The 288,358-nt window shown below is 43.8% G+C and overlaps 1 protein-coding gene and 1 pseudogene across 1 annotated transcript; one reads left to right on the top strand and one right to left on the bottom strand.

Annotated features, from left to right (window-relative positions):
* The first annotated feature begins 84,441 nt into the window (after positions 1-84,441).
* Positions 84,442-274,424, top strand: MYO10 (myosin X). The gene is made up of 41 exons (XM_024578421.4): positions 84,442-84,974; positions 126,724-126,822; positions 167,536-167,694; positions 179,875-180,062; positions 188,882-189,016; positions 191,017-191,141; positions 191,619-191,632; positions 191,749-191,833; positions 192,485-192,588; positions 200,485-200,614; positions 201,920-202,038; positions 202,960-203,106; positions 203,274-203,374; positions 203,484-203,550; positions 204,064-204,156; positions 204,575-204,643; positions 204,830-204,912; positions 207,088-207,196; positions 208,935-209,015; positions 242,097-242,221; positions 242,316-242,430; positions 247,307-247,413; positions 248,304-248,537; positions 248,897-248,942; positions 249,636-250,502; positions 251,372-251,495; positions 254,537-254,780; positions 256,659-256,754; positions 259,160-259,253; positions 259,962-260,017; positions 261,849-261,991; positions 262,242-262,436; positions 263,711-263,868; positions 265,709-265,832; positions 266,341-266,638; positions 267,629-267,836; positions 268,631-268,767; positions 269,624-269,744; positions 270,144-270,596; positions 271,423-271,614; positions 272,957-274,424. The coding sequence occupies exons 1-41, from the start codon at positions 84,954-84,956 to the stop codon at positions 273,056-273,058; spliced, it is 6,168 nt and encodes a 2,055-aa protein (XP_024434189.2). The 5' UTR covers positions 84,442-84,953; the 3' UTR covers positions 273,059-274,424.
* Positions 260,378-260,457, bottom strand: LOC112321213 (small nucleolar RNA U3; annotated as a pseudogene).
* Positions 274,425-288,358: the final 13,934 nt, after the last annotated feature.

The raw sequence follows: 288,358 nt of genomic DNA, 5'->3' as shown, positions 1-288,358 counted from the left end.
TGAATTCCTGCCCTCCCATCCCACCCTGCTCCTCACTTCAAAATCCCTGCTAGTGAATGAGGGAATATCAAAATGCGGAGTTTGTTGAGAAGTGGAACAAATGTTCTTAGTTGGCAAGGAAAAGGAACTCTGTATATTGACTGACAATATTCAACCAACATTTATTCAGCTTTAGGCACCACTTCAAGTGTGTTCTAAGGGTACCATGTAATGCTAACATTATCATAATGCCTTAGTCCATTCAGGATGCTATTTAAAAATTCCATAGACTAGTTAGCTTAAACAACAAACACTTATTTCTCACAGTTCTGGAGGCTGGGAAGTTCAAGATCAAGGTGTTGGCAGATTCACTGCCTGGTGAAAGTCTAGTGCCTGGTCCATAGATGGTCACTTTCTCTATGTTCTCACATGGTATAAGAGGATGAGGGAGCTCTCTGGGAGCCTCTTTTATAAGGGTCCTAATCCCATTCATGAGGGCCCCACCCTCATTAGCTAATCACCTCCCAAAGGCCCCACTTACTAACAGCATCAGGTTGAGGATCGGCATTTCAACATATGAGTTTGCCCGGGGCCACAAACACTCAGATAAAGGAGTGAGTTGGTTACAGAGCCCACGGAGCAGAAATCTGGACCCAGACTTTCTACCACCAAGCCTCTGCTCCCTTCCTTGGTGAGCTCATCTGGTCCCATGGCTTTAAATATCATCAAAATGCTTATGTGTTCCAAACAAATATCTCCCGCTCAGACTTCCCTGAACTTTCAGTTCATATACCCAACTGTGTCTTGGAGATTTCTAATGGAATATGCAGTGATTGTTTCCAATTTAATGTATGCAAAACTGAGTTCCTGATAACCATCCCTCCTCCTGAACCTAACCAGTTCCTCTCAGATTATTCACCAACCTCAGGAAACGGCGGACGGCAGTAGAGTATGCCACTCCACAATGTCACTGTGGAAATTGAGACATGCCGCCCTGAAAATATGCTGCTGTGGGATACATAACAGATAATTTTGAGCCGTTGCCACTTGAAAAAGAGCAAATGCAGGGAGAGGCTTTCTCTGACCTTCCCTCATCTCCCTAAAGACAGACCCTCCAAAAGGAGCCCCACTGCCACAGACTCACTCACCAAGAGGGAAGGCAGACTTGTATACCGGAAGGCATACTGGAAGCCACACCTACACAAACTCTGTCACAAACTGTCACTCCTCCCATCTGTGCCCCTAAGGGTTCATTCACCTGTACTGAAAATCATTCACTCTCCCCTGAGAAGTTACCTCCTCACTTCCCTTTCCTTATTAAGATGGAATTTAATCCTACATTCTAACTCCACTTCACTGAGTTACTCCCCTTTCCTGGGTTTCTCCACTGCCACCTCCCTGGCCCACGACACCGTCCCGTCTTGCTTGTATAACCACACTAGTTCCCTTATAGTTTCGGGCTCCCGCACACATCACCCAGCAGTGAATCTTCAGCCCCAAAGTCAGAGTGATCTCGTTAAAGCCTGTCAGATCACACCCTCTCTGGTTCCAAACTGGCTAACAGCGGCCCTTCTCATCTCGTGGCCTGCAGGTAGCCTGTACGTGCCCAGGCCTGCCCTTCCTTCTCTGCCTCCTCTCCTAACCCTCCTCCCTCACCCATCCCCACCTCACTGACTGCACCTTCCTTGAATGTGCCTGGCATTCTCCTGCCTTCTCTCTTTGCATCTGCCTGGAAAGTTCTTCCCCATTACCTTCATGGCTAGCTCTCTTCCTTCTTTAAGGTCTTTATGCAAATGTTATCCTGCTAGGTGGACCTTCCCCTGAACATTCTATTTAAAATTGCAGAACACCCCCCACACCACTCTTTTCCCCTGCAGGGTACCAGAATGTGCCACCCCAAAATATGTCTCTTGAGAACAAGGATTATTTTGAGCTGAAGGCAACTGAGACAAGGCAGACACAGGAGGAGCTCTCTGCCCAAAAGCGGGGCATAAATTTCCCCTGTGCCGGCGCCCCCAATCCAGAACGACAAGAACAAACCCTATCACCGGAGATGAGTCGACATGAACAAGCTTTACCAAATCACCCTTATCTGGTATTAGTTTTTCCCACATACTTTCCAGTCACCTTCCCACAATTTATTGGCTCTAGGAGCCCAAACCCCCTTTCCTTTGTAAAGTCATTTCTCTCCAATTTATCACCCTTTGTCAAAAAGGGTGTACAAGTCCCTGAGTCTAAGCACTTGTTGTTTTTTCACTTCTTTTCTATGAAGCCCATGCTCATAAAATTTAAATCTTAATAAAGTGTGTATGCTGTTTCTTCTGTTAATATGTCTTCAGTTTAATTCACAGACCCCAGCCACTGAACCTAGAGGAAAAGTTTTATCTTCCACTATAATCACTTCTAATGTACCATATATATTTTTTTGTCTATCTTGTTTGCAGTGTCTCTCCTTGCACTTGAATATAAGTTCTATGAAGGCAGAGATCTTTGTTTTGATCACTATTGTCCCCTCAGCACCTAGGAGATTGCCCAGCTCACGGTATATGCTTAATAAATATTGGTTGGTTGAATGGGTAAATAAACAAATGAATGGGCACTCTCCCCTGCACACTGTCCTTGGGAATGCCACCAGGTCAGCGGTAGTGTTCTGAGGACCTCGGAAGTGCCTTCTTGTGTGCTTTGTTGTGTGGGCGTTTTCTTGCCACTAGTGGGGCACCTAGCGTTATCTTCCCGGTCCATGACTAGCTTACCCTTTCCTGGGAGTCTTCTAGCTGTGAGCACCCTCGTGGCTTTCAAATGCTCAACCTATGCCCACAGGGCTCAGCAATGAGAGAGAAAGAGAGATTGAGAGCGGGAGAGACCTTCCGCAAAACCAATATGCATGCGAGTCGGACTCAGATTGCCACTGCCCACAATGTGACCACGGGAAGACTCCAGACTTGGTAGAAGACCATAAACAAATTGGGAATCCATGGTGACAGAGAGAGAAGCGAGACTCAGACAGAAGGGGCCCTGCTGGCCAAAGAAGAAGGCGAGGGCAGCCAGCTCACCAGAGTAGCAATTGGAGTCATGGTCCCAAAAGATGTCACGGGATCGGTGGTATGCTCTGAAGACCGCCGGTTCTGTCTTCTTGAAAGAAGAAATTCAAAGGACAGATGCAGAGAGCAAAGCAGGCCGAAGTTTATGAGCTAAGGGAAAGTATACCTGGGAGATCCCCAAGAGGGCAACTCAGACAGAACTGAGACCTGAGTGCCCCCCTTGGTTACACAGCCAGGGCTTTTATGCTTACTTGAACTTCCTCCCCAACCCCCCTCTGGCTCCGCCTCTCAAGCCAATTTGTTCTCGCCCATCTCATGGGCACATCTCTGCCAGTCGTGTGCAGTCGTAGGCTTGAAGCACTGTTCATGTTTGGAGGCCATGCACAGGCTCTCTCTACCACTTTTTCCCCCTTCATGGATAGCGTCTCCAGTGGAAGGTCATATAGCGGTCATTACCCTATTTGTTAGTCCCTCTGGGGCATGCTCTTCACAGTGGAGCCACTGCCCTAGAGCATATCAGGAACTTAACAACTGCGGTCAGCCATCTGGTTATCAGCTGGTGGTCGTGTACAAGGTTGATTATTCCTTTCTCCATCTGTTCCCTCACCTGGCACGTGTCTAGCTAGCTACCCGCTCTAACAGGAAGACAGCCATGTGAAAACTCTAGAGTTCTGATATTAAGTGGAGGATTTTAGAGTTGTAAAAATATTCTTAATCATTAATGCAAGTAGCCAAGAGGTCAGAAGTATGGGAAATAACTCAGAACACTGGCCTAGATGCCAGCAGGGATGTTTTTATTCTTGGTGTCACGCCACTGGGCAGAGCCTCAAGCTTCTTGAGGAATGGGGATAACTAAAGTTTTAGTAAGAATCAGTAAGTATAGAAAAAAAGTCTCTAAAAACTGGGTATTAAAAAAGTGTATACCAAAGCATATGGTAGAGAAAAATTTGGTCACTTAGCTGAACTCAAATGATAAGACGAGAAAATGTTAATGAAATTTGGTCTAGGACAAATTTCAAGATGTCTACGGCCTAAAGTGTCATCCTACTATTGTTAGGGGAGTTCCCACACACTGCCGGATCTGGGGCTCTGACCAGTAAGGCGCTAGCTCAAGGAAGCGTTTCCGAGTGCTTTCCAGCACACCCACTCCTCCGCAGCGCACTCTGAAAACCCCAAGTGCCGTCTTCTACTTGTGCCAGTTTTTACATATTTGAGAAACACTTTTGCAATACAGTTTAAAAAGAGGGGACAAAAGTGACTTTGGGGAAGGAGCTCTCCTCCCTTCAGCTTCCTCCAGGGCTGTAAATTCTTGGTACCTGGACTGACTCTCAGGCCATGGATTCAGGATTTTTTGTTGCAAAACAAAGCAGAGAAGAGTTAGCTCCTGGCTGTTTGCAAATCTCTCCCATCTCTCCTCTAAAAGAATAGTTCATACATGTCGATTCTTGGTGTTGTGTTATCTCAAATTTACATTTTTCTTCATGTAGAAGACACAATCTGCTATATGGAACTTACATTTTTGTGTTTTCCCCACTTGGGATGTTGCCTAGAATCACACCCCTATTTGAACACCCTTTTGTAATCTATCTACACCGTTTCCCCGAGGTTGAAATGTGAGGAGAGGCACAACCTCCAAATTTTTCTCACATTCACATTTGCTTCTTCCTCTCAGAGTGGAGTCTCATTCAAATCAAAATGACTCAAGAACCAGTTTAGCAAGTTATTCCCCCCTTTGGGGATTCCTGGCTGCCCTGTGGAGCTGATCTAACTTGACTAGGAGGTCAGCTTAGTCAAGTTTCAATCTAGTAGCTCGGGTAGGACGTTACTTGATGAACGGAGACTGAGTAACCAGGGAAGTTGTCTGGAGATTGGCAAAACCCATTGAATGACCCTGAAGTTCCTTAGTCATCTGCTACTCGTCTGCTTTTATCATAGTAGCTTTCCTCTGGCTCAATATGGGCATGGTCTGTTTCCAGAAGTAAAATGTAACTTCATAACCTACGCTTTGGTGAAAATGAAGTTTTACTCCTTTCCCAATGGGTTTAGCAGGAGGTTTCTACTAAACTTAATTTAACTAAATTAAACTAAACCCACTCAATGACTGTCTAATATACTCAAAACTGCCAGGAAAATGGTATCATTTTAATATCATAAAATAATAAATTTCTACAGTTTTTTCTGCTTACCATTTCACTCAACTTCTTCAGATCTGCAGATGCTATAAAGAAACTTTCTCTTCCGTTGCATTTTTTACTTTCTTGGAACTACTGCCAGGTGGCAATTGCTATGGAGTTAAATATTTATTTAACTATTATATTTAAAACTTCATTATAATAACCTGCTCAAGTGAATGAATCATTTCCTGTTATCCCAATGCAAGTGGAGTTCTTGCAGTGTTGTGAGGAAATAAACTTTCCGAGACCTGCGTGGAAGGCTGGGGTTCCGTGGTAAACTTTATTGGTGATGTAAAATTAAATAGGTTCCCCTGCTGACATCCCCATGTCCCATCTCCATTCATCTCGCCATGGAAAGAGTCCAACTGTGTCCTCGGCAAGGCCAGGGTAAAAGCCAGTGTCCAGAGTTTCTGCTGCTAGTGAACTGCATCGCCGTCCAGCACGCTTAGCATGCGTCCCCAGCTGCCACCCATTGCTCTGCTCAGGCGTTCAGGCTCCCAGCTGGTGCCCGTGTGTGGAGTCTGCTCAGCCATCAGCCACATGGCCTCGAAGGCCACACGGCTATGGAGAGAGGACTCGCAAGGGCACGGAGTGAGCGTGGGTCACCGGGCAAGAGAGAAAGAGAGCGTCTTTGTTCCCCTGAGATTATACTAGCTTGGACTTGAGATGGACCAGGTGCTTTTTCAAAATGACCAATCAATTCCCCAGGTTTTTGCAACTTTGGGATGGGTCCACACCCCCTAGTTACACCGACAGGTATTTATGGTCCAGCAACCCCAGCCATCCGGTACCAGAGGGGGAAAGGAGGGGTACTAATCCCCTCTGCGGAGCAATGCTGTGGTCCCCTAGGGTGTGAGGCTGTAGCTTCCTGGCTAAGCAAGCAAGCTCATGCTCCCCAGTTTATTAAGCTCATTGTCTAAGTCCCTTTGTTCCCTTTTTTAAAGTTAACAATTGATTAAATATCGATGGTAACATTATCAATATTATTGTGACCACTAACAACATCATTCATTTAAAACACCCCCGACATATGGAGGGACTTTTAACTTAATGAGTTCATGTTCTGGATGGGTACTGAGAAGAACCCGGAATTCTAGAACCATGAAGTAAAATTCTACTAGTTGATGTAAGGAGCAAATAGGTCGGTGCTGGATTTCAGTAGAATGATGCCAGGAGTGAGGCTTGGGTCACTGGTGGAATTCGAGAGAGAGTTTCAGCGCAGTATTCCTTGAATCAGGAAATTCCAAAGGGTTCTTTCAGGGCAGTAATGTCTCCAACGTGGGAGACAAACACCATTTCCTGGTTGAACTCCACCTGCTATAAGTGACCGCTGGCTACAGACTGTTCTAAACAGAAGCTGTTTACAGGATGCCGTGTGTCTGCTTGTCTTATGTCCAAGTGAGTGAGCTCTGCCTCCAATGAGCTTGGAGGCTGAAGTCACAGGAAGGCTAGAGCTGACACCAGTGAACATTCGAGAAGTTCTTTCAAATCACCAAGTGAAGCTATTCAGAGTGCTCATCTTCCATAAGCATAATGCAAACTCGGGTTTAGCTCAAGGTTTCTGCATAGATTTACCCAGAGAGCATTTAATTTTTTTAACGTATGTAAAAATTCTGAAGTAAAGCCTGTTTTATAAAAGAATTCTAACCTGCATCTGCCAAACAAATAAGAGAAAATATATTGAAGGAGTTCACAAGAAGCAAGGATAGAACAATTGAGTTAAAATTTCTCTGAGGCAAATGCTGAGCTTGCTCACACAATGGTTTCCTATCTTCGTTTGCATGGTCACAAAACGACAACGGAAAAGGCCCACAGAAGGTTTTTGTAGCTGGGTTTCTTGAAGGAGACAACCTAATCACATACCAGCTCCACCTGGAAACCAAAGAGATGCCTGTCCACCAGTGTCTGGCATCTATCCCCAGGGTCCCATCTATCCCTGGTTCTAAATCTATCCCTTCATCACTATCCTCGTGTTCGTGTTTTGATTTCATCCATATTTATTTGGTGCCAAGGCAAAATGCTATAGAGTTTTGCAAAAGTCTGTGGTTAGGTCCCTTAGACAGGATACGAAATCAAGGTATCTGTCATCTATAGAGCAATTCACTAGGAGCTGCGTTGTGCCAGACCGTATTCAAGGTGTTTTGCCTGTATGATAGGGGTTAATCCTACTTTTGACCCAGGGAGGTAAACAGAGAGTGCCACCCCATTTTAAAGATGAGGTACCTGAGACAAATGGACAAGGGACTTGCCCACATGCTCAGATGTGGATGTCAGAGCCAGACAAGCCAGCCTCTGGGCCTTTCCCATGCCGTGCCTTTCACTTGGCACCGTGCCTACAGAAGTGCAGTTAGAAAGAAAAAACTGTCTACATTTGATTTTCAAATATTTCAGGTACCCTATATATTCACTCTTAAACTTATGAACGCAATTAGATATTTAGATTCTCTGGGTTGTCCCACTGAGCGATTTATCAGCCACTTTATCTGAAGATTTATTATTTAGGAAAAAAAAATAGGGCCTGGATTTTCATTAGTAATCTATCCCAGTCAAATACATTGTTCAGCGCTGCACTTTGCTTTAAATGCTTAGAGTAGAAGTCATTCACTCAGAGTTATGAAATCCCAGAAACTGAAAATATGTCAGCACAAGTTGTATAACTTCATGAAAAATGTGAGTTGTTTCTGCGGTTGACAAAAAATCAGCTTTCGTTAATAACACCATATGATGCAGGAAAGCTTGAACAACACACAGATCCCAAGGAAAAACAAAATAATTTCGTGATTACTCACTTCATCATCAGATGAAACTGCATGACAACGGGGTTTGTAGTGTAACCTTCACCTCCAGACGAGAATCTCAGCAGTGTTGCCGTCAAATATCAAATGGTGACAGAAATGTTCACGTCCTTGAGAAACAGATTTCCAGCACTTTCTACGTTAAAAGAATCTTTGCAGGACAAGTGTTATTTCATGCGAATATATGAAGTTGAACATTTGCACCCCCTCAGACCGGTAACCACTAAACATAGAACTGAATTCTCACCTACGGCATTTTATCTAGATCTGATAAATATTCTTAGGTTTTCACACCCCTTCAGAGCTGCTTGTTTCCAGGAGTACAAGTTGCCACAAGAATGCAAAAGCTTTGAAACAAAACTTGGCACTCGTATCAATATTGTGAACCTACAACAGGAGGTCACGCTAGTGTGGACAGTGTCCACTTCGGCAAACAGGAATTTGTATTCTGCATTGTTCTTCGAGCATCAACAAAACGTATAATGAGAAGTTTAAAACTTTGTATGCAATCATTCAAATAAACTAAGCTCTTTAAATCCGTCCATTAATTATACGATGCATAAGCTCCTTGAGGGCAAGAAAACCATATTTGCATTGCCATTCATCTTAATATCCTTCACGGACTTGGCCACAGACACTAATCCAGAATGCAACACACGCGCACACTCACACAGATATACAAACACTGCCTCCTTCAGTGCTTGTCTGGGGCCTCCTCCAGGGCCCGAGATCTCTTCTCTGCCCATCACAGTCACCTCAGGAGAACTTTCTGGCTCAGGACTCATTGTGCTTCCTGAAGCTGATGTCTTTCATCGGTTCTGGAAAGTTCCCTGCTGTTCCTTAAATATGACTCTCCCCCTTTTTGCTTTTGCCTCTTCTTCTAAAGACTATTACAGGTCACTTAGACCTTCCTACTCTTCCCTACTCTACGCACATGTCACTTTATCATCAACTGGTCTTTCTGTGCTGCATTCTGGATTAATGCCACAAATAAATTCTTCAACTCACAGATTCTCTCTTCAGCCCTGCCTCAGTAACACTTTGATCTGTCATTTAAGATTTTTAAAGATTTTTGATTTCATATTTAGGGATTGTATTTTGGTCTTTTCAAACATTCCTGATCCTGAGTATTGCTTCTTTTCTCATGTCTCCTTATTTGCTTATACTGGTCTTTAATCAGTTTAAACGCACTCCCTGGTCTCTAGCCAACTGTTCTATTGTCTAGAGTTCTTGGCTGTTTAGCTCTGCTCTTGATTTCACCTGCTCACATCTGTTCGTGTGGGGCTCCCCTGTGGGTTGTGGAATCTGGGGTGGTGAGCTCATGTTCAGGGAGGTTTGCCTGTGGGAATTCAGTGCGGCCTGGGCTGAGGGCATACCACTCCCCCAGATTTAGAGAAGCATTTCCTTCTCTCAGAGGTTCAAGGGATATCACCAGCCAGAAGCGATTCTTATGTTACTTTCTTGGCTTTGGGAGCCCCTTGACCATGCAGGCAGTGGAAGTTCAGTCCCAAACCCACGTGACCGTAGGCCTGTGGTAACAGTTCCTCAGGAAACTCAGAGAACTTTGATTATGGTAAACCATTTTTAAGTGTGCAGTTCAGCTGCATTTAATACATTAAAAGTGTTAGGCAACTTCCTCGTCCTAGAATATTTTCATCACCCTGAAAGGAAACCCTGTACCCCATAAGCAGTCACTCCCCATTCCCTCCTCCTCCCAGTCTCTGGCAAACACTACAGTGCTTTCTAGGAGGCTGAGCCCAGCCAACACAGACCAAATCCCTTTGGCCCTGGGAGGAATTTTCTTCAGGTTCTCAGATGTATGTTGGGGTCTTGTTTCCCATCTCCCCGCTTTGCTGGCCCACAGCTTCATCCCCTGTCCAAGCTGCTGGTATAAACCCTTGGACAAAAATTTGCTCTTAGTATTAATACTGAGTTCTGGGCTCTGAGCAGGTATCTGTGAATAATCCAGAAAAAAATCCCTACTTACTTTTGAGAAGGAGGAAGCAGAAAACAACCAACAAATTATAAAGGAAGAAAAAAGTGAGGACTGAGCAATGGGGTGCAGAAGAAAATGAGTCAAAAGTTGGTGGTGGGAGGGAATGCATGAATCAAGGAGCTCCATGGGCCACCAGGGCTTTCATTCTGAGAAAATGAATAGACTCTGGAGGACTGTGTGTGAACAGTCTCCCAGGCCATGATTTACACTTTAAGGAAATCATCGTGGTCAATATATGCAGGTAAGGCAGCAAGAAGGCACGCAGACAGACACTGCCAGAGTACCATTGCAACAATGCTGATCGAAATGAGGGTGGGCTGCACCCAGGCAGCAGTGACAGGAGAGCAGTAAAAAGCGGCTGCATTTTCAATTTATGTTGAAAACTGAGCTCAGGGGGTCTCCTAACAGATTGGTTTTATCCTAAGAGAGAAACAGTCATCAGGATGGCGAAGTAGGCGAAGTAATGGCTCCCCAAAGACATCTGCATCCTAATCTCCAGAACTTGTGAATATGTTGAGTCATATGGCAAAGGGAAAGGAATTAAGGCCGCAGATGGACTTAAGGTTGCTAATCAGATGCATCTTAAAATAGGAGATCATCCTGGATCATTTGAGTGGCCCCAATAGAATCACAAGCGTCCTTAAAAAGCAGAAGAGGGAGGCCACAGAGGGAGAACCAGAGAGACTACAGTTTGAGAAAGACTCAAAGGTGCTGACTTTGAAGATGGAGGAGTGGGGCCTTGAGCCTAGAAATGCAGGCAGCCTCTGGGAGATGGATAAAGCAAGGAAACCGGTTGTCTTCTAGAGCCTCCGGAAGGAGCGCAGCCCTGCTGACACTGGGTTTTAGTCCAGCAAAACCCATGTTAGGCTTCTACCCTAAAAAATATAAGATGAATTTGTGTTATTTTAAGCTACTACATTTGTTAATTTGTTATAGCAGCAACAGGAAACTAATATGGTGCCAAAGTTTTGTCCTGAGCAAGTGGAAGGATGGAGTTGCCATTTGGAGACATGGGGAAGACTGCAGGTGGAGCAAGTCTAGGGCAAGAATCATGAGCTCCGTTTTGAATATGTGCCCTTCCTAGAGGAAATCTGGCACATGGGTGCCGGGGGACAGGTGTGTGCATGTTCACAACTGCATAAGAGTAAAAAACTCAACCCCTCCCAATGTCCACAGACGGGAGAATGAATAGACAACTGGTGGAACACTCACACCATGAATATCACACAGCCATGAAGTCAGTGAACTACATCTTGCAACAACATGAATGAATCCTGGTAGAACATTGGAAAAAATAATACTCTTTTGTATGTATCAAATACTAAACAACGTTTTAAAGAGTTCCCCTGACTGATTGCTAGGCTGCTACATTCTTCCCCTTACCCACCCTGTCACCAAGCACAGCTGCAGAGGCAGCTCCTGGGGTCACCAGTCCGGTTTTCAGTTTCTTCTATGATTTCGGCCCAGAGGACTTTTGAGAGCTCAGTTACACATTTGAAAGGATGTTGTAACATTTTGTCTGGCTTTCCTAAATATCAAACACTGGAAGGATGTTCTAATTGTCTATGTCTCTATAGTGCTTATTAAATATTCCTGGGCCTTATACCTTAATCAATAAATCAGAATTTCTGGGTCAGGGCCCAAAGCATCCCTATGCTTTTAAAACTCTGGGAGTGATTAGGAAGTAAAATCACCGTAGTAAGCACTTTACAAATCACTCACTGACTACTTGGAGGGTGGGGGAAGGCTGTCCTATCTGGAACCTAAACTATGTCCAGTCTTAGGATTGAGACCTACATGAGCACGCCTGGTGACCCATGAGGCAGACCCACCAGATGTCTGTTTGCACCAGAGGCTGAAGGCTCCAGGAAGCTAATACAGCCCAAAGGAAGAAAGAAACAGACACAGATTAGTTCCAAGTGGAGTTTGGTGTCTGTGACTCAGACTTATGTGGGAGAAGGATAAGAGTCAGACACACCAAGTTCAAATCCTCTCTGATCTCAGCTTTTACTTACTTCTCAGCTTCCTCACTAGCAGCACCTACCTCTTGGGGCTTCCATACATGCTAAATGAGGCCAAGTTTGAGTTTGTCCAAGTTATTCTCACAGTACCTGGAACAGAACATATGCACTTAGTAAACATTAACTTTATAAATCAAAATGGAAATTGCCCTTTCACTAAAACATCTGGTTCTCCGGTTGACATTGGAGTAGAGTACAAAGGAGAAAGAGGCCAAAGGGGGCTAGAGGGACCCTAAAACAAACAACACTTCAGACTGCTGTTTCAGAGGAGATGAGTTCAGTCAGTAGGGCCCACCTTGCAGCTCTCCATTTTCCTAAATCCAGTAGTGTGCTGGTAAGCCAGCCCTCAGAGAAACACTTTTTTTTACGTCCTCACTTAAAGCATCTGCCAGTTTCCACGGTGTCAACTCTCCTCCCATGGCTGACGCCACACGGTGTTAACGAACGCCGAACAGGGGTGAGGTGCGCTCACCTGGCTGTCACACGCCCAGCACACCCTGCTCCATTCTCCAAATAACAGGGCCTCGAACAGCCAGCTGCAGTGACAGACACCCTGTAGCATTTAAGTGATTATGCTGTCCCTGGAAAAAGAGCATTTTTATACTGACTTAGTTCATCCTTATCCTCAGACAACCGTGTACAGAATGTACACTCTCAGGCTGAAAGGGATATGTACGGCCCACGAGGGAAATATTGTATGTAATCGACCCATCAGCCTGTCTGCAGGCCATTTGACGGTACTTTGTTCTTTATTGTAGCCTTCGTATCTTTGCAAAAAGTAAAACGATTGGGGAAAGTGGTTACGAGCCTATTAAATTTAAAGCATTATTGTGACACGGAGTTCCAGTTCTGGGAATTACACCCAAAAGTCAAACTACATATTTTTAAAAAGTTGGTCAGAGGGGCTTTTTACCAAGTTTTATGTAGAATAATGGTTCGTTAAAATGAAACTGACTAAAATTGTTGAAGTTATGAAAAATAGCCATCAGCATGCATCAGAATCCCCATATGCCAGTTAAAAAGCAGGTTTCAGGGTCTTTTCCCCTACGTGCCTGATTCAGCGGATCCGGGAGCTGAGAATGTGCATTTCTAACACGTTCCCAGGTGAGACGGAGGCCGCCGGGCTGGGGACCGGTACTCAGAGAACCACTGCCCTGTAGTCACCGTACATTAGAACTGGGATTTCTCCTGAATCGGGTACTGCTAGCTAGTCCTTCCAAAGTGATGGTCCACCGTCCTCTGAAACAGAGTTGGAGCTCCCGTCGGACAGGGGAACGGTTCCCTCATGCCGCACTTTGTTCAACTACCCAACCGTGTTCATTCAACAGACTGCATTAAGAACCTCAGACTCTACGTTTGGACTGAAATGAGACTTCCAGGAGACTGATAAAACGAGCCTTCACTTTTAAATGAAATTTATCTTAGGAGTTTCGAGGTTGTGTTTGGTTCTTTGGCTCCCCATTAGTAGCAGTGATTTTATACTCAGTCTCAGCAAACAGAGGAGTTGCTTGAGATTGCGCAGCAAATAGTGGACAGTCTCCAAAATGGAGCTTTCTCCTTTCTGCCTCTCTCCAGGGCTGAGAACACAGTATGTGTGCAACAAACGCACGTGGAATTGAGAAACTATGGAAGGAAGGGACAGGGGAGGAAGACCCAATGCCAGCAGAACGAATCTTCAAAGTTACCAGTGGAAACTTGGGGTGGGCCCTCACATTTCTGTATTAGTGTTCTTTAGCCACGCTGTGAATTTCCAGCTTCTTTTTTCTTAGGATGAAGCTGCTCTCTGTACAAAGGTGGTTGGTATCACAGCCTATACCAGGAGAGGCTAAAACAAAATCCCCAAATGCTATTTTTAACAGTTGCTGTAAGCAGGATGTGAGGGTCATTGTTTGAAAATCACATCTCCCAACAGAGAAAAATAATCTTAATTGAGGTTGTTTGTTTTTTGGGTTCTTTGTCCACGGCTCACTCACAATACTCTTACCTCCTTTTCTAACCGGCCTGGAAACTGTTATTTCATCCTGAGTATTATTTTTGAGTTATTGTTTTTTAAAATAACCTGGAGCCGAATTAGGAGCCACTGCTTGCTTTTTAATTCTACCCATACTGGGTGTGATTGTCAAGCAAGTTTTCCCTGTCAGGTTTCAAGGTCATTTTGCAAGCACCGCCCCAGCTGTCCCCTCACTCCGCCTTCCCTGTGACCACAACAGGGACACCTCAGCAAGTTGGACCCAGGTGTGTGTATGCAGCCCATGGCCTGTTCTAAGTAATATTTTATAAACACAGTCATTCCTGCCTTGGTCCTTACAAGCTAGCCAGAAGTCACAGGTCTGATTTTTGTGTGTGTGATTGTATTGTTCTTGTTTTTCTCCTTCTTGTCTGATAGATTTTAAGGTTGGCAATCAACAGGCATTTTAGAAATGAGGTGTGTTCAGTGGCAGTAGGAGTGAATAACTCATTGAGAAGCCATCACCCAGCCGCTCAATCCCCTACACAGCTCTGGTGTATGAGCCTCAGGGTGGGCAGTCAGTCCCTCAGGGGCCTGCCTGGAGGGGATGGGGTTTCCAGGCCTCACTCTCTCCTCTGTTGAGAGGCAGGTCCTCTTTGTAAAACATGTGTTGTTTCTAGAGCGTGGGATTCTATTATAGTAGCTAATATTGCTGAAAACTACTATTTATTCGGCTGCCCTAATCTGTCTGACACTGTGTTAAACGCTCTGCCAGTGACCCTGGATGATACATAGTACTGTTTCATTTTAAATAGTCATGTGCTGCTCAAGGACATTAAGTCAACCACAGATCACATACTTGACGGTGATCCCGTAAAGTTATAATGGAGCTGAAAACTTCCTATAGCCTGGTGACCTCACAACGCATTCCTCGCGTGTTTGGGGTGAGGCTGGTGTGAAAAAATAGAACATATGCAATTGTGTATAGCACATAATACTTGATAATAAACAACTATGTTACTGGTTTACGTACTTATGCACTATACTTTTTATCATTATTTTAGAGTGTACTCTTTCTACTTATAAATAAGGAGTGTTCTGCAAAGCAGTGTGCTCTTACCCTTGTGGCAGTGTTTACTAGGTCACCCGATTGCATCATTTTATCTTGTGCTTTATGTAATCTCGTGTTTTTGCACAGGCTTGATCAGGCTTGTAGCCTAGCACCAATAGGCTGTACCATATGACCCAGCATGTAGTAGGCTGTACTACCTAGGTTGTGTAAGTGCACTCCCTGATGTTCGCAAGATGACGACATCACCTAACGCTGCATTTCTAAGAACGTATCCCTCTCATTAAGGGGTACATGACTGCATAGGAAACAATGGCTTAAAGAAGCTGGTAACTTGCTATGAAATACCAAGCCAGTTCTATTTGCCTCCAAATAGTAACAGTTAATGCTTTTTATTGGCTTAGTCAGTCAGCTCGGGCTGCTGTAACAAAATACCACACACTGGAGGGCTTCAACAACAGACACTTATTTCTTACTTCGAGAGATTGGGAAGTCCAAGATCAAGGTGCCGGCTGATTCAATTATCTGATGAGGTCCCGTTAATTGAACAAAAATGGGGGTTCGGCGGACTGTCACCACAAAAGCCAAACTCATGAGTCAGATGTGGTGTAACGGGAAAGAGTTTTTATTCAGCTGCTGCGTGACCTGGGAGAATGGCAGACTTCTGTCTCAAAGACCATCTCACCTTTCTGCCGTGCAAAAAGTCCAAATGGCTTCAGCAAGACCAAGGCAAAAGCCAGTGTCCGGAGTTCCTGCTTCAATTTAAAGTGCAGTGCTTTGGAGCCTGCAGGCGACTAAGCAGTCATGGTCCCCACCCAGGTTGCGTAGCCTCTCTGCTGTTCATTTCAGGCTCGCTTCTGGAGCCTGTGTGTGGAGCCCGCAGGGCCACAGGCTGTGCAGCCGCCAGGGCCACAGGGTTGTGGCTTCCAGAAGAACACACTGGCCAATGCATCACCAAGTCAGCAAGAGAGAGCCCAAGAGGCTCCCTCCCTAAGTCCACGTGGCCCATGGAGAGATCGGGCCAGTGCACCGTGCAAGTGCAGGTCCTGGGCCAGTGAGAGCAAGCCAGAGTGTGTATATTTGTTCCCATGGTATTAGCTTGGGTGTGGGACAACCAGGCACTTTTGCATGCTTCAGGTGGGTCACCTCTCAACCAATCCCTTCTTTGATCCAGCACCTCCCACTTCGTCATTTTGACGTCTATGGTCCCACTCTGGTCCCACCCCTAATCTGGTACCAGAAATTGGGGAGGGCTTTTTCCTTTATCCAGTTATCTTACTAAACTTTTGTGTGGCTCAGTGTAAGAACCTCCCCTTGCCACGATCTTGGCCAATGGGTGGAGACTCCCCAGCACTCTACACTGACTGTCAGCCAGTAACAGTCCCTCTTCCTGGTTTACAGATTACCACCTTCTCGTGGTGTCCAGAGAGGGAAAAACCAAAACTAAAAACTGTTCTCTCTTCCTCTTCTGATAAGGACACTAAAGCCAACAAGGGAACCCCACCTTCATGAGCTCATCCAAAACTAATTATCCCCATAAGGCCCCTCAATATATATATTCTAGGGAGGCTAAAACATTTATCAAATTCTTTATCTTAAACCCCTCATATGTGTTAAATCTTATGGTCCTCACAACAGCCCCAGGAGGAGAATATCATTGTATAGATGATGGGATGACAGCACAGAGAGGTTAAGCAAACTGCTCCAGGTCACACAGCTAGAGAAATGTGGAGTTCAGACAGAAACCCAGACGTCTGATCCAGAGCCCACACCTGACCCCTGAGTACAGTACCTTCAGCTTCCAAAGAGTTCGTCCTGTGAAACTGTCGTGACTTCTCCCTAGAGCTCCAGCTTCAGGAGAAAAATGTGTCACAGGCAAGAAAGACACTATGAACTGGAAGCTGGAGACTGGGTTCTAGTTCTAGTGATTTCTCTGTCTTCCTATGTAACTTGGACATAGTCCATAGCTCTTTTGGTCCTGCTGTCTTAGTGAAAGGAGGGAGTTATGAATATCTCTAGGCTGGCTCTAAAGTTTGCTGTTTCTCTGCTTCTGACCTTGCAGCCAGCAAACCCTCCCTCAGGCACTGACTGCATCTGCCAGCCCTGCTTTCCCGGATGATAAGGATCTAGCTGAAACCTCAGGACCTGCCAAGAGCTGACTTGTCCCTTGATAAGGACTCTTTCCATGTCAGCTTCTGGATCCAGACTCTCTCAGCAGAAACCCTGCCACAGCTCCTGGTGTGGATAGGGGACACACACATGCCTCCTCCCCTCAGGCCAGCTTCACCGCTGACTCTGCAGGCACACAGGGCCCCTCGCTCAGAAAGGCTCTGCACCTGGCTGAGTGCTCTGCAATCACTGTCACACCCTTTTCATATTTTTGAATAAGGGGCCCTGCATTTCCATTTTGCCCTGGGCCGTCCCATCTGTGTAGCTGGCCCTGCCCCCACCCAGCTACACCTCTTCTTCCAGCCCTCGACTGGGTTCTCTCTTAATGGCCATCACTCGTAACGCCCTTGTTTCATAAAGAAAGTAGGGCACAGAAGAGCTATGGGGTGTGTCCAAGTCACATAGGAAGATAGAGAAAGAATTTAAATAAGAACCCAGAGCTCCAGCTCCCAATACAGTTGTGTCTTTCTTGTCTGTGACACAAATTTTCCCCTGAAGCTGGAGTTCTAGAAAGGAATCGTGGCGATGTCAGCAGAACCATCCTTAATAGGAGGGCACTGTGGCTGCCCGATTAGGTGTGGGGTCTGGAGCAGAATGCCTGGGTTTGTGTCCCAGCTCTGCACTTTCCTAGCTGTGTGACTGGGAGCAGATTGCTTAACCTCTCTGTGCTTCCATCTCATCATCTGTACAATGGAGACAATAACAATCTCCTCCTTGTAAGGATGTTGTGAGGATCATTCTAGCAACCTGGGACCTTTAAATCAGCAATTATTATTTCTTGTGTGTATAGAAGAAAAGATGTAATTAATTCTCCATTTTTTTTCTGTTCTGACCAAAAAAAGAACAAAGGGATGTCACAGGAGCGAATGTTCTGTTTTTTCTTACAAAGAAGGTGATGTGATTTCAGGTCATTAGTATTAGCTCAGGGAACAGGTAAGATACTAACTAAAGAAATTACGGTAGATAGCTATTTGAAGATGCTAGCTAGGGATCAAGTCGCATCTGAAAAATTCCAGTTCCCAGCATCCCTAAAGGTTCTGAGTCTTCTGGAAACACCACCAGGACAGGCCAGGCCAGAAGAATTCTAACCTTAAGGAGAAAAGCAAGTCAAATTGAAATTGAAGAGATTAACCAAGTTGGGATTGGTATGAACTCAAGTATTAATAACTAGGAAATTACGTAAGTGAGACTTTAAGATAATGACTGATATAGACAAGTGTCTCCTTCAATGTGACATGACATAGACACATGGGAAGAACTTTAAAACCAAAGTAGGGGATGGCGAGGATGGTTAGACAACATTGGGGATGTACTTAATGCCATTTAAAAATGGTTACAATTATTTAAACAAATTTCAAGCCTTGCCTTGTCCCTTCATGGACAGTTACTCAAGGGAGCTCGCCCCTCAGCACATGTTCCCCACGTGCGAATGTCCAGCAAGCCCCAGACATGTTGGTCACATAGAGTCCCGTGCCGGTATAATGGCCAGTGAGCAATCAGGAGTGAATCAAAAACGAATCAAGAAGATCTCAGAGATTCAACTTTGGAGCAAACACTTCCTGCTACTCCTTTTCCAGATTCCTGGATTGAATCTAATAGGAGAGTATCCCAAATTGCAAGAGCAGGTGTTTGTAAAGTGCTCAGTTTACTCAGTACCATGCAGCCAAAACAAAACAAAGGACTAAGTAGTCTGCCTAGGCTGACAAAAGTTTGCGAATGTTGTCCTGTGTCCCAAATCCGCATCTGTGTGGCCAAAATCACCTCATTTTATTATCTGCTGTTTTATAAAACATTGTCCTAAGTCTGAAAGTTTAACATTATATTTGTGCTAATAAAGTGCCATTTTAATTATTTTTTAAAAACCACAGCAGGACAAATTATAGTTATTTGCCTCTATTATTCATTAATAGTGATTATGTAGCTAAAGAACTGTGTGCACTGAACATCCATCTTTAAGCCCCCCGGGATACTTGTTCATCCCCAAACCTGAAGTGTGCCTGTCCCCAAACTGCAGGGAAAGTGGCCCGAGGAGGGAAGCTGCTCCCCCGGGGGGCTGACTCAGAAACAAACCAGGACCGCTCGCAGCAGTGCTGGGCGTCCCTGGTCACGGGAGCCTGCTCAGGTTGGGAGGCTCCAAATGCCATGCACTAATTCATCAATGGGGTAACAGTCCCCCTTGGGGATAAGAGTTCTGTGGTTCCATCTCACGGGAAATTTAAAAACAAATGAGGAAGGTGGGTTGCCAGTTAATTTCCACATGGAGAAAAAGGAAACTTCTTTCTTTCCTTTATCTCTCTCTCTCTCTCTCTCTCTCTCTCTCTCTCTCTTGCACCCCCTCCTTCCTTCCTTCCTTCTTTCTTCCAACTCTAAATTTCTTTGTGGCAACAAGGTGAAACATATTTACTTTGGATTGTACCATTTCTCTAGGGAACTAAGAGATTCGCTGAATAACGGAAGATAATTTATATGGTTCAATTTTTTCATTGCCAGGGCTGTATGATTTGGAGTTATTCTAAAAGGCAATGTTTGTCATTTAACTTTCCCTAGTGGTTAGGTTGGACAGATAAAAAAAAAAAAAAGGTAATTTAATATGGGACATGATGTTGGGAGCTAATTCTTAGTCTAGAATCAAAGCCTTTGAAAGAACTCAACGCCCTGTCTTGCCCTATTCAGAAGCTTCTGAAGGAAGCGCCAAAGGGGTACTTTCTGAAGTTCATCAGGGGGTCAGGGGATGGAATCACCTAATCTCCTTGCTCTGGGGAGGAATCCCTGGGGAAGAGGAGAAGAGGAAGTTGGGCCACATAAACCCTGAGGAGCATACTTCCCTAACATTACACCAGTCTTGCCCCCACCCCTACTCAGCGAAATAGCACGTGAGCCTGACTCTCAGGCCTACTGAGTTATCAGGAAAAAGGAGATAAAGCAGGAGGATACTGACCTACAGGTGAAGAACATCAAGCCCCTCTCTGCCCCTGGGCACCCTGAACTCCCTCCTGTCCCAGGTTGAATGAGGGCAAAGGAAAACCCACTGGACTCCCAGGCAGGAGTGCTGACCAGGATGAGTCAAATTCTAGGAAATTAGATTGGTCCACGTTGTCATTCTGGGACCTTCTAAAAAGACACAGGAGACAGCGGCTGTGGGTGTGGTTCTTCCCTTCCCTGAGGCCGCATGAGAAAGACACTCTGTAAACAAACTGGGCTTCCTCCTTTTTTTTTAACTATATAAACTTTTGTAGTATTATTTAACACTCACTGTGTAGGGCACCACTTTAAGCAACTGATAGAGTAATTACCATTGTTATCATCTCCATTTACAAATGTGGAGATTGAGACAGAAGGATATTGAGTTGCCCAAAGTCACTTGCCCGGGATGCAAACCCAAGTCTTCTGATTCCCAAGTCTGGGACCTCAACCACCATGATATGCAGCAGGGTGATGACACTTTATAAAAGCATTTTCAAAGTGTTTCCCCCAATAGATTATAATTTCTGTGGTTGAGGGTCTTTGTCTTTTCACCCCCAGGTCCCGTATCATAATAGGTATTCAATAAATAGTTGTCAGAGGAATACATAAGAAGGTCTAGGAACAGAGACCCCACGCATTGGGCGAAAAGTTCTGTGATTCCATCTCATGGGCTCCTTTCTCAGCCACCCAAGATTAAGAGTGCTCCTGTTCCAATTAGTCCCAGAAAGTCAAGAACTTGAGTTCTGGCCTAAGAATGTGAGCAGAGTACACTCTGCCATCTGCCTGTGTCCTGGCCTTTCGGACACACTCAGCTTAAAAGAGCTCCCCGGTGGGGTCGGCCGGCCTCCACAGGCGGGCGCCAAGGCTGAGAGACAAACCCCAGGGAATTCTGAAGAGCTCCTTAGTTTTGCCCTTTCACGGTTTTTTTTCTTTATATGTGTGTCTTCTAGGATCTCATGGTGGGTGGGTAACTAAATTTATTCTATTTCTGGCCAAAACACCATTCTCTGAAGAGAAATTGTAATGATGTCCTGTAAGAAAATCTCATTTGGGGGAGAAATGCATGAAGAAGATCAGAAAGTACAAACTTCCAGTTATGCAATAAACAAGTCATGGGACCCGCTGAGCGGCAAGGTGGCCCAGCTAACAGCACGGCGTTTTACATTCAAAGGAGGCTAAGAGTAGAGTAAACCTGGGAAGTTCTCATCACAAGAAAAAATGCGTAACTGTGCTGACAACTAGACTTTTTATGACGATTATTTTGCAATTTATACGTATAACAGATTATTATGTTGTGTACCCGAAACTGATATAATGTTACCTGTCAGTTATATCTCAATGAATAAATTTCAAATACTATTCCTTTCAAATAAACTTTTATACCAGTATCGGTATTCAAAATAATGATAGCACTTCCCATTTCCCTTCTTTAATTCATGTTTATAACACTTATTTCCATGTAACATATTACATATTTTTACTATTATAAAGTATATTTTTTATAATTTCTTTCTAATAAATTTTTATAGAGTATCAATATTCAAAATAACAATAGCACTTCCCATTCCCCTTCCTTAAGTAATTATTATAGCACTTATTTCCATGTAACATATTTAACACATATATTTTTATATTTACCTTATTATTCCCTGCCCCCCCCCATACACATTAGAATGTATGTTCCACGGGGACAGGAATGTGTGGCACGGTGCCTGGCACATTAAACTCATTTGACTCATGTCTGTTAAATGAACAATCTGTGTAAATCCCTTAGCACAGCCCTGCGTTCATTTACTACCGTTTATATGTTTACAGTCTATTGTACATTCTGTTTAACACTCTTAATAAATAACTTTAAAAACTAAGGTATTCAAAAAAGAGTTACCGAGCTGAGTAACCCAATTTGGGAATGGGAGGGAGTTTCCATTCCTATCAGGCATGGGGTTTCTTAAGGGGAGGGGGGACGAAATGTCCTAGAATTGCATAACCCCATGAATATAGTCAAAAACATTAAAATGTACACTTTAAACGGATGAATTGTACATATATTTGAAAACAACTCTCCTAACAATTTTAACGATAAGAATTGTTCAGTTCTGCTAACTTAAAAAAAACAAACACTACCTCTGTATCTGCCTTAACCCTCGTTTGCGAACAACTAAGGCTTCAGGCCAGCAGCACAGGGTCAGCCGGTCACTTCCAGCCCAACGCTCAGAAGAGACCCCTTCACTGAGGGTGACCTCTGACTTTAGCTAGACATGGTCATTATAATCCCTATTATTAGAAATTGACAAAAAAGCAGAGTAAATAACCAAACAAGAACTTGTTGAATGTCAAAAGCGAATTAAATCTCTAATTTGTTACCGAGGACATAAAAATATGCACTTTGGGTGTAAAAATAATGTCTCTCTGGAGTTACAACAAACGTATTGCTGACTCAAGGGACCAATCAAGACCTGTTGCTCCCGGCTGTTCCCCAGGCTCGTGAATTAAACAAGTAAGTGGAGAGAAAACCCTGGAGACAGGGACTAAGGCTTTGATTTCTTTAGGAGAATGTTGAGTGCCTAAACAGATTCCTCATGAAGTTCACAGTTTATTTTAACAACCTCCCTTGCTATTTCATGCCTGCGCAGAGTTGATGGGTTGTCACATAGCTCTGTCCTGAAAAAGTCCAGCCATTATTAATGTAACGAGAATGGTTTGCACGACATCACGTACCCTGGCAGCCAAGGAGAGCGGACTGGAATGCACATGCATGAGCAATGACAACGTCATTGTACTAGTCAGTGGGGCCGGTAGACACCATTGAGGGAGCATGTGTACTACGTGGCCGTCACATTCAAAATGACTGAGTAGAGCAATGAATCTGCATCAAATTTTGCACTAAGTTTGAACATGTCTCCATGAAAATGGCAACTGGTTATTGGCAGCTTCATCACCACAATGTGCCTGCTCATGCATTACTTCTCATGCAGAGTGTTGTGGTGAAACATCAAATCACCTAGGTGACTCAGCACCCCTACAGTCCAGATTTGGCACCCTGCAACTGCTGGTTTTTCCCAAGACTAAAATCACCTTTGAAAGGGAAGAGATTTCAGACCATGGACGGGATTCAGGAAAATACCACAGGGCAGCTGATGGCGATTGAGAGAACTGTGTGAGGTCCCAAGGTACCTGCTTTGAAGGGCAGTGAGGTGTCATTGCCCTGTGTATACTGTTTCTTGTGTCTTGTATCTTCTTCAATAAATGCCTCTATTTTTCATATTACATGACTGGACACTCTCCGCACAGACCTCGGGATTAACACACAAAGAAACACACACACACACAGCACATCCCACCACTGATATCTGAGAGACCACTGAATGTAAGACTCACTCAATAGTTTCTCCAAAGAAAAACTGAAGCCTAGAAGTGCTTAAACAGACTTTTCCGGACAACTCTTTTGAACGAAGATCTGTCGGGAGTATGATAAATTTTCCTTGATATGCAGTGTCAGATCCCTGTGGTTTTAACTTATGTCTTATGAACGTTCTGAAAAGAGTGCTGGCTTCTAATTACTTCCACGTAGACACTCAACACTCCTGGAGAGGATGGTGTGGTGCAACCCATGACTTGGGCCCCAGGCTGTAGCAAATTAAAAGACCGAGCATTGTCCAGAATTCCTTTTTCAGGTTATTGATGTACACTGTTATTAAGGGTGTCATCATTTTAGGATCCTGGGAAGAGCCAAGTTTAATGTACTGGTCCTATTCTTTCCTTTTATTTATATTTATTTATTTTTTAGAGAGGGAGAGAAGTGTCAATGTGTGGTTGCCTCTCATTCACCCCCTACTGGAGACCTGGCCTGCAACCTTGGCATGTGCCCTGATTGGGAATCGACCTGGCAACCTTTTGGTTCACAGGCCCACACTCAATCCACTGAGCTATGCCAGCCAGGGCCTTTTCTTTCCTTTTAGTGTCAAGTACTAACAATGGCAGAAAGTGGACAAGACTTCTAGACTTCCTATTTCATTTCTAGTGTTTAAATATATACAGTTAACAATTGCTCGTTTTTAAGTGTCTCACTATGGTTCTTGTAAAAGTGAGGTTATTTCAGCACACCATTGAAGGCTATGTCTCTGCTATTCTCCAAAGATATTCCACTAGCTTGCTTAAAAAGTGAGCACTGTATTCAAAGCTATGATTTAAATTGCATCACCTTTATCCCTAGAACATAATTACAGCCTCCAAGTTAAGCACAACAGGAAGATCAATTACATTTGCTTGATTCCTTGAGATCGATTGATGAATAATTTTCACCTCACTTTGTTCCAAACTGGAATTTGTGGTTTTGAAGAATTCCTTGAGGAGCAGCCACCAAGTTGCCCTGGCTTCCTCATTCACTGCAACGTATAAACCACATGCGCTTAACCTCTGGGCCATGGATGGTCTATGTGCCCTAGAATTATGTACAAAATATTGTGTGATACCTTTTTCTGGGAATGGGGTCTATAATTTTCATCAGACTCTAAAAAAGAGTCAGTAAACAAAAAAAGTTAGAAACAATTCTTATTGAGAGTATTGCTACTCACGCCTAGCCAAAAGCAACATCACTTCTTGGAATTTCCTTTTGGTCTGGTACTCCAGACCAAAAAACAGGGTGGAAAATGATAGTGGGGCCAGATCACAGGTGTCTCACTGGTTGGCGGATCCCTCCGGCCGCTTCATCAGTCTGGGCAAAACTTCTCATCTTAGCGAGCTCTTGAGCTAATGGGAAATGCACAGTTCAGGAAAAAGAAGCCCTTTGAGGCCCCTGGCTTGATGGACAGTTTCAGATATTGTGAGCTTCATTTTGTGGAGTGTGGATGCCCTCAGTCGGAAGTCACCAAAGAGAAGCCTGCTCCTCAGAGTTAGAAAAGTGCAGATGTCTTAGGGCCGAGCTTAGTTTCAGTTCCCACCAGCCCATGACTCAGACTCACCCTCAGGGTCGTGGTATTCCCACCCTCCACCTCCATCGTGGGCCCTCACTACACCTGATCCCCGCCCAGCAGCCTTGAACCCCAGGAGATGTCAAAGTCAATCTCAAAGAGGGGCAAATGTCCCAGAAGAACTGCTCTGGAGACAGTCCTCAGGCAGGACTCAGCAGTGGAGATCAGGAATTTAGCAAGAGTGGTGGTTAGGGACTGAATGTGTGTACCCCCCCTCAAATCTACATGTTGAAACCCTAGTTTCCAATGTGATGGAATTTGGCGGGGGAGCGGGGGGGGGGGGGGGGGGGCTTTGGGAGGAGATTGGGCCTTGATGGTGGAGACCTCATAATGGGATTAGTACCCTTATAATGAGAGACACAAAAGAGCTTGCTTTTCTTTCTGCGTTTTAAAAAAATCCTCACCGAGGATATGTTTATTGATTTTAGAGAGAAGAAGGGAAAGAGAGAAACATTGACGTGAGAGAGAAACCTCAATTGGTTGCCTCTCGTATGCACCCCTACTGGGAGTCAAAACCACAGCCTTCTGTTGCACGGGAGGACGCTCCAATCTACTGAGCAACTCAGCCTGGACATCTTTCTGCTCCTCCCCATGTGGGGACACAGCAAGAAGACAGTCATGTGAAATCCAAGAAGAGGGCTCTCACCAGACCCGACCTTGCTGGCACCCTAACCTCAAACTTCCCAGCCTCCAGAACTGGGAAGATATAAATTTCTGCTATGTAAGTCACTCTATCTGTGATATTCTGTTAGAGTAGCCCAAACTGAGAGAGTGGTTAGACAAATGTGGAAGTCTTCCTTTTAGCATCAGCCACTAGAGTCCAGGACTCCAGCAACAAATGAACTTCATATGTGGCTGGACTCAGTCCATGCATGGGGCCTGAGAAAAGACAGCTAACGCTGCTTGAGATGAAGAATTCCTACCATCTCCTACTCTTTCTTGCCCTAGTCTTTCTCTCTTTTAAATCTTATAAGTATTATGTGGACTTAAACCAATCTTCCCATTTACTGTCATTTAATTTCTCTAGGTCTTTTATTTCTTCAACAGGGAATAATATTTACCTCACAGACTTGTTATACAGGATTCAGTGTGACAGTGTTCATAAAGCTCTTAGTTCACACCCTGGAACTTAGTGAGAGTTTACAAAAAGAAGCTATTAAAATTACCTCTAGTCAGTGCCATGAAAATTAGCATGCTGTTCCTTGCGCTTGAACAGTTCCACTCTGATGCTTCCTACCAGCCCTTTTCCTAACTTTGACTCACTTTCAGACCTGGGCTTACGTGTAACTTCACTGGGAAAGCTCTTCCTGAAACTCTGGTGTAGATTGGGTTGCTCGTGGCACAGACCTATAGCCGTGTAAGATCTTGTCATGTCTCTTCTGTAGAACTATACAAAAACATTTGTTTCCTTCTGTCTAGACCCTCTTCCCTCTCCTCCACTATAAGCTCCATGAGGGCAGAGATTAAATCTTCTGAATTGCCTCCTGGCCATAAACAGGGTGTCCGGCATTTATATTTGCACAATAACTTTTGGTTAAAGGGGTGAGTGAATGAATGAATGAATCAGTTCTTAGGACTTGACAGCTGTGAGAGCCTATATAGTCCCTTTGTCTTTCACTCTTCCCTTACAATAACTCCCCCCACCCCCGGCCAACAGTATTCAGAGAATAGCATTATTTTCCCACTTAGAAATGGGATAGTTTATGCTGAACACATGCAAAAAAAAAAAATCATCACATTCAACATGAATATTTGCTCCTCCTAAGTCAGTCCAATGTGTTTTATTTTATCTGTTTTTAGTAAAGGTGTTGTGGACTGTTATAAACAAACACGGGTGAGCAAAAGAGACCTCCCTACCCTCAGCTCAGGCTGTGCCTCTGGGAGCCCCAGGAAATCGGATGCGCCCTGGAGCATGCCTACAGGATGTTATGACCCCCAACCTTCCCCCAGGGTGGGAATTTTCCCCCACCACCAGAGCTTGTCCCATCTCAGTGTGACCAAATGATCATTTTAGCTTGTGAGGAAGTGCTTTTTCACCAGGTCCAATTCCCAGAGCTGTAACCAGGTTAAGGAAATGTAAATGACCCAGAGGAACAACTAAAATCAGGCCAAAGCTTCGAGTAGACCATCAGCATACCACTTGGACAAAACAGTGAGTAGACCTCTGCTTCTCCTTTTTCCTACACTAACCTGTTCTTCCCTCTTTTAAGAATGTCCGTATTTTTTTAACATAGAAACAGCATGCTAAATGAATTACCCAACTCCTCACCCTTCCAGAAATTGTCTGCATGATGATCTATCAACAAACCTCCCAAGAAACAGCCCTCCTCTCTCCTACACAGGGAGGTTATTTTGAAATCTTGCCATTTAGTTGACACATTTAGTCTATATAGGTACAATGGATGATGTAGATATAAAGAAATCCATCTTGAGCTAAAAATCATTCAGGCTCACTATCAACATCAATAAAAGTAAATGAGAACAGTCTAGCATCTTAGCAGCACGCTAGATGTGTAAGCTTAATCAAGGTTTAAAACCCAGTCAGTCTCAGTTTATCTGTCCATAAAATGAGGACAACAATTTAATGAACATAAAGCAACTTAGTTCAGTCAATAATTGATATAATAATTGTCATCATCCTAATCGTCACTAAAGACCTACAGCTCAAAAGACACAGCCCAGATGAGGTTATTTGGCTACTATTCATTTACAGTATAGAATGAACTTGTAGCTGCCTCAAGCTTTCAACTAAACAAACTACTGTCCATTATTACCTTCCAAGTGTTCAAGCTGATCACTGTCCATAGTGAGGAAATACTTTAATTTAGCTGGTTGTGCAATATTTGGCAAAAAGGCATGGGTATTTGTGGGGAGGGGTGGGTATTGGATCCCCAGAGCAACTCAACAAATTAACGCATGATATGAAAATAGCCCCTCAAATTGTCAGTGATTTGTTCCAGCATAACTTTAGTTTTATGAATTTAGTCCTACAAATATTACCAGATGGTATAAGTTGACACTAAGTCCCTAAATATCACATTTTTACAAAACATTTAAAAATTCTCAGTGAAAGTGCTGGCCACTTGAGACATCTTCATTGACCTACATGGTTTTGCTTGACAGTAAATTTTAAAAAATGAAATACTGTCATTTGTGACAACATGGATGGATCTTGAGAATATCACACTAAGCAAAATAAGTCAGATGGAAAATGTCGAGAATCATAAGATTTCCCTCCTATGTGGGATAAGCAACTGAAAGCAACAAATGAGCTAACGAACCAAACGTTATAGACACAGACGACAGTGCGGTGGTTACCAGAGGGAAAGGGGTGGGGGATGGTGAAGGGGAAAGGAGGTCACATATATGGTGATGGAAGGAGATTTCTCTCTGGGTGGTAAATAGTGCAACATACACATGGTGAACTGTGCAATTGTACTCTTGAAACCTATACACCTTTATTAACCAATGTTACCCCAATAAATTTAATTTAAAAACTTAAAAACATTTAAATTCATAAACTGAATGAAGCAGATTGCCCTACTTCACGTGGGTGGGCCTCATCTAATCCGCTGAAGACCTGAATAGAATAAAAGGCTGACACTCCCCTGAATAAGCAGAAATTCCTCCTGCACCACAGCCTTCAAGCTGACACACCAGGTTTTTTTCCTGTCTTTGGATTAGAACTAAAACATTGACTCATCCTGGGTCTTGAGAATGCTGGCATTTGGACTGGACCTACAGCATCAGCTCTTCTGGTTTTCAGGCCCTCAGACTCAAACTGGGACAATAACATTAGCTCTCCTGAGTCTCTAGCTTGCCGGCTGAAGATCTTGAGACTCCATAATTACTCTATATACATATACATGTATGTACACAGATACACACACACACACACCCTACTGGTTCTGTTTCTCTGGAGAACCCTAACACAATTTTACACCTTGCTTATCCAATAACCAGACAATTGCTCAAGCGTGACATGTCTATTCACTGAAGTAGTCCATGTTGCCTGTCTGTGTGTCTGTCTGTGTCTGTCTGTCTGTCTCTCTCTCTGACTAGGGTGACCTCCACCATCTTCCTGGTCTGACAAGCACACTCACCTTTCAAGACCCAACCCAAATGTAAACTCCACAAGTGTCTCAGTGAAAATGAGTTGCTCTATTCGTATTTTTGTCAAGCATTGCTTAAGTTCCTGTTATAAAACATACAGTAGTTACCTATATGCCTACCCTAAAACTCTGGGCATAAATATTTGCTGACAAATATTTACCACAAAGTTCATCACTCAGCACCCCTTTGTATTCCCTGAAGCTAACACAGTGCTGGAAAATATTAGGTGCTCAAAACTTCTACACAGTTCTCATTTATTACTAAAATAGTCATGTTTAGGTTCAGCTTTCAGTAGGCTCATAAAGTAGAAAATAAAAATGTCTTTGAAAAACGCTTTTTTCAGCACTATTTCTTTCTTGAAACTTTTACTCTTCCTAAGGCTGTTTCTAGCAATGAAATTGATTCAATAAACTGTGAACCCTGAGATGGGGTGGGGGGAAGACATCTACTAAGAAGGGCTCCTGATGGGCTCAATATTTGTAAGAAGAAAAAAGAGTCTAGCAGCCATTTCTGCACAGGGGCCTCTCATGCAAACTGCACCTCAGAGAGAAGCCTGCCTCTGGGCTGAGCTGCCTGCCTGCACTGTGTTGCTGCCATGTGGGCCAGCCCATATAAAGGTTTCCTGGAATCCTATTTCAACCAATAGGACTGAGGCTTTCCCCATCCAATCAGAGAAGTACAGCTCTCACCAATCAGAGTGGCTCTATTCTGATCAATCAGGACAGTGTCTTTTGAACCAATCAAATTGCAAGGATTTGGTCTCCTCGTTTGCATGAGGTCAGACCAATCAGGAACCAGGGGCAAGGGACTTCTGTCCATGTAAGCCAGCTCCCCTCTGGCTTGGGGAGCACATTTTTCAGTGAAGTCTGAAGTCTGCATTTCCTCAGCTAGGGCTGAAACGTGGAAGATGTCTCACGGGAGCAGGGAGCAGACCATGGTGGAACGAGCAGAGCAGAGCTGCCTAGCTGAAGAGAGGCCTAGCCGCAGGGCAGCCTCACAACCGTGCTGTTTTCACAGCTGTGCTACATCAAATTGGAGGGGAAAAGGAGGGAAATGGGGATTTATGATGGTGGTGATGGTACACAGCAGTGTAAATGTGCTTAGTGTCACTGAAGTGTACACCTGAAATTGTTAAAATGGTAAATTTTATGTATTTTACTATAATCTTAAAAATAGAAAAACTGATATTTAAAAAAATAAGATAAAATATAGTAAAATAAAAATTTAAAAATTTCGAGCTGTTCCGCCGGCCGTTCTCACAGCCCCGCTGCAGCACTATTGAGCTGCCCCACGTAGTGCGAGTCCGGAGCCACACTGTACCCTGTTGAACTGTTCGCACTGAGTGGGGTTTCCTTCTTCGCTGCACACCCCCCCCCCCACCATCGGGGATTCCTATTGGCGTTGAATTGGCGCCAATAACCATGTTTAACAAAACCAATTCATAGAAGATGTTAACGATAAAGCTAGGTGTTAGCAGTTAAAAATATACATTACTTTGAAAGAGAATGTCTGTACAAGGCAATCCTTAACCCAAAATCACAAGAACTCAGTAGTGGAATTTTATGTTTCTATCACTGAGGTAGAAACATGGAGCCCAGAGGCATTTTTACCAGAGGACCTCAAGTCATATAAAGTAGCTACTTCATGATGTAAAGACAGTGCCTGTGTTTCTCAAATCTGGGATCCACAGTCAGCTCTAGAAGCCATACAGCAGAGTAGAAGCTCTCCCGATGGGTGGCCACTTCATCATCTCCTTGGGTTAACCAACACTCTCAACTCCGTGGGACAAGCAAATTAACTGAGACCCACAACGAGGGGAAAGCTCAAAGCTAGTAGGCCTCTCTCTGGGATAGCCACACATTTCAGATGCAGTCACCCAGCTGTGCGCTTATCAAATGTAGCTGTGTTTATTCCCAAGTCTTTTTTATCTGAATTGGACTAATTTTATTAAGGATTTAATTAAATCAGCTAACTTTTATGAAAACCAATGGAATGTGGATGTGAAGGAAAAGCTTTTTTTTTAATGAAAACACAGTTGAATTCTATGCAAAGATGAGGTGAAAATGACAACAATTACTGTTAAAGTAAATACGGGTACAACAACCATAAATGACTAGAAGCAGGGGGGATCTCAAAAATCTGGAAGGATTATGTACTTTGTCTCACAAGTGCCCTTAAATTCTCCCTCTATTATCAGAAAACTGAGGTTAGAACTCATAGATTACATACTATGGAATATTATTTACCTAAGAAAGATGATTCTATACTCCAATCAGTAGAACAAACTCAAAAACAAAAACAAAATATCCTCAGCCTTACATTAAAAGATTGGCAAACAAATTCCCTGACTGGCATGGTTCAGTGGGCTGGGTCGTCCCACAAAGCAGAACGTCACCAATTCAGTTCCCGGTCGGGATACATGCCTGGGTTGCGGGCCAGGTCCCCAGTTGGAGGCCTGCAGAAGGCAACTAATGAATGTTTCCCTCCTTCTCTTTTTCCCTCTCTTCCCCTCTCTCTAAAAATAAATAAAATCTTTAAAAAAAGAAGATTGACAAAAATTATGTGTGTATGTTTGAGGTCAAAGAAATTGTATCACTTTTTAAGGTGATTCCCTGCCTTAAGTCAAATGAACAGCCTCTTGTCTGATGTGGCAGTCTCAGTCACTTTGAAGAGATGTCCTATTGACTTCTTAAACTTATCATTAACCCAATATTTATGACAGCTGTTCTCCCAGCATCTGGCTCTAACCTCTGTCCATTTCCTTCTCATCTTTCTATCTCGAATTCCCAACCTTCAGAAGGAAGAAAGCGGGGGGTGGGGCTTTTTGATCACTTTATTCCTCTCAGGTGTGGTCAGGTCATTCCAGACAAACAAGGATGTTTCTGGAACTGAGGACCAAGAAAGAAGAAGTAACAGAACGAAAACACTGAGGAAGACAAGCTGGTTTGGCAGGAAGTGAAGAAAAGGATGCATGAAGGACTTAAATAAATTTAAAAAAAAAAAGCCCAGGCACATTTACCAAGATTTTAAACTGGGAAAGAAAATTGTTTATCTTCTTAAGTTTCACTTCCAGTTATGCAATTTGGCTCCCAGTCTTGAAGGATCAGATACAAATGGATCCCAAATTGACACCACGGGCTTCTGCAAGCTATCAAACTTTTCCTTTTACTCTCATTCAGTTTAGTGACAAAATACCATACTTTTGATGGACCACAAATGTCCAAAAATAACAAGCCCTGTTAATGCAATTAAGTATAAGAAATTTCATCAGGGGGGCCTTAAAAAATAGAACCAAATGGGGAAAGCTCTTGACTGGGAAAAGTGAATGTAGAGCCATAGCTTGACCTCTGGCCTGGAATGGAAAGACGTGAACCAGTATCAGCTCTCCAGAGCTCACCCTTGTCCTTAGCCATCCATCATCTGGGTCACATCTTCGTAAGAGTTTGGCAACACTCCCAGGAGTCAGGTAGCATGCACTATTAGCACCATTTGTCCATATGGAAGTTTTACAGTGTTCTCATCGGCAAATACGAAAGAGCCCAGCAGATAGAGAGGAACCAGGACATAGAGCAAGAAAAGCCAGAGACCTGTCTCGGATCAACAAATAACAGACTCCAGCCTGGGACCAGTCTGGAAGACTTTCTCTCCCTGATGTGTCTTTTCTTGATGACGTGTTTAGGGGAGGGGAGAAAAGGTGCCTCTGACAGTAATTATCCTTCGTATTTCTTCCTCTTTGATATAGTCTTAGATGATATTTAGTACTGCAAATATTTTTTTAATTGTTGAGTCATATCCATTGTATGACGATATCACACTTTATGTATTCGCCTATGAATGAAGACCTAGGCTGTCTCAAGCTTTGGTTATGATGAACAGACATTCTGTGAATATGTTTATATAATTTTTATAGACATATTTTAAAATATCTTTTGGGTGAATAACTAGGATTAAATTCTTTGTTAGTCTGTTTAGTTGTACAAGAAACTGTCAGATCTTTTCTTAGAGTGCTTGTGCCATTTGACACTGCCTCCAACAATCTATGAGTTTGTTTCTGCGTATTCTCACCCCCAGCACTTGGTATTGTCAGTCTTTTTAATTTTAGCTTAAGTGGTAGGTATGTAGCGGGACATATAACTTTGTAAGTTGCCATTCGATACTTCATGTGTGAAGCTCCTTTACTACCCCCATTTCTCTGAGTCCCGGATTTTTGTAAATTCATTGCTGAGAGCACTGAGTATGGGGACAACAGTCCCATTAGGAGATAAGCTCCATGAAGACAGGTATTTATGGACCTAGCACATACTGAGGGCTTAAAGATACTTGTTGAATAATATGAACAAGCCAATGATTATGTATACCTGCATTTACTGAAATAAGGACACGGAAAGCCTGTGTCTGTGAGCACATCAGTGTAATCCCCTTCCAGACTGTTCCCTGCCATGCTACCAGCTGCCCGTCTTCTCCCTTCTGGTCCACTAAACCCTATGCTGCTCTGGCATGTTTCCATGACATCCAGTAGGTGCCTAGTGTATGAAGACCTTTTGTTGTTATTGTTGTTAATTCTGAACTAAAGTGTCCAGGGGACCCTGAGTAAATACCTTCAACTACCCAGGCCTCAACATTTTCATGTGTAAAATGAGGAGGTAAGTAACCCTAAATTTCCCTAGCACTAAGGTTTAGAATCTCTGACTCCTTTCTCGCCCTCTATGAATCCCCTAACAGTCTTGCTTGCTTTTGAACTCTCTTCTTTGAGGATCTATGCTGTAGAGACTAAGGCTAGGAATTTCCTAAGAGGTGTAACACCTGGGAAATTTATGTCAGAAAATAAGTGACGTGGGTGTACATATGATCAAAGGAACATTGGGGACATTTCCAGCTACCAAATAAGTTTAACTCCTCATGTCTTCCTTTTGAGCTAAGCCCTTTTATTTTTTTGTTAAATTTTACAGTTGAACAAAGGATGCCATCTACTAAATGTAAATGAAAATAATTTCTTGTCTTCTAGTGGAATGATTAGACATTGTTATTCTGGTGAGCATTAATGAAATAGAGATACACTTGACTTTTATTTTAAATGTTCACAATGCTGCACTTATGCCCCATGATTTGCTGCCTAATTCTAACTAGAGCAAAGTTTACAAACCCGAAGGCCTCATAGCAACCTATCATTTGTAGGTTATCGGAAACCATCACAAAGGTTAAGTAAAAAACACTTTAGGCTTACAAGGTCAGGATAATATGAAGCAATAGAAGGGGCAGCTAATGGTTAAAAACTATTAGGAAAATGTATGTTCATCACTGCCAAATGCAAATTACTTTTAAATATGTAAACATACCGCTTTTAAATGCATTTTCTTTGCAAAGATAGCATGCTGTGTCCTTGACAGTTGGTTTTGAGTGAGAATACTCCTGTCTGAACGAACAGAGCCAATAGGCTAATGCTTATCTTTATAATCAGAGAATGTGGGCTGTATGGCACCAACACTGTGAAATGTATGAAAACTTGCTTTTTGGCCAAGTTTTGATCACTTTGGTAATATTTCTGAGTAATTAAGAAGAATGGGTGTTTTCTAATTCTTTATGTATCAATAGATTTTATTTATATCCATTAAATCAAGCTTGTTCATTGGGTCATTAAATCTTTTATATCTTTATTAATTGCTTTTGGATACTCAGTCAATTGTTGAAAGCTATAATTTTTAAAAAATATATACTTTACTGAATTTTTAAATAGAATTTAATAATTATTGAAAGGACTTTTTATTTTTGACAAATTATGGATATATATATAACAATCCATCTTTGGGAAAATGGCTAATTATCTGCCAAAACCTGGGCTTCCTTTCATTGTATAACTTTGTGGCTGAAAAGTACTTGGCAGTCGTGGACTAGCGTCCCAGCCTCCCTTGAATCTAGGCGACAGCACATTAACTAGTGCTCGCCAATGGAATGTGGGCAGAAATAACTCATTTCTTGCCTAAATTGATACCAAGCAGTATGCCTTCTCCTCCTGCTACTTCATAGCCAGCCAGCTCGATGAAGCTAAGCATAGTGATCTTGGAAGCCACGCAAGAAAGACAGTAGAACCACAAGTTGCAAGGAGTTTAGAACCCTAAATCATCTTTAGAAGAGAGCCACCCACCAGGAAAGCCCATTTGAACTTTACATGCCTGAGAAATAAACTTCTGTCATAGAAATGAGCCATTGCACATTTGGGGGGGGGGTTGTTATGGCAGCTAGCATTATCCTTTCTGAAGCATTACTCCTATTTTAAGCCAAAAACATTACTGTCCCTAATGGTATGAGCTCATTTTCTGATCCTAAAAGCAGACATTTCAGAACAACAACAAAATGCTGTTAATTACAAAAAGTAATAATAAATAAGTATATATAATAAGAGTATTTGTTTTTAACATAATCACCACACTGTCCTTATTTAGTCATATGAGCCTCCAGAACATTCCGTTTTGCCCTCAAATAATTTTAGCATGACTTAATCTCACTTTTCCTTCACTCCTGTACCATGATCTCCTCCAATATTCATGTTTCTGCTAATGATGCTCCTAATACACAGATCTCACAATCCTCCATTTCTTCTTTATAACTTTATTTTAAGATAGCAAATAAGACAGGCAATCATTCAAATCCATCAGCCACCAAGATATTATACTTCAATATTTCCTCTCTTCCTTTTTTCACCAGGTATAGTAAGTCCAGTCACCATGAATTCTAGTCTTTCACCCACTTATCATTATCCACATTTGTGCTTCCAACCATAAATGCCAGTCTTCCATGTTGTCACAATGGCTACTTTACCTAATTCAATGCGAAGGACATAGCTATATGAGTGAACTACTCAACACCCCGAGAGGCACCAGGGAAGAGAGGCACCAGTCTCTAAAGAGGACAAAGGGTTGTGATACACATCCAGGATGGAACAGTATTGGAGAAATGCCTCTGTTTCCTCCCTCCACCTCTCTCTTCATACTCCACAGGGAGGGGAGTGCTTTACCCAGATGACCCCAAGTTGAGACACACACCACTCCCCTCTCCTGTTCTCATGGGTATAGGACATGTGACTCAGTCACAAGCCTACTGTCTTTGTGGAAGCAGACCTGGAGGTTCATCTCTGTAGCTCACTCTCTCCTGTACTCAACACAGTATGGGGCAGTTTATTGCCCTCTATGGAATCAGCATCACACCAAATGGGCCTAAAGTCTAGAGTCGTGGGCATGTGCGAAATATTAAATCCAGAGGAATCTCAGCACTCCCAGGAATTTGAAATACTTTGGACATGACAAGGATGTTTGACAGGAAATGGTAAAAAAAAAAAAAAATCAAGATGAAGAGATAGGTATAGCCCAATTCACAGAAGCCTTTAGAACAAAATTTTTGCAGCTTTAGTCTTCAATAATAACTGGGTTGGGGAATCCGTTTAGTGACCTTTTTAAGCGGTGAACATCAGAGAATTTTGCACTTAGTCCTGTGAATATTGCTTCGTGGCTTGGGTAGGAAGGCTGGTACTTGTGTGTCCACTGGCTCATTATGTGAAATGTACTTCTTCCTATACAGTGGTTGTTCTCTGGGGCACCCCCAAAAGCTGGTAGTCCTGCCTGAAGATGCCCACCAGTCAACAAGTCCTGTTCCAGGACACACAGCTACCATCAGCTTGTTTGGGACCTCACTCTGTATCTAGCTAGCTAGCTACTTATCACATAAAAGTAGTAATTCCAGGGTATTTTGTATTTCATATTTAAAAAATAAGTCTCTGACCCCAATTCTGACTTATAACTTAGGGACTGTCTTTGAGTCACAAATAGCCTAGCATCTCATCAATAATAATATCTTTTTATTCTTTTTATGATGACAACAATGCAATCAGTAGTGTAGCACAGGAAGTTATTTAAACAAGTTTTACTTAGGCACTTCTAAAATTTCTGAGTCATTTCACTTTGTGATTAGAAATATTCAAATAGCCAAAGAGCAGATATTGGAAAAGAGCCTCCAAGAAAAAAGACAAAGGGCAACATCAACAAACAAAAAAAACTGAAAAAGAAACAGAAATAATCCTGAAGACAGAATGGCTTTTGTAAATTGCAATTAATATCCTTAGGGAAAAAAGAAAAGCTATCAATTCATTATAAAAAGAACCATTAGAGAGTAAAAAAGAGACTTTGGGAAGTGAAAAAAAAATGGTTAGAAAAAAACTCAGGAGATGGGTTGGCAGATAAAGTTAAAAAATATCCCCAAATCATATTAACCATTCTGAAACCACTGTGCATGTATAAGTGGAACTCTGCAATTAAATAAATGGGTGGCAGATGGTGGGAGCCAGGTTTTACTCTGTTGAAGTGGGAAGTTACAGACAAACAAAGGGAGGGGGGCTAGAACAATTTGTGTGGAGCTGGATTAGAGTTGCAGACAGTATGAACTCACATTTACCTTGTTATAAAGATAGATACACATAGACATGTTTATAGATGTATGTATATATAAGAGTTAGTATATACACAAACATTTCCCTGCTCTGTTGGCCGAGAGCCACCTAGAAACAATGATAGCAGTAGCAACAAGCTCACCTCACATCCAAGAATGATTTCTAGTACCATTCTTCAGTAAGGGATATCAGGGCCCTCAGAGAAAGGGCTGGTTCCAGGACTGGTGCAGAGACTTTACAAGAAGAAATTGGAGCATCTTATAGTGCCAGGAAGTAGGGAGTGCTTAAAAAAACGAACACAATAGGAATATGTCAAAAGGATACAGCAGTTAACTGAAAGATGTCCCAACGCCAAAGCTGAAACAATTTAATCAACAAAAGAATGTAGCATTGGATTATAATCCAAACTGTAAAAGAAATATCCACATGTTTATACTGTTACAGATATGATAGATAGATAGATAGATTGACAGAGAATAGTAGACAGATCTCTCATATAGAATTCAAAATCACTTATGTACATATTTCACCCTTAAGAACATGGAGGAGCATAATCACCCCTTAAATTTAGGTGGCACATAATGACTTTCTCACATGCAAGAGAGTAACTTTACTGTATAAAAATCATACATAAAAACCCCTCTGTCCTTCCTGTCTTGTCGTCTGCGGGTTTCCTGAACTATCTGCTGACAAACACTGCCGAGGCCAGGTGAATCAGATTATATGACGGTGGTCAGTCGTATCGGCAGTATGTACCCTTCATACAGTGTGATGAGAATGGCCCTCTAACACAGTGGTCTCCCTTCCCAAATCCATAACTCCAGCTTAACCGTGAGTAAAGCATCAGACAGATCCCAGTAGAGGGTCATTCTACAAAATACTGACCAGGACTCCTTCAAATGGTCAAGGACATCAAAACAAAAGAAGGAACGTCTGAGAAACAGTCACAGCCAGAGGAATGTAAGGAGATGTGACAAGTAAATAAGATGTGGCGTTTTGGATGGGATCCTCATGCAGAAGAGGGACATTGGATACAAGAAAATGTGAAGAAAGTATCAACTTTTCTTAATAAAACTGTACCAATATTGGTTAATTGTGAGAAATGTACCATACTAATGTAAGATGTTATTGATAGAACTGCATATAGACTAGATGTAAGCCCACAGTACTATCTTCAAAGCTTTTACGTAAATCTAAAATCACTTTTAAATTAAGAGTCTATTTTTTAATCCTAAAAAGGAAACATAAAAAGCGATAGATTTAAAAAATATGTAATGTTATTTTAAAAATTAATACACTGAATTAGACAAAAGGAAACATCTGTTGTTGGTGGCTAACCCAATGCTAAGACACAACTCACCATTTCCAGTGCAATAAAATATAAGGTATCTATTTTAGAATTTATGTAAAAATTCTACAATATATTTAGAGTTAGAAGATTAGGGAGAAATGACAAAAATTATAGTTTTTCAAAATCTAGGTCTTTAATACCATTCCACAGAGAAAGTATTATAATAAGAGCCTAGGAAAATACAAGACAACACTGAACCCTCTAAGTTAGGTGAGGTGCATTAGACAAAGCTCAGGGCCTGCATTCTAGTCTGTGTGATCTCGGCTAAAACACTAGACACCTCCAGGCTTGAAGATTCTTCTTCTAAATAATAAGCAAGATTCTCCTGAGCAATCCCTAATGTCTCTTGACCTTCTGATTACCCATCATGCCATCAAGTGCAATGTAGAGAACCAGCAAATACCTTGACCTAGTGTACAAAGGACTTAGGTTAGAAAGTGAAAAATAATCTACCAACAGTACAAGTTCATTGGCTTTTTAAAAAATGTTTTCAATTTACTTATTTTTAGAGAGAGGGGAAGGGTAGGAGAAAGAGAGGGAGAGAAACTCAATGTGAGAGAGAAACATCAATTGATTGCCTCTCCTATGCGCCCCAAATGGGCACCAAACACGCAGCCCAGGCGTGGGCCTGACCAGGAATCAAACCAGTGACTTTTCACTTCGTCAGATGACGCCCAACCAACTGAGCCACACTGGTCAGGGCGAGTTCATTGGCTTTAATGGGGCAATTTTTAAGTACCTTTGGTAATAATCTAGACATTTTATGACTTTTTATCTGAATGTTTTATCAGAAACAAAGAGGACTGGCTGACTGCATGCGTTGTTTTGCACCTAAAAGCCCAAAAGGGACCTAGCAAAACCCAAGAATACCAAAACCTTTAATTCTCAAGCAGCATTTGGTATTAATCTAAAAATTCTTAGCATTTTCCAGAGTGCCCCAGGTATTCCATGAAAAGAGAGGTGTGGTATAGAGTGATGCCCCCTTCTGGTGTTTGGCTGCTGCCAGCTTTCAAGCCCCCAGCCCCTGCTGCCCCTGTCCTTCTGGTTCACGACTGGGCCAGCAGATAAGAAAGCCCAGGTACCCCCCCCTGACACCACTGGGAAAGTAAAACTACACAAGCCCTGGGACACGCGCAGAAATCTTCACCCCTGGCTACCTCCTAATCATAGTAAACCACTCCAGTCTCCATTCCCTGCTCCCTCAAGCCAGGTTTGGCCCTGCCTGGGAGCCTGCCCGGCTCTCCCCAGAAAGCCTCAGTAGCTAAGTCATGAAACTGACACCCTCCTTGTGCTTGTGTGCCAGCATCGGTCTTGACATCCAAAACCAATTTTGCGTGGGAGTCATCATGCCTGCACAGGATGAGCACGAGAGAGGGAGACATTGCTCTCTTTGGTTTTCATGAAATGAACAAGAAAAACTCATCTGCCAAGTGATTTTCACTTAAATTACTGTGCCATCTCAAAAATCATGCTTACAGGTCTGTGACTAGAGGTAAAGCAGGATAGTAAATCATGTCTTTCAGAAAGAAGAGATCCATCTGCTTGGAACACCTGTTTGGGGGTTAGCATACGTTTCCTTCCTTAGAACAAGAGTAAGATGGGAAGTGCATTTCAACCCGATAATAAGCAAACACGAGGCCCTTAGAGGAGCATGGACAGCCTGTTAATAATGTCGGCAGGGTTCAAGACAGCCCGTCAGTCCAAACTGAAAACGTTTCCAAGGGTCTGATCATTTGACAGAAACTCTGACAAAGAAAGGATTAGATCAGGCTTTAGCCCTCAGGATTTTTAAAATAGAAAGAGCTCAGCTGCACGTTCAGTCGTCGGGGAGCATACATTATTTAGCAACTCCTTTTATAACTGTTTGCACTACAGGTGCAATAGGAGAATGTTAATTTTATCTGCCAGGACATTTCCATTTTTGTGTCATATGATTCTTCCTTAAAAGCCTAGCTCGAAAGCCTCAGTTACGATGTTTCTGTTGAGGTAAGAGTGGGGCAAAATACTTTTATCCTCATCCAGTGTGAGGGGCATACTCTGTCATCTAAAGCAGAGAATTTTCTCATTAATATTGCTAAGCTCTGTCGTGTTTCCCCTCTCAGCTGGATTAAAAATATAAGACATCATCACAGCCCCGACCCAGTGTTTTTATCAGGGTAAGAGTGGTGAGCGCCTGGGGCGGCTCCACAGGGATGATCGCATTGCATTCGTGGAAAACCACCAACACAACCCAGGCGACTCTCAAGTTCACTGTTAAAAGTAATATATAGTTGTCTTGGGCTGAGGTCAGACTAATCTGGATAAGAAAGAAAAATGCTCTAAAAAAATAAAATGAAGAATGAAAAGGAAGACAGTATTCCCCTTGTTGGCTTGTTCCTCAAACTGGGGCTGGTCCAATATGCACACCCTGCCGCTTCCTGCTGGCATATTCCGGGGGTGGAAATCAATTCGCTCTTTGTCAATATTAAGAAATTGTGGAGGCATTAAAAAGGGAAACACTGAATAGATCTAATGTAGTTGGAGACAAAGGATTTAAGTGATTTGGAGGGAGAAGGCAAGAGGAAAGCTGGTCAGGATCTGGGTCGACCAGTCTCCAGTTGGAGGGAGTCAGGGATTCGAGGTCACTTCAGTTGGTGACTTGGGGTCACACAGGAGTCTACCCAACAACTCAGAGGATCCTCATGTTTCTACTACTGTTAATGTTTTATGGCAACAACCAAATGGCAAAGAGCAGATTTCACTTGGAACGAAAGTTAAAAGGGACTTTTACAAAATATCTAATACGCAGTGTTTCTTAAATGTTCCATTTTCATTAGCCTGTGTGTGTGTTTACTCATTCTGCATACAGTGGTGGGAACATATTTGTCCTTCACTTTGAGGAAACATAGGCTCTGTATGCATCAATGCCAAGGTGCACATCTATTTTAGGTCCAGAGTACAAAACTGTTTTAATGATGACTTAACCTCAAGCCAATTTTGACTGTTAAGGGTTTCATTCCATACCAGAGAATAAAACTGAGAGGATGTTTTAAGTAAATGACCAAAGCATTATTTTGCTAATGCAATAAACCTCAACTATAAATCATGCCACAAAGTAAGTAGGTCACTGAAAACTAAAATGATATCAGATGTAGTCTAGGATTTCAGTTCAACAAGATTATCTTTTTGTAATTGCTGTAAAAAAAAAACCCTATTTTTACTAAAAGCTTGGGGGAAGGTTAGAGTGTTTTTAAAGCTATGCTACAAGCAGGAAATTCTGCTCTCATGCCAAGTATTTGTAATAACCCATAAGTTCACCTTCCTGCTTTAGTAAAATGATGTGCTGAATAGAATTTTGTTGCCTTTAAAGGTTACGGGTCCTGTGGTGTCTTGGGGCTGCTGTCAATACAGATTTTCAACCAGGTGCTCATCTTGCCTTTCCTGGACCACTATACCGCTGGGCAAGCACATAATAAATGAGGGAAATTACCCTTTATATGCTTCCAGCTCAAAAAGGAAGGCTAGAATTAGAGTAGGGCCACTTCGCATCCCCAGTGAATGAATAGACCTAGCCGCCAATGGGCTGCGAACATCTAAAAAGGATGGACAATCAGACAATATGTACACCCTGATAGAAACGCACCACACTGTCTATGAAGTCGTCTTGGCCCACCTCCCCGCCCCCCCAAAAAACTGAACCTGAATTGGAATCAGCCTTTAAATCTAAGTACATATTTATAGGAAATATAAGGAATAGAGAAAAATGCCATATGACACCATGGAGATACAGTCAGCAAAGTGCATTTATGGAAAACTCTATAAGATAAACAGCCCAGTTTTTCAGCACATGAATTACAAGGAATAAAAAGAGAGCCAGAGAGAGATGGAGGGGGAACCTATATAGATTAAGGGATAATTAAGAGACAAACCAAACCTGATCACACAAATCAACTAAAAAATAATATGACATATATGAGACTATTGATAATCAATCAGATACTTTATTACAGTTAAGCAATCCCTATAATTTCTTTTTCAGGTAATAATAATATTTTTATTATAAGAGAGAAAGAAAACCCTTTAGAGACATAAACCAAAACATTTAGAGATTTTTTAAATCAATTTTTATTTGATAAATCCATATTTTCTAGAATTACTTCCTCCAGTTTTCTCTGGCTATCACTCCCATCCTCTCCTCCACACCTGAGGCTCCCTCCACTACATCGCAGTGGTACGTCAGTGATATCTTTGCACCTATATATTGCATAATAATTTTTAAAAATTTTTATTTATTGATTTTTAGAGTGAGAAAGAAAGAAAGAGAAAGAGAGGGAGGGAGGGAGACCTACTAATGTGTTGTTCCACCTATTTTTGCGATCATTGTTTTTTTAATTTTTTTTTAATTTTTATTGTTATTCAATTACAGTTGTATGCCTTTTCTCCCCATCGCTCCACCCCACCCCAGCCGACCCCACCTCCCTCCCCCATCTCCACCCTCCCCCTTGATTTGTCCATGTGTCCTCATTGGTTGCCTCTTGATTGGGCCCTGACTGGGGATTGAACCTGCAGCTTCGGCAGATCAGGATGGTGCCCTAACCGACAATGGCCATAATAAGTTCTCTCTGCGAGTGTCGCTCCCACCAGCCTGAGCCATGATGAATCATGCCACAACTGCCTCAACGTCATGGTAAATCAATAAATGAGTAAGTGCAGGAATGTTTCATTAAAATCAGTATTTTATTTTCAGCTGTACAAGTAGATAGCAGCCACAGGATATTTTCCCTTTTTTCATCATTATTGAGGTGTAATTGGCAAATAAAATAGTAATATATTTAATGTGCACAGCACGATGATTTGACACAGCCACTGAGTTTTGACCTCAACAGGGCAAATGCTCACACGTGTCTGACCCCCCAGCTACAGAACACCCACACCAGCTCTCACCCCACTGTTCTAGCCACCTCGCCTTCCAAAGGGGCAGTGGTTAATGGTGAGAACAGCTAACTTTAACAGCCCAAGTACTCCACACCAGGCACTGTTCTAAGTATTTCACATGTTTTAAATTGTATTTTCACAGCAACCTAACGGTGTAAGACCTACTGCCATCCTCCTCCTTTTAGAGATGAGAAACCCGAGGCAGAGAGATGCAGGCAAACACCCAAGGTCTCATCTTCTAAGGGGCAAAGTCAGGGTTCACGCCCAGGAAGTCTGGCTCCAGAGTACCCTTGCTTGGCCACACTCAATAATATCCCTAAGGTGACCAGATACCTGCTAACCCAGTGCTCGGACTTAACAGAAAACAGCAATTAGGAGCCATGCAGTTCTAAACACCTGATTCATAAATTGTTACTTTATTCCCAGCCAGAAAACACTCAGAAATAAATGCAACCTTAGGAAGACAAAACAATTGGTCTATTTGTATTGGTATAATTGTATCACAATAATTTAAGACCTTTTTTCCACGTATTTAGCTGAATCGAAGTTGCTTCACACTTGATTCCAAATCATTTGCCCAGCTGGTGAAAGGGTGTCTTTGCTCAGGATGAGATGAGAAATGGCCCTGACCCCCTTGGTAAGACATCCATCATCCTGGAACAAAAACAGATTCCTGATTTAGCTCTTTCCTTTCCACCTCATGCCCCCATATGGGTATGCCTCCTTCTTTGAAATAATATCACAGTTAATCAAGGTTACAAAAACACTGAACATTCCTCCCTTGTTTGAGGAATTTGTGGTTGGTCAAAACAATTGCTGAACAAAATATCCAAGATAGAGTGGAATAGAATTTACTTTACCCTCCCCCTCCCCCCACCCCCTCCCCCAGAAAGAAAGAGTCCAACTCACTCCAGGGATTCTTGGCTCGGCCATTACTCAAGCCACAAATACTTCAGTTACCCGATGAGTCAGCGACCTTCAACCACACTTTAAATAAAGACTTTCTATCATGATATTTTTCACATGTTTTACTCCCGATTGTGTACCCTATAAATGCTAAGTTGTTCAGATGTCTTTCCTCATTTCTTTCTGCAGAGATATGCCCCAAAATAATTTCGGGAGACGACACTCAAACAACAAGAGGCCTAGTTAATTCAACCGGTTGTTTCCTGCAGCCAATACTAAAATTACTCCTTGTTTTCTTTCTTTCTCTCCTCCTCCCTCCCTTCTTTCCTTCTTTCCTCCCTTTTTTTCCCCCTTCTTCCCTCCCTTTCTCTCTTACTACATTTTTTATTGTGGTAAAATATATGTGCATACAATGTGCCCTTTTTGTCATTTTGAAGTGCATGGTTCAGTGACACGAAGCACATTCATGCTGTTGTGTGGTCATCAGCACCTTCCATCTCAAGCTCTTTGCATCTTCCCAAGCCGAAACTTCTCACCCATCTCAGTTAAACACCAACTGCCCATCCCCCGACCCTGTCCCTAGCAGTCACCAGTCTGCTTTCTGTCTCTATGAATTTGTCCTTTGTGTTTTGAGTGGTTCCAATAACCTGATAATCATTATAAGGGCAGTTGATTACTAAAGCAAGAAAGACTATATCTTTTCATACTTAATTTTCAACTTCTCAACATTTGATTACTAAATTTGTAAATGACCATTGGTTCTTATTCTAATACAGTCCACTTGCCTGCCAGACTTTTTTAGGTGCATTCTTATGGCTCTTAATATAACCAAATACTGGTCCAGAAAAGGGAAGGTGCTCTACTTTAAAAAAAAAAAAAGTGTGCTAGGAAAATAAGTTGCACCATTGGCTTACAACAGTTTTTAATTATGCATATTCCAATGGCATCTCTCTTCATGGACCCTGTTAGTCATGGATAATTAAGAATTTTCTAAGTTTGAGGCAGTTCATTGATTTTCTGTAAAACGCTTTTACCCACCTATTTATCAACTTTTCAAATAAATAACTTTTTTTTTCAGATGACTCTGAGCTGACACATCAGAAAACAAGCAAGAGGCAACAACAGAAGGGAACTTCAGAAGGGAGCCGGCAGAGTGAATTAAGTCAGTCAAAAGTGAGCAACCAGTAAAGCAACTTCTCATGGCCCGAGGGCAAATGCAAGGCAGAAAAAGACTATTGTTCCGCCAGCAGTCAGTGGGCAGGATGTGAACCGGGCGGATGCACACAGTCCTACTCAGGGAGGCAGGTCTGGGAGCTCCAGCAGGCGGAGGAGAGCCGAGCACTGAACCTGTGCCTTTTGGCCTGACCACCAAATTCCTTAAGAGGCATATTTTATTCTCATACAAATAGGGGGGGAAATGGGATTGCAGAATAAAATCTATCCCTAACCCAAACCCCTCAGCTCTATAATAAAGAAAAAATAAGAAAAAGGGAAGGAAGTAGTAAGGAATGAGATAGGGCTCTTCAGTGAATTTTCAAGAGCCTAATTTAACAAAATATCTTTGATTATTATTAGTGTGTTGTTTTAGAAATCTTTTCTCATCCCAAATCTCATTGAAGTAATTGTGCACATACTTTTAAGATCTTTACACAAGGTTTCTATGCATTTTGTTTTATTAAACATGCATAGAACACAGTAAGTATCATTCATGTTGTGAGGGGCTATAAGTGGAGACAGACCTAAAAAGTGAGTTAACAAATGAACTACTGCTCTTTTTCTTTTATTAAGATGTCTATTTATTGGAGCTTGATTATATCAGTATATATGCAGCAAATATTATAGTTTCTATATTTGTTAACATCCTTGTTACATCCTTGCAAATCTTACTGGTTGTACTGATTACATAGTTAAATTTCCATTTTACACAGTTGACAATTTTTAATTGAAATATAGTTAGCATATAATATTATATTAGTTTCATGCACATAATATAGTGCTTCTACATTTATATACCTTATGACGTAGTCACCATACCAAGTCTAGTACCCATCTGTCACCAGAATCACTGCTTTTTGGATATTATTCTCACAATAGGCAAAATATGAAGAAAGAGGACTTCAGCCTTGGTGAAATTCTCCCTGGGATAAAAGGTCAACCATTGATCATTCAACCCCTTTGAATTGGTCCCACACCCCTTTAATAAAGTCCTGAGAACATTTCTGGTGGGGTAATTACAAGGGATTTTCTATCAGAACACCCTGTACTCCCCTTTCTTACACACTAATTATCTTTCTAAAGAGTTGGGTTTGCCCAGAGGTCCCTCCCTCTAGACCCCCGATAGCTTCCCTCTGAGGAGAGCATTCATCTTTTCCTTCCAGCCCAGGTCTAAATTATTTTGAATTGTATTGCTAGAGGTTCTTGACAAGTCAGGAAAACAACCAAATTTGTGGCATGACTTTATCCCTTGAAGGCAGAAACCAGAATAGATTTTATGGAGCTTTTAAACTCCCTTGCAGTGACAACCCAAAAGAGTCACTGGTCCTAAAAATGGATCAAAATCCAAAACAGTGTTACCGTAAATCCATCGCCCAGGACCACAAAACACTTGATGAAATAAAACAGAATCTTGAGGAAAAAAACTCACCAACCAAACCAAAAGTCTAAAAGGATGTGACGATGAGGTGGACAAAGCCTGAAGCCATTCCTCTTTTTAGACAAAACAATCATAAAGCTCACTTCAAACATTTCCATTTTTCTTATGTGGACTGGGTGCAGACTAAGCTGTTTCTCTCTTCTAGATGTGGTTTTCCCCTGCCTTATCTAAACACCTAAACGTGGCCTTAAAGAGATCACGACATCTCAAATCCAAAATGTTCTTTCCCTGCTCCATCCAGTTCTCTCCAGCTGAGAAGTTCATCATATCCCAATTTAGTAGCTATTCTTTTACAAGTCGCGGTAAACATCATAACAGACACGAACACACAGTACAGGTAGTGAGAACGTCGCTGCCAAAAATATCACAAGTACCCCAGCGGCACACTTCCTTTCTCTGACTTCCTTCGATACTTCAAGGACGGGTGCACATTTGCCTGGCCCACGACAAAGCACACTGCAGCCTCGCGGGGGGTAAAGTCCTTGTGGCTTTCCTGCTCCAACTACTGTGTGTGCTGCTGGAGGCACTGACCAGGGTGACAACAAAGCCTTGTGGCTCAGGGACGACTGTCCATGACGAAGAGAGAAAAGGTCATTTGTAAAGGAATTCTGCTCAGTTCAGTGTCCCGCACCCTGAAGATGGAATGAGCATCCCATTCACTGCACAGAGGTCAATTGTTACAATAGTTTACTGGAGAACAGGACACTAACAGTTTGGGGAGGGAAGAGAAAATATGTCCTTTCTTCCTCCCCACTCTCTGGCAGCAAAAATTCTGACTTCTGGTTGGAGAGGATGGGCCACAGCCTGGTGATTTCCCCCCACACCCTGGATGTCCACAAAGCCCCCAGCCTGGGCTGCAAGTCAGAAAAGGGATTTAGAAGCAACAAAGTACGAATTTTAGATTTTAAATTATTCTACTCCCTTGAAGTTCTCTATTAAAGAAGTGAAATATGTTTACTACTTCTATTTATTTTGTAACTTTTTATTGAATTTACTGGGGTGACACTGGTTAATAAAATTATATGGGTTTCAGGTGTACAAGTCTGTAACACATCATCTGCATGTTGTATTGTGTGTTCACCACCCGAAGGCAAGTGTTCACTACTCTTAAAAGCTCTGTTCATGTGTATCTCAGGAAACATGCTAGCCAAGGACAGATCTGTCTTCCCATCCTTTTACCTCTGATTTCCGCTGTTAATTGGAAAATCTTGGAGGATAGAGACTAAGACTAATCGATATGCGTGATCCTCAATGGCCTGACAGAGTCATTTGCACACGGTTGATTCTGAATTAACCTTCTTCAATATTTAAAAAAAAATCTCATTCAAAACTTTTCCTTTTCTTTTTCATTTTATCTTCCTTCAGTTTCATAGCTCTCCCCTTATCTCTGTTTTCTATCTTTCTTCCTCTTTGCTCATATTCATTCACCCATCTCTTCCCTTTTCCTTCCAATATTTATTTCACAAGGTGCCTGCCTTCTAGCATTAATTCAGGCTTTCAGGATGGGTCTTGCTTGGTATGGCAGAATTGGCAGGTGCTGATTGAAGGAATTATGAATGAATGAAATTGCCATTCATTCTGATAATTTGGATCTGCTCCTGAGACTCAGCACAGAAGAGTAAGGGGGAAATGTAGGAAGGGGGAAAAGTGAAAGATAAATGGCATTCTACACGAATAGAAATGGAATTCAGTTGGGAGAGAAGTCTGCCCAATTCCCTCTCTCCTGTTCTTCTTGACTAATGGGAAAGAAAGAGACTGGCTTGTTGAAATAATTAACAAGTCATGCCCAGCTGCAGGAAATGAGCAAGCACATCAGCAATGTCCCTAAAAGAATAATGATAGAAAAAACAGTCATATGCCACACAAAAGTTACCCACTCTCCAGGAAAAACTCAATCATAAGTCGGAACAAATTGGTGTTCATCTACTTAGCAAAACAGAAAGAGCCTTCCCTGGGCAGCCAGGGCAACAAAGACTGCGGTCAGACAAAAGGCAAGGGAGGGGACTTCTGTGAAATGCCACAGCTGAGAATAAAATCACTCCGCACAGCCAAGAGGCCACTGCCCAACAGGTGCCTCCCGTGTACATTCAACTATCAGAATAGGTACCATAATATTCTAGCATAAGAAACATGAATGGCTCACCAAGGGAACAGCATCACACGCTTTCCAAGGAAGAACATCTATTTCTCATTTCAACGCAGCTACCGTAATTTCATCATCGCATCTTGCCGTCCTGGGCAATCGCACACGTGCATGCCGTCAAAGCGTCAAGGTGTCAATGGCGATTGCTGCCAGTCCCCCTGTGGTTTCAGCACCACACCCCAGATTAGTCATAAAGCTCTGAAGAACACCAGTCTGTGCAGAAGCTGACGGGCAAAGTACATTCCAGGAGGCTTGCACTTCCCGCCCACCGACTGTTGGACTCATCATGGTTCAAGTGGCCGTTACATCACTCCCTGGGGCCTCATTTGAAGTGGAGGCCACTAGGATGCACAGAGGCTGCGGTTGAGGGAGAGAGGGAAAAGGAAGAGGGGGCGGGCGAAGGCCACGTACCTCTGTGCCTGCTTTTTATAAATGAAGAAATAAATGAGAGAATAAATTAATAACACCAGGTCTTTGTTTGAAATTTATTAGTACACTTTTTTGTAAAATAAAAATAAAATACCATTAATCATATGGCATTATTTCCCACCTTCCCCTACCCCCTTTCTTTCTTTCTTATGCTCACCATTGATTCTTCTGTCAGATCCAAGAGACCGAAGCATGGGTTCCGTGCAAGTCCTCAAATGTTTTTCTTCCAGACAGAACATGGAATTGATCGCTGCTTTTTAAAAAAATTCTTTCACCTAACTCAAATCATATAAGCTTCATAGGTTTTCCAATGGTGACAGTAATTTCCTAAAAACAAACTTTTATGGAAAGAATGCACTTTTATCCATTACATTTGTACATGAGGTTCGACTTTTTACTGCTCTCGTTTCCTAGAGTTTACTTTAAAGTAAATCTTGAGAAAAAGTTAAATATTCTCCAGCATGAACCCTACACTGAGGTTGGTGGTTAACTCACACTTTCCAAAACCCAGCTCTCCGAAGAGAAACCAAAGGTAATAATCCGACACTACCGTGACCTTATTTTAAATAATTCCATTTTAGGCCAAATTAAGTCCATTCATGGATTGTCCTTGAAATATTGAAGCACTCTATACTCTATAGAGATGTCCTAATTAAGCCTCATAAATCTTTTTGAAAGTGAAAAAAATTGCACGTGTTTACAGAAAGACAAAAGTTTGGTTTTCTGTTCTGTTTTCTTCCTTGTTTCTAGCGGTAAAGCAGAGGTGACAGGTAGCCCAGAACCACGCAGTGTGTTAGAGAAAGGCAGTAGAGAAGATTAGTCTTCCCTCTGAGTAAGAAATAAGCCAGGCTGTTCCACACCTTCTCTGTGCGTCGAGAAGAATGATTCAGGTTTTCCAAGAAAACCACTCTGGCAGGCAGCAGGCGTCCCAGAGACACTGGACTCTTGGCCTGAAGCTCAGTCCATTGAATTCCTGCAGGACTCGTTTCTTTCTTGAATTGCCCCAGTCTTAGTCTGCGTTTGGCAATTCAGGGCCTTTCTTGCCATCACGATTCTAGCAGATTCTATATTTTCTTGTAACTGTTAAGTTCCAGGCTTCCCATGTCCTCCAATGTCATACAATGTATCCATGAGAAGCAGAGAGTGACCCTTTCAGAGAATAGATCAGTTCTGTTATGCTTTATTTCCTCTACCCCCTCTCCTAAAATAATCCCATTTATTTTCTCAACATTTTAGTGTCATTAAAGAAAATGCTCTACAGGGAAGGGGGAGGGAGAAATGGGGGGGTCTTCAACAGACACAAAGTCTCAGTTACATAGGGCGAAGAGATTCTAGAGAGTTGTGGTACACACAGGCTGTAGTTAGCAATGCTGCACGGTACACTTGAACATCTGATAAGGAGGTAGGTCTCATGGTATCTGTTCCTACTAAAAGGAAAAAGAAAAAGAAATTAATACAAAATAAAAAATTTTAAACAAGAAATACCCTCTAAGAAGTGTTAATATGCTTAAATGCTGGGGAACCTTGGATAAAGGATCTAAGAGAAACAAAAGCAGAGGAAAGGCAAGCACATCCCATAAATTGTTTCAACATCCATGCTGAGAGATTAGGAGCAGGCGGAAAACAAAAGGTCCCTATGAAGGATTTAAGAGATAAATTGTATCCCCATCCACAACTGCAGCACTGTTACAAAGGGTTCTTTAAATATTTCTGATGGGAACAGAATGAATTATAGCCCCGGGGGGAGGCTGAGATAGGGCAGGATGTCAGGCAAATGAAATGGTGAGTTTCCCTGTCAGCCCTGAGTACCTGCCTCACCTCTTCAAGGAGCTCTTTTTCTCTTTTTATGAAGGCTTGGAAGTTAATTCCTCGTTGCATAATTTGTTCCTCTCCCCAGTATAATGTAGTTCAGAATTGCTTGTGTCCTGATCACCCCCCGAATTCATGCATTGTATTTTTAAATGTACAAAATGGAATTCTCATACATTTTTTATCTTCAGAAGTTTATCAGTAGCTCTCACCACTCATCATTGTTTGATCCAATCATTAAACAAGCTTTTATTCAGAACTCAGTATGAACCAGCCACTGTGCTATGGGCTGGATTTCCTCAACATCCCTGAATTACGTTGTAAACAATGTACTTTTTAAGGAGGTGTGGGCCAAGTAAAACCACACTAGGAGTAAAATGTATTCAACACCTGCGCTCCCTCGTGACTCCTTTCGACATCAGCATTGTTAGTAACTAGCATTTCGTGAGAACTAACTACCTGCTGCGTTATATCAATTGATCTTCACAACAACTCTGGGAAAAATAAGCATCTGTTACTCTAGGCTACAGAAGAGGAAACAGGCACTGAGTGGCTAAATAATTTAGGTAAAGTCCCGGAGGAGGGTCCCCCGCTGGGTTTTCCTGCACTGCACCAACCTCTTTTTGGAAAACAGTGGAAAAAGGCTGCATTCTAGATATTTATCTGTCCCATCCAGCTTGAAGAAGGTCCTTGAAAATACTCATATAATTTTAAGTTTCTGGTTTTTAAATTGTTTAATGAACATGCCATAGTTCGGCACTAGGTTTTTCTGAGTTTTGTTGATACAAGGGGGGCCCCCCAAAAAACTCCGCAGAAGTGTCCTCTGGAGGGTGGGCTCCTTATAACAGGCTTCCCCCACTAGGCAAGTGAGGTAGGAACCCATCTGTATCAGTGTACTAGCTGGCGTTGTTGTGAGAGGCTGTGTTCTGCTTCAGTGAATATTTTTTGGAAGACTTTTTCAACACATTTGCTCATTCATGATGGGTGATTTACAAGCACACCTGCCCACACTGTGTTGAATGTTCAGCATTTTTTGACCAAAAACAGCATGACCACTGTGTCCCACCTTCCCTATTCACCCAATCTCACCCCAAGAAACTTTTTTGTTTTCTGAGATGAAAGAAGTCCTCAAAGGGAAACGTTTTGCCAACGTGCAAAAGATGAAACAAAAAAACAGCAGAAGCACTTAAAGGGCATCAAAATTGACAAGTTCAAAACTCATTTCGAGCAGTGGAAAATCATCTCAATAGATGTGTTGCATGAAATGGAGAGTACTTTGAAGGTGACAGAAGTTTAAACATGTAAGAATACACATTTTTTAAATAAATAAAGCCTGGGGGGTTTGGGGCCCCCTCATATGTTTGCTTTTTAATTTTTTTTCTTAATTTTTATTTTTATTGATTCGAGAGAGAGAAAGAGAGATCAATTTTTTGTTCCCTTTATTTCTGCATTCTTTTGTTGCTTCCTGTATGTGCCCTGACCGGGATCAAACCCACAACCTTGGTGTATCGGGACAATGCTCTAATCAACCGACGAACCCAGCCAGGGCCTTTTACTTATTTATTTAACCTGGAAAAGGAAAAGCAATTTAATATGTATAATCCTCTTTTATTTTATTTTTTTAAAGGATGCCAACAGCAGAACACATGTCAGAAAACCCACCGGCCTGCGCATTCTCAGAGCCTCCTCCTCGGTCGGGCTCCTACTCGTTAATCCAGGGCTCAGCAAGCATATTCTCCAAATCACAGAAATGGAGATCACATGGAGGGTTATCAGCGGGGAGGGGGTGGGGGAAGAATAAGGGAAAAGGTACAGGGAATAGAAAGCATAGCCAGTAGGTACAAAATAGACAGGGGGAGGTTAAGAATAGTATAGGAAATAGAGGAGCCAAAGAACTTGTATGTACGACCCATGGACATGAACTAAGATGGGGGAATGCTCGAGGCACAAGGGTGCAGGGTGGAGGGGAATAAAGGGGAGAAAAAATGGGACAACTATAACAGCATAATCAATAAAATATACTTTTGGCAAAAAAATAAAAAATAAAATATACTTTTAAAAAATGCAAAAACAACAAAAAAAAATCCAGCTAATTGCTGAGGGGAGGAGGGTATAAGGGGACCAAATGGTAATGGAAAAAATACAGTAAAGATTAAATCAAAAATTAAAAAAAAAAGCCAGTTAGAACCACTTTGGGTTTTCCAGGCTATTAAGTCTCTGTTGCAACTATTCCACAGTGTCTTTGTAGCTGCAGAGCAGCACCGAGGGCACATCAATGAAGGGCGTGGTCGTGTTCCAATAACTATTTTTTAACAGCCCTCAGGCCTTATTTAATCCAGCCTTCTGCCAACAGTTCCTTTCCCTGCAGGATCGTCTTTAATGTCGGATTTTTAACGCGGGGTACTTAGGCTTCAGGTTGCTGAACTCCCTGAAATCCTTTGCACAATGTTTATATGTGTTGTTTGTCTGGGCATTGTTCAGGGGACAGGGTCCGTGGCTGGCATCTAAATGTTCTCACTCAAAAACTGGTGACCCCGAGGTCCCTCCCTGCAAGAGCCCTCATCCTGATGGACTGTTACTTTTCCCATGACTGCGAGCACCGCTCACACTACTAAACTGTCACTCGGGTCCCCAAAATACCCTGGACAACTTTCAAGTCTGTTAGCCTGCACGAATGCATTCAGTGTGATTCAGTTCAGTCCAGGAGCCTCCGTTTCTGAAACGGTTCCCTACAGCTAGGCTGTGTGTCCTGGCCCGCACGAAGTCCCAGTCGGTCAGTGGTGTGGGCAGGTGGAGAGGCGGCCTGGGCCTCAAGCCAGGCCTCAGCAGCGGCAGCACAGGTCTGAGAGTGGAAGTCTGGCGGGTCTCCGAGTATGGCTCGCGGGCCGCCCAGCTTTACTGCAGGTGGTCAGAGGTCTGACTTCTCAAAGCCCAAAGGGGCGGTGGCCCCACTCACATCCGCGTCCAGAGGGGGTCCTCATCCAAGTGCCCAGACTGGTGGTTTGGGGAGTTCCAGGCCCCTCCTAGGGACATTCCTGTTACACCCCATTACCTTAGTGTTGACACAGCACTTGATGTAACTGTCATGGCTGACAGTGACTCCATGTTGGATTGTCAAAGTTGTCCAAAAGGTCTGCTCTGTTCTTGCTCAATACAAGGCATCAGGCCATGTTTCCAGAAGGAAACTCGGGTTTAGGGGGAACCTATAAAATGCCCCAGAACAGAAACCTGGAACCAGATGTTTGTTGAACCAAGAGAAAGGGGATGGGTAGAAGAGAAGACGTTTGCAAATATCTGTAGACAAAACACAGTTGAGTTTGTCAGAACAGAATACAGGATGGAATGGGCAAAAAATTAGACAGGAGAGGTGAGAGGTTGGATCATGAAGGATATGCTCTGCAGGTTGTGTTTGTACTTTGTTATAGAGACAGTGAGAAGTCTTGTGTGATCTGCTGACCAGCAAGCATCCTTGGCATAAGAAGGAGCTTGTTAGAAATGAGATCACAGGCCCAACCCAGACCTACCGAGTCAAAGTCTGCATTTTAAATGTCCCTGGGCAAGTCACATATGCACACAGAAGGTTGACAAGCGCTTCTTTATCCTGAGTGAACCTTGTTTCCCATTTCTCCTGACAAGCTCTTGCCCACCCCGGTTTCCCAAATGGCCCTCCGGGAACAATCCCCCCGGTATTTGGAAGGCATGCAGCCCCTGACCTCCTCTCCCCTGGACTTTCTCATTCGCTGGCTCTGAGTAGAAGTCCAGCAACCTGTTTTTTCCAGCAAGAGTTCAAGGATGATTCTTACTTGAGGGAAGTTTGGGAGAACATATTTCCCAATCCCCAACTCAGCAAAGTCCATCACCTCTAGGTTCCTGTGTCACTTTATCCTTAACTGTAATCGTGTTAATGGGCTGTTCTATAATTTTGTATTTATTGTACGCATCTGTTTTCCTTGGTAGACTCTGAGCTCTTCCCTTTCGACCGGCTGTTGCATTGCCAGTGCCTGGCACAATGCCTGACACCCAACCAATGCCCAAGTGCATCTGTGAATGACAGTGACCACCACACGGCCCATTAGTGTGAGTCCAGGGGACAGACCAAAGGTCAAATACGACACTAAAACAGAAAGCAGCTTCAGTCTGAGTGAGCAATTTATCAGTAGGATGTTGTTCTGAGTATTCAGATCGAGGTCAGGGAATGTTCCTGTTTACCAGTTCCAACTGAAACTCTGCTTCACCCTAAAACTGGACATCTCAGCCCCCCTTACCAGCTGGCGGTGAGTGCGGCCCCTGCCTGCCTCCCTCCAGCCGTCGCACCCTGAAAACGCCTGCAAGTGATCCCGCCGCTGCATTTGGCCATTTGGCCTTCTGTGACGGCAAATTCCTCTAGCTGACCACAAGCTGAATGAGTTATTTCCTTTTCTTTTTCCTTCTAAATTTCCTTCCTAGCCAGTTGGCCTCACTGAAAGGAATAACTTTTGAAGGAGAAATTAACTCAGTTGTCATTTCGTTGTAAAAGGAGGGAAGAGGATATAAATATTTTTAAAATCCTCTTCAGAATTTCTTAATTCATCTCACATTATATTTTTTCTGGATATATGAATCATATGCATCTAATTTGCAACTTTATGGGGGGAAGAAAAATGTAAAGAATATAAATCCTAACAGCTAGAATGTTGTAGTTATATCTGTTAATAGGATTTACTTCCAAATAGTCACAGTAGCCTTTTCTCATATGTAAATGAAAAATGTAGCTGGAGTCAAACACAGTTCTGGGCAATGCATTTGATGCCTGAAATGTTGCCACCCCCCAAGCGGAAGAGTGACGTGGGGACACATGCAACCAAAATTATCTGAGGGTCCAAGAGAACAGAAGAGATGGGGACTGAATTTTGATGAGGGATTCTGATTTTGGAAGTAAAGCAGCTAGGAGAATTTGTCATTTCAACTCTCTCTGGGGTTAGGGAGGAAGCTGAAACACCTCTAGGACAATTTGAAAGACCTGTCTCCCCTCCTCTGATGTGCTTGTCCTTGAGAACATTTTGCATAAGTACTTGTTTCGACCCTTTCCTACCCTTTCCCTCACTAAAGAGCTTCCCAACTCCTCGGGTCCCTGACACTATAGGGTTAGATAAGCGAGAGCGAGCTTCCTCTTCACTCTTTGACCCCGAAGAGAGCTCACAAGGTGATGAGTCACTTGGATGAGTCCGTGGGAGAGCTGGTTTTTTATTGGTAAGGAGGGATCCTTGCTAATAAAAGGGGTCCTAGGGAAAACCCAAAAAGAGCTTTCTCAGCCCTGGCGAGGTAACTCTGTTGGTTGGAGCATCACCCCAGTATGTCAAGGTTGTGGGTTCCATCCCCAGTCAGGGCACATAAAAGAATGAACCAGTGAATGCATAAACAAGTGGAACAACGAACTGATCTCTCTCTCTCTCCCTCTCTCTCTCTCATCAGAACAAAAGAAGGCTTTCTTGAGATTGGGTTTTTTATGAGCTTCTTTCTTTTTATCTGTGTGTGACATTGTTGTTTTACTTTTTAAAGGCATGATTCATTATGAAACAATTACATGATGTGGAAGAATGTAAATATGAGAATATAAAATCATCGGACGCCCAACACCTGGGCTCTTCCTCCTGTCTGAGTTTATATAAAATTATCTGGCCAAGGTTGACTCCACCCAGTTGGGGATGTAGCTCCTATAGGACTCAGCTTGACCCTACAGCTCAGCAATGAGCCCTGGAAAATAGGAAAACCTGAGAGAACCTTTGCTTACTGCTAAATTCTGGAATGATAAGGTAGGGCCTTTTGCTCCTACAACTTTTCCCATATCTTTTCCTTGGACCTATCCACTTGGACCCCTTCTCCCCAAACTAGGGAGACTTGATGAGCATTCTTACAGGCTGAGCAAAAGCACTCCAGAATCTTCTGTTCCTCTCCTTAGCATCCAACCCCATTCTGAAAGTGTTCGGTAGCCAAGGTGGCTAAGAAAGGACTGGGAGCCAAAAAGGTCCAATTAAGGGCTTTTATTCGAGGCGGGACACTACAATCAGGCAGGCTGAGTCCAAGCAGACTGCAGCTGCAAGGGAAAGGGTAGGAGGGTTTTTAAGGGTGTGTAGCAGAACCCCAGGAACTGTGGGTCACCCTGCTGACTTGCCCCAGGTGTCCTGGATATAGCTGTTTGCAAGACAACATCCTCTGATTGGGGATGGCTGATTTGGGGACACAAAGTCCAGGAGATTTATTGGCCTTGTTTCTGGGAAAAGCTGGAGGAAGAGGGGAGGGGCAGTGAGGATTCAACAGGTTTCCAGCAGGATGCTGACGGCTGTGTCTCAGTTGCTTCTGATAATGGGGAATCTTATGGTCAGGTATTTAGCCAGTGACACACACCTTCTTTGTTCCAGCATAGGCAGTGGCTTAGGTCTACCATGTCCCAGCACATTCTAACAGAAAGTGATGGCATGATGTTCTACCTGTGTTGCTGGTAATTTTTTTTTTTGGCTGGTATTTATTATTTTTTATCCATGGCCTGAAAAAATAGATAAGAGAGACATTCTATGCTTTGAACTCACTACTTCCTCTTTTCCGCGACCAAGTTTTTAAGTTGCCATTGGAATGGTGGTGGCACTCTGCAATTCTAAGCAGAAGCTTCTCTTTCTTTGGTTCCTTTCTCAGGGGCCACGGTCTCCCACTGGGCACAGGAAGAGTCTTGTAAAATAGGGAGAAAGTTCAGGCAATTGCATCCCCCATGGAAAATGGGAGTCTTAATTCATACTGATAGTCGTGTTTAATTGTTGACTATACTGAATAAGCACTTTCATCATCCCATGTAATTATTCATAGCTTGGCCTACTGTTGCTATGCTAAACTCTCTCTCAGGACAAGACTTAATCAGATATAAAAAGTTCTCTCATCGGATATAAAAAGTTCTGGGGAAGGATACGTCTTCAAATAAGATTTTCAAAATATGATCCAATAATTTTCAGCTGTCCCAAGTATGGAAAGAGAAACGGAAAAAAGTTATGGTTCCGGAGTCTCGGGGAGAGTGTCCAAAGGCAGCACTCCCTGACACTGGTGCCAGGCAGTCTCTGTGACACCCTCCAGAATAGAACGGTTCTGGGCATTTCCTTGAAATCTGCTCTAATATTGATTAATTCTGTAAATATTTATTTAGCAGATAGTGTGTAGCAGGCTCTATGCCAGGCACTGGAAATATAAAGATGAAAAAGACATGGTCTCTTTTCTAAGGAGGTCATGATCTGCTGCGGGGGGAGGGGGGAGCAGATACATAGCTAATTTCTAATCCATGCAATACCGTAATACAACAGAGGCATGAACAGATCAGATGCTAGGGGACCCAGAAGGCTCTGGGTAAGTATGCACGTCCTCACTTAAAAATTTATTCAAGGGAGACGTTGCCTGAACAGGTCTTCACGTGCCAGGCAAAGAAGAAGTGGGCCATTAAGGCAAAGGACTCGGCATGTTAAAGTCATGTGGGTGTCAAAGGGCCAGCTTAGCCCAGAACCATGAGGGGCTCAGTGTGACTGGGCCATAAGGTCAACACGTGCGTGATTGGAGGAGGAGGGGAGAGCAAACGAGAATAGCCTGAAAACAGACTGTGAAGGGTTTTTGCTCACCATCCTAGAGAGTCCGGAAGTGAAAAAGGACCCTCTCCTTTTTCACTGATGGGGTCAGAAGTGCTTTTAGGACGTTAATCCCTGTGGCAGTGATGAAAATGGCTGGACTGAGAAGAGATTTGTAGCTCAAAGGTTAATCATGAGGCTCTTGCAGTTTTTGAGTCAAGAAAAGATACCATTTGAGCTAAGGTAATCACAGTGGGGAAAAGGATAAGGAACAGACTCAGGTGATATTGTGATAATAAAATGTGGGGTTACTGGATACTCCAATGGGAACGGGGTTGCGTAAAGGAAGATTTCAAACTGTTTTCCCTGAAACACAGAGTAGATGGTGATCATGCTAACTAAAGAAAAACTTGAAGAAGGAATAAAGGAGAGGGAATTCTAGAGAACAGATAATGAGCTCAATTCTGCAAAATGTTAAGTTTGGGGTACCTGTACAATTGGAAGATGAAAGTTAGATCTAGGGCTCAGGAGAGATATGGCCTAGAGATCTGACTTAAGGAGTCTCCATCAACACATCTATGATTTAGATGATGTTATTCTTTCATTTCACAAATATTTTATCCACTACATACTAGGTAATGAGCTAGCCACGGCATAAAAATAAGAAGGGAGATGTTTGTTATAAGGGTAGAATTTCAGAAAGTTTAATATTTAAGGCACTGGATATTAAACCTTAAGTAGGAAAGAAATCAACTAGGAAGCTGGCTAAGAGTTGAGATTCTTAGGCCCCAGCTTTGTTATTAACCAGCACCCCAGGTGATTATGGTGCAGGGGGTGCTCAAAGAAACATGATCTGAAAGGGCGGCTGGAGGACATGGTGTCAGTAAAAGAGAACGAGAAGGGATACAGAGAAGAGTGTAACAGTGGGAAGTTGTAACCCACCCCACCATTCTTTTGACATTGTGTCTGTAAGTGCTGACTGTGACTAATATGTAGCTTGTAGATGAACGGCATGTTTATACTATATAAGAATCCTAGGAACTAACTTCAAAATATACGAGCCCCAACTTTCAGGCACCCCAGCTCCGGGAGATTTGCTGCCCTTCAGCCGTGGAGTCAGGATGGTGTGAAGCTGAGATGACCTGAAGCTGGGATGACTCAACTGGGATGACTGAACCGGGATGACGCACACAGGACCATCACATGCCTTATTGGAATGGACTATACTCATCTGCACATAGAGAACTTTGCAGCCCCCCTCCCATGATCTCTTTGTTCTCTTCCCCCCTCCCTTCTTTTGAAAACTTCTGCCAGCACTGAGATTTGGAGATGGGCTTTGTGACATGAGTCCCCCTCATCTTCCAGATGGCCAGCATCTGCAATTCAAGCATGTTCCTTTACCTCTGTACCTGCCTTTCGAGTATTGGCTTTCGTCACAGCAGGCAGCTGGGCCAGCATTTGGCTACAAGAGGAAGCCAGATTATGAGGTCCTTTTAATGACTGGGAGCTTTAAAAATACTATATTTGGCAGTATTCATGGGGTTCATTCCATAACTCACTGTCCTCCCCTTTTGACCCATGTGAGCCTCGGTTTGTCTAAGGGCAAGCCTTATTCATGCTCACCACTCACCATGCTTTCTGCCTGGCCACTCCTAGATGTTCTGACCAGGCACCTTCCTTCCTCCAGACATCGGATTGACATCTTCTGATCTGAGCTACACATATTCCCTTTGAGTCTATTTTTAGAATCTGAACAGAAAATTTCTCATGTGTTCCCATCACATTTCATCTCTTCTACAGTGACCAAGTCTTCAAGACTTTCCCAATATCTAATAATCTTGATCCAATCATAATATATAATGCATGCTTGATCATTAAAATCTGACAAACATGTATCCCGTGTTTTTATCAAAATTACTGACTTGAAAAATTTGTTAGGACAAACTCTAGTGCATCAGACTCTATAGTACATATAGATGCATTACCATCAGAATATGTTTCTTCATCTTAGCCATTAGCCACAGAGTTTTCAAAGTACTTAGTCAAGTTTGGCAGAATATTTTCATTATAATTTTAGTATCCTTTTCATTCATTTTTTTTTTTATTTTTAAACATTTTTTAAAAGATTTTATGTATTTATTTTTAGAGAGAAGGGTAGGGAAGGAGAAAGAGAGGGAGAGGAACATCAATGTGTGGTTGCCTCTCATGTGCCTCCTACTGAGGCCCTGGCCCGCAACCCAGGCATGTGCCCTGACTGGGAATCGCACCAGCGACTCTCTGGTTCACAGGCCCGTGCTCAATCCACTGACCTAGACCAGCCGGGTGTAATTCTAGTAGCCTTTTAAAAAGTTTAGTGTGGCAATTTTGCACTTAGGGAATCTTAACCAATTCATAGTGAACAATATATCTTTACTAAGAACTCCTAGATCATCTGATTATTAAAGATTCTAAAATTGCACAGAGGTTAATATAAATATTAATTTGTATTTTCTACCTAAAACATTAGGTATTATTAGGCCCTTTCTTTATATGTAGGACAGCAAAGGGAAATTATATTGCATTCTAGTTCTTGCCAGCAGTTTTAGCTTGAGTACAAACATCCTGAGCAGAGACAAACGACATTGGACTTGCTTTATCTTACTATATCTCCCTTCTGGTAACCTGCCTCTTAAAAATCAAATGTAGCAGGTACCCAAGCATGTCGTCATCCTGTGAGGAGAAGGAGGAGAGATTCATGCAGAAGTCTCTTTTTCTAATCTTAATCTCTACATATTAACTGAACAGATTACGGTACTTCAGTAGAGTCTTTGAGGAGCAAGCGTGGCGTAGTTTAGTAGGCTATGGAATCAAAATACCACCGTTTGAATTTTATCTTTACCACTTATAAGTTTTGTGAGTTTGGACAAATTGTTTAATCTCTAATCCTTGGTTTCCTCATCTGGAAACTGGGTAACTGCATAATAATAGGACTCACCTCACTGGGTTATTGGGAGGATTAAATTAGATAATCCCAGCACATGGCATTGAATAAAGTGCTCAATGCATGTATTTAATGCCAGGTAAGATTTCTTCTTGCACTGCAGGGCATAGAAATAAATAATAGTAAATTAGTTTGCTCATTAAGAGTACATGAAAAAGGAGTACCTACATCTTACTAAATTGTTATACGAGATAAGAGAAATCATGAAAAGCTAAGTATAGACCAGATGTTGCCGGTGCTCAGGGAATTTGACTGCAGTTTCCTTTAAAATGTGAGGTCGCATGCCTTTGCCAGTCTTTCACCTTGGTAGGTGTCATTGATTTACCCTGACCTAGGTGGCACAGCCTAGACATATTTGATTACTATTTTAAATGTCCCTTGGCTATCTGAATTGGTGGGAGACTAAAAGCAGCAGATCATCAGAGAAACTGGGGAAATATCACTGTTTCTTTCAGTTCTCTCTCTCCTGAGAAACAGGTTTTCTAGAAATGTGTATTCAGAATTTCCAAACGAAAAAACCCTTCATATCACTAATCCAAAATATTTGAGTTTTTTAGAGTACATTTTAACAAAAACAAACTTTTAAAAATATGCTAAAGGACAGCAGAACTATGACTTCTGATTCAGAAATGTCTAATATTTATTGGTTTATTTTAATTTCCATAAAATATTTATGTTAAAAAGATTAAAAAGGATAAGGCATGATAACTGAGTTTATTTTTACATTATTGATCAGTCAATCAAAATGAAGTCTTCTTAAATATCCATCAGATCATCAGATTGACTTTGGGATGAAAAATATATAAATTTTTTTTATAACAATGTCAACAATATAGAGCCTATCATTATTTTCACTTATAATTCTTTAATTTTATTTGTGTGACATGTTTTATTTACTGAAAAAGGAAGCCTGGCCTTGTCCATGTGACTGTTTGTCTGTCTCTCTCTCTCTTCCTGTAAAATGGCATATCTGTCATTCATACGGGTATGAGCATGCTGGGAAACTATACCATGAAAGCCTGAGTCTCCCAGCTCTTTCATCTGCATACTTATTTTCTGAAGTGCATTCCTTCACCAAATCATGGTCAGCTCCACCCTTCCTAAAATAACACTAGGGCACTTGAGATCTACCTCATCCCTCCCCCACTTCCCTAACTGCACATAAAACTACTGTTGTAGTATCTGAGAAGAGGGGGTTGTCAGGATTGGCTACATAATTTATGGGGCCCAGTGCAAAACGAAAATGCATGACCCTTTGTTCAAAAAGAAAAAGAGACAGAGACAGAGAAAGAAAGACAGAGAGAGAGAGAAGTGCCACTTACAGCACTAAAATAAAATGTTCTTGTCCTTTCTTCTGTGTTTTGTCTCTTGGCTTGTCATGGTGTTTGTTTGTTACTATTTAATGTCATTCGAAATAAAGGAAAATAAAGATTTAAATTATTAGCAGGGATTTTACTGTCCATCTTTATGTGGTGCAATGCCAATTTTAAATGAAAATATTTATTTTGACCATGTTTGACTCATGCAGAATCCCTGGAATTACACAATTTAGATTTTGTTGTTTGTACATGCATTGTATGTATTTCAGTCTTACAAGAGCAGTGGGGTGAGGCACAAGACTCACTGAACCATTTTACATTTCACTTCTGCTGCACACACACTTTACCACAATGTTACCTTTGAATTAATGATGAGTCAGGAAGGATTGAGATGAAAAGTGACTGTGCACCACACTCAGTTTCCCGTTCCTTCCACATCATCACTTTCAGCATAAGCAGTTGGTGAACACAGGGAAGTAACATGAATAAGAAAAGATAGGGCAGGGTTCCTTGGTGGTTTATGTCTCTTAAAACACCATTGCTTGCTTTCTGCCTTCAAAGCAAGTTTTGATTTGAACAGAAGTGAGTCCACTTGGGGCTACCAGCACTCCCCTCTCCCCTTTTACTCAGCCACAGACATATAACACGTACCTTAAACTCACTTGGAGTCACTGAACTTCCATGCATCCTGGGTCCTCCAGATGTCTGCACTCACGGGGCATGTATGAACACGACATGCAAATGGGGCAGCAAGAAATGGCTGAAAACACACGTACTATGCATTCTTCCTCTGCTCACATGCTCCATTGTCACAAAACGCAAGTTCAAAGCTAAGATTGTGCAGAATTTCAAGATGGTGGCAGTGCAAATTACAACAAGCATGGGGCCCTTCTGAGCACAGGGCCCAAGAAGCTGGCCCTAGGCACTGTTATGTTGGAGTTCAGTGGCTGTTTGTATATAACAGGTGCACTGTAAACAGTGCCCAGGGGGCTTGGCAGATCTTCAAAAAGCTAAACAGAATGACTGTATGACCCAGCAATTCCACTTCTGAGTTTATACCCAAAAGAATTGAAAGCAGGGCTCAAGAAGAGGTAACTTGTACATCAATGTCCTTTGCAGCATCATTTACACTACTTAAAAGGTGAAACAACCCAAGTGTCCACTGATGAATGGATAAACAAAAGAATGAAATATTATTCAGCCATAAATAGGGATGAAATTTTGATACATACTAAAACATAGATAAAACTTTAAAAATATTATCCCAACTGAAATAAGTCAGTTACAGAAAGGACACATAATTGTTGATTCCAGTTGTATGAAGCATCTAAATTAGGCACAGTCACAGAGACAGTACGTACACTAGAAGGAACCAGGGCTGAGGAGGATGACTGGGAGTTACTGCTGAATGGTTACAGAGCTCCTGTTTGGGGGAATGAACACATTGTGGAAATAGATAATGCTGATGGTTGTAACAACGGTATGAGTTGTTACAATGCCACCGAATTACACACTGAAAATGGTTTAAATGGCAACGTTGGGCTATATATACATTTTACCATATTAAAAAAAAACCTTAATGGGTAGGAGCAAAAAAAATTTGATTAAAAATGGACAGAGGAAACAAATAAACGTTTTTCCAAAGAAGACATACACATGTCCAACAAGTAATAAGAAAATGCTCAACATCACTCATCATCGGGGAAATGCAAACAAAACTGCAATGAACTATCACCTCACACCTGTTAGAAAGGCCATCATCAAAAAGACGAGACAGCAAGTGCTGACAAGGACGTGGGGAAAAGGGAGCTTGCGCACTGTGGGTGGGACTGTGAATTGGTACGGCCACTGTGGAAAACAGTGTGGAGGTCCCTCAAAACGTTAAAAATAGAACTCCCGTATGATCCAGCAATTCCACTTCTGGGTATTTATCCGAGGGAAATGAAAACACTATGGTGAAGAGATACCTATACTCCCGTGTTCGCTGTAGCATTATTTACAACAGCCAAGGCCTGAAAATAACCTAAGTGTCCACCAGTGGATGAATGAATAAAAAGATGTCATATGTACATGTATATGTATAATGGAGTATATATACGGGAACATCACTCAGCCATGAGAAGAAAAGGAAATCCTTCAGACACTCAGACCCTGTGTAAAACAGCGTAGGTCGGTGCCTGGAGTCAGCCCTCCACATCTGCGGACTTCCAATTAAGGATCAAAAACAGCGCAGGTAGTTTACTGAAAAAAATGCATCTAAGTGAACCTGCACAGTTCAAACCCATACTGTTCAAGGGTCAACTGTATACGTATGTGACATACACACAGGGCTGGGGCAAAAGTAGGTTTACAGTTGTTCGTGTGGAAAATAATTCAATAATTAATAAATAATAATACAGGAGAAAACTCTGGCCCTGGCCAAGGGGCTCATTTGATTGGAGCATCACCCTGTACACCAAAAGGTTGTGGTTTCAGTTCCCGGTCAGGGCATGTACCTAGGTTGCAGATTTGATCCCTGGTCTGGGCGCATATGGGAGGCAACCGATCAATGCCTGTCTGTGTATCTATCTATCTATCTATCTATCTATCATCTATCTCAAATCAATAAACATATCCTTGGGTGAGGATTAAAAAAATAAGAAGAAGAAGAAGAAACTGTGTTTTGCGTAGTCACAACTGTAAACCTAGCTATGCCCCGCCCCGTACATATGGTGTGGTTCTCTCTTTCTCACAATTACAGAGAGAGAGCATCAGTCATTTGCCCACACAATGCTGGAGCTGACTGGGAGCTGAGGTTCTCTGTTGCTGCCAGAATCAGGAGAGAGTATTATGCTAGAAATTGCTAGCCCAGGAAAAGATAAAAATTTAAATTTGAAGTACAGTCCCATTGGATGAGTATCACTTTCACACTATCATAAAGTCAAAAAATCAGACGCCAGACCATCTTAAGAGTCCGGGACCATCTCTGTACACATGAATCTGAGCAGGTTACTGTACCTGAGTAATCTGTTTAAATGTATTTTTAAGAAGCTCCCCAGGTAGCATTGCCAGATAAAATACCAATATTGCATGGGATATACTCATACTAGATCCTTATTTATTGTTTATCTGAAATTCAAATTTATTGGGCCCTCTATATCCTAAGTTGCTAAATCTGGCAACCCTACCCCTTAAGGATTCCAATGCAGATGGCACACTTACAAACTCCCAGGTTTCCCCCTGATGGAGCAGTTCATAACTCCTGGAAAGCCTCTTGATGAGCATATGTGAGATTTTTAACAGTGATATTCCTAAAGTCCCAGAACATTCTATACAGCCAGCCACTGCCTCCTTGCATAGTCCCTTCTCTCGTTTCCATGACTCCTCCTGGTTTCTCTCTCTACTCAATGGCTTCTCCTCAGCAATCCCAGGGATCCTTGTTTAGGGGGACTGAGAGTTTATGCAATTTGGAGGACTCTCTTTTTAAAAATAATATAGGACCACAAGTACATTAGCTCAAAAGTAAGCATCTTGTAGTACAAAGAAATTGTCACACATTGCAAATTTTAAAAAGCTTATTATTAATGAACACTCTTCTCTAATAATGTTTTCATACATTTTTGGGGGGGTTGCATACTCCTTAATTACTTCTTCAAATGATAAAGCTTGTTTATAATAACATTAATAGAGAGAATGAGAATGATAACTTAGTCTTGGTCTAGCATGATGAATAGAAATTTGTTTTTTATTACCGATCGTGTAGGAGTGTTCTTTCCACTTTGCAAGGAATAACGGCAATGTCATGTCATGGCAAATGTCATGTCCATTTTTAAGAGTGTTGGCAAGTTTGGGCAGACTTCATTCAAATTTCTTTTATATATGAGCTGTCAGATTTGGAAGAACTTTCTGCAGACTTGTTTTATTTATTTTAAACCCAGTTTTTCTCTTCTTCTGGAGCTGGAGCTGGGTCACGGTCATGTCTTCATGAGACCTCCCATTTCACATCTCCGGTTTCCACCGCAGCAGAGTCGGCAATGCACAAGGCAGGAATATTCCCTGAAGCAATTCCAGCACTTGGGCAGCTAGCATTCACTTAAAGACAAACAGAAATCATTCCCAAACACAAAAATATATGTCCCACTTGTCTTGGTTAAGTTCATGTCAATTTGACAGCAGCATGGTGCCCAGGTATTTGGTGATTTTTGGAACAGATTAACATTTAAATTGCTGGACATTTAGTAAAGTAGGTTACCCTCCATAATGGGGGGTGGGGGGGAGGATACATCCGATCAGTTAAAGGCCTTCATAGAACAAAGACGGACCTTCCCTGAGCCAGAAGGAACTCTGCCAGCACACTGTCTTGGGAGCCAGGCTGCAACTCTTCCCTGGATTCCCAGCCTGCCAGTCTACCTTGAAGATTGTGGACTACCAAGCTTCCATAATCATGTGAACCAAACCGCTAAAATCAACCAATGTCTCTCTCTCTCTTTGAATGGATGGATGGATGGATAGATAGATAGATAGATAGATAGATAGATAGATAGATAGATAATCTCCTGTTGGTCTGTCTCTCTGGAGAACACACTTATACACCACTGAACTCCTCCTTACATGGGCTACACAGGCCCCCAAAAGATTCCCATCCACCAGGATGTCCCAGAGTGTACAGAAATGTGACAGAGTAGACTTGCAGTAGAAAGATAGAGCAATCTATAGAGTTTGGGTACTCAGTTTCCTCCCCTCTCACCAACACAAAGACACCTCTCCAGCCATCTCTCCTCCCTCCATCTAGCTCCTTTCCCTCTCAACTGAGCCATTCCCACCAGCATCCAAACATGGATAGTTTCTCCACCTTAAAACCTTTGCTTTGCCTTTACTTGCCTCTCCTGGTACCTCTCTGTTTCTCTTCTTCCATGTATCACAAAACTCCCAGCAAGTCTGGGCTCAATGCCATCATTTTCTTCTTCCACTGTCTCTTAAACCCATTTCAATCAGCTTGGTGGAAATCAAAGGCCGTAGGGGGCCCGAGAGCCTGGGAGCCCCCGCAACAGTCCCAGCCAGCTCATGTCCTTATTTTAATGAGAGAAAAAATAAATAAGCTTCTGTCTTATTAAGTCCCGATCATTTGGGTTTTCTGTTTTATCATGTCCATGTGTGGCTGACCCTCATCAGTGGGAATCTTGTGTGTGTTAGGATGACAGTGAATTCTTTCCCAGAAGATGTGCCATAAAAGGGCTTTACCTACTATATGTGCTTAAAGTTATTTTTTTTCCCCCTTGGGTTTTCCTAGGCCACTTGCTAGGGCTGCCATAACAAAGTACCACAGATGGGGTACAGTGGCTTAAGCAACGAAAATGTTTTCCTCACAATTCTGGAGACTAAAGAGCAAAGATCAAGGTGTTTTCTCCGGAGGTCTCCCTCTTTGCCTTGCAGACGGCCACATTCTCTCCGCGTCCTGACACGGTCATTCCTCTGTGTGAACGTGACTCCTGCAAAACTCCTTATTACTTTAGTCATTTGCACCATTCCCTACACTTATACTCTGACGCCAGTGCCAAGAGCACAGGTAATTTCCTTTCTTGCTTTGTATGTTCTGTTTCAATGTCTTTGTTCTGGGGTAGTGATCAGAACAAGGGGGTTTATTTTAATATGAGAAGGTGGAGGCAGAAAGAGTCTAAACAGACCTCTACGTCTCAAACGGGCAAGCAGCTGAAGAGGTGGTGGGATTGTTTTCCATCAAGGTAAGTGGCCAGGGCAGAAAGGAGAAAGCTGGGGGTGGGGGAGCTCTCACCTGCGCCAGATGAGCACTGAGCCAGCTGTGAAAACACAACTGCTACTAGGCAGGGGAGCAGACTCAGCACACTCTGTTACTCCTCCCTCCCCCCCTCCAGGTATGAAGTATGGACTGAAATGAAACTTGTCCCATTTGTTGTCTTAAAAAAGACAGAAGGGAAGTAACATTTTCTAAAATTTTATGTTATTGATTATGCTATTACGGTTGTCCCAATTTTTCCTCCTTTTCCCCCTTTCACCCAGCAGCCCCACTCCCATAGGCAATCCACACAACCATTGTTCACGTCCATGGATCATGCATATAAGTTCTTTGGCTACTCTAATTCCTACACTGTACTTTACGTCCCCATGGCCACTCTGTGACTGCCAATTTGTACTTCTTAATCCCCTCACCTCTTCGCCCATTCTCCCAAATGTCCCTCCCATCTGGCAACCATCAAAACACTCTGTATTCATGATTCTGTCTCGGTTCTTCTTGTTTGCTTAGTTTGTTTTTTAGATTCAATTGTTGATAGTTATATGTTTAGTGCAATTTTATTGTTCATAGTTTTGATCGTGTTTTTCTTAAATAAGTCCCTTTAACATTTCACATAATAAGGGTTTGGTGATAATGAACTCCTTTAGTTTTCTCTTGTCTGCAAAGCTCTTTACCTGCCCTTCAATTCTAAATGATAGCTTTGCCGGGCAGAGCAATATTGGCTATAGGTCCCTGCTTTTCCTGACTTGGAATATTTCTTGCCAATCCCTTCTAGCCTGCAAAGTTTCTTCTGAGAAATCAGTTGACAGTCTTATGGGAACTCCCCTGTAGGTAACTAACTGCTTTTCTCTTGCTGTTTTTAAGATTCTCTCATTATCTTTAACTTTTGGCATTTTAATTCTGATGTGTCTAGGAGTGGGCCTCTTTGTGTCCATCTTGTTTGGGACTCTCTGTGCTTCCTAGACTTGCATGTCTATTTCCTTCACCAAATTAGGGAAGTTTTCATTCATTATTTTTTCAAATAGATTTCCCTGAAGCTCCTTACACTGTCCTCGTTGTTTTGTTGGGATTCTTTTTCCTTCTTGTTGTCCTGATTGGTCAGTTTTTGCTTCCTTATGTTCCAAACCATTGATTTAATTCTAGGCTTCCTCCACTCTACTATTGTTTCCTTGTAAATTGTTCTTTACTTCAATTAGTGTATGCTTCATTTCTGACTAGATCTTTTTTATGCTGTTGAGGTCCTCATTAATTTCCTTGAGCCTCCTTATAACCAGTGTCTTGAACTCTGCATCTGATAGATTGCTTATTTCCATTTTGTTTCGTTCTTTTTCTGGAGTTTGGATCTGTTCTTTCATTTGGGCCATGTTCTTTTGTCTCCTCAATTTGGCAGCCTCCCTTTGTTTTTGTTTCTATGTATTAGGTAGAATGTGGACTAATGTAGTAGGTGTCATGCAGTGTCTAGTGGCACAGCCTCCTCTTTCAACCAAGCTGTGTACTTGAGATTGCCCTCTGTGTGGACTGAGTACACCCTCCTCTTGTAGTTGAGTCTTGGTTGCTGTTGGTAAATTAATAGGAGGGATTTACCCATGCCATTCAGCTGCAAGGATTGACTGTGACCACCGATCACCAGCCTCTGCTGTCCATGGAGGATCAGCTGTGTAGCGGCAAGGTGGTGGTGCTCCGACAGGCTCTGTGATTTCCTGGATGGTGCAAGCCAAGGTCAGCCCCAACTTGTATTCTGCCCAGGGCCACCCTGCATGGACTAAAAAGCAATCTGCAGATGGCTACTACTTGTGCTGGGCTTGGAGGTCCCCAGGCAAAGCCAAGCTGTGAACCTAGGCTGGCTGCTGCTTTTGCCAGGCCTGGGGCCACTTAGCAAGAAGTAGGGGACTGGGGGCTCAATGAGGTTGGCTGTTGCTTATGTGAGAGAATTTAGGAAGTTGTTAAGCATGAGCCAAGACCAGCCATTCATACAGAAATGCCACTGTTAACAGCTTGGGTGGGCTTGTAAGTTTGGTGGGTCAGAGCTTCAGGGGATCTCCAGGGTGGGGCAAACAGGTTGATGGAGTCTCTGATGTGGTCCTGCCTGCCAGCTCTGTGGCTCTGTGGGGGAAGGACTAAGAAAAGGAGGAATGGCCTTTCCCCATAGTTCTGTCTGGAGAAAGCTGTCCCCCAGCACTTGCTTTGATGCCAGACACTTCAGTTCCTCCCTGTATGCCACTGGTGCCTTCCAAGCTGTTACCCTGGTGCTGGATCTCAGAGGGAATGAGTCCGAGTAAGTCCTTGTGCAGGTTCTTTAAGAGGAACTGCTTGGGACTCTAGAAGTTTCTTCCACAGACTCAATCCCTACTGGTTTTTGCAGCCAGAAATTACGGGGACTTATCTTCCTGGCACTGGAACCCTGGGCTGGGGGCCTGGTGTGGGGCTGGGACTCCGCACTCCCGATATATCCCTCCCAAATTTTTATCCACTACATGTGGATGTGGGACCAGCTCATTCTGCTTTTCTGCCTCTTCTACCAGTCTGAATGAATGCAGTCTTTAATTCTATAGTTGTTGGGCTTCCATTCAACTCGATTGGATGGTTCTGAGTGATGGCTGTTCTATAGTTTAGTTATAATTTTGATGTGGTTATGAGAGGAAGTGAGCCATGTCTATTTATGCCTTCATCTTGACTAGAAATTGAAGTATCCTAACATTTTTGAACACCCAGTATGTTTCCAGCTTGTGTTAGGTGTTTTATCCATCTTACTCAATCCTTACAACCCTGAGAAATAAGTGGTAATTTCCCAGCCTCGCACTAGACAAAGTTGTAGAATGGTAAAGCCCAACTTTGAACCCAGTTCTGTCTAACTCAAATTCATGACCTGTTGAAAGTAGGACAGAAGAGAGAAAGATGTTTGTGAAACCTCATGGAGTAGTATGCACTGACCAACAGTGGGAAGATGGGAAATTTCTTGAACGCTGTGAGTTTTAGTTTCCTCCTGTATAAAATGGGTAGACTGAACCCTACTTTGCTGAGTTGATGCAGCCTTAAATAATAGATACAAAGAAAGCCTTTAGAGCAGCACCCAGAGCAACACTAGCTCTTGTTAAAACACCTTAGCCCTTATTATTAGTAATTCTCATAGCACTGTTATTATTATTAGGTTTGGCCAATGTTAATACCCAAGTATTTTAATTAACAGTACCATCACACCTTCATTTTCACCCCTTCAGGGCAAAGGAAGGCAGACAATAAACACATAGTTACAGTAAAGAAGTAAACCTTTATTTCTGCAAACCTTTTGCTGAAAGGGACAGATAGTAAATATTTTAGGTTCCATGCATCCTAATGCTTCTGTTGCAGCTACACAATAGCAGCCATGGACAATCTGTGAATAAATCGGGGTACTTATTCCAATACAACTGCATTTCAAAAACAGATTTCATGCCAGATTCAGCCCATGAGTGGCCTCTCAGGGAAAAAAAGGTTATACAAGACTGCCCTGGGTGTTTCTGCAAAGCAAACGGTCACTGGTTCGATTTCTGGTGGGGGCACATGCCTGGGTTTTTGGCCTGGTCTCAATCAGGCACATGTGAGAGGCAACTGATCGATGTTTCTCTCTCAGGTGGATGTTTATTTCCCTCTCTTTCTTTACAGCCTCCCCTCTCTCTAAATAAATAAATAAAATCTTTTTAAAAACATTAAAAGATTATACAAGATTACCTCCAAGAGTGATAAATGCTATGAAGAAAATCAATGGAGCAGTTGCGACGCAGTGTGACAGGGGAGTCGGTACAAATTAGATGGGCTGATCAGAGGACACCTCAGCTGAGTCGAGTGAGCAGACAAGGCCGACTCGCAGAGTGATTTGGAGGGAGTTGAAGGTGCGGAAACATTACAGATAAAGGAAACACATGCAAAGGCCCTGAGGCAGGATCCAGCTCCACAGTTTCTGTGCTCCAGGAGGCCAGTATGCTTGCAGCGTAGGGGAGGGACACAGGCAAGTCCTGCAGGACCTCGCCTGAAAGGAGTGGGTATTTGATGCTAAGTGAAAGAGTCCCTTGCAGAGTTTAAGGGTGACAGTAAAGTAGGTTGATTTACATTTTAAAATATCTCTCTAGCTGCAATGGAGCAGCAAAATCACTGGTGACATCGACAGTAAAGAGTAGGGAGGGTTGAGGAAGAAGGGGCAATAGGCAATGGAGCCCCCCAGAAGACAGAATGCCTTGGATGTTTTGCTGTGAAGACAATAGGGTGGTAGCTGGAGGATAATGTGTCTTAATTGAGAGATTTAGAGATGAGGCTACTAGAGCATGTTGTCTGCTGATCAGGAGAACCTGGTAGGGAAGAAGGTGATGCTGGAGCAAGGAAGGATGAGGAAGTAAGGATGATGGGACTGAGAGAGAATGAGGAGGAAGTGATGAAGTCCGGTGGGACCAGAGTAAGGAAGCAGGTAGGATGACAGCCTTGAGAAAGAAGATGGAGTCCCCACCTGGTTGTGTCTGTGACCCAAGTGAGCATGGGGTCCACATATACTGATGCCTTCCCACCTATACATCACCTGAACCCCATCCTACATCACCATGGATACTCTGCCTCTCCTCTCCCCAACATTCTCATCCAATGGTTTGTAGTAGCCAGAATCTCTTGATCTCTTAAGGCTGCAATACTGTGGCTTTCAAGATAATGAGTTAACTTAGGACATTTATCAGAGCAAATGTGCAAATCAGCCGATCTCCCAGTTTTACTAAGGAGCTGAACTGGCGGAGTGTGTCCAATTTGAAACTCCCTCCCCCATCATCCTCCCCATTTTACAATCTCCTCTCTCCCCGAGATCTTAATCTTCCTCCTGTACTCCAAAAGTTATCCTCACTCCTCTTCTTGAAGGCCCCAGTTAACCCCACGTCCTCCATACTGGTCCTCCGGAGAGGCTTCCTCCGCCTCCCATAACCCTCCACCTTCTTAGCAATGCCCTCGCAAGTTCCTTCTGAATGCGTGTGTCATCTCTGCAAGCAGATGATAAAATGTGCTATGTATTACCTTATATTTTTAGTCCTAACCCTCCCCGAGGGCAGGCACAATAATTTACAAAATAGAAGGTGTAAACAGCAGTGTGCTCATACTGACTCATGAGGACTGATTAAATTTTCAGAATTCCGTGAGCCAGTTGTTAAGGACAGCCATTAGTCAAAATTGTTACATAAACGTACGGCTACATAAATGACATTGAAACCCAAAATAGAAAATACTCAACACTCATGGTTTACCAATTATTCTGGTGCTTTTTCACTTTTATCTCTGCACTTGAGGTTAGTTATGTCCGCTGTCGCTATGCTTATGATAGGAATTCTAACTAATGATGAGTTTCTGTGCATCTCTTCTCAACGCTGTGTTCAGTGAATCGTGGTGACAGCTTGAGATCAGGTGAGATCATTTATACCAGAGAAATTGGCAGGTGCTGTGGTATCATTCAGGGCTATCCTCCCGAGGGGCAGTGGTCAAACACCTGCCAGCACACCACTCATCGCAAACTAACTTCATAGAACTCTATAGCAACCCTTCCAGGTTTGCCTCCGATAGCTACATGCGCACTCTCCCTCTTCCTCCCCGCCCCCAACTATTTTTGGCATCCTTTACTGAAAATGCTTTTCATACCTCTGGGTCATCCCATGTGTTCTTTGCCCGGAATGTTCTTTTTTCTCTTTCCCCATCTGGTAGACTCCTACTCATCCCCTGAACCTGCAAGCTTTCTGGGATTTTCCCCCAATTCCTGTGTTAGTTGGCTAGCACTGCCATAACAAAGTACACCACACTGGTAGCTTAAACAGCAAACTGATTTTTCTAACAATTCTAGAGTCCAGAAGTCCAAGATCAAGGCATTGGCAGGTTTGGTTTCTCCGAAGGCCTTTTCCCTTGGCTTGCAGATGGCCGCCTTCTCACTGTGTCCTCACCTGGCCGGTCCTCTGTGAATGCATCCCTGGTGTCTCCTGGTACGTCCAAATTTTTCTTCTTATAGGGAACAATCAGATTGGAGTAGGGCCCAGCTTAATGCCTCATTTTAACTTTATCACCATTCTAACGGCCCTATCTCCACATACAGTCACATGCTAGAGTACTCGGGTTGGGGGGGGGGGAGAAACATTGGTTTGTTGTTTCACCCACCCATGCATTCATTGGATTTTTGTAGGTGCCCTAACTGGGGATAGAACCGGCATCCTTGGTGTATTGAGACTACGCTCTAGCCAACTGAGACACCCAGCCAGGGCCCAAAAAGAACTTTTTAATTGTCCTTGTCCTTGTTATCTAGACATTTTTGGTTTTTTCTTCAAAGCTTTCTACACGATTAATTTTATCACCTGGGAAGAGACAGGCAGTGGTTCTGTAGTATCTGTCCTTTCCTTCCTGCAAGTAATTTTTCACTGGGTAAGGAAGAAACCAGAATGAATATTACATTTCTCAGTATTCCTTAGTTGATGACTAAGTTCTGGGAATCTTCCTGAAGAGAGAGCGGCCCTGCTCTTTGTCCCCTCCCTCCCAACACCTCCTTCCCCCCCCCCCCCCCACACACACCTGGTCAGCCATCATTCCTCACCGCTTTTGGCTGCCCAGGAAGCTGAGGCTTCCTTCTCCAACTGCAAGGCTGAGAGCCACTGTGGCCCAACCACAGAGAGAGAGCTGGAAGAAGCCAGCATCCCTGAAGACATAATGGAACATCCCAGGTCTCCAGGCCTTGTTTATGAGGGGAAAATAAACATGTCTGCCTTAAACCACTGTTTGTTTTAAATTTCTATGACATACACATGAAACATGTCATTCTGTAACTTTTATTTATTCATATCTTCACATCAGTAAATACGGATAGTATCAAAAATGGCCACAGAGGAATGGTTTGCTGGTTCCTCAGAAAGCTAAACATAGAATTACCATGTGACCCAGAAATTCCACTGCTGGGTATGGACACAGGAGAATTGAAAACAGGCACACGGGTGTTCAGAGCCAAAAAGTGCTAACAACCAAACTGTCCATCAACTGACAAATAGATGAATAAAGTGTGGTCCATCCATACAGTGGAATAGTATTTAACCATAGAAAGGAATGAAGTACTAATACGTGCTACCACATAGAGGAACGTTGAAAACATTATACTGAATTAAAGAATCCAGTCACCAAAGCTATGTATGACTCCATTTGTATGAAATATCCAGAATAGGCAAGTCCATAAAGACAGAAAGCAAATTAGTGGTTGCCAGAGGCTAGGGGTGGGCAGGAATCCGAGTGACTGTTTAATAGGTATGAGGTTTACTTTCGGGGTGTTAAAAATATTCTGGAGCTAAATGGATGGTTGTACAACATTGCCAATGTACTAACTGTCAATGGACACACTGTGAATGGAATCCTGAGACTTCCACAGTGTGACGAGAGACACGTGGAGAGAGTAGCCCAGCTGTCCCGCTGCCCCAGTCAGGCTCCGGCCATGTGGGGAAGGCCCTGTCCCATCACCAGCCACAGCTGAGCGCCCGTCTGCCTGCAGCTGCCTGAGACAGCCTGCAGCCATCAAGCCCAGTCAAGCCCAGTCGAGCTGCAGAACTGTGAGGAATAATAAGCCGTTGTTGTCTGAAGCCACTTTGCTTTAGGTACACCAAAACAGAAAACCAACGCAGCGTGTGCTGCTACGCAGTGTCACGGTTCACCCAACCAGGGTCCTACCAAGAGGCTCTGGTGCTGTGTCCAGGTCCCTAACTGTCCTAAACCACTCTGTCCTGGACATCCTTACCAAAACTACTCTCTGCCTTCTCCTGATTTTTTCCGTAATACTCCCATTAAAGTTTCCATTAAACGCAAGTGTGCTGCTGACGTGGCGATTTCGGGCCACTTCAGCTGCAGAAACAAGGCCTTGCCTGGTTGCTAAAGGGAGTTTGTGTACACTCGACCCTGCACCTCATGAATCCTATCCCCAAGCTTCTCCCTTGTATGCCAGCCTTGGCTTTCTGTGTTGTTCTTCAGGGCTTCCCATAGGGTGTGTGGAACCCCTGTGTACATAAATAATTTAATTAAAATATATTACAAAATTCATGAGCCCACGTGAGGTGACTTCTCCGTGGATATCGAAGAAGTCCTTGGGTGTTCGTTTATTCCAACCAGTGTACATAAAGATTCTTCTCAGGGCCTAGGCGCCAGCTTTCCCCAGTCATGTTCAGGAAACACCTCGGGTTCTTTTGGTCAGATGCGCCACGTGTGGCTACCTTCTATCTCGCACGATGAGGAAAGGGTAGGGAGACTGTTGTTACTCACAATGCCATGGCTCTCCGGAACCTGTTTGCATTAAACAATACTCCTCACAGAGATTCATACCTCTGCAGTTTCTTAATTCCATTTCCTTAATGCTCACTGCATCGTTTATGACACTGTGTTGTCCATCGGGGGCCCAGGACACTCTCAAAGGCGGTTAAACTCTCGGTGCTTTGTTAATGATGGCCACCAGCGCAAGTCCAACCCAGAATAGGCGGGGAGACGTGAATGATAATTCATCTCTGGGTCATGTGAAATTCAGCGTAGAGCGCCAGGTGAGTACTAGGCTTACCCAAGTGATCACTTCCTAAGGTATATAAATGTCTAATCACTATGGCATACACCTGAAACTAATATTATATGCCAACAGTAATTGAAAATGAACTTCTGAGAAATTCACCATTGAGAATTTTATAGCACAACAAGTGAACAGCATATCTCCCAGTTATAGCTTCTCTGGAACTCTGCAGGCTGCAACCAAGGCTTTCTGAGCACATGGTTGATTTCAATGTTGACTGTACCTGGCTTTCCAGCACCACCACCTATGGGGAGGTGGGGGAAGGGTCATGAGTGGAGTGGGAAGAGCTGTCCCCTTCATGCAAGAAATGTTCACTTCTCATCTGGCTGAGACTAAGGGCCAATGCCACAAGAGTGAAGACACCGTATTGAATGGAGACAAGAGAGGACATTGCCTGGAAGGGCTGATTGACAATGCAGAGCAACTGTCTACAAAGAGATGGGTGCAGTTCACCTGGGAAGATTGCCTGACATGAGGCTCAGAGCCAGTGAAGGGAGAGGGATGACTGTCCTGTGTGCCTGGGCTGGGGGCCACACAGAGTAAAGATGCCTGTCACCTCCCCACAGCTCAAAGGTGCCATGGGTCCAGGCAGTCCCACTGCTTGCCAGAACACACAGGTGAGGCATGACACAGGAGTGCACACACATGGCTAAGCCCAACAGTCCCACTGTGGGGACACTGTTGGTGGCAAAGAGTACTGCAGTCCACTTCTGTCCGAGGTGAGTGAAAGTCACTGAGAATTGGCTTGTTGGCATTGTTCTGGTGGCCCAATGTCTCACGTTCCTGTGAAAAACACACTGCACTGGCCAGCAGAGAAACTCAAGTGGCTGTCCTCCTGGGCCTGAGGCGCCTTCATAAGCTCCATGAGGACCCCAGTAAATGCCATTCTGGACTTCCGGAAGATACATGTGCGTGACAGAGGGTTAGTGACTGGCCCAAAGAGGGAAGACAGAGAGGAAAGACCCACAAGACCTGATCTGGGTGCGGCGTGGCCTCCCTGGATGAAACTACTAGTCCTAGCCAGTCCTGGTACGGACTGGAACCTGGCCATTTTGAGGAACGCAGCCCCAAGCACAGTGACCCAATTTCTTCCCTCTGACGGTGCCAGTCCTCCTAAGGTATTAGCAAGCTGTAGACAACAAAATCAGAGAACTTAACATAAGAGGAGTATCACTGGAAGAACTGGAGGATGGGCTTTAGGCTAAGCTTCTAGAAATAAGTCTTAAAACCACAGCACAGAGCAGGCCTGGTTGGGCAGAGGCTGTTTCACCTACCAATCTAGGAAACTTGCTTCTTTTTCTGTCGCCTGGAAGTTGCTGCCCCACAGCTGACCACAAAAACATAGTGACTGTGCCATGACCTGGGCCACCAGCATTGATGCTCTGAGCCTCCCCTGTGTCCCCATGTAGTTTGTTTCCTAAGTTAAATCTTAAGCGGGTACATCTAATTGGGAGAACTGAAGTTACATGTTTGGAGCAAATGAAGTTTGTAGCTTCTCTGTTGGGTTGAAGGGATTCACAGTGTGAGGACACTCTAGCATGTAGGTAGCATCTTCAGAAGACATGGGGCAGGTGTCAATGATAATGCCCACTCATCAAGATAACTGAATTATGATTATTCCATTAATAACTATACAAAGTTGGTAGATGTTGCTGAGGAGAGTAAAGGAGGTTTAGTTTGGGGGTATGCGGGATGAGAAGAACCTCACTAGGAAAAATCCAACAGATGGTTGAAAATTTGGGGATGGAGATTTCATCAAGTTGTGTCTGGATTTGGGCATCATTTATGAAGAGATGGCAGCGGACATACTGATAATTACGTGAGAATGTAAGAATGGGGAAGAGAATGCATGCTTAGGACTGACCACATTTGGGAGGAAGGAGGGAGAGGAGCCTATGAAAGTGACAGAGAAAGAGATCAAAGAGATAGGAGACCAGACAAAGACAGCTAGGTAGGAGCAGCAACATGCTTTTTGGGATCTAGGGTAGAATAGAAAAGCAGGGCTCCTTGCTCAAAAGTCAGTAAGAATTTTAAGACAATACAACAGAGTATTAAACCAAGAATGGGGCCCCTTCTGAGCCTGTGCAACTAACTCTACAGTTTGCACACCCTTGAAGCTGGTCCTGGAAGCTAAGAAGTTGTAGAGTTTCGCAATGGGGCAATGTCAAAGAGGAAGAAATTTGAGAAAAGGCTATTGAATTTGATTATTTTGAGGTCATGGCCATCTTCAAAATGGTGGGATGAAGGGCTGAAATCTGTGAGGAGTTTAAGGATTGATTGCTTGGAGATGAGATGAAGTGCAGACAGTGAAAAGTTAGGGGTTTGAGGAGAGACGACTCACCAGTTTAGGGAGCAATCGGGTTAAAAAACAGCTGTTTCCAAGTCGAATAGACACAATCACATTCGTTGGCTTGGATAATGTGAGTAGGAAGATGCGGGAAGGCGGGGGAACAAGTAAGGGCACAAAGTTTGGAAGCAGAAAACATCATCAACAGTAACAGCAGAGGTGAAGAGATGGTAACTTTGGGAAGTCAGCCTCACAGCCACTGGTATGAGAAGACTGGGGGCATGAAGATACAAAGAAATCGAGAGAAAGGGGAGCTGTGGATCATAGTCCAACAGGGCAGAAAACCACCCAGTGTCTCCAGGATGTGTACCATTTGTTTATCACACTCAGCAAGACCGGCACCAACTACTTTAAATGGAAATGCAGTAATTTATGGAAACAACGTTCCGCGTTTGTGTAGGGTTTCAATTTAGAAAGCATTGTTGTTGTAGTTTTGAAGTGATTGGGATTTAGTCAGAATCCACTGGCCCCTGAGTGCTCTCTGATGAGGTAAATTTCCTCCTAGTCCTAGCCCATCTTGTTTCGAAAAAGACTGCCAGCAAATTAGGTTTTTGAGCGTCTTGTCCTTGCTTTATTTCTATACTTTTTGTACTTGTTTAATGCCATTACAATGCGAAGCATTTCTAGTATCACTACCCCTCAATTTTATTCTTTCTATAGAAATCTTTCACAATTATTCGTAGCTTCACACAAAAACAACTTCCTTCAGAATTTTTGAATCACAAGTTGTGAGAAATAAAAGGAATGTTTGTCTACATGTTTAAAGAACATTTTAGAATTTTCTTAATTTTTGTTTGTTTAAAAGGCAACCATGTGAATTTTTAAACATCCAGAACTATTAAGTGGCCTGGAAGGATGAAATGTTTAGCATGAAAAACAATATTTTATAGTTGTGTCAGTTATTAACTTCTAATTTGTGTGAAGGAAACTTCCAGAACTTTTCCTTTCCATAATTAGTAATTAAACCACGACTCTGACTGGAGCCATTAGAGGTGAATATTTATAAAAACAAAGGTGATGGAAAAGACACTACACACTAAACACACGCAGATTAGGAACTGCTAAAAAGCAACGAATAACAAAGGAACTCAATTTGAAATCACAAAAGAAGTTAAAACAACACATTTCAAGTAAAAAGAAGCACATGCTGGAAAACAAAAACAGGGAGATTGTAGTACTTCACTCATATAAATGAATACATAATTCTCCCTTAAAGTGGCAAAATGGTCCCACCTGTATTAAATTTTTTGTCAATTGCTCATTAATTTATGCAGCAAGATAAAAGAATGTAATTCGAGCTTTTCTGATGTTTTAATTAGAAAATAGAACACTATTTCTTTGAGAAATAAGTAGGAAAACTGAGAAGGATCTTTGCATCACAGCATTCACATTCTTGAGCCCCTGTTACTCCTCAGAGTGCAGGGTTTAACTGTTTCAGCCCAAAGAGCTTTGACCAATAGCTTACACAGATCCTTGAAAGGAAGCGCTTTTTAAAAATGGTAACAAAAGTGGATCTTCTTAGAAATCTATTGATTGAAAATGATTCCCCTTCTTTGGCCAATTTTGTCAAAGCCCTTTTAAGTTTCATACAGTCCTTTTAAACAACTCCAAATACGTGAAAGTTAGATATCCTGTTTAGAATGTTTATAATAACATGCACTTTGCTATTTGTCCAGCAAATGGTCTTACTGCTCAGTTTGTCTTTACACCTTTTTGGGGAATGTGCATTTGTAAGGAAAATCCAATGAATTCTGACAACCTAAACAAGTAATTCTCACATTCAGAATTGCCTACTTGGGTGCTTACTGAAATGCAGATTATTAGGCACCCAGCCCACACACCTGAGATTAAGAATTATGCTTTGTTTTGCTTTTCTCTTTTAACAGTCCCAGGGGATTTTGAAAAGGTGGTATAAACTTTTTAAAGAATTAATAACTTAGTAAAATTCCACCCTTATGTATTGGATCTGGCTCACAATTCTTTATATGAGCCAAGTTGGGGGGTAATCAACTATATCTTCTTAATCAACAGGAAAGTGACTTTTAAAAAATTACTTTTTTGAGTAGTTTTAGGTTTACATAAAAACTGAGGGCAAGTTGTTCCTTTGCCCCCTCACTCCCCCTCTCCATAGTTTCCTCTGTTACTAACATGTTGTATTAGTGTGGAACATTTGCTACAATTGATGAGCCAACATTGGAAAGTGTCTTGGCCAAGGCAGCCCAATACATAATCAGTGCCCAGGCACTGATGCTGGGAACCATGCCACACCCACACACTCACTTGAACAAACTGCCTGGTAATTTCTCTTGAAAAATGTTCTGTACAGATTAATACTACAATGCCTGTAATTGTTCTGCTGCCATATCTGAATACTGGTGGCAGCAGGAATCACTTGGCTGATGCCTGGGATTGCTGGTATTTATCCTGGCTCTAACTTTCCTTGCAATATGGGACAAAATCTTTAATGGCATAAGTGTGTAAACCTGTGAAACAGTGCAACAGCATAGCACAATATCGCTAATTTACATCTTGATTCTTTTCGGAGGGCGGTGGAGTGAATAAATGACATTAATGCTGGAGAACTGTTCTGAGCCAGGTTACAAACATGCTTGGATTTTCACACAAGGATTCATTTACTCTTTGAGAAAGCCTGGGAAAACAAATTTTAAAGTACAGTCCCCCCTCTTAAGGAGCTTCCATATTCCCAACGAAGATGGGTAGGACACCAATAAAGAGCCCCTTACAACATGATGTAGTTTCCTCACCAGTCTTAGGAATAAGCCACACCTGTTGTTAGGTGGAGCTGGAAGCCGGATGAATGGCTTGGCATCTCTGGGTAGGCTTCTTCTGGAAGATGTGACTTTCTGGCTTGAGTTTTAAAGGATGAGTAGCAGTTGGCAAATCCCCCACAGAGCGCGTCTCAAACTATTCGTGGTGAAGAACCAGCCGTTTGTTTTCAATCGGCTAGGTACCAATACAAGATCCCTACTGTGCCAGTTATGTGACTCACCACGACTCAGTCTGACAACACCCAAACTGGTTTATACCCGGTTCAAAGAGTCCACCGATCACGCGCTAGGATGTCGCGGCATCTTAAAATTGTTACAAAAGTTTCTAAACCTTTGTTCTGCATTTCTCTACCTGTTACAGACAGGCTCCAAACAATATGCAGACCTGGTGCCACCCTTTGAAGGATTATTAGAGATGCAGATTGTCAGCGATCGCCCCGCTGAATTTCAATCTGCATTTAAACAAGATTCCCGTGTTCCCCGTGCACGCTAAAGCTCGAGAACCTACCGTAGAGGAAACTAGGATTCATTACCAGGTGGGTTTGATTCTTCATTCATCTGATTTTCTTATGTTTCCTTTAAGTCCAGAAAAAGTTTACATTTTTAAAGGTGCAATTGGCCACGCCCTCTTCCAGTTTATAAAACTACTATTCCCCGCGGCTATGAAAACGTCTCTTAACCTGACAGCCGGAAAGAAACTCAACACGGGAAGGCAGCTTCCAGAAATTCTGATTAGCCTCCGTCCTCAGCTTTGATCTGGCCCAACAGCCGGGGCAGCTCCGCGGACCGCGCTTCCTTCCCCGGGGTCGCTCATCTGCAGAGCTGCATTAATGAGATCCGTGTTGAGCGGGTTCCAGGGTCTGCTAGAGATCAAAGGCACAAAAGAATCCCCCCAACCCCTCCTTCCCGGTGACTACTTGGTCTCTACCACCAGAGGAAAGAGTCAACTGCCCCTCCCGCCCCTAGGTAAGGAAGCCGGGACTTAAGTGGAGCTGCCGGGACCCCGCCTTCCCCTCCCGCCGCAAAGCCCGGGGCTGCTTAGGCGCGGCTAGGGCCGGACTGCGCAGTAGGTGAGGCGGGGCGGGGCGGAGCGGGGCGGGGCGCGCCGGCTGGGCGGCACCGGACTCTGCGGAAGCGCGGGACAGGGTTGACTGGGGCTGGGCTCCTGGTGGGGCGGGGCAAGGCCGGCTAGTGGGCGTGGCCTGACGAGCGGAGCGGAGCGGGGCGGGGCGTGTTCTCCCGTCTGCGCGACTCTTAGCAGTGGTGAGCTAGCTGAGCCGCGGCGCCCGAATACTCTTCGCGGCGGCGCTCGCGCGGGGAGAACGACTCGGGGCTCGCTTTGTGCCCGCTGTCTGCCTGCCGGCGCTCTGCGCCTTCTGCCCCAGCTCAGAGGGAGGGGGCACACTCCCAAGTCCCCAGCCGTTCCCCCCCGCACCAGCCCGGGGGAAGAATGTGCCACCAGCTGTTCTCCGCTCGCTAGCGCTGCTCCCAGAAGTGAAAAACTTGGAGGAAGAGGAGACAAAGGCTGCGTTTGGGACGGATGAGTTGAGAATTGGGTTTGGGCAAACAAAAGGTGCGAAAGACAAGAAGGGGATAAGGCGATGGCAGCGGGGCAACCTCGCGGGCTCGAGTTCCTGGGAGTCGCGCCGTGACACGCATGGTTTCCCCGGACCGTCTGCTGGGCTGACTTCCGCGAGCTGGACACCCGACTCGGGCAAGTTGGGGAACGCACGGGAACAATGGACAACTTCTTCCCCGAGGTGAGTGTGTTGGTGGCCCCGCTCGGGCTGCTTTCCGTGAACCGGGCGTGGGCTCCCTTCCTGCTCGGACCTCAATGCCCTGGAGGGAGGGATCTGCCCACGGTGCCGCGCGCCCTCCTGGTACCTTTCCTTAAACCCGAGAGGGCGAAACTTCATGGGAGTCGCCTGAAATCAACCCTCCTCACCCTGGGGGAGCCTCTGGATGAGTAAGCCGAGGCAGGTTTTGTTTTGCTCCGCGCTTCCACTTTGACCCAGGAGGTAGCGAAGGTGAGATTCCTTTTGCGTGGGTGCCTGGATCACCCTTATCTCCGCGGCGCCCACGTGAGGTGAGGCGGCGGGCTCGGAGGCCCGGCCGGGGCATCTGCTTGCCCGACTGCCTGGGTGTAGGAAGCCCAATAAAATGTTCAACTGGGACGTGCCTTTCTCCAAGAAAGGTCTGGTATTTCCTTTGCAAAACGTGCCGGCTTCCTGTGAGAGGGGTGCAAACGCTTTCAGAGGAGACAGCTTAATGAAGTGTGAGCGGGGAAGGCGAGGGTTTAATCATTCACCGAGTTCTCTGTCCGCCGGACCTTTGGAGTCTAGCGTCTAATTCTCACCAAGAAGTGCTCTTTTAGGATTTGAGATAATTCTAGAAGGTGAGATCAAAAGATCATATATTCGTTGTCTTTGGCAGATTTTGAATTTGAATGTAAAGAAGATCGTTTAGGGCAAACAACGGCTATTTTAGGACTAAACTGATGCCCCTTTTAGGGTCATTGAGGGCAAGACACCAATCGTAGTTGAGACCCCCCCCCAACCTACTCTTCCTCCCCCACCCCCGGGATCCAGAGTTACTGTGGTTTCTTGGCTCCCTTTCCTTTCTTGGTTGTGTTTATTTAATAAATTCTGTTTAAGTTTGAGGTTTGAAGTGGCTCAAAGTAAACTTAGTTGACTTAAGGGAGTCTGATGTGACTTTCATTGATAGCCAGCGGGTGTTTTGTGAATCCGGGATGGTTTTGGAATGTTCCAGCAAATTAGATTGGTGAGGGTTTGCCTCTGTTTTCGCCAACTTGCTTTATCAGACTTAATTGGATATAATATTTCAAATCATTCTGCTTTCTGGATGCCCAATTAAACAACTATTTATAGTGGCCAAAGTGATAAATATATTCTTGTGTAATAGTAATATCCGGTTTTTTCAAAGTAGTGTCTCACGTGTGATACCCACATTCTCTGTGATAAGTGGGCTGGAAAGAAATTAATCATGCATTAATACGTATTTTTACTTTTTGTTTGAAAAGAATGAAATCTATAATTGTGAGACCGTCACATGTTCTAATCCTTCATGCCTGTAAGAAGGCACCAGAACTTTTTGCAGGAGTTGCAGGTTAACCAGTGATGAAAGACCAGGGGGCTGTGTTTAATGCCTTTATCTGTAAGAAAACCTAGGCTTTGCCTGCAGGACAAATTCTTAACTCTTTTTTGGCTTTATTTTGTTTTTGTGTGTTTTGGGTCCCCTGGGAAATATGATGAGACATGGAATTTGTATTAATGTTTGTTGAATCCCTGTTCCCGTGAAGCCTGTCTGTGGAGTACAGGGGGTCCATGGCCTCCCCTTGGGGAGAACTCTTCCCCCTAGTGCAAGTGGGAGGAACTGCAGGATAATGAGGGACAGCTGCAACCTGCCCTTCACATTCTCTGTTTGAAAAACTTTCCTTACACTATACCTTGGTTCAGTGTAAAATAAAGAGAGTAAAAAAACAAACAAACAAAAACACACACACACACACACACACACACAAAACCCCTGGCTGTTGGATTTTATTTCAGTGATTAATATAATATTGAAGTTGGTCTTTAGCAATCATCTACTCTAACGCCTTCTATTTCCTAGATGAAAAATTTTAATCCAAAGATGTTAAGTCATTTGCCCAAGGTTGAAGAGCTTGTTATAGAATCCAGATCCTTTTTCCTCTGTTGCTAGTGGAAATTGTCATTTGGGGGAAATTTTTTTTTATTTAAAGTTATACTTTCAATCTTGTGATGTATTTCTAAATCAGCCTTCAAAGTTCTGCCCCTAAGGAGGAGGCCCGCAGAGCCAGTCAGGGCAGCCAAACGGTGCTGTATTAAGTGAAGACAAACTCCTAACATAGATCCCGTCTCTCACGTCAGTGTCTTCTAACAGAGCATCCTTTTGTTACGCTGCCCAGGGAAGAAAATCTTACTCTCTGTTTGAGTAAAAACAAAGTATACAAGTGATACATTTCCAAGGACAGCAAAATTTTAAGGCCTCCTTATCTCTAAATGGCAGCCTGTTCTTCAGTAACTTTCCCATTGTGATGTAGGCATAATGATTTGTTGTTTGTTGGATAACAGTTTGAAGCTAAAGCTAACAATTGAGGGGGAAAAAAACATTGAATGAGATAATGTATGTATTAGCTTCATATATGAGTGTCCAGATAATAATGAAATAGGAGTTACCTGAGACTAGCAGCTGCTACTTAAGAGTGGGGCCAGGGTTTCTCAAATTGGGCACCATGTCATTTTGGGCCAGTTCGTTCTTTGTTTTAAGGGGCTGTTCTGTGGCTTATAGGATATTGAGCAGCATCTCTGGCCTCTACCCACTAGATGCTAGTAGAGCCCCCAAGTTGTAACGACTAAAATGTCTGTAGACATTGCCAAATGAGTCATGAGGAGCAAAATCATTGCCCATTGAGGACCACTGAGCTAGACCCATGAGGCAGTTGCCTTGGGGAATGAATTCCCTTGCTGCGTTGCACAGCCATCTTGCCTGTGAGTGCCTGCTTTAAGTACTATAGCATCAGACATCTTCCTGCCCAGCAGGCCAGCCGGAAGCTTGTGAGGCTTGCGTCCCCCAGCTGATGGCTACTGACTTCAAAATGTACCCCCGGATTGGAGAAACTGAGCCTCCTACAGTCCCCAATGGAGTTTGTTTCTTCATGGCCTGCCTTAGATTTTTATGGATTCTCTAAGTAAATTGTATGTGGCTTCTGGGAAACCTTGTTTTTTCAACATTTGGAGGTAAGTTGTTGAAAAGTTTACTTCAGGCAGCAACTAAAGTTATGTCTGTAACCAAAGCAACTTTTTTAAAAAGCAGAAAAGTCTCAACCAGCAAAGTGGCAAGACTGCTGAACAAACACGTTGTTGATATTTCGAAGTAGATGCTGTTTCCATGTCTCCAGGGCCAAGTACAGTGCTTAGAACACTGCAGGGGCTGTAAGTACCCAGCAGTGGAACTCATAAATGAGCTTGACTTTTCTGTTTTCTATTTCAGGAATAGGTGGGGCATAATGGCTGTTCAAGCAAGAGATCTTTTGAGGATTATTAATAGGACATTTATAAACGCTTTGCTTTTTAAGAAATGTAAGATGTACACAACTGTATGTATAAACACAGATATTAGAAGCAGGTATTAATGTTTTAAGGGATAAATTGTTAGGTACAGCTGGAATGTTTTCCACTATTTACAGCCTAGTTCACTCTGGGTTGGAACAAACTCAGTTCCTAAGATGTTAAGTGGAAACACCTTTGTTTCCACTGTGTGGGACAGGATCTTGGTTTTGGTTGTTACCTGAAGTTTCTCAGCTAGCATCTTTTATTATTATTATTACTTTTTAAGATTTTATTTGTTTATTTTTAGAGAGAGGGGACGGGAGGGAGAAAAACACTGATGTGAGGAAGAAACATCTATCGGTTGCTTCTTGCACCTGCTCTGACTGACCAGGTCTCGAACCTTCAACCCATGTGTGTGCCTTGACTGGGAATCGAGCTGGTGACCCTTTGCTTTGTGGGATGACGCCCAACCAACTGAGCCACACCAGTCAGGGCTCAACTAGCTTTTTAAACTGGGAAGAGTTCTTGGGTCTATTTTCTAATAGTGATACACACACACACACACACACACATATTTGTTTCAGAGCTTATTGATATTTGTCTTGGTTAAAAAAAAATTAAGATTTGTTTTTGGCAATTCCTTCCCTTCCCCCAAATCATCTCTCCCAGGCAAAAGGGAAGTGCTGAGGACTTCCTTGTCCCGCCAAATCCCGAAACCCACACTTTCGATGACTGTATAATAACATCAGAGCATTTAGTTTTTTTCTCACAATGGAGTTGTAATGTCTTGCCTTTTCTGTACACTCTGCAAAGATTTCTGTTGTCAAGTACATTTTTTGGCCTCTGTCACACTGGGAACAGCAAAGCCCCAGGAGCAGCTGCAAGCAGGACAGTTGTTGCTAGCAGGGAGCCCTGATCTCCCCGGCCAGGGCGGGCAGGGAGAGGCTGCTCCCCCGCCCCCCCCCCCCCCCCCATCATGTGGCCTGCTGCTCTTGCTCTCATCTCTCAAAATCAGGCACAAACCAGTGTGATGAAGGGAGCAAGCAGACTATTTGCTTTTCCAGCTCTGCTCGCTTTAAGTGGGGTCGCATGCGCCTTGAATGTGCTCTTCTATTGAGATTGGTAGGGTAGGGTACCTCACTGTTAATGGGTTTCAAAATTTTGCATTCAGGGCAACTGCTATTAACATTTTCATGTCATTAATTTGTAGGAACATTCAAGAGTGAGCAATCTGGGAAGTCTACTTTAAGCTTAGCAAGACTTCCCCTGCTTAAAGGCCCTTAGGTAGAGGGACAAACAGTTACTCTGTAAAAGCATAGAAAAGCTGTGTCTGGTTGTACCCTCCCACCTGTGAGAGCTTGGCCAGGTTATCTGAACTTCCTGGTCTATAAGTGGGCATAATAGTGTTGGCCTTGTATGATTATTAAGTGAATTGGGGATAAGATTAACAAAGCAGTTGTCACATTATAGGTAGGTGAGTAAAAACAAAAGCTTTTGTTATAGTAACTTAGAAGTTGAAAATGAGTGGCCCTCAGTGGGTGAATGAAGTCCCAGTACTCAACAGTGCAGGGGAATCTTGGCATTAGAGCTGCTCCCCAGTAGCATTTCTTGTGGGGGATTGCATTTATTAATTTGCTCCCTTTCAACCTGTACACTTCTGGTAGATTTTGTATTTCCAGAATTCTGTCTAAAGCATATCCATACTGCTTACAAAATCAGGTTCACGTTCATGAGTCTGGTCGTCCAGGCCTCTGATCTTGCAGCTCTCTTCATTCTTTCCCTTGCATGAATTTGACTCCAGAGGCTCTCTTACCAGCCCAGCTCCATACCAGTGTGCATGTCACCCTCTCTGACAGGTCTAGGTCACCGTGACGCCTACCTATCTTTCCTCCGAACTTGGCTCTGTCTTTCTGTCCGGGTCATCTTGGGAATTTACTCTTGTTAGCTAGAGGCTTTACATACCTTCCCCTGCTTCCCCTTCTCAAATGAGTAAACAGTGCCTCGAGAGATTAAATATCCCATTTATAGGTTTTAGAACCTTGTTTGCAATGAAAGGTCCTTAAGGATGGGATTCTACCCATGTATATATAGCTGTTATTTTTCCCTCAAGTACAGATTTTTTTTTTTTAATGACAGAAGGGGAGGTGCTCATAATCTTTTTCATTAATTACAAAGCATTTTAGAATTCTTTGAAGACAATAATAAATATGGCTAATGTATATTGAGTGCTTGCTATGTGCCCCCTATGTTCCTGAGCACTTGACATTCAATAACTGATTTAATATATTTAACAACCCTGTACGGCTCTACAGATTAGGAAAGAGGGGCACAGAGATGTTAAGTACTGGCCCAGTGTCACACAGCTAGGAAATAACAGCCAGGATCTGAATCCAGACTGGCTGTCTCCAGAGCCTCTGTGCTCTTCACAACTTGCTGGTGTCATTAACCTTATGCTTGCGCCATCGTTCCCAGGCTCTTTGATGAAGTGCCATATACAATAGGCTGTTCGTAAATGATTTTTAAGTTGAAAACAGCATGGGAATTTGGGGAAACAAGTGGTCCATACCCCAGAAGCACTGCAAACCCAGTAGGAAAATGTGAATCAGCTTTTGCACATGACACTAATTTTTAGTTGGTTTGTTTTTTACTTGGGAAAGAAGAGTATCTTCTGTTTCTTTGTAAAATGTGGTTTCCAAAGCTGCTGGCCCCAACCGCATGAGGATGGTGGGAAGATTGTATGAGAAGGCACTTAGAAACCTGGGTTTTTGAGAAATGTTTATTTTATTAAAAGGACAACTCATTTTTCTTCCCAATTCTAATGCTCAATTATTGGAGTATTCCTCTGTGAGTTTTCTGAGGGAATCTTGTCTTTCGAGTAAAGATGTTGGCTGCTTTCCCAGAGTTTTCCGTATCAGTGGTGTTGTCCTTGTTGGCTTACTAACACTCGTGGAGTGACCATGACAGCAGAGAGGAATGCTTCTCAAGGATCCTTCCTTGAATACAGTATTTTGCTTCCTTGCTAAGAGCTATTTTGCAAAATGTCTCCACCAGGCTGAAAATAAGAAACTTGAGTCCCCAATTTCAATCTAGCATCTCATGTCACGTGACAGCATATCATCCAACTCCACCAGTTGCTGGAAGAGGTGGTGGAGGTCTGGCAGCAGAGCCAAGGAGTAGCACATGGGAACTGTACACTTCGTCCCTCTGCCTTCGCCCAGGCTTCTGTGGCTGCTTTCAGGGTTAGAGTTCCTTTTGTATAAAGGCATTTTACATTGTGCTAATTTAAAAAGTGAGATATTCGTATTAGAAAAGCTAGGCAAGGTTGAATTTTTGCACTTTGGGGTAGGCACACTTATCTTTACTGTCTGCTTTAGAGGCCAAGATAACACAAGATATGGGGCTATTGGAATGTAGCTTGTTTACTTGGTCTCTTACCCAGCATTGGGTCCTGAAATAATCCCATAATTCTTTCAAATGCCTTTTGGGGGGGGGGTCAATTAATAACACGTGAGCAGTACCCATTGACATTGTGGAGAGAGGTGGACTTCTCTCTGATGAGTCTGTGCCCGTGATACCTGTTAAAAAGAGGTTTCATCTAGTAGGCTGTGTACTGATGTGTGTGGCCGGCCATGCATTTGGGGGTTTTATTAGCTTCATAGATACTTCAATTAGGTTCCTAGGAATATATTTAGAATTAGTACTGTTCTTGCTGGGGGGGAAAAAAGCTTTCGATAAGCATAGATTTGCTTTATTACTTTTCTTTGTCATTCTTAAACTGTTTTCCTCCTTAATTCAGCAAAGATGCACCAAGTTTAGAAAATGCCTTGAGCAGAAGACAGGAACTCCCCGGGTCCTACTCCTGACATTTTGTGGTGTGTGCTTTCTGTGTCTCTGTGGATGGCAGGTAAAAGCACACCTGTGATGCTCACTTATGAGTTGATTGAGAAGAGCCCTCAATGTCGGGATGCTCGCCTTTATACGGGAGCCCCTGTCATTTTTAGGGTCGGGCCAAGAGTACAAATGCAGGCCCCCCATCACATATCTAAATATTTACAAGTTATAGTCAAGCTTACAGACTGGTGAAGGAAATCTCTTCTATTCTCCTACCGTGACAAATATGTCTTCATTAGGACACAGTTGAAAAGATTGTGAAGTTATGGTTTTTCCTGCTGAGAGTCAGCAGACTGTTGAAGGTGAATGAAGATGATTATAGCTGCACGGGTCCAGGAGGCCTTTTGATGGGCCAGCGATGTTTGCATGAGTAATAGGCGTGAACTCCATGATGCGTTTTCTGTGAATCTCTTTTTCTCACCCATGTTTCTGCAAAGTCACTAATTTAATGATGATTAGTCATGATTTTCACAATAATTTATGTTTTATTGGTAGTAACGCCAAAGTACAAATCCTTTTTGAGTCATTGTGGTTCTTAGATTTGCTTTTTTAAAATTAATTTCAGTTTGGAGAAGGCCTGCTTGCTGAGGCTGGACATTAGTTACTGGCATTGTCAACAAAATGCACATAGCAATATTTAGATTTAAAAAGGAGGATTGCATATGATAAATTGTTTATATTGTAGGATGTACACAACTGTGTAATTTTATTATGTCACTCTCATTGATACTGTGAATCTCACCTTTTTTAAGAAAAGACTTTAAAATTTATTTTTAGAGAGAGGGGAGGGGAGGGAGGAAGAGAGGGAGAGAAACATCAGTTGGCTGCCTCTTGCATGCTCCCAACTAGGGATCTGGCCTGCAACGCAAGCCTGTACCCTGACAGGGAATCAAACCCGTTACCTCTTGGTTCACAGGCCAGTGCTCTGTCCACTGAGCCACACCAGCCAGGGCATCATCACTTCTTAAAACAACCTCTAGGCCCATTACCTATTTCTTAAGTTGTTTTTCAGACCTTTTAGCATTGTGCATATTATAAAGAAAACTGAACACAGCAGTTAATTCATTAAACGTCTGTTTTCAGGTGAGGTTATATCTTAATGCACCTTCGCCATAAAATAGTTTACATAAAAATATGATTGAGGATTATGTGTGTGTGAATTTTTCCTTCCTAATCATACAAATGTCTTTATTTCCTTAACCTGGTATTTAAATACTTTCTTGAAATAGCAATTTTTTGTTGCATGTTTCACTTTTGTTCCTTTTTCATTGCGGAACTTTTTCTCTAATATTTTTAAAACACATTTTTAAAGTGAAGTGGCCAAATTCTGTTTGGGGTTTGGGGAAGCTTTTGCTAATATTATTAATGGTAAGCAATAGTTCAAACAAATAAGTGCCACTTACTGCAAGTTCAAAATTAACACTATTTTCACTCAAGACCATGATTTGTTTTTTGTGGAACTTCTGTTTAGTTACTTTTTTTTTTTTTTTTTTTTTTTGCCTTTGTGATATACAGGACACTCTAAAGTCTGCAGCCCAAGGCAGGGGTCCTAGGTGTATAGTTCTCAGAGTGGCCCTGCCCATCCCTCCTGGGCCTGCATCATCATCTGTATGGCCATTTTAGGCTGTTTCTGGTGTGCTTTTATAGAAGAGAGCACACAGACATTTTTGTTGTACCTGTATCATTGCATGGTTGTCTGTTTCGTGAGGATACCATTTTCTGGGAGTGACATTTGATCAGAGAAGGCTTTTGCACATTTTTTACTTACTGTTCGGCAGCAAAAGTTGTACGGGATGTGTTAGTGCAGCTTACTGCGGGCACAGCCGAGACACCCTGCCAGGATGTGTTTGGGATAAGAGAGCTTTCATAACTCCTGTTAGACTCTTAATGACATGCATCGTTGCGCAGAGGACGTTAACATTTAGTCCTTGCTTTCTGGGTCCACGGTTAGGTCTTCTTTGAGCCTGGGTAGAGGAGAGAAGCGTTCTTTTCAGTGAATAGCAGGGCTGTTGATTTATGTCTAGCCCCCAGAAAATCCCAGTGTGGTTGCTAATGTTCATTTAAGGCCAAAGTACACACAAAGGACGCAGCCTTTTGCCGCCTGGGGAGCCACTGGCCATTTATTCAGGGTATTGTGTGTATGGAGTTTTTTTTTTTTAATTCTCATTCCTTTGCATTGTCGATATCCTTGGGAGTTAACCCCGGGCCACAGCAGTAATGTGGTGTTCTGACTGTAGAGACTTGAGTGATGGGCAACACTGGTGTCTGTGTCTGTGTGCGTATGTGTGTTTGACTTTAAGACTTATTGTTTTAATTAATTTCCCATGGGAGATCTTTCCATGACGTCTGAAATAAGTGGGGAGTGGTAGGCGCAAATAACACTACATCGTTGATGATGGTGTCATTTTATGCAGGTTTGCCTCTGTTTATTCCCTCCCACATTTTGTGCTTTCAGTGATGTGGGCTAAGGGCAAAGTGTTCAGCCCTTTGATAGTTTTCAGCCTCCGATTTTCAGATGTGGACAAGTGTGCTCTCTTTCTAGGCCTTCTCAACCTCGTCACTGTTGACATTTTTGGCCGGGTCAGTCTTTGTAGTTGGGGGCTGTCCTGTGTGCCATGGGACTGTGGGCAGCATCCCGGACTCTGATCGCTCGATGCCAGTGGCACTCACCTTCCTCAGTTGTGACAAGTAAAAATGTCTCCAGATATTGCATATGTCCCCTGGGGAGGAAGGGGGCGCAAAGTGACTCCAGCTGAGGATAGCTGTGCTATGTCCACACTTCTATGGCCACAGCTTATATTTGATCTCACTAGTACATTTTTCACTCCTCGTTCATGCGGATTCCTGATTGCTTTCCACCCCTGTGGGTGATGGGGAGCACACATTTATTAGTGTTGAAGTTTTATTCTGTTTAGGATCCAAACTCTACATCATGGTTTATCATCCAAGTTGTATGTTAAGTTGTTCAGTCTGGTTAGAATACTTGCATCCAGCTGTACCCTCTGCCCAAGGCTTTTGTTGGTCTCCCTTCTGGTGTTTGACCTCTCGTTCCCCGGGATCCCTTTCAGATGGTCTCCCTGGGGCATTAGAGAAACATATATGACACTGTACTGACGATGAACCTGACTGTTCTCTAGTAGGAAAAAGAAGCTCATATTCTCTTAAAGTTGAGAACACGTTGAACTAAGTTACATCTCCTGCCCTCTCTCCCACGTACTTATTTCGTACAGTTTTTTTCTGGGATACTTTTTTTTAAAAAATGAAAAAACAATAGGCTTTGAAGTTGCCAAAATATTTAGTATAGTGAGGTCCTGTGTATCTGCCACCCAGCTTCCTTGGTCACCATCTTATCTAAAAGTGGCACCATATCAAAGGCAGGACATTGACATTGGTACAATCTACAGACCTCATTCAGATTTCGCCTGCTTTTACATGCACGCCAGTGTTTTCACACGTATAGGCTTGTGTAACCACCAGCATCATCCTAATACAGAACTCTCCACGCCTTGAGCTACCCCGTGAGAAATACTCCCACCTTCCCTCAGCCCTTAGTAACTACTGATCTGTTCTCTGTAAGTTTGCTGCTTCCGAGTGTTGTCAATGAATCTGACAGCATGTAGACCTTCTGAGATGGAACTTCATCACTCAGCACCCTTCAGACCTGCCCATGGTGTTGCGTGCATGGACAGTTTGTTCCATTTTATTGCTGAGTAGTGCTCCGTAGTTGTACTCATTTAATACCTATTGCTAACCTCCATTGCCATTCTGAGGCTAACAGTCATTTGTGTAAGAAGATACTCTCTTTTTGTCTCATGGTTGTTAAGAGCCCAGATTCTCATAGCCCTCCTTGTTTAGTCCTTGTAGTAAATTTAAATGCTGTTGTCAAATTTAATTTTTTTGATTTATGACTCTGTCTGAAGTCACTTGAGGTAGATTCGCTGAGACCTGGTGTGTTTGAACTTGCTCATCACGGTACCAAGTAGCAGGTTTCTATTCCTGGTCTCTCACCCTGAGACAGGAACTTCATGAAATGAAATGACTTTTGCCTGGTCAGTACTGTCGATGTGACAACCCTAAAATGTTACAGCCCCATGTGGGCTAGCCAGGGGAGCAAACGGATGTTGGAGCTCGCTAGAGCCAAGACTTCTTGGGATGCCAGACAATAACACAAGATATTCCTGTCATCCATCAGTGTCGTACAGGACTGAATGGAAAGGGGATCTCTTTGATGAAACCAAGACTTCTAAGGCCATTTTAAGTGCCGTGACTTGAGTCAGTCATGTGGTGGCAGTGGTGTGGGGGACATCAGGTGTGAGGCATGACAAGAGAAGCTAGGATAGGCACAGACAACTTCCACCCACTTAATCAGCCAGGGACTGGGCCATTCCCTTGCTCAGTCCTAGGACATTGTCTGAACTACCCTCACAGGTACAGCCAGTTTCTCTGCTAATCTACTGGGCTCTGTCTGTCTCCACCCTGGATCTTTGGTTTTCCTACCTTTTTGTAATTAAGTGGAGTCAGTCCATCTCACATCTGGTCTTCCTCTTTTCCTGCTGCCTTCTGTTTTTCCTAGCATTACTGTCTTTTGCAAAGAACTCTGTATTCTCACCTTGCATGCAAAGTAGAACAGCTTCAGTTTGTCATTTTTGACTCCCCAATGTTTCAGGCTTAATTCGATTGAGGGACCCGCCTGTTGGTTTCTCTGACAGTCCAGGATATCTGTAGAGCTCTCCTCCAACCCAGTATTTCAAATAAATCAATCTTTTTCCTATCAGCTTTCTTCACTGTCCAATATCTGCATCCATACATAGTAATTGAGAATTACTATGGTGTGGATGATCTTAGCTTTGGTCTCTAATGACACACTTTTGCTCTTGGTCTCTTTCCTAACTCTTCCGTTGCTGCCCTTCCAAGTCTTTCTCCATTGGAAACGAAGCATCTCACCAAGGCCCCGTTCCCTGAGGATTTGTTTGTTTGTTTTTTACATCTAGCAGCTGGGTTGTTTGCTGTCAGAAGTGGAGTGAGCCTTCACTAGGCAGTATTTCTGAACTGCTTTCAGATTTTTAAGAAAAGTTAGCAGCCTCCCCACACTGTCACACATTTTTGCCTTGAGAAGGGTGGGGTCGTCAGAATACTGCCTTGTGAATCCCAGGCACTGCCGTTCCGACAGATTTTCATTCTCTAGGGATTCTGTCAAAAGTTGGTACCAATTTCCACTTCAAGAATATGAAGTCAGGTGCAGACTATAAATTCTGACATTAATTTTTTCAGACCTTGAGAACCCTGGAATTCTTGGATGTTTCTGTTGGTGACATGGTTTTTCAGCTGTAACAATTTCCTGCTTGCCGTTGAGCAGGTTGCTAGGTTAAGTTACTGTATTTTAGTCCCTAAAACCATGTTCACTTAAGGTTCTCTTTGCAAAGAACAGTGTGTCTTTTCTGTAGATATTTCAAAGATGGGTTTTCTTTTTGTTTTTCAAAGTCAACATCAGAAGAAAAAGACATGATAAATGAGCTCTTGGTTGTGAAGTTAGGAGGAGTAGATTCCACCGTATAGTATTTTGGAGAATAAGCAAGTCGGGCTGTTTTGCATAAGTTGTGAAGGGTCATTTGTACATCTGGCCTTTTTACCATAGTTATTTCCCAGGATTTTATTTAAAAAGATGAAAACACGAGTTGTGAGTTCTAAGAGTAAAAATGGGGAGCAAAAAAGTCACTCTAGCCCGGCTTCCTTAGGCCCTGCTCCTCTGTGCTTTGTGCGCAGTGCTCAGAAATGGGCTTCCGTGGTGGACACTCTTTCCAGGGGTTCAGAGAGCTCTTAACAGGACTGTAACGTTATTCTCCTTTATTTCTGCGATATCAAGCAGATTCCTTTTATTTACCGTGAGGCACAGAGAACTAGGTTACTTTACCCCAAATCTCCCACAAATGATGGGGTCAGAAATAAAACTTAGGTTGTGTCCTTTGAGTCTCTTAAAATCCCCACGGGCTCTTAAACCTCCGCCAGATCCCTGCGTGGGAATCTTTCGCATTGCTGTGTGCACGTGAGACAAGAAATGGGATATCCTCAGAAGAGTTAAAGGCCCCCGAGGGTTTTCTTTTGCACTGTTATAAAATGTTTGAGGAAATTAAATAGCTGTGCCCTCAAGGAAAGCCAAATTTGGGAAGTTTGCTTGTTTGTTTGTTATTAATTTTTAAATAATGGGTATAGCCTGGCTTTACCTTACCCAGCTTAGGACAAAGTTACCTTTTAAAGAAAAAAAATATTTATTCCAGCAGTGTTCTCTAACTCAAGTCAGTGGATTATTTGTCCCAGAAGGAAATAACGATGTGTAATTAGGATTTGATATCGTGGGGGACTTTGGTTACAGTGTGAATATAAATGGAACTCAACCTAGCGGCTGCGCCCGTGTGCTTTCGGTTCAGTCTCCATGCCATCTGCATTTTCTTTTATCTGGTTTAAACTTATTGATCACTTACCGTGAGCTGGGTCTGTGTAAATTCTTTACATGGATTAATTTATTTAGTCTCCTCAAGTCTCATGCAGTTGGTACCATTCTCTCCATTATACGTGTGAGAGTACCGAGTCATAGCAGTTAAGTAATTTTCCCAAGTTCGCACAGGTGGGAAGTGGTAGGACTAGGACTTGGACCCAAAGATGGAACTGGCACATGTGTGGAGGTGCTGGCAGCAGGCATTTGGAAGGAGGTGCAGATGGCATCTTGTGGAGACCCTTGGGGATGTGTATTTGCTCCTCCCTAAAGAGCAGACCTAGGTCATGTGACTTGAGCTGGGCAAGAAGTACCCATTTTTGCCAGCGACTGGAACAAGGAGGAGAAATTTCCCAATAACCCAACAAGGAAAATCACAATTCTTCCAATTGTTCATGTGACAGCAGCGAGTGAACATTCGTCCTGAGTGACAGGCATAGTAAGCATTCTTTTGAGGAAGAAGATTCGAAGACTAATTTCAGTGACATTTTTATAGGTTTCTAGGCAAGCATCTCTCCTGAAGGTGAAGGTCACACTGAATCTCTCAAGTCATTTCTCCTGGCTTTTGTCTGTTTCCGTTTAGCCCCAGATTCCCATGAAGTGCTGTTGTGCGAGGCATGTTTGCTTTGGAATCTGGTGAGTTTCATGAACCTTGCTTGTCATCTGCAGAGCTGACAGCTGCCATCTGCCTGGTAGATGTCAGTGGCCCTCAGCCGTCTTGTCGCAGATTTGGGCATTAGGACTCTTCACATCCTCCTCAGCATGATGGATGAAAGTGCTGTATCATTCTAGTTCAGGGATGCATTTCCTTTTTAGAAAGACTTTTTTTAGAGCGGTTTAGATTCACAGCAAGTAATAAAATTTTAAGGAACCATTTGGGAGATTGACCTTCCTTCAAGAGATAGGAGATTCTTTTTTCTTTTTATCCTTACCTGAGGAAGGGAGAGAGAGAAACATGGATGTGAGAGAGAAATGTTGATGGGTTGCTTCTGGTAAACGCCCGGACCAGGGGACCAGGGATTGAACCCGCAACCTAGGTATGTGCCCTGACTGGGAATCAAACCCTCAACCTTCTGGTTATGGGACAATACTCCAACCTAGTAAGCCACACTAGCCAGGGCAATGTGATGTGATATTTAAACAAAATAATTAATGGTTTACATTTAAATAGACTTTTCCAAGCTCTCATTCAGTTAAGATGGTGATATGGTAGCCGCTGATGTTTTTCACTCCCAACAAAGGCAGGTTTTGTAGTTTATGAAGAGAAGTGCTGGCATGGTTCTAGAGTGTGCGGTCTGGACGTTGGTAAGGGCTGGGCAGGTCTTTAGGAATGGAATTAGGATTATGTTTTATATACAGCAGTGGTTCTCAACTTGGGCTAGGCTTGCCTTCCTGGGGCTATTTAGCAAAGTCTGAAGATGTTTCTGGTTGTTACCACCCATGTGGGGAGGGCACTCCCGGCATCCGGTGGGTAGAGGCTGGTAAACATCCTAAAACGCACAGCAGAGCTCCCCGCAACACAGACTGATTCTGTCCAAATGCCAGTGATGCCGGGATTATTCCTGTAGCGTATTCTTTAGGGGTACACGTGCATGTGTATGTACATGATGCGTTCATCTGATTTTTAAAAAATTAATTTTAGTATCTGAATTATATTTTATAGCTTAGTTGTATATCTAGATCTATAGTTATATCTTACATTTATTCCAAAACTGATTTCTGTAGTATTAGTGAAAAATAAATAAAATACATTTATTAGGTATAAAATGTATATTTATATAGTGGGATGTAGAGGTATTTCTTTCCAGGCTTCCTTAACCCTGAGCCTGCACTTACCCTAAAACAGCAAGGGAATAGACAATGGACAAGTTCTGTCACAGAAGGCCAGGAAACCGATGTGTGTTTCTGAGACGGAAGAAAGCTAGAAGAGGCCAGCGTTAGAGATGTGCCCTCTGCTGTCTGGCCCTTCCTTGTCATTTGATTGTTTTCAGTTAATGACCAAACACTCGGGTTACAGATCCTGATGATAAAGCAAGAAGCAGCTTCCTGGAACCAGGAGTAACTGAAACTTGACCAACAAAACTCCACACCTTCTCTTTTCTTTTCTACTTCTTTGTTTTGATAAGTACGTGATTTTTCTTTCTGCTTTAATTTTCACCTAGGATGTTGTTTTCTTGCAAGCCACAGTAATGAATCACGGAAAGCTTGATAAAGGCTGTTGAATCAGCAGGCAGAACTCTCATTTGCTGAAAACAATTGGAAGAATACTCACAATACTTAATTGTTCTCCCCAAACATTCAGACAGGAGGGACATTAAGTTGGGTTTGTTTTAAAGTTCCTGGATTTAATCTGTGGTTTAGGAGTGAGTTGTTCTTTTTTTTTTTTTTTTTTTTTTAAATTTCAGCTTCATTAAGATATAATTGACATATAAAATTATAAGATGTTTAAACTGTACATTGTGGTAGGAATAAGTTCTTTCCATGTTTCTCCTCACCCTTTTTCTTCCCTTCTGGGGAAGACAAATAAAAAAATTACATCTGATGTTCTTTTGACTTCATTGGTTTTTAACATGTCAGGTGCTGTAAATGAGACATCTTTCTCGATGAACTGTGGTGTCATGCATGCTTTGTGTATTGATTGGGAGTCATTTAAATAGACTCTGCAGAGCTCCAAATGGGATATTTAATTTGTTGGAATAAGGGTCTGTGCCACTATCTGTTGAAAGGAAATTAATTTAAGTGGATAATTTGTTGGGCATTAGCTGACCTTGACATAGAATTAAGGTCCCTTTAGGTGGTTCGTGACGGAAATCTGGGCTTGAAAGGTGGGTAATGAGACTTCAGGGATGACACCGTCACCAAGGCTTGGGCTTAACTTAGCTCATGACCGGGCCATTCAGTTGTAAGGGACTGGCACCAAGCTCTTATTCACCAGTTCAGTTAATTCAGATTAATAAGAAACTCGGGTATGGTGAATGATTTCTTTGCTTCAGAGATCACTGCTTGTTAAAGGGCACTGGTGATGGAACTCAGCATGGTTCGGTTGTGCCAATGGACCCGTGGTGGACCTGGCACGTGTGAGACAAAGCTATGCTAAGGTTGACATCTAGGTTCGAGGGGGATTCCCACGCCTGCCTTACTGAGACCGCGATGTTATGGAGGGGGCACCAGGTGACATGGAGGAAGTATGGCTGATCAACTTGATGAACCTGAAACATTCTTACTATTTATCCAGACTCTGTAAACCTCTAAAACTGACAATAATAGAGGATGTGTATGAGGCACTTACTTGGTAGTATTTGCTGTGCTAAGCCCTTTGTATATATCTCGTCATTGAATCAGCTGCATGTTAGGAACTACTGTTAGTTCCATATAGAGTTGATGAGTTGTAGCTTAGAGAGGCCAAGTAAACTAGGCAAGTCACACAGCTGGTAGATGGGAGTCCAAGTTTCTTGTCTGACTCCAGAGCCCATGTTCATTTTTTTTTTCTTCCAAGTTGATATTTCAAGAGCTTATCATAGCTCTCCCGGCCTGGTGGATTGCCCGTCTGGAAGACTGACTGCAGACTTATCAAATGTTTGGACTTTCTTAGTGCTGTGTGGTCCCACACTGGGTAACGGTCATATTTCAAGGTTAATTTCATGGTTTGTGTGCCCAGTTTGAGGGAGTGTTTTGTCTAGGATGCCCTCAAATATAGGACATAACTGGGGCTAGAACTCAATATTGCAAGTGGGCAAAACAAAAATAGTGGCTTCAGCAAAAGTAACAGGTCTACAGAATTAACAGTGACACAGATGGGCTGCACAGGCTTCCTCAGAAATCGCTTGTCCCAACAAGATGTTATGGGACATACTAGTTTGTTCTTTCGCTGGCTTCTATCTGGTAGATGGTATCAGGTTCTTTTATAAATGGGTTCTGCAGGCCTCGTGGGGTGTTCCAGCAGAAGCTCACAAAAATTGTCATGAAGCTTGGGGAGGTTGTCACCGGTCAGAACCATATCGAGTGGCTGTGTGGCCAGCAGGTGGGATCAGCAGTGTGGACTCCAGCAGTGGGTTCTCCCTGCCCAGCTGCCATAACATTAAGGTCTTTATCGTTTTGTTGGGGTCAGACAGATGTTGCTGTGCCTTTCCCGATCTTCTTTATTGCCCAAGTCCATGTTCCCAGCTGCCTCCTTCCCGTGAGGAGCCCAGGCTGGCTGGGTGTGGTATGTTGTTTCTTGCCTTAACTGATGTGATGTAAAACATTCAACATGGAAGCACAGAGAGTACCCCGCATTATGGACGTTCTTCCTTCTGCTGGTGCCTGTTCAGCAGCCGTGTCCTCACCCCCCCCCCCACCTTCCTATGCGCCCCAAGTCGATGGTGGCTTGGCTTTACCTGTTGCATGTGGGGCTCTGATTTTTCTGGCCTTATTTCTGAACTTTAATACACATGGATGTGATGTGCTTCCAACTGGTCACTTTGGTTCTGACTCCAGGTCTGTCCCCTGGCCACACCCAACCCCACATCACACCTGTGCCCCTGCCCAGGGCACTGCTCAGGGTCAATGATGCTTCTGTGCAGAACTGCCCCTCCTGGCCTCCATCCGGTCTCTGACTTGTTGCCGTTCTGGGGTCTCATCTACCATGACAGGTCTAGTTATGACAGGTCTCACCTACCATGTTTAGTGGGAGCCTGCACTCTGCAGGTGACAATTTCTGCAAAGACAGCCCTGTGAAGGGGGAGATTTTCCGATATTGGGGGGCAGCCTTGAAATTAATCATTCAGTCTTAAGCTTCACATGGCCAGGTGAAGAGCAGCAGAACATTGTAGTTTGAAATGTTCACCTAATTTATGGCGCAGTGGCCTGTATTGTCTGTCAAAATTGCCACTGTCCTGCTCCCAGCTTTATTGCTAGTCAGGGAAGAGCTGATTATATCATCCAAGATTTGGATTTTTAAAAGTAATTGGCAATACCCTGGCCAGGTAGCTCAGTTAGTTAGAATGTCACCCCCATATTCCAAAGTTGCAGGTTTGATCCCTGGTCAGGGTACGTACAAGAAACAACCCATGAATGCCCAAGTAAGTGGGAAAACAAATAGACACGTCTCTCTCTCTTTCTCTCACCCCCTCATCCCTCTCTCTCTCTCTCTCTTTAAAATCAGTTTAAAAAACTAATTTGGCAAGAGTTGTAAGAGAATATTCATAGCTTCTTATACCTTTTCTTTTGGTGAGTTGTTAGCACCTTTCAATTCTGAATAGGAGAGTCGTTTGTTTTATCACTGGAGACAAAACAACAGTTTTCGTTATCTGTGTTAGGTTATCAATCAGGGAAGAATGGATACTCTGTGAGAAATGTAAGCTCATTTTTGGTGAACTTTATAAACACCAAAGGGAAGGGTAGAGTCAATTACTTTTTTCAGGAATAAACAATTTCCTTGTGTTCTGGCGTTCAGTTAGCAGCTAGCCAGGAAACGTGCCTACAGCTCAGGCGTTATCCCAAATGAGACTGATGGAAAATGTCTGCGTTGCTGGAGGCTGAAATTCAATATTGAGGCGGTGACATGAGGGGTGTGTGTGTGTGTGTGTGTGTGTGTGTGTGTGTGTGTGTGTGTGTGTGTGTGTGAGTGTGAGTGTACATGTACGCGCATGCATGCGCGTGTTCGTCGTGGAGCAGGGTGACAGGTGAAAGATGTTGGAAGCCTTAACCCCTGGCAGCTCTAAATGGAATCCTTGCTCACTTGAGTGGCTAAATTCATGCTTTTAAAAAGGGCTTTATTCTGTCATTTGGTCAGAATTAAGATTTGATTCAATATATTATGTTCATGACTGGCCTAAAATCATGCTCATTTTCCTTTTGATTTGAGCCAAGTTTAATTAAGAGCATTGCCTGACAAGCCCATTAAAGAATTGAAACACTTTTCTTCAAAAGCTTACTCTGAATGGAGGCACTATGTACAAAATAAATAAGCCAGCTCGTGGGTGATAGGGCCGGGTGGGGCCGTGGTTGACTGCAGCTCACAGACCTGGGAGAATTAAGGCTCAGGTTGCCAAGCCTTCAAGTTTTGTTTTGTTTTTTTTTAATTAAAAAATTTTTTTAATTGATTTTTTTTAGAGGGAAAGAGTAAAAAAAAATGTTCTGCATTGTCAACATTTTACAAATTAAGACAATTCACAGACATCAACATACATGGTTTTCTTTAAAAACTAGAAGGCCTGACCTGGCTGGGTAGCTGAGCTGGTTAGAGTGTCGTTCCAACATACCAAGGTTACGGCTTCGATCCTTGATTGGGGTACCGACAAGCATCAACCAATGAATGCATAAATACTCGGAACAACAAATCTCTCTCTCTCTCTCTCTCTCTCTCTCTCTCTCTCTCTCTCTCTCTCTGAGCGGGCCAAACAAAACTCGACAGGACCTTGTACTCTCCAAGTAGTTAAGACGTGGGGCTCCTTAACTTTGGAGCAAAGACGGAGACTGGGTTGGCTTATGTTTTCCTTCAGGTTAGTTTTAGCCTGCTTCCAAAAAATGTTTACTGTATTGTGAAACTGTTTGGAGAGGGTGGTATCTAGGTTAAATGTCTTCGTTTTCGGAATGGATCCCCATGTTGTTCAGTCTTTTCGGCCCATTTGGTATGTTTTACTTGGGATAGAAGCTGGATATTCTTGTCTTTTGATAGAGCAAAATGGCTAAAAGTTACTCTGCCCTTCTTGTAGAGCTGTGAGGCTTGGAGAGGTGGATGCCATCCTAAGATTCCGTCCCATCCCATCCCTCTCTGTCAGACGTGCATCAGTGACTGAGGCCCTCCCCCTCTCCACGGAGTGGAGTTTGGAGCAGAGGTTGGGGAAGCAGGGTGCCTGGGTGTGGACACTGTCCTCCTGCTGCCCAGTGTGTGACTGTGGACAAGTTAGTCACCCTCCAGTGCTTCCCTTTGCAAAATGGGTTTGATCACAACTGTCCTGTCTTGGGCTGCTTGAGTCGCCGCAACAAAACACCGCAGACTGGTGGCTTGAACGAGACGTTCACTTTCTCACCGTCTGGAGGCTGGAAGTCCAAGATTGAGGTGCTGGCTGATTCGGGCTCTAGTGAGGGCTCTTTCCATGGCTTGTGGAGAGCTGCCTCGTGGTTGTGTCCACAACACTGCAGGGGAGAGAGTGCGTGTGTGTGAGCGAGGTCTCTGGTGTCTCTTCTCACAAGGACCTGAATACTTTCAGGTCGGAGTCCTTCCTCATTCACCCCTTCCTCAGCCCCTGGCAGCCACTGGCTTGCTTTCTGTCCCTGGATTTTACCTATTCTGAATAATTCATATAAATGGAATTGTATAGTATGACCTTTTGGGTTTGACTTTCAGCATGTTTTCAAGCTTCATTCATTTGGTAGCTTACAGTATTTCATTCTTTTTTTTCTTTTTTGGCTGAGTAATATTCTAGTGTTGGCTCTTTTTATAGAAATGTGTTTAAAACACTGTATAAAATAATGTCTATATGTTTTTAATACACCTCATATATATAATGTGCATATTGATTTTTCTCTGGCAAGAGCCCCACATTTAGAGAGACTGGAACGGATGTATCTTTGTGTGTTTTTTTAAAATTTATTTGTATATAGAGTTGTGGCCGCTTTAACACAGCTCCCACTTCTTACTTCTATTTTCTGTTGGCTTAATAAACTTATTTTAAATGATTTATCCATACCCGCCCCCCATACCTAAGTTTAGGGATGGATGGAATTGTCCTGTGTCCTCTGGTTCTCCTTTTTCCAATGAACCACTGTAAACGGCAATGCTGTCACCAGTGACCTGTCAGCCGCAGATTCAGTGGTCGGTGGCTGCTCCTCAGCCCTCTGTGTAGCATGCGTGACGTTCTCCTTGTGTTCCCCCCGCCTGTGCCGTGCTTCCTGTGAGGGTGCCGCTCTTCTTCTGTTTCCTCTGTTGGCTCGTCTTCTGTCTCCCATTTGAGAGGCTGGGAAATAACTGTGTGCCCTGGAATGACCGCTGTTTTGAATCCTGGCTCCACCATCCCATGAAGTTACAAAGAGGCACGCAAAGAACAGACAAGAAGGAAGTAAACTTTCTCAAGTGGTTATTAGAAATTACAATGCTCTGGTTCCTTGAATGTATGTAGTTTTTGTCTTCTCCACATTCACTGAAGGATTCAGAGGAGAAGGGGTACATCAGACATCCATGGCAGGATCCACAGCATTCTGACACCTCTCGGATGTGGGAGGCGGGATTGCTTAGAATGTCATCTTTTTACCTGGTGATGATGGAAATCTTAAAGATGGGGGAGAGGAGGAGAAAGTGTGGAGAGATAAGAAGGTGGGTCAGGCTTCTGATGTCCAGTCCTTGGTAGCTAATGATTTAACATCACATGGCTTCCACGACGCAGTGCTGTCCTGGCCACCTCGTAGTCAGTCATCACGCTGAGTTCACTCCCCTCACGAGTTTGGATAAATTCAGGCCAGAGCTGCAAGTGTCACAGAAAAGCAGTTCACTAAAGACTCCTTTCTCCATTCGGATGCATGTCTGGATGTACAGTGATGAGAAGCTGTTACTTTATGATCTTTTCTTTAAAAAGCTTGATTGAAAACTAAAACAGTAAATACATCAGTGAAACTGCTTCCAAGTGGGAAGTCGGTGAGCCTGAAAACCAGTGGTCTCAAGGGAAGAAGGCTGTCAGCGGGCTCGTTTGTCCACCCCACTGGAGGACGTTTGGCAATATTTGCAGATAGTTTTGCCTGTTGCAGTTTGGGGTGGGGTTGTCCAGTGAGTAGAAGCCGGGGATCTTCTAAACTCCCTGCAACGCACAGGACAGCCGCCCACAACACAGAATGATCTGGCCCCGAATGTCAGTGGTGCTGATGTTGAGAAATGTGTTTCAGATCCTTCCTCAAGTCAAGGGTTCACATCCCTTTCCTCCGAGGCAGACCTGCTGGCTCCTCATTCCAGTCCATGGCAGGGAGGTTGGGGGGAAGACCGGTGTGGGCCCTACTTCCAGTGCCGCAGGGACGCCCTGATAGTGGCCTGGGGAGCAGCGGTTCTGTCAGGCGGTAGGTGCCTTCAAGGCCCTTTAATGCACATGGGATGCACACATGGATGTGTGTGAGAGAGACACTGTTACCCCTTTTGTGAAAACACCACGTGTGAGAAATTGCTGTGGCCTCTGACAGGGGCTACAGCTGAGGATGTGGCCATCTTAATGTAGGGGTGCTTTTCTTCCTTTTTTGTTTTTGTTTTTTTTGTTTTTGATTTGCCATGGAAGATACGGAACAGGAAATGGGACTCAACAATTGCTGGATGGTTCTGCCTCCTCAGATGTCACTTTGTTGACAAGTTACTCTTAAGTCCCTACAGCTCTCACCCTGGACCTGGACCCGTATGTTGTCCCTGTCCCTGTGTGGGTCAATGCCAGGGTGATGTGTGCGTGGAGGCCCTTCTCGGCCAACTGGTATATGTGAAATCGGGTTAAATTCCTTAGTTCTTCCCCTAGCGGGGAGTTGATTCTTTAGAGCAAACAAATGATCAGTTGGTGTCATGGGTTCCTGAGAGCCATGTGATGTATTTGAAAGTGAGTTATGTTTAAGGTAATGCACTGCCTTTTGCTTTGGCAGAACTTTCTCACCTTGGGGCACTTGTGAATGGCGGAGCTGAAAGGGGCCCATTGCCCTGGCAGGTTGGGGGCTGTTCCTGCAGCCTGGGGAAAGCTGGGTGTCAGGGAGGAGGCTCTGGCAGTGGGACTCTGCCTGCAAGGGCAGTGCCAGTGAGAAGCGGAGGGTTTCAGGGTCAGCGAGGGCGACATCTCTCCTCGCAGCAGCAGTAAGCTTTGCAGAATGAGACCAGACGGATGTCTGAGGTAGAGTACCCTGAATTTATTCTTGGAAGTGAGTCCTCAGTGTGGAAGCCAAGTGTGTGTTTGTGTGCTTAAAGATGGTCATGAGCCCCATCTGTAGAAAAAGGGGTTCAGACCGCTGGCCACAGCAAGCAGGAGTCTTGGCCTCCGGTTATATGGGTCACCTGTGCAAGACTCACCCAACAGAGCTTCCGGGCTCTTCTCAGCAGTTTGTGTTTTAAGTGGTTGAGCTTGATGTTCAACTCAGTGTTCTCTCTTTTGCAAATACTTCAGCAAGAGAAACACACATCCTCACTCATTTAAACACACAGTTGCCCTTTGCTTTTTGTCTGCACTTCTTGCGACATTTCTCTCTCTCTGTGTTTTATTACGGTTACTTTCTGTATTTACTAGGTCTGTCTCTGATTAGATTAAACTCTGGGAGTCTATGGCCTTTCGTCCATTTTCAGGCCATGGAGCTGTTCTCCCTGCCAGGCATCAAATTCATTTTACTAATATTCACTTCCTTAATTTAACCCCTTCACTGCTCTGCCGATTAGAGTTTATTTGCACTCTGTATGATGGGAAACTGTGTTTCAGCAAAGCTAAGTGAAGGGAGAGGCTGAATGATGTAGAATTAGGAGGATAGAGTTGCCTGGGTGTAAGTAATTTTAGGGTATATAAATTTTACATTAATTAAGCTAGTTTATTTTTTAAGAAAAAAGATAAGAACCAGTTCTACTGCCTGTTAGCTCTGGAATTTGGAGTAAGTTCTTTAAGCGCTCTGTGCCTCATTTCTCACATCTGTTAAAGGGGGTCATTATTAGTTGCCCGTGTTGCTGGTGTTAAAATTAAATGAGTTAGCGCATGTGGAGTGTTTAGAACAGAGGCTGGCAGGCAGTCGATGCGTCTGCTGTTACTGTTATTCTCCAGGGTTATGTGGCCAGTCGGGGAATTGGAGTCTGGTCTGCTGGATTCTGAAACCCATGTCCTTGCCTTTTGAATTCTGTGTCTTTCTTGGCCCTGATACAGCCAAAAAGGGCTAAGTCAATATTTGCAGAATGAGTGAGTACATTTGGAATGGTGGTGCTTCTCTAGGTAAAATGAGTTTGCTAAAAGGTGAGGACCTATCTTGGGATTCATGAAGAAATAGAACACCAGGTCAGAGTTCTGGAAAATCCTCTTGTATACCTCAGCCTGGGTTGAAAAAGCAAACAGTTTCTCAAATCAGTCATTTTAAATGAACTCCCACCCATGTGGAAAATATAGCCTCATGTTGGTCTGGCTCTAGATGCTGCCAGGGGGCCAGGGCACTTGGGGCTGGGGTCGTGGTGGAATTCCTGCGCCCTTTCTGCAGTCTAGAAAAATGAGTCTGGCCAACATTGGAGGCTGCACGGTGGGGCTGGGCAGTGAGCGGACCAGCGCCTGGGTTCCAGGGTGAGCAGGGACCGACTTCTCATTGTCGGCACTCTAGAAGAGGGTGGGCGTTGGTAGGTAATTCAGGATAATGAGGGGTTTTAGGGTATAGCTATCACTTGTAATATTGATTTCCACAAATGTGAACCCCAGAATCTGTAACACCCGTCTTCTCACCCATTTAAATGCCATAGAGGTAGGCTTAAGGAAGTGAGTTGGACACAAATTGTCAAGGTCATTGTTAATAGGACAGGGCTAATAAAAGACAGATGCACTCTCCTGGCAAAGTGTCCAGGTAGGTGGAGTTCATGCTGAAGTCCACTGTGTTCTTGGGCCTTTGTTATGAGTCTGTCCTTTGTCCTTCTGTCTCTCCTGGCAGAGGTGGTCCTGGCCCCCATCTAGTAGGGAGGGCTGGCATTGTAGGAGTTATTTATTTATGTACTGATTTCACTGTCGGGCCAGAGGTGCAGGAGCAGTGATTGATATGGGGAGACAGGCTGGGGCCTGCCGGCGGGGGGGGGGGGGGCGGTGATGTTGATGCCCAGGCTAAAAAGGTGCCTGGGTATCACTGGCAGAGCAGCGGGGAGAGGCTCAGCCTGGCGGAGAGACCTGGGAAAAGTCCAGGTGAGGCCAGCGGGGGAGGCAGGGCCATAGTGTGCACAATCCATGGCCATGGGAAGGGTTTGTGCAAGTGAAAAAGGCTTAAATAAGGCAGGGATGTGGGTTTACAGGGATCACACTGGCCTCTTGGTGTCACATAAATTGAAGAGGAGCAGGGCTGGGTGTGGGAACTAGGGTGGGGGCAGCAGACAGGGGAAGGGGTTGAGGACAGATGGTCTGGCTGGGCCTTTGTCCCTGGATGGCATAGCCCCATGTTTTGAAAAGCCAGTTTGCCTGTCTGAGCTGCTCACCTCCCTGCTGGGTACTGGGGGGACACACACGTCTGTCTGCAGTCCTTCTTCAGGTCCCTGCACTCTGGGCCCCAGGGTAGTTACCCCTGCTGCTCAATGTACTTCCCTCTCTAGCCCATAGCTCATGGAAACCCCAATGAAAAACACATTTGCCTTAGACGGTGCGTATTTGGCCCGCGAGACCCTTTCCCCTTCCTCTGTTGTCACATTAAAAATATCTGGTTATGGTTGGGAGGGGGAGAGGGCAGTTTTAGGGTGAAAGCACATGCTTTCTGCTGCTCAATGTGTAATTAATTGTCTAGTTTTATTTGTCTTAACTCTAAACCACCAATAACTCAGCTAACAAGCTGACATGGGCAATTAAGAGTCCAAGAATTTATAAAACATTGCCGTTGAAATTGCTGTGAGTTTTGTGTTACAGGAAACAGATATGTCTTTCTTCCTCCCTTTGGTGGAAAATGTCACGGGAGTTTATGCACCTAGTTCCCCAGAGCTGCTGTAATCATCGTATATGGTGGGCAGGTAGAAGCTGCACTCTTAGAGCAATTGCAATTTATCACATGCTTTTTTTAATTTCAGAGGTAGGGAAAAAGATTGTTCTTCTGTCACCCCAGGTGAATGTTGAACTAAGGCAGGTTAGGGTGGGGCAGGTGAGGTGATGAGTAACTCATACATACCTTTGCTGGTTGTCATTGGGGAAGTTTATTCCTAAAATGAGAAAAAAACTAAAAGAAGACACTGTCTTTGCTCACATAATGTCTCCAGATTCTAGTGTGCAGAACTTCATGGTCCAGTTCAGTGGGCAATTAAAATATGGCTGTTCTGAAGTGAGATAGACGTTCAGTGAGTTTAAAATACCCACTAGACTTTGTGAATTAGTATGAAAAACACAGGTAAAATTCTCATTAATACATTTTTATATTGATTACATGTGGAAGTGACAATATTTTGCATCTATAGGGTTAAATAACAGATACTATTCAAATTAATGTAACCTGTTTCTTAAAAAATGTGGGTGCCAGAAAATTAAAAGTCCCACACACAGCCTGCGTGAAGTCTGCTGTGAGCACTGGTCTGAAGATGGGCTTAACCGGGAGGCGAGAAGGCCTCAGACAGTGCTGGGAACCACGGAGCAGGGAGCTCCTGGTGGTTTTATCTCCGCAGTCTGTGAGCTGCTGGCGATCGCTCTTGTTGCTCTTACCCCAGGAGAACGACGCATTGCTTCCTTTACTGCTCAGCAGCTCCCGGCCTCCCTGCCCGCCAGCAGTGTTTCTTCGCAGAATTCTGCTTATCTGCCAGCCTGATTAATGACAGCGAGAGGGCACGCCTGCTTGGAGGCCAGCTCTCTCTTAGAACAAAAAGAGTTCAAGGAGTTCTTGAGATTAGGAAGGTCTGTAGAGTTTTAGTGACACTCTTCAAGTGCTTGATAGCATTTGGTGGGTTGCCCCTGATTGTTCTGAATTCTCTGTTAGCCACCGAGAACATTTTGTCCTTGTTGTTTTCAATGATCCACTTGCATTTAAACAAACCTCTGTTGGGGGGCTTTTGCCCTTTTGGCTCTGCCCATCTAAATGATGCTAGATCTTGTGGCCCAGGCAGGATGTCCCCTGGGGAGCCGTCACTGGAGCCTGTAAATAGAGGTGTAGTGGAGATGAATGGTTATGTCTCTGGATTTCCAGTGTCTGTTGACAAACCTCTGTGGCGTTTGTTGGGAGAACAAAGGAGTTTGGACTGTAGGACATGAGAGGCCTTCCAGTTAGTCCGGTGTTAGCAGGAGGGAGCAGCACGTAGAGTTTCTGTGGGAGCTTGTGGATTTATTACCATTTGAAAAGGTGAGTTTTGGGCTTAAACACAGATTTACATGGGTTTATCAAGGGATGCTGATTTCACACACCAGCAGGGCACTTTGCATGTGTCTTGGAATAGGATATTCTGGTGGTCCATTGGAGTATCGGCAGTGGTACTGCAGAATCCCTGAATAATGCTCAGAAAGGACATTTTCTTTAAAAGGGTAAAATTTTAGGTGATATTTAGCAAGTGAGCTTTGTTATAATTTTGTGGGAACTTCTGAAATAATTTGTAAGTGGCCTGTTTTAAAATGACTTTTAACTAATTTGAAACAAATAGGTGGATTGCAGTAACCATTGATTTTTGGAGTAAATAAGTGTAGAGGTGTATGTCAGCATTATATACTAAGTTGCTCAGGAGCAATGCATTCTATTTTGTGACAGACTCTATGTGAGGCTAATGAACCAACTTGATTTTCTTGCTCCTTCTCTCCCTTCCTGGTTTTGCTGGGACCTAATGCCTTCCCCTGCAGAGCAGCCTTTTAGATTCATGGTTTTAAATCCAGTGCTTTTTGTTTCAGCTGGTGTTTGCCTTGTGCAGGGGCCCTTGTTTCCTAGGAGTCACACCAGGGTTGGGAGTCACTGACTGGTGAATGTGTAGATGGAGGCAGGGGAAGGAGCCCCTGGCCTCTACCCCACCTGGGCCTAGAATCGGTTTGGAGCAACGGAAGACACAGCCCCTGACCTCCCCAGTGTGCACATCTGGAGTGGGTCCCTGGGCTCTGCTGAGGTTAAAGGGCTCTGGCACATTTGATTGTGCTGTGAGGTCGGGGATGAGAGCCTCCCTGCTGGGCGTTTCTATCCCTGGATAGTTTCCTGGACGTGCACTTGGCCTGGCATCTGAGTTATGACTTCCTCTGCCTGTAGTTACTTTCCTTTTGTGAGCCTGTACTGCGCAAAGGGCCCTATTTTGCAGGGAGAAGCAGTGGGCCAGGTGGATGGCTGAGGAGCAGAGTCCTGCCTCCTCAGTGGAGTGCTCACCCGGGCCCTGCCTGGTGTGTTTCATCCTCCATCCCGTTCCAGCCTGTCCTAGGGGAGGAGACCCTCTGCATTAGGGGTTCACCATTGTGGGGTTTTATTGCAGGCATGCCCTTGCTCCCAGCCAGGAGTCAGACTTTGTACTGGGGGTGGGGGTGGGGAGTGTGTGTGTGACTTTAATTGTGGCTGCAGTGATAGGGGAAGGATGCAGTGGGTTTGGGGGAGGACTGGACTTCACTCCTAGGAAATTTCCTTTGGTCTCGCTGGGGAAGCAGCTCCTTGGTAGGGTTCAGGCTGTTCTCACCACTGGCGCTTAGTAGTGAGAGGCCTCCTGGGAATGAGAAAGGGGAGCGAGCAGAGGGCCTTTGTGGATCAGGGCCGCTTTGGTGTAGCTGGGGCTTGGAATCCAGGAGCCAGGAAGAACTGGGAGGAACTTTCTTTCAGCTTCGTGTTTCTTGTCCCAATGGGGCCCGGCTACTTTTGGTTGGCAGACCACAGACTTGGGCCCACTGGGCTCAGCTCATTCTCTTGGTCCACCCCTGTGGGATCTTAACCACATTCCCCAGTCCCCGCTTCTGGAAATTCTTGAGAATTTCCAAGTTTTGAGTGACCGAGGGTCTTTTGAACTGAGATGGAATTCAAAGGTAATACCTGCAGATGACTTGGCTCCTGTGTTTTGCTTCTTGTTTTTGTAAAAACATAGTTAGAAAAAAGTCTATGGCATTGCAAGACAATGTAATTTGACCCACAGTTTATTGGTTAGAAGGGGGGAGGCAATTTTAGTCTTCATGGTTTCTAGCGCTAGGTGGGTTCAAGGCTGAGACTTTTTTCTTTCTTGGACTGGACAAAGGTGAATGCCTTCATTGTTCAGTTGTGTGGAGCTGTTAATAGTTTACGGATGGTGATTAAGTTAAGCAGGTTAGCCAAGTTACTGTGTATCTTAGCCCAAGTGGCACTAAACTGATTTGCAGAATTGGACCTTTCAGCTTGAGCTTCCGCCTGCCCGTGGGGTTTGACCTACTCATTCGTCCTTCAGAATCCAGATGTGTGAGGCCTGATCCTTCATCAGCACCCCCAGGCACAGGTAGTCTGTACATATGTATCCCTAGATTCATCCTGTGGCATCAAGTTCAAATGATCTGAACTTCATCTCTGTTAGCCTGCAAGCTTCTGTGGTGTTATTAGTCTTTGGGCTATCTTTGACACAGCGTCTTCCTTGCTCAGTTAGTCAGTGGCCACTTCTGCTCTCCACAGGGCATTTCTGCTTCTCCACTCACCTTTGTCTCATTAACCCCCCACAGTAACTCTACTGGGAGGTAGAGAGTGTGTATAGCTCCTCCTCTGCAGCTGAGGAAACTGAGCCCCATGGTGGTTAATTTGTTCCTGGCCGTGTCCAGATGCAGGAAAGCCAGGATTCCCATTCAGGTGGTTTGACTCCATGAATGGAGCTGTCATTGAAAACCACCATCTGCTAGTCTAACCTTGAAAAAATCCCAGACAGTCACCACCTGAGGGACATTCTATGGATTATCTGACCTGTACCCCTCAAAAACAGTTAAGGCCTTTAATCCAGGAAAGTCTGAGAGGCTGTCACAGACCAGAGAGGACCTAAGGAGGGATGATGATGGGAAATAATGTCATGGAAAAAGGACATTAGAGGGAAAGTGGTGAGATTCAAATGAAGTGTGGAGTTGAGTTCATCCTAATGTACGAGTTAGTGTTCCTTAGTCATGACAGCTATGCCTCAGCAATGCAAAATGTTAACTGGGGGATGTGTGGGGACTTTGTTATCTTTGCAGCCTCCCTGCAGCACAGTTTTGGAAGATGCCACCATTGTTCCCTGGGCATTGAGCAGACCTCTGAGGTAGGGTTGGGGGTTGAGAGTGAATTACCACTCAGCCCTCAGCTAGGACGTCTTGCTCTGTTTCAGGTGCTGGAGAGTCAAGGGCAAGTGAAACTAACCCAGCCCTGCCTCCTGTAATACAAGTGATGTAAATTCTAACATAACATCCATCAAATAGGCAAAGCACTGAAATAACTGTTGTGGTGATGTTCTAGGGAAAACACATAAAACCAGTTGGGGTCATTGGCATGGATCTCTTGAGTGAATTGCTTTCTAGATACCTTCTGAAAGTCATGGTATTTGTGTGTGACAAATAATAGCTGAGACTCCGTTGTTTGTAAGTAATAGAAGCACAACCCAAACCAGTGTAAGCTGAAGAGAGGCCTTTCTTGGCAAATGGACTGTGGGAGGGCAGGGATGAGGTGGCCTTTGGGGTAACTGGATCCAGGGGGAGAATGAAGTCGGACATGGGTCTGCTTGTTTCTCTGTGTGGTTGTTTGCCTCTCTTCCTTTCCTTGTTCTAGCTTGAGATATAATTCACACATCATAAAAATTATCCTTTTAAAGTATACAATTGAGTGTTTTTTAGTATATTCACTGGATATTGGGTTGGCCATAGAGTTCATTTAGTTTTTTTCGTATGCTGGCTCTAGTAGTGCTCACTTGTCTTTAACTTCATTAGAAACAATTTTGTTAGATCGTATTGTGACAGCTGTCCTATCAGCATACTTAAAAAAAAATTGGTAAATTTTTGTGCAGCCATTTTAATATTGAAGATAGAAGGAGATATGTAACATTTTCGACGTATTATCCTTTATTATTTCAAGAAAGATAAAACCACAACTGAAACACAAAAAAAAGATTTTTGTACTGTATGGAGAAGGTCCTATCACTGATCAAATGTGTCAAAAGTGGTTCGCAAGGTTTCTTAGTACTATTGACATTTTGGCCAAATAATTCTTTGCTGTGGGGCTGTCTTATGCATTGGAAGATGTTTAGCAGCACCCCTGGCCTCCACCTGCTAGAAGCCAATGGTGGGAGGTGGCCAACATACTCAAAATATCCAAATTGATAAAGTTGTTGGTGAAAATGAGAAATGTGTCTTTTATTTTATGGGAAAAACTAAAGAGACTTTTTGGCCAACCCCAAACTAGTATTAGTGTACACTGCTATGCTAATCTAGCGCATAGTAATATTTATGCAACCATCACCGCTATCTTAATTCCAGAACATTTTTATCACCCCACAAAGAAACCCCATGCCTATTACCTAGTGACGCCTACACCAGCCCTAGGAAACCGGCAACCTCCTTTCTTTCTCTGTGGAGACAGCTTCCGGACATTTCATGCCAGTGGAATCATGCAGAATGTGGTCCTTTGTGACCGACTTCTTCCACTTAGCTTAATGTTTCCAGTGCGCATTCATGTCGTAGCATGGATCAGTTCTCACCCGTCTGATCACCGAATAATGGTCCATCGTGTAGACACACCACATTTTAAAATCTGTTCGTCAGTTGGTGGATGTTCGGATTATTCCTACTCTGGAACTGCAGTGAGCATCTGTGTACCGATTTTGATGTGTGGACATGTGTTTTCATTTCTCTTGGGTATAAAACTAGGAGTGGAATTGCTGGGTCCTATGGTAACTCTGTGTCTAACTTTTTGAGGAACTGCCAGATTTGTCCACAGCAGCTGCACCGTTTTACATCCTCACCAGCAGTGTGGGAGGAGGGGTCTAATTCCTCTACTTGCTCACCAACACTTACCGGTTTTTGATTGGACGGGATTATCTTTTAATCACCTTTTAATTCAGGAAGTATGAGTTTCTGAAAAACATTACTTATTTTTGAAATTTAATAAAATTCTACAAAGGCATTAATTAGTATGTGTGCGACAGCAATGGGAAATACATGTTTTAAGTTTATTTATTTCCCACTGTGTTCTTGGGTCATTCATGTTTACGAAGTACTGACAAACTCCTGTTCTGAGGAAGTTTGTGTATTTTTTTTCTAAAAACAGATGGTAGCCAGAACACAGCCATAATTTCGTTAAATTAATATTATCAGTTTTTGTTTATTTGTGAGGGTTTTTTTTTAAATTATTCATATCAAGAATGGGAAGGGACAATAAACTCTAGGAAATTAGAGGTAAAGGCCTCTGGTGTTACACGCCGTGCAGAGTGCGAACATCTTGTGCTCGTTTTTATGGCTCTTCTGTTGTGTGTCTCCGACTGTTTCCACTGGAAGGGAGAATGGAATGCAGTTCTAAAACCAGCCCTTTCGTGTCTCCTGGAGAGGATTTCCCACTAGTTTTAGTAGTGCTTAGAATTGGAACGGTCTCACGCATTTTATAAAATTTGCAGGTCTTTTCTCCATTTACCTGCTTCTCGTTCTTGTCTTGCTTTACTGCTCCTTATGGTACAGAATGATACCCTTTGAAAGAGACTATGTGGGGAAGGTTTTAGAATGGGCATAGTGTACCTCTAATATACTGTAAGCTCTTAGAGCCGGAACAGTTTTGTATGCTATTGAATCTTGTATAGTGCCTGATACACAATAGGAAGCTCAAAGGTATGTGTGGGAAGCATGGACTTATGGAAGGGTGGCCTGGTGGATGATGGATGGATAAAGAGACGGACAGACAGATGAGGTCAAATGACATATGTATTGAGTGAATTTTAGAGGTGTTGGCTGATTGTTTACGTCCGTTTTCTATTTTCTTTCAAACATAAATGTGTTGGCTATGTGACGGTTGGTTGGCTAATAGATAGAACCATTTGATTTTTGCTCCTTGGATTGTCACATTCCTTCAGTGTTGACATTGTCTTAGCGGCTTAGAGAAGTCTCATTTCTTCATTAAATTTCAGTGTTAAATTGTTTCTTGGATTATATTTGGTCACCGTAGTTTAACTGAAAAGCTGTTTCAAGGAATTGCAAAGAATGTAGGAAAAATCAGATTCTGAAACCAGAACTGAATCAGTTGGCAAGTTGGACCCCTATACCCGTGGGAATAAACTCTTCACAGAATTGTAAGTTCATAATTTAGGCATCTTTCCATTCAGCCTCATTTGTTTCTGTTTTGGTTTGAATTGGGAGTTGGGGGTTGCCGATGAGTCTTTGCTAGATATAAAAGTTAGTTTTTTGTTGGTGATACCTTTTTCCATTTTCTTTCCTCTTTTTTTCTCCCTTTCTACAATCTACTCTTCATATAGTTTTCGCAGTGTCCTCTGCAAAGCCACTGAGAAGGAAGCCGCCCTTCTCAGTAGCTGGTAGTGGTGACAGGGTTTGACCTTAGGGGCAGGACAATGGGGAAGAATGTTGGTGCCGTGTGATCCTTCTCACTGAGTGCCCTGGAGACTGGAACTGTCTAAAGACCTGGGGTGAATTGTCTGTGAACTTTATAGTAATGCACGCAGATAGGCCTCAGGTAACTACCACACTGTTTTTCAGGTGAGTTTGTGAGGTAGTTTGGGACTCTACACGTCTTCCTATGAAAATAGTGCTATAAATGATCCTAGGCCCATAGGCTAGCCCAAGAAATAATTATGCTGATGATGACATAGCCCAAAGCTACAAATATATGGTAGAGGCAAGTAGTCGGAACACATTTCTTATTTAAAAAGGAATGCCATTAAAGATGGCCATTTCTATAAGCCATCCTTGGAAATAACAACCCAACACTTCTGCTAGAAATACTAGAATTTCTGCTAGATTTATGCTTATGAGTGCTGAAGCAGAGTGTTGTCAGCACGTTTTCCTCTGGAATTTAGGGTGGCATCGTGTCTGGTGGGGGCAGCACTGTTGTTGGGGGGTTGCCTACACAGGAAACAAACACCGTCACAGTCCTGCAGTCAACAGTAAAATGGTACAGACTTGGGGTCCTCACACCACCTTTCCAACATTATGGGCTGTAGGCCTGCAGTTTTATTACTTTTTCCTCCCCAACAGTTAGGGCTGGCCTCAGCACCTAGTTGAGTTCTGTGTGCTTTGAGGACACACCCTGTACCAGCCCACGTTCCATTCAGAGCCTAAGAGTCCCTGGGCTGACCTGAAGCATTCCTGTTTGGAATCTGATACAGTCTGTTAGTACTGATTGCTGGCTCAGATCTAAAAACCTGCAGTCAGGCAGGCCGCAGGCGGGAGGGAATGAGTCAGGAGAGCACTCAGCCTCGTGCATCCGCACTTTTTGCGTGCTGTGCAGCAGGGGTAAAAGGACCACCCACTGCTGTGGGGAGGCTCTGGCACAGTGGTGCCTGCCCTCTTCACTTTATTTCTAGCCGCCCCCACCCCCCGGGGGTGGCTGGCTCCACGGGGAAGAAGCTTAGGTTGGGCCTTCCCCTTTAATTTCTAAACCTCCTGGTTCTGTCCCCGGCCAGCAGTACTCCCTTGTCCCCTCTGCTTGTGTTCACGCTGCATTTTTCATACTTATTTCGTAGTGTGATTATGTTGTCTTTTCATCCTCTCTGCACCTTTTCCAAGCTTTCTGAGTTTTGTGTTGGGGTTTGCAAGCACTTCAGGTTGAAATAGCTCCTGAGGTGAAAAAGCACAGTGGGCAGTTCAAATCATCTTCATAAAAACATGACAAGTCATTTCTTATGAACATTCAAGTGCATTGGACAAACAAACAAACAAACAAACAAAAAGAACACAGCCCAGTGGGCAGAGAGAAGGAACAGGAGGGTCCCTCTGGCACCACCGTCAGACCAGTTGCCTCCAGGACATTTTTCCTTACGTTTGCCAAACGGTTTGAATCCTATCGCCGAATCGTATTGCAGAGTTGCTCCCTCCTTTCTATATGCTCTCAGTTTAAAGTCACTGAAAATTAGAGCTGTCCCAAGTACACTGTGTCAGGGCCGATTCTACTTTGGGGGGTTGTGGACATTCCTAGAATTTACAGCAGCGTCTGCTTTCCATTAATTAGGTCCTGGACAGTGAATAGTTTTTGAAAACTCCTTCAGAACTTGGTATTACTCTAGATCAGCGGTTGTCACCTGGGACATCCTCTCACCCCCAGTGTAATTACTTTTTCCAAAATGTCAATAATGCCGAGGTTGAGAAGCCAGCTTTAGAACTTTGAATCTTGTAAAAGCCATCTCCATGTCCTTTGAAGTAGATGTTAGTAATAATGATTAGGAAAAAATAACATCTGCTAAGTTGAAAAGGTATGCTACTTCCAGCAGAGAAAAAAAATGACAGTAGAAGAGGAGAGATCTCACTTACATGTGGAAGCTGGAAAAAAGAAGCCAAACTGATAGATGCAGAGGCCAGATTGGTGGTTGCCAGAAGTGGGGGCGGGAGAAATGGGTGGAGAGGGTCAAAAGATAGAAGCTTCCAGTTGTAAGTCCTGGGATGTAAAAATGTACAGCCTGGTGACCATGGTTAATAACACTGCGTTGTATATCTGAAAGCTGCTACGAGGTAGATCGTAAAAATTCTCATCACAAGAAGAAAGATTTGTAACTGTGTGGTGGTGGGTGTTAACTTGATGTTTAGTGGTGATCATTTTGCAATGTGCACAAATATCGACTCATTTTATTGGATCCTTGGAACTAATAAAATGTTATGCCATTTGTATCTCAATTAAAAATAAACAGGAGAAAAAGTGCTATTTAAATCCTCATTGAATCCTAAATACTGTAATATATGATCCACATCCAGGGTCTGGAATTTAGTACCATTCACAACATAGATCGCTACCCCCGCCCCACCACCACTCCCTAGCCTTCCACATGAGATGTCTAAGCCAGATTGCTTCTTTACTAAGTCACTACAGGCAAAAAGATAGGAACTTTCTTGCCCTGGCCACGTGGCTCAGTTGGTTGGAGCATCATCCTGTGCACCAAAAGGCTGCAGGTTTGATTCCGTGTCAGGGCACATACCTAGGCTGCAGATTTGATCCCTGGTCAGGGTGTGTGCGGGAGGCAACCAATCGATGTTTCTCTTTCATATTGATATGTCTCTGTCTCTCTCTCTCTGTCTCTCTCTCTCACACACACACACACACACACACACACCTACCTGTCTCTACCTCTCCCTTCCTGTTTCTGTAAAATCAATGCAAATATCCTTAGGTGAGGATTTAAAAAAGAAAAAGGATAAGAACTTTCTTTTGGCTCCTCGATTTACTCCACATTTATATGATCTTTTTAATTCATCCTTTACAAAATTATTTGGCCTCTTTGTCTTCCAAGAAAAAAAAGGCAGATCACATTTCAGGACCAAATTGTGACTTTATCATGTAGGTTGTTGGAGCATCTGGAGCCATGGTGTTTAACATAGGCCACGTAAGCAGCGGTGGGACAAAAGTAGGTGTGGCGTCCTGTCCTAGGTCTGAGACCAAGTTGTGTGTTTTGCTAAGAAATATTCTCTTTTCCATGAATCTGTAATTAGAACATGCCACACAGCATGGTATTTAAAGTTCATTATCTCCTTTTAGGGTTATGTCCCTACCTTATTTTTAAACTTAATTTTTTCAAAGTTCAGGAAAATCAATTTTAAAATCAAAAGACAAATATAGTTTTTCAGAGGGCACTAGGAGGTTGAAATCTCTCTGGTAGTTTTGTTTTTATCTTCTTTACCTGAAAGTAGGTAATAGTAAGCATTTCTGTGCAAAGGGCTACTTTCATATAAATATTTTAGGCTTTGTGTAACTACTTCACATAGCCGTGGGAGGAGGAAGCAGCCAGGTAAACTTCCTTGCCCAGGGAGGCACTGCAAGTCACAGGCAGTTGGCTGGGGATTTATGATTGAGTCCATGAGACAGTAATGCAGGCTACACCTCACCTTTGGATTCCCTTGGGCAAGTGTCGTGTGGTGTCTGAGCTCCTCGGTCTATGTGAGTGGAGAGCAGAGACTTAATGAATTCAACACAGAACTGTTGAGTTTTAACACACCCTTACAATTAACTGTTATGGGCTTCTTCTTTTTTTTTTTTTTTTTTTTGTATGTTTCTTGATACCTCCATCACTCAATTATAGAGACATGATTGGTTTTTTTTTCCTATGGGGAATAGTTAAGAATGTTCATGTACAGTGGAGATAATATAAACTAAGAAATTGTTTAAATGATTTGAAACTACCAAAATATAGTTACATACAATAATATGCACCCATTATAGGTGCACGTTGAATGAGTTTTAGTGCACTTACACGGTTTTAGAACAGTTCCATCATCCCCCAGTGTTCCATTCCCACATTCGCAGTCACTGTCCCTCCCATCCCTAGGACCAGGCAGCTGTTCTACTTTCCAGTCTACAGCTTTGCCTCTTCTGAAAACTTTGTGTAAATGGAACCCTATGTTATATACTCTTGTGTGTGAGGCCTCTTTCATTTAGCATGTTGTTTCTGAGATTTATCTTTATTTGATGATTCTGTCGGTGATTCACTTTTATTACTGGAGTTCCACTGTAGGGATTTATCACATTTTGTCCCTGTACCAACTGATGGACATTAGAGTGATTTCTAGTATTTTGATTATTACGAATAATGCTGCTATGAATATTTGCATGCAAGGTGGTTAAAGATTTTTCTGTTGAGTAGATAGATATCTAGCAGTTGAATTGTTGGCACATATGTTAAGATTCTGTGGCAACATCTTTGTTTCACATCCTCACTACTTTCTCCACATTGTCACCAAGACTTGGTACAGTCGGTCTGTTTTATTGTAGCTAAGAAATCATTTGTTGGCAGTGGAAAGCGGAACCTCTGTGAACCTCACTTTTGAAGAAGATGGGATTTCTTGCCTCCCTATCTTACAGCGTTGCCGTGAAGATGGGAGGAGAAGGAAATTTATGTGCAAGAGCTTTATAGTGTAAAACTGTTCCTGCCAGCATGGGCAGACAAGTTCTTAGGGTTAAATTTAACACATATCCATCTCAGAGATTAAGATGAAAACTTGCTCAAGTTTTAATAAAATATGTATGTTATGGTTGAACTTGTTTTACCTTCTAATGAAGGCGTATCTGACTCAAATCGAGAGCTTTCCCCATATGCCTGCATTGTACATTAAATTATCAGGCTTATTTAACAATGACAGGACATAATGGTTTGCATATGGTGGGCAACTTTTTCTTTCCCACTCAAACTTGGATGGTCTGGTAAATGTCAGCTTGTGACTTCACTTTCGGATGCCTGTGGGTGGCCTCTTTTCTGGACCTGGGCACTTGTGTTCTGTTCTAATGGAAGGGGAGTAGAAAGTTTGAGGGATCAGAGGAATGACCAGGAAATAGTCTGTATAAAAATATTCATTGCAACGGTTTTACTTTGCAATTCTGATATTATGAAAATTGCCAGTTTAAACTTTGTCAAAGAACAAAGGGAGTTTTTACTGTGTTTCCTACCTGGGGAAGCCAGCTGCTGTAGGTAGGGCTAGGGGAACTGGCCCACGGGCTCTGGATTTGCTTTTTGGGGCTGGATTTCATAAAACTTGCTTATCAGCAGCTCTTCACACCTGTTGAGAAAGACCTTTGGACTAAGGAAGTTGAACTGTGTGTTCGATCATATATGACTGTGTCAACAAAGGGCTTTGTAGCACTTTCAAATGAAAAGATAAAAAGAAACACAACAAAACTCAAGTAAAAGAAGCTGCATGCCTTATAGCCTCTGGGAGCACTGAGGTTTATATTAATCCTGGTGACAATTTATATTCAGTAATGTTTTATAATAAAATCTTAATTCATCCTTACTAAATAGATAATTTTAATAATTGGGAAATGTGAAGATGAAATCCTTTTTGATTGAAATGATGCAGGTGGTGATCGTAGGAAATGATGCCTTGGACTCAGAGTTCTGGGATGGAGGTCCACTGGATTATTTCATGATAAAAGTTCTCACTTTACGAGACTGAAAATTTCAGTTTGAATGTGGGTGTGTGTACACGCATGTGTGTGCATGCGTGGGTGTAGGTGTTCCAAAGCTTTCAAATGCTGCAGTCTCCAATGTGTGCATTAAAAAGAAGATGAAAAATGTAGCTGAGGCCCTTGGAAATCATTCTCATGCATTACTAATAGTGTGGTTTGGTATGGAATGATATTTGAGAGAGCAGCCTTAGAGGAGGCCTGAAGTAAATGTTCTTTTTGGAAGCAGCTGTTTGCTAATAAAGAATCAGGACTGACAGATAGTTGGTCCTCCCTGTTTCTGGGTGTTTTCGGCATCTCAGCCTGAAGTGGGCATGGGAGATTCCCACTCTTGGGGAGATGGGAACTCACCGCTGTTGCTGTTATGTTTGTTCTTGAAATAAGCAGACTTCAGGATTTATAAACATTTCATATTCATTTCTGATGTTTTTTTCCACCTTAATCGCAGAGGATTTCAACCTCTCTTTGGAAGGGATGATAAAAGAAGGCGGGTTAACAACTTAAAATTCCCATAATAATGAGAAATGGGGTACCCTTGGGGAGGGCCTTGTGTGGGGGTAAAATAGGGGTTGCTGGGAGAGTTGCAGAACTCATACAGGGCATCAGTCATGTGAGTGAATTACAGGGAACATAAGCCCGTGCCCTTTCAACCGGAGGCCTCAGTTACCTTGATCTTCTTGGAAGTGCTTGTAGAATCTCATGCACATGTGGACCTTGCTTCTGGGTTCCCCTCCTTCCAGAGACTCTGGGTCTTGTCAGCTGGCTGCGGATGCCTTCATCGAACTAAGGTAACTTACTGGGCGTCCTGAGTAACGGTGTATCAGCACATGGCTTGTGTCCTGGCTGGAGTATTTTAAACAGGGTCAAAGATGGCATGGAGGGAGTAACTTAATTTGGATTTTTATATTTTCTTAAATTTTTCCTCCTAGGAAGGTGAGAGAGAGCAGCAAATGGTTGTATGTGACAACTGGCCACTTAAAGGGACCTCTGCGTTATATTTTAATTGTTGACTGATCTGTTAGTGCACTTGATTCACTTGTGAATTACTTAAAGGAGACAAACAGAGTTGCTGTGGTGTGTGGAAAGAGCATGTGAGCAGGGCTGGGAGAGGTTTGAGACCTGGCTTGGTCACTAACTGTGTTAGACAGGTGAGGACCCAGGCTCTGAGCTTCCTTTCCTCTCAGAGGAGGAGGTTCCTATCCCGTGGAGCATTAGTGTCAGCCAAGGGTGTCATTGGGGCTTTTAGCACGTGACCGGGACACCTGCCTCTGGGCCCTCCATTGCCAGAAGCTACTGTTTTTGCAAAAGTACTATAAAGTGATGTGTTTACTTCTGTTTTACTTATTTCCTGCCAGCTCTCTGTTAATAGTGCAGTAATAACCCCTTAACCTGGAAGTTGAATATACCATAACCAGTGTATTGTAATTATTTCACTTAATATTTCAAATCAAAGCAAAAATTAAGGAGGCCAATAAAATGAGGTTGAAAATTCTATGAAAAGTTGTTCAGTTTAAGTGCTATTTCAGGTGATAACTTGAGTATATTATTTCCAGTTTCATTTTTGTTGGTGTTAGTACAATTGTTGAATTAATTTAATGAGATACTGAAGCTGTCCATCATGTGGGTATACATCATATATCATAAAGATAATTCTTTATAATTGGAATGACCAGTGAATACCCAGTAATTTCTTCAAACTTTTTTACCACTCCTCCTTGGAAATAAATAGTTTTTCTGTGGTGAAATCAAAGGAAGAGGATATTCAGCATTGAAAGCTAAAAATATGTTTATCATTTCATTTCTCCAGTGGGGAAATAAAAAGTGGAAATGAAATCAGTGCCACCCAAAATGCCCTTGGTTAAAACAATGGGATCTGGAAATTGTTAACCTTTTAGGTTACAACCCCAGACTTTGGAGTGCATTAGGTATCTGGTGGAATCCTACCAAAATTCTTACCAGTGGATTGGGTTCAGATATTTGCTAAAAAGTTAGTTCCTCTCTTGGAGAGTCTAGTTGGCACATAGATTTGCTCCAAGTAGGAAGTCAGTGGAGTGTTCTAATGCCCTCCTAGGTCCAAGTGGGCAAATGCGTGGGGCTTGGACCTGGGAAATGCGAGCTCCCAGGTCCTGAACAGTTCTCAACTTGGGGTGGAGCAGAGTAGTAACCTGGGCAAGTTCGTGGTTTCTGGCACACTTTTCTATAGTAAAGGCTGTGTTTGATGCCTTCTGAAGAGTCATTCTTTGCTTGAGAAGAACATTTGGGTTTCAAAAAGTTTTTCCCTTGAAGGAATGTAGTAGTCATAGTAATCTTGAAGGTGGTGTCTTGCCACAAAATGCAATCCAAACTCATCATTCAATCCTGTTTGCTTTGTTTACATTACAGGGAACACGGGTCTGGCTGAGAGAAAATGGCCAGCATTTTCCGAGTACTGTAAATTCCTGTGCTGAGGGTGTCGTCGTCTTCCGGACCGACTATGGTCAGGTGAGCAGAGTCCCGTAGGCTTTGTGACGTCTGTGTTCCCCTTCCTTAGAGAGGCTTACACAAGGGCAGTGTGCTCACTCCCCTGCTCCCCAAACCTTAAACATTTTTCCTAAGTGGCAAAACAAAATTCCAAAAGGAATGTGTAGTGCTCACCTCGACTGTGTGAGAGAAGCAATAACATGCCCCCGAGTGGAGGCCAGAAAGCGCTCCAACCAGCACGGGACAGAAGAGCACTCCACTTGGCCGGTCTCCTTCCTGGGGATCTGGTCCATGAATCACAGCATGGAGTGCAAGCAGCTTGAGGAAAAGTCTGAATGTATTGATACTTGCTAATTGGCTTCATTACCACTTGCCCTTAAAATTCTAAAACCCGCGTAGTATATTGGAAATACTGGCTTGCCAGTGAGGGTGCAGTGCGGTGGTGTCCTGATCCCGGTAGGAATTGGGCTGACCAAACCCTCCACCTGAGCTTGCCTGTCCACTCTGTTAAACAACCGGAGAAGTTCCTTCTGTCTGTGGGAATTCCGCTGCTCCTGGTTCTCCGTTTGTTAGTGTAAAACAAATGAAAAGCCATATCACTGGAAGCAGAAATGCCGTGTTACTCCAGAAACTGGCTCATTGATTGTACAGTTGACCCTCGAACTACATGGGTTTGACCTGCATGGATTTGCTTATATGTGGATTTTTTTCAATAAATATTGTAAATGAATTTCCTCTTATGATTTAATAACACTTTTCTCTGGCTTACTTTATTGTAAGAACACAGTGTATAATGCATATAAACATACAAAATATGCATTAATGGCCTATCTGTGCTATTGATAAGGCTGCCAGTCAACAGTAGGCTATTAGTAAAGTTTGGGGGAATCGCAAGTTAAATGCAGATTTGACAGTGCAGGGGGTTGGTGCCTCTCACATGTTGTTCAAGGGGCAACTATATGTGGCTGATTGTGGAAGGAGCCCAGTTTCTCCATTTTATAAGGAAACTGAGTTTAATATTGCAAATGGGTCTCTCCCTCAGAGGCACATACTGAAATTTAAAGCCCAAAGAAATAAAAGGATGTCATATGCCAGCATTTAAAACAGACGGTCTCTGACTCTCATTTGTAAGTTGTGCAGAGAACGGAAGCCACAGGGTCAGTGTTGTGTAGTTCGAGGCAGACAGGCTACTGGGTTCTCACAACCTCTTAGCCCGATGATCCCCTTGGTGTGGTGCCTTTTTCATTTCTTGGCTTAATGAGGAGTGATTCACCAGGCTATTTTGCAATTCCTCAGTTTCTTTTTCATCTAAGTTTTGAATGGCTCTTTAGTATTTATCTGGTGGTGAAGATACAGCTGTGTTTTGTAGGTACAGATTGGGGGCGGGGCGTTAGGGAGGAGGTGGTGAAGAGCTCACGGGCCTAACAGCCTTCCCGGTGTGGGCCTTGCACTGCTGCCCAGTCTGGTTTCTTGCCCATCAGGTTCTCAGGTGGCACCATATGACCTATAAACGAAGGGCTGACTAAAGGACTTCTGCTGAGCTTAAGGGTCAGGCCCTGCGCGAATGTTTTCAGTTCCCATGCAGACAGAGCTGGTCAGCAGCTTTCTTTGGTCTTGCCTTGACTCTGCCTGGGTTCCCTTCTCACTGTCCCCATGAGTTCAGCTCCTGTCAGGCCCTGTGCATTCTTCTCAAGATGACATAAAAAAGGAAACCAGACTTAGTCCGTGTACTTGATTTGACATAACTACTAAAAGTATTGTAAAATAGATTTGTAATGGAATTCTTTTGGTGGTTGTTGTTGACTTATCTTCTAATCCCAAAGGTATTTTTTTAAACTTTTTTCCTTTTTTGGAAAAAAAAATGTGGTAAAAAAACCCCTATAACATTAATTTATCATCTTAACCACGTTAGGTGTGCAGTTCAGTCATGTTAAGGAGACTCCCATTGTTCTGCAACGGAGCTCTAGAACCGCTTCATCTTGTGAGACTGAAACTCTGTACCCCTCGAACACTCATGCCCCATTTCCGCTCCCCCAGGCCTTGTAACCCCCTTTCTACCTGCTGTCTCTGTGCTTTGACTATTTCACATACTCCATATGAGTGGAATCGTACAGTATTTGCCATTTTTTGTGACAGGCTTATTTTTGCTTAATAGTCTAACGTTCTAAGATACCTTCTGTTTTGATCTACGCTTTGCTTGGCAGAGGTTTCCAATATGGCACCTTCAGCAGCATTTTGGTGACATGCCTGTGACGGTCTACGCCGGCAGTCTATGCCAAGTGAAGACACTGCCAGCCCCGGTTGATGGGCAGCTCTCGGCGAGGCCAGGGCAGTGGAATGGGATGGTCAGGGCAGTAGGTCTGTTCATTCTTGACAGTATTTGTGGATTGTGGGTTTAGAAAAAATGAAACTAGAATAACGTGTACTTAAATATGAAAACGAATCTCAACTGGGACTTCTAATTTTGAACTGGTCTTCAAGTACTTGGTCTTTATGTTGTCTGCCCAGTCATTCCCAAGTCTAACAAAGTGTAATTCACTGGGTGATTGGTGTAGGAATTGCAGGGTTACAGGGGTGTCCAACCTGCGGCCCAACACAAAACTGTAAATTTACTTAAAACATTATGAGAGTTTTTTTTGTTTTTGCTAGTGTTTGTGTATTGAATGTGTGGCCCAAGACAACTCTTCTTCTTCCAGTGTGGCCCAGAGACAACAAAAGGTTGGACACCCTGAGAAAAGAGGCAAAATTGAAAGAATCGTGCTCAGACTAGGATCAAACACTAGCAGTGGCCAAATGACTCCGGTTTCTTTCTCCCCTGACCTCATCTTCCTCCTTATGTCCCAAGTTCACCGTGGAGCACCAGGTCTAGGTCACCGAAGATCAGGAAAAGTTCATTACCTGGCCCTGGTGCCCAGGACAGGAGTGCCTGCTTTTTAACTGCCCCAGAACAAATTCTTGAAGAAATCAGGGTCAAAGATGCAGAGCATGGCCTTGTCCTAGTCAAGCCCATGTATGGTAGCTTTTCAAGGCGTTGGCTAATTTCAACCCCGTCTGGTATGTTATTAAAGTGTGTTGAAACTTGGTGTTTCAGGGGGCAGAGAGGAATGGGGATTTGTTGTTTAATGGGCACAGAATTTCAGTTTTAGAGGATGAGAAGGTTGTGGGGATGGATGGTGGTGATGGTTGCACGACAGTATGTACGGACTTAATGCCAGTGAACAGTACACTGAAAAATGGGCCCCGGGCCAGGTCGCCAGTAGGGGGCGTACGAGAGGCAACCACACATTGATGTTTCTCTCCCTCCTTTCCCCCCTCTTAAAATAAATAAGTAAAATCTTTTTAAAAATGGGTAAGATGGTGAATTTTATATTTGTATGTATATTTTACCACACACACACACACACACACACACACACGCACACAAAAGTTACTAGTGTTCGAAGTCCGATGGTCACTGGTAAAACCTGTCAAAGGGGCATTTTGCTGTATCTTTAAAAACAATTTCGGTGAAATTTGTATGTTGTCAAAATATAACTTCTCCGAAACCCTTCGGTTTAGAGGTCTCAAACCTTAACTGTCCACAAATCACCTGGGGGTCTTCTTCAGATGCCAGTTCTGATTGGCAAGTCTGGGATTTGGCCTGGGGGTCTTGCCTTTCTCACAAGCTCCCCAGTGATGTTGCTGCTGCTGCTGATTCTCAAGCCCAGTTTGAGTCGTGAGGATTTAGAAGACACTCCTGAAAGTCACCTTAGGGTCATGGTTCCCTACAATGAAGGTGGGGGAAGTACTCTCAAACTTCCCACATACCTCACCGGGACAGTCCTTGCAGGAAACCAGGATAAAGACAAGGAGGAGGGCTTTACAGAAAGCTGGAAAAGATTTCTTTGGCCTTTCAAGGCTTTTCTTTTCTTGGTGCCCTTCTTTCCCACAACCATTTTACCTTGGCCATGGCCAGGGTGGTGCTGACTGCAGTGTGATAATCCTCAGGTGGATTAAAAAGCAGTTTTAAAAACCCTGTTTAGCCCTGGAGGGTGAGGCTAAGTTGGAGCGTCGTCCTGTGCCCCGAAAGGTGTGGGTTTGATTCCGGGTCAGGTCACATGCATAGGTTTCGGTTCCGTCCTTGCTTGGTCAGAGTGCGCACAGGAGGCAGCCGATCGATGTTTCTCTCTCAAATTAATAAATACTAAAAGTAAATAAATAAAATAAAATCCTGTTTAGTGTTAAGACCAAGCAGAGCCTTGTGTAACTAATCCTAGAATGGAACCTTGGAGATCCTGGGAGGTAGAAGGTCAGGGTGTAGTGTTTTTTGGTGACAGTACAAAAGGGTGTGTTTTCTTATTTCATTCAGTCTCTGAGAATTTTGCACATTTACTCAAGCTGTTCTTTTTTTTGGCCAGGGAGATAGTTTTAAAGTTCGTTTAAAATTCCATTCTACGTGAAAATTCTAATTATTGTAGGTTGGCCCTAGAAATATGGAGGACCGAAATAGTCCTCTTGGACTCATACTTTACGTTATGCTCACGGGAAAGTATTTGCAGACAGAAAAAGAAATGTGCAAGTGACAGGCTAACACATTTGGTTGAGAAATCTGCATAGTTGTGGCCTCGGGAGGACGCAGCTTATGGGCAGGTCTGCACGTGCCCTGAAACCGGGAAATCACTCACTCACCGTCTTAGATAACAAGCTTTGGACAGAGACTCAGAAGATCCACATTAAAAGGCACCACGGTTCTGCAGGGTGCAGATACGGAGAAATGATCAACTCCTGTCCAGTGCTGTCTTCCAATCTGACCCTTTCTTAACCCGAGAACGTCTTTTCCAGAACATTCATGAGGTACACGGGTGATCACTCTAGCACCTTTAGGCACATTGTAGACCTGAGTAGTAAGTTCTAAATTAGATTTCTCACTTTGAGAGTGAACTGTTATCTTTTCTGAAAAGAGACTAATTTGCTCTGAAACAGCTTAGAAAGATATCAGTTTACCTAATTGTATTTTGAAGGGTCGTTATTTACCTTAGCCCATGGACTTAAGACGATTACTACATGCTGTGATTTTTGGTGGGTTTTCCTTGTGCATTGTCTCTGTATGAGGTCTTCTGAAATATTTTACTGGCAGGAGATTTAATCACCCCAATCAGCAAGTAGATGCCTTCCTCCATGCCCTTTGCTTTTTTGTTTGCAACAAGCATAATTAGACTTTGTTTTCAAAGTGATTCTTCTCATTCTATTAATCCATGGAAAGGCTATTAGATTGCCTGGCACTTTGAAGTCATCCCCCAGGAAAGACTTCCCCAGGCCACATGGGAAACACAGTCCTAATTATTTATAATCACATCTCCCATTGAAAGCTGCTGGCTCTAACGTTTTTGATTTGACCTTCTGGTTTTGACTTGTTGGAATTAATATAAGAGGGACCCAATTTTGTGAAACTTGATAATAGGTTAGTATAGTGATTTTTCATCACTTTTTTTTGTTGTTGTTCATTTGCACACACTTTCTGCCCTGCCAGTTGCTTTTCTTTTGCCTCCCCTCCTCCCACCTCTGCTCTTTTTTGCCCCCATTGGTTCCTTTTTGTGTCCTGTGAATGTCATGTGGATGTGGGCAGCCTTTTGACCTCGCTACACCCTCCCTCTCCACACACCGTGTGTGTCCACTCTGCGTCCTGGAGAAATCTCCCCCCTGGCCTGTTGACTGCTGGAGACTGCCCAGCACGTCTGTCTGTCTCCCATTCTAGAGCTCCACATAACACTGGGACCCACAAATTGTCAGGAATTGGGCAACTCGAACTCTGTGATTTTGACCATAGCCAGGAACAAGTCAGATCTGAGTGCTGAAGGGAAGTGGTGGATCCCAGGTATTCTAGCCAAGTGAAACATTGCATCTGGAAGGAAGCTGACTGTGAAAACTGGCCCCATGGGCCCAGCAATGCCCGCGCTTTTCAGCAGCCAGGGGAGCTGCATTCCAGGTTTCACAGGCAGAGCCAGCTGTTGGCAGAGGCGGCTGCCTGGGGAAAGCGGTCTCTCCCATCCCCTCCTTCTGCAGGAGCCTGTGGGATGTGAGCAGCAGTTGGCCCTGCCCTCACTCAGGTGAGGGGGCCAGCAAGAGGAGACCACCTGGGGCCCCCCGGGGCACCTTACAGCCCAGGAAGGAGTCTCCAGTCTGTGAGTGGTGGTGGAGGGGAAACACCTAACGGGATGAAGATGGAGAAGGTGGTGTATGGAGGACAATATCAGTGATGAAAACGTAGTGCCAGCAGGATTCTTGGACTTTCAGGGCTAAATTCCAAACTCTGGGACAACAGGACAGACTCTTCCTAGTCGACTGTCCTGGACATAATTCTCTTGCTTGTTTTTTTTCTCAATTTTATTTGTGTTGGTTTGGGGTATGCAGCTCAGTGGTTAGACAATCATACTTTACATACATATCTCCTCGATATTTCCAGCGCCCCGGCTAGCACCGCACCCAGTTCTTACATTACTGTTGACTGTAGTTCCTGTGTTTTCATTACTTCCCCGTGGCTGTTCTCTAACTACCAACTTGTACTTCCCGATCCTTAACCCCTGACCTCTTTCACCCAGTCCCCCTTTGCTTGTTTTTTGAAAGTATATTTTTATCCTCTTCTTAAACTTTTTTTATCTCCTTTTCTCTCTGTGAAGGAAAACATTGTCATATTAATGCATGTATTTGCGAAAAATCTTACCCAGATTATTTGTCTTTTGGCTCCTGTGGTCTCTCAAGTCACAGGTGTCCCATATGTTGCAGTCGCTGCTTCCAACCGAATTAACCTGCGGGGTCTGGTTGAACCATCTGAAATTGCCATCTCTGTAGGATGAGAGCATTGAGTATTGGCAATGTCATGTGGTTCCGCCTAAGAACATGTCAATAGTCCTTTTTTAATTTTGTATTTCAGCTTATCCATATGTTTATGTTTAAAGATAGAATGTTTGTGATGATGTAAAGTTTAACAAAATAATGCTTTTGCAGGCGAGTTGAGGGGCAAAGTATACCCCTAAAACAATATACAGCCTGGTTTTCGGAGTACCGATGCCGTCTTTAATTCCGTTGTTGTTGTGTCTGTCTAACACCGGTGCCGCTGCGTTCCCTTCGTGGTGTCCACGCTGACGGCTGTCTGAGAGATTGGCCGCGATGGTCTCCGGGGCCATTGCCCCAGCTGGAGCTGAAAGACTAATGAATGAATATGTAACGTACTTTTCTGACCTGGAGTTTGGGTTTTCCACTGTTGTCATGTTTGTGTGTGTGTGTTTATTGTGGTAGATATAAATCACGTAAACTTGACTATTTTAATTGTTTTAAGTATTTAATTCAGTGGCATTAATTACGTTTGTAATGTGTATAATCACCTCCAATATCCATTTTCAAAACTTTTCATCACCCCAGACAGAAACTCTACAACCTTTAAGTACTAACTCCCTGTATAATTTATTTTTAAGCTACTTTCCTCTTAGATGCCTTTTCTTGTGCTGATTTTAGAAATGAAAGCACATCAGAAATTCTGGTGTGTGTTTTTCCTAAGGAATAGACAGCATCCGGGAAAAAGTGCTTTAGACCTAGCTCCAGATTCCTAGGAGGGAGAATCGGGTGGGGACCAGGGACGGCTGACCACCAGCGCTGAGCATTTGGCACCCGCTATGTGATGTGCACGTGGGGTGGAAGGTACTGCCCCCGTGGGTGGACAGAGGGCCCTTCCCAAGGGGAGTGTGGCTGCACAGTCATTCAGAAATTAAAGGGAAAGAGGGGCACGATGGTGACAAATGGTAGTTTTTAACAATCAGATGCATTTGGCTCTTCTGTTGAAACTTCAGTAAGGTCCATCTGTTACTCTTGGAATTCATTTCAATCAAAACAGTGCGGCTGTATTAGCGGGACGACATTGAGCTGGCAGACTTCTGAATTCTCTGTTCTTTTCCCACAATCTGCTATTTCATCCTGGAAATACCCGCCCCTGAGATGGATAGGAAACACCAGCTCATGGAGTTTCTGAGAATCATAAGTCTATACTCCAGAGACTGAACGCCGCTGCTGGGCTTTCGGTCTTGCTTTGAAGACCAAGTAAAATTCAGTAAAATTCAGTCCAACTTACTTGGTTTTGGGTGACAGAAAAATGTTTTTGTGCTCCAAAAGCCACGTGATTGACTCTCCAGACGTCTTCCAAGAATTTGATTTGGCATCGTATGGCTCAAAGATAGGAATTCAAGTGTGTCCATTAATTTTTGCTCTGGGCGATAGTCTCATTGTTTATTAGTGTACTTAACTCCAGAAAAAACATGCGGGTTTTTGCAAATCAAAGCTCTGTGTGGACCGCTCACTTATTGAAACCTGGGAAGAGATTATCGCTCAAGCAGCCTGGACACTTGTCTTTCCCCGCTTCGGGACCCTAGTTCCTGCAGAGATGTGCCTGGCTCTCCCCACCTTCACTCAGGGACAAACGCCCTATGGAAACCTCCTCAGAGAGGCCTTCTCCACCTCTCCATCCCAAAGAGCCGCCACCTTGACATTCTATCATTTGTGCTTGCTTGGTTTTCTTTCGCTGTCCTCGCCGAGCTCTCTGCGAATGGGGGCCTCTCAATGTTGTGTCCTCAGCACCCAGGAGCCAAGCCTGGCTGGAGGGGTACTCAGTAAGTACGGACCCAGACTGGTCATTAGAATGCTGTGTGCTCTGCTGAGGCTGTTATAGAAGAACTTAATAAAGAATGATAAGTCTGAAAGGACCACGAGTGACAGAAGAAAAAGCCACGTGTCATGAGGGGCACGGTGGGAGTTTCACTGTGCTCTTCCTACTCTGGCAGTTTGTACACCACGCTCGGATTGTAGGGCCAGCGTGAAATAAAGGACACCAAAGATAGTGCGAGTTTCTCAAAGGAATGATTTCACTTGATAAACTTCAAAAATAGATGAATTGCATTTTCCTTGTTTTGAAGGGAAGTGGGTGGATACTGAGTTTGGTTCAGACTATTTTCCCAAAGTTTGCCATTTTGAAACTTGAGATTGTTTTTCCATGTACTTCAGCATCTACACTGAAACAGGAAGCAACTTACAGTGACAAACACATTAGGCAATGTTGGTGTTCCAAGGCATGTGGGCTCTGTCTTCTGTCGTGGACCTTAGCTTACAAGGGTGCACTCCATTTGTGTCCTGCTACCTGCCATCTTCCCACCTCCTCTGAAAACTGCATTGGCAAGACCTCAAGAGGCCTACCCCTGGTTTCTGGGGGTCTGTCTCTTGGTTTTTGTAAGCATATCCAGCTTATGTGGGTTAGGAACCCAGTGTGTTTCTGACCCTTTCTTTTAGACCTTGGCTTTTGCCTTCCAGCCCAGCCCCCTTGACAGAGCAGCGGGGCCCCTCCCTGCCTGGCCCTTGCAATGGGTGGGTGGTTGAGTGGGGAGGGGATTGGATCACTATTAGTAGTATTTACCGGCTCCAGTGAGGCTGGAGCTGAACACACACATATTAAATATTTTTGCAGGAGAGGGCAAGTAGCCTCTGTCATGGTTCACAACATTCTATGACTTCCTGTTCCCCTTTGGGCCCACTTGCTGACTTTCTCCATTGTGGGTCTCTTGACTTTGACCTCTTCTTTCTGATCTATTGAACAAGCCTCTTCCCAATCCTTAGACTTGGTCCATTTCTTTGGACTCAAGGTTCCCTCTGACCTGTCTATACCTCCTATCTTTGGTTGACTTCTGGATTCCAGGCTCTGCTTTTGGAGAGCTCAGCCGACTTGTGCCTGTGTAAGCTGGTGGTATATCCAGACCCTTCCTGCAACTGGTCAGAGTCCTGGTCCTGCAATGCTAGGATCCAGGCATGAAGAGAAAAGTTGATGTTTTGTGCCATTGGACCCCATCGTTGCCTTTCATTTGCAGTTAGGAATTGTTCATACCTGAAGGTAAGCAGGAAACTATCTTGCATTTTTGGTACCCATGAGTACTTGAAAACACTAAATGCTAAGCTCGGGTTAAATAAAAACTTGATTTTTTTTTTTTGGAGGCTTAAATACTGTACCTTTATTATAAGTATCATTTTGTGAAAAATGTGTGTGAAGACCTTATTTTGGAAACAACAAAAATTGAGAAATTATCCATGGGAATCAGACATGGCACTATTTAATGCTGGGTGTGATTTCAGTAGAAAGAGCAGAGATGATTTGTTAAAACAAATTCAGGCAGCTGTCAGTTTGTGACCAATTTGCATTCCATTTCAAGACTTTGTTTATAACTACTTTTCCCAAAGACTCAGTGGTGTAAGTGGGGAATGGCGTACCCAGGCCAACTGCAGAGACTGACGTAGGTACCTGCAGTGCGGGATGTTGCAGAAGCCCCTGGTGCCTGATTCCAGCTTTAAACATGCGCTCAGAGTTCCAACCTCGGATGCCACCAGGCGGAGATTAGGGAATTGCATTTTTCCCGTGATCACCTCCTTGAGCAGTGAATGCTGATGAAAAAGGGGGAGCACCCCACTTCTAAGCCATGTCTTTCTCATCAGGGTTGGCATTCAGGATGAGTCAAGGGAAGAGGATGACGTTTGCTGGGTGACATCTCTCTACCTGGCACTAGGCTGGTGCCTTACATCTGTTTGTCCTAGTTAATCCTCGCACGTGCCCTATGAGGAAGGCATGGTTAGTCGTGTTTTAATGAGAATGGCCACGGAGCTTTGGTGAGACGACGTGTACGAGAGTCCACACCTGGTCAGTGATGAGTGTTGGAGCTGGATCATCTTTCCACTTTGTCACCTCCCTTCTTAAGGAGGATGTGAAGTAGGACAAAGTGAGACTGCTGATGGAGGTTGGCCATGTCACTTCTCAGGCCCTGTTCCTCCCCACAGGGTTGTTTCCTTGTCTCTCTGTAGGCCCCAGGGACCTCGTGTCCTCATCTCCCTTCTTATTGAGACATTGGTGCTTTCTCTGGAAGTCACTCCATAAGATTGGTGGGTTTTCATGTCACCTTCTCAGCTTCCTCTTCCCTTGTGGTGGCTTTTTTTCCTTTGTTTCATTGCTCTAGGGGAATACAAAGGTCAGCATAAATCACATTTTTTTAAATGTTTATCATCTTGTGTTCACAACCTTGCTTTGCTGCTGCTGATGGTGTCGTTGTCAAACTGGCCACACACTACAGTTCACTGGCAAGCGTCTACCAGGAGCCTTGGCCCTGCCCCCAAACAACGAAATCTGAATCTCAGCTGGGACTCAGGCCAGGGTGTGTTTTTAAAAAGCGTCCTGGGTGCCCTTCAGGGAGCAGCCAAGCTCAGAACCATTTCATAGACAGAATGAGCCTCGTAGCAAAATATTACCTTAAAAGTGGTTGGAAAAGCACCACTTTCACATACCGGACTTAGAAAGCGTGAATGTTACCCATGGTTTCTGGGCCTTGGTTTTCCCCATGCAGCCCCTTCTCCTTTTCTTACCTGGTTCTGTGAAATGTCTCTTGGGTGCACATTTTTTTGTGACCGTAGCTCCCTCTGTCCATCTTTCTCTTCAGAGAATTGTACCTGCTTCTCATCTTCCCAACCCCCCCTGTCTAATTCTACTCACCCTCCCACATCAGAGTTGAAATGTCCCAAATCCTAGTGCAGTGTTTCTCGATGCGGGACTGTCATTGAGGCCCTTGTGGGGCATGTAGGCTCCTTGGCCCACCCCAGATCTGCCGGAGTGCACTGCTCGGTGAACTTGGGCCTGGGATCTGCAGTTTAACAAAGTTCCTAGGTGACTGTTCACACTGAAATTGGAAGACCATGGACACAGTGGGTATTTTGACCCAAGATAAACTGGGACTCTTCCTCCTTCCTCTTCTTACCCCTTTCGCTTGCTCCTTATGTTTAACTGGGCTGTTCCCTGCCCTATAACGCCTAGGGCTCTGGGGAGGGGGCTGGCCTCCCTGGTGTTTGACATCTTCAGTCTTCCAGTGAGGCACCTGCCCTCTGAAAGACCCCATGTGAGCTGGATGAGGTGCAGGGTAAAGAAGGGGTGGGACCCTTCTGCCCAAGTGGCTTCCCAACACTGGGGAGAACATAGGGCTTATGCCCAGTGGGTACCTATTGGTAACTTCTGCTTGAGGAGCTATGCTATATAGAATTGACTTGAAGGCATGAACTTCTGGCTTTTATTTCAAATGAAATAAAATGGCAGTACTATCGGATTGCACTGCCATTTTAAAAGTGACAGACATCCAAGGAATCATGCTAAGTGGTTACTTCTGAGGAATGTGGACTGGGAAGAAAATGCCAGTGAACTCTCCAAGGTCAAGGAAATGGTCAGCATATTGTTTCTATGTGGCTCGTCAAGCTGTATATTTTGCTGTATGCAAATTAAACCTTGGTGGGTTTTTTTTTTTGATTTTTTTTTTTTTTTTTACAAAAGTAACATCCAGCTGTTTTGAAGGCAGCAGCTTGGATCGAAGTTACCTGTGTCAGGAGCGCTGCATTCCTGAACTCAAGGAAGTGCGTGTAGTGACGCCAGTGTCCCACTCAGACAAGCAGTGGCAGCCATGGCTCGTGCCCGCTGCCTGTGTTTGTCCTGATGGGAGCTCAGAACGGTTTTACATTTTTAAATGTTCGGAAAAAATCGCAAGAATAATATTTGATGACACACAAAAATGATAAGAAATTCAGATTTAATGAAGTTGTGTTGGCACGCAGCCATGCCCACTCACTGACTTGTCATCTAACACTGCATTCCAGCTCCCGCTGCACTGCGTCGAGCAGCCTAGAGGGTTTACCATCTGGCCCTTTGCAGAAAAAGTGTGCTGACCCTGCTCTACAGGCTCATTTCTCCAGTTACTTCTGATACACGGTTTAGGGTTGCTGGGGCCTGTAGAGGTTCCCAGTGCTGGCTACACACTGGAGTCACTTGAAGGGCTGCTGCTTGAGCATCCTGGGCCTCCACCCCGTGCCCGTGGTTACAGCCTCTCTGGAGGTGCGTCCAGGTATCTGTATTTGCAACCAGCCCACAGGACACTGTTGTTCTGTAACCTGGCTCCCCCCCCCCACCCACCCACCCAAACAGATCGATGAATGAAGACCTGTTTTAGTGTTTTCCTGTGAGGGCAAGTGCCTTGCCCTAGGCAGAGGTGTCCACCCTCAGCCCAGGGTGACTATGAATGTGGCCCAGCACAAAATCGCAAATTTTCTTAAAACCTTTTTTTTGCTCATCAGGTTTCATTAATGTTTGTATATTTAATGTGTGTCCCAAGACAACTCCTCTTCTTCCAGTGTGGCCCAGAGATGCCGAAAGGTTGAATAGCCCTGCTAGAGGATGATGCTCGTCAGTGGCAAAACCAGTGCTTCCTGCTACTGGTAGGGCAGTGGCTCCCAGGCTAGAAGAGGCATCATAATCCCACCCGCCCCCCGCCTGCCACCCTCCTGCCGAGGCCTCTCCCCAGAGTGTCTGCTTTAGCAAATCTCAGCTGGGGCCTGATAATATGCATTTCTGCTCCCACAGGCTGCTGATGCTGCTGATCTAGAAGCCACACTTTGAGGACCAGTTTATGGGGCAGGGTAGGCTGTGTGCACATGTAAGAAAAAATTCGTGTTCTAAATAAATGCATCTGATACACAGTGTTCTCCCAAAAGCACATTCTTTAGAAACACAGATACAGTCCAAGTAGCTTTTGATCGCTACAGCCGTAGGCGAATCATTCGTGAACGGTGTCCTGTCAGAAACAGGACATAGTCTGGCGATCCTAGTTGTAAACGCTAACACCTGCCGCTGGTTTAGTCTGGAAACCGGTCTTTTTTGGGGGTTAATGGAGAGTCCCAGGCACAGCAAAAATGAGAATAGCCTGTGGATTATGTGTTCATTACTTCTCGACACATCTCCAAGGAAGTATTTCAACAAGTGAACTGATTGTGCTGTGCACTTTCTGAGGTTGCTGTTAAATGTTGACATTTCGTGTTTAATTTTAGTATTGAAGAGCAGTTCAATTGCTAACCCACGATTTGCTGCGCCATTTTCTAACGAGGTGCCAAACCTGGAGAAGGACGGAGAGGTTCTGTATGTTCAGAAGCTGCTTTTAGGATTCCCAAGCTTTCGATAGGTGCCCTGAGGTTAGCGTGCTATTTTATGCAATTGTCCGTGTCACCCTGGCATGGAGAACACAGTGATGGTGCCTGGGGAGGGGCCAGGACTCCAGCTAGTGAGGGGGATGCCTACGGTGCAGGAATGTAGAGAGGTGCTCAGGGTCCTGCAGGCGCAGAAGCTGTGGTTACACGACCTGTGTCCAGACTTGGCTTCTCCCTGCATTGTGCACTGGGCACCTGCCTCACCCTGGTCCTGAACCTGGGAGTTTAAGCAAGACTCCCTAGGACTAGAGACCCATCTGTATATTCAAACATCCCTCTTTCCTTCTCTTTGCTTGAATAACATATGGTACCTTAAAAATACTCTGAGAAATGACTCATTTTGAACAGTCTTCTCTTTGGGATTTGTTTTCTTTGGGATTTGGGTGTCAATACATTTTAGTGACTTATTTAAACTTAAATTATTGCAGCATGCAGTGTAGTGTATAATATAATGGTATTGACTATGCACATGAATTTTTGAGGGAAAAGTGTCCCCAAAGGGTTTCCTTGATGAAGGCTTTCTAGCAGGCTTGTGCAATCTCCTCTAACACTGTAACATTACATTTATAAGTCAGCACATGGTCTGTATTAGAAGTTCGAAAGCTGGCAATGGCTTCATTTCAGAGGTTCAAGTTGCTCTTCAGCTGCTGTTTGGTGTTCCAAATGGTTCTTGTATTGATTTTGAATTAATTGCCAGTATTTCTAAGTCTTTCAGTGAGGGTAACCAAGTAGCTAACAACTCTTGAGAATTCAGCAAGTATTTTTGTCTTCTGGAATGATCTTCTGTTCTGAAATGTATCCATCTTCCTGCCGTGTCAGAGTTCACATGGGCTTGCTCCAAGCATCTGCTTTCGCTCTCGCTAAGGGAGCTCATGACAGATGCTCACTGGGTGGTGCAGAGACCTGCTCACTACTGTGACAATGAGCCAGAGCATATGCTGTCCCCGGCTCCAGGAAGCTTTTGTAACAAAGGCCTCAAAAGAGATCAGGCTACCGGGGAGTGTTGCCAGCAGGCCTTTGTGCAGGGGCAGGTCCTGTCCCATTGACCTGATTTCCTTCCTGCAGCGGTGATAAACCAGGGTGATGAGAACTGCAGATTTCACCTTCAGCATTTTTCCCCCGGATTTAAAAAAACTGCTCATAATTATAATTTAAGTGTCTTATCATTTCACAAATGTATTCTGCTTCATTTCGTGCCCCCCACCCCCCTTTCAGCAAAGGACTTAACTTGCCATAGAAGATAGTACATGGGCCTCAGGAACTCATACCAGAGGAGTCACTAGCAACAGGAGAAGTCAACATCCAACCCCCCACATGTATTTTGGAGATTCCCTGTTTGTAACATTCTCTGCAATGGTGTAACAGGGTGAATGCCACAGAGAAAAGAATTCCTGCCTTTTCAGTTATGCTCAGAAGTATCCATTGTTGGCTCATTATGATCTTTGATGGAGATTTTAAAATAGTGTGCAGGTGTGACTTTCAGCTAAAAGAGCAGAAGGGCTTGTAGCCATGTTTTAGCATCTAGGATATGATTAGTCAGTTTTCATAAGTTTGGGCTTTGGTCTGAAGTGAAAGGGAATGTTTTCTCTTTAATTTAATGGCTGTATTGTGATATAATTCACATCCCATACAATTTACTCATTTTAAGTATACAACTCAATGGCTTTTATTATATTCAGAGTTTTGTAACCATCAGCACAATTAATTGTGGAACATTTTCATTTCCCTCAAAAAGAAACCTTATGCCCCTTTGCCATCCGACCACACCTCACCCCCCACCCCCACCCCCAGCCCTAGGCGACTACTTTCTGCCATTATAGATCAGCCTGTCCTAGACATTTCATATAAATGAGATCAAACAATACGTAATCTTGTGTGACTGGCTTCTTGCACTTAGCAGTGTGTTTAAAGTCCATCCACGTTCTAGCATGTATCAGAACTTCATCCCTCTTTATTGCCAAATAGTATTCCATTGCATAGCTACGCCACATTTTATTGAAAAGGATTGGCCTTTTAAAGCTAACTAGAAGAGAAAAATACAAAAGATGCGAAAGAATGGCTAGCCGAAGACAGCCATTTTTTATAGCGTTTATAATGGGTCACATACTTAATGTTTCTAAAAGTGAGGGTGATAGTTGGATGTGTAGGCAGGATATCAGGAGAGTTAAGAGCAGTGGGATGGTTCTTACCTGCATTTGAACAGCAGCTTAGATTTTCTGTCAGGCAGTAGTTGTAGTTATGGCTTCACATCTGAAAGTGAGCTCAAAGGTTTTTTATTTTTTTGGTTTTTGGGGGTTTTTTGATAGTTCTGGGAAGATTGAGAGATCAAAGGTTAGAGACTGGGTTCCCCAGAAGCAGGCCCAGAAGTGGGTTATTTAGCCAGCAGGAGGCTGGGAAGGGATTTAAGCAGATGGGACACTTATGTAGTGCAGACCAGCTACTCTTTCCCGCTTGGAAGAACGGACTTCAGTCCGGACAGGATGCCCCACTCTGTGCTACCCGCTCTCCTGACACTGAGGTCCGCAAGGACAGGTCAGAGAACAGCAGAGCCTGGTTTACTCAGCCATTGAGAATGAATAGTTGGCCTCTGTTCTGTTTGAAAGAATGGTAATGCCATAGATTTTAGACCTGAGAATTGTCAGGGGTCATTTTCTTCCTGCCTCTTTTGTCCAGGCAGGTGAGAGAGTGTCGTAAATGTGTCCTTGTACAGATGAGACTGCGTGTTATCATCCTGACCTCAAAGGGACAGATGGTAATCCCTGCAGATGGCCTGGACATTAGACAGCGCTGGGGCAGCGTAGCAGTTTTCAGAGAAGGTGTAGCTTTAAGAAATGAGGTAGAAGAACGAGGTTTTTTATCATATATTTTTGAGATTGTCTAAGTGGTGTCTTGAGTCATCACCATTTCATTTCTAGTTTCACCCTCACTGGTCCCCATGGATCCCTTTGGGTACAGCTTACTGTTGTCATTCCTCAGCTCCTCTGTGGCTCCCTGGCAAAGGCTTTTAAGGAATTCCTGGAAGAAATTCCCAGGATTTTTACACAGGTTATTTCAGTTCTGGCTTTTTTTTTTTTTTTTGTGGTAATCTGCTGAACGGGGAACTTGGGGGAGGGAAGGACGTAGGGGGATCATGCAGTTTTGTTGAGTTATTTTACGTGTGTTAAGGTCGCCTGAGAGAGAAAACAAGCCTTGGGAGCAAAGAGGGTTTCTCAGGATGGATTGGGCCTCGCTGGGTTCTGCTGGCCATCGCCTGCCGGCGGGTCACGAGGGTCGGCCAGGCCAGGCTGGGAGAGTAACAACACAAGAACTGAAAGACATGATGCTGGTGAGGGAATCATGACATGAAATCACAAAACTGTTAAGAAATTCAAGTCATGTCTGAAAACCAGAGACAAAAGAGTGAGTAAATTTTTTGATACCTGCTGCCCAATAAACCCTTGGGAATGAACTCATTCAGGATAACTCTGAAAGTAAGGCCCCGATGGATGAGTTAATTTACATATGCATGGAGAGGAGGACTGTTTCTATGCACATCCACAATTAAGCCATTGTACAAAATCATTCATGGATAATAATAAATAAATGTCTTCTCTGACTTCGAGTCTGTACTTTCTGTTACTTTGTGTCTGCTTTTAGCCTATACCCTCCACTGTGTTGCCCTCTTTTTCTTTTTTTTTAAAGATTTTATTTATTTATTTTTAGAGGGGAAGGGAGGGAGAGGAGAGAAACATCAGTGTGTGGTTGCCTCTCGTGCGCCCCCTACCAGGGACCTGGCCCGCACTCAGGCATGTGCCCTGACTGGGACCCAAACAGGAGACCTTTTATGGTCGGGTGATGTTCAACCAGCTGAGCCCCATCAGTTAGGACTCTGTCTAGAGCAATGGTTAACAAATTGATTCTGATTTCTTCAACTAAATTAATCAGGAATATCATGTGTGTGCATTAACCGATAATTGTAGTTTTTTCTAAGTGTGTATTACTTGGTTTGATCTTCCCAGAGGTCCCAATTTGGCAAATAAGAGAAATTGCGATCACAACTGTGCAGTCTTGATCTCAGAAGGTCACTCCCCGCCATTGGCCCTGTGAGCCCTGCGGGGAAGTGGTGTGTGAGGCTGTCACAGAAACCTGGTGTGTGTGCAGTCCTTCACTGTTCACAAGGTCCTGCCATTTGGCGGGTCTCACTTTCATCCTCATAACAACCATGTGACCCAAATGGCCAGTTTTTAAAATGTCATTGATAAAATCTCTATTACCATTCCCTCTCCATTGGGTAGACAGAAGCAGTTTCGGCTCCGTCAGTACCCTGGCCTGTTTTGCTGTGTAAAGCAAAAGCCAGGAAGCTGGGGAGGGTCCCAAGGCCACCTCTCTAGAGAGAAGGAAAAAAAAAAAAAAACCCCAACGAAAAAACACCTGAACATAATGGCCACTTCTTCATTCTCTCCCTGAAAGACTTCAGCTTCAGAAACGTACAATGGACCTCAGAGTAGAGATGAAGTCTTAACCGCTGTCTACTTTCTAGGTAAAAGCCATTTTACATGCAGGAGACCCCCAGAGTGAATTATTTTCTCCTCCACCCATCTCCCACCAACTTTTTTTTTTTAGTTTTTATTGTTATTCAGTTACAGTTGTCTGCACTTTTTAGGGAGCAGTCACTTTCAGGTGTGAGAGTTGCCCTCAGCTGGCGCTTACCTACGAGTGGCCTTATCTCCCCGCGGGAGTGCATTCCACTCACTAACGGCACTGTTAGGCTCTTTAACTGAGAATGTTTTTATTGTGCTTTCTAAAAGTTCTTTAAAAAAAAGAAGCATAAGCAGAGTTTTGGACTGGAGTTGGACTGTCAGATTTAGTCTGTCAAGCCAGTATAAACAAGAAAGCGTGGAATGAATTGATGGTGCTTTTTGATAAAAACATCTTTCCTATGAGTGTGCTGGGCTGGGTCGAATGACTAATATGCTGAGGATATCAGTGAAGACCAATTAATTTTTTTTTACTCACCTAAAAGCATTCCTCTTTGTCTTAGAGAAATGCGGGCTCTGAAAGTGCCATTAGGACCAGACTTGCTGAATAAATAGTTTAGATGTCAGTCTGCTCAGTTACTTTGTGTTGAGAAAGTCTAAGCCATCTGGGTTTTACGTGCCTTTTGTTACGAGTGCAACGCCTTTTGTTTTTAGGTTAAAGCAGATGTACGCGGCCTGCCATCTTCATGTCTTTTGTGTGGGTTGCTATGTATTTTAGCTACTTTGAAATGTTGGAAAGATTTCAAACCAAGTTAGGGGAGAACATAATAAATAAGTTGATTTTTTTTTCCCATGACCAAGTTTACTAGTTCAAATATTTTGTGAACAAGTGTTCTCTGAAATAAGTACATGTACTTAATGCCATTGAATGCTTCTCTAAATTTGTTGTTAATGTTTTGGGGTTTTTTTGTCCAGATGTTTAACTTATGTCTGAATTATGCAGCCACGATTTGGTTTAAGTGCATACAGGGAATGAATGTTAGATCCTGAAATATCGCGGTGTTGTATTAATGTCTTATGTGATTATGTTTTCCCCTCCCAACCTCAGACTGCAAAAACCTTGAAATTTATCCTCCTGGTTCAACTTTACTTTCTATCTTTGCTAATTTGTGTTTTTACAGGTGTGTATTTTATTTGAGTGGCATAGGTAGACACTGTCATTACTAAAATTTTAGCCGTAACTGACTTTTAGGTTGATCAGTTACTTTTAAGATTATGCCTAGAAGCCGTCTTTTGGATTTTTTTTAGTTACCTGTGGAAAAGCCATTATGTTTCTTTAAGCGGGGGAGGGGATTAAATCTCCACTGTCACCCAGCAGCAGATTATGAGAGAGCAATCAGTAAATGCATGTAATATGCAGATTATGGACTGAAGGTATTTTTTGATTAACAAAATGGAGAGAGAAAAATGCTTTAAAAAGAATTCATTTGAATAAAGAATTTAAGAGCTCCTTTTCTTGTTGCTATTATTTAACCTTCCTGAATAATACTCATATTTCCAAACATAGTTGAAAAAACTTCCATGACCACAAGGTATGCTGATGCCCAGGGCAGAATTGAAGAGCAAGCCATGGTCTCTACCTTCTCGAACTTGTTCTTAAGCAGCATTATCAGTTATGTCAACCAGAAGCAGTCACGCTGGCGACGATGCTGATGTAGACACTGGCCACTTGAGTCTGGTGGGTAGACTGGTCCTTCTGTCTGTGGCTGACAGGTGCCAACTCCAGGTGTTCCAGTAGTGACAGTATTAGCTACTAGTGTTTCCCACCGACTTCACCAGGGCACACCAGCCCTAACCAATGTTGCGAGTAGCAGGTGGTCGGTGAGATAAATCAAGTGTGGGAAAGGCTACATTATTTTTCAGAAGTTAGGAGCACATATGTCATTTAATTTCTACACGTAAAGAAATGTGTTTCATGCTTTGCTTAAAATGCTTCCCAAACCTCAAGAGAAGCTGTTCATAAAATTAGTGCTCACGAACTAACTCACATTTGCTCCGGGAAATGCCAGACGACGCTTCCTTTGTTGTGGTTGCTGTTTTCACTTGGGCTCTCAGTGTCTGTGTTACTCAGCTCCTACCAATACTGTCTTCTCTAGAATGTGAGTCCCGCGTGAGTCCCATTTGGATGTTTTACTATTTTTAGTTTTAAATAACTTTAAAAAAATGTGTGTGATCGTGCATGTCTCCCTTTCTGGCCTCTGCACTCCACAAGGGTGGACTCTGCATGTGTCTTATTCCCCTGCATTACCCCCGCACCTCCCAGAATATTGCTACATAGCAGATGTTCAGTAAGTACTGAATGGATGCAGGAATGGAGATGAACTTTATGTCCTCGACTTAGTGACAGCTGTGTTGAGGGCATGGGGAAACGATTTATCTTAAATGACCCGAAGAGGTGCAGACTAGGATCAGGTATGACTTTAGTGACAGAGCAGAGTCCCAGCTGTGACTCTGCCACCGACAATAATTTTGGACAATTACAGAACATTAGTCTTCTGTTTTCTCATCTGTGATGATACTCCTTTCAGAGTTGGCTTGAGGAAGAGGGAGGGGAGGCACGAGGGTGCTGAGGGATGTGCTGACATCGTACATACCTAGTGCCTGTCACGTATTGTGAAGAGTCCTCCCAAAGGCAGGCCCTGCACCACTGTGGTTTTCCCCACCTTTTAATACCAACTGGCTAATTTAATTAGGAACCTGTTTGTGGCCGCCCAGCCTCTCTCTATCCTCTCTTTGCTACAGGCAGGGCTGTACTGCAGGTTCGGTTCCAGACCTCTGTAATAAAGCGAGTGTTGCAGTAAAGATTTTTGCTGGTAGAGGGTCTTGCCTTCAATTTGTGAAAAATGCAACATCTGTGAAGTGCAGTAAAAACGAGGCGTGCCTGTACTTTTGACAGCAAAGAACCCAGATAATAAAGGCCTTGGAAAATGATCAGTGAAATCTGTGCTTTCACGATGACCAGAATGTAAGAGAATTTCTTTTTTTGTGAAGAGACTCTCTGGAGCCAGGTGTTAGCCTTGATGCTTGGGTGTGGGAGGGAAGGGAGAGAAGGGGCTTGGCAGGTCCATTCTAGAACAGTTTGTCTCACACCCAGAAATGGCTGTCACCCTTCAGTGACTTCAGGGTGGTTTTCAGTGTTGCGAGAAGCTTGCTATGAAGGAAACTTCATCTGAATCCTGGTTAGTCTTGACACTTAAAGGTAGTAATGTTCTGATTGGTGCTTCAACAGCTTGTCTTTCTGTTTGGACTCATTTTACTTTGAAAACAAAATTAATAATACCCCCCAGGAAAACAGTTTGCCATGGTCAGTCTGCATCTGACGTTCCTCCGTGCCTGCGTGCAGAACTCATTGGTTCCCAGGCCTTCGAACTTCTCTCCAGAAATTCCCGGAGACCAGCGGAGAGTTAGTTAATCCATCTTTTATGTTGTCAGGTAAGGGCACTTAATAACTCCTGGGCCATCATGTTAATTTTAGAGACAATTAAACAAAATGAAAGTGGGAAGGACATAGTTTCAACATAAAGGACAACCTTTGAAATTAAAGAAGTAAAGCTTTAGGAAAAATGCATTCCATCCGTGTTTGACTGTTGATAATTAGCGGCCCCACTTAAGTGTTTGGAAGTCCCTGCTGTAGTTAATTCAACATTAGGGATTTTTTACTTAAGAGCAGAAAATGCACTCCCAACCCCAGGCTTATAATTCCTGGGCCTTCTTTCACTAAGTTTAGTTCTGTAGCAGGAACTTGAAATTATTCTCTCTCTCTCTCTCTCTTTTTTTTTTTTGTTTAAAGATAAGGTTTTTGATCATTTTCGTGCAGCTAGGCATGGCTTCAGTTATAGGTTCTGGTAGGATAATTAAGAGAGTTATTCAAAAAGGAAATGTATATCTGGAATCACTTTTTTCAAATAAAATGTTACTGGGGAGTTCACAGATTTTACAGGCCATAAAGAGGAATGGACAGAAATAACTCTCTCATTTCTTAATTGGTTTCTGTGAAACTTGGAGTCTGCAGAGCTTGATTTCAGCACCACTAACGGAGAGTGGCCTGGTCCATATAACATGTGCTCTTAGTGCCGCCGTACTTCTCACCTAACTCCATATTTGGGTTGACATACCTTTAAGGGAAAAATTAGTACGCAAGTGGAAAGTTGGAATTAGCAGTTGGGTGTCCATCCAGCTCTGGAATTCTGTTTATGCCAGTTTTGTGTTCTGTATGCTATAAGACCACTCATCTGCTGCTTTTCAGAAAATAACTAAGCTTTTGGTTCTGGTAGATTAATTTAACTAGCAAAGAGTTAAACTGAGTATGTTTTCTTGCTTCATTTGTTCATATTCTTTTTTTTTTTTACCATAATTACTTTCATCACTACACACTTGCCCTTTTTGATTGTAACCATAAAAAAAATAAAAAAGAGAGAAGTCAATTAGGCAAATTGTTGGAGAAAGTGTAGTGGATAAATCGTGGTGTCATCGGATACGATCTTTATTTTCAGGAATTATTGTTCTCTGCTCCACTTAACCTCACTACCGTGCTCCAAGAATGAAAAGACTATGTGAAAATTAAGGTCTTTGCTAATAAGGTGTGGACCTGATAGTGAAATGTACTTTGTCCTGTGACTTATGTAAAATACTCAGAGCCCAAATGGTCAACCCTGAGTTGGATAAGGAATTAAATTATTCAAAGAAAAAAAAAGTGAATAAAATTGTTTGGAACAACTGTTTTCTAGTAATATGATTTGAAAAAATTATTGTGGGATACACCAGGACACCTGGATAGAAATACGGAGCAGAGTTCTTCAGGCTGATTGAGGGGAAGAGAGAACAGGGAAAGAGTGAGCTGATTGTGATTTGCATCTAGTTCAGTGGCCGACTCCCTGAGAACTTAGGACAACCCACTTTTCTTGTTTGCCCCACTTTTCCCTCTTGTGGCCCAGTCTTTTTGTCAGTCTTTTTTGTTGGGATAAATTATAATGAAGTAATATGGGTTAAGTATATACAGTTCTTATGTAACCATGTAATTATTATTTATTGGTGTTCTCACTTAACCCTTCTAGCCTAACTTGTACAAACTAGTTTTGATGCTATTAGTGAAGTTCAGAAGGCTGAGAAGTTTGTTAGTTGTTGGCATCCCATTTCCTGTGGCTGTTTTACTCTTTTAAAGAAAGGAAATCTGTAACTTTACCCATCACTATACGTGTGGTGTGCTTTACTAATAGAGTCCAAGTGCTTAACATGGATGCAGTTTTAAAACACTATTCCATTTTCACTTGATTTTTAATAATGGACAGGCAAGAGTGACAGCTTTAATACTATTTAGAAAATTAGATATGGTAGTTCTGGACCTTGTGGAAACAAATGAAACGATGTTTCAAAACAGGAACATGTGGCACCCACTGGTGGCCCGCAAGCCTGAACTTGCAGCACTGTCCGGGAACACGCCGATAAGGTGGACCTTTGGCTCCCAGCCCTGCCCGCCACTGCTGACCTGGGGCAAGTTATTTAAGCTGCCTGGGCCTCAGTTTTCTCATTTATAAAATTGGGATTCCAAGAGCACCTTCCCAGAGGGCTGATTGCCGGACAGAACATATGTATTCGCCAGGTTACACAGGTAGGAATTGCCATCATTATATACGAGGTTTGTCCAGAAAAAGTCCAACCATTGTCAATGTAAAAATAACAGCTTGTGGGATACCGACATGACCTGGCAGCCGAGGAGAGTGGACTGGAATGCACATATATAAACAATGACAACTTCACTGTACTAGTCAGTGGGGGCGGTAGATGCCCTTAAGTGAGCATGTGTACTATGTGGCCGTCACATTCAAAATGACTGAGCGAGTAGAGCAATGAGTCTGCATCAAATTTTGCATTAAGCTTGAAGATTCCTCTGTGGAAACTATTCAGATGATTCAGAAGGACGCAGCTATGGGCACCTGGTGATTGGCAGCTTCGTCACAACAACACGTCTGCTCAAGCATCTTGTCTGGTGCAGAGTTTCTTTGTGAAACATCAAATCACCCAGGTGACTCAGCCCCTACAGCCCCGATTTGGCGCCCTGCGACTTCTGGCTTTCCCAAAACTGAAACCACCTTTGAAAGGGAGGAGATTTCAGACTGTTGATGAGATTCAGGAAAATAACGATGGGGCAGCTGATGGCGATTGGAAGAACCATGTGAGGTCCCAAGGTGCCTACCTTGAAGGGGACTGAGGCGTCATTGTCCTATGTACAATGTTTCTTGTATCTTCTTCAATAAACGCCTCTATTTTTCATAGTATGTGGCTGGATGCTTCTTGGATGGACCTGTACATATGTCTGTATATACTTATATGAACTTAGGGATAAGTGTGTATGTAGAGAGGCACACATACATGATTTACAGAAATACTTGGAAGTAGGTCATGGCCGTAGACATCTGACAGGTAAGGGTGGAGTGGGGAACTGATGTAAGCTGGAGCACACAGAAGCCCTGGTGATGCGTGGAGGCCAGTGCTGAACTGGTCTAGCTGGGTGCGGTTTCGGCTGACTGCCAGGAAGGCAGGAATTGGCTTTGTGAATGCGTGGCCATCGGCTCAGAGGACAAGAGGAAGGAGACGAAACAGGGCAAATGGAACCTGAATCTGTAACAGGATTTCCAAGAAAACAGGCCTTCGACAGTTTGACACCTGAGCCACGGACCCACTGCCAAATGGTGGCAGGCATCTTATTTGGTACCAGCGATGCCCATGCTTCCAGGTGCCTTACATCTGTGCGTTGTAACTACCTGTCTGATGCTCACAACAGCCTGCTGGCTGGGGAGGGAGGTATTTTTCCACCTTTGGACAGAGCAGGCAGGTTCCGAGAAGTGGACTGACTCCTGGAAGGTCCCCTCACCAAAGGTGACGGGACCACTGTGAGGAGGTGGTTTCCCTGGCAGAGTTGATCCCCCTCTGTGCAGAGCCCCTGCACCTTTTTTACAGCACCTTTTAAGGCACTTTCAGGCTCGTTTTTCTCGTCAGCCCCTTCCCTTGACTGACTCTTAGCACCTTTTCTCATCTGTCTTTATTTCCCTAGCCCCTTGAACAGTGCCAGGTACGGAGTCAGTACATTTTGAACAAAAGAGCTTTTGGCAAAAGGCAGGTGAGCAGACTTAAAAAAAAAAAAAATAGAAAAAAAAAACCCATCTCTTTCAACACATGCATCAGAAATTACACTTACTTAAACTTCGGCAGGTGTGGGCCACATTTTCTAAAGTGTGCAGAGGGTTTTCTCCAAGGTGCTATTTTCTAACGGCCTGCTTCGTACCCTGAAACCGAGGACCTCCTTTCCACCTCATTTTCTGTTTATTGTGTAATACTATGCCCACTCCTAACAGTCCCTAAAAGATTAGTCTCATGGCTTCGTTGATTCAATCCTCTTAGTCTAGGTATCAGATTTGTGCTAATCTCAGCAGGAAACGGCCGGGCCTGAGTGTGGGCTACTATGTGCCCAACCAGTTAAAAACACTCCAGGCCCCCGAGTTCGCCCGGGTCTGGAATAATGAGGCCAGGACAAAGAGATCGTGGACTTTATTATTAGACACACTTACAAGAAAGCTTATTAATGAAAAGCAGTTTGCAAGAAGAGCTGGCGTAGAAGGCAGCTCTCATTGTTATGAGTTCAAATAGAACTTGGCTTTGGTGAAGGGGAGCCTGAATTAGTTCTTAGTGTCTCAGGCTGCAAAGCTGCTCCTTTTTGATGGTCTGTGGGACTCATGAAACGTGACCGTCCTGTCTATCTTAAGAGAAATTTGAAAGATTAAAATTTTAAATGAAAATTAATTGAGCTCTGCTGCTTCATGCTTGCTCATGCATAATTTAAAGGATGTTAAATTTGCAGAGGCAAACTTTGGCATCAGTTCAAAGTAAAGACATTTTAAGCCGTTTTCTAAAATCTGAAAACTCCGCTGACTGTTGAGTGTTAGCCTGCTTAACAGAATTGGTCGTGTTAATAATTTGTTCTGACCTTTGGTACAGAAATGTTGTCTCTATTTTTTAATAGGTTTAGCTCAATCCACAAAGTAATTACCCATAATATCTCAATTCTTCTGATACCCAGTGAAAAGACCTTTAGAACTAATTCATTTGAAAACGTGCATTGTTTCTGAATAATGCTTTGTCTGGGTCTGTCTCTAGGGTTATGTAAGCAGCTTCTAAACGTTTTAAATCACCTTTTGTATTTTTTAAACAAAATTCTTCCTATGTTGAATTTTCTCCTCCCCCACATATATTGGCTTTAACTTTATTTGTAGCAGCCAGCCATTGTAAATAAGGGCTTACAACCTATTTTTTGTTGCCCCATGTTGGCAATTATAACATCTCTGAAGACATGTAAACACTTTATGGATTTCATTTAGTTGACAGTGTGGGAGGAGCTGCTCCCTTCCAGGTAGTGGTGAGCCCTGGACCATACTATTTTTCAACGAGGGCTTCTAAGAGCAGAAACAATCAAATGTTGCCAGTAAAATGGAAAGCAAAGAGTCTCTCAGGGTAGCTATGCTTAAGATCTTCTGCGTTATTTTTTCTTTTTAATTGCCGTGTTACAGTCTATTAGCAGGAAACCTGACCACGGATCGCCAGGGCCTGCTGGATTGCGTTCGCCCTCAGCTCCTTCTCATCCACAGTTCCACCCGTCTTTCTCCTTGCTGCCCAGACTCCTGGTGTCTTCCGAAACTTAGAATTAAAACACACATCTTATAACTGCTGAGAAAGTGGTTCACTGAAGTGTAGGGCACGAGGGAAGTGGGGCTTGAACCCTGGACTTAGGGGTAATGTTGAATGTGGTTTTTTGTCTTTTTTTTTTTTAACTATATAGGTATTGAATTGCTACTGAAATCTCTGAAATCTTCCTCCTCCTAGCTTTATTTCCCTGAAATGTACTACCAAGTCATCCAAGCACATAAATCCCGAAACCCTTCTTCCCTGCTATTCAGTTGTTGAATGTCCTGTGGATTCTCTCGTCAGGTGCTCACAGCACCCTGAATTCGGATCCACATCTGTTTGTGCTGACTGTTCAACGACCTTCTTCTGGATACTCTTTCCCCACCTAGGCCCACCGGGATACATAGGAACAACGTCAGTAATAATGATGACAGACCATGGTCTCCAATGCTGCTCAGTGGTTCCCAGTTGTCACCTGCATTGTTGCCTTCATAGCTGATTCCAGAAACCCGGTTTATAGCTCCCCTCTAGACCGATGCCCAGTCCCACCGCCTGGGGGAGGGACGCAGGTGGCAGCACTGCCCATCAGTTCTGCTGGTAATGCTCTGACACACAAAAGCAGAGGGCAGCCCTCGCCACGTCCAGCCTCAGCCTGGCCGGTGTTCTGGGTCTTCTACTGTAACCCCAGGTCCAGTCCTCCGAGACTGCACACTGCTCCCCGATTTAGTTGGGTGTTCAGTGAAACTTCAGAAGTGAACTCAGAAAGCAAGGTACCAGTGCTGATTCTGTTTGCAAGTCGTGGTGAAGACCATGCTGCCACACACTGTGGAGAGTCTCCTGCTCAGACACTGGGCGAGAATGAAACCAGCTGCCATTTCTCTGAGTTTTCCTGGGACACACTGCCCCCGCCACCCAGGCACTCACAGGGCCTGTGTCAGAAAGCTCCCAGGGGCCTTCAGTCTAGTGTGCTTGCTGGTGTTTGTCTCTGCATTTTGAAGGGGGACATTTTTTGTAAGAACCCACTCAACACATCGTTGGTGCTTCCTGATGCTCTCACAATTAATCATTTGGAGTGGCATGTCCTCCTAAAGAGGTTTGAGTCCCGAGCAGGATTCTTATCCTGGGAATTAGTTCAACATTCTGTAATCCTCTGCAGAGTTAACAAAAACAGTATGAAAGTTTCTGGGAGTTCTGGTTTTACCTCATTTCTGCTTGAATGAATACTGTATTTGAGAGATTAGTTCAGTTGGAAAACAACGCTCTATACTGTTCAGTGCCATGTACCATCTCACAGCCATTAGAGAGAGAGAGTGTCTAGCAGTAGAAAGTTGTGAGGAAAGGTCTACTGGCATGTATTTCTGAAATAAAATTCTCATTCCCCTCCATTTAACGACTTTCGGGGGCTTATCCATTAAGTATCTTTATTAGTTGTGTCTCTACTACTAGATTAAAGGATCTAGATTAAAGGATTAGATCTTTTTGCATATTAAAGAAAACATTTGTTTTTCACCGCTGGCTGCATTCCTTTGCAGGGTGCCTTTTTTGCCCGCCTTCACATGGCGGTAGCGTGGAAAGTAAGAGTCCACGCTGCTGGGGACATTTGGAAGGAGGCCTTAGCAGTGGGCACTCACCTTGCATTATGAGTGCACACCACCCTGTGCCTCCTGTCACTTGATGTCAGGGGACCTTGAGCTGCACGTGCAGTGGACAGTGGCAGACGATTGCTGTGGCTTCGTGCCTGGGCATCAACAAGGCAGCAGTAACCGGCGCTAATTCTCACTCGCCTGAAACGCTGGCCTGAAGTATTGTGAAGCTGAGGTGCATAACAGTTTTGTTTTGCTAAGATGATTATTTTATTATTTGGGTCTTGTTAATGAAATGTGTTGAGATACTCCAGTCACCTGAAATAATGGTTAATAAAGCGTGATTTCGAGCAGAGGCCTCCTGTGTCAGCTTTTTAAGGTATAACAAACTCTCCTTGGAAGGAGGTCGTGCAGACCGCTCTAGCATAGGCCCGAGGACCTTGACGTCAAGGATAGTGGGTGTCTTGAGCATTTACTCGACGGTTCAGCTGAGTGCTCTACGTGACTTAGCTCACAGCAACCACATGAGGGGGGTCCTCTTATTTTCCATGGTTTCCACTTATGAAAATGGAGACACTCAGTGGCAGGGGGACATTCCTGAGGCTACACAGCCCTGATTGGCCATGGCAGGGTTGTGAGCTCGGGTTTGAACTGCGGTCAGTGAGAGCCAGAGACTACAACGACTCCTCACAATTGCTGTATATAGTATGGATGAAGCAAGTGATGGCTGCAGACTTAAGAATTTAAAGTCCCACTTCATCCCCAGGTGGAGCCCTGTGATTCTGAGGTGGCCACACGGAAGACGCCTTGCTTTACGCAGCCCAGTGCTTTCCCGCCAGGGCCATCATGGCCTTTGCAAGTGTGTGGGTTTTCGGTCCTGTTGCCACTGAAACTGAGGCCAGAGGCATTTAAGGGCTGGGGTCTGGGTGCCAAATGCCTGCTGGGGAACAGTGAAGAGGTCCCCTGTCGGAATGCTGGAAATGCACTTCACCTTGGATGGGACAGCTGTGGAGATAGATGCCCCGTGTTAGTACTGCAGTTCTTCACCCAGTGGGTGTGAAACCAGAAAGGGCGGGTTGAGGCCAAGATGGTGGAGATGTTTGTGGAGAAGAGCAGGAGGAACCAGGGGGCGGGGGGTGGACCCCAAGTAAAGGAGCACAGGGACAGTGACAGGCTGGTCCTGTTTGAGGGGCCCTTGGTCTCCTAAATCTGTGCCGTCCCAGCTGCGTGTGTTCCCTCTTCTCCCCTCCTCCTGGCCTTGTCCTCTCCATACTGCCTGGGGCTCAGCTTTGCTTCTCTGTGGTTGGCCCTGGTCTTCTGATTTTTTACGGGATGGGTCCACTTGTCGTGCTGAGGTTGACCTTCCTCCTGCTGGTGCTGTTTTTTCCTAATTTCTGCCCTTGGTTTCCTCATGCCCCTTGGGCACCTGACTTTTAATCAGCAGGGTGGTGGTCAGCATGACGTCTGTGTGGGGCTCCCACTGGTGAGGGACAGCATTGGAGACGGGCTCAGCGTGCCAGCGAGGGAAGGGCACCCAAGGGTGTCGATCTCTGTGTGTGCCACCTTCTGGGCTAAGTGCCTGACTCAGCTATGTTTTAAAAACACAACAGTTTTATTGAGATATAATTCACACCCCGTACAATTCCCTCATTGGAAATGTATAGCACTGTGGTTTTTAGTATATTCATGGAGTTGTGCAATCATCACCGCATAGATTTTAGGGCATTTTTATTGCCTCAAAAGGAAACTTCAGATCCATTAGCAGACACTCGTCATTTCTCCCTTCCCATCCCCCTAGTTCCTGGCAACCACTAGGCTTCATGGGTTTACTTATTACGGATGTTTGATATAAATGGAATCATATAATGTGTGGCCTTTTGTGTCTCGCCTTTTTCATTTGGCATAATGCTTCCAAGGTTCATCCATGTCTCAGTACCTCATTCCTTTTCGTTGCTGAATAATATTCCACGGTGTAGGTATACCACATGATGTTTATCCATTCAGCTGTTGATGGACTTGGGTTGTTTCCACTTTGGGCCTACTGGGAATCATTCTGTTAACAACATTCAGGTATAACTCTTTGCAGGGACGCATGTCTTCATTTCTCTGAGGGATATACCTGGGCATGGAATTGGTGGGACCTATGGTAACTTTGTGCTTGTGACCCTTTGGAGGACCTGCCTGTCTCCCAAAGGAGCTGCACCATTTTACGTTCCCTCCAACAGTGAATCAACTCACATACTCTGTAACAGGAGCATATGTAGCTATTAAGGGATTAAGAGAGCAGAGGATTTAAAAAAAAAATTAAATATATATCTATATAGTGATTTAAAATAATGTGGATTTAGTCATTCATTTCTAATGCAAATCTTAAGGTCTCTGAGGGAATTGGCTGCTCTGAGTTCGCCACAGCTTTTCTCAGTTCTCAGATGTCCATGATATGGGAGGCTGTCGCTTGGCCCATTTTCCTTGTCACGCTCTCTGTCACTTTCCATCCGCCCATCTCACTCGTGTGTGGGGCCATTGAGTTTCTGTTTTCGGGTTTCTCCATTGTGTCTGCCCCTGGAAAGCAGCGGAAGGTGGAGTGACCTGGGTGGCCGAAGCCTGAGGGCAGGGTAGGTGTGGGACAGTGGAAGGAGGAGTGTGGATTCCAGCTCACAGCGTCAGAGGTCTGCACCCTGGAGGAGGGGCTGCTCTCCAGTGGGGATGTTGACCATTGGGTGCTGAGTGAGTGCATGCCGCCTCCCTTTGTCTTTACACCGTGTTTTGATTCTCTAACTTTCTGAAATGGAAACCTGAAGAGATCCCGGCTTATTAAGGATATCACCAGAAAGGAAGGATCTCCAGGCACCCTTTGGAGAAAGCTCAGTGGTGGATGGGAAGCTGTGCAAAGAGTGATAGTGACAAAAACGTGGGCATGTTTATCCCCCATAACCTTTGCCAAGACTAAGATTTCAACCAGATTTCCGTCAGTTTCTCTAAACCTCAGGTACTCTGACTTTTAGACACTTGGACCAGATTTCTTACAGCAGGTATGCAAATCTTTTATATCCTTTGCATTCGCAGACATTTACAGGGAAACAGTAATTCCTGTTGACATTTTCCAGAGAGAAACAAACAGGCAATATTCTTTTTAGCCCCTTTATGTTGTTTATGGTCCATACACTAGGAAAACTATCTCAGTACATAGTATTAATTTTTCTTATTAAATATATATTTTTAAAAATCCTTGTCATCACTTAGTGACCTGTTTTTTTACTCTTCTATCTTTTCAGCCTTTTGCCTCTTCTTAATCCTTTCAGTAATTCATGTAGTGTTTTCCTGACATTTCCCGAGATTTCCTTGGCAGTGGGGGTTGGGCTCGCACACAGGGAAAGTGTGCGAACTACTCATCGCAGGTTCCAAACCACTGTGCTTGCTTTGTGGCCTTTCCTATTGTCTTCCGGACGACTTGTTTTTCCTGCTGCTCGGACCATAGGTTTGCACCAGGCTGACCTCTCGCCCCCTTATAGGTATCTTGCCAAACTAATAGCCAAAATAGACTTTTGGTGTCAGTCTGGAATCTGGAATCATTCTGATTCTGTTATTGTTCACTGGGTTAATAAACACCTTGTGTGGTGTCTCTTAGTTCTTGCTTGACACTTGGAAATAATTAGCATGCAGAACACGTTTTACTTAAAGCTAGGATTCCTAAAATTGATTGTGACTTTGTTTTAAAACTCCAAGATAAATGCACTTTTGGCTCAAGTATTCCTTTTTCATTTCACTTAAGAGCAGCCAAGGAATCACTGTCATATTATTCAGTTTTAGGCGGTTTCAAGGCAGCTAGTAAATAAAATGTTGATTGACAAGTCAGCTTTTGGTGTTAGGTTGTATGTGACAAATGCAAGGTGCTCATTATATGCTCTCAGCACCAAGGAAAGACAGCTGGTGCTCATCCTTTAGCAGACAGTAAGCCACTGGTGCCAGGCACGTGGCTAGGTGATGAGGATGCAGAAGTCTTCACAAGACGCCATCTAGACCCTCCCACGTGGGCCCAGTACAAGGACGGCGGCATGGCCCTGGCTGTTGCAGACATCACTGTTCGGTCTTGCCCTCCTCCCCACTGGCCCCCCGGAGCCCCAGATCCTCTTTACACTGCTCCAGGAAATCAGCCACTTCCAAGCAGGAGCCTGGAGTTTTGCCACGCCTGGTTCCTAGGAAGAGCTAAGGAAGAGATTGTATATATCTGTTGGCCATTTGTATGTCTTCCTGAGAGGAGTGTCTGTTCAGGTCCTCTGCCTATTTTTTCACTAGATTGTTTTTCTTTGTTAAGTTGTATGAGTTCTTTATATATTTTGGACATTAACCCTTTACACTTGAAACCAATATAATTTTATTAACCAACGTCACCCCGATAAATGTAAGAAACATTTTTAAAAGAGATGACAGGAGAATGTGGTGACAGGAGAGGTTCTGTCCAAGGTGCTGTGGGAGAGAAGGGCACCCTGCTCAGGCTGGGTGTAATGGCGGGGGCTGGGAAGAGGGGTGACAGGGAGGCATGAAGGGCGGGCCCCAGGGGACTTTACTGCAGTGTGGAATGCAGGATGGGTAGGAGAGTGGGCGAGAGACAGGGCTGGAGTCAGCTTGCTGGGGGAAAGCCTTTGCAGGAAAGCACATGGAGGAGAAGTTCTTCATCCTGGAAGTGATTGGGAACAACCTGGGAGCAAATGTCAGTGAGAGAAAGGTCAGATTGCACCCCGATAACAGTGACAGGACTAGCAACGGAAATATTTGAGTTGCTTACTCAGCTCCAAGAACTATCTTATCTGTTCTCCCTACCACTCCAGGAGGCATAGGTGCTGTTGTCATCCTTTTCTTGCAGGTGATAAAGTGGAAGGTTACAGAACGGAGTGACTGGAGCAAGTTAAGATTGCTCGGCCCATAGGGAGCAGAGTGGGGTTCAGGCTTATCAAAGATCATGCTGTTCAGACATGAGCTGTGTCCCCTTAAGGATAGTCATCCCCTAGTCAATTCCTGTTTGGGAAACACCAGCCAAAGAAACCAAAGTTACATCTCTGAGAAAGTTTTTCAATGCTAAGTTATCAGTGCCCTGAAAAGTTGTCATTAAAACTAGTAAAACAAAACAAAACAAAACCTTTTTTAATCATTAAAACTCTAAATTAAATGTTTCTTGGATTCCAGCCTGAGTGGCGTGGATCCATTCATGGGGCCCTGGAGGCAGAGGAACAGGTTAGAAAGCTGCTGTAAGGGTCTGGATGAAAAGAGCAACGAGCGAGCTGTGGCCGAGGCAGCACAGGAGACAGTGGGTTCCAGGCCGTGTTGGTCATCCGGTCACAGGACGTGGAACGCAGGTGTGGAGGCCAGCACAGTGAGCGGGTTTCAGGTTGATGCTGGGTTCTGACTTGGGAGCTGGTGCTGAAGGTGCCTTTCCTTGAAAAAGGATGCGGAAGTGGGCACAGGGGGAGGAGGAGGGATGTAGCGATCTGGGCTGGGTTCTTTTGAGACGCTTGTGGAACATCAGTGTGGTTCAGAATTGCAGGAATGTAGGTTCAAGTTCATGTGGTTCAGAATGAAGGGATCAGAAAGGAATCATTAAAATTAGGAGAAAGACCAGGACTTTAAGACAGGGACAAAGAAACCTCAGAAAGGAGAGCTTGTTAACCAGTTGTCAAGTGATCTTTGGGCCAAGAATTGGGGTTCCTGGGCTTTCACCCCATTCCTGCTTCTTGCTTCATAGAGTTTCTCTGGACTGAAACTTTCTGTGCTTAAGACAAGTATGTTAGAAGGGCAGGCATTTTTCCTTCTGACCATTTGTTATTCTTAGTGGAGGTTTATCACTTCATTTTGTTTTGTTTTTGTTGATTTTTGAAACTAATGTTTTTAAATTAATTGAATCAGTTACATGTATCCATATATGTTCATTGGTAGTGATATTAATTGGACTGATTTGTCTTTGTAAGTCTAGAAGTGTTGAACATTTTTAGAAAAGTCAGAAATTAAAAATTTGTATAAAACTTTAATTTTTATACAAAAATTAAAAACACCTATAAACCTTGCAAACCATTCCTGGAGTTCCGATATATGTTTCCAGTCTTTTCATCTGTGTTTGTAAGCTCCCTGAGTTTGGAGACCGTTGTAGACCCGCATGCAGGTGCAAGCAGTAATATGGGCAGATCCCGTGCGCCCTTCTCCCGCTCTCCCTCACTGGAGGCACAACCAGGGTGTGTGCAGTCACGGTGCAGCAGCTTTCCCTCGGCACAAGGGCCCCACATGCTGCCCTTTTCTTTAAACTGGTGTCTCTCTAAGGCCTCACTCTGACACGCCTGCTTTTCTGTGAGCCCACGGAAGTCAGCGCTAGCGGTGCTGTGTGCATTTGGGCAGCTTTCCTAACATTTCCGGTCTTTGTGAATTCATCCTTTGAAAAATGAGCAACATTACTTCCTTCCCTGCTGAGGATCAAGTGAGGTCACAGAATCAAGGTACAGTCTCCTCTGCCCAGCCTGCTGCTTCCCTGTTTGGGTTCTGTGCCCAAGTGCTGTGCTTCGTGCCACACTGGACGATGGAAACCTGGTCACAGTTTAAGTGACTTAATCTCACAAATTAGCATGAGTCTTCGGAAGAGAAGGTGTCGGCCTTTGCTTTATCTGTATTTAATAGTCGGTTATCTGACAAACTCACCGAAGGGAGGTCAGAGGAACAGATACTGTATTCATTTATATAAAGATAATTTTAACCCCCTGTGCCATGGTTATTAGGATGCTACTAAGTCTCTAAGAAATTTGAGCTGAAGGCACCATGTTTACTCCCATTAGACACATACAATTTTGCTTTTGGTTAGACTGCGGTGGAACTTTCTAGTGGACTTCCTATTTTCATGTCCCACATACTTTCTAGTCTTCCGAGGCAGCAACAAAATGACAGGCCAGGGCAGATTTTCAGTTACGGGGATGGCTTCTTTCCTAGACTCATCGGAAGAGCATAGCTTGAGTCAGTGAAGCTTAACATGAGGAAGCTCTTTTTTTTATTTTTTTATTTACCTGATTGCTCATTTTAGCCACATGTGAGGAGGTAAACATCTTAACCTTTGTCACCAATCATACTTTAACTTCTGCATTGATGAGTCAATAAATGAATGAAAGGAGGAAAATAAATTGAGAGGCATCCCAGAGATAATACAGAATTCCAGGGAAAATCGAAGCAAGGCCACCCAGATATGTGCAAAGGGATTAAAAATAGAAGAAGAAAGTGTTATGTCAAATAGTTTTTCATCAGCCCCCGAGTCAAGAGATTATGATAAAATGTGAAGAACTAAATGTGTGCCCCCTCCCGCTCCTCAGTCCCTCCTCCCGCACGGCTGGTGTTCAGGCCCTTGTTTGAGGAGTGGGAGCTTCTCCAACTGTGTTAAGACTCTTGATTATTTCTTTATAGAATGTTCTGCATTGTTCCCAGCATGACATCCTCCTCACAGAAATAGCTGCTTTTACTGAGCTCTTATGGGTGCCAATTGCTGTGACTTTTACCTACATTATTTTCTTTAGTTTTCACAATAATTCTCTGAGTTAGGTATCATTATTACCTTTCTTATTTCACAGACTGGGGAGAGGGTGGGCCAGTTGTGACAACCCACACTGCTTACAGACATTACCACGTGTTCCGGGGGGGGGGGGGGGTGGCGGTGTAGGCAGGACAAAGGAAATTGAGAACTGCTCTAGAGGCAATTCCAGGCTAACCCGAGATAAAGTTGCCCCGATTGAGAATACCCTCTATTTTCTACCCACTCATCAGAAGAAGACATGAGATCTGCTCCCCCCACCACCCCATTTCTCTTCAGTAGAAAAAGTTAGGTTTATGACTGAGAGTTCCTAATGACTTGTGATAAGGAAAATTCTGTATACATCATTGTGTACTATGGAAACTATTGTGTATATGTGATGGGGGTTGCCGTGCAGTGTGTACTATTCTAAGGTTGAAAATAAAAGGGGATTGATAATAGCTCCGCTGTTTTAATTACTTAATTGACTCCATCCATGCCTTTGCCTACAGAAGTGGACCCAGCCTTGGGCAAACCTGCTTTGAGTTGTTTTTCCAATAGTGTTGATTGGTTTCCTTTGTTCTCGTTGCTTAATCCAGTCCATCTTGTGACCAGTGACTTGTATTTCTATAAGAGGAGCTATTTGTTCTGAGGCCCCATTTTCTCTAAATTGATTTCCTGTCTAATAATCTTCCATATTTTGCTCCATTTCTTACCCTCACCACCTTTATCCCAGCTATGCCCCACTGAAGTAACTCAGAGTATCCTGAGTTGGGTTTCTAGGGATACATCTTGTTATTGTATTTTGGCAGTTGTCTGTTCCTGAAAAAATCCTGTAAAAAAAATTCTATTCTTTAAACCTGGAATTTTCTTCTCTGCTGTTTGGTAATAATCTTGCGCAGCTAATACCCTATTAAGTGTTGGACATATAAATAACTTTTGATAATTAAAAATTCTTGAATAAGATTGTGGACTTTATTAACTTGTTGAAATCTTTCAAAATTTAATCAGGTAATTTATTCAACCAATACAGGGTAGGGCAACAGTAGGTATGCGATTGGTTGTGAGTACACAAAACAGAGTTTATTCTTGTGTTATTATTTATTAATTATTGTAGTATTTTCCGTGTGGACAACTATAAACCTACGGTGTCTCACTCTGTATGCATGAACACCCTGAATGTGAGGGGCTGGTTCCATCCCTTACTTCTGTAGGGTTTCTGCGTTAATGTTATCTCACCTGTGAGGCTGTCTCCAAACACCTAATATAAAGTAACCCCTCTTGGTACTTAGTGCCCTTACCCTCCTGATGTTTTCATGGACATTCCTTACCGTCTGTGATGCTATATACTTCCTTGTCCATTTGGGGTTTTTCCCCTTCCCCCTAATGGAATGTAAGCTGTATTCCCAATGCTTAGAACACACCAGTAACTATTTGCTTAAATGAATGGATTTTCTTAATTAATTTATCAGACACTTACTTAGTACCTTTGATGCGCCAGGCATCATTCTAAGACCTTTATAGATATTAACCCATTTCTGAGTGGATGGTTATCCCGGCCTTGCCTTCACAACTCTTATTTCCTCTACCACTCTACTTTCCTTTGAAAGAACCATCGTTTCGAGCCGCTGCAGTCCAGTATCTTCGCAGAATGTTTCTTTTTTTCTGTTCATATCCTCTTGTTTATGTAACTGTTATCTTCCATCATGATCTCCTCTCCTTCAGGTCACGAGGACTGTTCTAGTTCTTTGGGCCTCCCCTCTGCTGGAACGGGCCTAGGCCCACATTATGTTCTTGGTATGTTCTCGAACGTATCTGAGGAAGTCAGTGTACAAAGGTGCGGAACTCTGTTTCCAGGTCATAGCTGTTTCTTCGATGGCCGTATGACCAGCTCTGAGTTGTTCACTTGCGCTCATGAATCCGGCACACTGAAAAACAGTGAGATGTTTATGTATGACAAATATTTAACGCCTATTCATATATATTTCGTGTCTAAGTGTTGTACAGTGTGTGTGATTATTTCCAAAAAGCAGAGTCAACACAAATACAGTCAATGATTTTAATATTCTAAATTATTTCTGTCCTCAGATTCTGGAACTCTCCATCTATCCTGACAGTTAGTAGAGAAAGTTGTCTGTTTTCACGTTGGGGAGGTTGCGGATGAGGATTTGTCGGGGGTGGAGCACAGGATAGTTGTGCTGGCGTTGGTGTCCTGTCTTTGCTCCCGCAAGAAAAATCTCCCGGGGCGCTTGGGTAGCCTGTCAGTTGTGTTGGCAGGAGCTGTGAGTGGGGAGAGACCTTCCCAGGAGTGCTGGGTGCTGAGAGGTGACACACAGCGCTTCCTGCGCTCCTCAGCCAGCCAGACGGTCCCCGGGCCAGCCATGTTCTGCTTCTGCGCCCACCCTCGCAGTCACTCCCAAGGAGGGCCAAGTAACCTGCCCAGCTGTGGTGATTCTGGAAAACCTGCCTGGTCTGACATGATAGGCATGTAGAAAGCTGGGGAAGGCAGAGAGTTCCAGCTGTTTGCTTCTGAGATTTTCCAAGTTGCCCTAAATTTCCTTGTGCTCTTAGCCTAAATCTCTCTGTGTAACTTTCTTTCCATGGTATTTAGGAGTTAAAATGCAAGCTTGGGTGTCTTGAGTGTTCCTATACTTCTGAACGTTCCTGTGAATTTTTTTTCAACACGTTGCTATCCTGGCTGTGGCATACCCCACCCTGCCCGTCCTCCGAGGGCCCTGGCCCATCCCAGCCTGAGGGTGCTGCTCCGTGGCAGGGCTGGCCAGCGCACCCTGAGGTGAGGCTGCTGGGCCGGCCCGTCTCGTGGTGGGGGTCTGAGCTCAGGAAGCAGCTGGGAGAGTGGCCGGTGCTCAGAAGACCTGCTGGGAGTCTGCCCTGCTTCAAGCAGTGTCTCAGAGCCAGTTTTCAGTAACTCTTGTGGTTCACGTGGCAGGAATGCCACTGCTGAAGTTTTAATTTTTCTCTAGAAAAATAAAACATGCCATTCTCCGTGGCTTATGAAAACCATTGAATTGGTACTTCTGCTTTTTTTAGTGTGTTATTCTCTTCTGCAATAACATGCCATTTGTTGCCCTGTAGGCAACTGGCCAGTATTTAAAAACAGACACCCCAGTCAAAAAGTTCTGCAAGTTTTCCCGAAGGTGGTTTTTTGTGTGCATGTGCACACGTGTGCACACATGGGAAGACTGTGTATTGTTCGTGTCTTTTAGGTTCTTATTTTTTACACTACATTTTGATGGTTTTGTTTTATTTTGAGGATGAATATAATAAAAGTGTAAAGTGAGTAAATACCGAGTAGACTCCATCAGGAAATGATGTTGCTACCTGAGTGTGTTTGTAAAGCTGGTCAAACTTTGGTCAACAAATGGAGCTGACTTGCAATGGTTAATCCTAAACCAGATCAGGTGTGAGAAAGGAATACTGAGTAGACGGGAGAAATGCATGCAAATTCAGTGATCGGTCTCACGGTATCAGAGTTGCCTCCCTACGTGCCACAGCATGTATCCGGCACTTGCCACGGGGGTGTGGAATCTGGGGGGAGACGGGCTGTCAGGCCAACAAACTGATTTTATTTTAAGTCTGAGAGGGAGGGGACTTGGTTTGCCTGAAAATCACACGAGTGCTGTATGCCCTGGTAGTGAGGGGGTAGTGTCCAAGGCTATTTTCCAAACATTCCTGTGCAGATGTGTCCCAATCTTTGAACAAATCTTTGACATGCAGTAGATTTATGTAACACTTCCAGGGCTGTCCAACCTTTTGGCATCTCTGGGCCACACATTAAATACCCTGCAACGCATAGTCACAGAAAAATGTCATAATGTTTTAAGTAAATGTGCGGTTTTATGTTGGGCTGCATTCACAGCCATCCTGGCCTGCATGTGGCCTGTGGGCTCAGGTTGGACACCCCTGAAATGGAAAAACGTTATTATGAAGCTTTGAAATATATGATCCAGTGTGAAACATTATGTAGTGAAACCAAATATCTTTCTAAAAGCTTGGTTAGCCAGTTTGTTAACTGATTTGTATCAGTTGGAGAAATATGCAGAGAAGCAAACTGTAAATTTACAATTTCTGTGGTTCCCAAAGGATGGGCAACCCTTAACATTGTCTTTTAAAGAACACCTAGCAGCAATTGTCAAAATAATTGCTTCTTTAAAAAGAGATGAGTGGCAAAAAGAACATGAAAAAGTTCTCTGCAGTTTATTTTTTATTGTCTGATTCGTGATCTTGTTGCTGGCATTGTACTGAGTTAGTATTGTTTGTGTTGCATGTTCAGGAAACTTCTAAACTCTCTGTTGCTGGTAACTAAAGAGTTGCATCTGTTGCCCCCTGTCAGGTATTCACGTACAAGCAGAGCACAATTACACACCAGAAGGTGACCGCTATGCAGCCTGGGAACGATGAGGGCGTGGACGACATGGCCACCTTGACGGAACTCCACAGCGGCTCCATCATGCACAACCTGCACCAGCGGTATAAGAGAGATCAGATTTACGTGAGTGCCTCTTCACACCATTTAAAAGTCCCTCAAGTCTGACTGAATGGGTTTTGTTGTCGTTGTTTTCTTTTTTTTTTTTTTTGAATTTTCAATTAGAGTTGACATCAGTTGACATTCAATATTAAATTACTTTCATGTGTACAGCATAGTGGTTAGACATTTATATAACTTAAGAAGTGATCCCACCAAATAGATCTAGTGCTATTTTTCAAATCATTGTTTTCGAAGAGTGTTTCCTGTCTTTTTGAGACTCTCTAGTTAATGTAAGTAAAATTATGTGTTCAGGTGTTTTGCCAAATTAGAAACGTGGCTCAATAAATCATGTTCTGTGTTTATTGCCTTCATTTTATGAGAGGAATTACTTAAATCGGAGGGTGATTTGACCTCCTCTGGTGAATGCGCCCTGTTTGTAAGTGTTCTCAGATACAAAGAAGTCACGGGCAGCGAGCAGCGGCTTCACTTCCTCAGTTAAGAGCTGGGGGGAATGTGGATTTGCACACCAGTGTACCTGGGCTTAAGCTTTTTTTCTCATTTGCTTGGTTTTTTTCCTTTTATGGATTTTCTTTCTTTTTTTTTTCTCTCCCCCTGGCTCTGGATGCCACCCAGGGGGATATTTGGATTCACAGGGACCCCCACCCTCCTTATTTGTGGGATCTGTCTGTTTTGAATGGAGACATGTCCATAAAAAGCAGGCACTCCCATGTCTCAACTTTTATGAAATGTGACTATTTCTATATTATACAGTAATACTTAAAACTCCTATAATAACCATTTTACATTAAAGTACATATATTACATTATCTTGTCAAGATTGGCCTGCAGATTTTATCCTTTTTTTATCTGTCTGTTTGCAGGTCTTTATAGTAAATGGGTGGACTGCTTAGTAAGTGTTTATTTTTCTTGTCAAGGGCAAATTCATAGTTTTTTTTTTTTTTTTTTCAACCTTGTAAAAACCCTTCGTCTTTGAACAATTTTTGCTCTTTCGGAGTTACAGTCAACTGTGCTATTATCTTCGTGATTATGATGAAGAGTAAAGTCAGCTTTTGCAGCATCTGGTAGGCGGGAAATGATACTCAAGGCTCCCTTAGGAGTTAGGGTCCTCCTATCCATCTACTGTGCCGTAGACCAGAAGAGAAGAGTTGGGAAGAGGAGGAATGAGAGATTTGGGGGGATTTAGGCTTAATTTTAGTCATCTTTAAGAAAAAAAAATGTATTTGCCTTCTCTTTCCATTGTGAACGTGTCACTTTTGCCAGATTGACCTAATGTTTGCCAAATGTCTTCAAACAGCCCCGTCTAGAGAAATTTCATCATGTGGTAGTCCTCTGACGTGCTGAGTTTACTTACACTGAGCGTTCAGGTTTAAAATGTTTTCCATATGTTCTTCAGAAAAGGTAATGTTCATGCGTGTTTATGGAAAAGTGGCTACATAGTCCGTGTCTGGCATGTGCTGGTGGAACATGGCGTTTCTTCCTTCGCTCCCATCTCGGAAATCTCGCAGGTGACGGTGAACTCCCCTTCCCACCGGTACTCACTACACAGGTGTGCGGGTCGCCATGCGCCGCGCCTGCCTGTTTCGCATTGAGTGGGCAGCAGTTCAGGTAGCTCTTTGTTGACATAGCCCTCGCCGTGCGCGGTTTGTCAGGGAGTTACTTACTTTGTCTTTCTGCAGCCAGGGCCCCTGCCAGGCACCCGGTAGTTGTGCCATAAATGTTGTACAATGCGTGCCATACATATTAGAAATAACTGATTCTAGTTGGTAATGAAATGTGACACTGGAATGAAACATGTTTTATTGGTGTATGTTTCTTGTAGGTGAGTATTTCCAAACTCATGTCTTTACTTGCAAGTTCTTACTATACATTTAGTAGTCAAGAAAAAGTCTGTCAATTAGGAGGAGAAAAAAAACTGCCCAGTGGATTTAAAAGGCAGCCTTTTAACAGTTATTTTCCTCCTCCGTGATGACGACGTTAAACCTGATAGCCAAATTGTCCAATAAATCCTGTGAATAGGATCTTGTTCTCTTTTTCCTGAAATGAAGATCTTTTTCCTCTCCTTTGAGGGAAAAACACAGGATTTTTGTACATGCAATTTGCGGTTCAGTTCAGTTAATTTTGTCCTTACATGCCTTTCTTTTGAGACTTGGGTAGTTGTATTATTATCCATAAAGCAGCCACCACGATTTCCTTAACATCACTGAAGCTGTTGGCCGGGGGTGCCAGTACCTGTCAGACTGCCCCATCGAGACAAAACCACCATCTGTCGGAAGAGCACCGCTTTCTGCCTTTGATTCCGGCTCTGAGTGATGTCTGTCTGTATGTTTAAAACAGGGGAAAATGATGTGACTTGCACGGGGAGGGGGGGGGGGTGCAGGGGGTGCTATCTTCACTTTAGCCTGTCTGGAGGTTGTAGTGGAGGAACCATTTCCTGCTCATTCCCTGGGACTGGGAGAGTTCAGCTGTTTGTAGTCGGGAGACTGAGGCCCTTGTTTTTTTTGCTGGCTGTCAGCTGAGGGCTGTCCCAGTGTCTAGAGGCCCCGTTCCTTCACCTTCAAAGCCAGCAGTGGTAGATCAGCCCTTCTCAGCTTTCAAATCTCTCCTCCTTCCTTCTCATCTCTGTCGCTGACTGCATCAAGAAGGCTCTTAGCTTTTAAGGACTATGTGATTAGATCGGGCCCACTATCTCAGAGTTTACCACCTAGTCACATCTTCAAAGTCCTTTGGCTGTGCAGCATCACACAGTCACAGGTTCTGGAAATTCGGCGTGGACATCTGGGGTGGGGGATGTTTTTCTGTCGTGTCTCCCCCACTCTGGGTCTTATATGTTGGCTCTCTGGTCTGAGTTTGCAGGTTACACAGCTCACTGATGAGAGGACCCGTCTCCAGGTAGAGAAGTCTATTGTTTTGGGCAATGAAGGACCATTAGCTTTATTCTCCTTGGGACCACCCTTATCTACCAGACTCCAGTAGAATCATTTCTCTAGCCCCTGGCAGCCTCTATGACAATTGGGGTGGAGAGTGATCGAGGGATAAAGCATTCCACAGACAAATCAGGGTTGAGCCCCCTTTTCTCCACTCACCTCCTCTTAGGCTCTGTATTAATCTTTTGGGGTGTCAGTTTTTTAACTTAGGTTTTTTTAAAAGGTCAGGTGTCATAACACTCATACCTGATAGAGCTCTTTTACAATGAAATATAAGAGAAAGCTTTGGAACCTTTGTTAACCTTTGTACCTTTCTCAGCATCTTATCTGATATCACCAAGTCTTTATTTACGAAGCGCCTGCCTCGCACTTTGGCACCCTGTCCTCGGGCATGGAGGCTGTGCGCACTGTTGGGTCGGTGTCTGTAGGTCTGCCCGACTTGCCTGCTGCCTGTCCTGTTCGGCTCGGACACTTTGATGAGAGCAGATGCTCTAATGCTTGATACCCTCCTGGAATTCCAGGTTTCTCATGCTTCAGGCTCCACCTGGTCACTCTTTCCCATCCTCTAGCAACTTCCCAAGTAGAAGCCTAGCTCAGCATTTCAGCTCCTCACCTGGGAGTCCATCCCAAAGTCCCACCTTGAATCTCTTATCTCCAGGCTTCTTGCCAAGCAGACTTGCCCCTGATGGTCTCATCCCTTGGTCTGATGAGGGTCCCACCCTCCCCTGTGTCTTCCTACCACTGATGAGACCTGGTGAAGGCAAGTGCTCCCATCTGTAAGTTCCTGAAGATGCAGGGAGTGGAGGGGCGGGGTATGTGTTTGTGGTACAAAGAGATAAGAGGTGGGTGAAAAGCCTGAGTTGGCCATGGAGCAGGGGACAGTAATGACACTACAAAGAGTTGGTTAGAAGGCAAGGCTAGTGAGACACCACGCATGATGATGGAGAGAGGAGAGTGAATTTGGTACAGTGGCCTCACTAAATTGGGAGCAGGTTCTTTGCTTAAGGAATCTGGTGTGTGTTGGGGAACTCTGAGCAATGAGATGCTTTTAGGCAGGCTGGGGTCAGGGTTCCCGGAAGCAGTGGTTCTTAAGCAGGTAATGCTGCCCCCCAGGGGACATTTGGCACTATCTGGAAGCATTTTTGGTTGTCATAGCTAGGGCAGAGAATGCTACTGGTATATGGTAGGTGGAGGCCAGGGATTCTGCTAACCCCCTCTCAGTGCACAGGACAGCCCCACAACCAAGACTTACCTGGTCCAAGGTATCACGAGAGCCGAGGCCGAGAAACCTTGCTTTCCTTAAAACTAGTCCACAAAGTTCGGGCTCGGTGGTGTACAGACCACTCTGTCTTCGTTAAAGGTTTTGAAGAGAAAATTTCCCTGGGAAAAATTAGAAGACTTGATGGAGAAGTGACATGAGATAAGACTAAAGAGTTGGTTGGTTTAGTGAGTGTTGCGATGAGGTGATTCAAGGGTAAGGAGCTGAGGGTTTTAGACCAGAGTACACATGGTTGTGAGCAAGACAAGAACAGATATGAGGAGTGTGGGGGAGGAGGCCAAGGGGAAAGGATTAGCTTTAATGACTGCCAGCCTTGTCAAACCCAAATGGGCCTGAGCATGGCGCCGTTGGTCCTGGCAGCTCCTTGGGGAGAGGAGAGTGGGAAAGACGAGCCGGGTTTTGGATGCCTGGCATACTCTATTCTCTGGAGCCTGGATCATTTCAAATTGTTATGTACCCAGGATCTAAACACAGTGTCTACAGGAGCAGATGAGGTTCCTGTTGTATGGAAGATAAGCTCTGCATCCAGAAGGGAGGGACTGCCAAACAAGGCTGGTGGGGAGGCTGGTTTTCTGCCGCATGGAAGAGAAGCCCATTCTCTGCATTATAGGGTTTGTTGCACTCTGGGCCAATTGCACGGAGGAGACTCCTGTCCTGCCTGGAAGGAACGGCTCCAAACCACACCAGGGAGGGAGCCGCAGGGAACTTAGAGCGCGCCTGCAATTATGGGGTTGGAGATGGCTCCAGAGGAAGCCGTGCTCTGTTCCACCCAGCCCTTCGGTTAGTTTGTTGGTCTTGTTGAACAAACAGTGCAGAGATCAGAATCAAACAAGCCTGTTTTAAGACACGGGGGCTGTGTCTAAAGATAAATGCTCATGTCAGCACAAAAGACTCTTCACAGCTAATGTATTTTTAGGTGTTTCAAAAATACTCTCCTTTGGTTAGGTGGTGTTCCGGACTGAATATGTAAGTGTGTTTGATGTTATTCCTGAATTAACTTTGAAGCCTGCTTCTGTCAAGCCAAATGTGTTAGCATTTTAAAAATGCAACAGCCTGTTAAAGACCTATTGATGGCAGGAAGCAGGTGAACTGAGTTCTCCCGTGGGGAATCGCGGGAGCCTGCCGTGTCGGGACTGGACGTACCACGCCACGGAGTTTACCGTTTTGGACGTGCAAATCCAAATCTGCCTTTGCTTTCCTTTCCTCTCCTTGAGTGTTCCCAAAGTAGACTTTTTTCTTCAGTTTGTTTCTGTTCTTTTCCAAAGCCAGTGTCAAGTAACAGCGTGCCTCTCACGGACTCGGGGATGGCCTGATGTCCCGATGATTAGCAGTCTTGGCATGTGTCTCATACCGGGAACAGCTGAATTCAGTGTGGTTTGTCAGGGTTTTTTTCCACATGAAATCAAAAACTGGTGTTGCCAAAAGATGATTGTAACCATCTGTCTGACTATATATGTATTTTTAAACTTTGCCAACCATTTATGCTTTTGAGTGGCCACTTCCACATCAGCACATGATGGTGGCAATTATGAACTTTGTTTTTGTGATTTTTTTTTCTTCCCTGCCTCTCTTTGGGGTCATATTTCTTTCAGCAAGGAGGGAATTTTAGTCTGAAAGCCACTCAAATTAAATAGAAATGTCACCTCCTAATTTAAGAACTTGACTTCAGTAACAACTTGAGTTATCTGTTGTGATTGAGTTTTCTTTTCAGCAACCTTGAATGTTTAACAGGTTTTTAAAAATTATTTTAAAACGTTTTTAGTTGTTCAGCTGGACAGCGATGGCAAGCAGTTGTGTTATGCAGAGGAGAGAGCACTAGAACACAGTTAAAATGTGAGTTTATTCGGATGGTCAGCTCACGGGCTGCCAGTATATCTTCAGCGCTGCCTCTGGGTCAGGATGGATGTGGGGCCCCGAGTATGCAAAATCACTCTTGTTCAAGTTAATAGTTTCTTGAAAGATTAGATAAATGAAGACACTGCCCCTGTAGCACCTCCCAGTTTATTGGTGAAGACAGACACAGCACACCAATGACAAATAGCCCAGGGTGACAATGAATGTGATAAAACTACTTACTAGGAACACAGAAAGAATGACCCTTGGAAGGAGGATGTGAGGGGAGGGTCAGAAAGTGATTCTCAGCTGAGGCGCACTAGTTGTGCTGAGTTTCGAAGCATCAATTGGAGGATTCGGTCAAGGAGGACAGTGGCTTATTTCTGGCAAAAGGTGGGCATGGGCAGAGACATAAAATCATGTGATGTGATGCAGTTGTCCACCTGCAGGACATTGAAGACACAGGAATGAAGGTTGCATGCAGCTGGCTGGTGAGGTGGTCAGGAGCAGGTGAGGAGGGGCCCTGTGTGTTCAAGTTAGTGACCTTGAATTTATTTGTGAAGGCTGTAGGGGGCGACTTTAATCGGGAGTTCTTGGAAAGCTCACTCTGGCTGCAGGGTGATGAGTGAGTGCAGGAGGCATCCGGTCTAGGAGCAGAGGGGCCAGCAGACCAGTGGGAAACGATGTGGTTCAGTCGGAACCAGTCCTGGGAATGTCTTGAGTTCAGGAGATACTGAGAGGTAAAATGTTATGTGTTTGATTGAGTTGAGGGGGCAGGTGGGATGACTTCTACAGGATGAGCCCTAGATCTCTGGATTAATCATTTGGGTAGAACATGGTGCCATTTGTCATGATGTGACTCTGAGAAGAAGCAGGTATTTGGGGAAATGAGCCCTGTCCATGCTAAGTTTGAGCCAAGGGGCATTGACGAGAGGATGTCCAGTGAGCCATTGCGTATACAGGTCTGTAATTTAAAACAAGCTGCACTAAAGAGAAGGATCCCAGAAGTAATTCATTGCCACATTTAGCTGAGATGATGGAGAAAGAGGGCAAGAGGAGAATGGTGGGTGGCTAACAACTCCGCTTCTTAACAGGCCCTTCCCTTGGGGAAAGTCTGCCCAGCACGCTCTTGAAGCAGTTTCCTGGTGCATTTCACATGACTTGGTCTGCCTCCAGCTTTTCAGGACCACATGATAAAAAGCAGTTGCGGCTTTATTTTCATTAACAAAAACAGTCATAAATACCTCTGATTTATGTAGCAGTTTCACATAGCAATCACGTGGGATAACAGAGGGTGTGTTGTTACTGCAGATCAGAACTTAGGCCCAGAGCGGGTAAGTGCTGTCCCAGGGACCCTCGCTCCAGGCTGAGGACCTCCAGTCTTCTAACGTGGCCAGGCCTTGCAGTCTCATTCATCCGTTCCTGTGTTGGAAGAGCGACTCCCCAACAGTAGCTCAGACTCCTCCACAGCCACACTCAGCTCTGCGGCTGAGGCCACTGGTCACTTTTTCTTACTTGTAGTTGATTTTTTTTCCCTTTGGTGGAGAGTTAGAGACTTGGTATTATACCCTTGTGCCTCTTGAAAATCTTGAATTGGTAGATTTTGGATTGAAGAAATAGAGTGAGTTCCTCCCAACATTTTTAAGCAATATGTGCTCCAGCTGTTCCAGATTATTAAAATGGGCAAGGAAGTGTATTTTTTTGGTGAGTTATATGGAACTTTTCTGACTAGAAAAAAGTTTTATGTGCTTCAAAATAGAATGTACTTTCTATTTCAGAAGAGCTGTTAAAATGATCAGGCTATTTATTCTTGTGGGACTTGGAACCCAGCATGAAGAAACCAGTACTTGGTCCCACCTTGTGTTGGAGAGTTGCGATGTCCAGCGTCTTAACAGGAGGGTGTTATCAGGGCCACTTTTAGAGCAGTTAAAAATACCTTTTTATAGAGTGATAAATGGTACAAGCATGCAACAAATGTTGTCTCATAGCTCTTAGGGTTTCTTAGTACCTTTTCTCTTTGCTTCCCTTGGTACTTAATTTCAGTTGGGCCCTTCTCACCCCCCTTCATCCCCAGTTGCCATTTTTACTTTTTATTGCCTGTTGGACTTTCCTTACTATTCAACACATCTGTTACTCATTTAGTGACAAAAAATCATTCAGGCGAAGTGGTATATTTCAGGTAGTGGGGAAAAAGATGTCTCGGGCAGTATTTATTTTTGCTGATGGACCAACCTCTGAGATTTGGCACAGGGTCCTTTGAATAAAGCATTGGGAACTATCGCTGTTGTTGCTGTGTTATCTTACACTTCTTTTTGGGGAGGTTCATAAGTACTCCTTGGTGTGTAGATGGACCCAAGCAATAAAAACTCAATGAGTACGTAAAGACCCCTCAGGGTACTGAAGCCCCGCCCCTGCCCCGCCCACTCTTCTGTCACTGTAATGAGAGTAATTGGTTAGGATGGTGGGGCGGGGGGTGTCCCATTACATTTTTGGAGCCTCACAAACTGCTATCTTGAATATTCCTGTCGTTGACCCTAAAGGTTGTGGGAGCTGTTTAAGAGTTTTAAGTAGGAAAGTTTCGTCTTCAGAAGTTCATTTGTCAAGTGTGGAGCTTGAATTGAGCACACAGGCTCGTGTGGGAAATCAGTGAGGAAGGAGGCTTTTATGGACATCTAAGCAAGTGAGGTCAGGGCGGTGGAGATGGAGGGAAAGGAGAGTGATTCTAGAGTTGATTGAAAGCGGAGCTTACAGGACACGGAGACATTGGCCACTGACAATGAGGCTGGGCAGAGGCTGGGATGATTGCCACTCCCTATGTGGGTGGGTGGTGAAGGGGGTCACGCAGACCTGCAGTGTGCCACACCAGGACCCCAGGATTCCATCCTCCTTCTCAGTCACTGGCTCTGTGACTGTCGGGCAGTGGTTAGCATCCTCCACCCGTTTCTTCATCTGTCAAAGAGGGCAGACAGCAGCCTCTGCCCTGCCCCATCTCAAGGTTTTATTGGAGCAGGTGAGAGCATGCGACGAAGTTATTACGTAGTTAGTGTTGTCCTCTCTGCCCACAGTTATGAAATGACAGGTAAAGTTGTTTTGGAAACATGTAGGATTAGTTGTCATTTAAAATACGTGACAAGCCTTTTAAGAAATGACTTAGGTCATTAGTGAGAAGGCGAAACTGTAAAACTTGAGCCTTCTTGTTTTAAGAGCCTACTTTACCCTGGTACTAAATGGAGCTTCTTACAGTAGAGAGGCAATTTTAACTCTAAATTAGGCCAGGTTTCTTGTAATCTGAAAAAATAAAAAATTGGGTTCTTTCTGCATACCAGCCAGACACATTTACACACTCTTTTCTTTTTCCTTTCGTTTTCTTTCCTTTTCTCTTTTCTTTCCTTTTCTCTTTTCTTTCCTTTCCTCTCTTTTCTTTAAATAAGAGATTTTAGATACTGCATTTGGCTTATAATAAGTCTGGTTGTTTGCTGTCCCTGTTGATACATGGGGAATCCATTTGTTGAAGTTACTATCAACTACAACATATATACTTATTATTTGAACTCTGATGAGATTATTTTGTCCCTGAATTCTAAATGCCTTCTGTTCCTCCCTTACTAAAAGGTCTGTGATTTGCCGCCAGAGCCTTTTCCTTTCTCAGTTTGGGTTGAAACCTGACGGTGTGTATTCCAAGACTTTGTGTTAAGGTTAAGGAACATGGCACATCTTGTTCTTTCTGGGTACGTGAACTTGTGTGTCTGGCTTCATTAATTCAGTACAGTGTTCTCAAGGTTCATCGGTAGTGTAGCATGTCTCAGTACTCCGTTCTTTTCTTGTGACTGGATATTCCATCGCATGCATGTAGCACATCTTGTTTACCCGTCTCTCTGGCAATTGTTGACATTTGGGTTGATTCCACATTTAGGCTATCACGAACAATGCCGCTGTATCTGTATTAGAGTACCTGTTTTTAATTCTTCTGGGCATATACCTAGAAGAGGAATCATTGGGTCATATGGTAATGTTTCTTTTATGTTTTTAACCTTTTTTGGTTCAATGTATTTCCAAAGCACATTACAGACCTCCTTACATTGTAGACCAGTTACATGGAACATACGATACTTTGCCTGACGTTCCTGGCAGTCGCTGTGAATATAAATGATACAAATTGCTATAATGTGCTGCAGATGCTCTCAGGATGTTCGGACTTTGTGCCGAGTGTTTCCCGCTTTTCCCTTGCTCTGCTGCGTTGCCCAGACTTACCAGTGATCTCGAGAAGGCTCTGGCATCAGGTTGCCTGGGTTCAAAATCTCACTGCTACCACTTACTCGGTGTGTGACTGTATGCGGATTTTTCTCTTTATGCCTCAGTTTCCTCACCAGAAAAACAGGGGTAGTAATGCTTTGACCCTTCCAGGGTTATTGTGAGTGTAAAAGGGGTCAGGCCCTCTGAATTAGTCTGCGAGGGCTGTCCTAACAAAATATCACTGTCCCGGTAGCTTAACCCACAGAAGTTGATTTTCTCACAGTTGGGAAGCTAAAAGTCCAAGATCAAGATACCTGGCAGGGTTGATTACTTCCGAGGGCTCTCTCCTTAGCTGGCAGATGGCCACATTCTTGCTGTGTCCTCATGAGGTTTTTTTTTTAATCCTCACTAGAGGACATGCTTATTGATTTTAGAGAGAGGAGAAGGGAGGGGGGTAGGGAATGAGAGAGGGAGAGAAACATCTGTGTGAGAGAGAAACATCTATCGGTTGCTCCTCATACATGCCCCAACTGGGGACCAGGCCCGCAACCAAGGTATGTGCCCTGACCGGGAATCGAACCCGAGACCTTTTGGTTTATGGGACAACACTCCAACTTGCTGAGCCACACCATGCAGGACCTCATGTGGTCTTTATTTGTGCACACTCATCCCTGGTGTGTCTCTGTGTATCCAAATCTTTTTCTCAGAAGAACAGCAGTCAGATTGGATTAGTGCCCACCCTAATGGTTAACTTAAACATTTCTTTAAAGGCATTTCTCCATATGCACTATAGTCGTATTTTTAGGTAGTGGGGATTTAGGGCTCAGCATAGGGATTTAGCCCATAACACCCCTGAAGCCCTTGGCACAGCACACGTGTGCCATGAAAGCTGGCCTGTGGGTGGTGGTTGCAGGACTCTTGCCTCCTCCCCTCCTGACCGGCTTCTTTAGTTGGGTCTGAGCATGGGAACCAGACAGCTGAGCTTCGTTAGCATTTCTTGCAGAAGTCCAGGTGAATACTCATGTCTATGTGGAGGACACATAGGTCATTCCAGTACCTCAGTGGCCTCTGTCTTGCTGCTCTGAAGATGTTGCTTAATTTCTAGCTTGGCTTTTGTTCCAGAAAGGCAAGCTTGTCTGTCTACTAAGTTCCAGGTAAATGATATGGAACTTCAGGAGGTGTTTGAGATTATTGAATACCTAGTGTTTTCAGAATGGTCTTGTTATCTTTTAAATGTTGTGGTTGAGTGCACATAACACCATATTTACCAATTTGAGTATTTAAAAGTGTGCAATTCAGTGCATTAAATACATTTGCATTGTAGGGGTGATCACTTTGTAAGTTATACAAATGTCTCATCACAGGGTCGTACAACTGAAACTAATATAATATACATCAACTGTAATTTAAAAGTAAAAAATATTTTAAAAATCACATTGGCAATGTTATGCAACCGTAACCACTATCTCCAGGAGGTTCTCACCATCCCAAACAGAAGCTCTGTCCCCATTGAACAGTAGCTCTCCCCGCTCCTCCCCCTGACAAGGACAGAGTGAAGAGGCCCCGGGGGACAGGGTTTTTGACCTGGGCTGCTTCACCATCCTCTTTCTCTTGTTTTCCCTTCGTAGCAAGTCCTCTTTGAAATGGCTCATTCACTTGTATAGAATGACCAGAGTTTGTACCAAAGAGTCATAGGAAAAGTGCATGCAGTGGGGAGCAGAAGTCCTCTTCCCCCTTAGGGGACACTCAGGTGGATTCTGTTAAAGCTCAGGCTTCAGTGCCATGTAGCAGCTCCTTCCCGTCTCACAGACTCTCTCTGTCCCTGACCCTGTCCCAGGATGGGTTAGAGGTGCGAAGCCCTTGCTCTGTGACTCCTCCCTGTGCGGTGTGCAACTGGGTGTCTTGTGCTTGCAGACCTACATTGGCTCCATCATTGCCTCCGTGAACCCCTACAAGACCATCCCCGGCCTGTACGAGCGTGCCACCATGGAGCACTACAGCAAGAGCCACCTGGGTGAGCTGCCCCCGCACGTCTTTGCCGTCGCTAACGAGTGCTACCGCTGCCTTTGGAAGCGCCATGACAACCAGTGTGTCCTCATCAGGTAACCAACCAACCAGCCGGGAGGCTGGAGCAGGGGACCTTTGGAGAGGCAGCCTTGCAGACCCACCCTCGGAGTCTCTACTGGCTGTGCTTTCTCAGCCAGCCCCCACCCCCACCTTCCTGAGCACATTCCTGCAAAAACTTCCTAAGTGCCTGGTTTCTCAGAAGTTTTCCGTTTTGAAAAGCTGGGTAACTACAGCTTTCAGAAGATAGGAGGAGCTCACGTAGAAAATCAAGGTGCTCTACGTTTTGTTGACATTTGTCCTCAGAATAATTACGCCATTTGCTTCCCCTTTTTTATTTGCCTTGATTATTCTTTAGTTTATTCCATCCAGCTGGAGATACGGTCTTTCAGTGGATTTGAGGAAGTGTTGCCTACTTCTTTCAAATGAAAATGTTTGATACTCCAGAGCACTAGATGGGATGGTTGTGTGGTTGGGCAACATTTCTTTTTTTCTGTCCCACAGTGCGATTACTCCGGAGATGACTCTCGCAAATGGGAGAATTTTTCGTGGTTTTAATTAGATGCTCCTAAAGTGTACCTTTGAATTGGCTACAGCAAAGGGACTATTATGTATATGTAAGGAGATAGAAGGGCCTGCTTATTGTATTTAATGTTCTTGGTGAGAGAGAAGGAGGGATCTTAACATAATCTGTTTCAGCTGACTCTTCCTCATTTATTAAACCACCAGAAGCTCCACTCTCAAGACCTTTATTACTAGGAACTGTCTAAAAAAGAAATAGAATCTCTTTCTTTAAAAATACTTCTTAGTTTTAGTAACTAAATCAAAGTGCGTTGTTACTTATATTCTAGTGAAATCTTATTGGATCTTCTTATGCACTGTTTATATTGGAATCCTGTTCTGGGGATGATCAGAACACCCCTGGAAGGCATCCAAGGCCCGTGAGCTGAATGTCACTCTCAGTGCGGTTTCCATGGAGTCTCCAGGCCCTTCACTGCTGCGTCCTCCAGGCATCCACTCCTGGAGCACTGCTCTTACTAAGAACCAGAAGTGTATAAACAGAGCTGCGAAGGGAAAGAAGATTTTGACATCTATTAGAGATGGCTTTCTAGTCCCAACTTGTGCCAAAATAATTACAGTATTTCAGGAGGAAAGGGGTGTTTGGATTTGGGGAGGATAACAAGTAAGACCCCACCTATCCTCCTGATTTCAGATTCAATGGAAGTCAGGCCCAGACACAGATGGACGACCATATGGCAGCTTTAGACTTCCAGCCAGTCAGGGCCGCTAACATTGCAGCCCAAAATTAGACAGACTTACCTGGTCATGGGTATAGGCAGGTAACTGGTGGCCACAGGCCCTGTGGGAAACCAGTTCCCAGATGGTAAGGAACAGACCAGCCCTTCCCCCAGTTCACCTGTCAGAGAAGCCACTCCTGTTCCCGGGGAGAAAGGGGTCCTGGAGGGGCAGACATGCCAGAGGAGGCCCTTCATTGAAACCTCAGGGAAGGGGAATGGAGGGGACCCAGCCACGGACATTTGTGAGGGCCTCACCCCGCCCTGTGTGGTATCTGACTGAAGATGGGTAAGAAATAATGGCTGCCCATTTTTGAAGGGGGAAGTGTATTGGGCACCGTGCCCAGCACTGTACAGGCAGGACTCATTGGAACCTTCCAGCAGCCCTTTGATTTGGGTGTTCTGTATGATACCAACATACAGAAAACCACCGTCAGGGTAGTGTTCTTCTTACTGGCAGTTTCTACCCATAGCTCTTGTTCCTGGGTCCTTGCTTTTGTTACAACCCAGCATGATATGAACAAAAAAACAGTGCCTTTATTATTCATATTCTCTCCCCCCCCCCCCCCGCCCTCTTCCCCCCCCCCCCCACCTCTCTCTGCCTCCTTCTTTAAGAGGAGGGAAACATCTGGGCTGATAAATGCTCTTTTCTCCATCATCTTATTGGCGTAAATGTGCTTTGCTGTGGAAACCACTCGGGTAGAGGGACTGTCAACTTATTCAGTTAAGTAAATATGAGTGATTACAGCTCGCAGTTAATGCAAATAAAGCTGCTTGCCTTGCCTGATGTAAAAACAACTTTTAAGAGTACATTCCCAATAAAGTAACTCCCCTTCTGACCAGAAGCACTATTAGTGGTTCTTTCAAATGACTTCACTAAATTTCAGAAGTTAGAATTTAAGATCATTATTTCAGCATACAGAATCTAATTTAATAAGGTTAATGGAAATCTATCTGAAGAAGATTGAATTGTTTTCCACACTTAGGTACCTGAATATTTGCCATTGATGATGGCTTGTGTTTACTGCTTTAAGCAGGGAAAAAAAAGGGGGCTTGACTTGCTAGACAGAGCCGCTTAGGAAGAAAGCCAAAAATCAAATGAGATCACTGTGCGTGTGTATGCGTGTGCAATAAAACGGAAAAGGGCAGCATTTTCGTGCCGAAGACTGTGGTCTTTAAAAGTCAGGTGGAGGAGGTGAGGGAAGGGGAGGGGGTGGATCCCAAACAGAAAGCTTCCATTGTGTCAGGCTGGTGTGAAAAATTGAACTGCGTTTATCTAAATTAACTCAGGAAATAGTCTTGAAGAATAGAGTTCTCATTAAAGTGTGTTTTGGTTTTTAATAGCTCTCTACAGCAGGTTTTTTGTTTTTTTTTTTAAGTGGGGGTTGGGGCTGTGGGAATTAAGAGAAAATCGAGTAGAAAAATAAAAATTGTGGGATACAGGAGCCCTATTTAGATTTCCTCAGGCATAACCTGCCCCCTCGTGGCTGCAACATGTTTTACTACTTTCAAAACATGCTGATAGCTTTTAAATCGGAAAATTAGCCTACTTGGCATGAGACAGGACTCCTAGATCAGTTTTGCTCTCACTCTATGTATGAGCCTGCATGCTCGGCCAAGGGCCCCAGCTGGCTGGTGTCAATGCCGAGTCTCGAGGCTTCCAGTCCAAGTCGGCTTCATCGGCCTTACTTTCATGGCCCTTTACCTGTCTCACGCTTATTTTAACTTTTTGTGCCCATTTAAATGAATGCTCATGCTATTATTGTTTTTAAAGTATATCAGTTTAAGACTTAGTTGAAATTCTTTATTCACATAACTGACCAGGTCAGCAATTGATCTTGGTTGATCTAGTACTTTTTGCACTGACGTCAGTTTTTCATTCATTGTATTGGGCAGGCAGAGTTTAGTAACATGACCTATTAAGATACATAGTGTAGGCAAGGCATGAGGCTAATTCACCTTCGCCAGGGACAGTGTCTGGTAAGGGGGCCAGCCTTCAACAGCTGTCAAAGGATGGATAGAAGGAGCGACTGTTGGCTAGGGAACTCTGCTTCCTTTGTATCTTTTGGTTTTCCAAAACCAAAGTGATTTCTTAACTATGTCTTCTATACTCTGGAATGATAATTGGGTGTTTGGTGTTTTTTTTTCTTTCTCGGAATATATTTAGAAATGACTGAGCAACAGTGAACAAAACTTGCGTCCTGGATGAGAAAGGTACCGATGCTGGGGTCATACGCCAGATTTCTATGATAGGCTTTGGGGGGTTTTAAAAAAAGAGGAAGACCACTGCCCTTCAGGAACTTCTATTCTGATGGGAAGAAACTAGTGTAAATTATTTAATTCAGCCTGCCAAATGCTATAATAGAAATAACACATGGCTGCCCAGCGAAGATGGTAGTAGATATTCCAGAAGGGGTCAAGAAGATATTTCATAGAGAAAGTGACATGTGATCACATAGGAATATGGCCAGCCTAGAGGGGAGGAAGGGCACAGAGGCATTTGCTAAGACACAGATGTCTAGCAAAACAAGAATAGTTAGGGAATGGAGCACATCCCTAAGGCTGTGGGGTTTGCCCAGGGGCATTGAAGGAGCTGGGAAAGACCATGGAAGGGAAATGGCATTAATTAAAAAGAAAGAAAGAAAGAAAGAAAGAATTGAAAGGAATTGGGAAGACAAGTTGTGTGTAATCCTCAGAGAAGCTCGAGAGGCATTTTCTGTGGGGGAGCCGAAGCTGAGAGCTGTTGAATTGCTTGCTAAAGAGACCAGCTGTGAACAACAGGCACGGGATTTGAACTTGAGTTTCCCTGTGTTCATTTCAGAACAGAATCCTCATTATTGGTACAGGGTCAAACTTTAAGGATTTTGTCCTGCTTGCCTAAGACTTTTGGACCGAATCCTCCAGACAGTAGTAGAGAAGTGTCCTTGGTCTTCTACGAGCAAGAGAGTGACCAATGTACACTTTGAGAAAATCATGTGAATCAGGAGGATTTGATTGACAGGATGGAGGTGTCTGTCAGGTGTCAACAAAGGATTCTGGAAAGGGCAGGGAGCGTGTATTTCAGGTTTGTGGGTGAGACCGTCTCTATTACAACCACTCAGCTCCATCCTTGGTGTGCAAATGCATTTATAGACGGTACACAAGTGAACAGCTAGGCTGTGTTCCAACAAAGCCTTATTTACAGAAGCAGGCAGCAGGGCACGTTCAGGCCACAGCTTGTGGACACACCTGCACTGATCTAGGAGTCCAGCCTGTGGGGTGGAAAGAGGGCTCCATCACGCCAGAGGCCCTTTGCTTCCTGTGTGGGATCGCCCCTCCTGCTTTCCTGCGACTTTGCTCCATCTTTGAAGTGCCCCTGCCCTGATTCTTTGGATTCTCCCTTTCTCCTGGATATTTGGCATCATCATTCAAAAATTTCTAGTGCTTTCCATATTTTTTAAAAAGTAGATGCACCTTTGGTTCCACAGTCCCTTACACCACGTGTGCCCTAGTCTCCTCCCTGGTGCTCCGCCACTCTGGGTTTCCTCCATTCTCGGGGTGCCTCCTCAGCTCAGCGTTGCCACCTCCCCCTCTTCTAGCTCAACTGCCTTTCCTCTCGGACCTTCATGACCCTCCCCCCTCTCCCCGCCCCCCTGACTTAAACACCTGTCCCGCCACTTTCTCCCGAGTTCCAGACATGTCCACATGCCCCCAAGGTACCATCACAGACATGTTCCGTGGGCCTTTTAGGGGCGGCATGTCCTAAATTCATCCTGTTTTTTTCTCCCAGAAATGTGTTTTTCTTCTCATGCTTTGCATTTTTAGCCAGTGAACTTTCCAATCTACCAGGTCCTAAGCCTGAGATCAAGAAGTCATTCTTAGATCTAGAATTCACCCCCCTTCCCAATTAAGGTAAAGTAGCAAAGCGTACTGATTTCACATGTACAGCTTGATGAGTGTTGACAAATGTGCACACTTGTGTTACCAACACCCAGATCATTGTGACTGCAAGCTCCCCACACTCTCAGCAGTCATTCCCCACGCCTCCCTGTCACTTACCAGCCACCCTCCCAACCAGGGCCACCTGCTGTCCTCTGCCTTTGTCCCTCCACAGTCTGTCCTGCACTTTGTCCTGTCTTCTCACTTCTGATCTCCACTATCACATTTGTCTCCCCGCTTCCTCTCTTGCTTCCCTCTATTCCATTCTCCATGCTCCATGCTCTACACAGTGACTCTTTAAAACCTTGAACCTGATCATGACCCTTTCCTGCTTGACAACTGTCTTGTGACTTCCTATTCTGCCAGTGAAAAAATTCTCAAAATGGTTAATATGGCCTGCGAGGCCCCACATCAGTACTTTGGATTATTTTTCTTTCTCTCTTTCATTTTCACCATTATCTTTCTGTGAAGTATAAGCTCATTGTGGTTCATTGGGGTGAACATGTTTTCTCCGAAGTCCGTGTTTGTGTTTGCAATCTTGTTGGCGCCAAGAGTTAGGACTCTTGATTGCCCTGGGCAAATGAGAAAAGCATAAGGCTGGATAGGTGAGGGATGTGTTTGCTCTAAGTGGGGGTGAAATAACGTCGTAATTGCTGCGCGAGTTACTGTTCCATAGAAGCTGGAACAAGGGAGGAGGTGGAGTGAATGAGTCACCACCCTGCCCATGGTAGAAACGACTCACCAGGCTTCGAAGAGAAGCAGTAAGGCGGTCACAGTGTAAAGTGAGCAAGACAAGATTAACCAGAGGGTTAAATTAGTCTTGTTAATTTGGCTTTTTAGGGTGTTATATTTTCTTTGATTTTAGTTCTTTAATTTATTTTGGCTTCAAAGTTCTATAATTATGATAAGCAAAGAAGTATGTACCTAATTTTATATATATATATATATATATATATATATATATGTATGTATGTATATATACACACACACATACACACACATATATAAAATTAATGTTATATATATACATGCCACATATATACATACTACATATATTCATTCCCCTCCCCTTCCCTAAAGAAGGTGCTTGAAGAAAACATGCTCCAATGAGAAAAAATGCAGCCGGAAATTGAGGTACATTGATGTCCATGACCCGTTCACGACAGTGAGAGCCCTGGGCTGTCTTCTCATCAACCAAGTCTTTGCTGTTGAGTTTGCACGATATCTTCTACGTGATTGTATTTTTGCCGTGTTGTGTTCGTCAGGGCAGGCTAGTTGGCATAGCAAACAGCCCCCGAATCTCAGGGGTGAGACACAAGCATGGTGTGTATCTTGCTCACTTAGCAGGCTCTTGTGAGAAGCTGAGAGACTTGCCTGGATCCCACGTTGCTTTGTCTTGGAGATGTGTCATCCCTGAGGGCACCTGGATGGCAGGCACAGCAGATAGAGTCCAGAGGACCACAAAAGGGGGTTTCAGCCGCCAGACCTGGAAACGGCCCGTACCCACCTTGCTCAGTTGTCCAGTTGCCCTCTTGTTCAGTTGGCTACATTCAGTCCCTGTTACTCATTGCTGCCCTTACTGTGAGGGAGGTTGAAATGTCTGCTTCTGAGTGCTAGAGATCAGGAGGTGGGATTGGGGAACATGTAACAGGATTTCTGCCTCATGCGTTTTAACTGGAGAACGTATGCCTTTAAGTTTTGTTTGCTTGTTTTAACAATTCAGTCATCAACAACCACTAGGTAGGCGTGTGTTTTTGTAATATCAAGAATTTAAAAAATCTCTCTTTGCAATTTTCTCTTAGTTTCTTTCTGTGCTGCTCATTCAGTGCATTCTTGCCGATGCCTCTGGTGTGCCAGTTGCTGGGCTGGGCAGGTGCCCATTATGGGAAGATGAATGCTAAGTCCTGTGCTGGGGAGTTTCTGGTTCCTGGTAACAGAAAACCCAACCAAAGTTGGTCTAACTTGCAGGGGCCTTTATTATCTCAGACAACACGAGACAGGCCAGTTTCAGGCTTGTGGATTCAGCCACTCCTGCTGGGTGGCCATTTTCTTGGCTTTCGCTTTGTCATTTCAAGATAGGTGTGGACTCCAGGTATTTGTTGTCCACAGCAAGGAAGGGAGGGGGTGGTTCCTGCCTGTTCTCTGTGGTATGCATGCAGACCTCCCCAGGAGCCCTCAGCACACTTGACTCTTAAGTTTCTGGCTGAAATCCTGACACCTGCCCGTGGCCAGCTTGCAAAGGGATTGAAATTACTGCAATTGGCCTGGACCAGTAGAGATCCCCCATGGGCCTGTAGTATCCAGCAGGGCACAGAAAGTGTCATTTCTGAGTCATTTCCTCTCCTTTATTACATGTGCTTAATCATTCACCACGTTTTCAGCAGATATTCTTTTGCGTGATAACTTCCCAGGTCTTGTTACTCAATTACTCAATGAGTGCTGCTTCTTTACAACTTCCATGGAGCTCGTCTGTTCATATCACCCGTTCAGCAATTACTCACATGCTGCCTTGGGATATTGCTGGTATTGCTGTACTGTTCCTCATGTCCTTGGTTTACTTTTTTTTGTAGGTTCTCTGCCTCTTTACTACTCCTGTTCTCCCCCACAGTACCAAGCATGGTGCCTCACACAAAACTGAGTTTCTCCTTCCAGATCTCTTCCATCCCTAAGTCTTCCTTTCCATCTCTATCCGGGTTGGACTTGCTCAGGACCCACTACCATATGCCTGAATTGTAGCAGCCAATCTCCCTGAGGGGCCTCTCTCTCCTGGAGCATTAACTTCAGAGCTGTGTTCTTTACAAGCGACTTTGATGAGCTGTCTTTGTCTTCTGTCTCCTCCTGGGGCCTCTGAACGGTGACCTCGACCACCTTTGCACTCTGTCCCGCCAACCAAACGAGAATCCCACTTCCTTGTAGACCTCGCTCAACTGGCTTCTGTGCTTTGGCTCCCATTGTCATCGTAACCCAATCCTTCCGCTTTCCTTTTTGCCTGGCTAGTGTTTGCCAGTCCCTTAGGCACAGCCCGTACCTTATTTACTTCACACTGCGTTCCTCGCCCCACCGCATTGCTTTGTGCACTTTTCCTTAACTGCCACTGACGGGCGTCTCTGCAGGACTTCGACTCAGCCAGACCTGGGGAAATTCTCACTGGACGCTTAGCTGCTGCCTCTCTGATGGCAGTATCGTGGGAATAAAATGAGGTAATGTGAGTCGAGTACCTGGAGGTTCATTCCTTGTCTGCTCAATCGTGTTTATGACTGATTACATTTCTATGTACATTTATCTGCTTAAAGTTCCCCAGAAACGTGCTGTTAATGTGCTCATTCTTTTCACAAATTTTTCCCAACTGGCCGGCACTATTGAGGTGTCTGGGATAGTCTAGTAGACCTTCCCTCCCATGAAGGGAAAATCTTACTATCTTACCTGAGAAAAGGTGGTTCTGTTTCCCATTCATGTGTCCTCATTGGCACTCATCACACCAGTGTGGCCACCAGAACAAAGCACTTCTACTAAAACTTTCATTTAACTCAGCTCTTGAAACAGGCATTTTGGGTGCTCTCTTTCTGCCTTTCAACAGTGGACAAATTGGTTTTTGTAAAAGAAATTATACCTAAAAGCACACACGTTTGCATTTTGTCTTTCAGTGGTGAAAGTGGGGCAGGCAAAACTGAAAGCACTAAATTGATCCTCAAGTTTTTATCAGTCATCAGCCAACAGTCTTTGGAACTCTCTTTGAAAGAGAAGACATCCTGTGTTGAACAAGCCATTCTTGAAAGCAGGTATTTGTTATGTTTCTTGTTTCCAGCTAATAGTATTTCCTTTCCTCACAGTATGGCTCATTTAAGGAAAAGTTAAAATTAGTGAGTCTGCTTTCTCTTTTTCTTGACTTGTTTTACAGTTCCTCAGGGAAATGTCTTGACATGCACACAGCAATTTCTAATAACCCAGGCAACAACAACTGATCCTGCGTGGCTGGGCCAGGTTTGAGTTGGTGAGGCCTCCTTCTACCAGAGCCCTTGACTAGTTATTTGGAGGCCTTGTTAGCAGCAGAAATGTCAGCCTCCTGCCACTGTGACCCAGGGCTCAGCGTGGAGATGACCGAGACTCTGTTGAGCGCTCAGCCCTTTGGAGTGCCCCGAGAGCAGATGGCATTTGTGTTCCTTCATGTGGCAGAGGAACACTGATACAATACATTTGATGGCAGTGAGCCTTATGACTTTGAAAGACTGCTATGTGGGGAGGTGTCATCTGGAATTTTCTTTAAAATATGCAGTTGCCCAGTGTCTGATTGGTGCTTTATCATACTGGGTTGGCCAAAAAGTCTGCTACTTTTTTTCCATAAGATAGCTCTAGTAGTGTTGAGTTGTCTTTAACTTCATTTGAAACAACTTTGTTAGATTGTATTGTGACAGCTGTCATGTCAGTGTGCATTTAAAAAAACTTATCAAAATTGGTACATTTTTGTGCAGCCATTTTAATATTGAAGATGGAATAAAATATGCAACATTTTCAGCATAATATGCTTTATTATTAGGGTACAAATGCAACCCAAACGCAAAAAAAAAAAGATTTGTGCAGTGTATGGAGAAAGTGCTATGACTGATCGTACATGTCAAAAGTGGTTTGCGAAGTTTCTTGGCACTATTGACATAATGGTCAAATAATTCTTTGCTATGGGGCTGCCTTGTGCATTGAAAGATGTTTAGCAGCACCCCTGGCCTCTACCCACTAGAAGCCAATAGCAGGAGATAGCCAACACACTCAAATTATCTAAATCAATAAAGTTATTGGTGAAAATAAAAAATGTCTTTTATTTTATGGAAAAAACTAAACAGACCTGTTGGGCGACCCAATATTTTAGAACCTGTTGGAACTTATAGATCCTACTATTTAGGAGTTACTCCTGGAGTCTGCAGACTTAGTCCATATTAGTCCATATCCTGCAGCTGGTTTTTGGTGGTTTGGGGGAGTTTTTTTTAGCACTCAAACTTTATTTTTTAAATTAGAACAAAATATACATATCATAAAGTTTGTAACGTGAAATATTTTTCCGTGTTCAGCATAGTGGTGTTAGGTTCAGTGTACGGCATACATTCACATTGTCGTGCAGCCATTTCCACCGTCCATGTCTAGAATGTTTCCATCTTCCACGTGCGGCCTGTTGCTATAGGTTAAATTGTATTGGAACACAGACACTCATTTGTTTACATAATCATTTATAGCTGATTTCAAGCTATCTCGGTTGAGCTGAGTGGTTGCAACAAAGGCCCCTGTGGCCTTGAAAGCCCAAAACATTTATTACCTGGTCCTTTGCAGACAAAGTCTGCTGACCCCTGATCTAGTCTGACCACATGTTAAAGTTAGAGAAGACCCAAGGAAGTTAAATGAGTTGCTCTCAGGACGTACAACAAATGGGTAGAATTTTCAGGACTGGACTTTCTCAGGTCCCAGAACTGGAAAAGGAGCCTTTTCCGTGCAGTCCCTGGCTTGTGTGTATATAAGCCCAAGCTAACTTGTGCAGGGACGAGCTCTGTGGAGCACCGTGGAGCATCACAGCACAACAGATGTGAGATCTTTCCTTCAAGGTGGATAGTCATGATAAACCCATTTCAGCAAGTGCTTGGAAAGTCTGGCTCTTCTATAAAGAAACATAATCGCCGCTGGTCCTTTTGATTTCCGACTTTTCTTGCCCTCATATGCCCTGGCATTTGTGGGAATGTCCTTGCTGTGTTTTTACCCACCCTAATTAACACTCGCTGCTGTCCTGACTTCTTTGCAGCCCCATCATGGAGGCTTTCGGCAACGCGAAGACGGTGTACAACAACAACTCCAGTCGCTTTGGGAAGTTCGTTCAGCTGAACATCTGCCAGAAGGGAAACATTCAGGGCGGGAGAATTGTAGATTGTATCCTGTTTCGTTTTGGTTTTTTTTTTTCTCTACAGTATTTGACTCTACAAGAAGAAAGACTGTGAATGGAACATTTCTGTCTGTTTTTTTCTACCTAGTTATTGCTATAATACTGTGATTGACCTATTAATTTTTTTAGGAGATAAAGAGCCATTTTTCTTTTGGAAATCTCTGATATCATGTCCATTATCTGAAAAAAAAATAGATTTATCACCAAACATCAGCTATTTGTTGTTTGGAATCAATTCTGTCAAACTTTTGATACCTACTAGGGTGCCATGTGTCATGTTTGAGATTGGATTCAGGTGAAATAGTTTACACTTTGAGGGCTTAGATTTTGGCACTGGAAATCTCACTGTCAAAGGAATGGGGAGTTGTAATTATTTGGGTAACAAAGAACAGAAAATTAAAGACTGATTAAGCAGGTCATGTCCTGGTTTTGTTCCTTGACTTGCCATTGCTTGTCCCATGAAGATTTATTAGAAAAAGTAAGTAAGCGTGATTTAATTCACATTTTCTTTCACAACAATTTTCGGAAATGACCGCTTTGTGTTATTTAAGCAGGGGAAACACCTCTGAATAGAAATCTGCTTTATTTCCACAGAACCGAGTAGTAAGACAAAATCCTGGGGAGAGGAACTACCACATATTCTATGCACTGCTGGCAGGACTAGATCATGAGCAGAGAGGTGAGCGAACGGGACCCAGCAGAGGAACATGCGTTGGCAACGCGTTTTCTTGTTCAAAACCATCAGGATATGAGAAGACATCTGTTTGGACTTGGTTGATATTCCTCCAGTTGATTGAAAACGTATGAGAATACCAAAAGATGTGAAGTCCCTTTTAGAGCTGAAAAATGTACATGGAAAGTCATCAATAGGGAAATCTTAAATTTTGTGTTTGTTTTTGGACGCCTGGTACCACTCTTCTGATTTAAAGAATATTTTTGAAAACATACACACACACACACACACACACACACATAGTATATTACAACTGGCTTTACTTTGAAGCCACACTTGAATAAAGCAAATCTCTGAACATTTGATCTTTAAGAGAAAACAATCAAAACGGGGTCCTCATTGCTTCTTGCCCTTTTGACCAAGATCAAGTGCAAAACAGGATCCTCACTGATGATTTTTTTCTACCATCCCATTTACTTTCATTAAATTCTTTCTATTTTCCCTGTTTGATGATTAAGAGAAAATCGTACCTGAATAGGGGACTATTAGCACAGAATTATTTATGTATTTATTTTAATGCCGCAAAGTGAAAAGTCAGATCCAGTCTTATCCTGTTCAGTTGAGTATTGACACTGTGTTTCTTTTCCTTTTCTGTAGAAGATTTTTATTTATCTGTGCCAGAAAACTACCACTACTTGAACCAGTCTGGATGTGTGGAAGATAAGACAATCAGTGACAAGGAATCCTTTAAGGAAGTTATTGTAAGTTACTTTCTTATTTTTCCTTATTAAGAGTGATGAAAAAAAACACAACAGGTTTTATTTTATATGTCCCCCAGAAAAATTAAATGAAAACAGAAATAATTACATTTGCACCGCTGTCTGATGACAGTATTTTTTCCTTTCCCAGTTTTATTTTGGCTCCTAAACTTCTCTCATTACTCAGATTTTCTCCATACTCTTGTTGCTGAAAGGTCTTGTGTTAGAATAAATAAGAAAACTCATTCTTATTTTTGATGAGTTGCAAAAAAAAGACTCGTCTCAGGATTTTTTTCTATTTTGTTTTATTTTTGCTTCTTTCCTTTTAAATAATTTATTTGTATTTAAATACGGTTGATAAGCAATCTTATATTGATGGTATTAGTTTCGGGTATACATTATAGTGATTCATCATTTGTGTACCTTACAATGGGATCACCCCACTCACTCTGGTAATCCTCTGTCACCACGTAAACCGATCACAATGTTGTTGACTGTATTCCTCTTCCCCTTTTCACCCAGTCCCCCACCCCCTCCCTTCTGGTAATCACCCCTTTGGTCTCTGTTTCTGCGAGTCTGTTTTCATTTTGTTTTTAGATTCCACATGTAAGTGAAACCATATGGTATTTGTTTTCCTCTGTCTGACTTCTTTCACTAAGCATAATCCCCCCTAGATCCATCAGGGTTGCCACAAATGGGAAGACGTCATCTTTTTTGATTGCGCGCGCACATGGGTGTGTATACCACATTTTCCTTATTCATTCATCTGTCGGCAGACACCTAGGTTGCTTCCATATCTTGGCTCTTATAAATAAACCCAAAGTGAACAGAAGGAAGGACATAACAATGATCAAGGCAGAAATAAAAGAAATAGAAAATAAAAACAATAGAAAAGACTAATGAAACTAAGAGCTGATTCTTTTAGAAGGTAAATGAAATTGGTGAGTCTCTAGGAAGACTCATCAAGCAGAAAAGAGCAAGAACACAAACGAAGTCAGAAAATGAAAGAGGATAGATTACAACGGACACCGTGGAAATGCAAAGGATCATTAAAGACCACTATGAATGACTTTATGCCAACAAATTTGACAATCCATAATGAATAAATTTTGAGAAACAAACAACCTTCCCAGATGAAACCAGGAAGAAACAGAGAATCTGAACAGACCAATGGCTAGCACTGAAATTGAAGCAGTCATGAGAAATCCCCCAACAAACAAAAGCCCAGGGCCAGATGGCTTCACAGGTGAATTCTGCCAAACATTGCAAGAGGAATTAGTACCTGTCCTTCTCAAACTATTCCAGAAAATTGAAGAGGAAGGAACGCTTTCAAACTCCTTCTACGAGGCTAGCGTTACCCTGATACCAAAACCAGATAAAGACCACAAAGAAAGAGACTTACAGGCCAATATCCCTGTGAACATAGAAGCCAAAATTCTCAATAGGATATTTTGTTTCTTTCTTGAAGTTAGCCAACAATTCTTTGTGATACAAGGACGTTGTTCCTGGTGATGGACAGACTCATTATTATCCAACTTGTAGTTTCACTGCAGGTGGGACTGGTTTGCGGACTGACCACTAGGGTGCACTGGACCTCCAGGCCACCTCTGGCCCAGAGAAGGCGCTCTGACGGCTTTTCTCTTGGGGCATCATTTTCTGACTCAGAATTGTTTGTTCTTTCTGTTGGCTACAAGTTTACTTTTGGAGCTTGGCTGGCTTTTATTTTTAAATTGAAATGACAGGTTATGACACTTGAAATTTGGTCTCATGATGAAAGGCTTTGGTCATCTAGAAAGGAAGAAAATTGCGTACCTAAATTTGGCTTCATCAATATGCCCAACAAACTTACAAGTATTCTATTGTTCGAGCCTTAATATTTACTTTACAACTACCTTTAATGTGACTACCATCAAAAATACCAAGGACAGCTTCACTGGTATTTATGGAAATCAGGAACTGTAATCTTTGTTATTATTTAAACTTCTGGAAGGTCTAAGCAGTGTAATCAGAAAAGAAACAAAAATAAATGAACAACTTTTCAGAAAAGAGGAAAAAAAATGATTCTTTCCCCCTTAACTTACAAAATCATGAATTGGGGAATGGCTTAATTTGTTGTATCCATAAAATAAGATCCATTGCAGTGAGCAAGACACATGCTCAAGTATATTTAATAATATGTAAAAACTTGCTTGTTACGTAAGTGAGGAGGGCAGGATGCAGCACTTTAATCTTTTCACTTAAATAATAAGCATTATATATACAGGCTGGGGCAAAGTAGGTTTACAGTTGCAAGTACGGGAAACAGTTTATTTGTATGTTATTTATTAATTATTGTATTCGTTTTAATACAAACAGCAGTAAATTGACTTTTACCCCATCCTCTATATATATCGTGTATATACAATAATTATATATGTAGAAAATACTGGAACAAAGTATACCAAAAATGTCGTCTCGTTAGGCAGAACTCTAGGATTGTATTTTATACTTTACCATTCTTTCCGTTACAGTATTTTTCAACAGATACATGCCAACTTTATAATGATTATTATGATTACATACCTAAAAATCATTACTCTATAGTAAAGGAATAAAATTGTAAGTATCATTATCGGTAGCAGCCAGCCCCTCCTCCTGCCTTGCACGGCACTTATGACCAGGAGTGACCCAGAAATGGTTAAGGAAACACCGGACTCTCGGGCTGCAGTCGATGTCACAGTCCACTGTGTCAAGCACCTGCTGTGTGCCAGGCAGTGGGGAGACAGCAGGGAGCAAACCACATAGTCCCTGCTTTCTGCTGAAAACGACTGGAACGGATTATACCGTTGTTTTTTTATGCAATTCATCTCAATATTTCCTGCCAACACCAATACCACTTGAATCTGTATCTTCATATTTGAATTCCTTAAAGCTCCTTTTCTCAGGACCGCATTCTGTTGGGGCTCAACAAAATTTGTTTGCCGAGTGTGTTAAAGTGAAAATGGAGAGAAATTGTTTCTATGAACATGTATGAACATGTCACCTCTTGTGTTAATTTTTAGCTAATAAAAAAAGCAATTATTTGTTTTATCAACTTTAATGTCAGTATACTGTGTCAGTGGATCTTTTAAGAATTTTGCTTATTTCATTGAGAATTTATATGTTTTCAGGATTCATCATTGATATCAACTGATGCCATTTATATAAATAAGTACCAGTTTGGATGGTGTGGCTCAGTTGGTTGGAACATCGTCCTGTAGCCAAAGGATTGTGGGTTCACTTCCCAGTCAGGACACATACCTAGATTGCTAGTTCAATCCCTGGTCCTGGCACCTGCAGTCCCCGGTCTGCCATGTATGAAAGGCAACCAATTGATGTTTCTCTCCCTTCCTCTCTCTCTAGAAGCAATGGAAAAATGCCCTCGGGTGAGGATTAAATAAATAAATACATACATACATACCTGTGACATTACTATAAATAAGTACCTGTGAGGTATCCTGAGCTGTTTTAGGGGGGACAGGGACAGTGACCTGCTAAATTTCACGGCCATTTTTTTTTTTGCAGCCTTTCAGGCTACCTATTAATTATTTAGTCAGGGTGAAAAGCTATTTCAAATCCATTGTAACAACTAATTTACTCTGTCTCCTGCACTCACCCAGCAGGACAGTAGCCCATGAAATGTGAGGTGAGGCGAGGCTTTGAGCCACGATCTCCCATCCTCTTACTGCACCGTCTTGAGTGTTCACAGTGCACCTGGCTGCAGGCCACTCTGGGATCTTCTCACCACACTGGCCTCACGGCGCACGTCCGTGGGTTTTAATCATGTGAGCGCATATAAGTGTATGCACAAATTCATGCCTCGTGAGTCCAGTTCTATGAATATTGAAAGGGGTGATGGGATACCTCCATTTTGCCAAGCTGGGAAACATCAGTCTCTTTCAGTGTTGGAAAACTTGGTAGTATAAACAAATTTTCTATTATAAAATAATATATCATGGCCTTACTATAACATAACATTACGTAATAAGTTATTAAATGACTTGTAATAATTTACTGTGCCCAGAATAACGCTTCCTTCCACTATTGCTGTCGTACCATTTATTCAGGGTTCACCTGTGGTCCCTTTGCCTTCCTGAGTGGAGCCTTCCCACTCACAGCTCATGTCTGAGGCCCTGAGCAGATGGACCTTTTGGCAGTGAACTACCCTAACTTCGCTGCTCTTCTCTATTTGTATCTAGTGTGACAGCCTAGCTCCCTTCAGGCCTTAATGGTTGGCACCGTATCACATATTTGGCACCCTCCTCCACCAGCCCCCCCACACAAACTTTCACAAACATTTAATTTTTATGAGCTTAATAAAGACTCGATTGAAAGTATTTTGTAACTTTGTGGCAGTTTTATAACTAAATTGCTATTTAGTGCTTCTGAACTGTACTGAGAATTTCCCAGGGTTTTTTGGGTTTTTTTTTTAAGTCTTGAGCTCTATTGTTGAGAAAATAAGATAATTATAATAAGCCTTAAAGTGCTGCTCCTGCCAAAGGGGTGGAGACTGCTACTAAAAATACCGTAAATAGGACAGTAAGGGACAATGGACAGAGGCTCCAGCTAGCAGTTTCGGCGCCCACACCCAGGCTGGCGATGATTGGTTGCAGCCCTAAATTACCGTGTGGTGTGATTAGTGCAATTACCACTTATCACCACACTCCTAATTAATTAATTTACTTGGATTGGACTTGAAAGTGAAGAAGTCACAGATTTATTAATGAAGTAAGCACATTTTATCCATCTGCTTTCATATCTCTATGTCGAATCTTTGCATGTAATTTCAGAACTTAACCAAGAATTTTTCCATAGGCTATTTCTTGGTATTTTTCACTTGGCAATTTGCAATCTTCTGCTACTATAAACTTATTTTTCAAAATTCTTGTTTCTTTTAGTGATGTCTAAACCCTAGGTGTTTTCATTTCTGTGCTTACTCTATGATGAGCTGAAACATTTATATAAATTAAATATTGATATGTCTTATAAATATGAGGAAAACTGTATCATAGAAAAAGAAAATACTAACTTGTGCACAGCCTAGGTGCTTTGTAACTATTCTGCTGATGTCTGATTGGACCCTTGCCACTGTTTTCAATTCTTGAACATGATAAATTGTTATGCATTTCTTACCCATATTTCTTTGGTGGTAGAATAAGTAAATTTGAATAATTTTTTTCCATAGGCTTTTTATTTATAAACACTTGACTAATAAATAGTTCTTATTTTTCATTAATTTCTGTTTGTACCCATGAATTGAGTCTTCTCACACTTGATTAAATCATGGTGTTTTTATTTTTTGTATTCCACTTTATTGAGATATAATGTACGTAAAGTACAGTGTTCCCATTTAAAGCATACATTTTTTTTAAAGATTTTATTTATTTATTTTTAGTCAGAGGAGAAGGGAGGGAGAAAAGGGGAGAAACATCAATGTGTGGTTGCCTCTCACACGCCCCCTAGTAGATACCTGACCTGGCCCACAACCCAGGCATGTGCCGTGATTGGGAATGGAACCAGCAACCCTTTGGTTCGCAGGCCTGCGCTCAATCCACTGAGCCACGCCAGCCAGGGCTAAAGCATACATTTTGATGAATTTTGAATTTAACACACCCATGTACCTACAACCACAATCAATGTAAAGGACAATTCTATACCCTAAGACTTATTTGTGCCTTTACCCAGCCAATTCCCAGCCCTAGGAAACCCTGGATCTTTCAGTCACTGTACGTAGGGTATAGATTTGTCCTTTCTAGGGTTTCATGTAGATGAAATCACACAGAACGCATTGTCCCGTGCCTGCCTTTTACTCATCCACGTCCCTTATGAGATGATTCGTTCCTTTTTATGGTGGGAGCATCCCATCGGGTAGAGAGCGCTGTGTTTATCGGTCACCCACTGATGGTCGCATTCGTTGTTTAAAGGCGAGTTAACCACAGGAAAGGGTGCAATAGAACGTAATGCCTGTAAGCCTACTGACACTAACATACTTAGAATTTTGTAAATTTTCTTCCCATCCTGATTTTATTATAGTTAAAAAATATGATGATGTTTAGTTTTTATATAAAGCAAAATATGCTCATGTTTCTGTATCTTGCTTAGAAGTTCCTCTGAAAACTATACACTATCCTAACAACTTTATTTACGCTCTCTGACTTGTGTAATTATAAGGCAGTTAGAATTCTTTTTTTCTGAAAGTGTTAAGATAATATTGTTGTGAAATTTTACAAAACTTTATTATTGTTGCCATTTTCCTCAGAACAGATTTTCATCATTGAAGTTATGGGAGATTCCTTGCTCCTCCTTTCCTTCCTTCCTCCCTCCCTCCCTTCCTCCCTATGTCCTTGGAAAGTGATAGAGTTGGATTGCTAATGAGTTCCTGAACTTTGGATTTGTTGGGTCTGTCTTTTAAGCTTGGTTGTGCAACCCGAGAAAGTTCCTTAACCTCTCTGAACATGGTAAGATTGTGTCCACACGTGGCCCAGCACAGTGCTGTCACTTTATCTTGTTTTCCAAAAAGATTATAGTCATTTACAGTACAAATGGCCAGTACCTAAATATCCCAGTTTCACCCATTTCAGGTTAATCCTTCAGAAATACTTTGCTAATTCAATTGAAGGGATCTCCAATTTCTTTGATTTGTGCATGTTTCATTTCTGTGAAGGAGAACATTGCTCTGTGGATTTGCACTTCCTCTGTAAGAGGGGCCCATTTTATTTTTGTTGCTTGTGTATCTCCTAGTATAGCTCTTGCTCCTTCCCTTACATTTTTTTTCTTTTAATACTGTTTCCCTGCCTATTGTTTTTGTCCTTTGTTTCCACTTCATTGTTTTTTCCTTGTAAAGAAATTATATGTCTCACATTTAAAAGTCTCCAGTTGTTTCCTTTTGCAGTTTCTATTGCTTCAAAGTGGTGCATGGTTTCCTTCTTCCCCGTCTCCTGTGGTCACTGCAGTGGTTTGGGTCCAAGTCTTCTTTGTGGGTCATTTTTAGCAGCATTGTTACCAATTCTGTCCTCCGTCGTTTGTGTGTGTTGGGGGGCAGGGGGTGCAGTTATTTCTCACATGAATGTGGCTCCTGAATCACAATAGAAAATGAGCAAATCTTAGATATGATTCAGAAGAGCCCTGGATAAATTAAAGTTGTTTAGATATTTATTTGGGAGCAAAGCTCCTGCAGGTAGGTGCCTATTTATTTCTATTTTTCCCCAAACAGCATTATATTAAGTTTCATTTACTATCCAGAGGACAAGATAAGACCCTAAAACCCTTTTGGAGCAATGAAAAGCAGAGATACGATGAATGCCTGGGGGTGGTAGATCCAGATTTAGTCCCATGCCACCAGTCTCTGTTATAAAAGGATCAAAAGACTCTCTCATCTGTAAAGTTCCCGGCAGAATTTTGTTCCACCTCCTTTGGTCCCTGCTGTGTTTAACCATGAAGATAAGCCCCAGCGTTTACCAAGGAGGACTCGGATGAAATCTTACCTCCCCAAATTGTTCACCCCCTCCCCAATATTTTATATGTAAGAAAATACGTATTCTGTTATGCTTTGATATCTGTAGCAAAAAGTATTTCTTGTCACCACCATTAGTGTGACTCTCAGGTATTTCTTTTGTGGCGTAACTAGGAGGCTTGCACACTGGGCAGATACTTGTTTTTATTTCATCGCTTGTTTTCTGTCTTAGCATTCCACAGTTCTTAACATCACGTTCTACATGTACCTGAGTGAAGTCTTTATCGTTTAAAAGTGGTCATGCGCCTGTTCTTTTCCTGACTTTCAGAACAATACCTAATAATTTTATTGAGTAATGAGCGTTATTTTCATTTTCTTTAGCATGAAAAAACAACATAAAAAAATTAAACACATTAATTTTCTTCCAGACGGCAATGGATGTAATGCAGTTTAGCAAGGAAGAAGTTCGGGAGGTTTTGAGGTTGCTTGCTGGCATATTACATCTTGGGAACATAGAGTTCATCACTGCTGGTGGGGCGCAGGTCTCCTTCAAAACGGGTAAGAGTGCCCTCCTTCCCCTCCCCCCTCCTTCCTTTCTTCCTTGGCTTTTTCTCTGAGGAAACTTAGAACTGAAATATTTACTGTCCGGCCTTTACAGAAGGAGATTCTTGCCTGCTGAAATAAAGAGCTACAGAACTTGTATCTGGTGTGAACTGTCAGCTGTGAAAGGGTTAAACATTTGAGACATTATTGCAAATGGGATGGTGGTTGTGTTCTCCTTCCTAAGAAAGAAGGAGAGGGGGCCGAATGAGAGGAAATGCGCGTGACGGGGATGAGACGTGGGACATGTGTCGCCATAGACTTCCGTAGTTACTGATGGTGGCACAGTGTCGTGTTAGCACCGGTTGTTTCTGAGCCAGGGCGCTTGGAATGTGGCCTGGTGCTGCCTCAGGCTCCTTCCCCGCATTGTTTATCCTCAGCACTGGCAGCCTCTGTCAGTGAGGTGCCTAAGCCATGCGTTGTCCAGATTAAATGACTTAATGTGCACAGAGCTATGTCCGTTGTTTTCCTGGAGTGGTTTCTGTATTTATTTTTAAACTATTCTGATGGAAGCAATACAGGTGGGCGGGAGGCTGGGGACTGTGAAAAGCACGAAGCGGCTCAGAGGAGCCCAGTGCTGTGGGTCAGCAGGGTGCAAGCACCTGGCCCTGGCCCCTCGCCCTAATCTCAACATCGTGGAGAGCCCCACAGAGCGTTTTAAAAAAGAAGTGAGTTCTATCTTTTGATGTTTGTAACATTAGGAATTGAAACTGAGGCATTTAAAAATTTCATTCCAAAATAACTGTAATAAACCCATTGCGTATTTAAATATATTTTTACTTGACTTTTCAAAAAAAATTAGTACAAAGAGTAACATTGTCTTACATTTTTGCAACTTCCTTTTGATATCTAATATAATGTAGGACTGTTGAGATCCCTCAGGTCATGTAGCTGCTAGAAAACTCACCTGTATTCTGGTCAGGGAATGAGAATAAGAAAGCAAATAACCCCTTACTATTATTATTATTGAAAATAGTTGACTGTACAAAGCCCTCTGACAGCGTCTTGGGGACTCCCCTCCTCCTGGGGTCTCTGGACTACGCTTGGTCTAAGCACCACGTTCTTTGCTAAAACCTAGGACTCCATGAAAGGGTGGATAACTTACCAATAATATCTGTGTTCCACGAACAGTGCCTGAGGGATTCGATGATGTTTTTGCTTTCATGGGTTGCTGTGTGTGTTTGGCTTTGAAGCCATTTGGGGTCCCATGGCCTGTTCCTTCTCAGACTGGGAATCCACGTTCGCCTTGTTCTTCATTTGCAGCCCTGGGCAGGTCTGCAGAGTTACTTGGGCTGGACCCAACGCAGCTCACAGACGCTCTGACCCAGAGATCGATGTTCCTCAGGGGGGAAGAGATCCTCACGCCTCTCAACGTTCAACAGGTACACGCACCCTGCTATCAGAGCTCATTTTAAATGACACTCCTGGGGTTTCTGATCCATGGCTTCGATTCAAATAAGTAACTGCAACAAACCATTCAGATGAGTTTGGTTCATGCTCAAAATAAAGATACCCACACTGAGAGGAATAAAGTTGTTGAGTTGTTTCTTAGAGATGGTGTAGTGGAGTCTAGTAAGAGGGCCGGGCCTGGTGCAGGTGGCCTGTGTCTGAGTCCAGACTCTCCCACCCTTTACTGTCTGTTCTCGGGGAGTGTGTTCGCTGTGCCCAGCTGGGTCCTCCAGAAGACAAGGATCATTATCATATCCAATTCAGAGGGTCCTTGTAAGGCTCCAAATAAAAACTGCATACTAAGTACCCAACAACTGGCAGAGAATAAGAACCAAGCAGACATTAACTAGAGTATGTTGTATCACTTATTTTTGCCTCTGCGACGGCCTTGAGCCAGTTATGTGCTCCAGCCCACGTAGTGCCCGTTTCTTGATTAGGTGAGTAAAAAACGCTAACCATATCTCATGAAGAAAACTTCCGTGTGTACAGAGTAAAATAGGAGAAGATAAAAATGGAAAAAAGGGTCAGTCTTAATTATTGTTTTAAACCCAATATGTATCACTCAGGTTCTTACCTGTGACTCTACGTACGACATTGACTTCAGAACCTGATATTTAAGGGCGTTCTTGGTGAATCCTACCGTAAAGTAACTAAGCAAGCTCCAGCTTATCCTTTCTTTCAAGTCTGTGTTGTCCTAGATGGAATTGATTGACTTGACATCGAGTACTCAGGTGCTACCCCTGTTTAGTACGTCTCCCCCAAGGACTCCCGAGTGCAGTGGGGTGGGGCGGACTTGCTGGCCTGGGCTGTTCCTGGTCCACTGTAAACGGTGACCACGTCTGCTGTCCCCTCAGGCAGTAGACAGCAGAGACTCCCTGGCCATGGCACTTTATGCGCGTTGTTTCGAGTGGGTGATCAAGAAGATCAACAGCAGGATCAAAGGCAAAGATGACTTTAAATCTATTGGCATTCTTGACATCTTCGGATTCGAAAACTTTGAGGTATGCTTCCAATGGGTAGGATACATGAATTCTTCCCTATCCACTTTTGGCTGCTCTTCAACAAAATTTTTGTAACAAACACTGGTATTTCTCTCTGCGGACTTTGTCTTCCATCTCTATGTGTAATAGAACACTAAAGATACATTTCAAATGGTTTCTTCCCTTAGGTTAATCACTTTGAACAGTTTAATATCAACTATGCAAATGAGAAACTTCAGGAATATTTCAACAAGCATATTTTTTCTTTAGAACAACTAGAATATAGCAGGTGAGCACTCAGGGGATTCTATTTCTATTTTTGTAAAAATGAGCCACTGAATTAGACCGTTTTAAAGCTACACGGTACTATAAGTCAGCCCTGTTTAATCTTTCCACAGGGAAGGATTAGTGTGGGAAGATATTGACTGGATAGACAATGGAGAATGCCTGGACTTGATCGAGAAGGTAAGATATTGTTGAAGAGTTGCTTCAGTCCCAAGGGTGCCCAGCTGGGCTGATTCATATTTATGGGAACGAAGTAGCTTGTGTGAACACGCACATCAAAGATGTGAATGTTTCCAACACAATGGACCATTTGGAAACAGAAATGTAAGTGTGCAAGGTTGAATTTAAATACTTGGCTGCTTCAAGACTATTGTCTCATGGAACTCAATATTTTAGAATCAGCAGTGTGCAAATCCACTTCACTTCGACTTTAAGTCAACGTTAAAAGCTTTGCCAGTACCAATAGCAGACTGGCCAATTGAAAAAGTTTTGTCCATGAACTCAGTTTTTGGGTTTTTTTTATGTCCATGTGGAATTTAAATTTATTGGATTTCTATTCTGAATTTTTCCAGTCTAAGAAATTACCATGCTTTTTCTTTTAACCACTTACTTGATAGAGAGGAAAAAAGCTCTAAAACTTTTTGAAGCACACATTCAACCTGTAATTCATCTCACCTTTTTTTCCTCTTCTAGAAACTTGGCCTCCTAGCCCTTATCAATGAAGAAAGCCATTTTCCTCAAGCCACAGACAGCACCTTACTGGAGAAATTACATAATCAACATGCTGTATGTCAAGACCTTTGAATTTTTTCTTATGTTGGGGCAGCGAATCCATGGATTAAGGTTACAGTATACGAGACCATTTCAGTGCTGCTGGCCCCCATGCCTCCTACATGTCCTTATTTTTTTCTCAAACCAATGGAGCTCTTCCTGGATTGCTAGAACTAAATTAAAACAAGCCGAAGACATAGATTTGTCAGAATTTCCCCATGTTTAGTTTACGAGTATAGAATTTTGTATTTTTCGCCTAGTGCAGTGGCAGACAAGAGGGACATGGTTTTCAGTACGTGTATCACCTGCTGTGTATGATATATGACTGGTTCCGAAACTCTTTTCACTGTCATTAGTTTTCTCTGCAAGTCAGTGGAAATCAGTTAGTAAACGTAGGCATTGGTATTTGTTTTTGTTTTTGTTTTTTTATTAGAACAACCACTTTTACGTGAAGCCCAGAGTTGCAGTCAACAATTTTGGAGTGAAGCACTACGCTGGAGAGGTAACTTCTTAATTATGCTCCTATTGACATTTGCCCATTGGGTATTTAAAGAAATAGTAATTTCAGACGCCAATCATAACTGTATTGAAATGACTTTATTGGTCTGTCTTTAAAGGGAGATACTTATGAGCTGAGATGACTCTTTTGATCAATTCCACCTTCTTGCATTTATTTTTTTAAAACCAGGTGCAGTATGATGTCCGGGGCATCTTGGAGAAGAACAGAGATACCTTTAGAGATGATCTTCTCAACCTGCTAAGGGAAAGCCGGTATGTCAGTCTCTTCCCTAAGACATCATTAGCAAGCAAAGTAATATTTGTGCAAATGCTGTTAATTCATAAATATAGAAAAAAATTAATAGAACGCAACTTAATCTGCTATCTTCTTCCCTGGGCAATGTTTCATCAATAAAATGACCAAGAGAGAGAAAATATATGAATAGCAGTGACTGCCTTTAATGAGGTGCTGTAAAACGGCAAATCCACCAGTTAGATACTGTTGTTATTCCTGTTATGCAGACGAGGAAACGGAGACCTGAAGCAGTTAGGTGACTTGTGTAAGATCCCACCAGTTTTGGCCTGGGGTGCTTGGCTCAAGGACCTGAGATCTTAACCAGATGACCCACATTTTCACAACACACTTAGAGCTGTGGTTAAGTCGATTTCAGCCCTGGGTTTGCAGGACCCCTCTGTCTCCAGTTAGTGTGGAGGCTGTCAAAAAAATAAACAGGTAAAATTCAGCTAAAATTAAAAAAATTAGTGCACATTCATTTATTCATTTATGAATTGTCAATTCACACCATTAAATTAATAGTTGATTAGTTTAGCCATTTGTATATATTAAGCCAGGAGGCTTTGTGAGAGAGAAAGGGAGAAAAACAGCCCTGTGTTAAAGGTTTCAGTATCTGTGTCAGATCCAGAGTGAATCTATAACAGAAACAAATATTTCCTATCTAAGGAAGGAAAGTAGCACAATTATTTAAAAGTTGTTAATTAATACTTTTTGGAATGTCAAGGCCAGGTGGCCACCTGGTCTCTTGCATAGCTGTTAACTATGGGGAAGGGAGCCCGTCTGAAATGTCAGCTTAGAAACTCAGAATTGGAAGTGTTCAGTCTTTCGATGTGCTTTAAGTCACCTCTCTGAAGATTCCCTTTATAATATTGTCAGCCCTTTTTATGTTTAGATGAGGTTTTAGGCCTGTAAAAATGGCAGCGTTTTAAAAATACCATTGCGTGTTGTCTGTCACGGCAGTTTCTTAGTCATTAGACTTAGAGTGATACATTTCAATAAAAGCAGCGTCTTGGTGTTACATAGAAGCGTTTTGTTGTACTGAAAGGCTCACAGGCCAGGAGATCAGCAAGATGGTGTTTTGCTGTCACACGTACACTTTTTTTGTGATTGGAGTAAAGAACTCCCTGTTTCAGCCCCAGGTTTCTGTCTGCGACCTGGGGGACTTGGGCTGTTTGTTCACTCTGCTCTCTCACCTTTGACATCTGTGACATTTCAATGGAATCAAGGCTTCTCTCCACAGGGCTCAAAGTGCTGTCAGAGAACTTCAAAGAGCGAGCGTGAAATAGCACCCTGGAACAAAAGTGAACAAGGGTCGGGGCACAGTGAGAAGTGGCAGGGGAAACGCTGGCACTGCCACTTTGGGAGGCGCAGCTGCCCAGACCTTGTCCCTACCTTTCCTGGTCTCATTGAAGCCACTAAACTGTCCCCTACTTTACAGCTAACAATGTCTTCTGTGCATGGCTATTTACTTTATTAGCAGGGGCAATGAATTCTATACAGCTTCTCAGTAACATCTACAGCATCAGCACTTACCATGTGCCAGGCACCCGCTCAACCTTTTGTGTACATTTTCTCATTTCATTCTCACCCCCGAGTTATGGGATAAATTCTAAAATTACCCCCATTTTTTGGATGGAAATACTGAGACCTAGTGAGAAGCAAGTATCCTGCCCTAGTCACACAGCTAGGAAGCAGTGGAGGCAGGATTTGAACCCCAATCTGCCTCACTCCAGAGTTAGCACCTTCCCACCTGTTAAGTGATTGGATGTTGCAACACTGTGAGATGAGCAAAGCAAATACATCCCTTCTGTAGACCCGGAGACCAAGGCTGCAGGAGCTTAGGGGCTGCCTTAGGAAGCACAGCGCTTCTAACTGGCTTGTCACCCTGGGTCGCCTGTCATTTGCATCACAATCCACTTTTCCTCTGCAAGACTCCAGTGCTCTGAAGGTGGCCACTGTTTTTTTTTTGTTTTGTTTTTTTCCAATGTCTAACACTTTTGGCAGTGGTTGGTTTTAAATCTTTGGAGGCTGTCTCAGCTCTTCCAGGCTTCGATGTGTTACTGTCAGTGGGAAAATGCATTATAGTTACAGTAATTCAGCACCTACTAATTGGGTGTGTGCCCCTCACGGTCCTCTGCTCTTTGCGCTCACAGATTCGACTTCATCTATGACCTCTTTGAACACATTTCAAGCCGCAATAACCAGGATACTTTGAAATGTGGAAGCAAACACCGGCGGCCCACAGTCAGCTCCCAGTTCAAGGTTAGTCTGTGCTGCTGGCCTTGGTGAGGCCATCGTTTTTGTGATTTAAGAATTGAAAATCGGAATTAGGAACAAGAACTCCATGAGTGTGTGTTTTTCTTTTATATCATCCTTTAGACCAGAAATAAAATACAATTCCTTCTGCTTTAAGGATAAAATGTATTTTTTCCTGAGCCAAATGAAAACATACAGATTTTTGTTGTTGTTGTCAAAAATAAATAGCTACTTTTTCTAAGTATATGAAATAGCAATTCTTAAGAATTACCATGTGGGATTACTCTGGTTTGTATTAAGATGATCATGTGAAAATAGTGTACATTTATTCCCATGTCTGGATTTTTGTATTTTTCTCAGGTATGTTTACAATATTATGACTAGGAATAATAACCAAGTGCATGTTTAAATAACATCATAGTTGGCCTGACTGATGTTACTCAATTGGGGGAACATCGTCACCAGTTTGATTCCCAGTCAGGGCACAGGCCTGGGTGGCAGGTTTGGTCCCCTGTCCGGGCACATGTGGAAGGCAACCAATTTATTTCTCTCTCACATCAATGTTTCCCTCCCTCTCTTTTTCCCTCCCCTCCCCTCTCTCTAAAAATAAATAAATAAAATCTTTAAAGAAAATTTGAAATTCTGATTTCAAAGAACAAAGCGTTTAAAAATTATGAAATTTGTGGCCCTGGCTGAGTGGCTCAGTTGGTTGGAACATTGTCCTGTACACCAAAAGGTTGTGGGTTCAATCCCCTGTCTGGGCATGTTAGGGAGGCAACTGATCAATGTTTCTCTCTCACATTGATCGATCTCTTTCTCTCTCTCTCTCTCTCTGCCCCCTCCCCCACCTCCCTTCCTCTCCCTCCCCCTCTCCCCTCCTCCCCCTCTCTCCCTCAAATTAGTAAACATATCCTTGGGTAAGAATTTTTTTAAAATTATGAAATTTGTGACAATTGAATATTTCAATATGAAACTTGAGGCAGTTGCACTTTTTAATGTTAACATTAAGGAAATCATGATAAATCTTTTTAGGATGATATGGGTATGGTTATCTATATACATTTTAAAGTGATTACCCTTTAATAGTACATATTCAAATACTGAGGGGTGAAATAATACAATGTCTCAGATTGGCTTTTCTATAAGGGGCAGGCATAGGATGTACCCAGAAAGGGATCAGATGAAATGAAATTAGCCATGAACTGAAGCTGATGATGAGTATTCATTACATGCTTTCTGCTTTGGCAAATGTTAAAAATTCACAATAAAAAAAAAAAAAACTTAAAAAAAGAAAAGAAAAGAAAGCAGTGTTACAGAAGATTGACCTTCCCGGTGATTGAAGGTAAGAGTGAAGGTTGGGGGTCACAGACAAGTGAGGTACTGGTAGAGGCTGTCATTTTGATGGAAATAATGAGTTAGGAGGAGTAAGTCCAGTGGGGAGTGCATGCGTCTCAGGTGTCCTCTGCCAGCCATTGAAAGAGTCTATGCTTTTTTGCTTGTTAACAGAATAGTTTTTGTTAATGGGATTCTTTTAAAGAAGTGACAAATGAATTTCAGTGACAATGGATTATAATAGTTTGACTTTATTTTATATTAGAATGATAGGATTAAAAATGAAAACTATTATTCCTGTGATTTACATATTTTTTAAATTTGTTTCTGATCAGTGCCAAAGGTGCTGAGAAATTTGAAGAGTGACAAAGTAAAGGACTGCATCACTGTATACTTTTTATCTTTCCATTAGGACTCACTGCATTCCTTGATGGCGACGCTAAGCTCCTCTAATCCTTTCTTTGTTCGCTGTGTCAAGCCAAACATGCAGAAGGTAAGATTTAGGACAGTTCCAGAATGAGACCCCATCTTTAAGGACACTGCCTCTGAGGATGACTGGTTACCCTCAGATCTGGTTTCTCTAAAGCCCTTTCATTGTAGATGGTCAGAGATGCATATGGTATTATTGTAACCTCACGTCACAGAATGGAAAAATTGCCGTTGTCTCTTGGCCCTGTTTGCCTGCTTTTGAGTGATGCCGTTAAGCTTTAGAGAAATGTAGTTGAAAAGAAACATCGTAGAGCCTTTACTTTTTTTTTTTTTCTTTAAGCATTTGATGTAAAATTCTTGGGCAAGCTTCTGTTTTACAAGAAGTTGTTGGTATGTTTTTTGTGGTTGATTTTTCTGTTTATTTCTTTCTGCCTTGTGATTAAATGGGATGAAGAGCCCATATTCCGTATTTTAAGGACTTCGGGTGGTCATAACTGATTTCCAAATTCCTGAGGGGTTTAGGCTCCAAGATTTTAGCTTTTGAGTGCCATGTCCTGATCAGAATAATGTGAATTTTAAAAGGAAGAGCAATTTACACAAGGAAATTTAGTATTAGAGGTAGATGCAGTTGCTGAGTCCAAGACTAACATGGGCAATCTGTCTTTTAAAGAATTAAAATTATCTTGATTTGGCAAACATCAGCTCTGAGAAACCCCCGGGGAAACAGGAAAACCCTCACCAGAGAGTAATGTCGAGGGCACCCCCGGTTGAAAAACTGATGTCATCCTCATAAGGATCAGGAAAAGCAGTCCGACTGGAACTGTGTCCCGTGGAAGTCGGGTTCCAGTCTGGTAGCCTGGCTGAAGCTCCATCTTACTTTTCATATTGTTTACCCACTGTCTTGACTTAATATTACAGTGATTCCTGATTTACAGTTTAAAGATGTTTACTTACAAAAACCACAGTATTGAATTCTCGGTCTTGTCGGAAGGCAAACGTGCATGTTCTCTTTAATGAAGAACAACCTGTCTAGTTTGTTACCTTCCTGGGAGGTGTGACGGTGAGAACTCGGCACAGGTGTAGCATAAAGGTCGTCGAGACTGGTCGTGTATGGGAGATCTGTGATGACTTCATTGAATGTGCACTTGTTCCGGTAGTTTACGTAGTGACTCATCTTTTCATTTTTCAAATTCACATTAAAATGTTCTGCGTTGCCACAAACATGACAGTATAAACAGTACATAGCTTTTCTTTGACATTTTGTAGGAAATTAATAGTTAAGGCATAACCATGTACTATGTTAGCTGGTTTATATTTCACTTTATAACCCCAGTGGGCAGTGTGTACAAGGCAGTATAAATGGGCTTTGCACTTGGAGTCTACATCACAGGAACTGTTTAACACCTGTCAGTGTTCCTTTTCTGTTTGTTTTTTAATAACAGATGGTAATACCGTATTTCATCCTTAAACATGCACGTGTTTTCCAACGTAAGGTCCTGGAGGTTGGGGCGGATTTGCAGCGTTTGGCAAGCCATGGTTTCACGGCAGCTCCTTCTCTTTCCTAGCGGTGTGGAACGCAGTCGAGCAGTGTTCCAGCAGTTGGCACCTTGGATGCGATGAAATGGGGACCTGCTGTCTCTGCATTATTATAAGGCTAGAAATCCCTCTGCATTGTAATAGCTCTGGAAATTAGGCCCTCTTGAAAACAATTCAGCAGCCAGAATAGTGAAGAAATCACTTTCTTTTTGATGTTTATTTTTCCTTGCTGGTATTTGTGCCCAAGTTCTTTTGCTTTGCATTTTAAAAAATGATCCAGCCCAAGCTCATCCTTCCATCTGTGCTGCTGGCCTGCAAGCTTTTCTCCTGACTGGGGCAGACACTGATGCATGCACACCAAGAGGTGGGCTGTAAAGACTTTGACAGAAATATCTTGGTGCATTTTAAAAACACCTAGACAGCCTGACTGGTGTGGCTCAGTGGACTGAGTGCTGGCCTCTGAACCAAGGAGTCACTGGTTTGATTCCCAGTCGGGGCACATGCCTGGGTTGCAGGCCAGGTCTCTAGTAGGAGTTGCATAAGAAGCAACCACACACTGATGTTCCTCTCCATCTCTTTCTCCCTCCCTTCCCCTCTCTAAAAATAAATAAATAAAATCTTTTAAAAAAAAAAAAAAACCTAGACAGTAAAGGCACAGACACAAGAACTAACTTGTGTGAGGCAGTAGATGTAAGTGGGATTTCTAAGTGTAAAGATGTTAATTAGAATTTGGAGATCTTAAACTATGACTCGCTCAGCCTTCATTTGGTTGCACTGAAAATATTGGAATGTTACTAGTAATTATGTTACATGACATGGATGTAAACAGCCCCCATTTGGAGTTTCTTATGAATACTCCTTTGTCCAAAGATAGATGCTTCTAGAAATTTCACAGGGGAAACATTGCCTTCCTTCACCCCAGAGATGGGGACGGTGTAAGTCCAGCACAGAAGGATAAGACCATCTCCTGTCACTGTGTCTGAGGTATTTTGTGCATCATTCTGGAACATGGATCACAGGTTTTGGCAGATTCTATGGGGCTTTTTTGTTTGTTTATTTTTTGGCAATTCTGTGACCAGAAGGGATAAGAACAGCGGCTCCAGAGTTGGAGGCCTAGAGAACCGTGGCCTTAGTAAAAGCGAAGTAGCTGCTCTGCGCCTTCAGGAGCGTGTCCAGCATGCCCGGGACTCCTGGCCAGTGAGCACACCCAGGGTGGGCCCTGGGCTGTCGGGACAGGCTGCCTCCCTTTCTGGCAAGTGTGCGAAGCCCAGAGTGGGCACTGGGGCCTCAAGCATCGAGATCTCCTTAGTGTGGGAGTACTATGGGGTCTTTGTGTTTTGCTTTGAAAGCAGGAGTATGGAGGGAGAATATAACTGAAATGCTGAAACAATTATGTCTTCAAGTATAGTAACATGTGGACTTTTCTTTTTACCAACAACTTATAGCTAATATTGGGTGCTGTAGAACAGGCACTTGACCAGTGTCATAACTGGTGCTAAGGTGTAAAGTGAAACTTAAGAAAAAAACATACCTCTTGACATAGTCCTTTGTCTCAGCATGGACGGATACAATCTCCAATCAACTTAGAACGTTCAGTTTACGAGGAGCAGACTTCTCCATCCGACCATTTTTCATTGCTATTGTGGCCAGTTAGCTTTTCTCTTTTGCATTTGCTTGGGCAATAGTGGGTTCTGGCCAACAGGGTCCAAACCAAGCCCAGGAGATTCTGTACAGAAGGAAACCTGCTTTGCCTCCTCAGCATTTCTCCCCGAGGGTGTTCCAGGCCTGTGATCTTTCCCCGCTCCTCCTCCGCGCCTGGTATTTTAGCAGCTAAATTCTAGTCAGAAAAGTCTGTCATTAACATTCCTTAGAAAAACCCTGAGGAGGTGCAGGGCAGAATTAAAGAAGGGAACGGAAGATACGTATCAGGAAAACCTTCCCAGGTGTGAGAACTGGTTGTGTGAGTTCCCAGCCCCACACGGAGGCGGGGCCCACTCTCCGCAGAGGGAGTCACAGCTGCCCTGGGACTGGTGGCCTCTCCTCACTGTTCCTTCTGCAGGTTTGGTGTGAGGAGCACGCAGGCTCCAGAAGGGACACACCCTTGATTCCAGCAGCATCTAAAGATTCTGTTAGGTCTTCTTCAGAAAGGCAGGACTCGGGGCACCTGAATAGCCCTGGACTGGGAGCTGCTGGAGGAAGAAGGCTTCTTGAAGATGAGGCTACTTGAGATAGAGCTTATTTAAAAGTTAATGAGGGGAAGAGAGAGCAGAGGGATGCCCCCCCGCCCAGGGGAAGCTGCAGTCCAGACCCCAGAGGAGCAAAACTGTGAGGCTAAGGCTCCTGAGATGGACTGCAGGTATATTTACTGGGAAAGGGATGTCAGGGAGGAAGAAGCAGAAGACAATAGGTCTGGCCCTTGTCCGAAGCACTGACCTGTGTCCCTGTCCTGCCAGCTGCCAGTGTTACATCAGACCCCGTCCCTCATTTGGCCAGCCCCCCAGCCAGCCGTGACCACACGTGAAGTGAGAGTGATGCGCATGCACTGAGGAAACGTGAGCCGTTTGTTTCCAGAGGCAGAAAGACTTGGAGACGAGGTTAATGAATCGGCACATTTTATCCTCAGGTTCAAACCTGTGCGACCCAGGTGCTGCCTTGCCAGCGTTGTTTAGGCTTTTTTTTTTTTTTTTTTTGCCTTTTACAAAGACCAAACATTTCTGTAAAAAGCTCTGATGATACCGTAGTATGTGAACTACCTTGAATTTTTGTCCTATTTTATTCTTCATCTATCGTTTTCTCATTTTATCCATCTGATTTCTCATTAGCCTTACTGAACTGTATTCCCACAACCCTTCACATTTCACTTTAGGCTCTGGTCTCTCTCCCCAATCCCGATTTCTGAACAGCGTTCCTGTAGATGTGGACCGTGGTCCGCACTGCGCTGCAGGGCCTGCCTCGCGCACCTTCCTTGCTGCCTGGCTCCGGGTTTCAGGAAATGTTGGATCGCATTGCTCGTAAAAGGACACTGGAGAGTTGCTTGTGGTGTATGAGTGCTTCACTTTGCCAAAGATAAACTCTTGTGTGCTGTCTCTAATCCTTATTATATTTAGATATCTAAATGGGTCACCTGGGGCCTTTGTTAGCTGCCATGATTGGGCAAGAAAGTCTAGCGTGCAAATCTGTCAGATAACAAGGGTTTAAATTGGAAGATTAAGCATTGGGTTTTAGCATTCTGGTGGAACTTTCTGGAATTGTACATCAGTCAGTCTAGGCATTATCCATTACCATATTTAATTGAATCTAAGGTTCCCATGGTGGTAAAATGCACCATTACTTACACTTCACTGTGGAAGCAAGAGCTCTGCCCCCTAACCCAGAGCAGGGGGCCACACTCAGCTCAGCTCGTGATGGGTGCTTTGTAAAAAGTCTGAAAGGGCGGTATGGGCAAGGGGAAAATTCCCCTTTCCCTCCTCTGGTTCTTTTGGCTGGCTGAATAATCCGAGTAGGAGGAGAAAGGATGACAAGAGAAAATAGAATTTCACCTCGTGTGCACAGGACACCCCCCCCCGCCCCCCCCCCCCTACTTGAGAGAGTCAGAGACCCCGCTGGCAGGAGAGGGCCAGAGAGCAAGAGGGGGCCTGAGCTGGGGATAGGGTGAGGCGCCTTGGGGGCCTCAAACAAGCATTGCAAGATGATAAGCAGAACAGACCTTCTGTAAGGAGAAGGTTGCCCTGCCCTATAGAGAGGTCAAAAGAAGTTATCTCTGATAATTGTTTACTGGCAGAGCCCCTCATTCACGTTCTTCTAGGTAGTTCAGATGGAGCGCAAAGTTTCTCTTGAGCCTGAAGCTGTCTGTGTACCACTGAGGCACACCTGGGGTGGCTCCTTCTGGGCCCCCACAGAGGTCGTCCCTCCACCACAAACATTTGTTTCACTAGTAACACAGTTACACCATGCCACTCTGTTTCCAGACCTTTCTGCTGATTAAAAAATAATAATAAAAGCTATCCAGTGGATGAAACTGTAGTGTAAGTTTTTTTAAAGATTTTATTTATTTATTTTTACAGAAAGGAAGGGAGTGAGAAAGAGAGAGAGTAGCATCGATGTGTGGTTGCTTCTTGTGTGTGCTCTAACTAGGGACCTGGCCCACAACCCAGGCATGTGCCCTAACTGGGAATTGAACGGGCAACCCTTTGCTTCACGGACGGGCACTCAGTTCCCTGACCTACAGCAGCCAGGGCTGTAGTGTAATATTTTGATGATATTTAAAGGACAGCTGGATTCAGCGGGAGCAGTGTGCCCAAATTTGCGAAGACAGAATGAAAAGCTGTGATGAAATTCACACCCCCAGTATTGAATTATGTGGGGATGGCTGTTGGGACGTCAGCAAGTCAGAAACACATCCCAGTTTCAGACACATCAAGATGGGAACCTCTTTGCATTAGGAACTGATGAAATGTTTCTATTTATGCCCTTTAAATATGATACAGAAGAATCACCTTCCTAAATAACCCTCAGGGACAGAGGATTTATTCTTTCCTTATACTTAAACAGCCTTTGCGATTTTTTTAAAAGCCCTTGCTATTTACAGGAAAGGTTTTACATGTACTGAAGGAGAAATCTGCATTCCTGCATCTCCCATTCACTGGTTTTCGTCTGGTCGTTTAAGATTAAAGTGAAATGTCAGATGCATATTCATTCCAAAGAGTGTGTCAAATACTTTTAAATCCTTAATAAATAACACATTTCCCAGCTCTAGTAAAAACTCTCCTGAGTAGAACTTCATCTCAGAATTTTTCTTCAGACATCAGCACGTGATATCATAATGTCTCCAGGCCCTTGGGGCACCTGAGTTTTGCAGAGCTTCGGTTGTCTTATTTATTGACTGTGCTTGTCTCATTCATGTTTATTTTTCTCTGTTCCTTCCCCTGTGACTGTTTCCCCATGGCTCCCCTGCCCCCAGCGCCTCTCCCTCCTAGAGCTTGTAGGGTTATCTGCAGAACCTGGGTAACTACATCATTCATGCTTCACGCCAAGGACATAGGTCGCTCTGCCCCATTCCCACTGAGACGGGGGCATGACAAGGTGTCCTGGATCATGCGTTAGGATACATCACTGTCCTGTGAGTGTGGGAAGAGGTGCACAGGTGCAGAGGCCCATGAAGCAGCGGGATGAAGTAGCAACAGATCAAAGGTGTGCACCTGGGGTTCTGTGCAGCCTCTTTTCACTCTGCAGTGCGTGACCTTGGGTTTGTGTCCTCCTCTCTCAGGTGTGTAAATGACAGTGCCTGCTTAGGGGAGCAGTTGTAAGTATTCAGGGAGGCAGTGCAGCCAGCTACAACTGACTGAAATAACTCACACTGGAATTATATGTTAGAAAATGGACAGTATGCCCAACGATTTTACACTTCACTTCATCCTCACAGGTTCACCCCTCAGTTTCAGCTGAATCACAGAAAATCCTTCTAAGACTATTGCTGGACCTTTCCTTTTGGGGTTTACTTTTAAATCACTTATCTTTGGCAGATTGTTGTAATTAGCTTGAATCCTTACCCAAGGATATGTTTATTGATTTTAGAGAGAGAGAAAGGTGGGGGGAGGGAGAGAGACATCAGTTGCCTCCCATACATGCCCTTACTGGGGATCAAACCTGCAACCTAGGTATGTGCCCTGACTGGGAATTGAACCCACAACCTTTTAGTGGATGGGATGATGCTCCAAGTAACTAAGCCACTCAGCCAGGGCTTAACTTTTTTTTTTTTTTTTTTTTTTTTAAGATTCCATTAATCCTTACCATTGTTATGAGATGAGAGAGATAGACATCGATTTGTCATTCCACTTATTTATGCACTCATTGGTTGACTATTGTATGTGCCCTGACCAGGGATCGAACCTGCAACTTTGGCCTATTGGGATGATGCTCTAACAAACTGAGCTACCTGGCCAGGGTCTGGGCTGAACATTTTTATTCAAGTTTTTTAAATTAATAGGCTTTATTTTTAAGAACATTTTTAAGTTTACAGAATTTTTTAACAAAGCGTTCCTATAGCCCTCTTCTGTCCAACATGCACACAGAGTTTCTCCTATTGTTAACATCTCGAATTAATGTAGCACACTTGTTATCATCGCCGAGCCAGCATTAAAGCGCAGAGTTAACACTGAAGTTCCCCGTGTCAGACGGCCCTTTGAATTTTGACACATGCATACCATCACGATGTGTCCAAACACCCTGTGTTCATACTCTGTTCCCCGATAAGATTAACATTTCTTAAGTAGTATTTTTGTAAGAGTAGGATAGTTTGTGATTGTCTGGCCAAAGGTGAAGCACTGAGAGGTTTTATGGCATCCAATAAAATGTGAACGATACGCTTTTACGTAGAAGAGACTAAGTGGAAAAGTGGGGAGGGCAAAAAGCACAGGGAGCCAGGACTTTTCAGAACTATCTGGATTATCAGCCCTGGTGGCTGCTCCTCACATCCAGTCAGTCTGATAGCCATTTGAGATGGTCCCATGCCCTCTGCCTGCTTATTGGAAAATGCCCACTTGGCATTCTGTAACCTTCCATAGTTCCGCCTGTCCTTTTCTGATTGCCACTCCTGTTGTCTGCTGTTCTGTTACCCGGAGCAGCCATAGCCTGCATCTTTGACTTTGGAGAATATCACTTACAGGAGACGTGTAAAAAGGCAGCTTTACCTTTTCAGGGAATCTCAGTAAAGGAAGCATTAAAGCTACCATTCTTCTCCCTAAAGGAAACAATGCTGCTAAACCCCTCAGTGGTCACTTGAATCCTGTTTACTGAGTTGTCATAGCAACTATTCAGTAGTGCTATGTAAAGACCAGGATAAATAGCCATAAATGAAGCTCCACTCCAGGGAAGAGTGTTGTTCTCAGGGTAGACTTTCTGACGTTGCCATTTGCTTGATTTTGTCCTGGACCTTTTTTTTTTTTTTTTTTTTTAAGCAATAGGTCATCTTTTAAAATCAAGATTCTTTGGCCCTTCAAATGTCTTTGCACATTTGTTGATGCAGAGAAGGTGTTTAGTTTGCTCCCCCAGTCAAAAGTGTCTTCAGCAGTTGCTACCCCCGCCAGCCTCCCAGGCTGGAGTTCCTTTCAGTAGAATCGGGAATGAATTAAGCAAGCAAAGCCCAAAACACCACATAAAAGACTGGGAACACCGGCCTGCCAAAGAAAGCCTGTTTTTGTGTCTGTGGGTTCAGATGCTCCTTGTCCGCACTGCTAAAGATGCAGCCAGTGGCTGTGGACAGAAACTGAAGCGGGGACAAGAGACGCAAGGTAGGGGTTTTACTTGTATTTGTGCTGCTTAAAAGTTGTGTGGACTGTGCAGGGAACACAATAGCGTAAAATTTTGCAGAGAAGTTTTTGTAAACCTTAGGAAAACAGGTTTCGCCATCTCTGTGAGCACCAGAAGCGTTTATAGTCTCTAAACACATGGTAAGTGCTGATTTTGCTTGCATGTACGAGTTTGAACTACTGATGTTTTGTAAAAATTAAGGACATGTCATGCTTATCGATTGTGCAGTTTGTTTTCGAGAAGGAAGTCACCTCTTACAAGGAAAAATCATTTTTCATATTAGGGTGCAAGGGGAAATTGCAGGTGGTGGTTTCTTATTTCAAACAATTCCTCTTTAAACGTTTATACACACCTGGCGTGCAGTATTCCTTGCCTTGTGCTTTATGACTGAAGAAATCTGCATACGAGAAAGTATCTCTTTTAAATTGTATCATAAACTAGTTTCTGCACAAGTATGGGGATGGGGGAGATTCCTGGAGCTGACTGGTCATCTGTTGAATGTTTTGTTTCCCACGAGCTTACACATGCTGGAATTTCGCAATCTGCCTGGAGAAACCTGATAAGGCACATTTTGTTGAGATTCCCTTATTCCCCAAAGTAGATGTCTCCAAAGAAAAGAACATAATAAAGAGGACTGAAATGCTAATCTCTTCCTCTAGGGGACATATGAATGTGTTCATTTGATTTCTATTCAATTGCTAAATGTGCCATTTAAGGGAGTAACAGTTTTAAACGTGAAGGTGGTCTTTCATATGAAATTGAATTACATTTAAAAGAAACGAATCATAATGTGTCTGACTGCTTGCTTAACTCAGTCTGCCTTCATTGGGATAATCTGTATGCCGAGTGTAAACCAAATGTTACAGTGTTTCATGTTTACCATCAGTTTTTAAAATGCTAAGAGTAATTAATTCGACATAAAACTAATTACCGTCATAAGAAAAAGGCTGAGGGTAAATCGTGGGAAAGGACCAACCATTTGTTCCTCTCCCATAGAATTTTCTCACCCGCATTTCTGTTTAAATATTGGATCCCCAATTCCATAACCCTGCTGTTATTTACAGGAGGGTTTGAACTATGGATACACCCACTCTCTGATGAGGAACATTTCATTCTCAGACGAGTACCATGCGTGTTAAAGGGCACATTCAGGAAGACTGTGCCGTTAGAGACAGCACCTCGGCCTGCCCTGCTTGCTTACCTCCTGGGAGGTGCCAACTGGTAAAATGGGGTAAATGCCTGCCGCCACGCCCACCGTGACGATAGCCAAGGTCTCCTCACTGCATCCCTGTGGCTGTACGTTTTCCTTGGGCTGACCCTGATGAACTTTGAGAGTAGTGCCTAATCAGAGTCCCAGGCCCAGCCCAACCACCTATCTTAGGCAGGCTGCTGTTTTGTTGCTGCTATTGTTGATCTCTGGTATAAATGGCCCTGTGTTAGCATTGTCACAGCCAGCCCCCTTGCCTCCTTAAGGTGTGATTTCTGTTAGTGACTTCATTCTAAAAGCCACCCCACTCACCTAGCTACTTTACAAAGGTTTGATTCCAAAAGCTGTGTTTCCTTCTGTCACTCTGGAACAAAGCGCTGGGTTTGAGATTGTTCTCAGGCTCGGAGTCTAAGCTCCCTGGGGGACGGGGGGGGGGGGGGGGGGGGGCAGGTACCTGGCATCTCTGCCCTCTCTGCATGTCACATGTTGGCCTTTGGCCCTGGGCAAGGCCCTGTGCCTTCCTTAGGTCGGCTCTTTCTGGTACTCGAAAATATTACTACAATAAATAGCAATAATAAAAACACCCACAATACCTACTGGGTTTCGCCTCTATCCCTTCCCAATAGCAAGGCGATAGTTGTTGACTACAAAATATTGGAAAATGGGCAAAATATCAAAACTTCAATATTATAGTTACTTATAATTTCACTACCCAGAGACACTCCTGTGTTTACATTGTGCTGTATATATACTTTTTTCCCTTTAAATTTGGGTCGTAGTCGACCTTAATATTATAACTTACCTTTTAAAACTTACTATATGTTAAAATATTCCTGTATTTTTTTTCATGACCACAGAATTCTGCTAATAGCTATACTTTAAATGAAATTTCTATTATTGGATTATTTTCTTTGTTTACAACAGTGTCACTTTTTATTCATGTGTATAAATATCTGTACACATTCAAGACTGTTTCCTCAAGGTAAATTCTCAGAAGTGTATTTGCTAAATCAGAGCATGCGTATTATAACTTTGATGTGTACATAACACACGTGGCCAAACTGCTCTTCACTAAGGCAGCGACAAACAGGAAAAAAATGTTTGCAACATGCCTAACAGTGGAGTTATAACCTTAATAAATAAAGAGTTCTAATAAATCAATATGAAAATAACACCTGTTTTGGTAGGAAAATGAGTGAAACATATCAACGAGAAGTTTCCAAATGGTGAAGTACAAATGGAAAATAATCTGACAACTTCAGTGGTATAATCAAAGGGATAAAACTTCAAATACTGGCATAACTTTGCCAATGTGAAGATTGAATGAGTTGTTTGGTTTCGTGTTGCTTTTTGACAGCACTCGCCAGGGTCTGTGAATGGTTGAAGAAACTACCATTAATGTGCTTTGCTGCTGGGAGTTTAAGCGGCTGCAACCTTTCTGAAGGGGAATTGCATTCTGCCTTCTTGTTTTCTTGTCTCCCTGGGAACACACTCCATCAAATTATTCTTTCTTGTGCTGTTTAGAGTTCCTTCTCCCAGGATCCTATCTCCTTGCTCACACTGTCTTTGCATGAAGTAGGTCTAAATATTCTAATAGAGCATTTAATATAAAACTTATGCATACATAAAAGGATGGGGAGGTGGGAGTGAATAGGGCTCCCCTTTGAACAGCCTTCTTTTCACTACTAAACATTTCTTAAAAGAGCCCATGCCCATTTTCTTGTTTCTGATGCTAAGCCACCAGAACTGCCCTGCCTTTGCCTGTCTTGCTGAAAGCTTCCAGGGGCCTGCTCCTCGCCCTGCCCTCCTGATCTCCACCCCCAGGCCCGTGACACTAGCAGTCCCCGCCTCCTTCCTGGCACCTCTCTGACGAGCCTCTTTCCCTCCCCCTCTCGCTCTTGACTGGTTCCCTGGATGGAGGCATGGCCTCAGGGTTCTTCCCTCCCATGTCCCGTTTCTGAAGGAATGCTCACTGCTCTCCTTCCGCCCTCAGCCTAGGTGAGTACCAGTCCACTGTGGTTTTCTACCCTGAAACCCTTCTCTTAGCTGTGGCCTCATAGTCTGATTTCGTAACCTACTTTTTTTCTAGTTCTCTAAAGTTTCCACTTCTCTGCTGGTCTGCATCTCCTGGCCAGCACTTCAAATTGAAATGTGTTTATAATTGTTTCGTATTTTTGCTTTTCCTCATTTCAGCATTTTCTTATGTACCAGGTGACAGTAGACAATCTCAGCCTTGGCACCTCTGACGTTAGGATGGGACAGTTCTTTGCTGGGGGCACTGTCCTGTGCAGTTAGGGTGCCTAGCAGCAGGCCGCATGCCGGTAACGGTCCCCTCCCCCCTCTGTCCCCAGACCTGGCCATACATGCCCCAGGGGACAAAAATCTCTGGGTTAAGGTGTCAGTGCAGATTGTTTCTTGTTTTGGGGTTTTTTTTTTCCTTGATCTGTGCTCTCAGTAAAAATGGCATCTATGTACAATTTAATTTTTATTATAGTGCTTGTTAGAGCTTTGAACCTTATGTTATATATGGTGAAAATAGAAAATTGAGTAGTAAACATTTTCCAGATGCACTGAGTCACTAAATTAAACATACATTATTTCTTTTCCTAGTAAGTGGTACTCGACGTTTTTAACTGGGGCTGGGGGAGAGGGGTGAGGGTGGGGGCTGGGCGCCCTTACTTACCGTCAGCTTGCCCTGCAGGGTTACGTAATTGCTCTGTGCTCTCCGCTTTCTCAAATGAACGGCTGTCCTAGTTTCAGCCACTCTGAAAGGACAAAACAGCTCATTAAAGGGTGCCAGATGCTTCACTTGTCAGTATTTCACTTAAAAGGGAATACTGTTTAGCTTTGGAATTACACTGTGGATATACTGAAAGTTTGCCTTCATGAAATGAAAGAAAAGTGTCCCTGTTAAAAATACTGTAGCATCTCTCCTCCCTCCCCCCCGCACCCACTCTTCCGAGTGTTATGATGGTGAAAACTTCACTAGCAGCAAATGTTTTACATACTATTTAGTGAAGCTTTTTAAAGTCTCTTTTTTAAATAAATGTGGATAACTGAGGTTTCAGTTTTGAGCGGGTGGGCAAAGGACAAGGGTTTGACTATGAAATCTCTGTGAGCATACCTTGTTGTCGTTTTCGATGGGACAGTTGAAATAAGCTTATTATAATATGTAAGTAGAGAACTAAGACAAATTTTGCTGAGTCAAATAAATAGTCCCGTAACATAATCAGAGCTAAAGGTAAAGCTTCTTTAATATGTTAATTGTGGCTTGAGAAAGGGCAGAAGGAAAATTGGCCTACCTCCTTTTCTTTTCACTTTCTCCCTTGTTTGTTGGTTTGTTTTAGTATTAACGTTGAAACACTGGCCTATATATTTGACGCGACTTTATTACATCAATTCCAAAAGGGTTTAGACTATTCAGTTTACACTGGACCACACAGTTGGAGCTCTTAGAGCCTTTTAATGGTGGTTGGGGGGTGGCTACCTTGCAAATTAGGGAAATGCGGTTCGGTTCCGTGTGGAGGCGGTGGGGGCAGGTCGGATCTGGCTGTGATATCACTTGATTTGGATTTCCTGAAGATGAACAGGCTTCGTCTTCAGGGCCAGTGGTAGGAAAGGTGCAGGAAGATTTTAAAAACTGCAAAGCTGGATGTAACTCACCCTCTCTCAGACCAACCATTGTTTGTGGCCTCCTTGCACCGCAAATAGGCTACTTCTACACAGGGCCCCTGCTCTCTGGAGGTGTGCTGGAGGCAGTTCCTGGTTTCCACAGACTTGGGGCTCTGCCAGTGTCGACAGGTAAAGCCTTTCCCTTCTGTGCTCTTAACAAATTGACTGCCATACAATTGCCGCTTGTTCCCCATTACTCACCTGGCTTGCTCATAGACATCCACTCTCCTTGTTACAACATGTTGATCTAAAGTATTTAAATGATTGAGAGGGTGGTTTGGGAATATTTGAAGGGCTTTTAGCAGCTGGCCTGGGTGCCTAAGCTTTTTTGTTCTTTGTTCTGGTTGTTTTGGTAAGCATGCCTAAAACACAGATTTTAGGATACAGCCTAGAGGCTGGGCACTGATGTGTAGGTGTAAATGACTAGACCCTCTTAACGTTGCATATTAACTGTGTTGAGGGGTAGGTGCAAATATCTAGGAAGGCATGAAGAGATGAACAGATCATGCCTGAATTATTTCCATCTCTGTTCATACATCTTCCCCGGCCTCAGGTCATAGCTCCCAATGCCAAATCATTGATGGGGGAACGGGGACATAGATCAAGGAGGATTGTTTTTGGGTTTTGGGGTTTTTTTTAGAGTTCACCACTGTTTCTAAACAGCACAGGTCCCATGTGGTCTGCTCCCCTGCTTTTGTTGCCTAAACCACAGAATTTAAGCTCTAATTCAACACTCATCCCGCCCTGCAATGCTGGGGTCAATGATGCTGTAGCAGTCATTGAACTTGAGCCTGTTTTCCCACATATTCCAAGGCTAAAGCAGTAAAACTTTCATAATTTTCAGAGAAATAACAAGCTGATTTTGTTGGCTTTTGTGGTTAAATAAGACAGTATGCCCTTTAGGCAATATATGTTAATGGGATGGTCCTCCAAGTTGCTCTTTAACTGTTTCTGGATTAAAATGACTGCTGGAGATGTGCCAGGAGGCCGTGTCTCATGGCGGCCTGGGTGCAGGTGTACAGGAAATGCTGTCCCTGCTGCCTTTCGCCAGCCACGGGTCTGTCATCTAAGGAGTCAGCTGGCTGCTCGATGCAATGAGGACAGAACACCCGTTTTTAGGGTGATTACAAGGATTGACTGTGATCGTGTCTGTGAAACTCCTAGTTCAGACTCTGGCACACAGTGGCCACTGCTGGTCCTGGTGGCTGATAAGTAATAATGATTCCATTTGTCGTGACGGGAAGAGCCAACACATGGGTCACGGCAGAGACCACCGAAGCTCATTGTGTGGCTGTCCCAGCATGAAAAGGTATTCGCTTCCTCCTGTGACTTGTCATTTGAACTTACTCACCACTCACTGAACTCAGCACCGCATCCTCCACTAGAATTTATGAGGGACATACATTCATTTGGGGGCTGGTGTAGAGGAAGATAAATTGGTGGAAGAAGTATTATCAGAACGCTGAAATCATTCTTGGCATCCAAGAATGGGGGTGTGGTGAAGGTTAGGTAAAGTCAGCAGGGTCACGGAAGGTGGGGGTGAAATATTCCAAGGGGTGGGTGAGGAGAGTGTTTTATTGTCACATTTGTGTTTCCTCTGTCTTTCTTGGATTTAGGAACACATCTGTTCTCTATCATTTTTCATTTTTCACCATTTGGCTGAGTCATTTGAAATAATCTTCAACTTACAACTCCTTCTGACATACTGATTCTCGAGCACCACTGTCTTGAAGAAAAGTGCCAGGTTGCAAGCGAGCAGGCCTGGCACTTCACACCTGGGACCCTTTCAGGCCCTTCCCCCACGTGGGGGCTAAGGAGGCTTACAGATTTGAGCAGCTTGAGTTGCTCACACAAGCCTGGCCTCCTTGGTTTGGCTGCTAGGATGCTGAGAGTACAGCATGTACCGGTCTTTTCCAGGCCCTGGGGTGGAAATAACCTGGCCTCTGAGCATCGCCTGACCTCCCGTTTCCTAGCAACTCCCAGCAGCTCAGTGGAATATGTGGTGGTGTTCCTAATTTATACGTAACAGATATTGGTTGTGTCTAAGGCTGGCTAATTTCCCATTATGACTTGCCAGCCTCCACTTTAGTACATGAATAAGCAAGAGAAGTGAGTCCTAGGAAGCTGCACCCACCAACACCCACTTGCCCCCAGGCCTCCATTTTCCTTCTGGAAAGTAGAGACTGCCCAGGACTTGCTAGTACCTCACCACTTTTCCAGGAGAGACTGCATTCAACAGTTTTCAAGTAAAATTCTCCAATTGATTTTTTTTTTCTTATATCCCAACCTGTATTCATAAATACTTATAAATTGGCTATATCGGTTCTCAGAGAAGTAACTTTTTCCTTTGGCTTTATTTTTTAAAACAAACGGAGGGTGGTCATTTCATCTCAGTTTCTTGCTGTATAAAGGGGCCGACAGGATGTGGCCATTTCTCAAGCCCCCTTCAGGCTCTCAGCTAATATGAATCTGATGAACTTAGACTCTTTCTAATAACTGACATCTCTTTGGTTTTTGGCTCAGAGTTTTTCAAGGTGCTATTTTTATTTTTCATACTTTTAATGGCAGTTCAAACTACTCTGTCCTAATTTATCTTTTTTACTTATTTGTCTCTGAGCATTGTTTTCTTCGTATTCTAACTTAAATTTTTTTTTTTTTTGCCCCTGGAGTTCAAACACCTTATAGCAAGAAATCACACTAGTGTATTATCCGTAAGCTGATTTGTGCTACCACCATGGCTTGTCTTAGGGCTTAAGAAATGACCCCATCCCAGCATCTCATTTATACAGGAAGAAACTGAGATGAAGTGTAGCGTTATGAAAGTACTAACTGGCCAGACTTTGAAAATCTGAGTTGGGCAGATTTCTTCTGGCTGTAGATGAGGAAGAACGTTTGGCCGGCTGCTAGGCATGGGTCTTTCATTTTTCTCCTCATCCCTTGCTCTTCATTTTCTGTCTCAGCATCCTTCTCTCTCTGACACAACCTTGGTGCTGGTATAGGTGACTGGGAAAGTTGTACAGCTTTTTGGGCACTTTAATGACTGGTGGGAGCCTCTTTGCCGACACGCTCAAAGAGAGACAGCTGCCCCCTCTCACTTGTATTTCTTACCACCCAGAATGCATCAATCTCGTATGTGTTTCTCAGCCTAATTTCTCAGTGAGTCTGAATAAAGGGGCTACGACCTGCTCAATATGGGGAACTGAGAAGCAGAAAATAATGATGAACAGAGTGAGATTAAGGTTTAGTTTAGCAAGATAAAAAGGGTTTAATCATATTCATTAGATAAAATGGCCATAGATCACACCTAGAGGGAGGCGGCTCCGAATGCTGCTGGACGGGCCTTCTTTTCGCTGGGCCTCTGGTTGGATTTGAAACAAATCTGTAGTTCCCTCCCTCCCTGCTCCCTTCTCTGCCTTTCTGAGTCTCCCACCACATATTAACTGACTCTCAGGAGTCATTATTTTTTAATATCTTGAACTGTTAAACTCCAAATTTTACATTTATATTACCTATCCAGAATTTAAATTTGTGTCTACAACCCAACCTCTTGTTTTTGTTTTTACTCTGCAATTGGGGGGAACGTGTTCCTTGTCATAGCACAGACCTCCTGGTCTCCCCGTGCGCCTCCTGTGGAATCGCATTATTTCCTTGCCTCACTTGCATTCATAAAGGTGGGCCTTTAAAAAAACTTATAAAAATTGGAACCTAACATACATATTTTTTAAGGTCATCGAATCCTAAGAGTCCAGCTTTGAAGAAAGCCAAAGTGAGCCCCAACATAAAATAACACCCTGGATCGGGGCAGTGGCGAGCCCTTTAGTCATGAACTTGCAGCTTCTATAAGATCTCTTGCCTCACTGACCTCTCATCCCTCCAGATTGCCAGCCTTGCCCTGGCTAATGTCCACGTTGCCCTATCTGTCACAGATCCCATGGTGTGCCAGACAATCATGGAGAAGTAAGCTTCGATTGGTTCTAGATCACATTTGTGCCAGCCTGGGAGAAGGAGAAGACAGACCTCCTTGCTCCCCCAAACCACCCACCCATGCTTTCCCACACTGCCAAACCTGATGTCAACCTTCCCACTCCAGCATGACCTCACCTGTCTGTAGTCCACCAAGGGACTGAGAACATCTGTCCTTAGCCAGTTTGCCTGCCCTCCTCCACAGCATCCTGTTTCTCATTGTCTTCCTTCGTCAGGTCCTCGCTATGTTCTGAGGGCCGCATTCCTAAAACTACCTGCCCAGGCCACCCGGCTATTTGACTGTTTCAAGTGAGGCCACAGCCTAGTGGTTCTCACCGTGGCCACTGAGCCTGGGTCCATGCATTCTGTCTTTGATTCTACCCTAGATTTGAACTTCACCACAACCCTGTGATATCCATCTGCCTTTGGCATAATATACCAGCTCTGTCGCCATTGCTGACGTGTGCTTCGTTGTTGATTTGCCTTTTGAGAACTTACAGTATTGGCTGCTATACCCCATCCTCACATTATCACCATGCATCTTGATCTTTTTGGAGTCTCAGCCCATTCCCACTGGTGTCCCCTCCTTCCCTTTCTCCATAGAATATCTTCACTCATATGCCACACACACTGGCTACACCCTCAGTCTCCTTCTGGGCAGACTGACTCTTTAGCAACAAGACAGCATAAACTTGCCACCAGTGACCTACACACCTATACACATAAATATTTTATTTAATAAATAATAAGCACTTGTTTAAGAGGCTCCACAGTGTCAGGGCTTTGCCTAGGTACCTCTGAGTTCTCTTGGTTCTTCCTCAAGGTTGCAAAATGGCTGCCACAGTGGCTACCATCACATCCTCACAGAACATCTTTATTTATTTTTAGCAAATAGTTTTTGAGTAGCTATTGTGCCCTTGGGACGCATTACTGCATAAAGCAAACCAACACCTTGCCCGCTTAGAGTCAACACTAACTCCTGAAAGGAATCTAGGTTGTGCCAAAATGGGTTACTTTCCTTTTATTAGGAAAGAAAACATTGTTCCAGGGGCCCCTCAGTAGGTTTGCCTCCTATTTCCTTGGTTCTGGGGCCAGACAGGCCTGTGGCTGAGCCTCACTCTTCAGGCAGCTAGGAGAACGAGTGTCTGGCAAAGGTGAATGGGTTTCCTTTCGTAGGGTTGGCTTGGAGTGACTTCATTCCAGGACAGCTGCCCTGAGTCCAGTGGGAGCTCCATTAACAAGTGAGGGTTCAATAAAACTTTAGATGAGGGGTTGGGCAGGCAGGTGAAAATGGAAAGATAGAAATAAAAACATGTTTGGGTTTTATCTTGTGGACAGTTTGGAGAACTTCTATTTAAGGATGTGATATCAGATATTCCGGATAGACATTTTACATTTGTGACAGTTAATGCGGAAGGATTTAGATAAAATACACTTCTCTTACCTTTTGAGCCTAAGTTGACATTTAACAATAGAGAGGGAAATGAGCCTAATACTTTATGTAACATTAATTAATATGTAATAATGTACATGAATATTAAGAAAAAATTTTTTTTAGAGAAAGTTGGTGTGGGGAGAAAGAAAGGGAGGAAGAGAAACATCCATCCGTTGCCTCTCATAAATAAGCCCCAACCAGGGACTGAACCTACAACCCAGGCATGTGCCCTGGCTGGAAATCAAATGGGTGACCCTTTGCTTTGTGGTATGACGACCAACCCACCACCCGGTCAGGGCTCAAGAAATTTCATACAAGCAGTACTGAAAATTGACATTGACACCTTCAAGAACAGTACTTCTCAAAGTATGTCTGGTGAAAGCCGTTCTTTTTTATTGTTGCCAGTTAGTTGTGGGTTGGTACTTTTGAAAAAATACAATAAAGATGATACAACCATGTCAAATTGCTATAAAGTTCCTAAGTGCTTACTCCCACTTTTGGTAAACATCCCGTCACCCAGACCAGCACCCATCACAGGCCACACTTGGAGCCATGTCCTTCTGGTTTTCCTCCGAGGAGGAAGAGCAAGAACCTAGACATACGTCCTGGTGCTTACTAGTCACACGGTCTCGGACAAAGCGCTCAGGTTGTATTTGCTTCTCTTCCTCCATGTATATAGTGGAATAGTCCTGGCCTGTCCACTTGCCTGAATAGGGTTCTTTGAGATTTAATTAAGGTGACAAAAATTCTTGGTATGGAGTAACCCATATTGAAATACTAGGTACTATTCATTTGCTGTTTGGCTTTTAATTCAGGAAGGAAACCATAGCTTCCTTTCAGTATTGAGAATTAAACGCCAGCCCCACTGTTCGCAATCCAGGGGTCCCCTATTTGCAGGAACACATTGTGGCTGAGGGCGTCCACAGGAAAGCCTCAGGCAGCTCCTCCCCAAGAGGGGAGATGCAGGCGTGGAGACTGGCAACTCTGCAGTTTCCTGGGGATTCACAGGTGGGCGAGAGGCGGAATGGGGGCGTCTGCATCCGGTGTGTGTGCAGGAGAGGAGGGAAGGAAACCCAGAGGCGTGACCGAGCAGTATTCTACCAGAGGAAGAGCAGGCAGAGCTGCAGGTGCAAGGGCGGTCCTTAAAATCAGGAAACCGGAAAGGAGTGAGAATGGAAGAAAGAAGCTGTGGAGGAGGGTGGGCTTGCATTCTTGTAACTCAAGGAAGCGTTGGACGAAATGTTAAATACTGCGGTTTTCAGGCCACTTGTGGGTTTTGGAAACAAGTATGTGACAGGAGCACAATGGTAGCTGGGATTCAAAGGAGTAAATGTCCCACAGATGCAATTAAAGAGAAAGTGCTTGAACTGTAGGCATAGCCTTTGCAAGCGTATGCTTGCAGGTTTGGGGCAGGGTTGGGGGAGAATCAGCCTGTACGTGCCCTCTGTTCCATCTAGCTTTCTTACAGGTACCCGCAGTGGGCTCTTTTTCAATGTCCCCGTAGGTGCTGAAGATGCAGGGTTCAGTGATTTGTGTAAAAACACACACACAAAAATACCTTCACGTCTAGGAATCTTTTGGAGGAGTGACTTTGGAAACTGAATATAAGTTTATTAGGAAAAATGAAATTAATTTATTTTGCTTGAGAATCAAGTTAATGGAAATTCCATGTCTAATATATTTGTCTAGAGTCTGTTAGTCTCATGAAAACTATTCCTGGGGTCTCTTCTGTTTCACATTCGTGTGAGTATTTTTCATCTGTGAATAATAGATAATATTTTTTGTAAGAAGTAATTTATTTTAGTCTCTCTATAAGCCTTGTTTAAAATGGTCTCCCAATCCATTGATATATAAAACATACTCCGAGTATCAACAAATGCCAAAAAAATTGCAATTTTAAGCCTTGCTGTTCTTTTCACTGTCCAGGTAGACCAGGGACTCAGCCTAATTTAGTACGGCAGCACTGCCCACTAGAAAAATAATGTGAGTCCGATAAGTAAATTAAAATTTTTCCAATAGAGAGCATTACACTAAGTGAAATAAGCTAGGTGGTGAGGGACAAATACCATATGATCTCACCTTTAACTGGAACATAATCAACAGAAGAAAAGAGCAAACAAAATATAATCAGAGACATTGAATTTAAGAACAATCTAACAATAGCCAGAGGGGAGGGGGGAGGGAACAGTGGGGGGAAGGGCTTTCAGGAACTACTATAAAGGACACATAGACAAAACCATGGGGGAGGGGTGGAAGCAGGGGAGGGAGGTGGGTTTGGCTGCTGGGGTGGGGGGAGTGGGGAGGAGAAAATGCAGACAACTGTAATTGAACAACAATAAAATAATTTAAAAAATAAATTTTAAAAAGTCTAAAAAGGAATTTGTTTTGTGAATTTAGCTTTAATAATATATTTTAGCCTGCTATATCCCGAGTGTTATCACTTCAACACAGTAAATTTCAAAATTATTAATTTAACATTTACATTATTTTTTATATTGGTTTTTCTTTTTTTTTCAGTCTGGTGTATAAATTACCTTTAGGATGCAATTCAGTTTGCCCAATCTGCCTGGCTTTTATTCTCTAATGCAGGTCAGCAAACTTTTTCTGTAACTGGCAAGATAGTAAATCCTTCACCCGGGCTGTGTGAAAGCAATCACAGGCAGTGCACGGCCGCGTCCCAACACTCTATTCCCAAAACCAGGTGGCGGGCTGGTGGGGCCGCCAACCCCTGCTCTAACTATATTAGTTAAATGTATTGTCTTATTTGTGTTTTAATTCTCAGAAGTTGATTTCTGTTTTGGCTTAAAGTCCACTACCAAGATAGCTATTGTGATGAATTTCATTCAAGAATACTCAGGGAAAATGTACCAGGAAACAAACTCCATTGTTAAATAATGAATACCTCGGAACTGCAGGAACTCTCCCTCCCCCTTTCCTGAATGGCACCTAGCAAGACAAGCAGCTACCTAGTGATTCCTAGTGCTGACTAGGCATAGCTCTCATTCTGCCTGGATCTGAAAACTGGCTCTGTCAGGCATAGGCTTGGTAACCTGAGACCAGTTAATTAATTTCTTTGTGCCTCAGGCTATACACCTGTCAAGTGGGAGTGATGGTAATACCTACCTGCTAGAGTTGCTAACATTAAATAAAAGCCGGCATGGTAAAGCTAGCTTAGTGCCTGGCACATAGTAAGTACGAAGGTACACATCAGCCTTTATAATGACTGCTACCGTAACTGCTGCAGCTACTATTACTAGTACTGTTGCTACTGGTAGTATTAGTACTGCTCTTGCTACTACCACCACCACCGTAGAGGTTCATAAATAGAAGGCAGTCCATGCACCAGAGCAGAAGCTCTTGGACTTGATCAACCACCCCACAGGTGATTCTAGCAGCTACTCCCATGGGTGTGACCTTGGACTTGAACTTGTCGATAAGTAGAGGAGCCCACTGCATTCTAGGGAAACTTTGGCAGAATCTGCAGTGATTGTGCTGTTGGAGGTGGGTCTCTGTAGCTCCTCTGGGTTGATAACTGCTGTGAATGTGGCCCAGGTAACTCACGTTCTTTAGACCTACTTAATGAAAATACTCGTGCCCTGCCCCCCTCGCAGGGTGGTAGAGATGAGCACATGATATCTTGTATGCAAAGGACTTCGGAAGGTATAACGTGCTGTGCAAATGTTAGTTGATGGCATTTCCTGAATGGTTGCTCAGTTTGCTGAATTCCACACATTTAATTTGATCAGCATAGTCTGATTTCATTCACAGGGTAGTTATAAGGATTGGGATCATACATGCGGAGTGCTTAATTCTACATTAATTGAAACAGTTCCTGGTAAGGGGTAGGTAGTGCTATTTTTATTATCAAATTATCAGTTGAAGACATAACCTTTTTAAAAATCATAGTCCTTTAGATTTCTATCCATTATTTGGACTAAGAAATATTAAGTGACATTATTACAGAATGTGACAGATAAAGTCCCAAATATTCATGGTCTAACATATTAGAACATAGTAGAGAATTGGTGGAACTGAATTGCTAGAATCTTCTCATCAGTAATCGCTTTCTGTCTGAAGGGTTAAATGAACTAATACTGACACTGCATATACGAGGAACGGAGGGAGGCTGGCAGTGTGATCTTTCCTACAGAACAAAGCCTGAGTCACACCTAAGACACCTCCCTAGTCATCACATTTTCTTAGAGGCAGAGGCAGGATGGAAATGGAACAGGTTCTCTAAAGCCTCCCCCATCGGAGTCACCCACGTCCACCTGCGTCCGCTTAGCTATGCTTCCGACTATTGGCCATCACACACATAGGGTGTGTTCACTGAGAAAACAAGAGGATTGTGGGGATGTGGGGGTGGCGGGGTGGGGGAGTGTTGACAGGGTACACTGGTGTGGGGCTCTCCTGGTGTACCTTTTTATTTCCTTTCATTCAGTAACAGTTGGATAGAACGCAGAAAAGAGTGAGAGCAACCTAAATGCTGGTCAGTAGGGAACGTCTGATTAAACACATCTGTTGCTGGCATGCTGTGCAGCCGTGAAAAGAACGGGGAGGCCTGTCTCTGAGACTCAGTTGGTGAGAAGAGCAAAACGTGGAATGTGTTTTTATTTGCATTTTTAAAAGACAAAGTGTGTGTATGTGTGGTTATCTGTATGTGCATGTGGGCCTGCCCACGCACGCGCACACACGCATGTAGTGTTTATACGTGCTTAGGATGCGTCTGGGAGGAAACACAGGAAGCTGCTAAAAATGGTTTTCTCCAGAAGCACTGTGGGTTTTCCGTTGTATGTATTCTCTATATTTCTGAAAAACCAAAAAGTAACACTTTGCAAGTGTTCTTCTGTCACTTAGTGGCAACTGAATGGAGAAAATGAGATGACTTTTCTCTCCCGATTTTCTGTACATCGTTTTCATTAAACTCTGTATTGAAAAGTTACTCATGACATCTTGCAGCTGAACCATTTCCCATAGCAACATATTACGGTTTTGCTCTATAAGCAGCTGAGAAAAGTAACTGGGCATTGAGCTGTGTTTGGGGTGTGTTCTCCAGAAACACATCTCAAGGACTGCCTGGACCCAGGGGGGTGGGGGGGCAGCCTTTAGAAAGTGACAGTGAAGCCAGCGTCGGAACCATGGTTTTCTGCTGCTATTTTCGTGAAACGAAACCAGATCTAGTAGGATGGAATTCCTTTCATTAAGGTTTTCTTGCAGAATTCTCACTCCAGAGAATCCTGGCTCCTACCACCCACCACCCATTTCTTTAATTGTGTAGTAGCATCAGGCTTATTACCCCATGCTGTCAGGAAACAGCTCTGCCAGCTACATGCAGTGCTCCTATGCAGCTCCTTCTGTCTCTGGTCTTACCAACACCATTTCCAGAGTCACCCAAGCGAGCCCCCATCCTCACTTCAGCCCTTTGGCGAGGTTGTTGCATACAGCTGCCTTGTTTAGATTCTTTTGTGTCGATCTGCATTATTTCCTGGGAGGACCCTCCAGAGTTCACTCTAATGCAGTAAAGTTCTACAGATTTTGACAAACGTCAAGCCTTGTATTCTCCATTACAGTATCACATGGGATAGTTTTACCAACATAACATTTCCCTGACCTCTGCCTAGTCATCCCTCCGCCAAACCCCGGCCACCACTCATCTTTCCACTGTCTGTAGCTTTGTCCTGTTTATTCAGCGTCATGTAACTGGAATCAAATAGTATGTACCCAGTTCATAGTGACTTTTTTTTACCTAGCACTGTGTATTTAAGGTTATGCCATGTCTTTGGGGGCCTTGAGAGCTGTTTTTTAAAAAAATGATCTGAACACTGTTTCATTGTAAGGATGTAGCACCGTTTCTTTGCCCATTCACTTATTGAAGGACATCTTGATTGCTTCCAGTTTGATGGTTACAAATAAAGCTTTTATAAATATTTATGTGCATGTTTTTTTCTGTGGACATAAGGGTTCAACTCAATTGTGTAAATATGATTTGTGGGTCATATGTTAAAACTGTGTTTAGCTTTTTAAGAAACTGTCTTCACATTGGCTATAGTCAGCCCGTTATGAATTAGAGTTCCTTTGTTCCACATCTTTGCCAGCATTGGGTATTTTTAGTTTTGGGGCGTTAATCTTTCTAACGGGTCTGCGGTGGCTTGTCATTATTGTTTTAATTTGCAGTTTCCTTACACAGCAAATGTTGAATGTATTTCCATATGCTCTATAGCCATCTCTCTCTATCCGTGAGAGGTGTGTCTGCTCAGATAGTTTGCCTATTTTAAAAATTGGTTTTTTTTTCATATTGTTGAGTTTTAAGTGTTCTTTATATATTTTGGATACCATCTTTTTTCAGATTTGTATTTTTTAAATGTTTTTCCAGTGTGTTGCTTGTCTTTTCTTTGCTTACCAGGGTCTTTCACAGAGGAGAAATTGTTAATTTTCATGAAATCTAGCTTATCCGTTTTCCTTTTATGTGCAGTACTTTTGATATGTTTTCTAAGTCATTGCCGAACAAGTGCATTAGAAACAGCTATGAAGAGAACCACAGTTTTATTTATGCAACACAGTACTGTAAGTGTATGTATGTGGTACTCGGTTCCAGTGCTAGGCAATTTAATGAGGAAGTCATACAATTCAGCTTCTCCCCTAAGAGACATTTATTGTCTAATGGGAGTTCACTTGGCTGTGTCTCGTGGATGTGCAAAAATAAGTGACCTGAGGGGAAAGGCACACTCCAGGTCCTGTCCTGTGCCAGGAACCCAGGGAAGGCGTAGATTATAGGTGACATTAATTGGCTGCATCAGGAACAGTTTACTGAAGCAGGAGCATTTGAGAAATTTCTGACACTCCACACAGTGAGGGACAGCGGGAGAACATCTCAGGTGAAGAGGCTAGTTCAGCCGCGGTGAGGCGGGAAATGAAGGTTTCATTCAAGAGACAGCTAGTTATCTGTAATTTGACTTAAATGTTAGGGTAAGCGTGGGGTGTATTGACTGGGAAGGTAGATTGAGGACACACTTTGGGGGCATTTCTTGTGCACTGAATCCTTTGTCTTAATGTGGCGTGTGCTGGAAGTTTGTGAGCAGGGGTGGGATATGGCCAAATCTGCCCGAGAAAGATTCGTGTGTGTGCAGGCCCACATGTGTATTACTTATGTTCAAATTTACCTTTTCTCTAGTTGGGGTTCGTGTGGATCTGCAGCGAGCACAGCAGCTTCCAGATGTAACAGTTGGGGTTTTCTTGCTCAGGGTGAGAACTCTGGGCTTGCCAGGGGTGTGGGGTAGGGGGAGGCTGTGCTTGGTGAGCGAGAAATTTCCATACTCTGACCTTCAGGACTGGCTCACCACGGTTGCCCTGTGGAACCTAGCTGCTTCCCGTTCCTCACCTCGGAAAGGATTGCCTCTTCTCTAGGGAAAATTAGTTTCTGCCTTTTATCAAAATGCGAGAATTGGCAAAGTGGCCACAACTGTGTAAAATGTTTCACAGCCCAGGAGAGAAATGACCACTGTGAGTACCGTGAACCTTTCTCCCCAGTTCAGTTGGCTTTTGTTTGCTGCTTGTTCAAGGTCAGGAAAATCATATCGCCGCTTTAGTAACCAAGCTTTCAGTAACTGTTTGAAGCCTGATAAATTTCTTATCCAATATTTATTCACTGCTTTTGAGAGTTTGATGGAGCAGAGAAAGCAAACAATGCTCGAGAGGCCTTACGTTTCCTTCCATTAGTTTCTGTGTTAATTAGTAAGACTTTCTTAGTGTGGGGCTGGGAACGATCATTTGATTGGTGCGACATAATCAACTTCTGGAATTTCTGACTTCTTAAAGTCGAAGAAGGGTCATCAAAGGTAACGTGGATTTATTTTGCTTGTCTGTATCTCAAGTTGGAGTGGGGTAGAGGTGCATCCCATAATGGCATGCAGACACAATATACCTAACATATTAAATCCTCTTCGTAAGGCTCAGTGCAGTGTGCGGCCCCTACGCTGCAGTATTCACTGATCAGAGTACAGGATCCTGGATTCCAGCATAATTTTTCCCCTAAAGGAGATTCTAACTCATTCCTTTGAGAATTGTGTCCTGTGGAAATATGCCACCAATTTGATAACATCACTAGGAAAATAGGTTTGCTATGCATGAGTTTGATTCACGTGTTTTCAGGAATGAAAAGCTCTATGAGACTTACTGATTGTTTGACTTAGGCAAATATTGAAACTGGTTTGAACAGGCCAGTGAGCCTTGCTCAGTTCCACTTTCCTCATCTGTAGAATGGAGTGATGTTACCTGACAGCCCACCCCATTGGGGTTTGGGGGGTCAAGTGTATACGGATTGAAAGATTGGAGGTGGTACCTCACACATAAACGAGGCTGCTAAACATGAATTAGAAATTCCATGTGTATCATCAACAGCAGATCTTTGGATGTTGCATAATAGAATTCTTTAAAAAAATTTATTAATGTGTTTAACATTTTGTGGTTATTTTGGACTTTCAAAATATATGCTTAATGGAATTGAGATATGTGTTGATTAAAATCTATGAAGAGTCATTCAGAAATTAAGGCAATAAAAAATACCTAGTTAATGATAGTTATTATGAGAATGAAATTTAACTTGAGCCTCCTGTCAGCCAAGGCAAAAGGGAGAATACAGTGCATTTTCCACTTTGTTTTCTCTTTTAATCACTGTATTTTCAGTTTATCTTGCCTGAATTCCTTTGGCGCGGCGTAGGGCTTAATTAAATTACAGTGAGTTATATAGTTGTCAGTTTACAAATTTATAGTCAAATAAAGATGTCATTTCTTCTAGAGATTCACTTTTCTCCCTTCAAACCAAATTAAAAAAAAAAAAAATTAATCTAGTTGATCCAGGTGAAGTGATACTGTCTGTACAGCAAGGGATGGTGGCAGAGTGAAAAAGGCATCACTTATGTGCCTGTCCCACGTCCTTGTCCAGCTGGTCCTCTCTTAGAGTGATAACAAGTGGTATATCATTCTCTGCAGGAGACTGTAGGTCTCAGGCTGGCTGTAGCGCTGATTTCCCCGCCATCACCCAAGTCAGCATGTGTGACCTTTACCATCAGAGTAGAGAACAGCACCTTCCCCCTGAAGCCACCCTGGCTGGTTGCCACCCCACCCTTCTTCCTGGGTGTTCGGTTGGTTTCTGTGAGATCTCTCGAGTATATTTAGAACCTCAAGGGTCCATAGATAATAAACTTAGTCTATTTTCTTAATTAAATAAGAACAGCTTGAATGTCCCCATACCATAGACAGGCAATGATTTCCAAGTCTGCTGTCACACCTTTTATTTTCGTTATGCGGTATTTATGAAATTATGGAAGGCAAGGTAATGTTCAGCGTAATCACATTCATTAACACATAAACAAACTTTCTCTGCGTCCTCTTGGTGTAAATCACCTCCTCTGTCCCGTTGCCCTTTATTTAGATTTTAAGCAGCAGGAGGCAGGGCTTGCGCATAATTGAGTTTTGTGGAGGGCTTGGCATGCTCTGTTTGTTTTGTCTAGGCATTCTGAAATCTTATTTTTTGAGGTTGTTGGTGGGGAGGGGGATTCTAATTTTTTTGTATAATTAGATTACCTGAAACTAAATACATTTAATCCTGTCTCCAGGATGCAGGCTTACTCTTGCATGCACCCCTTCTTGTTCATTTTAAGTGCCTCCATGTCTGACTGGCTTTTAAAGGACTTTCTTGGAAAACGCAAACACACACAACAACAACAACAACAGCAACAAACAAAAGCAGCTTTACTGAGATGTAATTCACCTACTATGCAGTTGACCTCTTGAGAGTGTACAATTCAGTGATGTTTTCTATATTCACAGATACATACAGCTGTCGCCACAGTCATTTTTAGAACATTGTCATCACCTCAAAAAGAAAGCCCGTCTGTTTTCACTGTGCCCGCCCTTGGTCCCCCTCCCTTTCGCCATCCTAAGCAGCCACCGCTCTCTGTCCGCAGATGTTTCATTCTGGACGTTTTCTATGAATGCAGTCAGGTCATATGTGGTCTTCTGTAACTGGCCTTTTTCACTTAGTGTGATGTCCTCCAGGCTCATCCCTGCCTTAGTTTGTTCTTTTCTATGGCCAAGTAACACTCGGTTGTGTGGCTCCGTCCCATTTGCTTTGCCTGTTGGTTAGTTGATGGACATCTGGGTTGTTTCTACTTCAGAGCAGCCTCGCAGCAGCAGCAGCAGCTTCCCTGGTCTCTGGCCTGCTTTCTCTTCTTCACCCGATTCCATGCAGGACTTCTAGAATCCATTCTGGGTCTGATTTTTACCTTGTAAACAATACTACTTTTTGCATGTCTTCAAAGATACAGAGCCGTATTGAAATTTTCATGCTGTATATATGGGATTCGTTCCTTCTTTGTATTTACTACAGCCTAATATTTTTCTTCACCTTTTTCCTTAGCTTTTTCCTCCTCTTCCCACCACCCATAGCGCACTCAGTAATGACCCAGTAGGTATCTTTCTGTACTTCTCTGTGCCTGTGTACTTAGACATACTCACGTACACATACATGAGTAAAGGAGGGTTTTTGGTGGAGTCATAGTTTGTTTTACATAAATGAGATTATTGTAATTTCTGTGCTGTGTTTTCTCATCTTGTGGAAGGCCTGAGAATCAACTGATGTATCTTTACTTTGGTCTTTTTTTATTTTTTGTAACCCAGCTGAACATTTCATGATTTGCATGATGTCAAAACAGTTTCCAGTTTTGCCATTGCCAATAAGATCTTTCTACGGCATAGGTCTGACCACGGTCATCTCGTGGGCCATCTCGTGGGCCATCTCGTGGGCCGAGCCCTTATCTTGACACTAATCTTGAAAACAGTGGCCATCTAGGTTGAGCCCTGTGTCCACCCTCAGCCCAGGCTCCTCCCCGCCTCCCCGTGTTCTCTCTCAGACTAACTAGTGAACAGGCTGGGTTTTCTTTCTGGCTCTTAGCGTTTGTTCATGCTGTGTTCTCTGTGTGGAACGGCCCACCTGCCCAAGCATTGAATAGTACCTGTAAGAGCTCAAACTCTGGGTCAGACTTGGGTGCAAGTTCATGAGCTGCCCATACCCCTCTTCAGTATTTTTCTCTATCCTATATTCTCAAGGAAGTTAATTTTAATATTTATTATGGCTTTGTATTAGGCTTTCTACTATAAGTAATGATGTTTGGTGCCCACCCATCACCCTTCTAAATTTCAGAGTCCTTGGAAATGAAATCCAGCCCATCTGAGTGCAGTATGTAGAGGCAAGGGGCTGTGGGAAGTCTGCACCTTTCTCTCAATTTTGCTGTGAACCTAAAACTACTGTAAAAAAAATCAAGTCTTTAGAAAAAACTACGGAGACAATAAAAAGATTAGTGTTTAGTAGCAGTGGGGGTTGTAGAATTGAGTAAGTAGAGCAATAGAGGGTTTTTAGGGCAGTGAAACTACTCGGAATTAATGATGGATATATGCCATTATATGGTCACCAAAACCTAGAATGTATAGGAGTGAACCCTGACGTAAGCTATGGACTCTGGGTGACAACAATGTGTCGGTGTAGATTTAAAATCCAGCTACAACAAATGCACCATACTGGTGGGGGATGTTGACCAAAGAAAAAAATCTAGCCCCCCTTTTTTTAATTTAATCCTCCCCTAAGCATGAGTCACAGAACGTTGCAGGTAGAGGCATTTCCTAATTTAGTATTCAGTAAATGGATTGAGACCTGATCCCTGTGTCTATCATTGCCGAGGCGAGTGGCTGTCCCCACCAAAGCTTCCCTGTTAGTCCCATGCAGGCGGTCTTTGTGGGAGTGAACTCAGCCCTGGAAAGCCAGTTGCCAGTGAAGAACTGGATGGAGTGCATTCTCGAGTTTTAAAGGGCAACATGCCTTTAGGTTTGTGACTTGTCCGGTCTCAATTCACCAGGAAAGGATGTGAAAACTCAAAAGAGAACCACCAGTGGAAATGCAGGCTTACCCCCCTCACCATAGCGCTGTGGGTTGCCCCTGGTGACAATCTGCCTGTAGATCCCACTCCCCTGGTTACATTTCTGTGAAGGGGCAGAAACACAATCGCAGTGGGTGCCTGGAGAGAGCGGCTGCTCCTGGTGGCTCCCTCCCCCCCCTCCCTGGGCTGTATGAAATCCTACAACCACACCACACTAATTAGCTGAGAATGGCAGGGGTTGTCATGGCAACCGAGCACTTTTTAAAGCACAGGAATGGTGTTCATTATTGTTCAGTGTCTTTAGCTGTGGCGAAAAGGTCAGTGTGGCCGTTGTTTTCCATATGAATTTTGGCCCCAGAGCCAAACTGAAAGTGGAATGTGCCTCTCGGAGAGACTGGAAGATGGTAAGCGCAGCGGAACTTTTTGGATGGGGCAACGCTTGGGCGATATATTTTAGCATGTTTTGATAACTAGTGCCAAACTGAGGAATTATATGGACTTTGTTAATGGGGATTGGAAGAAAAGAAGCAAGGAAAAACAGTATAGGGCAGGAGAGGTGAAAGCTTGAAAGATTCTTTATTTACAAAGTTTGGGGAGCACTGACAATCACATACTGAATTAGGAGGTTTCTCTGACTGTGAATTGAACAAAGGTGACTAAGTCTGATGCTTTCTGCGGTGTTTGCTGGGCACTAGCTCTGTACGAGTCTTGGCTGCTGTCACATTACGTTCCCAAATAAACAGAACAGGCACTTTAACCAAACGCTTTCGCAGCAGTAGCCTCTCTCCATTTTTATTAAACCGAATACTAAGGTGGAACAGCAACCAAGGGTAATTTTGTTTGCATATTCTTAGGGTTTTCCTACTTTTCTAAGGCTATCTGAAATAATGAAGACTAAAAACCTGTGAGCCAGAATTCTTGGAACATTTGCCCTAATTTATGGGCTGTCCTCCTGTAGAATACTGCTGAGTAAAGATGATCAATGTTTCTAAAATAAATTAAATTAAAGTCAGCCTGCTGGAGATGATGGCAGTTATTCCATCAGAAGCTGTAAGGGAAATGTGCTAAGCATTCTTTACACTTATTTTTTGGCAATTTGGAGAACGTACAGAGTAACATGGCTTTTGGCCTAATTTTGTGTTAATGACCGACCGTTTTTATGGCTCACGAGTGTGAGCTACTTTCTCTGTTTTGCACTTTTAAACAATGTCCTTACAGCCTATGGCACTATTTTTCAGCCGTTTTACACACAGTTGTGTAGGATAACAAAGTCCAAATTAATTAAAGGGAATGGGTATTTGAATTAAAAAACAAATCACCGCCCACAGAAAAGGGAATGGGAAGTGGCCTACTTTGGGGCTTTGCTCTGAAAGACTTGTACCCTGTGAGCACTGCCAGATTGTGTGGCAGCGGAGTGGGTAAGACTGGGTCAGAATGCTAAGTCTTGGTTTCCTCGGTCTTTAATTTGCATGTTCTGGGATTAATTTATTTAGTGATCATTGTATGGAGCTCTCCTTAAATGGGGTATTTGACTAGAAATTGAGAACATTGAAATTCTTCATTTTTGTCTTTATTTTCCATTACCATCCTCACCTCTGGCCCTCACTAGGTCACTGCATTCTTTAATTGAAGTTTAAAAAGTAAATAAGATGATATTTGTATGGCATTTCAGATTCTTTGGAAAATGTAGTATTAAATATGGTGGTCCATTTGTGATATTTGTTGAACAATCAGAATTGAACCACGGCTATTAATATCCAGGAATTATTGGTATCTTTTAAGCTATGATAATGGTGGTGTGGTTATATTTAAAAATGACATATTTGCAAATGAGATTTGCATAATATCTGGGACTTGGTTTTAAAAAAAAATCCCAGGGAGGGAAGTAAGTGGGCTCACAAATGGGGCCAGATTGACAGGGTGATGGGGGGTGAAGCTAGGTGGGGGTGCCTGGGGTGGGATTCATTTTCTGAGTTCTTTTTGTGTAGGTTCACTGTGCCTGCGTGTACGTGCGTGTACGTGCTTGTACGTGTGTGTACAGCAGTGGTGGAGTGGCCTTGTTAACCTTATCTTCCCACCTTCCGCGTGTTTCAGATGCCAGACCAGTTTGACCAGGCGGTGGTGCTAAACCAGCTGCGGTACTCCGGGATGCTGGAGACGGTGAGGATCCGCAAAGCTGGGTATGCCGTCCGAAGACCCTTTCAGGATTTTTACCAAAGGCAAGATGGAACTGAATAAATCCTCTTTCATTTCAAAGGGACTGCAAAAGAGGGAATGCCAGTCAAAGGTGACGCTGGGCCCTTTACCTTACAGGTATAAAGTTCTGATGAGGAATGTGGCTGCACCCGAGGATGTCCAGGGGCGGTGTGCAGCCTTGCTGCAGCTCTATGACTCCTCCCACAGCGAGTGGCAGCTGGGGAAGACAAAGGTAAAGTCACAGAGAACGAACAGCCCACCGAGGCCCTGAGAGATGTTGGGGCAATGCCAGGGGCTTTAGTGTTCAGTGGCACCGCTGCCCACTTGTCTTTGTAACATTGGAACCTTGCTCTTGGGGTCATGCCCAACATCGTCTTCTGTCCTCCAAACAGCATTTTATTGGAAGTCCTTGACTTTTCAGTAGCTCTTTTTTTTTTTTGTTGGGGTGCACATTGAAACATCAAATCCTAAGTGTTTCTGTCTGTGATCACTCAGGCAGCCAACACACATTTGCTGGTGAGCAACTAAGTGCCAGGCAGCCTTCAGTGTCCAAGAAGATGTCTACTTTCTTTCTATGTTCGCACATGGTGGGGGGCAGAGAGTGAGCTCTGGTTTCTCTTCCTTTCCTTATAGAGGCACTAGTCCCATCGTGGGGCCCCACCCTCCTGGCCTCATCTCAGCTTAATTATCTCTTAAAGTTTCTGCCTCCAGATATACCATCACTTGAGCCTTAGGGCTTCAACCTAAGATTTCAGACATTCAGTCCATAATATTGACTAATGTGAGGTCAATGACAAGTATTTACGCTTCACCTCAGGACCACTCAGCAGGGGGAAGTGTGTAGTGGACATTTTCTTCTGCACCTGAGTTATTTTAACTGGCCAAGGATTTAAGGTACGAACGTCTAACAGGGTGGAGAAGGCATGCAGAGGTATTGTATCAGTTATCTATTGCTGTGTAACAAGTACCACAATTTAGCAGCTTTAACAACACATGCTAATCATCTCACAGTATCTACAGCTCAGGGGTCCAGGCATGGATGGCTTCGTGGATGCTCTCTCCAGCGTCCTCCAAGGCAGCAATCAGAATTTCGTCTCGGGCTGCCTTTCCTTTTGGAGCTTGGGTCCTCTGCCAAGCTCATGTGGTGTCAGAATCCAGTCGTTTGCCGTTGTAGGACTGAGGTTCACTCCTGTTTGCTTACTGACTGCTATCTGGAGTATTCTCCACTTCTGGAGCTCCACGCCAGCCCCCCCCCCCCACCAAGTTCTTTACTGTATGTATCTTTCCAGCAATGGTATTATTTACCTCTGCATCACTGGTTAGAATCTGCACTTTCTTTCATGATGTCACCACTAGGCTTTCCTAAGATTTAACTTTCTTACTTTTTCTTTTAAAACACTCACCAGAGCAAAAACATTATGTGTAAAATCCTTAATACCAAAAAATAACCTCAAAGAGAAGTTTCAGTACTTTTTTATAGTCCAGTCTTGATGAAAACTGCTTCTGATTCATGGTTTTGAAAAACAGATTCAGATTTTTGTAAACTTTATCAAGTGAACTTTACACTTAGAGCTTCCGTTCTTTATCTTCGTGTGTGTGTGTGTGTGTGTGCTAAAGATAACCGTGTCTTCATGCATCACCAGCATGCTCATTGCAGTTCTAGGGAGAAGACTGTACAAAAAGCATTATTTTTTTAAAGATTTTATTTATTTACTTTTAGAGAGGGGGAGGGAGGGAGAAAGAGAAGGCGAGAAACATCAATCAATATGTGGTTGTTTCTTGCATGCCCCCTACTGGTGACCTGGCCTGCAACCCAGGCGTGTGCCCTGACTAGGAATCAAACTGTCATCCTTTGGTTCCCAGGCCAGCACTTAGTCCACTGAGCCACACCAGCCAGGGTGAATAATTATTTAGGAGAATTATTTGTGGTAGTTTTATACATGTTGGGGAACCCAGAGTAGGAGTAGGTAAGGCTATGAATGCCATGTGGTAGGATTCTCTATTTCCTTTATTTGTCCAAATATCTTCGAGAAGGCAAAGCCAGAGAGTCTGGGAAAATGTACCATCAAGAGAACATAATGCATCATTATAGACCAGAGTGAACCACAGGAGCATAAATGTAAAAATCACGAGTGAGGAAAGGTATCATTTCACTCCCTCCCCCAACCAAAATGCCCACATGCCGACAGTTAATAGAAAAGCATAAACATATTTGGCACTAGGGTTTTTTTTTTTAAGGGAATAATTTAGAACATCTTATTTATGTGTTATATCTGGAATTGCATAATTAAAAGCTACCTTGACTGATGGAGGGTCAAAGTCATTTTTTCAAGAAAACGTTTTTCAGCCCTGACCGGTGTGGCTCGGTTGTGTGGGCGTCATCCTGCAAAGCAAAAAGTCGCCAGTTCAGTCAACGCTTAATGGTCAGGGCACATGCCTGGGTTGCAGGTTCGGTCCCTGGTCCGGGTGGGTATGAGAAGCAACTGAGCAGTGTTTTTCTCCCTTTCTTTCTCCTTCCCTTCCCCCGCTCTACAAATATGTAAATACAATCTTAAAAAAAATATTTTTTCAAGAAATTGGAATTCTGGTGCAAGTGCCAGTTACCAGACACTTGCTTATTTGACAAGCATAGAATTAAGGGGTCATTCCCTGAAACAGGCCAGCGAGTGGCTGTAATCCGTGTAGTCCCAATTCTGGTGTTCTTGTGTTGGCTAAGTTGGTACGTAGTTTACATGGTTCAATTCTAATTTCAAACTCAGTATTCAGAATTAACACGCATGATGTTAATTTTTTATGTACATTAAAGTTTTTGAAGCCAAGATGTTCTGATTGTAATCACTTCATGAGCACGAAGAGTGGGTTTTCATGTGACAGCAAAGAGCATTTTACAAATTTCTTAGATTTCTTTCCCTTCCTTCCTCCCTCCTCCCTCCCCATTCTTTCTTTTCTCTTCCCTTCCCTTCCGTCTCCTTTCTTTTCATTTCCTCTTTTCTTTTCTTCCCTTTCTTTCTTTCTAGTGTCTTTGTGTCTCATTGTTTACACTTACTTTAGGACTGGTGCTAGTCCATGAACTACTTGTCCTGGCCCGTGAGGAGACAAATATTCAAACTTCAACAACAGTGTTACAGTCCTTTTATGCCTGTTGAGTTTAATAATGATAACAACAACCATAAAAGAAGACTTTTCGTTTTTTCTTTCTAGCAACACATTTTTACTATATTTTACAAATACCTTAGTCTGTGACAGATGGAAATTTTTAAAAAACAGTAGGCAACACAGGCAAAATTAAACGAATAGATTTACATCAAACTCCAAAGCTTCTGCACAGCAAAGGAAACCATTATAAAATGAAAAGGCAACCTACTGAACAGGAGAAAACATTTGCAAATCACATATCTGATAAGGGGTTAATAAAGAATTCACACGAGAATTCCTTATTAAAGAATTCATACAACTCAATAGCAAAAGAAATAAACAATCCAATTAAAAAAATGGGCAGAAGATCTGAATAGACTTTTTTTTTTTAAGAAGACTTATAGGCCAACACGGATATGAAAACAGATGCTTAATATCACTAATTATCAGAGAATTGCCAAAAAAAGGAAAAAAAGCCCACAAACAGGTACCACCTTAAGCCAGTCAGAAAGGCTGTTATCGGAAAGATAAGAAATAACAAGTGTTGGTGAGGATGTGGAGAACAGGGAACCTTTGTGCATTGTTCGTGAGAATGTGAATTGGTGTAGCTACTATGAAAATCAGTATGGAGTTTCCTCAAAAAAAAAATTTAACAAGAGAATACCATATAACGCAGCAGCTCCGCCTCTGGGTATTTACCTAAAGAAAATGAAAGCAGTAACTTAAAAAGATAAAGATACGTTCACCTTCATGTTCATTGCAGTGTTATTTACAGTGACCAAGGTAGGGAAACAACCTAAGCGTTCGTCAGTGGGTGAGAGAGTTAAGAAATTGTGACCCAAAGAAATATTATCCATCCATGAGAAAGAATAAAGTGTTGCCATTTACAGTAACATGAATGAGACTTGAACATCATGCCAAGTGAAATAAGTCACATGCGGAGAGACAAATACTGTATGATCTCTTACATGTGGAATCTAAACCAAAGGGGTCTTTAAAAAAAAGCTCATAGAGATACACAGAACACATTGGTGGTTGTCAGAGAGGGGGGCGGACAAAACAGGTGAAAGGGTCCAACTTCAGTGACAAGTCGTGGGGATGTAATATGCAGCAAGGTGACTGGTTAATAATACTGTATTCCATAAAGCTCTCACCACAAGAGAAAAAAATTTGTGATGACAGATGTCCTCTAGACTTGTGGTGATGATTTTATAATATACACTATTGTGGCTCAGGACAGGCCACCCCCAAGTATACCATAGGAGCATATTATTTTAAATTCAAAGATCGTTGAGAAACAGCCCTGCACAGAAGAGACACTGATTCCTCCCTCACCTGTCCCCGAAAGCAGGATGTGCACCTCCCGTGTGGAAGTGCCCTGCCTGTACCAGGAAGACCGCAGGCATCCCTGTCACCAGAGACAGGGACTCAGTGCTGAGAAAGCTGCCTGAAGAAACTTTGTTGCTTCGTTAGTTTGCTTCCCCAAACACAAAGCCCTTGGTTTTGTCTCATCTCCACAAGTAATGTTTTCTGTGTCTAAAATGGCATCTATGCAACCTGCTTTGGTCATTTGGGGGGGGGGGGCGGCCTTTCTGAGACTTCCATATGTACTTAATTATAGTTGTTTTTTCCTCCTGTTAATCTATCTTTTGTCAATTTAATCGTTAGACCAGCCAAAAGAACCGAGAGGGGTAGAAAGAAATATTTCTCCCCCTTGAGAAAACAAATGTCAAATCATGATAATGTGTACCTGAAACTAATACAATGTCATATGTCAATTGTTCCTCTGTTAAAAATAACAATAACAATGGCCCTTTCCCACAGAAGCTTTGTGCTGGGAAGTATGGCTGTGTGCCTTTAGAGCAAACTTAAGGAGAAGGGGGGGGAGGCCTAACCCCCCCAAAATATCTCTGACATGCCCTCCTTCTCCAGCCACTTTCTTTGGTTCTAACGTGTCACTCCCTCCTGGGCAGGTCTTCCTTCGAGAATCCTTGGAGCAGAAACTGGAGAAGCAGCGGGAGGAGGCAGTTACCCAGGCGGCCATGGTGATCCGGGCCCACATCCTGGGCTACTTGGCACGGTAAGAAGCACCGAGGGCAGAAGGCGTTAACCTTCACGAGGCCTTATCCAGTATAATCCACCAGGTGGGGTAGCCTGGTCAGTTGCTTTTCCTTAAAACAGAGTAGGTGGAGGGTTAGGACCAGGTTAAAGAGAGCCCAGGTCATTGCTCCTGACTGGTGAAGCCAGTTAATTTGGTTAATTTGACCTTGGCAGAAAGTAGGAAAGGGGACTCCTAACGTCTCATTTAGAGTGAAGGTGTGAGGGGACTGTGCGAAGGTATTTACCTTGCCTCCCAGGTTCATCTTCCTTGAACACTGAAGACATAGGCAGCCTGGTTGTTGACTTTGGTATTGTGGCTATTGGTAAAGGGGCATCCCGTTGGGTCCACGAAGGCCCACTCTCCAGTGTTCACCAGATAAGGCAGCTGCTTTTCATGTGCATTTGAGTTGTGTGCACCTCCGTGGACCAGCATGCCACTCGGAACCCCACACTGGTGAATTTTTGCAGTCCGATGCTGTGCTGCTATAGCGGGTGTCTCTCCTCCCTCTGCCCACCCCCCACCGCGTAAGAACAGGAGAATGTGTTAAAATCTCCTTTGGTCCTATTTACAACCTAACTTCCTGCCAAAACTTTCAGAGTCAGCATTAGGGATTATGTGTTTATGTTTTAGCCAAGATCATGATAGGGTTCTTGCTTTACTTTTGTTCGTTGTTATTCTTTTGTTTTTCTTCTGTTTTATTTTGCCCAAAGGGGCCTCCTATTCACTACAGACTCTGTAATGAGAGTATCTTCCCAAACCAGGTCCCATTCTTGTGTCCTAGGGCTTTAACGGAGATTCACTGGAGGAGCTCGAAGCTTCCTGACCTCAACAGTTACTCTGTTGTGCTGTGCTTTTGTTTCCATTTTCAGAAAGCAGTACAGGAAGGTCCTTTATTGTGTAGTGGTGATACAGAGAAATTATAGAGCGTTCCTTCTGAGGAGAAGATTTCTGCACCTGAAAAAAGCAGCCCTAGTTTTCCAGAAGCAACTCAGAGGGCAGATGGCTCGGAGAGTTTACCGACAGCTGCTGGCGGCAAAGCAGGCGGAGGAAGAAAAGAGGCGACGAGAGGAAGAGGAGAGGAGGAGACGGGAGGAAGAGGAGAGGTACGGCACCTGGCTTGCTTGGATGAAACAGAAGGATACCTTTTGAGTTTAGGCTCAGCATCCATCATTGCAGCAAGAATTCCCAGTGGGTGCTGCTGAACTTATAATTGGAAACAGTAGCTTCTTGTGGCTCAAACGTGAAATTCCTTGGCTGCATTGAAGAGTCGGTTTTGTATTTTTTATTTTATGCACAGAATAATTATATTGCTAAAGAAGAGGCTTCATCCTTCATGCTTTTTAAGTTGTTCTTAGCAAAGCTTTTTAAAGATAATTAGCTCTCTAACAAGCAGGTCTGGGATTTTTTTTTTTTTTTCATTGTGTCTGCTTATTTTCACTGTCTTTTTTCTTTACTGTTCTAGAGAAAGAGAGAAGGCACAAAAAGAAGCTGAGCTCCGTGCCCAACAGGTGACAGATGGGGTTACCATGTAGCATCTCATCTCTCTGTTTCCTTCCCACTTCAAACACTTTAACTCAGGATTCAGACCTCAAATAAAGTATAAAGATGTAGGAAGAACCTTAGAGGAGGTTAGAGGTGGTTATGGGTCAATTTCCAACCCATTACAATTGGGTGAAATTAGTGAATGTCTAAGATTTCAGTGTGAATCACGACAGTGGATTTCTCTAACCCAGCACAGCCACTGTATTAGTTTGCTCGGGCATGCCCGGGTGGATTGACAATAGGAACTGATTTTCCTCACCACTCTAGGGCCTGGAAGTCTAAGGTTAAGATGGTGGGAGGTTTAGTTTCTTCTGAGGCCTCTCTCCTTAGCTTGCGGTGGCCACCTTGCTGTGTTATCATGGGCTCTTGCATCTGCGAGGGCATCCCTGGTGTCCCTCTGTGTCCCATCTCCTCTTACAAGGACACCGGTCAGATTGGTTAGGGCCCACTTCACAACCTCATTCTAACTTAATCACCTCTTTAAAGGCTCTGTCTCCGAATATGGACACATTCTGAGGTACTGGGGTTAAGGCTTCAACATAACTATTGGGGGGTGGGTCACAACTGGGCCCCAAACAAGATCTTGTTCTTCACTGCAAAGGAGGAGGGACTTGTCCTACGTGCCTGACCTCTAAGGCTTGCCTTCCTGTTTCCTCCAGGAGGAGGCGGAGCGGAAGCGGCAGGAGCTGGAAGCCCTGCAGAAGAGGCAGAGGGAAGCCGACCTCAACCGGGAACTGGAGAAGCAGAAGGAAAACAAACAGGTGGAAGAGATCCTGCGCCTGGAAAAAGAAATCGAGGACCTGCAGCGCATGAAGGAGCGGCAGGAGCTGTCCTTGACTGAGGCCTCCCTGCAGAAGCTGCAGCAGCTGCGGGACGAGGAGCTCAAGAGGCTGGAGGACGAAGCTTGCCGAGCCGCCCAGGAGTTCCTGGAGTCGCTCAACTTCGACGAGATCGACGAGTGTGTCCGCAACATCGAGCGCTCTCTGTCGGTGGGGAGTGAGTTTTCCGGGGAGCTGGGTGACCCTGCTGAGAGTGCCAGTGCGGAGAAGCCCAACTTCAACTTCAGCCAGCCCTACCCCGAGGAGGAGGTCGACGAGGGCTTTGAGGCTGACGACGACGCCTTTAAGGATTCGCCCAACCCCAGCGAGCACGGCCACTCGGACCAGCGAACCAGCGGCATCCGGACGAGCGACGAGTCCTCGGAGGAGGACCCCTACATGAACGACACGGTGGTGCCCACCAGCCCCAGTGCCGACAGCACCGTGCTCCTGGCCCCCTCGGAGCAGGGCTCCTCCAGCGGGGAGCCCACCTACTGCATGCCCCAGAGCAATGGCGGCCTCCCCTCCCCGGAGGGTGATTACGACTATGACCAGGACGACTACGAGGACGGCGCCATCACCTCCGGCAGCAGCGTGACCTTCTCCAACTCCTACAGTAGCCAGTGGTCCCCAGACTACCGCTGCTCCATGGGGACCTACAACAGCTCCGGGGCCTACCGGTTTAGTTCCGAAGGGGCACAGTCCTCGGTGAGTACCCTCTCCCCTGGGGGCGCAGGCTCCCCCACACTGAGGTGGGCGTTGTCCCCGACCGCTCCCTGTTGTACTGTTACTTGGATGAAGACTCCCCCATAAACCATGCCAGGATTTCAAAGTCAGGCCCTATCTCAAACCCTTTTCTTCTCTTTCCTAAAGCAATCGGGTTAGTAAAAGGAACTTTGATGTGTCTGTTGTAGGCTAAACACAAACCTCAGAGCTGCATTTTTCCCAAAGCTTAAGACAACTGGCATATTCAGTGGACACTGTGGCTCTATCACTGCTTTGCAGCCACATGACAGGGACATGTGACCTGCCCTGGCTGGAACTGGAATGGCCCAGGGCATTTTGGAGAACTTTCCTTACAGTGGCTTTCCGGTCCACACCGCAGGGTGTTCTAGCTTGTTCTGGTTGTAAGGGAGGAATCGTTAAGGACTTAAACATGCCCTTTCCAGCTTCTTCATTCATTATTTACTTTTATTTTCCCCCCCCTTTGGCCACACATTAAATACTGCCGTGACTTTCTAAGACTTGAAGATATTTTTAGCTTAGTAATTTAAAGGGAATTAACTCTTGCATGGTTTGATGGCAATTACAACTTGAAACAGAGTGTTATTTTTAGAATAGGTGGCCTTTGGATTAAATGATGTCTAGTGTTTACATATCCATGCAAGCGATCATTTGATCTTAAAAGCTGGTGTTTGTAGTTCTCAGTTTTTGATGAGCTCTCTGCTGTGATGTTATGAAAGGCATATTGCGTGTTTATCGGGTTTTTTTTTTTTCCATGTTGATAGATGAACAAGCGTGTTGGTCACTTGTTTTCTGGTGTTTTTGCTCACACTGGCTCTCTTCTTGTCGTCCAGTTTGAGGACAGTGAAGAGGATTTTGACTCGAGGTTCGACACGGATGACGAACTTTCTTACCGGCGGGACTCTGTGTACAGCTGTGTCACGCTGCCTTACTTCCACAGTTTCCTGTGCATGAAAGGTGCGTACGACCTGCAGCCCGCCAGGTGCATGGGTGTGGGGTAAAGTAAGGGAATGCTGAGATTTTGCTCTCACTAAGGCTGATGGAAGGGACCGGGAATGTCCCCCTCCCTGCCCCTCGCCTCGCGTTAGTTCTCTGGGTGCATGGAGAATGCCGTGGTGGTGACATGGGTGACATGGTGACACCAGGAAGAACGTTGCCTTGACTGTCCCCACCCACTTGGTACAGGATTAGGACGAAGAGCTTACAACCACTGTCACCAGTGATGAGAATTAACAGTTGTACGTTTTGATTGCTATTGAACTTTGAATGTAGTGTCTTGGACCTTATTCCTTGAGGATCTTGGAGGATACTCATTTTGGAAAGTCTGTACCTTTTTGGAAAGGACCTTGTACTCATACCTTATTCGTGTTTTTGACTCTGACTCTGAATCAGTGAGAGAAGCCATGAGAAACCATAATCCCCACCTAGTTCTGGTAGTTTTACATAGTTGAGCAAAGGGGGCTGTGGTGCTGCTCTCATGCCCTGGACTGGATGAGCAGAAAGAGCCCAAATCTTGGGGACGGGCCAGGGATAACAGAACCATTGCTCCCAGGTGGTGTCCTTCACTCTGCAGCCCTTTCTCTCCTGTTCCTGTTTCCCCAGAATCAAGTGTGTGTTCTCTGCCCCTTTTCTTCACTCTCTTTCTATGATCGCCTTTAGTCATCTGCTTTTCCTTATCTTTCCCCATCAAATACTTTTTATTTATGTTGTTTTCTTTCTCTTTTTCTTCTGTTCTGTGCCTCTGCTTCTCTCTTTTACTGGCATATTTTTTTTTTCATATCTCTTTTGTCCTCCTTAGTATTTTTTCTGTTATGTTTTTCTTTTGCTTTCGCTGTTCCTGCTCCCCTTCTTTAACAGTGGTCTAGCTACTAACATCAGTCATTCACTTTTCAAAGCTCTGCCGTTCTCAGCTGCCCGTCCCCAGGGTGCTCATGAAAACCACACCAGGTTTGTTTTAGTGGAGATCTGCCTAAAGTCACTCATTGGTGGAAATTTTTATAGGGGCCCTAGAGAGATAAAGATTGAGAAATTCTAGCTGTGACCTAGCTAGCCTTGGGTCGTTTGATAAAGGAAAACATGTAATCAGAAATCGGGACCTAATGGTTCTTCAGGAAGTGCCCAGTCATAGCTTTTAAGATTTTCCCATGCATTTCTCAGAATAAATATAAGCTTTTTGTTATTAATATATTCCCCTCCCCTTAATTTTAGTCCCTAAGTTAGCTTTAAAATTCCCTATATTGCTATATCACTTTTAGTTTTTAAATATGGCATTGATTTATTACACAGTTGTCTGATTAAGACAAATAAGATTAGGAAAAAGTAAACATACATTCAAAGCATTAAATTTCAACATTAAAGCATTAAAAGCTCAAGAAGGTAAGCAGGTGAATTTTTTTGGCAAACTCACCACTTAAAAAAAGTTACTGTGTAAATGCCTCATTTAATCTTTAATAAAGTCTTAAACTGACAAATAAGAGAAAGTGATAAAGAAAATTCAACTACCAGATTATGTTTTATAAGCATAAATGAGTTTTTACCAGTTTAATAGCCTACTAAAGGTGTTTGCAGTTGGAAATTAGTAACAATGATCAGATTCTCTAAATGATGAACTATTGAGAAAGCACCTGGAATTGGGGGGGGGGGGGGGGCTGAGAACAATCCTACTAACAGTACAAGAGCACCAGCGTGAATAAACTGACGGAGGTGGCTGTGGTGACGGCTGCTGTCATCTGTGTCTTTGAAACACCTGTGAATTCTCCTCTGGGCTTGTTGGAGAAACCCAGATTAAAGTCTCAAATCGGAAAGAAAGCGTTTCTGGTCGTCCTTGGCAAGTTTGCCGTTTGTTAGGAAACAGCTCTGGAGCTTGGCGTGATCACGAGACTGTCAGCTAAGTGAGTAAGAAACGTTCTGGATACAAGAAGGGCCAACAGTTTGTCTTGTTCAGCAAAGAAGTGCGCTTCGCACCCCACGCCCAAACCAGTGTTGGCGTCGCCTTGCTTGTTACAGTGCGAGGTTTAGATCCGCACTCGCTGGGGAGATTAACCTGAGAAGGTCTTACACTTAAGTTTATTTCTAATCTGTAAAGTAGAAGTGTTTTCTTTTATACTACTTTCAATATCCATGTTTAAATGTCCCTTATTTTTAATACTGGCTGACAAAAGAAAGTAACTTATGGGCATTTTATAATTTATTGAAGTAGGTTTTGTTCTTCAGTGGATATAGTAAAACAGATTTTTGAGTGATGGCGGATTTTTCAAGATTGTTCTTAAGTGATCTTGAAAAATCTAGAATACTGAGATTAAATTATCCGGCTAGAAAGGTATTAGAAATATTTTTTTTATCTTGTAAAAGATGACATTTATATATCTTTGTCTTCCTGTCTAAGTTCACTCAACAAAAAAGTTGCCCGCTAAATAAATTTCAGCTAACTTGTCCTATTTTTTTAGGTCTAATCACAGTTCAGCTGAGAGTCTTTCTTTGTTTCATATTAGAAATCGTGTACTTTATACGTATGAACCATTTTCAGATGCTTTTAAAAAATGTGTTTATCTAAAACAAACTTTTATTTTCCTGTGTAAGTTAGAGTCTATTGCTAAACTGCAAATTCACTGACAAGTCACGTCTCCTTGACCAAATAAGGCAGGAATGTGTAGACTTTGACACCATTTTAGACTAATTTCCCCTCTGGGGCATCTGAAGAGAAACTCGCAGAGAGCTTCTCACCCCGTGGCCCATGACTCATTGCGGGGTAGAGAGTCAGTTTGGTACAAGGAAGGGGCAGCATTCTGGTGTCATCCAAGCAGCCTACAGTGATATCTGCCCAGTGTCTCCTGAGCACAAGCCAGCAGTGCCATCGCCCCTCACTGAGGGGTGTCTGAGGGCAGGTCACTTGAGGAAAAGGTAAGGACAGACTGAACCTCAAGACCTCCTGCTGATTTTGCCATCCAATTTGATTGACTTTTCTTAAACCCCTCCCTGTCCAATATTGGGGGGAACAGGTGGCTTAATGAACTCCTGGAAACGCCGCTGGTGTGTCCTCAAGGACGAGACCTTCCTGTGGTTCCGCTCTAAGCAGGAGGCCCTCAAGCAAGGCTGGCTCCACAAAAAGGGCGGCGGCTCGTCCACGCTGTCCAGGCGAAACTGGAAGAAACGCTGGTTCGTCCTCCGCCAGTCCAAGCTGATGTACTTTGAAAACGACAGTGAGGAGAAGCTCAAGGGCACCGTGGAAGTCCGGACGGCAAAGTAGGTCGATGCACCTTGGATGTGGCCATTGGGTGGTGCTCTGGGGCCACTTGATCATCTGTCTCGGTGCCTTCAAAGCGAGCTGGTGCGAGTTGTTTGAAGCAGTGGACTGCACTAGGTGTTGAGTGAGTGCTAATGAATTATTAGGAAATTTAGGGAAACAACTTCACCTATAACAATTCCCTTTCTGTGGTTACACTCAAACATTTGACTCTCATTTTTGTAAGATGCCACTTGGACATAATTAGCCCATTGGAGATGTGACTGGTCAGAGCCTGATGTGAATGTTGAACGGTTGGTGGAGATTCTTTTTATCATCCTTTTACTGGTCAACATACCACTTTCAATTCTTGTACACTCCCAGCCGTGCCAGCGGATTGCTAAATTGGGAGCAGACTGCTGGCAAACTCAAGCAGAGTGCTGGCAGACTGCTCCCCGTTGGAGGTGTTAGGTTTTTTGTTCCGTTTTGTTTCTAGAGATTTAATTGACGTAGAACATTATATTAGTCTCAGGTGTACAACACAGATTTGATATTTATATACATTGCAAAATGACTGTCGGTACACAGTTACACATTTCTTATGATGAGAATTTTTAAGATCTCCGTTCTTAGCAGATTTCAAGTATGCAAGAATACAGTGTTACTGACTGTGGGCCGCACCCTGTACGTCACATCCCTGTGACTCAGTTTGTAACGGAGACTTTCTACCTTTGACCCCCTTCCCCCATATTCTGGTACTCTTTGATCACCCTCCCCCCATGAAGTGTTTTTGAAATGAATCATTTGTCTTCTGCCGATGCTGGGTATACAGCCATCCTCATGCTCAGCAATGAGAGGAACAGAACAGGCCTTTACCCATCATGGCCCCTTTTTCTGTTGCTCTCTCATAGAACCAAAGCATTTGAGGCCCGGTTTCTTTTGTTAAGAATTAAGTAAGGTTTTCAGAAAATTGTTGGCGTTAGGGGCAGCTGGATAACTAGATAACTAAGCATAAAATTCGTTCTGCCACAGCCTGTAGCTGTACCCACTCAACTTGAGCAACCGCATAAATTTAGAAAACCGGTAAAATAAGCTTTGAGAGATCAAATTAACTCCTGAAGTCATGAGGCCTGAAAGTGACAGAGGATTCTAATGAGCCAGCATCATCAGCTTGAGAAAATTACTCATTAAAAAGGGGAAGTTAACAAGGAGAAAAAAAAGTGTTTCTTGTATTTACAGGCAGACAGCAGAGTACTGGGCTCTTCCGGACTACCTTTGGGGTGGTTCATTTTAGGAGCCCATGTTCCACAAGAGTGAGTTTGGAGGGATTTGAATCTGAATCCCCCCAAAAATTTGCACAGATGGCACAGCTCAGTCCACTGAGCTTAAGCCTGTAGTTTAAGGAGTCTTGAGATCCAGAAACACCCCAATCCTGCCCTTCACCCCAAAGCCCCCAATGGAATAATGTGCCTGTATTGAGGTGGGTACAGCAGGGGTCTCAACCAAGGCCTTATGCTGCGGTGGGAAGCTGTAGTAAACTAGGAAAGACCTTGGCCAGACTGGTCCCCCATTGGGGGTCCTTCCACTAAAGAGCTGTGAGAAGAACCACAGGAAGGATGGGTAGGCCTGAGTGAGGGCAGCTGCCCAAGCCTCCAGGGCCCAAGCGGGCTGGGCCTTGTGTGGGCCAGGGTGAGAAGAGAGGGGCCCCTCCCTAGAGAAGTCAGGCATCTGGCTCTCCCTAGAGGCCACAATGGTCTTCATCATTTCTTAAAAAAAAAACAGGCTGAAGTAGGTATCTGATTTTTCCGTTAGTTTCCTACTCAATCATCAGTTTGGTGAAAGTGCTTACTATTAAGAATTCTGTGTTCCTGATTTGCTTTGGTGCTTTTTCCCCCCAGAGAGATCATAGATAACACCAGCAAAGAGAACGGGATTGATATCATTATGGCCGATAGGACCTTCCACCTGATCGCCGAGTCCCCGGAAGATGCCAGGTGAGGCACTGTGCTGTCGACCTCAATGTGACTGACTACACCCTCCCTCTTGCACGGGCCTGCGCGTCCCCGAGGTCACTGCTTACCCGCTAGCTAGGAAAAGATTTTCACTGATTTCTCAGTTGGGTGGTTGAAGGGCTCTGAGTTGTAAGAAATTGATGTACTGGTCCCCTGGGGAATCCTCCATGGGGCAGATCTGTCCAGCTTCCAGTGCCACCTGCTAGACCTGCTGCCACCCCCCCTCAGGCCTGCATTGTCTTGCGCAGCATAGGTAAACTGTGCAGCTTACACACAGCTGAAAGCCCACCCTCCAGAAGCCTCTGAGCTATGAAAGGGAACAGCTTGTGTTTGCTGAAGGATTGAAAAGGCAGGAGCATTACGCCCTGGCTCTTCAAACGCATGAGAGTGCTGGGACGCCGGGGAGGTGTTTCAGCTCTTACTGTTGAAGAACTCGATCAGATAGAACAGATGGTTAACACTTAGAGAACAAACCGTGTTTCAGGACCCCTTCTAAAGGGCTCCCCGCTGCTTCAAGTCTGTAGGGTTGTGTGGGCGGCCCCCGTCACCCAATTCTGAGCAGTGCCAGAGAACACCTTCCAGCTCATGAGAGTGATGTCCTTCAGCCTATATTCTCCTGTTTCAGCTCAGAAATCTTTAGAATCTTCTAGTGAGTTCCCTTCTAGTGAGGGCCTTTTGTGTTACCCCTGCCCTCTGAATGTTTGAGTGGACACAGTACCTTACTAAGCAGCACTGAGGGCCAAGAAAACAGTTCTTCCCGTGGGAACAGCCTGCAGCCCTGCTGAGAGCCGTGCGTTGGGCACAAAGTGGGAAGACAAGCCAGCCTGGCATCACAGCCCATCGTTCTGCCCGCGACTCCTAGAGACCACGTGTGTGTCCTTTTCTTTTTTTTTTTTTTTTTTTGTGGTCCAGGGAATGCCTACCACTTTTTAGTTGAATTACAGGCTCAGCATTTGGCAGCTGCCCTGTGTGTTTTGTGCCATAATGAACCTGCTAAATTTAACGTTTGGAATATTTTAGCCAAGGACTTTTTCCTCTGACAAGTGGAGAACGCACTTTTAAAAATTCCTTTTCAGATTCCAAGTCACACTGCAGAATGAAAGTGCAACAGGCTTTGTGTGTGTGTGTGCGCGCGCGTGTGTGAGGTAGCCTACATCTTGCATGTATATGTTTTTAGTGTTTAATTGGAGATCTTTTTGAGCTTCCACCTAAAGCAGGGACTGAGGTCTTGCCTTTAGGTTAACCAGAGTTAATGAAGCAAATTCATGTTAGACGTTTCCCTTGTCTCCATCCGTGTCTGTGTGTGTTGAGTATTTTCAAGCTCTCGGTGACATTTTTCTCCTTCAGGAATCATAGGAGATGGATTTTATTGCTTTGCCATAAAGAACTCACATGGCTTATTTTTACATATAGGTATTATTATTTTTTACTTAAATATTCACACGTATTAAGTACTTTCTCCTCTGCCTTACTTGGTAGGACTATGTGTGTATATATGTCCCCAGATCCCGCCCCCGCCCCCGCCCATAACAGTTTGTGTACAATTGTATCGGTTTCAGGTGAGCAGCACAGTGCTGGGCAGTCATACACTTCACAAAGTGGTCCCCCAGTACTTCTGGTTCTACCAGCCCCTACAGGAGGAGGATGTCCTAGCATCTCTCACATTTTGTAGTTGCTTAGGAAAGGTTGGATGGACACATGGACAGATGAATCTTCAAGACCATTCTCTTTGAGCATGTACACAGTTCCTAGTTACATCATGACTTTCGCTATGCTTGACTTCTCCGGGGTTGACACGTTTTCAGTTCTCTGATCAACATAAGTTTCCATTTTCGACTTCAAGCAATTGTTTTTCTTCTCTTCTGTGGATTTATTCACTTTAGGAGACATCCTTCCAGGTGGTTGGAAACCTCGTCCAGGGAGTGAGTAGGGAAAGTAGGCTTCCCGTGGCCTTTCTGAGGAGGCATGCCTGTATGGTTGGCCTTCTTACCTCGCAGTTCCTTTCAAACATGAAAAGGCACCTGAATGCCCCCGAGTTTTAAGTAGTATCTTGGGGTCAGTGTTTTGGGCAGGACTGAGGGTTTCGTTTTTCCTGCCAGTTTCTGCAGGAGCTCGTTGCCATTATTACATGTCTGCAGAGGTCTGTGGACTTGCAGAAAAGGTCTTCCAAAGATCTGAAATTGCACCAGCTGGTGCTTAAAGTACTTTGGCTGTTTCTGTTAACTTTGCTCTGTGCTACTAGGAAACCCGCATTCACCCCTGAAGTGTAGGCAAAGTAAAAGCAAAGTGGGTCCGAGGAAAGGTCATTTTCCTCTGTGGAGAAGGGCATTCCTGTTTGCCAGTCTAGACGTTGCCCACTGCTGACAGTCGCTCTCTTCTTCCCACAGCCAGTGGTTCAGCGTGCTGAGTCAGGTCCACGCGTCCACGGACCAGGAGATTCGGGAGATGCACGATGAGCAGGCAAACCCGCAGAACGCCGTAGTGCGTGCATGTTGGGGGTGGGGGGGAGGGTGTCCTGGGGAGGCGGGGAGCTGGAAATTTCTAAACGATCTTTTAAAGAGAAAAACAGGAATATTTTGGTGAAAAATCATACAGAAAAAAAGAACGATAGAAGTAGTAATAGGTTCCAATCCTCCTGCCTCGAACCATCAAAAGATCAAAAAAAAAATTTCCAATTTTTACCAAATCATGGGAGCACATTACACTTTCCTTTAAAGGACTTAGTGAATTCTAAATTGTATCCTGTCTCCGCTTTATCCAAGACACATATACAGAGCCATAAAAGTTATATTTTAGAAATAAGGTTTTATTTTCTCAAGAAAGACTTAACACCAGATAAAGTTTCTCAGCAGACGGAATAAGTACGAAATGCAACAACAGATCATCGTTTAAATTACGACATTTGTGCTATTGAAAAAAGTTTGTAAGCACTCCCCACTGGAAGTGTTTTAGGACAGAGACAGAAAGATTAACTCACAATTGTTTAAATGAGTGGACTGTAGGGTCTGCCCTGTCTGGGCGCTGTCTGCATTCACTGGGCACCTTCCTTGGGTCAGTGTTATTTTGCAGTGAACACAAAGGGAGCCCTTTGGTTTGCCTGGCCAGAGGGTCGTGCCGTGGGGGCATTAAGATAGTGTGCACTGTACTTGAACGGCGCTCTCATGCTCTCTACCTTCTGTTCTGTTCCAGGGCACTTTGGACGTCGGGCTGATTGATTCTGTGTGCGCCTCGGACAGCCCCGACAGGTGAGCTCCGTCGTGACTCTGAACAGTAATTAGTTACCTGCACGAGTTTGTGGCTTTCTCTGCCTCTGGGCCCACTTGCTGCTTTCCTGGGCTGTGAAGAGTCTCTCAGCCACATGTCTCCTACCCACATCAACCTCAGGAATGCAGAGTCGTCATTCTTGGTACCCAGTTTTTAAATCATCCAGAAATTTTTCTCTCTGAGTCTTTTTGGAGTGCTGGGGGAAACAGTAGAAACCTAATTTAGACAGTCAATCAAAAAAATAAATAAAAAGCACATATCATTGAAATAGTCTTTATTTAGAGAGAGCACAAATTTGGGATTCATACAGGACAAAAATGCCTGTTTGGGAAAAGCAGTGTTCTGCCACAGTATTCCGGAAAGGGAGCAGTTCCCCTTTCTAGTAACGAACTATAGAAATGACCCCTGGAAGTACAGTCTTCCCCCCTTTCGAAGTTTAATAATGAATTCAAAGATTTTGATCACAATGTATATGTATAGTGTTAATTAGTTAAATCATAAACATTTATTTTTGACATTTCTACCTTATCTATGCCCTTAAAATAGCATGCTTTGGGGTTTTTTGTTTGTTCATTTGTTTTGGAAAGCAAATCGTCTTCGGAGACAGATGGTCTGGGAAGTCCTTATCCCCAGTGACCTTTGTCTTCATCGTCTCTTTCTCTCTGCTGCTCTTGAATTCTGAGTAAGAATCAAATTGGCTTCTGCCTTCAGTAACAGCTTTAGAAGGTGAATAGAAAGTACTCAAATAGAATGCTGCCACCAGCATTAGGGTTTCGGTGAGACCACGGGTCCTTTGTTTGTGGCAGTCACCCTGCCCCTGCTTAGACCTAGGTCAGGGGCCTTGAACACATATGTGTGAGGTCAGTAATCAAGGCACAGATTCTTATTCTGATGGTCACGTTCCCACCTCATCCGGTGTCTTTCCTCCTGACCCCTTCACTCCATCAAGCTCGGTGTGTAATGAGCCAGGCTTAGAAATTTCCGTCTCTGCTCAGACTTTCTTTTCCTCAACTACCCACCTTTCTCCCATCCCAACTAGAGGAAAATCCTTATTTTTTTAGGAGCACCTGTCTTTTTATGTCTACTAACTACACTCTTGTCAGTCTTCCTTTTCCTTGAAGTTTTGCTGCACTTAACTAGAGTGAACTTAAAAGAGATTGTTCAGTCACTAGCTTAACCTGATAGATAGAGGAGTTAATATAAGCAAAGGCCTATGAGAGGCTCAGGACATTGAGGGAAAGAAAGTAAATTTCCATTATTATGTTACTCCTCGCTGGGAAATGAGCCCTTGTTAGCTTGCTTTGAAAACATGGGCCCAGCTGGCTTTCTGTACCAGGCATAATCAAGTGTGTAAGACATTCCATTTACACCTGTTTACTGATATTCTATTACTGGCATCTGACATTTCATTACTGACCCACGAAATATTAATCCAAGGCAGTACCCAGAGGCAAAAAGAAATTTACTTTGGAGAAGCATCAAAACAAAAAATTTTCCCCCACGGTCACCTTCTTTTGCCTACCTGGAACCGAGTTTCATCTGGAAAGTTTTGCATGAAAAAATGTTTTCCCTTCCAGGGCCTTCAGAATATGTCGCTCCAAGTTTAAAGGTTAATGATGCAAAAAATAAATCCTGCAGAAATGAGCAAGGTTTGCCGTCCTTACCGTAAAGTACAAATAAGTACAAATAGGCCTTTTTTTTATCCTTGTGGCCCATAAGCCCCAGAGCAAGGCACTGAGCCTTGGTTCAAACACAGGTGATGCTTACAGTTGGAACTAAGAGGCTCTGCTTGCTTCCCGCCCTGTCGCTCAGGCCCAATTCATTCGTGATCATCACAGCCAACCGGGTCCTCCACTGCAACGCGGACACGCCGGAGGAGATGCATCACTGGATCACGCTGCTGCAGAGGTCCAAGGGCGACACCAGGGTGGAGGGCCAGGAGTTCATCGTGAGAGGTGACTGCCATCGACGCTCTCCTTTTTCACAGAGTCCTGTTTTCATTCGCATGGGTGTCTGCAGGGTTGCCATTTTGAGCATCTTTTCCCGAGTCATTTTGACTCTTGAGGTTGCTAAAAATATAAAAATAAGAAATGAGTGTGGTCATTTCTAGCAAATCTGTAGGAATACGGCCCATGCAAATTGTTACTTGGGGTGTTTTGTGTTTCTCTTCATAGTTTTCAACTTACACTTTAATCTTCCTTCCAGGCTGGTTGCACAAAGAAGTCAAAAACAGCCCGAAGATGTCTTCACTGAAACTGAAAAAGCGGTGGTTTGTGCTCACCCACAATTCCTTGGATTATTACAAGAGCTCAGAGAAGAGTGCTCTGAAGTTGGGCACCCTGGTCCTCAATAGCCTCTGCTCGGTCGTCCCTCCCGATGAGAAGGTTTTCAAAGAGACAGGTAACCAGTGCGCATGGTGAGCTACGCCCGAACAGCGCGCATCAGATCATGAGTTCTGAGTCTGCACGAGCAAAGGGATGAGAGTCCTGCCAAGAGGGTGTGCTTTTTTCCTCAAAAAGAAGCTCCTTTCTGGCTGATTTAGCTTCTGAGGCTGTCTGTGGTTAGCTGTATGAACACTTGGTATTTAAACCATAGCAGGGATTTCAACCAGTGTGCTGCAGGAAATTTTAAAACATGAGATCCATGACTTGTCAGGGGCACTGAGCTCTTTTCCCGTAGACTGTCACATTAAAAAACGACAACAGCCCATACAACTAGTCATCCGATGTGAATGAATCAGAATCATACCCATTTTTTATTTTGTCAGATTGGCAAAAGCTACGTATTTTTTGGTGTGGTGCAGAGTTTTAGTAATTAGTTTACTAAAATTGAGGAAGAGAAAGCCATAAGATGAAAAAGGTTGGAAGTCACTGAACCATACTAGAGATCTGATTTGTTGAGTTGCAGAAAGAGTCTTCTAAGGCCAAAATCATGTAAACAGACGACGGTTGTCCTAAGGAAGCTTAATTTTTACATGCCTTTGTATCATCCTTTTTGTCATTGTGCCGGAAGTCATAATGCAGCCCCAAAGAGAGAAATCCTGTCAGTGAACGTAACTTAAATAAAATAGTGTGTAAGCTTAGTTTTTTTCTTTTTAGTATTATAAAAAATGTCTCTAGATTTATTTTGATTTTTGTTGCTAGTTGTGATTTTGTGCTTTTTAAAAATATAGCTATTCCATTCGGAAGTATTTGTATATTTTTAATACTCTGTTGCAAATTACAGCTCGTTTTGAACAGACTGCTTACTTAGCTTAAGTGTTTTCGAGGGAGAGTCTAAGGAGGGAGGGAGAGAAACAGGACGGAAGGAGGAGAGAGCTGTGGGCAGCCTTTTCACTCTTGTCCCCGCACCGTGAAAGGGACTTCAGTTTCCACCTGTTTTCCTTCAGGAGCCAATGTTAGAGTTTATACATTCAATTCTGGGCTTATTATTTTGTGTTTGTCATCCTCTCTAAACTGTCAACTCCTCATGTCTCTTGGACACCTGGACACCCAGTGCAGAGCAGGGCACATGTGTGAGTTCGGCAGGTATTTATTGAATTCAGTATCTAAAGGGACTCAGGTGGAGATGACACAGACTCCTAATGGTGCTGGAGTCCTGGAACTCTGGTACAAGAGGGGGCTCGCACTGGTCCCCGAGCTTAAGCTGACGCATGTGCCATGCATCTGTTGCAGGCTACTGGAACGTCACCGTGTATGGGCGCAAGCACTGCTATCGGCTCTACACCAAGCTGCTCAACGAGGCCACCAGGTGGTCCAGTGCCATTCAAAATGTGACCGACACCAAGGCCCCCATCGACACGCCCACCCAGCAGCTGATTCAAGACATCAAGGTAAGGGGGTTCCTAGTAGCTCGCAGATTCTCACCCTTGGAACATCGAGGCATCAGCATTAGTCAGGCTCCGTTGTTATTCTGTAATCAAAACTAACTCTTAGTAAATCTTTTGTTTGCATGTCCCTGCTTTTAGGAATCTAAGTGCGAGGCTTTGGGTGAAATTTTATGCTAAAATATTTTGTCTCTAGGGAGCTGTTTGATGCTGCTGCTGAGGCAGACCCGGTCACTGGGCTATGTAGGCAGAGGGATGATGGGCTGTGGTTTGGAGTGAGGTCCCGCATCACAGGGACGTGGCATGAATCGTGTTGGGGATGATGTGCTGTGCCAAAGATCAGCCTCCCCTCTGGGTCATCGAGACCTTCTGGGACTAACAGTAATTCTACTCTAAACTATATGCAGTTTCTAGACCACACAAGCGGCTTCACAGAGAGCCCAGATTGGTCTGGAAGACTTGGAATATATCTCGAGGCCTCCAAACTCACAAAAGCTCCTGTCTCTGGACCAACACTGACCGTGTTAAAATGTAATTTCCTGTTTATAAAGATGAGTTGCTCAATAGTGTGTGTGTTGAATGAACGAACGCACAAGTAAATGGTGGTTGTGCGCAAATTACACACTCATTTTCCAGAAAGGAAAACAGATGTGAGATGTTCGGGTTGCCTTGCTCACCTAGCTGGCCAGTCCCTGGTGCAGAGCCAGGTCAAAGGAGTTTTGTTTGCTGCTGTTCCTCCATGTTATCCACACAGACAGATTCCCAGTATGAAAGGAAGAGCCGGAGCTGATTCCAGAACAATAGAGAGGCAGGTGTTCACTGGTGGGCAGCAAAGGGACTCAGCTAATTGGATCCAGGGGGCGAATTCCGCCTTTGCAGAGGTGGGAAGGGGTCTAATATGTCAGTAGTGTGGCATTTCCCACCAAATCCGAGTCAAAACATGTAACTTTTGATGCCAAAGTTACATGTTTTCTGGGTGTTTGGAGCTAAATTTCACCTAGTGAGTTATTCTCCAAGACTTTGCAGAGTTTCCGTGGAACCCAGGATGCTGGATACTAAACATTTTATTTCTAGCCTTTCTTTCTTCTGAGCTAGGAGTAAAAAAATGCACATATCAGCTGAGCTTTGTTTTCAATGTTTTATCTATTCTTTCTTACATTCTGTAATTAACAGTTTTCTAAATACTAAAAAGTGCTTTTTAAGAAATTAGACATGTTACCCTAATTAGGTCCATACAATGTTTAAGTAATTAAAGTATTTTTCCTAGTTTTACTTTTATTGAAAATTTTTCATAGTGGAAATGAAATTACCAGGATAGTGATTCACTGCCTCTCCAATTCATCTGTTTATTTGAAGATACAAAAGTAACCGCCTGTTTCCCATCCCATATTAACATTTTAAGAATATAAGTACATAATGAACTTCTGTGAGAGGATCTCTTAGATTTTAGGAGTGAAAAAAGATACAGCCTCCCTATACCTGTAGCTTTCAGGTATAGAGAGAATACAAAAGACAGAACTAGCAAATGCATTTTAAATGATTATATAGATAAAGATACGTGACTTGGCTAAATGACTGATGGCTAAATAACTATCAAGAGAACTTTAAATATGTGCATGGGAAACAGAAAGAGCTATGTAAGAACTTGTCACTGTGATTGGCTTTCAGATCCAGGTTGTGGGTCTCTTTGTGCTTGAAATTATTAATGCTGGGTTTCCACCACCCTTCCTAAGTTTGTGGGATGGTTTAGACTTTTGAAAAATAGTCATGTGTAGGAGAAGACAGCTGCATGTATGTTCTTGCCATACGGTTGCTTGCTTTCTGTAATGGCTCCTTTATTTTCAAGGAGAACTGCCTGAACTCGGACGTGGTGGAGCAGATTTACAAGCGGAACCCCATCCTCCGCCACACCCACCACCCGCTGCACTCCCCACTCCTGCCCCTGCCCTACGGGGACATCAACCTGAACCGTGAGTCCCCAGTTCTGCCCAGCCTCGAGACACTGGTTTTGTTCTCCCTGTTAGCTCTTCCACTCTGGTGTGTTAGCGTTTGTTGGTTGTGGTGATGCAAGGGTTGCTGTCCTTAAAAAAAAAAAAAACTTTAAAGGGAGTCAGAACATGCCAGTATGCCTGTGGACTCAGAGTCGCCTTCACCTCCTGCAGAACGGATCCAGGACAGTCTTGGATTCTGATTATGGGACCAGTTGGCAATGGACCAATATTTAAGTAAGAATTTTGTACAGTAAAATAGTTGACTGCCATAACAAAACGGTGAATTACATAAAGTTATAAATCACATAACATAACTTGCCCCCCTGTGTTTTGACAGCTGTTTCCAGCTGATTCAAAAGCACAGGGACCATAGTGGGCACTGTGTCATGAGGTCCCTGTGTGTCCCCATTCCTTCCTCTCTTACCTGCTGTGCACAGTGGGCCTTCTTTGAGCCCCTGTGTGAGTTGTGTCGGTTCGCTTTTCCTAGTGCTCAAGGACAAAGGCTACACCACCCTCCAGGATGAAGCCATCAAGATCTTCAACTCCCTCCAGCAGCTGGAGTCCATGTCGGACCCCATCCCCATAATCCAGGGCATCCTGCAGACGGGGCACGACCTGCGCCCTCTGCGCGACGAGCTGTACTGCCAGCTCATCAAGCAGACCAACAAGGCGCCGCAGCCGGGCAGCGCGGGCAACCTGTGCAGCTGGCAGATCCTCACCTGCTTGAGCTGCACCTTCCTGCCCAGTCGGGGGATCCTCAAGTACCTCAAGTTCCACCTGAAGAGGTAGGAGCTGAAGACAAATGCCGAGTGCTTTCACTTACACGTGGAATCTGAAAAACGAAATAAACTACCAAACTGACACATGCTCACAGACACAGAGAGCACACTGACATTTGCCAGAGAGCAGGGGTGGGCATGCGCAGTGACGGAGGTGAAGGGATTGAGAGGTACAGATGGGTAGTTGCGGAGTAGCCCTGGGCTGGGGAGCACAGCACAGGGAGGGTAGTCAGGAATGCTGTAAGGACTGCGTGTGGGGCCAGGGGGGCGTTAGACTTACGGCGGGGGGGAGGTGGAGGAGATCACTATGCTGCACACCTGAAACTAATTCAATCTTGATGTGCACTGTAATTAAACATTTTTATATAAAATTTTTAAATAAAGAAAAGGCATGAGATGGCCCGGGCAGAGCTGTCCTGCAGGTGGTGTAGTGGACTGTAGTTCAGATAAGGAGACCCCAGCTACCAGGCACCCGCTGCGCGCCCGGGCTCCCTGGGTCACACGTCGTGGGTCCCTGAAGTGAGCTCGGGGGCAGACATCATTTTCCTCTCTAAGCCCTAAGGCTGCTCAGGGACAGGTCACTTTCAGTGTAGTGTTTTTAATGGCCACGGGATACACTTAATTACTACACCGTACATGCATAGCAACACCCCAAACTTATTATCCCAGATAAGACAGTAGTAGAAACAGCGATTCAGATTCTGATGAAGTATGGAAAAACCATTGTCATAAGCCAGTAGAGAGCAGGACTCTTTCAAGTGTAAGAGCCCCACACAGGGAAAAGTTGCTCCCAGGCAAGCATTGGCTTTTGGGGGTTTTGTTTGTTTGGTGGTGTCTGTGTGTGAACAGAACCTGCACAGGCTGAGCGGGGCCCCTGCTGGGAAGTGGCTGGTGTTTGCCCCATTCACCACCAGGTGCCTGCCCCCGACACAAAGCAGCCCATCTGAGCCAGCTGTCCTCGTTCTAGCAATTGACAGTTTGGTGTTTGTCTCCTAGGATACGAGAACAGTTTCCAGGAACCGAGATGGAAAAATACGCCCTCTTCATTTACGAATCTCTTAAGAAAACCAAATGCAGAGAGTTTGTGCCTTCCCGAGATGAAATAGAAGCTCTGATCCACAGACAGGAAATGACGTCCATGGTGTACTGCCATGGCGGAGGCTCCTGCAAGATCACCATTAACTCCCACACCACAGCCGGGGAGGTGAGGGAGCAGCGGGCGGCGCCTTCTGTCTGATGCCCCGGGCCTGTGTGCTCCAGTCAGTGCAGTCGTGTGCCATTAAGTCTGCTCTCACGCCCAGTTGTGATTTGCATAGTCCAGCTGCTCAGTAAACAGACACAAACATAGCCTGCATCCACCCATGTGTATAAAGAGATAAAAATATATATTAAAGATGAGTAGAGACACCCAGTCAAAGTTGTGCCAAAGCACCTGAGACAGTCCCAGTCCTGCTAATCTGAGAAGCAGCTGAGTCTCGTAGGGTTTGCAGCCCTGACTCAGGTTGCCCACCACGACCAGGCTGTCCCAATAAGGCGTTTGTATTTGCCACACGTTATCTGCAGTGTTGGGTCAGGTGAGTGCCTTTTTCAGAAGTTGAACTTAGTGTTTATAAAGCCCACAGGCAAAAAGGAATAGAGTGATAAAACCAAAAAAAGCTTCTCCTGTGGAAGAAACATTGGTAGAAGTCGGTGTTTCTTGGAGTTCATGAATTTTTTAGGTAAAACTCAGGGCTTCAGATTTCATGCACTTTTTCTCCTTATATGGGCTTGCAAGACACTGGCCCAACACCTGTCCCTACCTGTGATCTTTTTGGCAATAAAGAGATAAAACCGATTTTAAGAGAACAGAAGAAACAGCACCTCTGAAATTCTGGGCGACCACACACAATTTAGGAGGCTGTTTGGACCCTCACTTTTGCTGGCAGATAAGGCACGTTCTGGAACCATGTAACTGAACCACAGCTCTGGGAGCTGAAGACCTCGTGGTGTGTCTTGCAGGTGGTGGAGAAGCTGATCAGAGGGCTGGCCATGGAGGACAGCAGGAACATGTTTGCCTTGTTCGAGTCTAACGGACACGTGGACAAAGCCATCGAGAGCCGGACCATCGTAGCTGATGTGCTAGCCAAGTTTGAAAAGTAAGTTCCTTCGCCCTGAAGTGCCGGCCGACTCAGTGAAAGCAATTAAGAGCTAGAGTTGATTATTTGAACGTCAGTGTTCAGCTTCCGTGTGTGCATCGGACTTTCATTTTACCTGTGTTGAAGCTTGCTTAATGTTTTATCTCTGCTGGCTGACTTTGATTCCTAGGTAAAGCCACCGTCTCAGATATGCTTCAGTTTGTCATCGTCCCTTTACCCCATTCTTTCATTCCCCCGATGTCCTCGTTACCGAGGGATTTCCTGACGTGCACACACTCACGTGTCTGTTAGCTTTGAAACGGGGTTAGGATTTGCAGCCAACTCAGAAACTCCGTATCTCTGCTGGAACCCTAATTTGATTTGTGGCTCTCATATCACCTCAGTACCACAAAAGATATTCCTGCCCGAAATAAACCCAGCCTCCATAGTATTCATGTCCAATTTTTATAAATATTGTGGTTTATTTGAGGGTTTGGATTTGAAGAAATAGCCTTTGCTGCTTTTCTTTCTGTAGATTCAGTCAGGATAATGCTTAGCTCGTACTAATCAGGCTGGGGCACTGGGGAAATACTTGTTAGCACAGTTTAATTGGAGGCTGCCTGTTGGTTGTATTAAAGTGAGACCTGAGGAAAGCCTGGCTTCCACCTCTGGTTAAGTTACATTCCTGAGGGACTCTGATAAGCCTCATCCTTGCTCTGTCTTCTCGCTCCCTCTCTCCCCATCTCCACCCACTCAGTTATCTGAGCCGGGACAGAAAGTCATTGCAGAGAGAAAGCCACACAAAGTCGACTCCCTGTGGGGCACCAAAGCCCCAGCTCACTGTGCTTTCTGAGCATCTCTTGACTCCTCTCTGTAGGCTGGCTGCCACCTCAGAGGTGGGTGACCTGCCCTGGAAGTTCTACTTCAAGCTCTACTGCTTCCTGGACACAGACAATGTGCCAAAAGACAGCGTGGAATTTGCATTTATGTTTGAACAGGTAAAAGGAACTTTTAGAAACAGATTCCTTTCTCAGTGAGAGAAGGGAAAACCCGTTAGTCGCCCCTGTCAGCGAGCTGCTAGGTCCCAGAAAGTGTGCCCAGCAGTCAGTTTCCCAGCACAGACAGGGCGGCTGCTTGTATTCATTTATGGAATAAAATTCATGCACCTTTTACTGGAACCCCTGTGCCAGGAACTGTTCTAGTTGGGCAGAGACAGAAATAAAGAATAAAACATACACCTTAGATGGTATCCATGCTAGGGAGAAAAGTAGCGAAGCAGGGGTCAGAGTACCATTTTTAGGGAAGGGGACATTGGAGAGAATCCCTGATGAGGGAAGGGAGGGATCCAGGTGGGCATCCTGTGTCTTCCCCCAAAGCTGTTGACCGCCCTCTTTCAGGCCCATGAAGCTGTTATCCACGGCCACTACCCGGCCCCTGAAGAAAACCTCCAGGTTCTCGCGGCCCTGCGGCTGCAGTACCTACAGGGGGACTATTCCCTGCACACCGCCGTCCCGCCTCTCGAGGAGGTTTACTCCCTGCAGAGACTCAAGGCCCGCATCAGCCAGTCCACCAAAACCTTCACCCCGTGTGAGCGGCTGGAGAAGAGGCGGACCAGCTTCCTGGAGGGGACGCTGAGGCGGAGCTTACGGACGGGCTCCGTGGTGCGGCAAAAGGCCGAGGAAGAGCAGATGTTGGACATGTGGGTCAAGGAAGAAGTCTCCTCCGCTCGAGCCAGTATCATCGACAAGTGGAAGAAATTTCAGGGAATGAGCCAGGAACAGGCCATGGCCAAGTACATGGCCTTGATCAAAGAGTGGCCCGGTTATGGGTCAACGCTCTTTGACGTGGAGGTGAGAACCAGCTGCTGCATATCGTGGGCAGGCAGGCTGCTGCCTCAGGGGCCAGGTTGGTTCCAAGAACATAAGTCAGGGCCACCGTGGCCAGGCTCATAGGGAGGGAGGATGGGACCGAGCACTGCTGTTTTACCCTCATTTGTTAGCACCCTCCAGACTTAGCCCTTAACACACCCGCCCTGGGTGCTGTCCTTGGTTTGTTTAGTTGGTTGATTCAGTTGTGTTGGTTAAATGAGATAAATCAGATGCTTGGTCCAAGTGCCTCCTCTTGGCCTCACTAGTGTGTCCCCTCCTGTTTGTGCTGGTTCAGATCAGGCCTGTGTTACCCCTATGTCAGGGCCCTTCTTTTCCTCCAGGGATCTGGGCGAGAAAGTCTATCATTAAACCAGCGGTACCAGGTCACTGCTGCTCTCTGTCAAGAGACACGTTGTTCACGGGGAGCTAAACCTGCTCAGCACTGAGCAACCTAAAGACTTTGCCTCTGTGGTTCCAGATTTTGTATTTGAAGGATAATCATCAAAGGATCGGAGGCAAAGCTCACACTGGAAGAACAGACCTGGCTCAGGTGCTTGGTTTGCTGGGGGTCGTTGTTCACACCCCAGAGAGGTGATGTCCAGAGTCAGAGCAAGGTGTTGGGATTTACCCATTATAAGACAGCCAAAGAGATACCATGTCTCATATTTATTTCAGTTCCCTGGCGTAAATGTGTACTACATGTGTTCAGTGTCCCGTGCAGAGTGCTTGCCTGAAAGCCTGTGTGTTCTGGGTTCTGGGCTTCCAGTTGCTTCCTGATCTAACCCTCACACTGACTCTTGCCCACCAGTGCAAGGAAGGCGGCTTTCCCCAGGACCTCTGGTTGGGCGTCAGCGCAGACGCCGTCTCTGTCTACAAGCGTGGGGAGGGGAGACCGTTAGAAGTCTTCCAGTATGAACACATCCTCTCTTTTGGGGCCCCCATGGCAAACACGTACAAGATCGTGGTGGATGAGAGGGAGCTGCTCTTTGAAACCAGTGAGGTAAGAGGCAAACCGTGGCCTGAAGCAAACAAACAAACAAAAATAACATGCCATTTCCTGATGCCTTTGACCGAGTAATTTTATTTGAATGTTTTGCATGAAGTGTGAGACCATAACAGTATGCTGGTCCCTACCCAGCCTCAGGTTCCTCAGAGGCTGAAACCTGATCATCCCAAATTTCTTCTGTATATCTCTGCAACAGAAAAATGTGCTTTCCCTACCTTACATCAGGGCTTACCCATGGAGGAAAGGTGAAGAAAGGAACGATACACATAATCAAGGCAAAACACATGGTTTGGCTCTCCAGCCTTGTGGAAATTAGTAGATGGTTCTAGCAGTGAGTAGCCGCAGCGAGACTCAGATTTGCCGTGCCTGCAGAGTGAGCCAGGGATGCTGGGCAGAGCTGATTCTGGCTCACAAAAATCACCCCCAAAAAAGGGAAAAAGGCCTTAAGTATGTATGCTATCCACTGTAAAGCTTAAAGTGTAATAGTAATGGTGATAATACCAGAAGCCTATTGAGGGAGCTGCCTGCAAGCAGAGGTGGGAATGGAAATGAATCCCCACTGCCCACCTGGCTACAGGTACTGGAGAGGAGGGAGTGAGAGGCCGACTTGAGATGGGCAGAGGTGGGGGCCGTTGACTAGAGTATCTCAGGTGCTGAGTTTGATTAACACTAATAGACAGCCTGGGGCTGCTCTGGGATCTTTGTGCGTGATGTAAGGACGATGTGTTCACAAACAGTGATGTGGGGAGGGATTGGCAGGAAGCAGCACTGATAAATGGAAGCCAGTTGGGATGTCTTAGGGGTCCAGACCAGCCTTGGGAAGTGATGGACCAAAGGAGACACAGGAGCTAATTCAAGATTGGGGCTGGCACAGAGCAGAACGAGCCGTCTGCCATTCCGCCTGTCCCTTACAGTCTCAGTTCTGTTTTCTCAGTTGCATCGTGAGGAGTTGACTAGAACTATATGATCTAGTTTTTAACAGCTGTGATCGTGGGCTCTGTCATTTACCCTTATTTTAAGTGGGGGAAGAAATCCCAGTCCTAGTGACACCAAATGTTGTGTCTTTGGGTGTTTTGTTTAACATGCAGTCTTGACAATTTCACATTAAACATGAAAGAACCACCAGGGGGTGCACACTGTGTTTGGAAAAGCCACAATTCCCCCTGCTCTCTGACTCGGAATAAGTACAAAGCAGGTAGACTTTGGGCTTCATATAAAACGAGCTGTGGATTTGCATGGCAGGCTGGTGTCTTTTGCTGGGAGGACGTGTAGTCGCGAGGCTAAGCCCACTGCCCCAGCGGATACTGACCGTGTGCCGACTCTGCTTCCCTGGCAGGTGGTGGACGTGGCCAAGCTCATGAAAGCCTACATCAGCATGATTGTGAAGAAGCGCTACAGCACCTCACGCTCCATCAGCAGCCAGGGGAGCTCCAGGTGAACACAGGAGTGAGTCACGTGTCTTCAGTACCTGAATGCGCTCCCCTCCGGCCTCCACCAGCTCCTGCGTGCAGAGCCCAAAGCAGAGCTGCCCGGGCTCTCTGGAAGCCTCCCGAAGGGAGGTGTCTCCGAGGGACCTTTCGCCCTGTCCACTTCAGTGATCATGTATTAAGCTCTCAACCTTAACCCAATTTCAAAGCTTTACTACTCTTAGATGACACATGCCTTAAAGAGAGAGAGAAGAAAAAAACCCCACGCTGCCGCCAAAGCAGCCAGAAGTGCCTTAACTTGTGGAACCAACACTAGTGGACCTTACGTGTGCTACTGAAGGGAAATGCTCCCCCCGCCTTGTTGGGGAGACTGACAGAGCTTGGAAGGGGGGCGTTTGTCCGTCAATTATGCACTAACCTCCCAGCCTGATTTCCCGACTCTGCGGGAAGGTGAGGGAGTGGGGAGGGGACAGAGGGAGTGCAAGGGGACAGTGTATTTTAGTTGGAGTGCTGCTGGCAGCCTTCCTCACAGACATGTATTAACTTCTATTCTTGGTTTCATCTTTTCAGTATATGTGCTTGCCTGTGCATGCATGTGTTCGTAAACTCATCACTTTAATCATTGTTTCAAGAGTATTAAAAGCAAAGGGAAAAAGGAAGTGCAATGGTGTAAACAGTCTGTCTGTATATTTTAATAGTTCAGAGTTATAGTCTCCGGTTGTTTCTTTATAAGGTGGTGATATTAACAGACCAGAATCCTGGGTTTTCTTGTTGATGCTGTATTTCAAAAGCCACATTTGGACTCAGTTTTGTTTTCCATGTAGCAAAGTCTGCATTCTGTGTCTGCTGTATTATAAACAGATATGCAGCCTGCAAATAACTGTATTTATAAACCACTTTTAAACAGCTGGCTCCGGGGCTGTTTTTAGAACTATATGAAGACATTTTGGAGTCCTTAGTTTCTAAAAGATTTAAATTAAAAAATGTTTCTTTGAAGGTTAGCTTCTATCGCTCCCGGTAGATTACAACATAATCATGTTGGACATGGGGAGAAGTGCTATGCTCCCCAAAGGCGAAGCGTGTGCGAATCTTGGAAGGGCCCTGACGTTAAATGCTGAGGCTTTAATGAAGTACCCATACTTTATCCCAAGTTTATAATGGTGGTCTAGAAAAGGCACCTGTAAATAAGTCAGCATGTATGACCAGGAGAAACATAATCTGGTCTTGGACTTCTATTTTCATATGGAAAAGTTGTAAAGACTTAGGCCAACTAAGTCTGCCCACAAAGAAAAAATGCCTTATCCCTCATGGACAGCCATGTGAAGTCATTGTTTGTTGGTGCAAAGAAAGTCTGACAATAAAAAATATTAGCTAATATGCGGTGTGTTTTCTTTATCGGGGTTGCTCAGTCTATCTGGGATGTTGCTTTTGTTGGTTTGGGGCTCTCATGCTTTGGGCTTCAGGGTGTGCCCACAGTGCGTTTCATGTCCTCGATCGCTGGTCTAAAACAGAGGTGCAAACGCTTCGACTGCCCTCGGAGGCACAGAGCATGACACCAAGAAGGCCGAAAAGGTATAAGACTGGGTTCGATGAAATCACAGAAATCCGAAGACTTGAAATGTGTGTTCATGTCAAACCCGGCCCCAAAATGTGCCTGACACCCACATCACGATGCCACGACCTGCTTGCAGCTGTGAGCACTGTGGAGCAGAAGACACAGGCAGGCCATTTCGCCACTGATCTACCCAAAGTACTAGCTGGGTGGCAGTAGGGTCTTCCCTGCAGAGGCCCCTCAGCCAGACTTGGGATGTGAGCAGCATCAGTTCCCTGTATGTCCCTTTCTCTTACCACTGTCCCCACCTCTGCTGTGCCCAGGAATGGCCTTTTCCCCACCCCCAGGAACTGGAAAGTAACCTGAAGGCAGGTGCTGCTGAGCACCTGTGGCCTTGAGGGACCAGAAGGAAAGTGGGCTATGACTCGGATCTTTTGTTCCTGTCTTTGCTTTTATTTCAGGCCCCAAGAGAAATGAACAGGCATGCCTTTCCACCGCTCACCCTTCAGGGTTTCCTCTGACTTCTTGTACCCCAAAAGGCCACCCACACCCCCGATTATACATGAGAAAGTAGGCAAGAAAGACAACGTGACAACAAAGGCAGTGCAGCAGCACCAAAGCTAGAAGCTAGGTCTCTGCGCACAGGCCTTGACATGTCAAGAGCTTTGTTTTGTTTTAATCCTTAATTTGGAAATAATTGTAGATGCAGAGGGACTGCAATAGAATATTCAGGGAGGACTGTATCCCCTTCATGTGGTCTCCCTGATGGTAGCATCGTGGCACAACCTTGGAACAGCAAGTGGCACAACTACGAAACACATACTGAGCTTGCTCCATCCACGGAATGACCACAAGGTTTGCACACACTCATCTGTGACTTTAATAGGTTGGAACGTGATTGATGGGGTAATTTCAGTGTTTGCTTATTACAGAGAAAGGCGTCAGTGTGAAGCATGGCTTCCCTGCAGACACTTGGACAACCTAGTTGTGTCTTCATTTTTAATTCTTTCGGAGAATACATGTAAGTGGGTTTTTAAAACGTCAAATGGTTGAAGTTATTTTTCCTCCCAATCCTGGCCCCCTGCTTACCCAGTTTTCTTCCCCAGAAATGACTACTTCACCCATTTTCTTGACTATCCTTCCCAGAAATACTTCAAGCATATACTCACATGTCACCACTACATTTCTCTTTTAAAAAAACATACAACAGCATAAATTCTCTCACACCTTGCTTTTTCCCAGAATAATATTTTAGATAGGACTCCACATCGTACCTTAGAATGGCCTTATTCTTTTTGTACCCAGTGTCCTAGACAGCTCTGGGCAGGGAAAGGCCACTTTAAATGTATAAGATGTTTTACTTACACATTGTGGAGGTCATACATATGATATGTGTATGCTATATATGAGATATAGATATATGTGCTCTAGTAAATTCTATATTATCTCATGCATTGGGATCTTTGATAAATTTTAGAAATATGTGTTGGTATAAAAAAAGTACTTTAGAGAATATGAAAGTTAACCCTCACTCACCAAAAGCTCAATATCTAATAGGGTACACAGTGTCCATAAGACTAAGTTTTACTAGTACATCTATACCTGTTCCATACAGTTGATCCCAGAAGCATGATATGCTGGCAAATATTAGTCCCAGATTCCAGGTTGGGCATTATCATTTTCAAACTATATAATTTTAAACCTTTTAGTCAGGGTCAGCAAACTACAGCTCAGAGGCCAAATCTATCCCTCCACCTGCTTCTGTGCGAACAGATCTCTACCTGTTGACCTATGTTTTTTTCTATGGATGCATTTGCCCTCCAGGAGCAGAATTGACTAGGTGTGACAGAGATACCCTGCAAAGCTGAAAATGGTTTCTGGTACTTTATAAAAGTTTGTAGACCTGTTACAAATAATTACGGAAGTATAACATTTGCTTTATAACCAAGTGTCAGCTATAGTTAGAATTTTGATTCCACGTGTAATGATGCTAGGAATATAGTCCCCAGTTTTGAAATTGTTGCTGTGTTTCTTGTCCACTATCTTGAATGGCCTCCCTGATTTCCCTCCCTCCCTCCCTGCATTTCCACATCAGCACAGCTGGCTCAGCATCACCTCTGATTTCTACCTAATCAGTCAGAAAGTTGATTAGAGCCTCTGCAGAAAGACAGAAATGGCCTTTCCTCCACATGGCCCAAGAAATCTGGCATTGCACCTGCCTGGGACATTGCAGGGGCTCAGCTGAGTCAGAAATAGCGAACAAGTCACAGACAGCCCCAGCTCAAGAATTTTATTATGGTGATCGGGCAAAAGCAGGTGAAACTGCTAAACACCCACACAAGGTGACACAGCAAGAGTCAGGTGAGTTTCAGGAAGTGGTGATCCAGGACCCCAAAGCAAGTAGGTCTATGTGACTGGGATGGCCAGGGAAGGACTCGGGGTGAAGCGGTGGTGGACCACGAGCTGGTCCAGCAATATGGCAGAGGGGAAGGAGTTCCTTAGGGAGAAAGAGTACTAGCACAGGTGTGGAGGTGGCCATGGCATGGAGCAGGTGTCAGGGCAAGGCTCTGACACCGTGCTCCAGGTCTGTTGCCCTGGCCCCAAACAGCATCTTCATTGATCTCACGTGCTTCCACCTTTGTGCACCCCCTACCACTCCCTCTGCCCCCATAAATGCTTCTCCACAGATCAGAAGTCCAAAGGGATCTTTGCAAACCACAAATCAAAATACATGTCTCCCCTACTCAAAACTATCACTTTCTCACCAAAATAAGTCTCTCCTGCAGAACCCTGTGTTTTCTGCTCTCCTGCCTCTGCCCTTGTCTCCTGCCCCTCTACCTGGCTCCTGCTTCAGCCGGACTGCCCTGGCTCTGAGTCAACACCACACCTCTGGGCCATGCTTTCATTGTATCCCCATCTGATAGCCGACAGAAAAGGTGTCCGCTGCCCAGTGGTGAAGAAGGTACCTGATGTTTACTGGAGAAACTGTCTGCACTCAAGCAGGTGAGAGCTGTAATTCCTAGCCACCTGGAGCTCTGGCAGTGATGCGCTGGTAAGCATTCACCACAGGCTCCACAGGCAAAAATGGTCCGGCTTTGTGGTGTCTGCTGATTTGCAGTGTCAGTGTTCCCACCATTGCCAGTTTCAACTCCAAGGACACGTCACTGTGTGACTGACTGTAGAGCAGACTTGTAACGAGATGCGTGGTTGGACCCAAAAGCTGGTGGGAGCCTGGCCTTGCACACCACTGAAATGTGACATCAAAAATAATTTTTCAATAAAAAGTGTCATCTTACTCAGAAGAAAACAGCTTAAGCAAAACAAAAATCAGAAGTAAAAAAGGTACTTACAAAACTTTAAGTACTTTTTGAGTGGGGAGCAAATTATGTGGGAAAATTAAAGAAGTTTTCCAAGTATATACTCTGTTCCTATCTTTGGTTTTCCCAGGGACCTTTGTTTTCTCTTTCAAGTAATAACAGGATCACAGTTGATTGGCAGTTTCAGACATAAACAGGGTCTGTTACCCCTGAGACATCCAGATGTTTGCTTGGTGGGAACCTGTGGCCTGATTAGTGTTTTCCTCATTCCTCGTGACCTGCCAGAAAAGAAAACAAATAATTCCTACAACTTGAATGTCTTGGGGAAATTGTTCCTATAAGTTTACTTTGTAACTTGACATTGAAATTTAATAGGCCTCTTGATTAGGGATAACCCCAAGGGTCAACACCAACTATAACAATTTCATTGAGTTTAATTTACTAAATATTTACTACATTCTTGTTTAGATTTTTTAAAAAACTGATCTCAGTGGGATTTGCAAAGGAAACGCAAGAACTGTTCTAAGTATCTTAGAGCCTAGTTGAGGGTAAAAGATATAAATATATGAAGCAAGAAGTTGATGGTAGCAAAGCGAGAGTGTGTGGACCGTCTGCATCCGTGTTGATGGAGTCCAGAAACCAAGCGTGCAAGGAGGAGAGCTTTCAAAGAACATTGTACCCAAAAATGCAGATGTGCAATTATAGTGTGAGCACGTGCCAGTGGCACAAATGAACATCTGTGAGGCAAACGTGAACAGGATGTTACTTCTTACACTTTCATTGTGTTTTTCCTCTGACCATCTCTCTGATGTGGTCAGTGGCACCAGCCACCGTTGGCTCGGCGCACACTGTGTTGCAGGCTTGGCCTGTGCGTTACCATCATTACCTCACTGTGTCCCCACAGCGAGGTGTTAACAGGCCTAGTTTTTTCATTGAGGATATTGAGATTTAGAAAGCAGTTTAGCCCTGTCTGGTGTGGCTCAGTGGATTGAGCACCGGCCTGCAAACCAAAGGGTTGCAGGTTCGATTCCCAGTCAGGACACATGCCTGGGTTGCGGGCCCAGTCCCCGTTGGGGGCACGTGACAGGCAAGCATACATTGACATTTCTCTCCCTCTTTCTCCCACCCTTCCCCTCTGCTTCAAAATAAACAAATAAAGTCTTAAAAAAAAAAAAGAAAGCAGTTTAACTTGCTGTAGTAACTTTACTGTTTAGCAAATCACTCCAAAATTCAGTGCCTAAAGCAACCATCGTGCATTTAGGTCATAATTCTGTAGGTTATCAATTCAAGCCGGGCTCAGCTGGGCAGTCTTCCTGCACTCAGCTCTTCAGTTCCACTGCGACCAGGTCCACCCTGTGGATCTTGCCTTGGCTTTCTCAGGTGTCTAGGGCCTCAGATGAGATGGTTGAGCTCTATTCCATGTGGTCTCTCCCCCTCCAGTTAGCTAGCTTTGGCTGATTTATAGGACTTTTGGCAAGGCCTCAAGAAAGCTAGTGGGGACAGGCAAGTTCTCTTGAGGCTGAGGTTCACACCGGGCATGTTGTTGATTCTGCAATATTCTATTGGCCAGAGCAGGACCAGTACCAGACCAGATCCAAGAGTTGGGGAAACAGACTCCTTGTCTTAAGGAAAGTTGCTGCAAAGTCATTTAACAGGAAGATAGAGAATTGTGACCATTTTTTTAATCCTCACCAGAGGACAGTTTTCTTCATGACTTTTACAGAGAAAGGAAGGGGGAGAGAGAAACATCGACATGCAAGAGAAGTATCAACTGGTTGCCTCTGTTATATGCCCGGACGGGGGATTGGTGCCGGTATCAGGAATTGTATGCATCTAAACCAGGGGTTGAATGTTCCTGCACCCAGACCAGGGTTCCAACTCACAACCTAGGTATGTGCCCTGGCCAGGAATCGAACCCACAAGCTTTCAGTTACGAGAGATGCTCCAATAAACTGAGCCACACCAGCCAGGGTGAATTGTGACCATTTAAAAAAATCTACCACACTTGCTGCAAAATCAGAAAACTACAGTGGGCAGAGAAATAAAATCCATGTTCGTCTCTGAAATCTTGCTCTTATCACAAAGCTATATTAGAATCTGAAGACTTTTTCTTTATTTTGCCCCGTTTATCACTATCCCATCACCAGCTTCCTTAATTAGATGTGCACCTTTAATGTAAACAGACACACTCACCTTATTATTCCCTTTTCCGAGTGTCTGCTCATATTCTTCTCTTGCTTGAAATGACCTTTCTCCCTGTTTGTATTCTCTTTATCCATGATAGTCTGGTTTAGATTTTAATTTCTGCACAAAGCTGCCTGTGACAGACATGCTAACCATCCCAATCTCTGGGTGTAGTAATTTGTTCATTCTCTGCTTTCACCCTTTAATAATAGAATTCCCTTAAGTTTTCACTCATAATGTTCGCAAAGCTACACTATACATTTTCCAGCCTCCCTTGCAGCTTAGTCTGTGTGATAGTTTCCAACCAGGTTGCAATTTCGTGATACCCTCCCGTAAAAAGGTAAAGACTAATTCCTGTGAACATGGGTCAGCCAGAGTAACTACATTTCTAAAAATTGAACGTAGTAGAAATGATCTTGCATAGCTTACGAGGCCAGGTCATACAGGTGGGTCACCTCTCTGCCTGCCTTGTTTCTCTTGGGACCCATACCTCATCAGCTCTGAGCTGACATGAAAGAAATCTCACTAACCTGAAGCTGCTGTGCTAAAAAAGACTATGTAGGAAAGACACATAGAGACAGACGAGCCCCCAGTGCTCCACCTGCTAACAACTGTGTGTCTTCTCAGCCTCAACCATAAGGTGAGTGAGTGAGTCTGCAGATTATTCCAGCTGCTTGCATTGAGCCAGCCTTCATGCAACGCACGCTCCACCATCTCAAGACCCATCCAAGTTTTACCTGAGTACAAGTCCCTGTGTGAACGGGGCTCCTTGATTAACCTGCTTCTTGCTTGGAAGATTGGTGTACTGAAGAGACAAGTCTTCTGCCCTCCACTTACAGTAGTGGGACTGGCATACAGAAACTGCTGTAGACACTTGAATTCAAAAGCAAGACATACATAGTCACTCATCAATGGCATTTATGGGAAAAGAAGGAAGACTCGGGATATATCCAAGAATCCATGGAGAGTGATTTGCAGGTAGCAGAACTGAGTCCTAGCCAGGGAACCAGCAGTGTGTGCTCAGCTGGATTTCAGAAACACATGAGGGAAAAATGTAAATAATTGGAGCGAGAGGACCAATTGGGGTGGCTTTAAATTTAGCCACAAATTTTTTGATAATCTTCCCATGAAAAAGTGGAGTCTAATTTTCTTCTTCTAACAAATAGAATGTGACCGAAGGGGTGCTGTGTGACTTCCAATGGTGACTCATAAAACAGGACACTGCAGCTTTTGTTTGACTCTTGGGACAAACGCTTCTGGAGCCCTGTGGTAGCCACCAGGCTGGAGAGCCCATGTGGACAAGCCGTGGGACAAGGATGCCTGAGGAACCCCAGCTGTGTCTGCCCCCAGCCATTTGTCTTCCCAGCAGCCACCACTAGATGGGCCAGTGAGCAAGCCTTTGAATGATTTCAGTCCCCATCCTGCCAGGTGCTGCAGCTGGTGCCAGGGGGACAGAGATGCACTGTCCCCACTGAGGAGGTCCAGCCACTTCAGCAGGCCAAAAAGAGGGATAGAAGTATGAGGCATGGGAAAGATTTAAAACTGTTATTATTTACAGCTGATAGGATGAAGCACTGAGTTTGTCAGTTGATCGTGTTGGATTTTCTATTAGAATGAATGCATGAATGGAGCAAGATCACTAGAAAAAAGGTCAACCGTTTAAAAACCAAGGTAAAGTATAGCACAGAGACAGAAAGAAGAGTGTGTATGTGGACTGTAACAACATTGCCTTTTTCAGACGTCATTTTCAGCTGTGAAGAATGTCTGCCTAGCTCTGTGGAACATCCCGGGCCTCCCCGAGTGAGTTTCATATATGTCACACAGTCTGTACTCTAAGCCAGACCATCGCAAACACACCCTCAAATTGGGGAAAAGTCTATTCAGACAGGAACACTTTTATGTGGATTTGATGTGGAATTTATGGAGAACATGTATTAGGGTAACTCTAGCAGCTTTAGCAAACTCCTCCATTTCAACTACCTACCATTTTGAAGATGTTTCTTGCATACACAACGGACCAATAAAGATGGTGGTTCTGCTCCTGTGGTTATTCAGGGGCCTCGGCTGACAGACGCTCTGCCTTCAGATGGCAGAAAGAGAGCCGTTGATTGCATACGGGCGTTCATCTCAGCCTGGTCATGATACCACTTCTGCTTGCAATCCTCTAGCAAGATCTAGCCACATAGCATTACTTAACATCAGTGGATGCCAGGAAATGTAGCTCCAGGCTCAGCAACCACCTTTGCAGTTACAGCTCTACGTTAGGTAAAGGAGGGGTGGGGGGAATGAAGCTTGGCTGGGCAGCTAGCTGCCACTTGCTACAGTGTGCCCCTCCGGCCAAGAAATATTCATGAAGACTTCTCCCAGCCAAAAAGAACACTCAATGGATTTAACTCAAAATCCCGTTAGTTACTGACCGCATCTCTACAGGCAAAACAGATGGTTAGCCAACAAGAGTGCTTAATCTATACAATCAAAAGAAGACTGGATGATCAGGAGGCTGGGGGCCACCGCCCCAACAAAAAGTCATAATTCCTTGCCAGTGTCCAGGCATGAGCTAGTGTTTCGACCCAGGCCCATTCATTGAAGAAGAGACTGTGTCCGCAGGACACGGAACCCTGCAACACCACACAAGTGGATGTGCTCCTGCGGCTTCCGGCCCTCCACCAAGGGGCTCTGCTTGGGTAACTGAGCTCTGAGAAATACCCAACCAAGCATTTTGATGACTGTTGGACAAGGCCTTAGGGGACATTAATACCTAGAGACACTAATCACCACAACCTCTGTTTGAATACAGGAATGTTGGAGCGAGGTAATAAACGGAGATCTGGCCCAGGTCCAACTTACAATGGGTCTGCTGGGCCTGGGGTCCCACCTGGTGGTCATTTCCCCAGGCCCAAATGTAAACAGACATGCTCAGTAGTTGCACAACCTCAGGTAGGTCCCTCGGCTTAGGGTAAGACTGCCATTGTGCAGAGGGCCCAGATTGCTCTGAAATGAATCCCCTCTATGACCAAGACAGTGAATCGGAGTCTATATGGCATACTGGGAGGAGTGGCAGAAATTAATGTCATCCCTGAAGAACCACAGGAGTCAGGGTAAGGCCCCACATGTTGCCTTTTCATGCACAAGTCTTGCCCCTGCCAAACCCAGCCAGACCCAGCCAGACCCAGTGGGCTACGGCAGAGTGAACCAAGTGGTAGCCCCAACCACAACTGCTGAGCCAGAGGTGGTATTTTGCTAGGTCAGAACAGCTTGGCCTTAGTGCATATTGTATGTGATCTAATATTCATTCTTCCTCAGAATCCTGTTTTTTTGAACTAATTTCAGGGGAACTTAAATCAGAATCTGTAACCGCATGTCTGATGATACATAGAATATGCAGGATAGGGTTGATTTTTTTCACAGAGTTATATAATTAAAGCTTGATAAATGGCATTATAATAATAATTTATATGGTATAATTTAATATGGTATTTTAAAGTATAATTTATACTTATTTAACAAACTAAGTATACTATTCAGGTATGGCTGAGGATCTGTAAGGAAGCAAAACATGCCTTCGAGTGAGTGACTAATGATTGTTAAGTCCATATGAGCTTTGCTGCTTCTGCTTCTGCTTGAAGAGGGTCAGAAAGCTTATTTTCCCTTTAACACATACGAAAGGTGCCCTCCTCTCTGCTCTCCCCCTGTGCCCTCCGCAGTCATCATCTGTCGTCTGCAAACTGCCCATCATCGCCCCTCTGTTTTGCAGTTCCTCTGTGGGGTTCCCAACCCTCTACCCCCAGGCCCGCTGTGCAGCATCTGCCCCCTTGGTACTTGCAGGCCACTTCTCTGCCTTCTTCACTGAAAATCTGCCTGATCTTTAGAGCAATGCTGTTGGGCCATGCCATCCATTCTTGCTCCTCATCCAAGTGTCCAGCTCCTTGTCTCCCTCTGCACCATTACTCTGGAGGCTCCCTTCTCATAAACAATCCATGCAGTGCCCTGGCTTCTTGGTTCTTTGACCTCCTCCCTTGTAATGATCTTCCTTCTCCACTCTCTGACCTCTACCAACTCCATTTCCAGGTTTCTCAGCATTTCCCCTCTAGCAGCACTTTTCAGCAGTGCTGCCTCCTCAGGGCCTCCAAGCCATGAGGTCGCCATTTTCTTCAATGCCTGGCACTTCTCTCATGCCTGCACTTCCCTCCTTCCCGGATTAGAATCCTGGCCCCCCACTGTAATCACTCAGTTATATATACTTTTGACTCCCTCCTCACCCATTCCTCTTCCCTGCTTGTCTTTAAAAACCCCATCCACAGATAAACCCGATTCTCTGGATTCGTATTCAAGCAACTGAAGGCTGGTGGAGCAGCACCTAGACATGTGACTCTCACTTGAAGGTTTGACCCCTGTCTTCAGAGCCTCGCCCCTCACCTTCACTCTTCCAAATGCTCCCCACCCCCCTCAGCTGTTAGGCCTCTTCCTTCATTCCTCTCTGACACCGACAGTCCACATCTCATCCACTCACAGTTCCTGTCAGCTCCACACCCCAACCATTTCTCATCATCTCCACCCACTGCCCATGTCTCTTTTTGTGACTAGGGCAGTGGCCCCTTAACTGGTCTCCTTGCTGCCATGCTTGTCCCCTTATCAGTGACCAGTCTTTTAAAAATGAAAATGGGATGAAGTCACCTCTTGCACAATATCCTTCCTTGGCTTTTCATCATCACTCTTGAGGATAACATCTAATCTTCTTGCCAGGGTCTGCAGAGCCCTTCAGGACCTTCTTCTCTGCCTTCCTCTCCCTCCTGATCTCCCTTCGCTGCTCTACCTCCAGCCTGGCTCGCTGTGCTCTCCGGTGAAAACCTTCTTCTCGTTCCTTGTGCACTCCGAGCTGGTTCTATCTTCATGATCCCTGCACTTACCATTCCTTCTCTCTGGCATGCCCTTGGCTCCAGAACTTCCTAGGATGACTGGCTGTCTTCCTTTACTAAGTTTCTGCTCAAAAGTTCCCTTCCCTGACCCTCCTGTGGATGAAAGCCCATCTTTGGAAGTAATTCTCTACCTTTTTACCCTGTTCTGATGTTCTTCACTGCACTTAACATGTGCTAGATTGTTGTGTGAATGGTCCCTAATGAATTCCAAGCTGTTGTGTTGTCCCCGTCTACATTGGCTCTAGGCTTGGCCATGTGATGTGCTTTGGGCCCTTCGGACATTACAAAATGTGACCCAAGCAGAGGCCTAATGAGTATTTGCATATTAAAGGCTTGCCTTCCTGGAACCCCACCTGCTAAGTGAGGGAGCCTGAGCTAACATGCTAGACAGGCCACATAGAGGACAGCTGTGGTACAGTCCCAGCCCACTGCCACTCAGCATCTGCCAGCTGGTGGGATATGTGAACCCAGCAACACCACATGGATCTGGAACATGCCATTACATTTGATCTCTCCCAAATGCCAAACCCATGGAATCATGAACAAATAAAACCTGTTTCAAGCTACCAAATGTTGGGATGGTTTGTTATGCAGTAGTAAATGATACACATGACTGCATAAAATTATATATCTACATGCAGATTTGTTCATTGCTGCCCACCCTTCTAAAATGTAAGCTCTATGAGGATAGAACCTTGAGTACACTGTGGTCCCCCAGCCCCATTGCCTGGCCCTAAGAGGCACACAGAAAACACTTGTGTTGAATGAATGAACGATCTGTCATGGAGCAGCCTCATCTGGTCCCATGGCTTCCCCTAAGATCTCTAGACCCGGTAGGAGGACCTGTCTCCTGAGTGTCTGTTCCCATAGTCCATTGGCTATGACCAACTGAAATTCAATATTGTCTAAACTGACATTATATTTCCCCCCCCCAAATTTGTCCCAAACTTTTCTCCTCTATTTTACATTTTAGTAATGGCAGAAATATACAGGCAATCCTTTAAAGGGCTGTGATGATGGTTAGTTTTATGTGTCAACTTGTCAAGGCCATGGTGCCCAGGTGTTTGGTCAAACACCAGTCTAGATGTTGCTGTGAGGTTATTTTTTAAGATGTGGGTGATTAACAACTAAATCAGTAGACTTTGAGCAAAGCAGATTACTCTCCATAGTATGAATAGGCCTTATGTAATTTGTTAAAGGCCTTAAGAGAAAAGACAAGTCCCCTAAGGAGGAAGGAATTTTGTCTCCAGATTGCCTTCAGATCTAGATTGCAGTATCAGCTCCTGCCTGAATGTCCAGCCTCCCAGCCTGCCCTGCAGGTTTCTGACTTGCCTGCGCCCGCAGTTGCATGGTCCTTATATTTCTCTTTCTCCCTCCCCTACCTTACATACACACACACACACACACACACACACACGTACTCCTATTGGTTCTGTTTTTTCTGGGGAACCCTGATACAGAGATTATCCTTGATGATCCCCTCTCCCTTACTTTCTAATATTCATGCGGTCACCAACACTGAGTTGACAGTGTGCAAAATGTCTCTTGCAAATGCCTTGTCTTCACCTCCTCGGCTTGGTTTAAGTTCTTAGCATCTCTCACCTGGACTATGACAAATGTCTGTATTACCCAGTCTCTCTGGTTCACCTCCTCCCAGTCCACCTGTCACTCCACCTCCAGGTTATCTGATTATGTAACTTATCTCCAAAGTCTCTTCAGGGGGTACAAGCTCTTATAATATGAAAGCTCATTATCAGGTGGCCCATGTTTACTCCTAGCTCCATCTCTCTTACTCCTCTGTAGTACCCAAAGTTCTACCTATATTTAACCACAGATACCCAAATATGTCATGCCCATTTCGTACCTACATGCTTTTGCATGTTTTGTTCCATTTGCTTGCAATGCCTACTAATTAGTCCTGAAAACGTCGTGACCTACTCTTCAAGCCCTAGATCAGAGGAACTCTTTGTTCTGGACTTGTCCCTGGATGCTTGCTCATAATTTTTAGAACCTGATAAAAATCTTTTCATAAATCTTGTCTTAGTGTACTGAAATTAATGTATGTATCTGTATTTCCTAAAAGACAAGGAGTTCTTTGTTTGCAGGGACTGTGTTTTACACATAATTAGATTCCTAGCCCTGTCTTTTGTTTAGCTCATAGCGGCCTCTCAAAAACTGTTCACTGCACTCATTTTTGTGTTAGATTAAGTCTTTCAGGGCAAAAATCACATTGTTCATCTACATATCACTCATGGTGCCTGTCATAGGATCTTGTACAAGATGACACTTAATATAAAAAGGTTGAATTAAAGAAGTAAGTTTCTATTATTTCCTGTTGCTACAACATTTCAGCTATCATTGCATTCCCTTGCTAACTGGTATTACAATGATCTTAAGCCAAGCAAGAATTCACAGAAAGGAGAAATTTCTGAAAGTCACATAGTCTTGGGGAACAAGAAATTGAAGGGAACTGTCTTTTAAAATATTTTTAATAAGAAATTTATTTATTTCTTATTCTCTCAGTCTTCTAAAAAACATTTTTTGTTGTTTTAAAATTTTTCAAAGGAAAGTTCAAAGAACAGTGCAATGCACACTTGGATACTCGTCTCATAGATTCACCAACATCTCGCCACACCCATTTCCTCTCTCTTTTTATCTCTCTATATATACACACTTCCCTTTTGCTGACAGCAGATGGCTGTGATTGTGGCGTTTCACCCCTAAATGTCTCGTGTCGCGTTGCACAGGAGAAGGGCGTTCTCCTACACCACCATGACACTATTATCACACTTAAGAAATGTTAATTCAACAGAATTGTCTACAGTCTGGATTCAAATTTCTGTAATTGTCTTTCTAAATGTGCTCAATAGCTATTTTTTTTGACCCAGAATTCAGTCAAGTTTCACACTAATTTGGCCGTTACATCTCTTTATTCTCCTCAAACCCTTCCTCTGTTCTTGATATCACCCGCTTTGGAAATTCAGGCCGGTGGACCTACAGAATGTCCTTCATTCGGGATTCCTCTGTGTGGTCAGGATTTGACTTTGGTCAAATGTTTCCAACAACTTTTATTGTGTCCCTCCTGTGGCATCAGATCAAGGGGTTCGTGAGGTCCAATTATCCCATTACTGGCCATGCCAAGAATGATGAGGGACAGATAAGGGGGAGACTAACAGAACTCTCCGCTGCAAAGGCTGCGTTGTGATGCATAAGTAACCCGTGACATCATGCAAACAACCTCTTCCCTCTAGTCTCTTCCCCGGTGAGTCACATTACTGCTGATCATTGCCTGAATCAATTCTTACAATGACAGTTACACAATGGTGCTTCTCTAAAGCTATA

Source organism: Desmodus rotundus, chromosome 1 (genome assembly GCF_022682495.2).
Source record: "Desmodus rotundus isolate HL8 chromosome 1, HLdesRot8A.1, whole genome shotgun sequence".
NCBI lineage: Eukaryota > Metazoa > Chordata > Mammalia > Chiroptera > Phyllostomidae > Desmodus > Desmodus rotundus.
Note: the sequence above shows the minus strand (reverse complement) of the source record. Positions and strands in the feature narration are given on the sequence as shown.

What these genes read in the sequence shown, in the direction of transcription:
- MYO10 (XM_024578421.4), top strand. Translation starts at nt 84,954, where the DNA reads ATGGACAACTTCTTCCCCGAG. An exon ending in CGCCTCTCAACGTTCAACAG is followed by an intron (nt 202,039 to 202,959) that starts GTACACGCACCC and finishes CTGTCCCCTCAG; the next exon opens with GCAGTAGACAGCAGAGACTC. An exon ending in TTGCATTTATGTTTGAACAG is followed by an intron (nt 269,745 to 270,143) that starts GTAAAAGGAACT and finishes GCCCTCTTTCAG; the next exon opens with GCCCATGAAGCTGTTATCCA.